A 210,884-nucleotide genomic window follows, 5' to 3' on the forward strand; every position below is an offset into this window, starting at 1 on the left:
TGTATAGGTTTTCTTATGACTCTAGAAAATTAAACAAATTGTGGAACAGATGCAGAGCATGTTTGAATGGGCACATGACCAATATTCAAGCAGCAATTTCACAAATTATATTTATAAAATTTCTTCAGAAGATTTAAATTTTATAAATATTGTTATTGTATTTACGCAAAGAGGTATGAAGAGTTATGTAGCTGGAGGATGATACTAAGAGAACATGAAATGAGAATGAATAAAAGCAAAGCGAAAGTCATGGGAGAACTAGAGGAAGTTAACCACAAAATCTAGTATAATTAGAAAGGTATCTGCTTGTGAACAAGTTTAGCGTTGCTTTGCCACCAGAGGGAGCGACTGACAATATGAGTAGAGGAAAATTTAAAATATTTTATTAATAATAATAGTAGTAATAAAAATAGTAAAAATAAAAGAGCAATTAAAGTTTAAAAATACATTTAATTTAAATATATGGATATGAATTCCTAGAATTTTTTATGTTTAATGACAACACAACAATAAAATATTATACTAACAATACACAATACAATATAACAAATTTGACACAAAACATATACTTTTAAATATATAAAATTTAATAAACTACTGAATTTAGAACATTTGATATTATCTTAAAATAGCTCGACCAAATATAGAGTGCAGTACAATATATATGTTGAAGACAATTTATTTCGAAATGTCTTTTTAAATCTTTTTTTTTGACAAATATTTATTGTAAGTATATAATTGTAAGTCATACATATGAGTTGTGTTATATTTAGATGTTGCAATAAAACATGTTTCATTTTTGCCTTTTACTATTCTGTTCATTTTTCTCATCCGCCAAAACCAACAAGAACTAACTATTACCTTTCTAATCACGTCTTGTTGAAAATGCTCAGTAGAGTTTGTCGTGTTGAAAAATACAGGCATTTACTGATATGAAATATTGGACAGTCTGTTTGTTAAGTTTTGTGCATAATCGGGGAATTAAATAGAATATTCGAGACATCATTTACCAACAAAGTAAAAAAGATCCTTGTCAAATTACATCTATCATACGGCCGGGCTTCAATAATTTCCCTGTTTAAATCAATAACATTTTCTGACATATTTGGATCTATGTTTTCCTTTTTATATGCCACTGCTAAAATAGAGGAACGTTATATTTTTCAAATCAGTTACATATAATTAACACTATAAAAACTCTGTTTGTCTCTGCACGTCTGTTAAGCAATACTCCTCCACATTTCGATTTGTTTATTTTAATTTACACTACAAACCCTTTTGCTCTTATTTAACACCTCACAAGAGATTCCCATCAGTTTTTCATTATTTATTCCTAAAAGCCATTTCTGACTAGAGCAGGATGCCTAGGAAAGCTGATGTCGATGTCCTCAGATTTAAACAAATCATTTTAATTAAAAAAGAACCATAAGAACACAATTAACAAAATAAGAATATGTAACACATAAGTTTATAAGTTTTTAAGTTTGCTTTTTCAGTAATGTTGAAAAATGCATCCAATTCGGAAGAGACGTTTTCAACAAAAGCTTTGTTGAAAAAAATTAAACCGAAATTATTTGTCTATAAATCAAGTTGTTTTTATAGGAAGCATATAATTCTTAAAAATTCCAAAATATCCAGTAACTTCTTGATTATTTCCACCAAATATAAACATACGGACTCTACTATTTTTATCTTCTAGAACAGTCTTCTGAAAGCTGAATATGTCTAATTTAGATTTGCTACTATATTTAAACTTCAAGCCACCTAGTCGCAAACAAACTAAAACACTGTTTGGCATGCGCCCATATAAAATACCCTTCTAAATTCTCATTATTTTGTGAAGTACATACAAGTAATATACAAATTGTGAATGTTAAAATAGAATAGAATGAAAATAGAATTAAATTGATTTAAATGTTTGGGTACTTATTCCTAATTGTATTTTAAAGAGTCGCTCAGTATAATTATTCTTATTAAGTTATGCTTGCTTACTGATAATTGAGTTCAAATACATAAGATTTTTCGCTGATCATTTAACTTAATCAATCGAGATGGAATATATGGCCATATAATTTCAATATTGGGATCAGCAGATGTTGTTCAGTCTACGTTAGAATTTTTAAAATCGATTAGAGATATCACTTGCCAGTAATATCTAAGTTTTTTGAAAAACTCCTGTTGAAAAGTATAAAACTGATCATAGAGAGAAAAAACTTAATACCAACACACCAGTTTGGGTTTACTAACAAACAGTCAACAATTGACCAGGTCCACAGAATAACAGATGTTATTGAAAAAGCCTATAAAAGTAAAAAACTATGCTCAGCTATATTTTTAGATGTAGCACAAACCTTCGATAAGGCTTGGCATGAAGGCCTTGTTCATAAACTACAGAAAATGCTACTAAAACAACACACCGAACTATTAAAATCATGCATTACAACCAGAATGTTTAGAGTCAAAAAAGAAGAAGCGTACTCTACTATAAAACAAGCTAAAGCAGGTGTACCACAAGGAAGTGTACTGGAACCAATGCTTTATCTACTCTACACTTGTGATATACCATAAATGTAAAATATTATGATGGCTACATTTGATAATGATACTGTGATTATAGCTGTCGGAGACAAGTGAAGAAGCCTCACGAAAATTACAACAGGCAAGTGACAATATAAATAATTGGACACAAGCTTGGAAAATAAGAATTAATGAAAGTAAATCTGTACATGTGCAGTCACCTATAAACAGACCGTACAAGCACCAATAACTTTATATAACGCTATCATTCCATATGGCAACAACGCTAAATATCTTGGAATGAGTCTCGATGCAAAACTTCGCTGGAAGGTACATATAAAGAAGAAAAGAAAAGAACTGGAATTGAAATATAGGAAAATGTACTGGTTAATTGGAAAAAATCACAATTATCAGTACATAATAAATTGCTATTTTATAAGCAAATACTAAAACCTATATGGACATACGGAGTTTAATTATGGGGATGTTCTGCAAAGAGTAACATAAATCAAATACAAATTTTTCAGAACAAAGTCCTGGGAGGTCTTGTGGGTGCACCCAAATACTATAGGAGTGAATACCTACATCGAAACCTTCAGATAACTACAGTCAGTCAAGAAATCAAGAGAATTGCAAGGGGGCATGAGACCAACTATTGGATACCACCAGAACAGGGCACAGACTCAAAAGAATCAAAGCGTCTGATCTTGCTTAGTGTTGTGAAACGACTAGTAACAACATATTAATTAAATAATAAAAAATAAATAAAAAAAGATATCAAATGTTGCAGTAGAAATGGAAAATGTTTCATTAATGTTAGATTTACGTATATAATATTTAATATCTTAAAGAATTCTAAGAACATTGCTTATGTTCCCATTTAAAAATATATTATTGCCCCATTTCCATCATAATTGCCATGTTAGATAAGATTCTTTAATGTATTTTGAATGAATTTAGTATTCAAGGTGAAACAGCGTTTACATATTATTATAAACAAAAATGTTTAGAACATAAATAGCGATAATAGTTTGTAAGATTTGTTTTATTATATATATATATATATATATATATATATATATATATATATATATATATATATATATATATATTATTAAACTCTTTTTATACACCACCTACGAGGTAGAGTTCTAGGCGCGTTTTTTATGTAGTGGTATCTCCTGGAGGCCCTATCTACCTAATTAACAATTTTATATCCAAGTAATGTATTTCACTTTCATTAGAGAGCATAATTCGAGACTAGTTCTTGTTTCCTTGTTAAGCCATTTTGATAACTGGAAATTTCTCCTGAGTTTCTTCTGTTACTGCTTATGTACATTTATAAATTCTCTGTGAACTCACGTCATCTGAATTGATAACGTCAAAACGTCGCAATGTTGCCGCATAAACTCTGTATATCCAAATAATGTATTTCACTTTCATTACAGAGCATAATTGAGACTAGTTCTTGTTTCCTTCATTCCTTTGTTTCCTTGTTAAGCCATTTTGATAACTGGAAATTTCTCCTGAGTTTCTTCTGTTACTGCTTATGTACATTAATAAATTCTCTGTGAACTCACGTCATCTGAATTGATGACGTCAAAACGTCGCAATGTTGCCGCATAAACTCTGTGTTTTAGTTCATATTGGCATTGACATACAACAAAATTCTAACATAAATAAAATAAGTAATCTGTTAAAAATACAAAATTATAATATTAAATCAAAAATATTGGTCTATTGTTCCATTATATTTATATTGGTTTATTTTTTATACCACTTTGTACTATTTCCATATATTATTTGAAGGCCTAATCCACCTAAATAATAATTATATATGCAAGTAATATATTCTACATTCATTAGAGAGCATATTCACCTGTTACACTTAGTTCTTACTTCTTTCGGTACAGTGTTTCCTTGTAAAATAATTGTGATATCATTATATTTCTTCTTAATTTGTTCTGTTACCACTTGTATACATATTTTTTGATTAAACTAGATTTAATCACTGCATTCTCCTTAATGCATTTGCCATAATTGCAAATTTGTTAGTATTCTTTCTCTTCTCATATATTTTAACCAAATACATATGTATATCGTGAACAATTGCGCTTATTTGTGCACATAAGTCTTTCACACAAGATCTCCCACAATTATCGTATATTAATTATATCTCATCTTTAGTTATTTCCACTCTCATGGCCCTGACTTGGAAATTAATTGCAAGCAAAGTAGCAGTCATAGTCGAATATTCAAAAAGATTCATTCAAATGAATAACTGGGTTGTTATTTTCCAATCTATCTAACATGTCACCCTTCCATCATTTGCCAATATCTTCTTTAATGTGCCTGATCGAATCCATCCAAACCGAAAGTGTTATTAACCATTCTTATTAGCAGCATGAAGATCAATATATCTACATTGAATTATTAATAAATATTATGAATAATCAAACCTAATCATTTTTTATTCCAACGTTTACCTTTTTCCATCAAACTGTGTTGTTCCAACACTATTTTTATTCTCTTCTTGTCATGACTGACAATTGCGTACATTGGTATCCTAAAATAAATATTCTTCCTTTAAAAATAGTATTCTTTTCGGTCGACCTCTTTGTAGACTATCTTAACACCGTTTAAATCCTGTATTATCTAACAGGCTATAAAAGGCTCTACGTCCCCACGGAGCTGCATATCTCTAACTTTTCTATGGATAGTTTTCAGATAAGGAGTTTTCTCTGAAATAACTGTATTAAATTAAGTTTATGTTCAAAAAACTACTCACTTCTTTTTACATGATATATATTTGATCTCCGATAGACCTAATATCAAGCTGATTTTGATTCGTTACCACCCTAGTATAAGGGAGGTTTTTTTTCAGTGAATATAAGATTATATTTTTCGTTTTTGGAGATATTTTAGCAATTATCCATATTAATATTCAGTGCACGCTAAATATACTTCCAATAAAAACCGCAGCAACTTAAAACAAACTAACAGTGAAAATGCTTACCCCTTTGAATAATTTTACTAGCAATGTTTTACTACATTGTCTCGTTCCTGTTCGAAGTAATTGATTAGAAATGCAATCTGTTATGTCCGGCTTTGACATTTTGAATCAAAGTAATATTAAGCAGCGATTTGAAATTTGTTAAAACAAACAAAGCGTTTAAATAACGTTTGCTGGTTTCTAACTACAGAATAACTAATACTGTTTTTGTAATTCAAAAAAGGAAATTTTTGTGTTTTTTCGCTTATATTTGTCCGTAGTTATTATAATTAATATTTTGAAGAATTTTGCAGATGTTCGACAATCGGACAACTTTGGCAGGCTGATTTTCTTAGATGTTCGAACTCCAAAGAGCGTCAAAGAGCACTCTCTCTTGTTAAATAGAATAAAATGAGAATATTATACTCTAGTACCTTATCTATATACTCTAAACAATTACACGAACATAAATGTATATAAATATTTGACTCTACAACATTATTTTCTACAGTTATCCTATATTAGTTATAACACTCCCTTTAGTTCTTTCTCTCATAGTAATACGCTTGTATTATATCAAATTAACATATTTTCCTCTCCCAAACTTGAATATGACCGAAGACATTTTGATTAATATATTTTCTACAAGTTTTTTCAATAATTTTTTTTAAGTCAATAAATCATCAAAATATTTGCTACTAATAAATAATTTGTTTAAAAAAATACAATGTACCACTGTTTAGTATACCCAATTTAATATCAACATCCATTAAAATCATACTGGATCATCGTATATACCAACTCCAGGAAATTAAATCAAATATAACAACGCCACTAAAGTAAACTGCAACATCCAATAAACTGGCCCTTTTTCAGGTCGACCGCGCGGCCCGTCCGCCATCCCAACAGCTCCCTCTCCCCGCGGCAACCCCGCAACGGACTGTTTCTCCGGCCGCTCGTCTAATGCAAGCGAGAACCGGGATCTCGCGAAACTTCAAAAATACGAAAACTCGAAAGCCCGGGATTGGGTGCATGTGTGCCGAAAACTTTTGTCTCCGAAAAAGTTTTGCCACTGCTTTTTTTGTTCTGCCTTTTTGTTTGTTCTCCGTTTTGTTTCGCTTTTCCATCCAGGGCCATCTTTCACGATGGATCACGACAGATCCGGCCGGGCCGATGACGACTTATCAACTTCTGGGAAATATTACGAAGCGTCGACGTATGGAGAATACGAATAAACTGTTCTGTTTATTGTCGAAAACTAGCAACTTATAACTTTAGCAAATAGTCCGATAGGGAATCGAATGAATCGTAGTTTATACTGTATGTATAACGGTTTGTTTAGTATTGAATATACGGGCTTGAATTTTATATTTCGTGATTTTATATTTTATTATCCATTAACGTCCATCATCATGTCTTTGATTTTAACTAGCTTTGGGAACTATCGACTGAAAACGACTATCGACTGTTTAGTAATTGACTACTTTTTACTATCGACTGTTTCCAATGGTTGTTTTCGGTCCGACTGATTTTGTTACTACTCGTATTTTATTATCGACATTTTTCAAGATTGTTAACGTAATCTGGTAAAAATATTAAAATTATAAATGGTAAATAATAAAATACTTTTGACTGTTTTTACGACAATAATAGGTAATATTTCGATTACTCTCTAGATTTTTGTTAAGAAATGTTTCCCTTCAATGATAAATAAAGTATTTACATTAACTAAAAAAGTTCTAGTAGTTCTTGGGCGATCATTTTGAATGTTTGGATTAGTCATGGATTAGTTTTTTTTATGATTAGATATATGTTTAAATTTTATTTAGTATTTGTGGTTATTGTACATCTTTAGTTTTTAGGTTTTGTTTAAGTTCTATTGTATTGTGTATATTTATTATAGTATATTATTTGAAAATAGCAGTTAACATATTAAAATTCTATAAAACATTTGTCGGGTATTATTCCTTTTTACAAAACCACAGAACATTCAAATATAAAAGTAATTCTAGTTCGTTTAAAATGCACGTTAATAGTATTCGGTAATTATTTTTTATTTTCTTTTTTAAACTGTGAAGGAATATGTACATCTCTGTCTTGCTTATACTACCATTGGAAAATATAAGCACATATAAAACTGACTGCTCCAAATAATTTTGTCCATCCTTTTCTCTCCCACAATTTATACAGGAAAAGATTCGCACATCTTCGTCTGATAGCAGGAATTGAAAAAAAGACAGTCAGACTGTGCATTTAACTAAAAATAGTAATTACTATTTTTAGTTGCTAGTTTTTATAGTATCGGCTGTATCGACCATTTTGCGACTAATTTACTATAAATTTTGCTACTATTCTTAGTGAACAAACCTCATTAATGAATCGGCTACTTCCAATACAACAAAAATCATTTTCTTCTCAGTTCTTGTTATCATTAAAATTTGGCATATATTGACACCTATTCGATGTTGTTGAAAATTATGTGTGATAGCTAGCTAGCTAGAGTGTGGAGCTAACATTACAACTATAAATAAAATTGATGCTCTTTGGATTTTATAACTTAATTTAACCTTGCATTCTGCAATTACCTTTGTTCTTCCATATTTTAAAACCCATGTATGTTAAATTAACAAGAATAACACAAGAATTTTTTTATTAATCCTATAGAATTATTAATATAACACAAAATATAAATATTCTATATTTATTTGTTGTTTTCACTTGATCGACTGTTTGGATCGACTCGAAAAGAATGTACCGCCATTAGAAAAGGAAGTCAATATAGCATATTCTTTTCTATGGTTTATTCTGTGCGGGATAGTGCGCATACGTCAACTCTGGTTAAGTAATGTATCCTGAAGCTGAGCCGCTGAGGGTACCGGCACGTCAGTCATTGTCGAACACTGTCAAAATCCACAGTCCGTCATGGTCTAGTGCGGAACAATCAAGAAGTGTATCATCGCTGAATTTCACATTCTTCGACTATCACTCTCAACATTTCTAGTTATATCTCGCATATAAAATATAAATCCATTGCTAAAATATATCATGTTTAAAATAAATGTCTAATTATTACCAGTTACTATAATTTTTGCTACTATTTTTAATGAACAAACTTCATTAATGAATTAATCTTGATATTCTCGAGGCTGTTGTACCTCGGTGGGCTCAGCGGGAACTACAGCAGCACTACGCTCCAGCTCATAAGGCGAAAGCCACGGAAGACTAGTGCAAAGTCAAATTTCCGGACTTCATTACGTCGACAGAATGGCCTCCCTACCCGCCGAATTTTCACTCAATGAACTACAGCATACGGTTCAGTTTGGTGTCTCTCTATCAATCGCTCCATCGAGAATGACACTGATTGTCGCCAGAAGACCTGCGACCCATTGCCGAAAATTTCAAATCACTTTTTGAACCTGTATATCACCGCGGGAGGAGGCCACTTTAAAACCGGCTGAGTATATTATTGCTAAAGTTTCATGTAATTGAAATGCATTTTTTTAGCTAAAATTATCTGATTTAATAAAATTATCACTTAAAATGTTCATGCAATAAACATTCGGATGCGATAAATAAAAATGTACCGGCTTTACAGAAGGGGAAAAATCATCAAAACAACACAACCGCTTATCAAGAAACCCATCTGTGAAATTCTTCCAATATGTTCGGCATGCTTAGCTCCTTCGTAATTATGAAAAAGATTTCTAATACTTTCATGGAAAACGATTTTCATAAACCGATGCAAAGTAGCTATCTTATATTGGCATTTTACAGACCATTTCGAACATGTGAAAAAACACAGTGATTCGATTCTTAATTGGACTATATCAAATAGCATGGAAGATATAAACTTTTTCTTTTCTTTCATTTCCAAAACAAGAACATATTCTATAGCATAGTAATTATACATTTGATGGATATTCCTTTTACACAAATAAGAATATCATAAACAACAACGTAATCAAATATTACATGAAATATCTAAAGCTACCGAATATCTCAAAAGGAATATAATTAAACGTAAAAAAATCCCATCGAAAAACGCCAATAAATGTTAAGTTAGTTTTCATCCTTTTCCCTCCTTTTTTTCCCTGTACTTTCGTGTCGTTGCCGTCGTCGCTTTTTAATTCTGGAACGACATCGACGTCCCGAAGTAATCAGTCGCAGTAATGTTAATCGAGTCAAAGAATTCATCTCCGAGCTTATCGGGACCAAATCTCCTGCCGATCGTCGAAATTAATATAGAAAGCATTGGCGAATAGAGATCAGCAGCGGGCTAGATATTAGAAACGTGAGCCATAGACGAAATTGGAATCGAGGTTGATTTAAGTTTAAAACAAATCAGTATTATGTCTGGTTAGGTTTGGTGCCGATCGACTTGTTATAGAATTGTTCAAGAATATTAACGGACTTGCGTATATTAATAACATTTACAAAGATTGACTGTCGTATTTGTTACTAATCCTTCTTAATAACATTTTTGTAATTGTATTTGGTATGGTAAATTATGTTATATAATTTATTCCTAATTGGGACTAAAAAGTCATATTTTCAATAACATCAATTGAAAATATCCAATTATAAAGCATTACCTTTATATTTGAGAAAATGATATACAAAAATAATTGTAACTCTATTACTTTAGGACTACTTATGATTTTAAAGTCATTCAAAATTATAAATATACAATGTATAAAATAAAAAGCCTGTAGACGAACTAAAAAATATAAGTCCGAATGTCGCGACAAAAAGCGAATAGAAGTGTTTCAAACAAAATTAATTATTATTAAAATAACTACAGGTTGCAGTACCAAAACGACAAATAGTGAAAAGGTAACATGGAAGATTTACATGTCAGTTTAGAAAGAGAAAACTTTTAAAACAAAAAATCTGAGAACTGGCTCTACTGTGTGTGATCCGAGGTCGTTCATTACGAAATATTTCCATCAAACCAAATTGTTAACTAAAAATATCATTTGAGCGTTTCCGTGATACTATTCCTCTCAAAAAATCCGAATTATGGGTCAACAGCTCTTGATATACTTTTCATCATAATAGATGTTTAACCAGCTTAATAATCACTGCTTAACCAGCTTTATTTCCAAAGAAGTAAAGGTCACAAATTCCTTCCTCCCTCAATCTATGGAATAATGGCGTATTGTGGATTATTGTTTTTCCTCCTGTTTCAGTGACATCAAAAGAAATGAATGGAATCGACGAATGTGGTGTGGACGGTCGGTGTATATATATATATATATATATATATATATATATATATATACACCGACGTATATACATAAAACGCCCAACGAACATTTGCTCCTAACAACCAATGCAATATGTACGTTTTATCGAAAGCTAACGAATGTTTTGTATCCAACGCCGAATCTCATTGGTTGTTCATCTTTGGGCCGGTCTGTACGCAGCATTAGATTTATTGAACTTTGTAATCCAGGGGATACAAACCTTTAGTGGGTACCCGCTGTTCCTTTTTAAAATTTTCAGTTCTTGTTCATGACGCTGAATTAATGTTTCTGGAATTTAGCTCTATAAGCTCTCTCAGGCACAACTTCAATCTTAGTATTTGAATGACTTGTAAATCGATTGTCAGTGAATTTTCAGTTATTCTCTTTATAACACCGTTACCTATGACGACATTAATCAGTATTTCGACCATATTTTGTATTACATTTGTGGTCGCTAAGCTTTTATTTTTTGAAGTATTATTGAACAATGAACTACATTGTTTTCTCGTGTAGTGCTTTATTTTTACTAACTTTAAATAGGTAGTTGTCAAATTATTTTTCTGTTGAACCATGATAATTAACTCAGACACAAAGGTCCGAATTAAATTAAAATATAATTCGCTGAGTAAAAATGTTTCGTTCGTTAAAAAAGTTCAAAACCTTTCTCAATGTACAAATATTTTGAACAAAAATAGAACGATAACATTAGGATTACCCGCCTGGTAAGTAAATCTTCGATTTTGTTCAAAAACATTTAAAAAACTCAATTTTTAGCCACCAGGCGTCTTAGTCTGTGCCTCCAATAATATCTGAAACGAAACTTTCGCGTTTTTATATATGACATGATAACAAAAACTCACAAAACTCTATTTCTTAACATGGGCATGTTAAAGATATTTGTTGATTTTTTGTCAGTTCGGGTATCGCTTTCTTTAAATATAAATAATTAAGTCCTGGATTAGGATATCATGACCATTATTAACTGCTTAATTATTACTTTAAAATTTAATTTTACGCTCTAAACAGAACCACACTTACAAAATCATTTGACTACTTATGTCAATTTCGTACATTCTATTTCTCAATGAACTCCTTCCAAGTTTGTAAAAAAATAACTTCGTTAATTATTGACGTTATAAAATATAAAGGAAAAACATTATTTTGTAGTCTATTATTGAATGATGTAAAATTCGACATGCCTTAAGTTCGCTACACAATAATAAAAATAACAGTATTTTGAAAACTGCAACTTAATCCACAAAAAAATTCAACCGATAATTTTCTACGGAAAAGTTTTTCTTTCTGACGCCTATTTGCTGATTAAAAAAAGTACATATTGCATGGCTACAAGAATTTACATAGTTGGAACTTCATTTCGACTGCCACTTAAGATAGATCAAATCCAGGACACCACTGCGAAGGATTACAGGCGTAATCCACATTATTCGTTCAGATGTCTAGATAAATAAACTACCAGTCTCATTTCAAATATTTGCGTGCCATTGAATTCGATGTTTTTTCTATATCGTTTACAAGTATTGCCTTGTTTCCTCAAAGCAGCTAAGTTAAAAAATGAAAATTTTCTGATATAATATGTTAAAGATGATTCTAAACGCCCGGCGATATATCAGAAACAACCAAATACATCGAGAGACAGTATGCCCACAATTTTATTTACATGCCATTTTGTTGCAATTTTTTCGTAGTTTTTGTTTTTCAGCTACCACTCTCTTAATGTATTTTGTATAATTAATTCCTTTAAATGTACTCTTAGTTTCTGGAGTGTTATTCGAAGCAGCTTGTACTGCAACGGGTACATTTAGTTGAATTCGATTGTTCAATTCTTCACCAACTCCTTTCCAGTGTGTTCTTTTATTTGTTAACGATAAATTTTATACTCAATGTAAAAATTATTAATATATGATCTGCACTTACAACAAAATGTTCTTCGACTTCCATATAAGTGGATATTATGTTTCTAACTATGAAGAAATCTAACAGGTCTGCATTTTCTCTAGATCAATTGACCAATACGTTGGTTTTCCACTTGATATGTAACTACATTTTAGCTCAGCAGTTGCTTAAATTAAGTTCACAAATACAATTCCTGAAAAGTTCATAAAAGGACATCAATAGCAGCTAAATTCTACCAATTTCCGCTATACTGCCTTAATATCATGTTAGTGAATATGCGATAATATGGCATTTACTAACTGGTAATCGGGATTTGCCTTCATGTCATTTCCTAGTAATCTTTTTTGGAATTTAAAAAACGTTCTGAACCAATACTTTAGGTTTTCTACAACAATTTCAATTTTAGTCGGTAAAATGACACACAGAAATATACTTTGAATAATTTTTTACATGGATATCTTACATATCTTATCTTATCTATTACAGCAAATTTGATTTATAGATGGACGTTCTTAATATTAAATTGATAGCTTAAAACAAACAAAAACGTTTATTTCCAATAACAGGTTTCAATCTATTATAGGATATACTCCAGATTTTAAATTTATATTAAATGGTGAGGTTGAGAAAACTTTATTACTGTATAACTCAGTTTAATCTACTAAACAACATCTCATGTAAAAGTTGTTATTTTTAAATTGTTTGTACTATGAACCACCACTATATGCAAGTATAACAAATGCTATTAAAGCTGACCAAAAGTGATAGCTGAAAAATCATTCACATAACAAAGACCACATATCTGTAATAATAGAATTCATTGTTCCAGACATTCGGAGACTGATAAAAGTTATCAAAAACGCCCAATAGGGAAGTATCCATAAGGAATTTTCCGGGGACAATTACCTATCGAGACGTTTTCCATTTACCACTTTATTACTTTTCGGGATTTATCGGAGCTTCCTCATCCCACCCTTAATCTGGCGTCATATTTTAGAGCCTAAGTCTATTGGTTGCATCAGCTGTTCATTCTCACACCGCGACTGTCCAAAGAAAGTCTCTTGAACCGAAATAAATGACAATCATAACAAAAATTCCCTTCATAAATCAAACGAGTTGAAAAATTATACCAGAAAGCAACCGAATAATCCAGCAACGACTAATTAAGGAATTTTTTGGACAGAAATGAAATATTACCTCGTATTTAATTTCACAGTAATCAAATTTAATTTTTATTGCTTACTATAAAAATAAATCTCTGGGAATAAAATAGAGTTAGTGCAATAAGTGCGGGTCATTGTTGGCTGATGTGGAGATTCATGAACTGGGAAAAATTCCCCGAAATGTTACTGTTGTGTGCAGATTTTCACTCAGCAATATCATTCATGAGGACATCGCTATCAACACTGAATGCCACATAATAGTGATTATCAATATATTTTGGTTATATATATTTTTTACTTATATTACACCTATATCAGAACTACCTATTGAATTTTACACGAGCGGCATCATCATAAATCCATACCTAGAGCTTGGGGAGGGTGACCACTTCCAACCAATACGTTGCTGTTGTTGCCATAAATAATCTGTTAAATAAAATGTCTCCACCGATATTGGAGAACTTCTTTGATAGCTTTATAGTGTAAACAGACTTTGGAGCCCTTTTATTTGATTATTGATGAATTAATTGCGCGTTGGTGACGATTTCAGCTAGACTTTCTGCGAATTAATGAAACACTTTACTTTATGTCATTATGTTACTCCCTTATTTTTCAAATCGCTTTTTCTGACCTTGCTGCATTTCCTTTTCAGAGCTGTTCGCTGTATCTTTAATCCAAAACGCCGATTTAGCCACAGAAATCTGTGAGAAATTCATTCAACAGACCTGTTCAAACTATTGTAATGCGCATCTCTGAATCTGTTTTTCAATTGTGCACAAATTATCGTATCTTAGACGAATAACTTTAATTCTAACCCGATAAATGCCACTTTCTTCTCCTGAATAATTACTGATTATAAATATTTGAACTCCTACATTTCTTCTAACTAGATTCCGTTTATACCTACAACATCCGGCGATCCATGAGTGTCACTGCTTTGATATTTTCGTCATTAATTATCAAGGCTATGTGGCTCTGCAGTGCGAACTACGTCATTAATAATGCTATAAGTCTCATCGTCTGTATCAATGAATATAGTACTACAACGAGCGAATATCAGATCCATCAAGGGGTTTGTATTATCATATTGAAGGTCATGTCTATTTTTAAAACTTTTCGCGTTTTTGCATTCCCTACAATGTGGAAAAGCAATGGAGAGACAACATCTTCTTGACGAATACCGGCTCGGACCACAAATAGATTTGACAAATCATTTCGCACTCGTACACAGCCTATAGAACCATATTAAGACGCCTGACAAAGTTTAATAACTTTCTGGGAAATATGTTCAGCAGCCAAGGCTATCCAAAGTGTATACAGTTGAAGCTCAACGAAAATCAATAAGAATAACAATCACGCGCTTTTTACATTGAAACGTTCCTCCATCATATGGCGCAGCGTGAAAATTTTATCTGCACAAACTTTTAGTGTCGCGCTTTTTTTTCAGTATAGCTTAATATTGTTTTATAAGACCAAACATACAAACACAAGTTTGCCTTGCTATCACTTACAACGTGGCTTCATAACCTTCTCTTTTCAATCAGTTCTTTAAAGGTTTAGCTTGAGTAACTTTTATTCTTTCTTAAGATGTTTGGGAAACCCTATATCTACACATCTCTATATCTATTAGCAAGCTTCTATTATTTCTCTTTTGTTATTTTTGGTTTTTACATTTTTCAGTATATTCATTGCATTGGTATACTCCAGCCAATTTTGATTTAGCTTATTCATTATTAACATTATTGACGGAATTATTGATTATCTGTTTGAGAACCTTATTATCATAACTACAATGTCTCTTTTCTTTTTATATCAATGTGATTTTTAGGATCCTTAAACATCATTTATTTTTGTAAATGTCTTACGCTGAATGTCGTAGCTCTATTTGCCTTTTCTTCAAATCTAGCGTTTTAAATATAATCTAACAATTTCGTCACACATTAAGTCAGTCACACTGTGGTTCTTTAATTAGTTGCTGCATGTGACAGATGTAAGGCTATTGTTGTATATACTCCAGTGAAGTATCTGCATTTTTGCCTGTTATTTGTTGTGTCCTACTTCTGGGTAGGGGTATGTGTAGTTCTTGGACCAGTTTGTAATCTACTGGAAGCTATTTTTATATTTATATTATAATTTAAAATATTTATTATGCATGGAAAGAAAATTAATAAGTGCGAACTCATCAATTAAGCGCGATCATTAGGTCCACGAGCATAGAATTATTGAGATTAAGTGATCAAGTAACTTATATCCACCATTACATATATATACCAAGTTGTAAACACTCCATAAAATCTCATGATTGAACCAAACCAGTTACTCCGTAGCCTGTTAATCCAAGAATTTGATCTAGATGATACCTCGTAAATATGCTCTCGACATATATCTATATATTTACAGGTATATCTTTTTATAAACTAACCATGATATTTGACATTAACAATTTTAAGGCTTCTGTATTTAAATCAATATTTTTAGCATTAAAATCTTGTAAAAATATATTTTAACTTTACGCAATGTTATAAAACTAAACCTACCACATGACCTTAAATATAGTTTTCCATATTAGTTGGTAATTGAAACAATATAAAACTATTATTAATCACATACTCAAAAATACACAATGAATGGAGTCTAATCTCATATTTGAACGGCAGTGTTATTTTCGGTGACATTACGTTTTTGAGTCATGTTATAAAAGTAGTGGCAAAAATAAATACTTATGTTGATACGACCTTGCCAGATTTAACCGCATATCTCTTTCACATTTTTGTTCATTCAGACGTTAATAAACAACTTTACAGATACTTTGCAACATATGTTTTCCTGATGTGTTATTATATTGAGGAACCACACATTATTCACATTCATTAAAATATATATCTTTGCAATCGAGTCATGTGCGCACGAAAAAATTTATATCCATAAATATTTTGGTGGTTATGGATGATTCTTCTTGCTTCTTGAACTTGGGGTTGTCGCAATAAATCCACGTTTCATCACAATACGCCAAAGAAACCTCATGAAATACTTGATTTATGAACTGCTAAGCAGTCTGAAAGTTGCTTAATATTTGGGAAGGGTTTTCGTCCAATAAATTTAGCGACTCATTGTTTTCAAACTTTTTTAGTACTACATGCCGTCTTTGTCATTAATATCAAAATCGACACTTTTAAATCATTGAAACTAAAACTGATAATTGAACATTTTTTAACTTTCAATAAATGTTACCTGATATAGGAATTGTATAAATATTGCTTTTTGCCAGTTTATATATATATATATATATATATATATATATTTATATATATATATATATATATTCGTTAATTCGCAAGAAAGTTTAGCTTAAATCGTTAGCAATACGCAAAGTGAATCAATAGATCTATAGAAGGGCTCCAAAATCAGTTTAAACTAGAAAGCTATCAAAGAAGTTCTCGAATATCGGAACAGATATTTTATTTAACAGAATGGTAGCAACAGCAGCGCACTGGTTGGAAGTTATCACTCTCCCCAAGCTCTGGCTATGGATTGGTGATGATGCAGCTCCTGTAAAAATCAATAGTTAGTCCTGATATAGATGTAATATAAGTAAAAAATATATATGATCAAAATATATCGATAATTATTATTATGTAGCGTTCACTGTTGATAGCGATGTCCTCATGAATGATATTGCCGAGTGAAATCCACACCCAACAGTAACTTTTCGGGGATTGGGGCATTTTTGTCAATTCATGAATCTCCACATAAGCCAACAACGACTCAAATTTATTGTACTAACTTATATATAACTGTATGTTTATATATAAATAAATAAATGTGTATATAAATAATGGTGAATATCTATTTATAATAATTCATTATAATACAATATGTTACTATCAATAAGAAGGATTTATTTCCATAATAATAAAAAATTAGTTATATACAATATCCCTCCATAACATAATTCTATGATCCGAAAAACAATTACTTGCAAACTGGGCCAAATATATTTCTGGAATGTTCAATTTTCATTCTTATTGTTTCAAGCCAGTTATATTCGTAGCTGATATTAGTTGTGTATTTCTTCTGGGCCGGTCTTGCCGAATCCTCTTTATCTGGTGAAATATTATGAGGATGCCACGGAAATTTCCAACGATATTATAGCGGGGAATTTCGACTGTACTACATATACCGTTAAGGGAGATATGAAGATATACTGAACGGGAAAGTCCCTTGTTCGAACAAGGAGCCGTTACAGGGTTGCGTGATTTTGATTGATATTTATCCGCGAGATTTTAGATATAAAAAAAATTGTCGTTGTTAAATAAAGAGTTATTTTTCTGGCGTTGACAACATAGATTGATGGATGGTTAATAGGCCAGTATAAATAACGAACGAAGGTAGTAGTTTCAAAATAAATTGATAAATATGAAGAATATATAAGTTTACACAAATACTATATAGTATTATAGACTGTATAGTATTATCTTCTTCTTCTATATGTTAATAGGCTTGCCGAAAATTTTGCCTCTCTTTTTGATGGAAACGGGGGCTCCTGAAGGTATCAAATTTGACACAGTTAAAGCTTATATCGAGAAAGAATTCTTAGGCAACAAAATGTTTTCGTAATATACGCTACAAATAAATAAATTCCCATAAAGCCAAATAGTTCAGAAATAGCCATTAGATCGTTGATAATATATATTAAAAAATATTTTCGCGAGCTTTTGACGTCACACATTTCGATGACGCATATATAAATAAATTTTGAATAGACTATACGACTCATAATTGGTGTATATCGGTATAATCGGTAATTAAAACAGGCATATCTCCAAAATTCATTTTTACCGTCAGAGTGTAGTGTATTAAGTGGCACAATAGTGTGTTACATTAAAATAGTTGTTTTAAGTAATTTATTGATTTAACTTCTAACAAATATACGATTCTATTAAACAATAAACTTCGTATTACTATTAATTTTTAAATTATTTTTCTTTAAAATACACATATAACCATTTGTATATACTTCCTGCACAGAATAATGATGCTTAAGTAGAAAGAAACCGATTTTTTCCCCGATATTTCATCTTCATCCGAAACGTGCACGCTAAAATCCATTCAGATTCTTTGGCATTTTCATAAATTTGCATGTAGTTCTGATGCCATAACTCAAACCGCTGCTCGGCGAACATTTTAAACGTCTATTAAACGTCGAACATGACGCTTTCGTTCGCTTTTTATTTTCTCGAGCGTCAGCTGGATAGGGAACGTACGGTGTCTCGTAAAGTTTCCAGCGAAAAGAATTTTTCTCGCTATAATTTAACTGAGAACACGTTGTTGGAATAACATTTATATTTAATTCACGCATACAATGCATATATATTATATATAAAGAGTTTTAGATAAAAAAACATATAATTTTGCATAAAAATTGATTTATTCACGAAAACAAGAGGCGACTGGTTGAACGACAATACAAATCGAAACTTACGTAAAACAAACCAACCCGTCTGGTAATGGTGCTATTTTTATGGAAATGTCCATAGTATGGCATGGTCTTCCAAATTTGGTGACTCCAGATTCCAATTCCAATAGTCTACGAATAAGAAGCTGAGCTGCTGCAATCTGCCTTTGGTGGCCGTTCACCCTGAATTGAAAGCTTCTGTCTAAATTCAGTCTGTCTGTATTAGACTATGTTAATACAATCCGCTTTTGGTGGCCTTAGACCTTGAAATGTGATGCATGAGTCACGAATCTACGGGCTAGAGATGTTTTTCAAAACGTGAGTGTTTCTTGCTTGGAATAGTTTATGGCTGAGGGTCGCTGACTACCTACAATCGACCTTATGTACCTCCTTACAGCTTCAGCTGCGATACTTTTGCTCTAACTCCACTTAACTATACCAAGAAACGATTCGAGTAACTGCGTAACGATTTCCAACCCAAGATCAACCTATTTTCTTTTCTTGATAGCTAGTTTGATTCCAGTTTATTGATTGAATTCAGAAAAAAACAGCCTGATGATCTCCCCAGAATCATACCAACTACGCCAGTGAAATTTCATGGTAAATTATTTGTACCCGAGACACAAATGTTTAACGAAAAGAGAAAATATTGAAGTTAGCATAGCAGACCATTGCCGTGAGCAGTGGATTATCGTATCTTGTCTCATCTGACACATCGAAAATCAAGCTAATAAATCAAGTATTCAAAAATATTTTGTATCATCTTGTATCCATTTATATGTATATATTATTTTATTAATTTTCTATCTCTATTTTATGTTGATTATAGGCAGAAAATTTATTTATTAATATAACGTGAAACTACTATACATATCAACACAATCACAATCTTCTAAAGAAACAATCAAACTTCCTGACATTTCGTTTCGCTTTAATTATCATCATCATCTACAGCAAATGCTCGAAGACATTCCCTAATTCTCAATCAATATGCTTGTGTTGGCGACGTAGAAATTCATCGAGTATTCTTTACCTAAAATCATCACAGTGAGACTTATTTAAAATGGAACTACCGACACATCAGTAATAGCGTCAAAAAATTGCTTTTAAGTAATTCTGCGATATCAAATTTGATCTCATCTGCGGCTTGTGTGGCATCTCATCTGTGGCAGCTCAAAGTGACTCAAATCAATGTGATTCTCAAACCTGGGAAAAATCAGAAGACGTCTTCTCTTATCGTCCTATAAGCCTGTTACCTATACACTACTACAAAACTACACATTAAGTGACGCAAAACATTTGCAGAAGAGAGATATATTATTCAAGACCATGAATTTGGATTCTGTAATAAACACGGAAAAACAGAACAAATACATAGATTAATCAAAAAAATTAATAAAAACCTAAATGATAAAAAATATTGCTCCGCTGCATTTCTCGATATATCTCAACCCTTCGCCTCCGACTTACATGTTAAATTGAAAAAGCTTTCAAAAAATCATACCTCTCAGGCAGATATTTTATAGTCAAACAGGATGATGAATACACTGACCTACACCCAATATATTCGGGTCTTTCGCAGAGCAGCGTTATTAACCCATTGTTATATCTAATGTATAGAGCCGACCTACCAATCTCAAGAAACACTACCATTGCAGCATATGCTGACGACACAGCGGTTCTATCATCACACATATATACAATATCAGTCACAAGAAACCACAAACTTCATCTTAACAAATTTGAATTGTGGTTGAAAACGTGGCCAATGAGAGAAAATCTACCCATGTGACATTAACTTTTTGTAGAAGAATATGTCCCTCTGTAAAATTGAGTAATCATCAACTTCTACGAGCAGACAACGTTAAATATCTGGGAATGCATTTTGATCGACGTTTGACATGAAAAAAATATATAGTGACAAAATTCAAACAGCTTAGGCTTAGACAAAACCAAATGTATTGGCTGATAGGCCGTAAATCTAAATTATCATTACATAACAAGGTTTTGCTGTATATGTCAATACTTAGGCCCAATTGGACCTGCGGTATTGAACTGTGCGGTACAACTAGAAAATCTAACATTGATATCCTCCAGAGGTTCCAGAATAAAGTGTTGCGAGTCGATGTCCCATATTTCGTCTCCAAAATACTGATTCAGTACGATATCCCCTTAAAACCCCCAACTAGTGTGATTCAAAGTGTTAGTGCGAAGTACTCTGAAAGACTATTAGTACATCCCAATGCACTCGCCAAACAGTTAAATGTGCGCGATGACAGTGTAATGCATAGACTAAAATGCTCAATAATAGTAGAATAAGTTAGGATAGACTTTAAAATAAGTTTGAATAGTATCCAGATTAAGATTTAGATTATAAGTTGTACAGCAGATCAGGTAGTGAAGCGATCTTCTATATATCAGGATAATTATATTATATAACGGAAATCATGTAATAATACTTATTGCCTACAGGCAGATTTTTGAAATTCTAAGAGATAAATTAAAAAATCTGCGGCTTACTACTGAAATAAAAAATCTTATTAAAACAGATAAAATGTCGCAAAACCGTTCACTAATTATTTCCAAGCACAACCTGAAGATGCAACTCAGTTATTGGATCCTTTATGAAGATTCAGTGGTATAACATTAACATTAATTCACTAAATAAGATTTGAAATGCAAAATTAAAGACAATATTTTTCATAAATACTTTTAGTTTGCGCAAAAATTTAAAACAAACACGTGAAATGAACTGGCATGGCCGATTACCGTAAATAAACTAAGTGACAGGTGACGTTCAACTCCGCATCAGTATTATGACGGTCGTAAACTAAGCAACTAAGTAAGTAATAGTGGTAATTTTCTAAATTAAAACAAAGAGTATATTGATAATTTCTCATCTTAGCGACATTTTAATATGAGAATTTGCTAGCGCTTTTTTTAACAGCATGCATGTCATCATTCACCAAGACGTAAGAAATCGTTGGTTTCTAGAGCAAAATTGCATAAATTAAAGTTTAAATTGCTTTTCGAACTATTCCACTTACAACATTTTAGTTTCTAACTAGTATTGTTATTTGTCCGCAGACTTCAAAATATGGGGCTAAGAAAGGTTAGTTGAAAATGGATTTGATTTTTACTTCGTTCATATGTCTTGTACTGGGTAATCTTTAGCCAGGTGTGCTATTAATATAATTCAATGTAGTGATTTAAAGCCAAAATCAGTGTCATTGGTTTAAAAATATTTAATAATATGATTATTGTATTTATTTGTTTATTTAAATATCCATGGATGAGAACAACAGTTTAACTGATTCTATTAGTATTCCATTTCAAATGGATTCACTACACTAAAAATTTACTGTTAGGAAAGTAAAACGAATAATAATGAAATTAACGCCACAAAAACATCCCGGATTTGATCTAATAACTGGAATATTCTTACAAAAACTCAAAGTGTTTCAAATTAATAGCCTTCATATTTAATGCCCTGTAAACTACTTCCCTAGCACTTGGACAATAGTTCAAATCATTATGATTCTCAAACCAGTGAAAAATCAGAAGACATTTCCTGCTATAGTCTTATTAACTCTTTTTTAACTCGTTTTATTTTAAGATTTTCAAGAAACTTTACATCAAGAGGCTCAAAGTAATCTCAGTAGAAAGCAATATTATTCCAGAGCATCAATTTAGTTTCCGTAAAAAATACAGATCAATAGAGCAAGTTCACAGATTTGTCTATCAAATACATAAAAACTTAAAAGATAAAAATGTTGCTCGGCTGCATTCCTCGGTAAATCTTAAGCTTTTGATAATTTACTATACACTGTATTTCAAGTAAAATTGAAAAATCTTCTGCTGCATTCACAATTTCAACTGCTAAAGTCATATATCATAGATAGACACTTAATTGTGAAACAAGGTGATGAAAACACAGAACTACATAAACAAAGCCGTATCCTTGGAACAAATACCATTATTGTGGCAACATATGTTGACGATAGTGAGGTTTTATCATCTCAAGAGAATTCAATATCAGCCACAAGGAACCTCCAACTTCATCTCGACAAATTCATTTGTGGTTGAACACATGGCCTATCAAAGCATATCGAAAGAAAATCTACTCACATGGCGTTCACTCTGCATAAAAGGACACGTCCTTCAATAAATCTAAATAATCATGAACTCCAACAAGCAGATAATCTTAAATATATGACAATACATCTGGATCGGCGCTTAATTTGATTGACATATATACTAACAAAACTTAAACAAATTGGGCTAAAACTAAACCGGATGTATTGGCTCAGAAGGCGTATACTCAAATTATCTTTGTATAATAAGCTATTACTGTGTAAGTCAATTCTTATGCTCATATGGGCGTGTGGTATCGAACTGTAGCATTGCAAACCATAACGAGTGTGATTCAAAGTATTAGTAAAAAATACTCCCAGTGCTCTCAAAGGGGCTCAGTGTACACGAATGCCTTCGCCAAACAATTACATGTGAGCGACCTGAGCGATGTTTTTAAAGTTCGTAGATTAAAAATCTACTACATTCGGACCTGACTAACAGACACATGGAATAATTTTTACAATAACATAAAAGAGTAGTGAAATTAAGTATAATACTAGTTTGTAAGTTTGTATAAAAATCACTTGATGCGATATTTTACATGGTATTGTAATGTCATAGCATAAACGCCGTCAAATACTTATTTCCAATGGGCAGACTGTGTAATGCTAAGAGAATAATTATAAAATATATTTGTTTATTTATTTAAATTTTACCAAACAATAAGTTTTCCTGTAGTCATACAAGGTGTCTCAAAAGAAAGTTTAATTCAAAATTAAGTATCAATAGAAATTTTCTCGGAAGTGAACCAAAAATGGTGATTCGTATAACCAAGCATTTCTCGCCCAGTTCATTGAGTTAAACATTTTAAGGAAACGAATACAATATTGAAAGAAAATCCACTTTCTGTTTGTTTGCTTCATTCCGTTGTAGTAACGAAGACTCTAATTTAAGTGGAATATGACTCTTACAAGTACTGCGGTGTAGGATTTCTTGTAAGATTTGATTAGCAAAAATGTGTGTTTGTATTTAGATTAGAACATACAGTTGAATATTTCTTTCAAAAGTTTCGGAAATTGATACGCGACAGATATTCTAGATGTTTTTGTTACTAATTACTCCACTAGGGGATATACACCTTGGTGAGGACCTACAATGAATAGAATAAAAAAATGAAAAAATAATGCCACGCCTATATATTGCTAAGTTTAAATGCCAAGTTTTATATATAGTGTAATCGGCAGCTTCCTCTCCCCTCCCCTTCCCAAATATTTGTATATACGTACTGACCTTATGTCGTTCGTTACGTTGTTTCAATAAGAACGAGGTACATCGTCGTTGGGCCGAAGAGACAAACCACAACAGGCTCTTTCAGGTTAAAGCTGATTTTTTCTCCTCTCTTCACGTTCCATCCGTTCATCCACATGCCGTAGCTCTGAATCGACTAAGATTGGGTCACTGTCGTTTGTCGCATAGACACTTGATGACTTCGAGCCTTCCTGTTCATAGTTTTGTCTGTTTGAGTTTTGTCTCTATGCTCTTATTTCAGTCTACTGAACGACTGTCCACAACTCACCCATATTAGAATCTTGTATGGCCTGAAACATTTTAGAAATTCCTTAACAGGATAAAATACAGATGGACTTCTCGGATTTCTACGAGAAATAGTTTTTATCCATAGAGTCTAGCCTATGCTAAAATAAGTGTCGCTAACCAAATAATCATTAATACTTCGATATGGGTGCTAATGTGTAATGTCTGGATAAAGTTTCTACTTCGTTATGGTTGTGTTTGTGGTCTTGTTTTTACACTTTTACATTATTTACACTTTTAGCCCCTCCGTTTGTGTAATTAATTTTATTTCATTTATTAATTTATTATTTTTTATGTCTGTCCCGTCTCCATTATATCAACACTGTACTGTTGTATATTCACGAAATGACGACATACGTGAAAGCGCCAAAAAAAATTATAAGTTATATATCAGGGTATAATTCGCTTTCGTATGCGATGGTTAAAACAAGAGATCAGATTTAAAAAAGATGAGTTAAAATAAGAAAAGATAATATATGATCTATCAGACTTTGAAAGAGGAGGAATAATTGGTTCTAGTTTAGCAGGAGCACCTGTGATACATACCGCTGAAATGTTTAACGTTTTACAAGCGACAGTATCTACGATTATGATAATATACGCAAAATATGGTGAAACATCATCGTCGAAGAGGAATAATGTGCGAAATCCAAAGTTAATTGACAGAGACCGAAGAATATATAAAAAGGTTTGTAACGAGACGACATAAAACTATCATTACAAAAATGGCAGCAGAATTCAACACTCGCTTGTGTAATCGTATTTCGAAAAGAACAATTCGACAAAGGCGACATTAGTGGAATGAGAAGAATCCACAACTTTCTCTGGGCAGCACGATCGCCAGACCTCAACATAATTGAACCATTATAGAAAATTTTGAAGCAGAGCGTGAGAAGCGAGATCGTTGAAGCAATTGGCGGATATTTTGGTACAATAATAGGACAAAATTCCGTTGCAAACTATTCAGACATTTTGCAAATTTACTATTAATAAATTATTAATAGATAAATGTTGTGTATATTTAGGTGTTAATATTATTTTTCCATCCCTTGTATAAAATTTACGAATAATTTAATAATAAATCATATTAACCGTTATTTTTGTCATATTATAGACAAGTAACGGATAATGCAAACCCTAAAATTTATATAGCGTTATATAGAAACAGTTACGGTTAAAGCGCTTCTGAAATAGTAAACTTAAAATAGGAAACCAACGTACAATAACTGTCAGTTCACGTGACGTACTTTACCTCCAGAATAAAACCGAAACCGCTAACCATATTTAACCCAGTTGTGACGACACTGTTTATTGCTGTTTCTTTACGCTGAATTTACTACAACAATAAATCCTCCTCCTCCGGTTTTATCCTCGGCTCAAGAAAAAAGACGTCCAAGCACGTCTGCAAGGTTATGCTCATCTTAGTTTCAACGAGGAAGTATGCTCGTAAATTTATTTGTTAATTATTTTAATTAACAATTAAGAGCTCGACACCGTCTTAGGTGGAAAAGGTAGCCTGGTCGATATAAAATTTGATATTAAATCCTTTGAAAACCGTAGTACAATAATTGACATTATATTACAAGTTTATAGGTGGTAAGTGCTTGTATGTATTTTGATCACGGATATCTACTGATGAAAATCCGAACTACTAAAATTCATAATTATTGAATAACATAACCTAACTATAAAAACCGATGTTCTGGAATTTCTCTGCATAAAATATCATTTTTCCATTTCATAGGATTGAATTACTCAGTGTGTACTGGCGCTAATGATGGAATGTTCAAACCGAATTAGAAAAAACTCCTACCAAAGACCTACAGTTACTTTTAGAAACTTTTGGTGATATTCCTCCATCATATTCCAATTGACAATATAAAAGTGGTAATATTGATCCCAATGATGAACTACGGCCTCTAGGACCAAAATATTTCAAAGATAATGTAAAATGTATTGAAAGAAATCCCAGTTTAACTGATCGCTGATAAACTAGCTTCTTTATTTCAACATGATATCCATATATTTCCCGGAATATGTCATATTGACCATACTTTTTGCTAATATATAGACAAGTAGTATATATATAGTGGTATATAGGAACAAACATTTACGGTTGAACCCTATGTCTAGTAAAGATTACATTTAAGTAGTGGATTAAATGGAAAGAGCCACCTCTCACAAATAGTTCACTCACCTTTAGAATTATGACCCATAACAGGGAGATATGCAATATCTTCTATACATTGCATTCCACTGGCCATGAATGGACTTCATGTCATTATAATAAACAAAATTTTAAACATTTCTGTTATAAAGAGTGTCCACAAATAGACACAAGATTTGAATTGATCGTCATTTATGCATTAAATTATATCAAATATCAAAAACAGTTCGAATATTTATATTCGATTCAAAATGTTGTCGACATAATGATTATAATTTACCAGCTAAGATGAAATAATCTGGAACAAAGAATCATCAAAAGCGATGAATCACCTTAATGAATTCGATAATGAATTAAATAATTTTAAAAATTAGGGCAATTCATATTAGCAGAGCCCGCATAGAATTGTCGGAAATCAACGTGCCATCGCTGAAGTTATTGAGCTTAATATGTCATTGAAACTTACTTCCTCAAAGCTAGGGCTAGTCGCTCAAAAACCGTCATTGTTCATTCATATCGTGGCGTTATAATCGAGTTCCTCCTGCATTAATTGAATAGTACTAATGCAGAAAACATGTACTTCCACAAGATGTTCAAAAAAACTGGAACTACTTTAATTAATGCATTTGATTAAGTCATTCTAAAGGAAAAATGTTTATAAACTAATATGTTAACAAACTATTTAAAATAACTATGAAATATTTTAACTAATATATAGAATTAAGTAAAACTAGCTGGAAAAAAGTTTTGGGAATGTTGACCTATGGCAAAATGAATAGAAATGGCTTGCATATATTTTTGTTCGCTCAATTATATAATTTTGTGATGGCTAACACCGTGACCGAAAACCTAATGCGGCACCAGATCACAATAATCCAAGATGCATTGGGGCTAAAGGGTGCTGGATTATGTCTCGATTAACTCCCAGTTTGATACCCAAAAATGAACAGCCGCGACGAAGACTTGCCTGAGGACCCAACAATTATTTCGTCCGTATAGCTAACTCTAACTAACTCAACTTGGATAAAAGTGAAAAGTCATCTAGAATCAAACACCACTGAAACTACTTGCGGAGTCCAAAACATCATCAAAAATATCATTACCATTCTGAAATTGAATCAATAGAAAAACAATTGAAAAAGATAATTTGTTGAATGAATATATGAAACTATAAAACACTCTCATGGATATATAACGAATACTTGTAGATAACAAAACAACAAATACAAACAAAACTTATAAATTTCGAGCTACAATCACAGCAACAGTTAGAAATGGAACCCTGATGGAATGGTATCATCATTGATTTGCAAGTTGTGGTTTCAAAGAATGTTGTACCAAATACTTGGAAGAATAAGAGATGAATAGATGTATCGTTATTAAGCAGTATTTACATCTTAACCAATACGCTACTGTTGGTGCCGCATGGCTTCAAATATTGTTCGCAGTTCGACTCGCCGTCGACTGATAGTTGACGGTTGGCCGCCGCTATTTTGGCCTTGGATAATGTTAAATTCTTATGTTTTAAATCATTTTATGTGATAGTCGTCCTATGTTTATATTAGTTTCTGTCTTTTTCTGAACGGTTTACTGTATCTTACATCCAAAAGGTCGATTTCACCACAGAAGTCTATTAGAAGTTCATTTGCAGTACATTTGACAGATATGTCCAAATAATTGTAATCTGCATTCCTGAATATATTCTTCAATTGTACTAATCGTCGCACCTTAAACGAAAAAACTTCATTTTTATGATTTTATGATGATTTTTTTGATTTTCTGATATCATAGAGAAACATGTAGAACTTGCCATCGCATTTGAATGTCCCCAAGTTTAAAGATTGCGGGCTGTAGCGGTGTCCAAACCTAAGTACCATAGAGGCAAATGAATGGCAAGATAAGCATTTGAAGAAAGTCTTGTTTATGATATTTCCTCTCTTCCACATGCACCGTCTAGGAGAAATAATCGCTTCTGCATCTTGGCTGATACGGCTTATTGCTTCGACGGAAGATGTCATGTTTTCCTCCCATACTACTGATTCCAAATAATTGAAGTCCTGCACTTGCTCTAATTGAATACCGTTGAGATTTATAAAAGTAGTCGATCCATCGGATCTTAATACTTTGGTATTTAATTCATGAATTCTCAAGTCATATGGCTCTGCAGTGAGAACTATATCATAAAGAATGCTAAAAGCCCAAACGTCTGTATGAGCAAACGCTGTATTGAGCAGTACATAAATCCGTTGAAACAACATCTCCCACCGGCTTTGATAATTTCTAACGTTGGGAATTATCGACTGAAAAGGACTATCGACTATTTAGTAATTGGCTACTTTTTACTATCGACTATTTCAGTCGCTATTTTTGGGCCGACTGATTTTACTACTTTTCCTATACACTGTTTCAGTCAACTATTTTCAGTCGCTATTTTCGGTTCCATTATTTTGACTACTCTTTACTATCTACTGTTTCAGTCATGTACTTTCGTTTACTATTTTACACATATTTTATAACTGTATATTATACTTTAATATAACAGCGTTTTCTGATTCTATTTTTCAATATTATTGATTAATAAAATAAGGAAAGATGGATGTTGAGTGATAAATAGAAAAATATTGTTGACTGCATATATGCTCCTTGGCAACTATTAGGTCCTTTTTTATTGACTTTTTTGATTTTCAAAGTCACTCAATATTTGATCAAGCCTTTCGAATGTTAAAACTTTTTTCGTTCAAGTTTTAAAGAATAATAATATTCTTAATAATAAAATATCCCCTATTAACAATAAATAAAATATTTACTGTATTTAAAAAAGTGCGATTATTATATAGTTGATAAAGATTGATTTAGGGCATACTTTACAAATATTTAGTGGTCATTACTCCATTAATCTTTACAATCAAGTCAAATATGTAATTTATAACAATAATTTTACATCATTCAAAATGAAACTGTTACTTTGAAGGTTATAAATTACAGCAAACTAGTAAGCACATGTTGGATCCAAATAAAAATAAACCATTTACTTTTATCATATTATATATTTTTTACTTTCAGGATATTAAAAGATATAAAAAAAATTATATATTAAAATATATTTGCGATCATTGTTCCATTCCTTTTTTGACAGTACCTCTTGTTTACAAGGAGACAATTATCTCCGTCGTCTCCTGTCTCAAAATTAATACGGGAAGGAATTCAGACATCTCCGTCCGTTATCACGAATAGAAAATATAGTCGAAATGCGCATTTGACTGAAATAATAATTATTATTTTCTGTTACTAGTTTTTTAATATCGACTGGTTTGACTCTTTTGTGACTATCGACTCTTTCTACTATTTTCCCAACGCTAATCACTTCTGTTGTGACTTGGTCAACTCCAGTGGCCGATTAAATTTTTACATTCTGGCTCATTCCAAGGAAATCTATTTATCAAAAACAAACCATCAATCAAGAACAATCTTAAAATTGGAGTGAATCATCGTAAATTAGTACGATGAGTGCCTCGGGCACTGCAAGAGATACCACATGCAGCTCTACGTTCGAAGCTCCTACAATTCTCCGAAAAGGAACTGCTCCCACAATTCACATTCCAGAAACTCAATTACCAGAAGAGGGCCAATAACAGCAAAAAATTAAGTAAAGTATGGTAAATTCTCTGAACCAAGTAAGACATAATCAGAGCGGGTAGTGAAATACAACTTCAATGACTTCAGGTTCAAGCTAAATAAAATTGGCTATTGAAGATACTAAGACAACATTTAAAAAGGAAATAGTAAAGATTGCAAAAGATATTGTGGAAAAAGCCATCAATCTTTTTTAGAAAAGTATTAATCAACATAAAAATTACATTTGTATATAAGAAAAATATTTATGTAATGTAATTATGGAGGGTATAAAAATTAATTTGACAAAATAAAGTGTAATGCATTAGAAGTTTTGGGCCAACACATGTTTATATATATATATATATATATATATATATATATATATATATATATATTAGTTTGATTTCTATAATAATGGAAGATTATTATCGTTTACAGACAGTTGGAAACTTCTTCTTCCCGTTTATTCGCAACTCGGGCTAATACCCGTGAATATTTTATAAGGCGCCGGAATGAAATAACCTCGTCGCAAAAAAAGAACGGTAACCATTTTGGCAAGTGACAGCTGAATATCTACTCAAGGCGCCCTCGAAAGGCCGCCGAACAAAAAGAACGCCCCCCTCCCCTTTAAGCGCCATCTGGTGTTTGATGGAGGCGGATTGAATGTTCCTTTCTTAACACCCGGCCTCCCCTCGCTCCTACGCGCTTTACGCCGACATCATCCCATGCCCGAATTTCGGTGACGAAAAAGAAGGAAGAACGCTTATTTAAGTTATGTTTGTGAATATAGAAAGAAGGTGTAAAATAAGATGTGCGTTCCCATAAAAATGATAATATAGAAAAAAATTGGTAATAAAAAAAGATGGAAAAATGAAAGATTAAATTTTGTATTATAAAACTATAAAGTTAAAAGCATTAATAATAAATAAACACATTTTATAAATCATCATTATAATGTTGACCTTTAACTAAATCAGCGTAATTCTAAAATTAAATATGAATCTCTTAAACTCTTAAACTTCACAAACGATTCTCAACATATTCTAACATGTTAATTGAAAAGTTCCAGGCCTGACACATTGATGGCGCTACTAGTATTAAATCCATATGTTTTTAGTTAGCCCTGACTCTCAAAAAATGCGTGCATAAATTTGACAGCTCTCGGATCATTACTTTATGAATTATAGCATTTTGAGTGAAGCAACTTTTGTTATTGTGAAAAAAATTGATAAAAAGGCATTTCGCGTGTTTATAATATATTGCCTTTTCAATAGAAAAAAAAACAGTTGAAGCAAAAACTTGACTTGATGCCCAGTTTCCGGATACTGTCACAGGAAATTCAACCATCAAGGATTGGTATACTAAGTTTAGACGAGGCGAAATGAGCACCGAAGACGGTGAACGCAGTGGACGCCCAAAAGAGATTGTTACCGAGAGAAACATTTAAAGAATCCACAAAATGATTTTGAATGACCGTAAATTGAAATTGAATGAAATAGCAGACTCTCAACTGAACGTGTACATCATATCATTCACGAATATTTGGGTATGTGGAAGCTCTGCAGCAACAATTTCCTGTTCTCAGATCTCAAAAGGATGCTCGCTGTGAAAAAATTTTCGTCGAATGAAGAGGTGATCGCCAAAACTAGGGCTTATTTTGAAGCAAAGGACAAATCGTACCACTAAAATGGTATCGAAAAGTTGGAGTGTCGCTATAATCAGTGTATCACCCTTGAAGGGAATTATGATGAATAAAAAAAATAATTTTATCAAAAAATGTGTTTTACTATAGTAGGCAGGGGACTTTTCAATTGATCTGTTAATACAGTTAAATAATATAAATTTCTCGATTAATAATAATCGGTCACTCATATCATTGAAAATTATGATACTAATTATGTCTATAGTTTAGATACAAAATATATTCCATCCAATGAAACTAATTCACAAATTATCAAAATATATTACGTCAAACTAACTTATGAAAACAATGAAATAAAAATAATGTTAATAAATACATTTTTTTAAATGTTATAATACATCCGATATAAATATTATCGTCGGACTTAAACTACTTTTCTTTATATCATTTATGTAGCTACCACATTTTATAATATGAGATTGTTTTATTATATTTGCATTAACTTCTTTTCCACACAATATATGAGAAAAAGTTCTAGTCGAGTTTTCTTTTACCTAGTGATTTCCCATGGAGGCATAGTTGATCTAATTAACAATTATATAACCTAATAATGTATTTTACTCTCATTAGAGAACATTCTTACTATTTTTTGATTTGTTCTTATTTTCCTCGCTCATACGTTTCATGTTTCCTTATCAACTAATGTTGATGTCACTTAGTTTCTTCTGCTACTACCTGTATATGTTTTTCTTGTAAATTTACCACTGTGCCATAAGTCAATATACCGAAATTTTCATTCGGACACTGTTACTAAATCACTGTTTACGTCAGTAACTATTTTTCTAATTTCGAACGATCTAATACTTGTTCACTTCGTCATTTGTCAATTTCTTCTTCCGTATACGTGCTTGAGTTTATCCATGCCAAACGTATTATTGTGCAACGAACTTTCCTTGCTTGAATATTCTTCCCGACCGATATGTCCATTTTAGTAATTATTATTGAATGGATTATGGATTCAGCATGCAGTTATAGACAAGAAGGCGTAATACTCTGTGGACATATTTTTCAGTCATCTGATAGAGAGATTATCTTTTCTCAAGCTAATTTATAATAAGCGATAATAATAACTATTCAATATAACAATTATTAATTTTAATTCGGAAAAAATGTTAATTAAATCTGCGCCGGGTTTGAAAGGGTTCCGTTATACTAAAATTGTATTGAAGTTAATTTAGTTGTCTTGTTTATGCAGTGGATTCTATAACAAAATTTTTCGTTAAAACAAAGTAATATAATTTTTTTTTAATTTAAATCCTTTCTATTTCTTAATATATTTACTTACGAAATATGTCTAACTTGGCAATAATATTGTAAATATAAAAGTTATAACAGATATAAAAATGCTCGATGCTAATTCCGGACCACAGGTCTTGGTATTGCCAATTATAATTAAGTTAATATAACACCTGGTTTTAACCATTATGGCTACTTGTGTGATGTTTGAAATGGTTACTCCTTGTCGGATATTACACTCTTGTTTAGAAACAGATTGGTTTCAAATAATTATTGGATTTCCTAGGAATATTTTTGTTAAAATTGTATAATATTAAGCTTTAAATGTTAGACCTCAACAAATTTGTTCATGTTCGCTAATAATGGACCAAAAACCCATTTATATCATGTTTTTAAATTATCAAAATGATGTTGTACGTCACTTCATCACTTAGATAGATGCAAAATATTTCATCAATTAGGGCAATATCAATATAGTTTTATGAGCAAACACTCAACAATTGCCCAACTACATAGAGTAGCGCTCTCGATAAAGTCAGGCTTAAGGGGTTCATGTATAAACCTTCCTTAATTCATTGAATTCTCAGACTTTTAGATCTTAACCAGGATGTGTAGACTTAAACAAGCTTACACTTACTCTAAGAGGTACTAAAGTAAAGCAAGTGTACAAAAGCAGCGTTTTGGGTCCTGTTCTTCTTGTTACTACAGCTATATTTGCTGTTGCCACTATTGTAGATGATATTGGGGACAACAGTGAAGAATTATCCATAAACTGCAACACGTAATAATAAAATAATAAATAAACATAACATAATAACAAAATAAATAAACCCAGACATAGAAAATAAAAGTCAACGAACGTAAATCAGTACATGTTGAATGCAGTTACAACCCAACTATTCATATGCCAATAAATATAAATAATACTATTATCCCGTATCCCGTAACAATTATAAGAATATTGGAATGAATCTTGGGATAAAAATAAGAGAAGATAACTCAAATTAATATATAAACAAGAATATTTAAATTATAACTACGTAATAAGTTGCTGATATACAGCAGCTACACAGATACTAAAACCTGTATGGATCTACGAAATACAGTTATGGAGATGTTCTGCGAGAAGCAATATTAACATAATAGAAGTATTTCGGAATCGAGCCCTGAGAAGTAATGTGAACGAATCTATACACTACAGGAAAAATTACTTATACACTAGGCTTCCAATTATAAAAGAGGGAATTAGGAGATTCGCAACAAGACATGAGGAAGAACTCCACCCTTATGTAAACATCCAAGTGCTACAACTCTTGAATAATACTGAACCAGGACGCGGTCTTAAGAGAACCAAACCGTGTGATCTTTGTAGTTCTGTAGTGAGTGTACTAAATGCCAAAAACACCGAAAAGTGCTACTAACTTTTATTTTATAAACCACGGTAGAGAAATTATTAGTTATTATATACTATGCAAAAGTTAGTAGACAACAATTGTTAATACTGTTGCGACGGATATTTATTATGAATGGTCTAATTTACCTTTTAACTGAAGTTTTTAATATATATGACATGGAAAAAAATTATGACCTGATAAAAAACATAACATTCGCAGTATATTGAACGTCTAGTAAATATAGACAGGCAAAAAGATACCAAGTAAACAGAACAGATGCCTTCAACAAGGATGATTCCCATCAGCTCGTTGTGTTTCGGATAACAAGGGTTCAGGTACCGAGGCTAGACGAAACGTGTCGGATGTTAGGCCTGGTAGAGGACTTTTTATGACGCCTAAACATAAATATCAAGAAGACCCGAAATCGTGGATTTTTGGGAATTCCTTAAGAGTCCAAATAGCACATGTTTTACCAGCGTAAGAAGTTCCTAGCTGGAAGAGTGTTTCCCACAACGGTTTGGGGAGGTTTCTTGGACCAGCCTTATCCACTACCACCAAGAACCCGAGGGATAAAACACTGTGCATCCACAACGAGAAGACAGTCCCACAGTAATTTGCATGAACACCGAGGAAAAGAGTGTAATTGAAAATGAGAAGAATAAAGTATTGCTGAGAAAAAGTATTGAATTGATTGGTGAAGAAAGTATTGAATTAAATGAAGAAGAACACCTTGTTTTCTCTCCCGCATCTCAACAAATACTATATTAATTAATTTAGAAAATGTTCTGAGAGGCTAGGGACCGAGCTGGACCTTGATAAAAATTATGGTTAATAGGAAATTTGGTTTTCCATCAAACGACAAAACTTATTATAAAACCTAGTCTATTGGAATGCTCTATGATGAACAGAAGTATTTCTTTTGTAGCAAACCTCAACGATATTAAAATACTTAATTTAAATTCAAACAACGAACGATGACGCCCTGTTAAATGGGCCTTGTATTTTCTCCTTCTTCCGGACAAGGAAAGACCAAAAAATAATTTTGGTGGCCTTTAAGAAAATCGACGGAATTTAAAATTAAACATCGCGTCCGAAGGTACTGGGAGTGATGTCGAGGCTACGAGCTGTTTTTAAGTTACAATTAAGAATTCCCGAAAGTTAATTAGATTTACTAAAGGACCCCAGTTATTTTTTGATTTTATATCTCCTTTTGTGTTTATTCTTGTCTTTAAATGGGTTTTATATTTAAGTGGTTCGGAATAAACGCGACATGTCTTGTTATATTTTAGTCCTATAGATCTTTAAATATGTATTGTTTTATTTTGATACGAATGAAAACTTTTATATTACAAAACTTTCGATACAAAAATGCCTTCATCTACCTGATCCTTCGCCAATAATAAAATCAGACTTCTCAAAAATTATCACCAAAAATATATACCCTTCTCTGTGTAACAATAAAACTAACTGGCTACTATTTAGTGAAAAACTATTAACTGAATAACTTCCCCAATTTTACCATTGAATACGAAATTGATATAAAAGAAGGCAGCATGATATTCGAATAATAATAGTAAAATATCTCAGACAAGATGTCGTTTCCTCAGGAAGAATATCACACACAACTCAACAGGAAATTGCAGAACATAGAAAGCTACGAAGAAATTAGCAAGAAGTAATAACGAAAGAAAACAAGAGAAAATTTAACAAAGCAATAAAAACTGAAAAAGCTAATCCATAACGACTAAGACCAGAGTAGAATTGGAAAATCTGAAATAAATTGAAGTAATAGAATATTTATTACAGAAAGTAACAAGAAAGCTCAAAGGATACTAACAACATAAACCACTCGTTAAAAATAATAACAATAATGAGGTAAAGAATTATTTTACAAAATTTTCTCTAATAATTTTAAAAAATCCTTCCCGTCTGAAATATATATAAGTGAAGACAACAAAAATTCCCAAAATTCCTCATTTCTAACCGATCTATCACAAATTACTCTCAAATATGTTAATCAAATAATAATGAAGGGAATTGAGCGCAAATATGCTTCTGATTATGATGTAATAACTGGAAAAATTATATAAAACCTTCGACTGTTGCTATATATATTTTGATCCTAATAATAGAAAAGCAGTAATTTATTAACGAAAATGACTCTCGAAAGTATTTTCCACAATGATCAATACACTTTTGCATTGACTTGAGCTAATCTTCATAGTACCTTTGCGCTCTAATTACAGTATCTTCAAAACATATGTGAATACACCAGATGGGCCAAAAAAATATAAGTCGCGTAGTAGCCTCTTAATATGCGAGAATTAAAAAATAACTTGTTACCAAATCAGGACTGTACAGATGATGACCCATCAATTCGATCTTTTGGTCGGTCAAATTATTCAGATGATGTGTGAATTTGCATCGATGTTGATGAAAAACCATCCTTCGTTGCCGCTTCTTTTCTCGTATAATAACTTTGCCGAATTTGGCCTTATATATATGCATAGAACCAAGATTCGTCACCTCTGTATGTCTAATACAACGTATTTAACGCACTATGATTGTATATATTAGTACCATTTAACACGAGAACCTTTTTTAGTGAACAGATATATTTCACTTCTAAATGTTCATGCAACATCCTATTGATAATCGTTGTTCTAATGCCCGAAGATTACTCAATATTACGGTAAGGCGCATGGCGATATTGCAATATGATTTCGCGCATAGCAACAATGATCTTTACGATTTTCTTCCTTGAGGGTGCTGACGTCATGACTAAATTCGTTATACAAAAGTTTCACAGTGGTCAAGAAAGGGGATTCATTGTCAAACGTTGAAATTAATCGTTCCTATCTTGATAATCCACATTGAAAGTCATAAAAAATCATCGCCCGAAAATGATTAGTAGTTAACTCCATTTTTTACAGAGACAAAATCACTATCAATTTTAGTTGGGCTCAGATGACAAAACGTTCTGAAGATGTTTATGGTTATAAGAATCAAATTTCCAACAATAATTTATTGACAACTCCCGTATCATAAAAGGACATAAGAAAAGGAATATAGAAAGATTTTTCAGACACTATACATCAACAAGTTTAATATGTGAATTTAAATTAGAATTATTTTTCCAAAACTTCAATTTGTGTTTCGAAATAATCACGGAAAATAGACCATAAATCACGGCGTATTAAAACAAATGAAATAACATATAATCATGTAAATATTGCTTCTTGTAGAACAACATGCCTATCAGCGAATAATAATAGTTAGTAATAATAAGGCAGTAATGATATATGTGGCCAGTGTGGTCATAATGCATGAAACAACTTTTCTCTTAAGCAATTCTGATGTGCTTCAATAGCTTTTCCTGCTGACAGAAAACAGATTTTTTCGTACATTATTACCTACTACACATCACACCCCTGCTAATTCTGTTGATATTTTCTCTTAATCTATATGGAACCAAGAGGACGGAAACTGAAATTGTGGAACCGAAAGTATCAGCTTCTTTTGGTGGTCAATATAATGTAAATGTTTTAAAACTGTATTATAATAACTGGACCATAATCCAGATTTAGTTTAATATCAATGTGATGAAACAACACACATAAGATATTTGTAAGAATTTCATGGATGTCTGCAAGGATTGACCAACAAACGTGAGATTCACCATTATCATTGAATTTTATTGAATGAAATTAGTTACGGTCTCTACAAAAGTTCGTTAATGGAATAAAGCAACCTCCAAAGAAGCTTATCAATTAATTATGTTTTTTCGTCAATGACAAATAGTTCTAATGACAGTACTATGATTTTTCCAGAAATGCGACAAAAGCTCAGCGATCAAAATGGGTATGACATTAATTCATATGTGTAAATCAGCTTTCAAAAACATTAAATTACCTTTTCCTGAAGCCCAACCTATTAATATTGTTTTTTTATCGAAATTATATTACGTCATATCTTACTTAAACACGTAAATTATTTTACCTATATTAGTCGTTGAAACAAGTCACCAACAAAATACATTCAAAGAATGGATACTTTTTAATATCGCCTAATTTCCTTTGGACAGAAAATTAAATGATTCTCAAAGGTTAAACACGAAACAAAACCACAAACCGACTGACTGCAACTAACCGTAAAATGTATTTTTTAAACGCCGTTGAATGAATAACGTTGAAAATACGACTTGATACACAAAGCGAAGCAAACATTCTCAAAGTAAGCGTGCATCCGACAGCTACGAATTGTTAATTTAAAGCGTCTTCAGATAATTAGTCTTATAGAATTTTAGAAGTCGAAGGCAATTAAGAATCTGCCTGTGGCAAAACACCGCGTAGTGTTGCTGATAACAGTTTCATAATAATTTGTTTCAACGTAATAAATAATATAAAACATCATATGTTAATTTTCTAATAATATTTTAGAACCGCTTTTCATCGACTAAGATTTATCTCAATTATATCCACTGTTTAGCATGCGCTCTAAAACAGGATTCTCAATATTAATAACTTGTTGATACTTACAAAGATAGGTGACGAATGTAAAAATCAGAAGAAGAGTTTATCCCTGCTTAATAATAAAGGATTTAAACTTCAAATACATACCAGTAGTAGTCGTGAATTCGTTGGTCGTCGAACAATCAAATATGTACTCTCTAACCTCTAAATCTTATATTTATTTAAAACACACACAGCTAAACATTGGCCTTTTATATAATAAAAAACGGATTTCGAGAATACGTTACTCAGAGCTTGTTTTATTCCATGTCAACATCATCCTACGTTCATTGAAAAAACGTATATATTGTCTATCTAAAATAACAGTGAACTCACGTTATCACGATGTATACTGCATTCCCTATCGCAGTTTGTAAATTCGTTTTATTATCAGAAAATTTATTCCTTCTAATTTTACTCCAGTTAAGAACAGATACTATGCTATCTAATCCAAACATGTAAACGAATCCGCCTATAAAATTGGTATAGTTGTCAAATATCTGCAATATTATTGAAAACACTGGTGCCAGTAAGTGGTTATACAACGGCAAATGTTATTTTAGCGCTTTGCCTGTTTTGATAAATTTCAAATCACTGCTTAATGTTTATTACTCTGATAAAAATACCGAAACTAATAAATAGCCAGTCCAGATTATGTCTCGAATCAATAACTTGAACCAGTTGTTATTTCAATTTGTGTATAGACACAAATATTTCAAAATGAAACATTAGGCCACTCTTGATAAGATGCTCATTTAAATAATATAAAAACAACAGATATAGAGAAATGAACTATAAGTTTTTCACTTTGGTTTTGAAAATCAGCTATTAAAAAGCTAGAAGAAACTACCAGTTATTGTTATGGTCAATACATCATACCATAGTAATAAAGATCCCAACAAGTTGTTGGTTAAAAAAACGCTGTAATTAAGGAATGACTTGAAAAACATACATTAAGTTTTGAAGATACTAGGTTAAAGAGTGAAAAAATTTAAATTTTTACTCGGTAAATATACATGAAATGCATAATTGCGTTTTAAGTAATTTACTTTTTTAGAAATAAGCCTGAAAAAATATACAATACTATGCTGAACAACAGACTGTTACGTCTTCCTTACTATCACTGCATATTTAATCAAATCGAATTTTTATGGGGTGTGACAAAGAATTACTATAAAAAAAAATACATGTCGGAATAGATATACAAGGAACCACTGTTCGGATATATGGAAAGAAAGAGTGTCTACAGTAACTCCCTTCTTTGATTGTCCACTTTCCAGGACTGGGAGATTACACCATTCGCAAAAAGGTTGTTTGAATCGTCGCAGAAAAAAGCGTTTAGTATACTGAAGTATAATGTTCTAGACTTGATATTTAACTGAAAAATATATATGCGTCACATTATTTAAACGCCCTTGCAGTTTTGCCAATATGCAACAGGATAGAGTTTTATCTATACCCTGTATGAACCAATTTTTGATGCAACGATATAAATAAAACAAAAACTTTTTAATTTAAACTTATATTAAAAATTCCGAACATTTTTGATCAACTGAATATTAGATATTGCTTAATAATATTAGATATTACCCTTAAGAATACATCCTATATGATACGAATATCAAGCAGTTCTTTAATATAATTATAAATATGTTTAAATAGTAGTTTTTCTCATGATAGAGGAAAGGGATATGACAATACGCAATATTTTCATTACGCAGTATAAGATTACATATTTATTTGATATATAACATTGATGAAAATAATAAATATCTCTATATATTAAAACACATTGAAATAACCATCTCAAGAACTAATACTCACTAAACTTTTTTAAATGGCATTTAATTAAATCTAATTTCCATTAAGTTTCAGTAGTCAATTTTTCAATGTCAATGATATGTTTAAATTACTCATAATATTTTAAATACAATCATTAGATTTGCTATTGGTTTTGGGTGTATAACTTTTGGGGTAAAACTTGGGTGTATAACATAAAGTAAATAATCAAAATAATTTATACAAAGTTCAAACAATAAAATGTAGTCAGATATATTTTTATCGCTATCTATCCAAACTTGAAATAAGTGTTTAATAGATCCAGCAGTACTGAAATAACAAAAAATAACTCAATCTTAAGTAACATTACTTAAAATTAAATAATTTCATTTAATGATATTTTAACACACACACACACACACACAATCCGTTTTATTATCTTTTCAAATGTAAAATAAAGGAATTTGTTTTCCTATTCAAAATTTTTTTTGTTTTAAAAATTACGCGTCGATATAACCTCGATATAAGCTTTAACTTTGCTAAATTTCACTCATTTTCTTCAAAAATTAAGGCAAAATGTTCGCTAAGCTTATTATTTATAGAAGAGGTTCCCTGTAAATCGCAAGATGATAAATACAACTGCTTAAATTACTGAAATACTGTGATAATGGCCGTATGATTACATATATACGTTCCAATTGTCCCAATCAAATGAGTTGTCAAGTTTTTGTCAATTTTGTTCTACTGTTTAGATCTTGTTTTTATCCCTCCCTAATAATACCCAGTAGATTGCTTTATGCACCTCTATATTGCTTGATACTTCATTTTTGTTAATGAATCTACTATTTATAGATAAGTATACATTCCTGGTTTTTCGTTTTTTGGTTTTTATTAATTATTCTATGCCCAAATATTTAAATTTGTTTACTTGCCCTATTCCATCCTCTTCCTCAATTTGGATGTTTATTATTTCTGGCTCTTCCATCACCACGACTTTCTGATTTTAAGATTATTAAAATTTCAGTTATTACAACATATCATCCTCAAACGCTGCAACTGACATTTCGATGTATTCCATATTTTCGTTATTCAATGAATACACCAGACAGAAAATATTAATACATGTTCTCAATAAGCTAAAAAATATATGATATTTATTATGAAAAACTTTTACGCACCATCGAATTCACAAAATGTCAATAGAAGGATTGAACATAATCCTCGCTGGCTTTGATTAATATTAAAAGCTAAGATTAATATTAAAGACTAGGAACTCTCAGACTGTCACATTGATTCTAGAAATGATGGCTGTTCCAAAATCCAAGATTTATTATATTTTGAAGAAATAATTCATATATTTCACAACAACGATGCGTATTTATACGATTATAATTACAACATATTATTATGTACAAGCACAAATTAACCTTGTGCCCTATTACGTCACCTACTTTACTTCTTTCTACTTACAAGTTACACTAATTATGAAATAAATAATGTAGGAGACCTTTTCATACCATTATTTATCTCAATGAGGACATTTTGACACTCTTTTCACTTTTCAAAACAAAATAGTTTATTCATAACATTAACTTTTAATTACGAATGAATTTTTCCACTTGTATTATAAAACTATAATCCCGCCACTGTAGAAATTTTATAGTACATAAACTGAAAAATTGTGGTAGGCTTCTGAGCAAAAGACTAATCCAAGTGACTTTCAGAGACCTCTTTTAAAATTAATATTATTAAACTTCTTCAGGCATCTTAGAATAGTTCCATTAACTATGTGTAAGTGCAAAATGATTTGCCATATTCAGTTCAGATCCGAGCCGGCGTTCGCCAAGGAGATGTCTCTCTAATGTTTGGGAATACAATGGAAAAAACCCTTTACTGGACAATGGCGCAATCAATTATCATTGAACATGTTCTCCGAAAAATTAAACGTTTTAAGATGGTTCAGTTAACCGAATGCGAGTGCCAATTTATGCGATTATTCATAAAAAAGACATAGTGTCAATATGTTGTGACAAATTTCTTCACCGATATGATATTCATCGAAACAGATATTGAAGCTTGGAACGTTGGATCTGAGAAGGTTTATGATGTAAAGACCAAAGTAAAAAGAGATCGCCTGCTAGAGTAAATCTCAGCTGCAGCCAGATAAAGTAAATATCATAATCTCTGTATTTCAAAGGACCAATAAAATAGTAAAATAAACCGGCATCTACGGCTGAAATGTAACCAATCTATAATTTTCTGTATGGGACCGGGACTTGATCACTTGAGATTGACACACGAGTCTTGTAATCTGACGTATAATATATAATATCCCAACTCGAAATATCTTGACTTAAAAATAGATCCGTCCAAAATCGTCTTCAGTTTGTTTGACGACTTCACTGTTACTCGGTATACAGGAATTACCATGTTCCTTCTCAAGATGGCGGAACCGATATTCTAGTCAAGAAAATAATTCAACACAACCTCCTCTCTCGAATTTTTTTGTCCCCAAACATAGAATCCACCTGTATCCAGGTTAAAACTCATGACCGTCATGTTGTGGTCACCACTTTGTATAGGAAATGCTTTACACATGACTCTCTCAGTGTTAAAGTTCCTCTTTGACTATCCAATATCAGAAATTACCGGAGGAGACTTCAACGCTCATTATTGTAGGATATACTCATTATTGCATGATGGCATACGGGATATGCCATCCCGCCGTCGAATAACAGGGTGTACCTCGTACACTGGTCTTCTCTATACTTCAAAATGCTAATCGTCTAATCGATGTGCAAGTAAGTCATCGCCGAGTTACCATCGGACCATGGCCTCGGAGACTACCGCAAATTAATGAATAAACAAATTAATGAATATAACTGACTAGAAGAGATATTAGGACATTCTCCTGGAGTCCAAACCAATTCCGAAGATCAATAGGCCTGATTAACTCGAACGTGCCGTGTAATAAAAACTATTATATTCGTTAGATGATCTGGTAGATTTAATAATTTGGAAAAGGATTTCGAACATTGAAAGACCAAACGCTACTATCTATCAGGATCGTGTAATTGTTAGTGTCCATAAGAGAGCAGAACGTACAAAAAATAAGTATAAAATACATACAGTTCAACAAAATTCAGAAAAATTTGAAGTCAAATATTACAACAAAATATACAATGTAAATATCAATTAAATCTGTGAGAATAGTCGTAAAACTTTGTATTGTAAAGTGTGTAAGATTTGTGTGTATAGGTATACCTGTAGCTGTGCAGAGTAAAGGTAAAGAATGATCTGTGCAAGCATGTGCATTTGGTATATATGAATGAAAAGATAATGGGCACTAATTCTTTTACAGATAATGCAGTTAGTGCTCGGGGAGATAGGACACTGATTAAATTGCAAGACAACGAATTAGAAGATCATACCAAAAATACACAGTGAGAAGCAGTAGGAGCAAATAAAGAAAATGACATTGACAACAGAATAGACAATGTATCTACAGATTAATTGAACTCAGTCAATCAAGAATCTGAAATCGAAATTGTTAATGACATAGAGGTGGTGCTTATAAATTATACAATTATAATAATTTAGTGCTTATTATTTATATAGTTTGTGTGTGTGTCTAAATGTGTATTGCTTAGATTACATTTTCTTTATTTATTTTATTTCATTTATTGCAATAAAATTTGTTAAATGATGTAATATTTCGACATTATTTAGATAAATAGGAGCAGATGCTCCGAGGAGTTATATAAACCGAAAGAAATAATAAATTACATAGCTTCAAGTCATATGTTATCAATTTATCCCAACCACTTTCAATTAAGTACACTTTATATTTACACTATGCTGAAAATTCATGATACTTCATTTAAACATTTAGCTTTTCTCTTCTTTTGAAATATCTGTAAAAGCAGAAAAATATAAGTATAATAACAAATAGACAGAAAAGGTATACAAATATGACCATATTTCATTCTTACCTTTATTAAAATCTTTAAATAAGTTCTGTTTGCATATTATTTAAGATAAAAATATATCCTTTGTTCCATAACAATCTACAAAATTAGTGCTGAAATATAATATTTTACTAATAATTCATACCGTATACATTTATTTTCGCATTATTTGCCTATGAACTAATTATATTACTTCAACAAAATGTAAATATAAAATTAACCTAAAAATGACTTCTAACCACAACTGTAGTAAACAATAAGACGCACATAGAAAAGGACGTGTAGTTGTGAAAACGCTCAGGCTAGACTAGAATAAGTACGAATATGCGGTTCCAGCTAATAGAAACTTGTATAGGCATGGATGTATATGTTTTTTGCTGTCGTCTCTACTCAAGATATTCTTCCACTCTTCGTCTCTCGGATAATATTTTCTCACCCTTCGTGGCTTTATTCTATCGCAGCTGACACAACCCCGTCGTGCTCTTATTCTGAATCGCCGTGCTCTTATCCGTTGAGCTATTAGCTCTGGGTTCGCGAGATCTACGGTGTGATAAGGACACTCGTGTCTCTTAACGGGGTTACCAGTCACGGGCATCCTTTTTAGAAGTATTATGTAGATATTAAGTAAGAAGTATCAGTGAGGATCAGTGGGGTTTAGTGAGTAGCACAGAGACAGCCATCGCACAACCTACGAGCTCAACTCGCCTTTCCTGTGGATTTCAATGACTAGCTAACCGTAACAGGAGTCCTGTTACCGGTTTCAGGCCAAAAAAATCTCCCCTCGGGTGAGTGTCACTAACTGGTGGACGCCCACTTCAGGCTAAATCTCCGCAGGAAATCCCGCCAAATGCTCCCCAAGATAACTTCTCTGATCTGATGGTTCAAATTCCCGATAACATTCTAAACTACAAAGTGCTAAATTCTGGCATAAATCAGAACAAACACACAGATTTCAATGGTGTTGACATGTAATGAATTTCCCACCTATTACAATAGCGAATTCGACTTTTAAATGGAAGACGAAGACATCAACAGAGGAGACAGGAGACTAACGTTATTCAAAACCAGAATGGTTGCGGCCAATTGTCAACGGGAATGAATTTTGTTAAAAAATATGCGTATAAGTATAAGTAAATATAAGCCCTGGAGGCATCAAGTGCAGCATAATGGTTGACGAGTAAATGTAACGGCCATCGTTTGCTAATGATTATAAAACAACAGTTTAAAACGTGTAAATATGTCAATGATTGTGTCGCCTCAAAGCCTAGAATGTCTTTGAATGAAAATGTCTTTTCTAGAAAACTGCACATTATCAATTTCGTTCTTATCTATCTTTTTATATAAAGTACATTTGGTGAAACTAATGTCAAATGTAAGCTAACTATTGCTGACAAAAACCGAAGAGAATAGTGGTTGTTGCAAGTTGTAGTTGATGTGTTCCGTAGTCGCAGCAGGACTGCAGCCGACACGACCGCCGAAGGTGTGCGACTGGCGATCGATCCTCTCTCACCGCTTGGCGCAACTTTGTCAGCCGCTGCTCGGCGACGACGGATCGCGCGCGGCTTGCTCTTCTGCCTCGATCGGTCAGTCAGTCGTATACGCGCGACCGTCTCGACATCAACCATGGTGCGGCCGCCCCAGCTACCCGTTTTCGGCGTCCTGATCGTCGCGTGTTCTTTGGCCGTCGTTCGCGCCATCCTTCCAGCCGGCGTAACCGATCAGCTGGCCACCAACCACTCGGTGAATCATTTCTTCTCGCTCTGGTCCACGCTGGATAACGATGCTCTGAAATTTACAGGTAACCCCGTCCGCGTTTCCTCCCGGCGAAATAAACCGAACGTTTTCCCACTAAAATCCACGCCGTTTTTATGTTCGACAATGAAACCGTCGTATGAATTGATCTTGATAACATAATGGGCATAATAAAAAGAAATTTGCTTTTGTTATCGGACGAATAGTTATACTGCAATACAGAACGGTCATTTTTAGATTGTCTCTTTAACGTTGCTTCCTTACAATTTAGGAAAGTTTCTGTTTCAAATATCAATAGAAATATATGCAACAATATCGATCAATCACCTATAAATTGTTCAACATTGTTATAATAAAATATCCTAATTATAACTCATTAAAGTAAAATAGACTTGAATTATAGTCACTATTTTTCAATATCAGGTTATTAAAAATGAATATCATGAGGAATATCAGGTAATTATAATTTGCTTAAGTCACCAAAGTCTATAAACAATACATTAAATTATTCTATAATTAACAATACACTCATCTATTTGAACATCATAATTATTACTATATACATTTAAATATATTTATATTTTTATATACATATTTGTGAGCTCCTTCAATTATTTACCTTTACTAGTGATCGCCCAATGGTCGAAATTTCACCACATTTATTTGTTTCTGTCATTCACCTCTTCGACCAAATAGAATAATTATAAAATAATATGTCACTAAAACTTATTTTGACAATATTTTCAGTACAATATCAATATATATATATATATATATATATATATATATATATATATATATATATATATATATATATATTAATTAAATATTAATATATGAATGCATTTTTAAATAAGAAAAATTAATTACTTTTTTCATAGTTTACAAAGTTATAATATAGGAAGGATATGTATAAGCATTAATGATGATCTATTAGCTTATTGATTGATGAACGACCAATAAAAGGTTAAAAGAGTTAAAGTGACTGCAAAGTCATTTCAATTTAATTAATATATTAGCTAAAATTCCTTGAATCAGAGCATACATGTATATTATTATTGTTAGCGAATATATGAGTAAACAAATTTTGAAAATATTTAACCTTAACACACACATATATATATATATATATATATATATATATATATATATATATATATATATATATATATATATATATATATATATATATATCGGAACAATAACGAACATAATTGGACACTTTATGTTTTACAATTTAAAGATGTTTATTAAGGAAATGTATTAACAATAATTAATTGACCTATTAACTTTTCAAAACGATAATGTAAGTAAATTAAAGAATAAAATGTCATATAGTTACATGTATTAATCGCTAAACACCGTAAAATTCAACTCCCTAACAAATAAAGAATTACAATTCTATGAATCTGTTTTGTAATTGTTAAAATTGTTTACAACATTAATTTTAACTCCTTATTGTTATTGTATATTACCTGCAATTTTCAATTTTTGCTGCAATATTGCTTTGTTACGAAATGCTTTATTAATAAAACCTGACATGGATTAAAAGTTAATACCAATAAAATTTACAGAAAAATCTCAATATATTTTACAATTACCTCGATATCTCCAGAACCATTCCATCAGATACTACCATTTTTTAAGCAAGAACAAGTTGTTTTGGCTATTCTGTGTTCACCAAAAAAAAATTCTGCCTGCGAAACTCTAAACACGTTGTAAACACACTATATTTGTTACTCTGGAATGTTGTTAATCTATGCTAAAATGAAATTTTCGCATATGTCCTGTTTTCTACAGTTGGATATACTTTCAGATAAAGCGGACACATCAATTTGTTTTCCCTAAGAGCTAAAATTCAATGTGTTACATAATCAGACTATTGTTAATCGTTTTTTATCCAAGTTTATCGTAACTCTTGGCACGTCGTCCAGGTCTAATGAAGAAAGGGTTTAAAATTATTTATTTATCTATTTTGTGTCCCCGATCTGATATTCCTGGTTGCTTGATTTAAGCGTATTTCGTTTTCTTGGAATTTACTTATTTGTAATGCTTATTATACACACATTTTAGGCCTATAAGTTATTTCTCCGTATAGGTTTTAATCGTGGGGGATAAAAATATTGCTAAGCCGATTAATATATACAAGATAGGAATTAAAAAATTAGCGCAAGAAATTCGAAGATTTTTATAACCAGTTCCAGTCAAATGTGAATATTATTATTCTAACGAAAATTAACTTCAGAACTACCTTCGCGGTATCATCTGACATCCATAAAATATTACCATATTAAGGTAAAGTTTTTACAAACACCTGGGTTTGTTACAAGTTATTATATATCTGATCATTATTATTGTATATTTAAAACATTATCGACAAGCACTTATAAATTGTACAATATCATAAAAATAAAGTTTCCTAATTATACCTCATTAAATTAATTTAAAAATAGATGGTGTTTACTTCCTAGGTATTCAGGATTTTCCGAAATCAAGTTATGTCTATATAATCATTATTGAAAATATCGAAAGCTGTCTTGAATTTATTTTAGAAACGATGTAAATTTCTCATTAGTAATAACAGGTAATTATAATGTGTTTATGTCACCTCAGTTTATACACAATACACGAAATACCTATGTAATTAATAATACTATTATATTCTTTAGTATAATCAAAACTACAAACAATATTAAAAAAGAAAACATGCGTATTTAAATATTTGTGAGCTCTTTATCACTTAATAATTATCTTTAGAGGAATTTACATTTCAAGAAGCACAAAAATTAAGACGATATTTATAAACAAATTCAATTACATCAAACTATTGTTATATGCGTTCATTACTCATTTTCATACTTATTTTTTTAAAAATTAACCCATCAAATTAAGTAAACAACAAACGATATTTACTTGGAAAATATTCAGTATTTTCAGAAATCAAGTTATGTTTAATTATTAGAAAGTATTAGAAATATGGGAAGCTGCTTCAAAATTATTTCAAGAAACTTTGTAAAATGCTTTTTAATAATATCATTATATCCTTATACCATTATATAACATAATTATTACTATATATAAATATATGTATATATATATATATATATATATATATATATATATATATATATATATATATATCATAGAAATAAAAATTCCTCAAGAAAATAGTATAGAGAAGTTATTTAAAAGACGTACGTTGTGAGATTTAAAAGTAGTTTCAATTATTTGAAACTACTTTTATATGCATTCTTTACTCTTTATAACTAGATTTCTTGTCAGAATATTATCATTATAACATCAAACAAAATTAGATTCGCGTTATTTCCTGACTTCCATACATATATTGTTAAGGTAAAGTTTCTCCACGCCAAAATACCTATGGTTTGTCACAACTTATCTGATCCTTATATTTGCTACAGAATATTTCAGTAATAATGCTGTGATTCTTCAGTATTAGTTAATTTTGTAAAAACGTCATAAAGACAATAGTTCCTCAAGTAGTAGCTCAAAAGGAACCCGTGATAAACAGTAAAAGTACAAATAAATAGTGTTCCAATTTAATATATTTCATTTATTTTACTCTTCATTAAGGAATCCCTTAAAATTAATACACAACTTAGTAGATATAATATTCAAATATATCTAATTGACTATAATTAACAGATCAATTGAAAAGTCCCCGGCCTACCATAGTAAGACGCATTTTTTTTTGGCAAAAATTGCTTCTTTATACGAAATAATTCCCTTCAAGGGTGATACACTGATTATAGCAACCCTCCAACTTTTCGACACTATTATTGTAGTACGATTTTTCCTTTGCTTCAAAATAGGCCTTAGTTTGGGCGATCACCTCTTCATTCAACGAACATTTCTTCCCAGCCAGCATTCTTTTGGAACCTGAGAACAGGAAATAGTCGCTGGGGAACAGATCAGGAGAATACCGTGAATGAGCACGCAATACGAAGCCCAATTCATGGATTTTTGCCAACGTTTTCACTGACTTGTGACACGGTGCAGCACTTTCTTTTTCTTCAAATGGGGCCACTCAGATTACTGTCGATTGGACGTCGGAGTGAAATGATGCAGTCATGTTTCATCCATTGTCACATATTGACGCTAATAATCGGGTTTATTACGCTTGATCATCTTCAAACATTAATTCGTTGCATCATCAACTCGTCGTTTTTTTTTTTGGTCAAAAGTGATCTCGCCCGGCACCCACTTTGCACATAGCTTTCTCATACCCAAATATTCGTGAACGAAATGATGTACAGGTTCGGTTGATATCTTTAGAGTGTCTGCTATTTTATTCAATTTCAATTTACGGTCATTTAAAATCATTTTGTGGATTTTTTAAATGTTTTTGTCGGTAACAACCTCTTTTGGCCGTCCACTGCGTTCACCGTCTTCGTTGCTCATTTCACCACGTCTAAACTTAGTATACCAATCCTTGATGGTTGATTTTCCTGGGGCAATATCCGAAAACCCGGCATCAAGCCAAGTTTTTGCTTCAACTGTATTTTTTTCCTTCAAAAAACAATATTTTATCAACACGCGAAATTAATTTTTCAAGAAATCATTTTTTTTTAATTTTAATAATTTCAAGCTAGAGCTAACTAAAAAAACATATGGATTTAATTCTAGTAGCGCCATCTATGTGTCAGGCCGGGGACTTTTAAATTGTTTTTTTACTTGGTAGAATATCTTCCTTATTGCTATACAATACCTATTCAAGAATTCATTCCGTGGGACCTGTCGGACTGTAAACAAATTATATTTTTCGGGTTTTTTCCATGAGTTTCCTGAAGATATAATATTAGTAATCACATAGTATTAGTTCTTAGCAACTTTATTATATAAAGTTGAAGATAATTTTGCTATAACCATATTTTCCTAATTTAGCTCCGTCGGACTTTCAAGAGAACTACTTCGCTAGCATCATTTTTCGCCGATTTAGTAAATATAAATTGTAAAGTAAGCTTTAAAGTCTACTACTAACGTAATAAAATCTTAAAAATCGAATTTAACAACTATTTTCTATACTGAAAATTGATATAAATCCCTTGTTACATCATGCATTGCTATACCCATCTAAGAAGAATTACTGGACGGGAAATGACAATAATTGGAGAAACAAATAGCCCGTTTACATTTCATTTCAAGATTATTATTATTTTCCAATGTATGGATTATAATAGATACATATTGAATAAATTAATCATGTGAAATTAATTTATTCCAGAAAATAGACTGAAAATTTTAAACTGATATTGCCCCATTCTAATATAAATGTTTTCGATTATATTAGTTAATTTTATGTAAGTTAAAATGTTAGAATCTTTAGAATTATATATGTAGAAAATGTCACAGGAAATTATGCCATATATATTAGAAAAGTAAATTTTTCGTAACTTTATACACTTTTTTATTGATATTTCAAATTAAAATGTATAGTGTCAAAATGTAGTACGTTAATGTTATTCTATATATTAAGGACTTTATTTAATTTTAAAAATGTGTCTATAACTAATTTTTTTTTTATTTTATAAAGATGTAATTAATAATAATAATGTTAATTATTTTGCTTAAGAGACAGAAGTGGCGGTTTGTTAAATGGTATAGTGATACTACTATCCAACAGTATTCAGATAAAAAGGAAAGTTTATTATATAAGCAGTTGTCAAACATTTGATGAAAACATATACGGGTGGTTAAAAAAGTTTTCAAAACATCTGTAACTGCTGAGAACCATAAAAATTAGTTGTGACAAGAACAGTGGTAGAAGGGTTAATACGTGACGACAATTTACTTAAATAATAACCTTCTTTTATTTCCGTAACCAGATTTTATATAAACAACTAAACGTCCTTCGATATTTCTTTCTCTTCGTCTTCCTCATATATTTATTATATATGCGAACAGAGCAAATTCACAAAGAAGCCTGGCATACAATGTATAATTAGTTGTACATTTCTGAAAATATATAAAGGATTTTATGATTCTTAGAGAGGAACAATTTTTTGTAATTCTTCTCTTTGACTGCATATTGTTATTTTACGTTTTATTATTACAACGACTTTGAATTCATTATTAGTAGCTTTCTCAATTAACTAAAGTTTTTAAAGGATTTCTAGGATTTCTTTAAGCCTTGAATCATTGACCGGAAGAAGTGGAGTTCCATGTAATCATTTCCGTATAGACGTCAACGCAATCTGACGATATGACCATACATTATTTTGTTGCGAAATCACTCTACAACAACAGTCATTAATATTTTACTAAACATATCACTTCCAGTTTATAACGATTTCTCCTATTGGTGGTTTTCATATATTAGGTGATCGCATACTTTAATATTTTTTTGACTTTAAGAGCTATTTATTGAAGAAAATTGGTAAATATATATAAATAAAAATATTTTCATCATTTTCTTTAATTTTTCCCATCTTTCTAGCAACATGGCCATATCGTGCCAACTTTGCATCTATTATTCACTATTGCTGATCTTTTTCACAACAATTCATCATTTAAATAGACATCTGCACGAATATTTTCACTGAGTTTTAACAGCTTGTAATACACCACTCTTGCTGATCCCACAATATGCACAGCAAGACTGTATGACCATGAATATTTGGTACTGATGTGGATGCCACTCCAGAACAAACTCATGAATTTTTACCCGCTTGAGATTTTTGCTTCTTGAAACGGTTTGACATTTAATTTTTGGTAACAACGGTTTCTCATTTTTTATTATTCTCGTGTATACATCTGTAAACATTTGATTCATCTATCTCAGCCGCCTGAAAGCTCTTTAATAAATTCAAGTATTGCCAATTCATTATCGTCGAGTTTTTATGGTCTTCCAAACTATTATTTTTCCTTCCCATCAATGTTAGCATTTACCACTATCGTTGAAACCAAAACCATTGGTATATGACCGAGCAATATCCCTATAACTTCATAAAAGAGTTAATGGGCTTTGGTAGCAAATTTTTGTTAATCAAATAACAAAACTGTCGAAAACATAATTTTAACCATTTCATGGTTAGAGTCTGTACACAATGAATAACTCAATAGAAATAAATATAAAACTATTATTATATATAGAGAAGTGCCAAAATCATCGAAATCACAGTTAGGTTAGGTTGTTAAAAATTATTAGTTGTAATTATAGGTTGTACCTTATTTATAATGGTAGTGCATTTTCACAAATAAATGTTGCTGATCAATATACTTAGCATCATTTTCGACCTTCCACTACAATTTTTGTCTTGGATACCAATTTCATTGTTCTTAAATTTTTCAAACTACCTGTCACGCTTGTTTCACTTAAATCAACATTAACATATATCTGTAGTGTTCTTCAAGTTGAAGAAGTATGAACAACATTATGAAATTATGTTTAAAATCAAACTACCAACACTGAACAATATAAATAGATATCATGTTAATATCCATAGTTAAATAAATATTTGACCTCTATGCATTAACAGTTAAAGGTATCATAATTTATTCAACGTAGGTCTCAACAGGCAATCGACGACTTTACGGGACTTTTCTTGTCGAAATGTAATTGAACACTTTAAGAATAATAAAATTTGGTTGGTTTTAGCTTATATTCAAAACGAACTTCAATAATCTATAGATTATAGCAGTCACTTTAATATCTATATTAACTAAATTCGTCAGGAATTTATTAAACATCATTAAAGTTCTCTATTAAAATGTATGCATTATTAAATATCATATTTAATATGATCTAATTTTAAAATAAAACAAATCGTATCAAATTTAATACATAGAATATTAACTAACCACTTATATATCAAAATAATAAGAATAAAACTAATGACATAAATTAACATTTTAATATTTATTAATATTTTTCTCTGTTTTATTTTTTTAAGGAGTAGAAAGTGTAAGTTTATATAATTCCTAAATCTTGTTTATAAACAATACCATTTAACTTTAATAGGAAACCGTTAGCCTTTTTTATGCAATAAATTGGAGAATGTTTGATTGAAACTGTTATTTCATTATTATTGTTTTGATTCAAACCAGTCATATTCTCTTGAAAAACTTATGAATTTCATTTCAAAATTTGTAACAGTTACAACAAAAAAAATTTAGTAATTTATGTCATTTTAAATAGCTGAAATATTGGAAGTGGAAATTCTAAGTAATTATATGGTTAGTATGAGGAAATGATATGGTTAGCGTTATTTGTAAAATATTAGTTAGAATGAATTATTATGATGCAATTGTTTGGTAGATATGTAAAATATATATTAAAGATAAGAAATCTTAGCTTTTCCCAGGAATTCATAACCACAATTAGGTAATATCCAAATTTACTAAACATTTGATTATTATAAGTGGTTAGTGATTTTAAAATATAAATAAATATAATAAATGTATCTGACTTAATTGGTTTAGTTTAGTGTTATGTCTTTTTATTAATGTTTAATTTTTAATTTTCTGGGATAGAGTAACATATTTTCAGGAATTGTTTTACTACCTAAATTACATTACATTTTTTTCTAGCAGTGTTTTCTGATTAATCTTCCTTGCCGAAACTAATATATAATCAATCATCTTATGAAGAACCAAATACGAGTATCTACAGCACAATGTTCGTACTGATTTATAATGATATATTTAATAATTATTGTTGTTCTTAAACCATATCTAAAGTCTAGTTTGGATTGGGTTATAAGCACATAAAATTTTGGAGCTCAGCTTTCAAATTTGCGGCTGCATATAGTTATCAACACAATAGTTTTGATATCAGAAAAATAAATATATTCTTCAGATGTGTCTAAAAGATAATTAAAATGCAATACTAAACATTTCCGCTGTTTATATTAACTTTATCTTATGTAGTATCCATTGTATTTAACAGAGTCGTAGTGGTATCATCATCATCATCAATCCGTAACTTGGAGAGAACACTTACCTCTTGATACATACGATGCTATTAATGTTACAACCCCGAATGCTCACCAAATATCACCACTTTTGATGGTCAGTCGCAATAATTCTGTTCTTGGGTAATGTCAGTTTCCTATATATTATTCATCTAAATATATATATCTTCTGGATTCATCCATCTGACAGACATGTCCAAACCAGAATGTGTTCTACTGTACACTAATAGTCATGTTTATTAATATCTACCACTAAATTATAATCGATATATTTTATCAAAAATTTTTTTATAAACTAATTTGTAACTTTGTGTTTCTCAAATAAAATAGACCATCTCTTGAAGCATCATTTTTCTCTTTAACAATTTAAAAAAGTTGTCATTATAAACCATCATCTTTCAGAAGTGATGATGAATATTGATAAATATTTGATCTCTATATTTGATTTCTCGTTCATCAAAATTTATATTTGTATACACTTTCTGATAAATCATAAATGTTACTAACAATTTTTAAAAAGCTGTATATTTAAATTATGACCTAAAAATACTAATTTACTTCCTAATGTCCTCACTGTGATTCTTTGAGTTTAGAAAAAAAAATTCAACAAAGCTAAATTAAGTGAATATAGTTGACGCGAAATGATAAGAGTTGATTTTTGATAAAAAAAAGTTCTGGAGAACCATTTTTACGCCAAAAAGGAAGGAAGGAAGGGACCTTGGAAATAATGTGACGAATTGATGCTATATATGGTTTTATGTTTTTCTTGTAATATGTTTATAAATAATATATACATTAGTCTAACAGCAGTTAGGAACACTATTCTTCAATATTATTTGTTAATGTAATATAACAAAAAGAATAAAATTTTCATTGATTAATAGTAAAATATTTTGACTGTTTATGTTACCTTGGCAACTATTTTATGATGCTCTTTTTTGCTCACTTTTTCTCGAAATCTTTCGATATTCGAGCATTTCGGATGTCAAAACTTCCTTCATTGATATTCTAACGAAGAATAATTTAAAAATATTGCTGATTAACTATAAGTAAAATTATTACACAAGAGTGTAAAATTCGACAAGGAAAATGATCCCAGTCACGCTAGTAACCAGGCCGGGTAAGACTGGATGTCTTCTGAGATGATTTCTAAGTTGTTCACTCGCAAGTCGGTAGGCCTAATAGCAAGGACCATGGTTCAAAGCCCACGTTAAATAGTAGGTCCACTCCAAATAAACCCATAGTTTTGATATAGTAAAAGGAAACTTTAAAATATGTAAAAAAAAGGATGCGATATAGTTGATAAATATGAATTGATATTTTTGTTGTATTATATTATCTATATATTATACGAGTATTTATATAATTTATGTTATTACACTGTAACAATTCAAATATTACTGAAACACGATAGAAATATTTAATGGTTATTATTCGATTCCTCTTTATAAATTTGGTATATAAAAATATTTTTTTACATTTCTATTTTTTATTTAATATGCACTAAACCTTTAAAATTGATTTAAAAATAATATTAGTTAAAAGATTTTTTATAATGTTTAAGAAATATCGTTATTTTTCTAAATATAAAAATATATCGGCTAACCAATATATCGATATTTTTTAACCCATATCAAAGATTTATTAGATAGTAACATATAATTTTACCAATGGAAGATACAGTTCTTAATAAACTTTTCTGTTAACTGTTACAAACTATTCTTAATACACTGGCTTTTAACAAGAATTTTAGTCATTAATTATCCCTGAAAGAACATTTTATTGAAAAAGCAGGTTGAAGAACGAATAGGCGGAAAAGTTGTTTTATCAGACTTACTATCACTTGACGTCCAATAAATGGGATACATATTTAATAAATGCAAATAAACAATCGCGGTTACTTGTTATTTATCTTTCCTATCTCGACGTTTCGCAGGTAGATTTCCATTTTATTTTTTGTGTTGTTGACCCGCGTTTCTTTTTTATTTATTCATATCGCTGCCGGTCTTTCGGGTCCGATATCTGCCACACTCATCGCATTCAAGAAAGTTCGAATATCGAATCGTTTCGGTTCATTTTAATATTGACATTAATCTCATTGGTTTTGGTGATTTGATGGTAGGACCGGTTCTTGGATGCATCATCAAATATTCAATCATTTATACAACTTGGGTCATTTGTTTAATTTTAAAAATACCATTAGCCGGCTGAGTTGGCGCGCAGTGGTCAAGGCGACTAGAGAGTTCCTATTGTTGCGATAGCCGCATATTGGAATCCTGCTGGGGAAAATCCGATAAGGAATAACCATCCCAGTCATGTCAGTAACCAGACTGGGTAAGACCGGATGTCTTCTGGGATGATTTGTAGAGTTGGTCACTCGCCGGTCGGTAGGCTTAATGCTGAGGACCGTGGTTCGGAGCCCACGTTAAACTTCAGGCCCAGTCCAAATAAACTCATAGTTTATTATATTAAAAAAAATCTAACCTAACTGTTCTCTCCTTCAAATAATAGTTTTATATTAGTTAGTTTATAATAGTTTTGTATATACAATTTTCCAGTGTATATATGCATTTTCAGCATTCGTTACTTTTATTGTTTATCTAACTAAATCTGTTTCCGAAGCCCATCAAACACTTTCAGATGAACCTATGGTGATGCTGCTCTGTCATATCCTGTTTCAACATGACAATTTCAATACTTTTTCGACAACAAAAGAATAGTTTACTGCGGCATTTTGTGACTATTATTGAAAAGCAAAGCTGCTACAAAAATTCCAAGCGCAAAATGCCATATTTTACCACACTAGGAGAACCATCCACATACGAATGTTCATAGCCATAAATTGTTATTGTATATATAGTAGGGCCAGCAAAGTGCAAGGCGTAATTTACCGAATGAAATTAAATGATGCATTATTGAAAATAAGACCAGCAATAGCGAGTAAAATTACACAAAATTACGCCTCTTTCATTACAACGTTCGGCTACACGTTGAAAATTGTATGAAGGATATACTATTCCACCTCAAATCGTGCTGTGTTGCCAGCAGATTACTCATCGTACGTGGTCCCTTCTGATTACTATTTCGTCCTATGTAGACGTCCGATCGCAGAATGGTTTAGAAATGCTGAAGAACTATGAAAATGAATCGATAATTGGATCGCTGTCAAACAAGTATCGTTGTTTCGACACAGTATCACCGTATTGCCAGAAAAATTGTAAAAAGTTCTAGAAAATAAAGGATAAAGTATTAATCTATATGATTATATCAATGTTTCTCAGTAAATTCCTTTAAAAGTAAAAAAAAATGATCAGAACACATGCAAACGCATAATATAAATATATAAATTATGGTAATTTAAATTGTTGTAGAAGCTCAAGTTAACATTTCCACATGAAAACAATTCAATAAAGTCAAATAGCAGCCACATAAAATGTGTTCACGCTTCTTATATGTCTGGCAAATACCTAATATTTACGTTATTCATTTTATCATGGAGAGAAACTCGAACATTTACCAATACATTTCCTTGAACTGTATTTTGGATTATTTTCTATTCTCTTTAACATTGATTTATGGGAATATCTCTTACAATATTATAATAATAATAATTAATTCCAATATTATTTAAATGAATCTAACTAAGTATTTTTGTCTTAAATATTTTAGTGTAATAGAAAATTAAAGTAAATAGTACGAGTTGTTTTAAATAAATAATAATTTCTCAAAAAGCCTACTTGATAGTAGCAGTGGTCTAGGTGACAAGAACATCTTCCTACTGAGATTGGTATAAAGCTGCCCTGCTGCTTAAATTGGTCACGGACCAATTGGCAAACTTTATGTTGAGGATCTTGATTTGGAGTTAACATTTACTACTATATCCGCTCCAGGTGAACACCATTTGATAAAAGATAGTCACTAAAATATAAAAGAAAGTAACAGCGCCTCGCAGTGCCCTTTTATAGTTTTACTCCCGTTAATAATATGCCTCCTCTCTAAGTTATTCAAAGTTTCGTTAACATTTATGATATATAAGCTTGTTGGTTGCTAAAGATTTGTTTATTTGCATTATTCTGATATTCCTTCTCATATGAAAGGAAGCTGAAAACAATTTTAATTAGTTAATATATATTGTTGCTTAAATATAGTTTTAGACAGCTTAGTAGCTCAAATATTTATGGCGGCAAGACATTCCTCCTACTGCTGCGAATGTCGCGGGTTCGAATACCGCAGGGCTCGAATGTCCTTTATGTTTGAGATTGTAGCTGTAAACTCTTAATGTAACAATATAAAATCCGAAAAGTAATAACCATCCTACTAACCGTGGTCTCTAATGTGGTTTTATTAAAAACGGTATAAGTTTAATCGTTGTAAACTTATTATTTATTTTAACTTTTTTTAACTTAACGTTTTACACATGATCAAATATCAAAAATTAAACAAATACATTTTACTAATTAACTAGAAATAATTTTTGTAGCTAACATTAATGATATACATTTTTATATAGTCACAATCACAAAATAACCCACGTCATGAAGATTTAGGGAGCCACAACGAAGCAGTTGTAACAACTTTTATTTTTAGTTTATTTTGGCTTTGGAATATAACAAAATTCAAATGTAAATAAAATAATGAAATAAAAACAATGCTATCAAATATAATTTAGTTTAACGCTACAGCATATCTAATGCATATATTATCGAAGTTCTTCAACTACAATTAATTAAACAACAATAGAGATTATAGTGTCGGGTTTTCTTATTATATTTATATTGAACTTTTTTCCACACTACTTATGATATAGATTTTTAGTCGTGTTTTTTTATACAGTGATATCCTTTGGAGGCCTAATCCACGTAATTAACAATTTTATATCCAAGTAACTTTATTTTTATTGGAGAACATATTTACCTGTTTGCGTTTGATTCTTGTTTCCTTATTAGTTTTTTCGATTCACGCGTTTCTTTGTCAAGTCATCCTGATATGAGTATATTTCTCCTTGTTTTCTTCCGTTAGTACCTATGTACATTTTTGTTAAAAAATTCTACCAATTTCCTCTATTTTTTGTGATATTCCCAAAAATGCATTTGCCATAATATATCTAAAATAGTTATTGCCTTTTTTCTATATTTCCTCATATATACTCATATATATTCTGAACAATTAGAACCTTTTAACTTATATTTACCGAGTGACAATTTAAAACAGTTTTCTGAGAATAATTCCTAAATCCGCAGTTCCCTGAAATAATTGCATTAAATCATGGTTCGAGAAAAGAATCTTATCGAGAAAATCCATTAAAACAAGGAAAGCAAGATTTGCCGGTTTTTAACCTTAAATTATTATCACTAATGTTTTGACGAATTTTGAAGTCATTTAACATCCAGCCGAATATTATAGGCTGATTCGGTTAAATATTAGAAGGCATCAGCCAACATTGTACCTCTTTTTTAACTAGAATAAAATCAGAAGGAACAATACGGTTTACTTTTAAAACGAATTTATAAACTGCAATTGACAATAAATTCGACATCATGGTGACGTCACATTGAACGGACTATAAATCATCTTGCCTAATTAACTTGACAACAATCTGATCTAGTTTCATTTGATTGATATCTCTTGCCATTATATTTTAGACGTATATGTTTGTCTCAAATATTACCTTACAAAAAACTGAAATTAACCTATGTCAGTTTCCAAATATTTGACTTTGTGAGATAAAACAAGCGATTTTCTCTCTCTAAGCTATATCGAAAAGAACTAAATCATCAATAACTCAAAAACAATGGAAAATATGAAAAAAAAACCGCTTTTCTCCCCTTCCATCAAACGCACTCTGCTGTAAATCACCAACAACCCTAACGGGCAATGTTTGCCGGTGTTGGTAACTGCCGATGACGCTTTCCGCTTTTATGTTTTATGATATCGGCCAATAAATAGTGTTTTCTCATCAGTGTTAACAACACGAGCCGCTCTATTTTAGATTTATATCGGGATAAGGAAAAGGAAAAGATGGTATTTCGCCAGAGAACAAGATGTTAGGATAAGGAAAATGGTAGCATGGGCGTAGAACCGATAGGAAGGCGCACGCCTTGAATTATTAGTAGATAGAGGCGCAATAAATGATAATAAATATTTTCGTTATTATGTTATATATTATTATCCTTCTGAAATGCTTAAATAGAAAACAGTTTAGCAATGAATAAATGCTTTGGTAATAATATAAGATACTTATATACTTATAAAATGGTTATACCATCATTTAATATACGTATTTGTTTTATATTAGATTATTGAAAAGACTTAGATTGATTATGAAGGTCTTTTCCGAACCGTTATATTTGTTTTTATACCATCTTAAAGAAAGAAGAAAAAAGTTAAAAAAAAGGTCTCAAAATATTCCACCCAAGAACCATTAATAATTTGTTACATTCGATCAAATATGAAACTAAAGACACATTTTTTAAAACATTTTCTTCCCTTTCGAATCTGTTTCCAATCTGTGATATATTAGAATCTTTAGGTAACTTTATTCCATCAATTCCAAACAATCTAAATCTGATCTCATTAAATAATCTCTCATCAACCACCATTTCATTAAAATAAAATAGCTTTCTAGAAAATTAATAATTTTTAATAAACAAACACATTTCATAACTGCAGATAACACATGCATAACAGTCGATATGATGTCGAAGGCTATTCTGCCATTTGAATTCATACAATTACCAGAATCAGCTTACTAATCAGGAAATAAAGGCAATCTAATGTTGTGTTGGTAATCGTTGGATTCATTGGTATAGTTTTGTGAAATTTTGGTGAAAGTACCGCAGTATAAACTGTAAGGTGGCCAAAAGATGGACGATCGTCTTGCCACGAACTATTGTACACGAACTATGCTTTTAAATATACCGCTAGTTCTGATGATTTTTTGACACAAGAATCACAGTTCAGTATGTAAGGCCATTGAAGACGGGCTAAATTTTATTTATTCTAGTTTATTCTTCTGAATTTGGTAGATATTCAAAGTTCAGGGTGTATACCCAAGAAAGGCGAATGGCATTAGCTCAGTTGTTCAGCCATGGATTATTAGCAGTTGGGGGCACTACAACTTAGAAACGCATTCTCGACACGCTATACCATGGAAATTTGGGTAATACAGTGCTGTTGAGAGAGTAGTATAGGAGTAGGGTGGACTAGTATGTTGTAGAAACTCGAAACTAATTTTACTACAGTCGCAAGCTGTCAAGATTTCTTCAAGATGCAGGTGGCATATAAAGCGATTAATGCAGCCTTGTTTATTAAAAAAATTATATATTTAGTTTGGCTGTGAGTTGTGATAAAATTCTTTTTATTTTAACGGGTTTTGTCTATAGTAATTTTTTACTTGATTTGGCAGTAACTTGACAGTATTTTTTATACAGTCATTTCAACAGATTTCTAGTAAATTAAATATATATTTTGAATTAACACTTTTCATAACAAATACTTAAATTTATTTCGAATTTCGTTATTGAATTGTTCAAATATTCCATTTTTTTTTCATATAATATACTATTATACTAATATACTATATATTTAATTTATTGATAGTCATTGATAATCATCAGTTGTTGCACTCCTGATATATAAATACTATATATATATATATATATATATATATATATATATATATATATATATATATATATATATATATATATATATATATATATATATATATAGCAACTATATTTCCATGCAAGAATCAATTTGAATCAATAAAAGTAAAAAAATGTTGCTTTTATTTGAAACTCAATACTCTGATGATCTATCTAGTATATGGTACCTATATTTTGATCAGATCAAATATATCACCCATTCTTCGATAGCGTTCAAACATATTGTTTGAATTAAAACGTATGATTATCAGAATGTCTAATGTATAATGAGAAATGGTTGCATATTACACTATGAAGCCTAACGAAAACATACATTTCTGAAAAGCATATATTGTCGAATTAATTAAAAATTGTTAATAGTAGTAATACGTGACCAAGTTGAGTGAACACGCTATATGTTTACGCTTACTTGTTTTATCTGGATTTATACATTATTTCTTATTAGAGTTATTTAGAATTATTCTGGCAGATCACAAATTTGCAACACAATACTATCAATATTTCGTAGTACCAGTGTTATTCACACACCTGCAGTTCTTAATCTCTGACTTACAACTTGTATAGTACCGTTTTCTTGTTCATACAAAAGTTCCTGAACTCATTATTTTGAATTTCTCTTATGATCTATAGCTACATAAGCTATGAAACTGTATAGTATTTAAAAAAAAACGTTCAGTTTACTTCAAAGTTACTGCCGATCTATTCTTGTTTAATACTGCCGATCTAATTCTACTTTAATGTAAACTAGCGACCCGCCCCGCTTCGCACGGGTGCAATGCTGATACTAAATTAAATACACTACAGAAAAAATATTAACGTTGTATATAAAAACATAGCTGCCCGCTCCGACTTTGCACGGGCATAAAATATATATGCCTATGTCACTCAATGAAAACATGATTAAAATCGATCCAGTATTTTTGGTTCATTCATTACTGCCCTTGGCCTGCACGCATTAAATTTGGAGTAAAACAATTCCTCTTCCCCTATACTTACTATGAAGATTTCCTGCTATCTTTGGAATATCTAAATTCATACAATTTTTATTACATTACACATTTTTAAACGCAAATTTTAAATTTGTAATATCTCCGAAAATATTTGTTTAATTTACATGCTGTAAGGAACCATATTGATCTATATTAATTGCACACTGTATTTAAGGTACTTAATTCGATAAGGATTAATGCCGTATTGCTTAAAATAGCTTCGTAAATAAGCCATTTTCTCACGTAAAAAGTAAACAATAAAAATGGTTAATGTGGGTTATCCCTAAAAGATAAACATATACCATCGCGGACTTTTTTGTAGACCTTTTTATGGTGTACAATACTGTAGTACATTAATTTGATCTAACTCGTAGGGTTAGGCAGCGTTTTTGCTAATTGCTAAATAAGCCTAAAAAAATAGGTTAATTTACGACATCACGTTAGAAACCTCTAAAATTAGCAATGTTGCCTTAGTATATTATGCATGTATTATACATATAAACCTTCCTCTTGAATCACTCTATCTATTTAAAAAAACCGCATCAAAATCCGTTGCGTAGTTTTAAAGATTTAAGCGCACATAGGGATATAGGGACAGAAAAGGCGACTTTGTTTTATACTATGTAGTGATGAGGCCCTTCTAAATGACCTATTCATTACGTTTCACAGATAGATATAAATGCCCCATGTTTCTGAACAGCCAACTCCAGAGAAAAGTATAGGCTATCCAATAAAGCAGAGAACTCATGTCTTTGGCTCTGATATATAACAATATTCTAATGCAATAAGGAAACAAAAATAATCTTATCAAATATAATTTATGTTAACATTATAGTACACCAATGCATATATTACCATAGGACTTAAACTACAGCCACAATAATTTATAGGTTAGAGTTGTTTTTTTATATTTACATTAAACTCTTTTCTAAACCACCTATGGTGACCCCTAGAGGCCTAATCCTTCTAGTTAACAATTGTATATCTAAATAATGTATTTTACTTTCATTAGAGAGCATATTTGCAGTTTTATGTTTTGCTGTTGTTTCGTTTTTGTTGCTGCGTTCCCTTGTTAGTCATTTTGAACTCTGTTTCTCCTCAGTATCTTCTGGTATAATCTATATAGAATTATCTTTGATAAAATTAAATTTAATTATTTTATTATCTCTAATGCATTTGCCATATCTGTAAAACAGTTATTATTAATTAACTCCTCATACATTTTAACCAATTGCTCATATATATTCTGAACGAACACATGCATATAATATTTATGCACATAAAACTTTCACACTTTACTATACGATTTTCGACTGTGATCCTATATTAATGGCATACTCACCTCTAGGTGTTTCCACTCTCATCACTCTGTCTTGGTAATTGTCAGCATTGAATCATTAAACCATTGAATCGGTATGCTATGAATCAGTTACTATCACTTTCTAAAATACTATTCGAATCAATAACTTATTCACTCTTGAACTTGCTTTTTATGGTCTCCTCAAATTTAACATATGTTATGCAAACCATTCCTTTACAGCATTTGCCAATCTTCTTCACAATGATATGGTGCCTTGTACATAACAATAACTATTACTTTTTATTCTTCCTCCTAGTTATTTAACAGTTAATTTTTTAAACCAGATCAAAAAATTATTTCATAACATTCCTCCATGTTTGTTGTATTTACATTATTTTTATTACGTCTTGCAAAGGGTGGCTTAATGTTCCATTTTGAAATATCATCTGAAATTGTGTACATATCTATACACAAAATGAAATAATAAATCTTCGTTAATCTTATTATATGCTTTTAAAAATGATGCTATTTTAAAAACAATGTCTGAAAGTTTCATTATATCTTTTTGTGGGTTATTAGTACACTATATAAACTATATTTCCTAACAGTGTATGAAGGGATGACTTACATATTTAAAAGAGCTGTATATACCTAAGTATTCTATGGGTACCTTTCAGACTAAAAATTATCTCCGAAATAATTATAGTAAATTATGTTTATAACGTCTTATTGTCACTAATGTTTTGAATACTTATGCAGACATTTGACAACTAAACGAATTTTAAACGTTGATTCGGTTACATATTCGAACGCATCAGTGTATGCAATATACATTGTGTATTTTTTTAACTAGAATAAAGTAAGAGAGAAAATATTGTCTGTAAATTCACTATTATTTGAAATAGACTGTAGGCAGTCGTTGCTCCGTCTAGACGTACAGTAGTCGAAAAATTATTGATAAGCATCAGCTGAGTCTTTGACTACCAGTTTGACTTTGATGACCCTCTATGATATTCTGATCTCTTCAGGCTATGAAGCAGGTTTTTCTGTCTAAACTTTAGTGTTATCAAATTAAAATAGTCAACGGCTGAGCATCCAAACTACTCTAGTCCACCTTTGATAGCCGTACCCTACAAGCTCATGCTTAAATTCCGGTAAGTAATTCCGAATAGGCTAAGAGATGTTTCCGCAACTTAAGGATATCCAAATTCGCAGTTCCCAAACTCCAGTAGTTCACAAAAGGGTACACTTTCAGCAATTTAAGTCTGGCTTTGGAGACCTTACAGCCTGACCTACGATACTTCTATAAAATTGCAGTAAACTAGAATTCTCGAGGAGTTTCTTCAACTCCAAAATATCCAAATTTAAAAAATCCACAGATTAAAATGATTTTGAAAACTTATATTAACTTTCCATATTTCCATTGTCCACGACTGAGGAGCAATTCCAACTCCTGACTGTTGTTTTCTTTCCATGATAATTTGTTCGAATCTAGTAAACTGAATAAATCTTTCTAAAATAATCCTAGCGGCTACTTCAGTTTTATTTTGTGTAGGTATGAAACTTTTAATTTATTAAAACAATTTTAGTTCAAGAATGGTTAGCGGTGACATCTACCAAATCACTAACGATACTGTAGATCTTTTCATATTTCAATTTAAAGAAAATCATAAAATATAAACACTGTTGTTTACAAGTTCACAAATGAAATATAATTAATCTTAATTATTACATGCATTACCATTGTCTCACTTACAATTAAATATCTAGCAAGGTATATATATATATATATATATATATATATATATATATATATATATATATATATATATATATATATATATATATAGTTAGAACACATTTGCGTGCTACATTCATGGTAGATATATTACAAAAAAGAAAACAAAATCTTAGTCATGTCGACGCGGTGTTTATCCATATGATTAAGACACATAACTGTACCACTCATTCTCATTCCGTGCAAGTCGACTGCTTATTAATAAGAACAATCCTTCGCCTGTTCTTATTTCCTGTGATATATACGGCAAATCGCAGTAAAAACCAGCCTTTAATTAACTATAACGTAATTCGCTTTCGCATAACAAATATGGCATTTCATTCATAGTCACAAAATTAGATATTACGTTATAGACGATGGCTTAACTATATGAGTCATTCATCTAGCTTGTTTAGTATATAGCATATATTCGAAGAAGTGTTAACAGAAATTGTTAACTGAAACACCCAAACTTATTTTGTTTTGTCGACTTCAAAATAACCTATCAGACCGGTACCATCAGTACCAGTGACTTTTTCATTATAGCTGAAAGATGTTTATTCAACCCCTGAAATCATATGTACTTTATAGAACATATAGAGTGGGATAATAAGCAGTGTTAATTTACTGTGAAACTATTCTCTTTTAATGATTTTTTAAATTTTGTTCGTCACATTATCATATCATCATACCATACCGATTTCTTAGAATATCTGCTGTATTGGCCCCGCTCAACAACTCCATTCTGAAACGACTAACAAATGTAAATAATAATCGTTGTCCCATCTGGACAGCTATCTGAACAAATTCCAGTATACTAGGTTAGTTGACAGTAAATTCATATAAAAAATACAGAATAAAGTTGTTGACGAATTACATAGTGGGTAACTGATGACTCGTATTGCTAACTGAGAAGGACGACGAAAAAAATTCTCCAATTTTAGAATGCTGACCTTTCTCCTGATTAGATGGTTGTATATGTTTTAGTCTACGCACATCATTGTCATCGCATAGGTTAGATTGATTGCTGAATACGTTGAGAAGTGCGCCTCATCTCTTTCTGAATATGTAACACCACAAAGTTTAAATATCCTCTTGACAAGAACTAGGCAGACGTTAGAATTAGAGAACTAAGAATTAACCACGTAACTAACCATTCATTACGTAGCCACATCGACAATGACACGCAACTTATTTGGGAGCCTCTGAGGAATGGTTATATCAAACTTCCTGTCAACTTGAATAACCCATCTGTTAAATTCTTTATGACCAAATGGGCAGAAGAACTCACTCATATAGAAACACCTAATTATTTTCATCCAAATTAAGTGTATATCTAGATATATGCCATATTTAGCAGCTTTGTTATGAGGATATTGCATAGGAAACGTGGAATCTGTTAATATTAAGTGCTATAGCTCGCTCTACCTAGTAACAATACCTACTTTACCTAGTTTTGTAACAATATGTGATTCAATTTGTTCAACTGATATTGGTAAACATCTGTAGGAACAGTTTCCTTCGACTTTAGCAGTTCATAATACACTATATCTTGTTGGTACCACCAGTAAAATAAACAAGCTATGAACAGCAAAACAAACCTCTATGACAATGAATATTCCACTTCAATGTCGATATAAATTGCTCTCCTGTACTAACCCATTACTTTTTGGACTTGGGATTGTGGTAGTTAATCTACATTTAATCGCAAGTAACAATATACGGCAGAAAATTCTTCATTTTTACATGGCAAGTAATGAAACCGTTTTGTTGAAACAGTTTTTTCAGACAATTCGTATGGCAGCCATTTTCGCTCGTCTTGGATTTTTCTCATAGCATATAAATGGCTGGAAATAGTTGATTCATTAACTAACTTTCTTTCTGAACGCTCGTTAAGAATTTGAGCTCGGCTTTCGTTCAATAAGTCTTACAATCTTCCATCTCTTTTTCCAATCGCTGTTTGTCCTTCACATCAACATTATCACTTTGAAATAATTTGTCAATATCAACAATCGGTACATGCCGGCATTATCATAAGTTTCTAAAGGTGTTTAGACAAATTTCTTAAAATAAAACAACAAAAGTAATGAATGTCGAAAAGAAAATTTTGAAATATATCTCGTGATTAACATCTGTGAAAATAACTCATCTGACCAAATAACTCAATATTATTGAATGTAGAACTATTGTTTTGTATCCAAAATATTAAAACTATCTAATTGTTTCTATTGAAACTAAACTACTGAATTGAAACATTAGGTTAGGTTTTTTAACAGTTGTTTCCATTGAAAGAACCATAAAATATTATACCTAGTACTGTCTAAATATTATATTTAAGAAGTATATAATAGTCCAAGATCCATGTGTTCCCATCTGTTATTTGTTTCTTGAGTAGTAAAATACACAAGTTGTGAACGATCTAAATCAAAAATATATATATATATATATATATATATATATATATATATATATATATATATATATATATTTTAAATAATGATATTTCAGCAGATATATCGATATATCGGTAATTTAAGACCGATATGTTCCCATATTTTTATATACGTAATATAAATAATAAAGTATATGAATACATAATATATAATAAACCGATTAGCACTACATGCATGTTTGTGTTTAAAAGTATCAGGATAGGTGCATAAAACATTACTGACATTCAAAGTTTGAATACTAATTTGCGTGTGTATTCGATAGGATGTTAAGAATTAATAATCAACGCGAACTATTGTCAAAACTTTCAAAACTCGCAAAAAATTATGAGGAACTCTGAGCAAAGAATTCGCGAGAGCTCTATTCTTACTCAAAGAAACATAAAAGTATTATGTAAATTCACCGTATGTCTGCGGCAAGCATTAAAACGGTTATTTCCACCTTTAATTTCCACGACACGACATTTAAATGGAATTTTATATCCATTTTTGGGGGCTTTGCATCTTAAGCGGTCGGGTAGGAAAAAGCGTTAAAAGAAAAATCATGTAGAATTTTATATGGGGCTTCGTTTGCGGTTGGGGGCTATTTTTCTTCATGGCTTGCCTCAAATTTAAACTGAGAATTGTGCGAGATTTCTGCAACATAAGACGGAAAATATTAACCCACAGAAAATGTTGAAAAATAGAAACACTAAAATTTTTAGAAAGAATGCATTTTATGCATAAATTTTATTAAGAAAAATATGTCACCACCAGTTTTGCGAAGTACTTTTTAATATATATTAATTTATAGAATCTCGCATAAACAACAAGTGCATTGGGAAATTTCGCATTTCAGATGCACTATATTAAGAAGTTAGCACTGAGTAATGCCCAAAATTCATTATGAGCGTAGTAATTTATTTCCACTCAGCACTCATGTTGAAATATATATGCCTGACAAATGATTGTACTCCTTTACTTGATTAAACTTAAATTTCGTTATTTTTGAGCATATATCAACAATGTATTAATGACATATCTGGCGGTAGAATTAAAAGATCTGGGTTGTTGATTTCCTCATCAGATCAATAAAAGATTAATAGGATACAAGGAAATAATGTATGCAATAAATTGTATGTTGTGTCTGTCACTGGATTTATTTGTTTATTGTTTAATATCCGTCTTCTCCTTTCTAAAATATCATTGGATATTGCAAAATATTTTAAGAACAATGATTGTCTTGAATTATGTGCACCCTTTTATCTCAATATTGTATACGTATATTTCCATGTTTAAATAATAATGATAATAAATTAATAATTTAGTTTAAATAATCTTTCTACGTGCTCTTCATATGTCGCTTTCTCTGGTTTAATGATAATAACGTAATTATCGTTTCGTAATTTATTGGAAACGGGAGTGAACAGGACTAATTTGTTATGATTTTGAAGAAACATCCACAAAGTTACCGCCACAATTTATATCTCCTCCATCTTCTCGATGTGGTTTTATAGACAGCGTGTGATAATTTTTGCTCCTCGTCGCCCATCAAATAGATTGGATGGATAATTGGAAAAATAGATTTTGAAACATTTTGGATCGGAACACTTAAATCTTGATATTGATTCAATATTACAACTGATGACTACTACAATTTAAATAATGTTATGGAAGCAAGAATTGAATTTACGAACTTTAAGCAAACACAATTTCCATTACGATGTGGCTCCAGCTAATAGTGTTTCCAGTACTTCTGTTGATACATTTGATAATGGAAGTGAAACTTTTTCTGATGCGCAGCAAATATCGGCCTATTCTGCTTCGTACTTCAACGCAAGGCAATATTTGCCTTTAATCGATATTGCAGATAATGACACTGCATTACCTCAATCCAGTCAAAATGATTCTTTTCAAAAATTTACCATATATTGGTAGTGTTATTTTTATTATTCAGTATGTAAATTACTAGATACTGTAACACATACTATATCCCATGAAGGACAGCAAATATCTGCGAAGCCGGATGAATACTCTATTCTTAATGAACTATTCTCTAATCCACCTAATCATGCAATAAAAATATCATTAAAATCGACGTATTAACGACCGTTTAATGACGTATTAACGTCGTTTCGACCACAACGTATTAAGTTATTATGAATTAAGTAAAATTTATTTTCACAGCATTTTCAATATAAAATCAGAAATGTATTTGACATATAACATTGATTAAAATAATGAAGGCCTGTATATATTAAAACATATTAAAATATATGCCAGCTATCTCTATAACCAACACACTAACATTTTTTAATGGCATTTATTTAAATCTAGTTTCCATAAGTGTTTCAACAATCAAGAAAGTATTGATAGGATTATAGAAGTATAGTAAGCACCAATAAACATTAAAACAAAGTGCTCGTAATATATGTAAGATTATTTTCACAAGGGTAACAAGTATATTAGTATATATTTACAGTCATTAAAAGGAGTATTAATTTTTCAAAACTTATGAAATTACAAAATTAAAACAACACACCAAGATTTAGTTCCTTAATATTTATCAATGGTACATACTGTTAATAATTCATAATTTCTTTTATTTGCCCTAAGTGTTCCATCTATGCAAATTATGTAGGTAGTGTCATTCATATAGTGTTTACCTTTTATCCATATTTCTCACCCAAAAATATATATTAAAAAATTATAAACAAACCAGGCTGGTTTTCTACTGATTTCAGCTTTACCTTATATCCCACATGGTAACTAGAATCTCACCAACAAATGAGGAATTAAAATTGTATGAAGCTGTTTTTGAATTTAATTTAATTTTCTAATTTAATTTAATTTTATGCTAATATTTTTTGCAATGTTCACTTTAATAAAGTCTCAATGCACGAACTAAGTATTGTTATTACGTATTTATTACCCGCAATATTCGGCTAGTTCTTTGTTAAGAAATGCATTTACCAATGAAAACTGAAACGAATGAGAAGCTACTACCACTAAAATTTACAGAACAGTCTTAATATCTTTTAGAATTCCGTACGATGGTATTATATGTCTCCAGAACCATACCAATTACTGTCAGTCATCCTTAAATAAGAAAAATGTTTCTTACCTGTTTTCTGTTCACCAGATATCAAATTAAATCAAAAGTTGATTTCGAAAATCTAAATATTTTGTAAACAAAGAGGACAAACGAATCTTATTCTTGAATTTTGTTAATCTAAGAGGTCAGATGAAAAATCTCCGGCCTACCATAGTAAACCATATTTTTGGCAAAATTAGTTTTTTTTATTCAACATAATTCCCTTCAAGGGTCATACACTGATTATAGTGACCATCCAACTTTTCGATACCATTTTTGTAGTACGATTTGTCCTTTACTTCAAAATAGGCCTTAGTTTCGGCGATCACCTCTTCATTCGACGAAAATTTCTTCTCGGCAAGCATTCCTTTGAGATCTGAGAACAGGAAATAGTCGATGGGGGCAAGATCTGGAGAATACGGTGGACGAGGAAGCAATTCATGCCCAATTTATGGATTTTTTCCATCGTTTTTGACTGACTTGTGACGCGGTGCGTTGTCTTGGTGAAAGCATTTCCTTTTTCTTCAAATGCGGCCGTTTTTCGGCAATTTTGTCCTTCAAACGCTATGTAATAGTCGCGTTAATGTTCCCACCTTATTCAAGGTACTCAATGGAAATTATTCCATGCGCTTCCCAAAATATAGGCGCCATAATCTTGCCAGCACACTGTTATGTTTTCTCATGCAATGGGTCAGTTTCATCGGGTTTAGTCCACTCGGATGACTGTCGATTGGACTTTGAAGTGAAATGATGGAGCCATGTTTCATCCATTGTCACATATCGACGCAAAAGCTTGGGTTTATTACGCTTGATCATCTTAAATATATTATATATTATTTGGAGTAGTGTCCAAATTCAACTTGTCGTTGTTTTTGGTCAAAAGTGACCTCGCGCGGCACCCACTTTACACGGAGATTTCTCATACCCAAATATTCGTGAATGATATGATGTACACGTTCAGTTGATATCTTTAGAATATCTGCTAGTTCATTCAATTTCAATTTACGGTTTTCCAAAATTATTTCGTTAATTTTTTTAATGTTTCTGTCGGTAACGATCTCTTTTGGGCGTCCACTGAGTTGACCGTCTTTGGTGCTCATTTCACCATGTCTAAACTTAGCATACCAATCCTTGATGGTTGATTTTCTTGGGGAAGTGTCCGACCCGGCATCAAGCCAAGTTTTTGCTTCAAATGTATTTTTTCCTTTCAAAAAACAATATTTTATAATCACGCGAATTCCTTATTATCAATTTTTTTCACAATAAGAAAAGTTACTTCACTCAAAATGTTATAATTCAAAAACTAATGATCCTACAGCTGTCAAATTTATACACGCAGCTTTTGAGGGTCACGGCTAACTAAGAAATATATGGATTTAATTCTTGTAGCGCCATCTATGGATCAAGCCGGGGACTTTTCAATTGATCCGTTATGTTGGGATAAAATTTTCGCATATGTCGAGTTTTCTTTTACATCTCTACATAGCTTCCGATAATGAGAATACATTAATTTGTATCTCTATAAACAACGTAAAATGTAACTGTAAATTTTTTTTATGACATCTTTATTAGATACGCTTAGTACAATCTTAATTTACAATTAATTTATTACTACTTTTCCTATGTACTTGGATTAATTAACAAGCAAGACGAGTACGAGAAAATACATCAGTATGTATTCCTCAATTATAAAATTATAATTATTTATTAATTATTAACTTATAGCTATAGTTTACACTAATAATACACACTAAATGTTCACACAAGTTCGTATGGTTTTGTTCGCTTCAATCTCCTGAGATCCTGCGCGCGTCCAGCAGTTGTATTGCTTCCACGTTAGTATGATTTAGTAATCTTCTTTCGTGTTTCAAGGTGAAATCCCTCACAACTTCGCAAATCCATTTAATTTCCAGGTCATCGTGCAGTTCTTCATTGGTTACATAGCGATAGGCATTGGTAATCAATCGAAGAACCTTGTTTTGACAGCGCTGTATGACTAACTGATTTGAATATTTAGTGCAACCCTATATTTGCACCCCATAGGTCCAAATTGGCTTTATAATTGTATTATAGATCAACCTCTTTGACTTCTTCCGACTAACCAGTATAGTTGTTTTATTTTGGTTCCAATGTGTTTTGCTTTTTGTCTAACGTGATGCTAACTGTTAATGACTGATAATGTTAATGATTACATTAACATTCTTAATTCTTTTTTATCCGAAGCTGTCATAAGGTTTCAACAGTTCCAACAATATAAAATAAACCGATAGTAACACAAAATCTTAAATTACTGCATAAAATTAAATACCTTTAATTAATTAATAATGTTTTAACACAGTTCTAGTCAATTTTAATTTGGTTATAAAAATAAAGTTTAAGGCATTGGCTTCCGATTCATAATTGCCTGCCGGCATTTTGCGGTACAACGCTACCAGATTTTTATTTTAAAACATACGCGTCCATTGATTTACGTACAACAGAATCAACGAATAATCTACCGTATAAGCGAGCTAAGATATTTGTTTAAACATTTTGTCACTTATCTGACGACTATTCCCGGTTGCATATTTTGTCGTACTTCAATTAAGAATTTTTTCTCGACATAAACTCTTACCGTGCCAAATTTCTCACCACCACGTGTGCCTGTTTTCCTCAAGCAGAGAGGTAAAATGTTCGCTAAGTCGATTAATAAATAGATAAAGATACCCAAAAATATTAAATTTAACAGTTAGGTTAGTTACACACTATACTTCGCATTTTCTCCAACAGATATCACTAATTAAAATACATGCAGGCACCTAATAATACAATGAAACATTAATATAAAGGAAACATTAGATAATATGACCTAATGATGGAAACATATCGATACTCCGCAGCTAGCGACAGAATATCCCGTTTTAAGACAAAAGAGTCTCATAACGGTCTCTTTTTTCCGCTTCCGCTTCACAACCTCCCTTCAACGTCTCTCCACCAGAGATATTTGTAACCTTTCGTCCTGATGCGGGCGATATATTTCGTCGGCAGGTCTTATTATGCGATTTTTTATTTTCAGACGGCAAATTGCCCGATGGATAATCCGTCCGTAGGACTTAAACAGTGATATTTTTTAAAACCCTGAGGGTAATAAACCGTCACAGATCTCCATTTCGCTTGTTTACCGGTGCGGAAATGGGACCGGATAGCCTGAATCAATTCCATGTATCGCCATCAAACCCTAGTCAATCACTATGAGTCTAGTTCTACGATGGTTTTATTGAATTTTCATAGTTTTGTCATTGTTGTACTAAAATAGAATATCACATTTTATTTCATTTAAAATATTTACAATAGGCTAGATGACTAATTTTTAAGAAACTGCTTTATGGCAATTGTACGTATTTTCTTTATTCGGGATAAAAACTATTTTTGGGAACAAAATTGATTTGGTATGTTTGAAATAATACATGAACGTTCCGAATATGTGCGTGGTGTAGTTGTTTTGGTCGTACTCGGTTTATATGGGTTTTATTTACACATTGTTTTAATAATTTTTTGCCATAAATAGACATTCTAATGTGTATCGATATGTCTAGTTTAATTACACCTCAGTAATAACTCCAAAAAACTAGCGTATTTTTATTCCAAGGCAAAAAAAGTGTTAGAGAAATGTGATTATATTTTGCAGAGCGCGAACCAGTCTAGTTTGAATATCGGTAAATTATTCACAGCAGTAAGACCCTTCTAATATATTTATATCTAATATGTAATTAATATAATATCGAAGTAAACAACACTGCTGATAATATTTGAGGGCAGGCCTATTTAGTTTTCCTTATTGTGTATATGAGTTCCTAGCAGTTTTTTTTTTCAGTTATCAAATAATAGGAAATTATATTTAATATAATGTGAACTCATTTACAATATCCAACAACTCAGTTCAAAAAAAAAACGTCTGAACGTTTGATCAAGTAAAGTTTGACCAAGATTATATTTTGGACCTGACAATGATTTTTTTGGCGGCACTCTTATAGGCTATAAAGCGTTCCAAAGATGGACTGGACCTAAATTGTGACAATGCTCATTTTCTGTCTCTAATTACTGGAGTACCGAGCGGCCGAGTTAGGTGGTGGGTTTGATAGCCGATGTAAATCTGGATGGACTAAAGGAAGGGTCATTGGCGACAGGCCTCGGAAGTATGAGAGAGGAGTGGTAAAGTGACCAATCTGCTCTATTTCTTTGGTATATCCGTCTTAAGGGAGGGCGGGAGGAAAGACAAAATAGAGAAAAGGCTAGGTGAGACTAAGGTGAGGTCTATATGGAATAATGTGCCTGATTACAATCGGTATTTTATCGGATCGCTTACCAAAGGTAAGCGGGCGCACCAGTATTTAGTGGCTGGAGGTTTCAGTGGTCCAGTTGATGGAAGTTGATGTGTCCCTTTTGGTTTAGCATACCGTTGAAATCACCACCCAGTGCAAAAAGAAGGGGGAATTTGGGGGGTTAGAGACGCAAGTGATTCGAATGAATGGCCCGTGGAAGGAACTGTACTTCTGTTGTAAGAACAGTTACCAGGTCCAGTCGCTCGAGGGCATGCATATACTTTGTGGTTCTATTTATAATTGTACAGAATCTGCCAAGGAATAACCATCCCAGTCATGTGGGGAGTGTAAGATTATTTCTGGTCTCCAAGCTGTCTCTAACACTGACCATTCGGCAGGCTTAATACAGAGGACCATGATTCGGAGCCAATAAACACCAGGTATAAAATTTAGTTGGTAAAAGGAGACTAAAATATGAGTTAAAAAATTAAATAAATTTTAATATCGTTTGAAATAATTAATGAAACTAATGAGCACACTTTAAACAAACACAATTAAATGGCAAAATTATTTATTTGCACTTATTAAATATATTGAAATAAGCATGTTTATTGAAGTGAAAATTATAGCCGAATAGAGTGTTACTGTTTTACTTATAAAAAAGCACGACGATGTTTTAATATTTCGGAGAGCGTTGAATTATATTTTTCCGGAATTTGCGAGGTGAAATATCTTTTATTCTATACCGAGGAGCGCAATAGGCATCATTAAGGTTAAAACACAGACAATTATCTGATTGTTTGTTTTGTGAGACTTTGTACGACGGCGGGAAACAGCGTCGTATTTCCCTAAATTATGGAAAAAGAAACGTCTAAAACATTTAGCTTACCTGAAAGTTTACATTTTCCTAATGAACACGGCGCCTGTTTTGTTATTTTGCTTTCCTTGGGTTCGGTGTTTTTATTTTGTTTTGCTTTATTTGTCAGTTTTATGCACTCTATTGAAATTTGCAATTTTGAGGTGTAAATTTAATTGTGATATAACAGCCCGAACATGTTAGCGATGACACGTCGTTGATAATAATCGATGAGTTCTATTGAAAATATTCAAAATATTTCGTGACGTTCAGGAAATGAAATGACAAATTTAACTTAGAATAGTTAAGAAGAATTTAAACTAACATGATGACAACATTTTCTTGGAATATTTTTTATTACTGTTAGCTAAATATTTATCGTTTTGTGAGTTAATTATTGTAGAATACAAATTTTATATATTTCTCACTTATATCAATTAGTGGAAAAAGTAATAGATGCAACATATTGTTCAAATGTATAATTGGGATGATGACTGTAATCCACCATGGTCACAAATATGGTATTTATCTAATAATGTTGGGTTAACGAATTTATTTTAAATTTATGTTGAGATTGAAGACTTATTTGGTAAATATTATCAGAAAATACAGCAATTCACCATAATAAGTCGAACACAAATCAGATCGAATTACATCAGTGTTCAATTTAATTAAGTCAGAAGCCTCAAATAATATCAATGTGTGGTTATTTTCAAAACTATATTATAAATTTACTAATTTTTTTTTAATTTTACTAACTTTTTGATATTTGGAGAATATATAATAAACTTTTATCAATTTTATGATCATATCGATATTTTTTTCAATAATCCTAAAATTCAAGAATCATTTTTTGCTTGTAAACCTGGACTCATGAGACGGCTTTTCCTTTGTAAATAATAACTCATATATTCTGCGGAATTTTCCATTGCTGGAACCTTGACCATTGAACCACTTAACTTCTGTCGACTGAATGTACGCGGTAGATAATTGTTTACTTTATATTAAGTATCAAGGGATGTTGAATTTCCAAGCAATACTTTCTTCTCTTTGCAATACTACTATAGAATAAGTTATATGACTTGAGGATACATTATTCCACAAATATCTCCGGATTTGGCGCATGCGCATATTGAGCTCGATTTAATTTTTTAATAGAGAATAATCCGAGTTTAGCACATGCGTTCATGCAGCTTTATTTACTTACATTTTTTTATCGTGATTATTAGATTTAATGTCGAAAATATATATAAAAAGTAAATAGGTCCACGAGGTAAATAAAAATGGTAAAATTTTGGAGATAATTTCTATATGCCTTTTTATTTTTATAAAAAAGCCATACTTAAATTAACATATACCTATTATTTTACATATTTGAATAATTAACAAGAACTCCAAGAACGATATAAATAAACATTACCAAAAAAAACTAAAATCGTTTAGATCAAACCCAGCCAATATAGTTAAAATCAAACGAAAAAGCCACCACTATATGTGAAAGCAGTAAAATGTTCCAAATAAGATCAAGTATGATCAGTACTATTCTTGATCAACAAATGCTATTAATGAATTGACTAACTCGAGCTTTCGATTAACACATTGTACATTTACTGAAAGAAATATCAGTCAATACATCATTATTTTTACAAAGCAATAATTTATATACCTATATACTTGTATTATAACGCATTGTATTTTCTTTATCATTAGATCATTAGGGTGTCATTGATAGTTTTATATTTTGTTTATTTGATCCAGGTCTACTTTTGTTGGCAAATATAATTATGTTATAATATCACTGCACAATGTTTTTATATTTTAGCAAAATGCTGCCTAATTTCTTCTTCTTTGAATTTCACATTCTTCGACTTTCACTCTCAACAAATTCTAGCTACATTTTACCTGTATAATAAAATTTACATCATTACTAAAATATATTATGTTTAAAACAAATGTCTAATTTTTTTCCAGTTACTATAATTTTTTCTACTATTCTTGATGGACAAACCTCATTAATAACTTGACTACTTCCAACACAATAAGAATTATTTTCTTCTCTGTTCTTATTATCTGTAAATTTTGGCATATGTGGATATCTATTCGATGTCACAATGTGTTATAAATTTGGAAGCTAAAATTCCCACTCTAAATAGAACTGATGCTGTTTGGATTTTATAACTTTTAAAAATGTAACATTAACTTCTGCATTTAAAACCTTTATAAAAACCTACATAAAAATGTAATTACTATTACTATAGAATTAGTAATGTATCACAAAATATAAATATTCTAGATTTTGTAATTGTTTTGGCTTGATTGACTGTACCGATGGACTCGAAAAAAATGTACCGCCATTAGAAAAGGAGGACAATGTAGTTTATACCTTTTTACGGTTTATTCGATGCAGGAGAATGTACATGGGCCAAATCCGCATATATATGTGGAGTAATATATCTTTTATAAGCTGTGGGTTAACTCCAAAATATAGGTAATTGATTTTTTTATCATTAGACTATTTTTATAACTAAAGATGATTTATATATATACATTACAATATATACATGGAATCATCAATAAATTTCTTATCTTGACCCCCACCTTCATACAAAAATAATACCAGTATATAACCTTAATAAGACAAACCACATTGTATTTCGGTAAAGAAAGCATTATTTTACCTGTAATTTTACAAAGATGAGGATTACATTCAGGCATTTTTCGTGGCATTTCCATATAATTTATTTCACTCTTTAAAACATCCCAAAATATTTTAAATTTGGGTTGAAATTAAGCATTTATTTTATAAATATAATCAAATCAAAACGAATTACATCAGTGTTCAGTGTAATTCATCGGATTCATAGGTATGCAATAGGGCAGTCGGAAGCCATATATATTATAAATTTACTATCAAAAATAGTCCTTGATCTAGAAAATATATAGGTTTGCTGAAAACAACCGATTGTTTGTAATCTACTACGGTGTCGCGGTTTTTTAGAGTATGATCATTTTATCTACGTTCGTAAAGAACCACACGTACTTAAAATTCATAGTTAACATTCTAAATAAATTATTGTGATGCTTTCAAGCGCAAGACTCATTATTTGCTAACTGTATGTAGACATATTCTACCAATTTGCGTGTTACAGTGAAAATCTCATTTCCCATAGAAATAGACAAATTTTTACCAAACACTAAATACATTATAACATTATAGAATGGCATTTCAAATTACTCATCATCGACTATTATCACTATTGTGCATTCTAAAAGTAACATAGCTAAACACGTTTAAAGTATGTAATCATGAACAAATTGTATATATTAAATTAACTGAAGTTTTAATAAACATATATTTTTCATTAATAGTTTAATTAGTGTGATGCTCTTTAGAACTATTATTAATAATAATTATTTGGCTTCTCACAATGGATATTACAGGTATATAAAAGTATTCGCGATGCTAATTATTATTAATCATCGTATATTATAATTTATAAGGGATGAATTCTATTGAAAATATTCAATTATTCAATTGAAGACTTAAAATGAATTTAACTAACAAGACGACAAAATATTCTTGAAATATTTTTGTTACTATTAACTAAATATTTATTATTTCATGAGTTAATTATTGTAGAATACTAATTTTATATATTTACCACTAATTGATTTTAGTGGAAAAAGCAATATACATGTTACAACATATCGTTCAAATGTTTAATTGGGATGATGGGAGTAATTAATATTCTGGCAAATGTCCTGTTTATTCAATAAAGTTGGATCAATGTATTTATTTTAAATTTAGGTTGAAATTGATGATATATTTGATAGATATAATCAGTGCTTCTCACGGTGGATATTAAAGATATATAAAATTATTAGCAATGCTAATTATTTATTATTTATATTATTTATTATCTATTCTTTAAAATGTATCGTCATTGTCGTCATCAAGTTTACAATATTGAACAAAATGCAAAGGCATACGAATTAATAAATGTACACCTATCTTTTACTTCCTGAAAATTATTTGGTAAAACATTTAATGATCACGCCTCAAATTCTAAAATAATCGGCCACACTATTCCAGCAGGCCCTTCTAATTTCGAACCAGTTCAAAGATAGTTAGAAATATATTATTAAAATATATTTTATTTAGACGAGGGTTGCCTTTTATATTTCGGAATTTATAAAAAAAGACCTTTATTGTTTGCAATACATTCCCTATGATGATGATGAGTGATGCTGATATATTTCTACATACGTTTGAACCAATATTCTTAGGACCTTGTCTGCTTCGATTAACCTCCCACTATATTGTTACAATCTGGAAATAAAACTTACTAGATGCCTATTTGTATTCGATTTATACCTTATTATGAGAAATTATATAAATTATATATTTATTTATTTGTTATATTATATAGGTATTGTACGACAACCACCTTGGGAAATCGTCGGCTTCATACTGATCTAGGACTATTTAAAAATATTTTCTTTTTATGAAAGATTCATAAAAATGTACATCATATCATAGTATATATCATATATCATCATACTGTCAGACAAATCACGTATCGATCTAAGATATGATAATCATAATTAATTTCTTTGGAACTAGGTTTACAAACACAACGTTTTAGACTCGGAATTATCTTAGCAAATCCATTTTTCATCCCTAGTAACTGCGATTTATATTGTTTCCAATTTCATTATTATCACTGAAACATATTGAATGTATTAAAGTATTTTAAAATGTTTACGATTAACATTTATTGATTTAGGTATTTCGGCTTGCAGTTCGGATTGACCTTCAGTAAGATTTTCTTTGAAATAAACTCGAATATTACATCTGTTCGTTTGTTCTTCATATTGTGTCAGCTCGTAATTTGACTTTAACTTTCTTAAGAATATAATGAAAATGTTGTCCAATGCAAATTAATTAACAGTTGTTTTCTTCCTACTTATTTATATATTGTCGCATTGGTCAAAACTTCTCTCTACTGCAATAGTTCCAGGTTCGAATTCTTATTTATATGGTGTATTTGTTCTAGTAGCTCCATGGGAAATGTTCTTTCTACTCAACACGATTTACTAATTATTGTATATCCAATTCCAGCTACTGTGAAATTTGCGGTTTACTTTTAACGGTTTGAACATAAAAATCACAATGGAACGTTCGAAATTTGAAGAGCAAACTTCAAATAACTTACAAGAGATGATAAATAGAAGAGAATGTGAAATAATATACTAGATACCATGAAATTGTATTAGAAATAAAGTGAAAAGATGTGTGTGAAGTAAAGTTGAAATAAGAAAATTAATAATTATAACTCAATTCGGTACTTGATATATCACTCTACTATTTGGTATTTGGGAAACTGCTTTTCTTCCTTTACACAGTATTAGATGATAAAAATGTAGATTTTCTAGCAATCCAATTATCGATTAAATTTTGATTAAATTTTTCTAAACTGTGTCAGGCAAGATATGTTGATGAGTACGCTGGATTAAGCCTAACTTGAACTGTTATGAACTGCTTCATAACTCTTACAGCGAGTGGCCAAACTTGGCAAGAGTTCTTTGCGTCTGTTACTCACTTTTGCTGTATCGCTGGCTTTTTTGCAATAATGCGTTTTTAAATTGGTTCAATTGACGTTGGTAGGCATCTCCAATATATTGTAGAGTGCACCTTGCTGGTCCCATCATATACCTAGTAAGAAATTATGTCCATGAATATTCCGCCTCGGTGTCGATGTGGATGACTCTGTTGGTCTCACCGATTATTGTCGGCACTTTTCACCACGATGTTGAAGTTAGAAGTAAAATTTTCAGTTAATTCGTATGATCGACATCTGAATACAGCTTATTTTTTAATTGCTTTTGAAAGTTCTTTGAGAGCTTGATCTGGATTTCCATCCAATAAGTTTTACAATTAATTGTATTTAAACTGTTTGGTCCTCCAATCCAAATGTTGATACCAATGAACAAACCCGACAATTGGAATATGACGGAGCAGTCTCAATATATATTTTAAATTTGTTTGAGATTTATTCAAATCAAACCATAAAAGTAATGATTGTCGAAAATGCAGTTTTGAACATTTCTGTGATTACCGTATGTACACACTCAATAACTCAATAAAACAAGATAGAAAACTGTTATTATGTGTAGAAAAATAAGAATATCATCGAATGTAGTAGTTGCATAATTTGCCTCTTCATTAGTAGATATAGCTGATAAAAATAGCACATAATCTTCTAGATATACAACTGTTTACTATACTTTGTAAACAACGTATTAACAAATAAGGAAAATTAAATTTTTAATTTTTTCGATATTGGTCTCATATCAAAAATCCAATAGTCTTAACTTATCTATAATAAGTAAGTGAAGCCTAATTAATTAAATAATCAAATACCTTTGTTACTTTGTATGACACTATATATGTTGCAGCTATCTAATAAAAACCTACCTAATAAAAAATATTATACCTAATAAAAATAATCCATATAATAAAATTCAAATAAAGTTAGATAATACAAATCTCTTATTATGATATTTAAGTTATACTCAACTTTAAAAGTATTTATGATAATCTTGTTTATCTCAAGTAGTCGTGGAAGCTCTTTATTTATATACATTTCCCTTAAAGAGATCCTCATCAGCGAACCCATTGAGAAGGTTTAATAACTCATTAGGGGCACAAAACAATAATTAATCAACATCGAACAATGAAATCTGAACGGGACCGGGCAAACATTTCGAGGCAGCTTCTCTGAACTACGCATAACAGCTGTTAGATAACAATAGCGCTATTAATTCTGCCGTGTGCGTTATAAAGATCATATTATTGTCACTTAAAGAGCTTCGCGTCCGCCTTTGCCATATATTAGTTTGATGATAAATAAATTTGAAAACAACTCTTGGATGTCCTGCACTCGGTATTCCGGAAAATATCTAGAAATATTTGTTTACTTTGTTTGGCTTACATTTTAATAGATTTTTTAGATATATTTTTATTACACCTTATATTTGATGTGCTCAGTACAATATTAATTTACAAATTTATTTATTACTATGGTTCTGTTGTAATTGCATTTTAGTTCATTGATTATTGTCGTATGTATTATTATTAAATGCTCTGATTTTTTACAGATGGATATGGGATAACCTTATAAATCCACTTGATTTCGAGGCCATCGTTGTTTGGTTACGTAACGTTAAGAATTGGTAATTAACTGAAGAATTTTGATTTAATTTATAGCCCCATATTTGCTCGATTAAGTCTAAATAGGCTTTATAATGACTGATTAACTGACCAGTACATTTTTTAATTTTTAGTCTAATCTTCTCTGCTTTTTACCTAAGGTGATGTTTCCTACTTAATCTACCACGAAGATCAATGACAATGAATTGTTGTTGTTGATATTTCTCTTAACCGTTTTAATCTGTTTTGTTATTCTTATAAAATATAGTGCCAATTGAAATGTGGATCAACATCTAGTGTAAACTCTGTTTTTCTGCCGACTGAAAGTATTTGCATCGATGGATTTACATTAAAAACTATAAATTATGTCAAATATGTTCTAAACAACACGAAAACTCTATATGCGTAGCTTTTATTATGTTCTTTTTCAATATTTGGCGTACAAGATTTATCGAGAAAAGCTGCCCTTTTAAAAAACCACGGTATCATAAGGCTGGTTTAATATCCTAATTTAAAAGCGAATTTGATCTGAATTATACCCAGAGTCATATTTTGGCGCCTTTATTATTTATGCACTTTCATACAGTGCTAGTTTTAATTATTATTTTTATATTATTATTGGGTAATGAACCCTGGAGAATTTTATATTGAATTCTAAAAGGAGGAAAAGGCTGTACACTTCTCATCGAAAATAATGTGGTGTTAATATGATTCAGCAAACGCCAGTACCAAAACTGGTTTGCTCGTTCTCTGTCCGGAAATTTCGAAATTCGTTGAAAAAATCAACAAAATTCACATATTAAACCGACATGTCTCATTTCATTTATATAAAACTTAATACTTACTTAATACTTATGTATTGAATCGGAACGTAAACAGGATTAGGGGCGATGAAAAACCGATCCCGTATAAAAATAATGTACGAAAAAGATCATAGTTGAAGCGCCGAGAAACTTCACAACGATTGCATAACCCGTATGGGCACCATTCGGAGAAATTGTTCATCATGAGCTGCTAGAACATAGCCTAATTACCAATTCGACACTTCGATCGACTATCAACGACTAACGCGAGTGAAGAGTAAATTATTTGCTATTCGTTAGTCTCGCTAAAACTCGAGAACGGCCAGACCAATTGGGTTAATTTTGGTTTTGCAATAAATATAGAAGTCCTGGGAAGGTTTATTACGTGAAAAATAGTGACATACTCATCAAATATGATATTATGATATGTGTTAATGTTAATTTCACATCGTATTTTAACTGCGGTCGAGTAAATATTTAACCAGAAAATAATGGATTCGTTAGTTAGCTCGTCCATATTAATCAAATGTGCGACGAGCCACCTCACGTGCTAACCTCACTGATGACTAACAAAAGGCAAAAAATGATAACAGTCGTACTGTTAAAAATAATAATAGTCACGATTTTATTCGAGAATGATTGGAAACGAAGAGACAATGAAGGCTACATCAGACACAACAACGAGCACGATACAATGAGATTGAAGAATTTTGCAGACGCAGTTGATCCGGGATCGATCAGTATTTGACTTCCATTTGTAAATAGATGATGCCAACAAAACAGTTACATTGTTACATACAGTTGGGGAAATATCAACCGTTTGCCAATATTTTAAGGTATTTAAATATAGCCGTGCATCAATTAGATTATGTTGTACAAGTGGGAAATTAAAACTCCCAAAATTAGTTCCACCATCAGATCCACTCGACTCATTAGTTTCTAAGATAGGAAATGATTCCTACCACTTCTTGGACATCAAGCAAAAATATAATAGTTTTTCCCAAATGACGCCCTTTGATGCAACGCATTATATACAAGATAGTGGCATACCATTTTCATGTTATTATACCATAAAAGTTTATTAGTAAGATTCAAAATTCTATCAAAAACAAATAAACAAAATCTGAAACTATTGCAGATACAAGAACTTATTTATTACCTACTAGAAGCGCTATTACTGAAATAATTACTATATTTATTTTATGGACAATGTGTATAGAAAAATTGATAGGCGTTGAGCTCACAATCGAACCACAATGAAGATAACCATTGTCCAAGAACTACAAGCTTTTCTTCATGAGAACAACGATTTAGTCAAAATGTTCAAAATAGCATTGAATGCGATGCCACCTGACAACCACAATGTCGTCATCCGACCTGAGAAAACACCTGCCTTTGTGGCTGCTGCTATTGCCGAAGAAAATGTACAAGATAAATGTAGGTGAAGCAGAGTTCACCTGGTCATCTACTAAGTTATAAATCTTGAATAATCTAAAAGATAATAAAAGAATAGATTTAAAGAACACAAGACTATATATTATATACTTAGATTTAATGAGTCTCAATCCGAACTTAACAAGTTATAGATATACAATCAAATATATATAAACATTAATATTTAATTGTATTAAACATGATTGTTTGCATATTTATTAGTTAAATTTAACACGATAGTCAACTGTTTTTATTAATACTAATAAATAGAAAGCAGTCAATGATCCCAGAATGATGACTTCAAAAATGTATTCAAATATTTGTGCAATAAAAATAAAATATTTTTTGATGGTAAATGTATATAAGACTGGCGAGTTTGACGGGAGGAATGATACCCTATCAAAAACAAGCTCTAATTTTTGAAGAGTTTTTTACTTTAATTATATTTCCCCTCTGTCAACTGCCTCGATAAAATAACATTAAAAGCACTCAGAGGTCCTTGCAGAAAAAAAGACGCAATTTTAATAAACCGTGCACTTACTGCTGTCGCCTTGTTGAAACTGTTCAGCGTCATTTCGCTCTTTCATACGATCTCCACCTTTCTCCATCTCAATGGCCGTCTAGGTCGTCGTCTTCTGCGATGACAAGAAACCGATTCGGTATAAATGATGTAGTCGTGAACGAAATATGAACGAGTCCAATATAAAACCTTTTTAAAATTACCCGCTCTCACTCACCGAACGATATGAATAGTCGAAAAGGGTCCCTCTTTTTCCTTGGAAATGAAGAAAAATTCGAGCTCTCATTTTTTGGCTTCTCCATTTATGCGTCACGTCAATAATGGAAGGGTTGGCACGGAAAGGGTCTGAATTATTTTTATGATGCAGCGTAATCTTTATTTCGCCACCAAATAGACTTATTCCAGTTATTATTACTTATCGGATATTGCAGGATATCTTTTCGAGTTAATTTTTTTTTCATTCTCTTTTTGGGTTATTCTTTTAACCTAACTGATACTGGGGGTTAATTTTGTCGACCAATTTTGGAAAGTTCAAATATTTTCTTTTAATTTAAAACTTTGCTATAGTCTGTAATACTCTGGAGTATACCTCAATATATGTAATCTATATAATAAAACAGTGAACTCATATCATCAAAATTTATGACGTCAAAACTTCGCAATGTCACCGTACTGCACAACTTTAACTTTTATTTTGTTTTGATTTGATATATAACAAAATTCTAATGAAAATAAATTAATGAAACAAATGTGTTATCAAATATTATCGAATATAATTTATTTTAACGTTATAGTATATCTAATGCACATATTATAGCAGGAGTTAAACTGCAATTAATTACACAGCCATAATAGTTTGTAGGTTATAATTTTTTTATTATATTTACATTGAACTCTTTTCCATTCTTAACCTTTTATGTTCAATTATTGTTTCTTTCGTCGCAGTATCATTTTGATAACCGTATTTTTCCTCACTTTCTTCCTTTACTGTGTATATACGTTTTCCTTGATATAATTAGATTTAATCACTTCATTCTCCCTAATGTATTTGCTATATCCGCAAAATAGTTAGTACTCATTCTCTCCTTATACATTCCAATCAAATGCTCACGTATATTCTAAAAAAATGCCTATATTTCTATACATACGAATATTTCACGTTCTACAAAATGATTTTCAACAGGTATCCTATATTCATTATATATTCACTTTTAGATGTTTCATTCGAATAGTCTTCCCTTGCTTAGGATCATAATCCCTTATCCTGAAATAACATTCAGCAACGATTTCCCCAACAATCCATTCAGCCACTGTCTGGCAGTAATTAAACTGTTAATTTAAAATCTAATACTTGTTTAAGATTCTACCATTTGTCGTCATTATCCAGACTAACTGTGTTATTATAAACACTGCTTCTTTCGACATATCCAAACAGTTCCTTCTCGACTTGCATATCCATTATAGCTATATATATTCCATATTTTTCAAACATCTGATCTACCGGCTTATTTCTAAAAAATAAATTTTATCCAATCCAACTAAAAATTTAGTTTATATTTACCAAGTAACAAGTTGAAATTGTCTTTAATATCGTATCTTCGAAACTTAATTCAAGTTTTATTCCGCTTGTTGGTATCTTTTCCATCAGTATACTATAGTATGGTAAATTGCTGTTAGAATTAACCAATGGTTTGCTCCGATTCTTTAGTAGCTAATTTTCAGACCAGAGTAAAATGATGTTGTGATTTATGTCTCCATGGTAGTCGGCCTTAGACTTAGAGAAAAACACCAACTCTGCTCTAGGAATAGATCCAATCCTATTTCCAACTGGAAGGAAGCACCTTCCTAACAGTGTAGGAAGTGATAACTTACATCCCCCAAGGAGCTGCATATCGTTATGTTTTTTATGGATACCTCTCAAACTGACGGTGTTCTCTTATATAATTATATTACATTATGTTTATATCGAAAAACTACTCACTTTTTTATATACTCCATAAATTTAATCTCAAATACAGCTAAATCAAAGTGATCCAGATTCGTCAGCCGCTTCCTATGTGGACGCTTTCTTTTCGGCAAATCAGAGATTGTATTATTTTTTATTTTTAAGGGGTTATCGTCGAAGTTTTTTGGCAAGTAACTGATTAGCGACATAATCTCTTTCTGGCTGACTACTTATTGGCTTCGGCATTTTCAATTAGGGTAATCAAAAATATTAAGCAACGATTTGAAATTTATCCATTTAATCTATTTAAGCAACGCGGCAAAACAATATTTCATGGTTTATAACCTCTAATTATGATCATTAATGTTTTGAAGAATTTTTGAACAATTTGACAACCTGCCGAATGTTACAGTCTTAAATATTCAGACGTATCAGATAGCATTCTATCTCTTTTTTACCAGAATAAAATTAGTAAGAAAATACTATATGATTTTAAAACGAATTTACAAACTGCGATATACAGACAACACATTCGATTTCGTATGATGTGAATTCATTATTATGTTGGATAGACTATATCTGAGATACACATAGTGAGTTAGAGAATAGTGTAAATTGATCAATAAAGCACACATACTTTTAGTATACTTGATATAATAATCGTTGATCAAAAAGATGTAATTATAGTAACAAATTTCTATCATTATTCTGAATTATGTTGTAACATCATTCAAAAATATCAGTAATATAATCTATATATTAATACGCTAAGCCAAAACTTTACCCCTTACATGATAAATGCATAGAGCTAAAGTTTAATATAACTAGGTGACCCGGAAAACCTTGTACTACCAAGCAGTCAATGAGTGTCGTGTTACCTTTTAGCTAAACCTAATTTAGGATTTTATCAACATAATAAAATTAATACAAATTAACACTTAATTCAATTAAAACAAGTTCATTATTTTATTGAATTAAAATTAACTACCAACAAATGTACAAAAACATAAGTATTTTAATAACAGGTTAGCAAGACTAGTTTTATTGAAACTATATATTTTACTATATGGTGCACTGGGGTTGATTCTCTTCAATGAAGTGACTCGGGGTGTACAACATTTTTTCTTTTGTTATCAGACGCAAGAACAAATAAAGCAGATGGTTTTCTGACACGTGAATATATCGCATTCAAGTGACCATGGAAAAACATGCATTTTCTATATTCAGGCCACAAGGATTGGCTTTGTGATTTGCTAATCGTTATGGCGAAAGCAAAACGAATTCGAACGGTATATCAGTTGGGAAAATAGGATCCTAGGAATGGGAACTTCCTCACCATTGAATTTCTATCTTCTTTGAATATTGTCACGTGAGTCACCCTAACCAATGATCTGGAGTGATCCAGATCAATCGATTTGACAGTTGTTGTCATTTGTTCTCTATATTTTGACTGTCTGTTAATTTATTTCAGGCACCTCTATTGATATTAATTTGCTCTAAATTATTTGCACTAAAATGATTAATTTTTCTCCTTGAATAAATTAGTTAAGAAACTGTGCATGGTGAATATGATTTTGTCCATTTAGTTAAAGAACCACTAAATAAAATATTAAGTATTTCTATTATCCTTTATAGATTCATGGGTTTTCCAACTAATTTCCATTGAATTTTTATTACATAATGTCGATTGTGAACGATGGCAAAATCACAAACCTAATTCATTTGAAATAATTCCGTAATTTTTCCGATGTCTTAATAATTTTTCTGCTATTTGACGCGTAGACGAATCCAACAAATCAGTGATCATTAAAATCGATCCAGCTGTTGTGCATTATGAATGACGCCGCTAACTTTGTATTATGTAATGTATTTAGATATGAACTGTAAATACATAAGATGAAATAGAATAAAAAACACATATAGATAGGTGATTAATAGTTAGTCACGTGTTAATAGTAGTTACTCATACCTGTCGTAATTTGAATTAACCATGTAATTTAAAATAATGGAACACATGGCCATTGGAATGAATCATTACAGAATTCGTTTAAATTTAGACAAGTTTTTTTAAAACACTTTATCAAATTTTATTTTAGCTAATGTTTAATTATATTGTTATAAATAATGCGATTTTTTTGATATTTTCGTAATTGTCTATTATATACAAAAGAGTTTATCTTCAACTTTGAGTAATAATAATCAATTTCTTTAATAAAAATATTTACCGATATATATAAAACTATGTTTATATGAAATAGTATTATCGAGCTAGAAAAATATTAGTGAGTGGTACCATGCGCTTGCGATAATATCCGAGTGTTGCCAAATTGACAAACCCCCCTTGTCTTTATATGTACGTAACATATGTAAATTTCTTTTAATAATTCTATATATTGTTAATATTCGTTTCACTTGTAGGTCATCAAGATTTGGCTGTATAATCTTTACAAGTTATATTGATAGTTCAAAATATAATATAACAACCAGATGTCCCTATAAATATTAATATTATTAAAATGCATTGGTAATTCTCTATAAAAAATATTTAAAAAGCAATGGATTACATTTCTGTTTTTATCATGTTAGAAGCCGAATAATATTTATATAAAACATATTCATTTGAATATATTTTATGTTATATGCTATTTATTTATGATATTGACCTCTGCCTCCTATAAAAGAAAATTTTTAAAACAAATTTGGAACATAGAGAATTCGAAATAGTGTCGGATAATTTTAACTACTTTTAGTTTCGCCTAATAATTTCTGCTTATAAACAATTTGAAGTAATATCCAATGAAAGTACATTTATTCGTCATATTTGTAATAAATTTTGATGCCAAAATGTTAGGATTAAAGAATTTTTAAAATTTTTCTCAATATAGTAACAATTTACATAATGCACTAATTCTGTTTTTCAATTAATTTTGATTAATGTCATATTTGGACCACTAAAATCACTAGTTGATAATAAAATGAATAAATCTCTCTTACAAGCTAATGCAATTTATTGTGTTAAAATTTTACTTAGCTAACATACATTAATGTTTTGTTGCTACATTCCCAATATTGGATCTTAGTCGGCTTGGCTCGCGCAGTTGTCAAGGCGACAGAACGGTCCGACTCCTGCTGAATCGTGGGTGAAAATATGGAGTCGAATGGAGTTATATTCTGTTTGTATGTATTTAGAAATTAGTCCAAACGGCAAGAGTGTTAAAATCCGTTAAGGAAAATTACAATATGAGTAATCAGGCTGGGATGTCTTCTGGGATGATCTCCAAGTTGCTCATTCGCCAGTCTGTTAAGCTTAATACAGAGGACCGTGGTTCGGAGTCCTCATTAAGCAGTAGACCCAGTCCAGAAAACCCTAGTTGGGAAAATGGGTGCTTTACAATATAAGAAAACGCTATATGGCCATATATTGCTTTTCGATATGTTGAGGTAAATATACATCAAGTATAATTATACTTACTTACTATTTAAATTCCAATTAGAAATAGCATTTTGGTTAAGTGTATCTATGTTCTTCCAAAACCATTTCTAGGTTAGTAGAGGATCCTCGAGAAGATAATTGAGCGGCATTTCAATAGACACCTTAATTCCATCCCGGGACACTTTTGTTTTGCTTTTACATTTATACATATAATTTTTGCCGTAAGCACTACAAGATGACAAATGCCATTAAAATTATAGTTAAAAATATTTGAAAGCCACAAATTTCGTCCAAAATTTCAGACCTAAGCAATAATATATCAGTTGTTTTTTACATATCCGCCTTTCTGATGGTTTCGAAGCACATCTGAAAAATAGTTTCAATTACTCCCATCTTATTCTCCTTTCTATGTCTTTAGTTTCTCTGGTCCCGTTACACGTTAACATATCTCGCAATAGAGTCGATAAATCCATGAGCCATTGTGTAACTTTTCCACGGTTTTCACCAATTAAACAAAAATACTTAAGTGTTTTAGCCGGCTTGGTGGCGCAGTGGTAAAGGCGATAGGACGGTCCTCCTACTGTTGCGATAGCCGCGGGTTCGAATCCTGCTGGGGCATGGCTGTAAATTTATGTTTGGGATTGTTTAAAATGTGTGAATGTTCTAGGCAAGAGTGTAAAATTTGACAAGGAAAATGATCCCAGTTACGCCAGTAACCAGGCTGGGTTAGACCATCATGTCTTCTCAGATGATTGCTAAAGTTGTTCACTCGTCAGTCAGTAGACTTAATGCTGAGGACAGTGGTTCGGAGCCCACGTTGAACTGTAGGTCCGGTCGAGATAGACCCCTAGTTGGTAAAAGGAGACCTATAATATATTAAAAAGAAAACTTCAGTATTTTCTTTTCCTATATTAAAGCCCAAAATATCGTTTCAAAGCTGTTTACTGCAATCTGCCTGTCTAATGCAAATCTTATTAAACTATTCATATTTCCCAGTATGTTTTCATTTTGCACTGCATAATATAATATCACAGACAACTTAGTAGTAAGCCACCGGAAAAATTAAAGGTCCAGTTATCATCAACCTCTACATTCGTCTTTGCTTTTGGGACATACATATTTTCTCAAATATTGCAATTAGTTGAATATGTCGATTTATATAGTAAATCAAAACTCTTTCGTTTTTATTTTCTTTTATTCTTGCATATGCGATTGCCCCTTTATCAATTTTAATATATACATATGGCGGAACGCAACTCCAAATAGTTCAAATAAAATATGAAATAATGACAAAAACACGATCCATCGGATGTTTCCCTTATATCTACTTTGTGTATTGTGCAGTGTTTGAACACATCGCCAAAAGGATAATATTCTGTATCCTTTTAGATAGATCTATTTTAATATATACGCAGGATAGGAATGAAACTCGATACTAACCATAATATTAATATAAATGTTATTTTCGTGTAACGTTCTGTAGTTGTAGTTTGAAGAAAACATAGGAGAAACCAGTTGTTGGGGCTGGTTATATGACCGCAGAGAAGAATATCTCGCAGGTAAATATCCTGTACACGATAAATCCAAAGACAAAACCCTAAGCTGGGCAAGTTCGTGTTTAGCAAAGATAATGCGGCCGCTATTGCACGTTAAATTGTGACCGTAACAGAAACTCGGGCAAAAACCGAGACACAAGAGGGCGAATTGTTGATTATACCCACGGCGGACGAAACACGATTCTTTCCCTCACATTTAAGCTTTAGCAAAAGGAAACTGTTTGACTTATCTCTGTTTTATATTCGTCATAGAAGTCTTTGCACTTGACTGCAGTAGGGTTTTTTTTTGAGTTGTTCGGAATTTTCTATTTTTGTAATAGTGCACGTTTAAAAAATCTAATTGAATGCTAGATGCTTTTCTTTAATCATATCCGTTTCCTAAATATTTGGCTGGGGAAAAATATATTTTGGTGATTTCAATTTTTCTAATATATAATAATAAATTTTTATTACCAAAATTTCTGGAAAATCCGCCATTTCTTCACTTTTGTGACTTCTGAAATAACTGACCGAAAAACTAGTTCAAACGATTTTCCCCAATTCTACTCGGACAGAGCAAGAACAAGCTATTATGGTGGATATTTCTTTAAAACCAATAAATAATAACAAAATATATTGAATAATAATAAAAATATAGGATAAGCAGATTCTAAGGAATATTTGGTCTTAGATTTAAAGTGTGTTTACTAAGATTTTAATAAAATTAACAACACAAACTATCATGATTTATTAAAAGCGTTAAAAAACATCACCATCATTTAATATTTCGACAATTCATATACATGAGAACTTTTCAACCGGTGTGTATTGCTTCGTTAAATATCGAAATGTTAAAACTTCCAAGTAACTAAATCGTTTTTATTAATTAAGCCTTGAAACACGTTAGTAACATGCAACCAAAATAAGTTGTGATATTTTAGGTAAATAAAAATTGTAATAATGAAGTTTTACTTAAATAAAATCTTTGTAAATTTATGGGCACATTCAGCAAATAAATTTTAAAATATTGTTACTACATATGCTCTAATATATTAAATTATCTTAAATGTTTAATGATCCTTTTAATATGAATTATTAAACTTAAAATAACCATGCCTTTTTCTGCCATGTAACCAAAATTAATTTGGAATTTTCGAATTTTTACTGATGTAATATTACAATGAGGAACCGCTCACCATTTACACACATTAGAGCCAGTCATAATAGGGCACAGAAAACTCTTCTTAATTTGTTTAGAAAGCACTGAGTCACGATTTTGTAAATCTTAAAAATCATTTTCAGACAATTGGCGTGGTAGGTGAACGTTTATCAACTGTTTTTTGTTCATCTCATAAGTTCATTATTTTCAAACTATTTTAATCCCACAAGCTATTCTTCCTCATTGACATAAAATTCCTAACTTTTTCAGTTGAAATATGGTGAAGTAGCATCACCATAAATTTGTAGTGAGGTTTTAGCAGTAGATTTCTTTAAATTAAGCAATAAACGTATATTTACATTAATTACATCTTACATTAGGTATGCTTAGTACAATCTTTATTTACAATTAATTTATTACGTTTGTTCTGTTGTATTTGTGTCTATACACATGCAAGCCGTAGCACGGTATAAATAAATCAGTATGTATTTCTCAGATTAAAATAAAATTAACTACTTAAGCTCAAATTAAGAGTAATATTTATACACTTTACGTGTAGTTTTGGTCGCTGTAATCTTCTGAATTCCTGCTTGTTCTTCAGCTTTTAATAACCTTATTTCATGTTTTAAGCCCAAATCTGGATAACTTCGTATATACATCTCATTTAGCAGTCGCCGTGCAGTTCTTCGTTGGTTACATGACGATAAGCGTTGGTTTTATGTTTTAGTGCAACCCTATATTTGCACCTCTTACTTCCAAATTGGCTTTATGATGGACGGATAATCCAATCTCTCTGGCTTTAGACCATATTAAGAGTATATTCCCAGCAGCCTGTATAGTTGCTAGATTTTAATCTAATCTTGCCTAATAAGAGTAATGAATATCGAAAATAAATTTTGAACTATCCTTAATTTGAGTCTGGATACCCTGAGTAGCTCAATAATACTAAATAGGAAACTATTATTAGTAAATAACGAGAAATAATAAAACCATCGAACTTAATAGGTATAGATTTTATTAAAACCAGGAACGGACAATTTTATTATTAAAAATACATACTATTCAGAAATGTCGCAAAATGTCGACTCTTTTGAAGCCTTATAACTACTTCTAACTCCATTACCAATTAGTAGCACAAGTTTAATACAAATACATTATCCTTTAAAATCATTTGTGACTTATATTAACAAAGTACTAAATGACTTAAAAAAGAAATAAATGTTGATAAAATTAGACCAAATAATAATGTCCAAAAGTTTTTAAAATTGTTTAAATTTTTACATTTTCCTTACACAATTTGAAAGAGGCACATTGTGTCGCAATTTACCCCCGTTGGGTAGTATTCACAGCTCGAACCGAACAAACGTTGAAAGCAAAGTTTGGAACCGAGCAGGAAGGAAATAATGGTATCGCGCGGCGTCTCGAATAGTTGTCGCGAAATTCATTTCATATGCAATGCCCGTCTTCGCCACACACTCATCTACCGGTAGGAAAATCCAAATGACGTAATTAGGCATGAGATACACGGATATCACCTGAACGGGTATCAAAGGAATCTCGTTGAAGCGGCGACGAATCAATTCGACGATAACCCAACCGAAAAAGGAAACGGTTTCCTCTCTTTTATTCATGTTTATCGATACATATTTGCTATAAATATTTTTCCTACCTGTTCAGTGCAATATCAAACTAGCAATAATTGTCGAAAAATTTTAATTTCTAGAATTTCTTAGTTACCGTTAATTGATTTAAACAACCATACTGACAAAAACTAGTAACAATGCCCAACAAAAAATAATTTTTGTTTAATGAATTAAGTTTAAGCAAAAGAAATATGCTAGAGAAAATATTGTTAGCTCTAGTTTTTTTTCTTAATGTTACTTATATTCTAAAATACTGAGAAAACATGTACCAGTTCTTGGATAGACGTATAAGAAATGGTAGGGTAGGAAATCTCTATATTTTGGCGTTTTGTAGTAAGGAAACTCTGGAACAACAATCACTAGCTTAAACTAGTAGATCCTAGAGTTTGCTCGATTACTTTTTTGAACGGATATACAGTCATCCCCTAACCTTCGCACCCATAAATCTCCTGCGATCATCTTCATAATTTGCTTACTCACATATGCTTTATTGATATATTTTTGAAATAACTGCGGCGAAGTGTATCTATATTGACCTCTATCCCATTATCAGAAACTTTATCAAGGCCGCAGTGCAAAGACACTGAGACTCAGAGAATGGAATAAAAAACTTCTTAAAATAAGAGTCTTTCTCAGCCTCCTTTCTGTATTCTCTGTTGCCATGTAGTGAAACTTAGTTGTCTGAAACGGGGATACTGTTATTTCTCGCATAGCCACTTGATGTCCGCAAACGCTGCAGCGAGCTATGAATTCTGTGACCAATCTCCTTCCACTGGCTTTTGAGCGGCTGTCATTACCCTTCCTCTATAAAAATTCGATTCAGGCTGAATTATTATGGAAACACTCTAATCGGCGACAATAGTGATCGGTTGATGGGATTTTTAAATCTATTCTATTTAGAGAGTGATTTAATTTAACTTATATGAATCGTTCCTTTAACTTTCAATAATCGTCGTCTGTCTTTGTATCCTTTAACTCTTCACTTCTGTACCTGTCACCCTTAATGTTCACAAATCACTGTTTATTTTATATTTAACAACAATTTTATCTATACACACTTTGTCATATATTTTACTTTATTTATTACAGCTTTTTTTATTTATACACATAAACATTTCTGTTTGTCCACATCGTTTTTATGGAATGTCATGTTTTAAGCGCAAAACACAGCTGTATTGTGTCGAAAGCGATAAAAATCAGTAGATCACAGTATTGCTCCAATCCGATAGCCTCTTATATCTGTCATTAAAATATTTCTATAATAATATAGTTTTCCTATCTATAATTTCATTTTAATATATATTTCTATTTATTTTTCTTCGCTCGTTACCCAAAATGGAATTTTAGAGGCATTCTCCTCCCAAGTTCTGTGATAGACTAGTGTTAAGTTATCCCTTCCTTTATTCCTTAAAACTATGTCTTACTTAACAATCTTTGAGGGTCTCTCATACTTCATTTTATTCTTCAAAACTGTATCCCTTTACTAGTAATATCTTATCATTATTATTTATGTTTACACCAAACTAATACCAGAGGGCTGCATTCAGAGGAGGCCTATAGTTCCTTACGAATCTAACAAAGATTATTGACTATGAAATTGTTCTATTAACTGTTTTTGCTATAGTATTACCTTTTATGGCACACAAAGAGCCAGTTATTCTCATAAAACAAAAAGCTACTTTTATCTCTAAAACTGGAGCTAACTACAATGGGCAGTTTTGTTGGGGTATGTAATGTCAACTTAAATATCGATATCAAATAATATAAATTTATTTATTTTAATTATACTGTTGAATAATTCAATAATTTCGCAGTAATAAATATTATATAATCTATTAAGCGTGCTGCTTATTAAAAATGGATATCTAATAGATTATGCTATTAATGTTTATATCATTTTAGTAAATTCAGGCAATGCAAAGTTAGCATACCTGTTATTTATAACCTATATATAAAATAATTTATTTGATTTGTTATTGTAAGTTTCTTAAAAAGGAAGATGTACACAAGTCACACAATGAAAGCTTATTTATGGTAGCCGCTTTAACTACTGTACACTCTAGTTGTCCTAGGGCAAGAGTATAAAAACGTAACCATCCCAGTCACTAACCAATAAATAAGTTTAGTGCCGAAAACTTTGTTCTGTATATAATTCAAAGAAAGCCTAGAAGATAAAAAAATGAGAATCAGCAATATGACAAATATGTATAAGTGGTAATTAAATGTACAGTTAATGAAAAATAATAATTAATTCCCCAAAATTATTATAAAGTTATTGAGAGCTAGGAAACAATAATGATTTATTATTTTAATAGGTATACAAAAACAAATTGTAATATTTATATAACAAGTACCTAGTACTCCTTTAGTACTATTTTCTGGGCAAGTATTTAGACTTAATCAACTCTATAATGTGGCCTACAAACCAAGGACCTACTAATTAAGCTCATTTTTTACGCCTTTGGTATATGATAACAGACAGTCAAATACACGACATCATTGTAGCAAATCGAGTAAATCTACAATTTTAATACTACAGATTGTCTTATCTACATACAGAGTTTGATTCCGTATTTCGAAATCTAAAATCGTGTTCAGGTAATCTGTCCAATATGAGAGATATACACTTAAATAGGGTTTTCAACAAATTTCTTCTCAATATTTCATTTAACTTATCCTAATAACTTTGTAGTATATGTTGTACCATATGTATACCTTGTAGAATTACCCCTTTAGGGATGTTTTGGCAAAGTACCCATCTAAGACAGTTATTATCTTTTTCAATGAGTAGAATCGTTTTCTACATATACACAAGTTTATATAAGTACACATAAGCTTTATACGTCTTAACCACCTTCAGGAAAACTTATATGGGGAAACTAAACAATAAGATTTTAATAAACTACTCTATTTAAATACTGGAATAGTTAATCTGACAACCTATTTTCTAACTGTATATTGTTCTTGCCTTTTTGTATAAACTAAATATATAAATTGATTATAAACTAAAAAATATAAGTAAAAAAAATATTAATATAATTATACCTAAAAATGCAAGGTATAAATGTATTGCATATAAGATTACTTTTTATATGTTTCTTATGTACACAAAAATTAGACACTATCCACATTATATATAGCCATGCAAAATGTTTAATTTTTTCTTTTTTCACGCACCAGAACAAACATTACCTAATTACTATTTTTCTTATTACAGTGTTTTGTCCAGGACGTTGTATAAAACAATTAACATAATTAAAAAAGAGCACCATTTTACGTTAAATTTGGTTTTATACATACCTTTATCAATAAATAAAATGTCTAAAAATAACTTCACAAACAATAAAAGTTAAAGGAGTTCTCTGAGATCGTTAAATAACAATAACCGAATAATAATTTTATTTCTATCACCTTAAAATTAAGGGCAGATTCGTTTGTTTCAAAATAATTTACGGAGAAATACATGTTTTAATTTCCAGTTCTCAATTTACTTCGGACTCGGATTTTTAGAAAGAAATTCTTATATTCAGCAGCCACTAATTCCAATATTTAACTTATAGCCATATTTTACTTTTCTATACGGCAAGGAAAATTATCTGAGTACAAATATTATGTAATTCAATACAATTTTCGATATAGATACTTACAAAAGTATATCATGCAAAAAAAGCGACACTATGTTTTATAAATCCCTTAAAAATTAATTCACGGTCTTTATATTTCGTATTTGTTGCTCACATTTCCAATTTTCATAACATAACATCTTTCGAACCTCCGTCAATCAACTCGTTAATTACTTCGTTATATCTCGTAAATAATTTACCACAACAAAACCCATATATAACAAAAAATATGTAATATAAATCACACAAAAGAAAATGTTCCCGCGGTTCATTTCTTTTTTCGTAAAATAAATATTCTTTTTGTAATGAGTTTTTTTATCTATCCAACATGGAAAAACTCTTTAGTAATTTGAATGGGTATTATGTATTTTGTGCACAGAGATATACCGAGGTCTATTCTAATAAAATATTAATATCGGAAAATTCTCTTACAGTGCCACTGATAGTCCCATTATTTGAATTCTGTCCGTTCATTTTTACATTTTTACCGGCCGAAATTCGGTTTCATTCAGTCGGTCTGAATGGGATCCCAACGATTTTAGATTCACAGTTGGTTTCTCATTATATTGGCAAAATTGAGATGAGAAAATATTATATTAGGTACTTCTATTATTAGGTATGTATTATGCTCGTTTTTAAGTTTAAAGAGGCATTCATTGGAAGAAATTGGTGCTACATATATAAATCAAAACATTTTCTATCATTCTCTATAAGTTTTTTCCTTCTTTCTGGCAAGTTAGTGAACAGTTATCGATCAAGTTTTAAACTTCTTCATCGTTTCAAAATCGTTAAGCAGTCACGCCATACTGCATAAATCCAAATAAGTGGTAATCAGAGGGCACTAAATCTGCTGAATACTCTGGATTCCGCAGAACTTCTCATTTAAATTCCAACAGTGACTTGCTTCACAACTTTTTCAAGGTATGGCCAAGCGCTGTTATACAATGGGATGGTTTTGCGTATGTTACTGGCTATTGCTTCTCCCTGATACAATAAATCACACAATTGAGGTCGGTAGACATCTGTAGTAACAGTCTCATGAAGTTCTTAAATCGCGTAATACACTACGCCTTGATACTACGTTTTGATCTCCCAGGCTTCTTTCATTAATATTAAAATCACAACTTAACCGTTGAAACCAAAACTGATATTTTTTTAGGGTAAACTGATATGGCTCGGTGAATGGAGGTAAAACGAACTGAAATAGTGTTGTTTACATTATGTGACCGTTATTTATTGGCAATATAAAAAATTTATAAAATACAAAAATAGATAAAACAGATGTAATAGTCTGATCGTGTTAAATCACATGATGTTGGCGGCGATTGCCCAAACCCACATGAAACATGATATTTACCAAATGTTTCCTTAACTAAATTGATTGTTGTACAGGTTGTGTGACATGTTTTGCCGCCTTTTTAAAACCATGGCTTCTCCATATTCATGTTATTCGATTCAAGAGCGAATAATTGATCATCATAACTAGAAGTCATAACTAAATATAGCTTTATGACATCGCTTCGTAAAAGGGTATAATATAAACAGCAAATTTCTGTAAATTGTTGTCTCGACATAAACTTGAAGTTTACCTTTGATTTTGACTGTTGTTCTAACAGTTATGTAGCATTTTTTATTCCAATATATTTACGCGTCTTACGACATCCGCTATTTATATTAATAGATAATATAATTGTTTATTCATAAGATTTTTTATAGCTCACTATATAAATTTCTTGGGTGCATAATAATGTGATTAACATAACATATTTATGTAATAAAGTTGATACGCACTTATAAGCAATAAAATATTATGACTAATACAACGTATATTTATGACCAATAATTCGTTCTTAATCGGACCTTCCTTAATATCGATTTAAATTGTTAATATAAAAATATTGTTGTCATAAACGTAAATTATGTCAGGATATGTAACCTATATTAAAGCCTATTATTATTAGGCTAATATTAATAATATTCACTTGTAACCGCTTATCCCTGCATGATCTCCAACAACCCTGTTGTAATATATTTTCCTTGATAAGTTTAATCTTACTCTTTAGTGCTTGATTAATAACGTGGTCCCTCAAATTTTCTACGCTCCTTTACATTTTTGTAAATCCATCAAAAAATCATTCGAGTAGAGGCTTGTAGTTCAATGTGTACATCCACCAAAGGCGGGGTGAAGTAATTCAATTGATCAACCATGGAGTATTCAAATTTAAGAATAATATTGAAGTTTTTGAAAAGACTCCTAGTTCATGGATTCCTCAAATTTGGAAATTCTGTAATTCAACCATTAGTTTACTGCAGTTCGGTTAGAGGAATCACAGTTCATTGGCACCAAAGGCAGACTGTAGTTGTCGTAGTTGACTATGTCCTTAGCCATGAACTATTAGGAACTATTGGACATCCCTTAACACGATCCACTGGAATTTAGACCGAAGCTTATAGTTTAGGTTATACTGCCAATAAAGGCTGACCACTGTGGTAGTTGAATTGCTCAGCGTTGAGTATTGGAATTTGAGAATACCAAAGCCTGTAAAATTATTCTATGGCCTATAATCTAATGGAAGTTTGGGTAGGAAACTTGAAGTTCAAAAAAATAACTAGAGGCGAACTAAAAAAAATAACTAAATAACTAAAACAATATTTGCCGGTATATGTAACCTGTAATTATTATAACTAATATTTTGAAGAATTTTGCAACGTTTGACAATCAAACCGATGTTGTAGACTAGTTCAGTTACATGTTCGAACTTATTAGACAGCATTATATGACTTTTTAACTACAAGAAAATGAGAAGGAAAATATTGTCTGATGTTAAAACGAATTTATAAATTGCTATAAGCAATACATTAAACATCTTGATGACGTGAATTCACTGTTTTACTGAATATACTAAAATGTACTACTTTTTTACTATTATGGATAATGTATAAGATAGAGTCACTTATAGACGATAAACCATCACATCATTTCCACATTTTCATTGATTATACATATTTTTAAAATACTAGATAATTTCATTCACACATAAATTAGAACCACCACTATTAAAATTTAAAATTCCAATGAAATTGCAATTAAATTTTCGGGAAAATATAAGACCCGACAAGAAATATCTGCCTATTTAATTTCGAAATTGCTTTTACTATTGGATCCGGTTTATCTATGCACAAACGTGACCTATTCATTCTTTCTTCTACTAAATATTCTCTTATTGCTCTGTTAAATGTTTTCCCCAAACTTATAAATGCTTTTCTAGCGACCTTGAGGCATGTCGAATTTTACATAGTGTAATAACGATCTACAAAATATCCAGAAATATAATCTCAGATTTTGAACACGGGCGGGGTGCCAGCAGCGCCAACTAGAACCCGACAACGAAAAGCTGGCAATCCCGAGACGTTTATCTGGGATGTTATTGAAGGGTATATCCAATCATTCAGTAACCGACCATCGTTTGGTTTAGACGTGAAAGCCTCGTCACCAGGTAATACCGCTGCCATCCGTTTTATCTATTTTGTATTTTCCACATTTTTATATTACTTGAATAAATAACGGTCACATAATGTAAACACCACTGTTTCATTTCGTTTTACCTCACCGAGCTACGTCAATTTATCCTAAACTTTTAATTATTTGATAATAGCTAATTAATATTAAACTGATATAATCAGATCAGAGAAGACCAAATCTTCTGCTAATGATAATATTAATCACAATTAACATAAAATGCATGAGCAAGAAAGAACCAGTATTATTTATATTGAACTTAATTCCTACGCAACTTTACTGTTAATAGATCACATCAGTTTCAGTCATATCTTCCTTTATATGTCGTATGTCTGTTATTGATCGTCCTATTCTGGGCTTGCCCTTTCGTGGAAATAATTAAAGCATTGTTAATATACAGACATGAAAAAATGTTTTATGACATGCCCGTCTATTAAAGATATGAACGTAGGAGAGTGACCGAAAAAATAATGCTAATAGGGACCACCAAGGGAATTATATAAACAAGACATATTTACAGTCATCATATTATGCAACTAGTAACAATGAAACAATGAAACATGTAACAACACAAGCTTCGTATATCTCAGCTAAAATATTCCATAAATTATTGATATGTTCGTCGACTAAACTACGAGTAATAAATATGGGAAGAATTGGAGAAATTTTATAAACATTAATAATGTTGTTAGCTAAATCAATAAAAAGTGAATATATATAATATTTAACTAATTTTTAATCTAATTTTATCACTAATGTTAATGTGGTAATGTGTGATTTTTGAGCCAATTTTAAACAAGATTTCGCTTTGGTGCTAATAATTGAGGAAGTCACTTTTTGTATATTGGTGTATTGCATAACAACTTAATAGTCTAATTTTTTCTTCAAAACAATAGAAGAAAGATTACAAATTTGTCGACGAAAACTGCAATTTTGTTTTTGTAGTCGAGTGAAGTGGTTTTTCAATAGTAACTATAAAATAGTTAATTATTAACATAATTTAGCTCTGAAACTTACTTAGTACTCGATCTTAATGTGCTGAGCTGACAGAGAGTGACAATCTCACATATTGGTTCCAGAAATATCACTTTCTGGTGTAGTTTCATAATTAAAAGATCAAGAATTTGTTTTCATCAAAGTCATGATTTAGAATTCTTAACACAATTATGCCATTGTTCTAGAAAATCGTTAATTAGGAAAACTCCGATTGCTTTTGTTCATTATTAAATCTGTATGTGTGGTTAGATTACTGGGATATAAAGCAATTTAAAAATCAAAGAGCACTATAGTCAGCTATATAATTCAACGATCATAACACTGCTACCATAGTCACCATTGTAATTCTTTGCATTTGTTTATAGGTAAGCATAAAAATGGAAAAAGATCAACCAATTCCATCACAACAGTAACTAAACCACATGCCTTTTGGGATAGCCCCTAGGCTGATCATACTCCAATCAGCTTGATGCCGAGGATTCCGTTAAACAGTAGGTCCAATTGATATAAGTATTAGTTGGTAAACAGAAGACTTAAGCTATGAGGAAAATGAAATTAAAAAAGTAGGGAATAGATAATCCATTGAACAGATAGTTATATTAGATGATTTAATAAGCCCATTTTATTATTTAAAACTAAAAAATAATAATTTGGTTTGAATTATTTACATACTACACGTTTATTTATTATGTGTCATATTGGTTTTTTACTTAATTGCCAGTATAAAACATATCGTTTACTCTAGGATCACTTATTCTTTTCTGATTCTGATTTAACTCAAATGAAATAAAATTCAACAAACTAAGAAGCAACGTTAATATTTAGTATTTTTGCAAGCACAATAGCAATAATTGGTATGCGCAGCAATTACCTTGTCTCTTAGGAATATTCTTTGGTAGATTGGTTAGTTCTTCCAATTTTTTCTAAATATTAACATGTTTCTAATAAGTTCAGTATCATAGTTTTTTTGTTTCACTTTGAGAGACTTATTTCAATTTATGTGATGAATTCTTAACTTTAAGGGTTACTTTTATTTAAATATTTTCAATTTTATTTTTAGAAATTGATTTTTTCATATTGGTACACTTGTCAAATCCAAATAATAGAGTCGTTTGAAGGCTGTAAACACATGAGAATGAATCAGAGTTGAAACGATTAATGTCGTAGTATTCTTGTTATACTTCTCTTGATTTTTTCTTTGAATTGATCTCCCTCAACTAGGAACTAGATGGTCTATCTATGGTAAATTGGAAGATCTAAATATATGTTTACATAAATTCAATAAACCACTATTTTTAGTATATCTGCATTTTCAATCACATTAAAATTTTGGAGCGATTTCTAACTATTAGCCCAAAATATCGTGAACATTTGCTTTTATAGTTGATTTTTTAATAAGTAAATTGCATACCATCTCTTTGCTCTATCCAACTCCCTCAAATTTGTCAAACAAAACACTTGTACTTTACATAAAAACAACGCAATATCTCGCAAGGGTATCGTTGTGAATTAAAAGTCAACTAATATTATTGAGCTATAACTTTATTACATATATCTGGTAAGAAGTTATTTCCAGACATGCGCTTAAAAATATTTTTAACTTTGGACCATAACCTGACTTGAACTTGAACTGATATTAGTGTATTATTTAAAAATTTTCGTCGTTTAAATGATATGAAGTTGATACAATCATTTTTTATAAATATATTTATATTCTGTATTTTTTGACCAATTTCTGATATTAATTAATACATTTAATTTGATAAACAAAATGTATCATCCTTAAAGAAATCCACGTATATATATAATAGATTTTCCTGGGATTTGTAAAAACATAAAGATAGCCTAAAACAATTTTTTTATATAATTAGTAAGCTTTCACGTCCCTATTATAATAACTTCAAACTTAAGTATAAAATTCAAACTATAATACAGCAAAACTAATATTTTTATAAAAATGAGTCATTTTCAAGCATACTACAGACTATTAAGAACAGTTTAATATACCATCATCGAATGTAAGTAAATAACGAAGGATATTCTATTTTTAAAACACTTTCGCTATAACCTGTCCGATGAATAAAGCTAAGAGACCTTGGACCAGTAACAACCTGCATCGTTATGCCGCCAATTTGACGTGCAGAATAACGACGAAGATGATTCTGCTAGACGGAGGTCAGTCAACCTCCTACACGTTGCGTATATATCGTAATGTACGTCATTTACAAATGACTGAATAAATTTCCTTTAATGTGAGCTGGCGTAGAGAGAACATCAAAGGAATTTGCGCCGAACTGTATACGGTCATATAGTTGAGTTAAAACTCTGTTTTAAATATTAACAACAGATCATTTCATACATATATAAATATATAAGTTGATAAAAAAGTTTCATAAGTGGTATTATTCTTTATATGTTGTTATTCTGAACATAGTTGATGAAATTGTTAATTAAATAGTGTGACTTTTAAATTTAAGAAAGAAAACAAACCAAAATATTAATTATCTGACCTGTAATTTAAACTAGCGAACATACAACATATGAACTTTGAAGATTATAATTTCTCTACAATGAAAAAAATTGAAACTGTAAATGTAAGTTACAATTGTAGTGTTATAAAGTGAAATTACAGATTAATTGTCAAAACACCAATAATATGTTTATTTAAAGGTTATAAACAGCAATTTTACGGCAATTAGTAGACTGTTTTTATTTTAATTGCTTTCAATCTACAAACCATATAGATGATGACTAGTTTTATTGGATCCAACTTATAAGAACTAGATTGCCGAAATGATAATTAGTGAAATACCGCGATCCCAATTTAGGACTTTAAGGCAAATTTTAATCCCAGAGCATAAAATAAAAGTTATATTTACAAAATTTTTATAAAATAAATTTTAAATATATAAACACAAAAGCATAATAAAAAAACGGAATGAAATATATCTAAGAAACCAGTTTTCAATGGTTCAATATAACAAAAAACGATTATTATCACGACAGATACTTCTTATGTCAGGTAGTAACGAAATATAATAATAATGACCATTAATAACTTAATAATCTTATTATTCCTCGCTAAGGCAAAGCCAAAATAAATAAATAAGCAACACTCTTGTTATTGTGCACTCAGTTCTCCACCTCCGACTATGATGAACGTGCAATGCACACAAGGGAAACAGCCCAAGTCCACATGCTAAATGCGCATCTACCAAGAACCAGCAGGAACTACTATCGGTGGCGTTTATGTATACTTTAAATTATCAGCAGATCATAACTACACATCGGTTACTTTGGCGACAGATTATTTCTTAAATTATAATATATACTTTATTATTGCATAAAACCATTATCTGTAATGTACGAAAATATAACAAATATTTTCTATATATAAACATAAAAAAAGAGGAGAATAAAATAAATAAAAATAAATGGATAAATAATTAAAGAGAGAATAGTAAATAGGGGTTGATAAATATAAAATAATAAATGGAAAATAATAAATGAAGGTATAGTAAATAACATATGGGAATTAAAAAGAGAAAACTAGCATACTCTGTAAACAAACTCGGTATTTATTACAAACTTACCATTTATTGTCGTTTTGCATTCGCAAAGCAGACAAATCTAAATTTAATAACAAAAAAGATGGCGGTAATCCCACATAAGTCACTTTACATTATCATTCAAACCTTAAAAAAATATAAACGATCCATGTGGAAGTACCATGTGGAAACGATTTATAATTTACTTGAATGCTACATGTCTGTGTCGGAGTTTTAAGAAAAATAAATATCGAGAAAATATTAACATAAAAACTCGCCTTCTCAGTAGTCAACAATATGTTAGAAAATGAAGACAGTTTGGGAGAAGAACTCAACAGACTTTTAATGTCCGATGACGATGAAAACGATCAAGATGGCAATAATCTAATCTTCTGCAGAATGATGTTGGGATGTTCATCATCCAAGTAGTAGCATCGTCAACATAATCTTACCTTTTGAGTCAAATTTTCTTCAACATATATTTTTGTTGTTATATTAATGACTTGACGAAATATTTAAATTTGAGGTATTACAAAACTGACTGGAAGCTCTCCAATTAAAATACTACGCTAAGTTTTGTCCATCCCTGTTGGTGATACAACTCATATGAAGGAGACTTATGCAAACATAACGGTGCTCCTATATTTATCAAATATGTTGAAGATAAGGATGAATTAGGTTACATCAAATACTATTTTACGTATATGAGTTAGTAAGGTTAAAAATTGATATTAAATTCAAGCAGATTGATCAACAAACCTTAACTCTTCGACCCTTACAAATCAAGTTATGAAGAATGTTCAAGCTTGTTCAAGAAGCTCTCGAGGAAAAGATACATGGATTTTTAGGGAACGGAAATATTATAACGACAATAAATTTGTCAGATAATGTATATTGCAACCGATTTTGTTTTCTACTGAACAGTGAAACAGTTGAAAACTGATTTATTATGGAATTAATTCGTAGAAACTCAGAGCAATTATATTTTATTAATGAAATAGATGAAGAAAAAACATTTACATTAAACATTTATAATCTAATAATTTCGTTATAATAATTACTTGAAATTATACGTATAGACCTTATTCAATAAAAATTAGAAACGAAAGCGTTATACAAACTTTGAATGCTATATTTTATTATGTTCTTATTAGATTAGCAAACATACGTGGAGAAATTAGTGTTTTAGATGCTATTAAGGATAGATGTCCTTCAATAAACAAGGTAATTTCTCATGATTTCTTTTTTACATCCAGCTACGCCAAAATATAATAATATTATATATTATTCAATCTTCAGTATTGTATTATCAATTATCTAAAATTCATTCCATAGTCACTAATGCTATCTAATGAGCTGCCTGGGTACCCGAACTGCCAGGTTATGAATGAAGTCCTCATAAACGTTTTAAATTAGCTTTGATAAAGTGACAGTGGTGATACTATTAGCCTCAGCGGAAAGTACTACAAATGGGTGACAATCGACATGTTTTAGTGCAAATTGGACGATATGTTGCCGCCTAAAAATCTATACGACAGAATCATCAAAAATTGGGCACTTCGGATCCATGCCACTGTGGGAAGCTGCAAGACATTTGAACGATATTATATTCAATATATAATGGCATACTTTAACTTTTAAATATTTTAAATAAAAAACTAAATGTTCAATTAATACTTCATGGTTCAATATCAAAACTACCTCGCTTTAATCAAAAAAAGTCCTGTATAATTAAAAAGTAACTCACAATAAATGTAAAATATGACATAATAAATTACAATAAATAATAGTAGGCAGTATCTAAGTAGAGAAATGTTACTTTCGGTCCTCCCTATATATTGGACGTATCCAAAACAAACGTCACAAACTGTTATCTGTCATCTTAAATGTCATGGTTTTAGCTTTATTTCTTCCAATACTCTCTGTCTGGTATCAAATAGTGACCAAAATTTAAATAAATACCTGCGTCGCTTCAAATTCAAATAATCCAAACCTGCTCGTAATCCTTTTACCCACACATGCAAATTTCATACCTGAGTGCCTTTAAGCCGGCTCGCTTTTTTGCCACCCCCTTGCTGTCGAACAAATTACCTTAATTAAATGGCCACATTGCCACACCATAATCAATCAATAAAACCCGAGACTGGCGTGACATTGCCGGAGAATATATGGGAGCAAAAAAATCACGGGATCAATTCAAGATATTTTCGGATTATTTAGATTTAATCAATTATGGATTATTGTGCTTCATGTTGTTAAATTGAATGCAATTTTATTTTATTTAGCAGTAACATGACAATTATAAATTATTTGATATAAAGAATTATGCTAAGGGGTATAATTATCAACAAATAGTTGTCGGATAAAATACTTACTTATCAATCAATACGTCTCTATTCATACCACACCGTATAGTATTAGTTTTCTATTATCAGATCACTTACGTTTTTCATTCATATCTCTTTTAAAAATTCTCACAACATCTTACATCCAAAATTTCGAATCTTTTCTTCGACAAACATATCCCACGCAGTGTAATCTCTCATCTCTGCATCTTTAGATTTATTACTCAACTGTGCACTTATTGTGGTATCTTAATCGAATATCTTCATTTAAGATACACAGAATTTAAAACACCTTTATTATAATATATAATTATGTCATTAAGCAGTGTCAAAATCCTAGAATCATGCTGAACAGCACATTCGAAGCTCTTTAAGAAGCTTTAACGGGCCTGAAGTTGAAAAGCAGCGGAGAGAAGATATCTTGTTGACTAACACTGGCTTAGATCTCAAAGAAATTCTAAAAATTTTTGGGGAACATGTCCAGCGTTCAAAGCAGTTAGGCCAGTCCCTACTAGTACTACCTATAGTGGTTAGTGTCAAAGGCAGAACGAAAAACAATGCACACTTTTAGCGTGTAACACATTCCTCCGTCATCTTGGCGGAAAGCAAGAATCCCTTGAGAGATTTTCCCTTAGAATTTTCCTAGCCCGCTATAATTTCTAAGTTGGTCAATCGTCGGTCAATATGCCAGTCAACAGGAAGAATTCTGGTTCAGAGCCCACATTAAACAATGAGTCCAAATCTGATCCAATCTTAATTGTAACTTAAAAATTATAAACCTACACTAATTATAGTCTATTCAAAACAGCAGTGAACCCACGTGAACTGAATTGATGAGTCAATGTTGCCGCATCAACCCTAAGTTTTGGTATATTTTGATTTTGACATGTAACAAAATTGTAATCCTAATAAAATAATTACAAAAATGTTATCGACTATAATTTATTTTAACTTTATAGCACATCTAATGCATATATTATCGAAGAACTTAAAACTACACTTAATTATACAGTCACAATAATTTATAGGTTAGAGTTGTTTTATTATATTTACATTAAACTTTTTTCCACACTAGTAGAGTTAGTTTTGTATAGTAGCTTAGTTTGTTCTATACTACCTGCATACATCTTTCGTGATAAAACTAGATTTAATCGCTGCATTTTCCTTAATGCATTTGCCATATCTGCAAAATAATTAGTTTAGTAATACTAATTAGTATAATAGAATAAATAGAAGAGAAGTACTCTTCTCGCACATTTTAACCAAACGTTCATGTATATCGTTAAAAATAACACACATGTACATAAAGCTTCCACATTATATAAAACAATTTCCTACAGTTGAAGTATTTTCATTATATACTGACCTTTAGTTGTTTCCTCTTTCATCACCATGTCTTGGTAATTGGCAGCGTTGGAAGCTGTTTATTTCCACTCTATCAAAAACTTGCTCACGATTTTACTATTTGTCAATTTCTTCTTCAATGTGTCTGACCGAGCTCATCCACACCGAAGGTGTTATTGTCGACAATGCTTCTTTCCATAATTACAGACAGTTCTGATTTGAATATCCTTCTCGGCCTGAATGTCTACTCCATTCTTTGCAATACCCCATATCAACTCAATTAGATTAAATGTGCAGTGATAGGGAGGAAGGCACTAAATACTCTATGGCCATAAAGTTCAGCAATCGGATATAAGATAAAAGTAAAATACATAATATGCAATTAAATATTTCATTTATATTTACCAAGTAAGAATTTAAATAGTTCATTCTTTAACATGGTTTCTTCAAAACTTATTTTATGTACTTTAAGCCATTTTTTATTTGCAGCCTTTGTTGATGCACTTGTTAGGATCTTTTCCACCAATGTACTATGATATGGTGCATTATCCATAATAATAACTGATAGTTCCCTCAAGTTCATTAAAAGCTGATTTTCAAGGCACTGCAAGTTATGGTTCATTTCTCCTTGAGAGTTACCCTTGGGCTTAGAGGAAAACACTAATTGTGCACCATAGAATAAAATGAGAACGAAAATATTGTCTGACTCTAAAACGAATTTACACCTTTCGACAGGCATATATTGATGACGTGAGTTTACTGCTGTTTTGAATAGACTATATATACTTGTGTTAAAAGATCCATTTTTTCAAAAAACGTACGATGAATCAATAGCTATTATTAAGAAATAGCTATAAGCTGGCATAATATACACAAGCATTAGTATACAGAAGCACACTGTGCATGTGTCATCCAAAAGTAGGTACTTTTCCGCTATGTGACATATATTTATCAAAATGAATCAACGAGCGAATAAATGTGCAATTATGTCAATTCAATTTATTTATAGATATAGATATTAAGTAAAAGATAATCTATACATTTTTGACATTTTTAATAATTTTACATTAGAATCTATACTATTTCTTGTCTTAAAAATGTCTCATGTTATCTTATTAATCTCTAGAGACACTGAGAATAACGTTCTCTAATGTATTGTACAAACGCCAAATAATTTTACAAAATCAATAATTGAGGTACACTATAGGGCCTAAAATGTCCCCAATAATATAATAATAGGTCCCAAAATTAAGGCCAAGATATATAAATTGTCAGATAACACCTCGGATTACATTTTCTGGAAAGGGAATAACAGGCATAAGACTTAATTAAACGTAATTGATCTTTGAAAAACAATTTAATTACTGAAATTAATAACATACCATTACATATTAAAGCTACATAGATTATCGGTGCTAAAAGTGCTTCAGTGAATGAAAAATTAACACCATTTAAAAATATAAAATGTATGAAATTGATAGAGATAAAATAACTAATAACCAATTTATCATCTTGAAACTTGCAAAATTACAACTAATTTTAAAAGGGATCTTTTCCAGCTCTCAGCAAGACAGCCTTCATTAGCGATTTTATATTGGCATCACATATTTTTTCTATAATTCTATTCAGGTTTGAAGAAATCTGTAGACACATTAATATTTTTGGCAACACATGATAATGCTAATTTAAGTAAAACAGTTTATCGAGAATATTTTGAATAGTTAGAAAAAAAATTGTATCGAAGTTAAAAAAGTAGTGAAAGGCCTAAAGTATATGAAGAAGAATATTTAACCGAAATAAATCAGTATGATCAATCGTAGAAAAGTTTTGAGTTGTAACTGAATCATTTGCAAGAAAATTAACCTTGCAAAATCCATGAAAATCTAAATGGAAGTACTTAGAAGGTAGGCTCTACTCCATCCGCCATATTACAAAAAAACTTGCCCATGTTTCCAAGTTTTAATCCATGTTTGTTACTTTTTTCGCTCTTCTAAACTATAACAAAGCCTGCATATCATATTTTATAAAAAATAAGAGAGAGATAAAATATAAGGAGAAGATTAGCTGTCATGAGAAAACAATAAAAATATGCATACAATTTCTTCGGCAATTGCTTTGTATAAAAAAGGAGAGAATTAGAATGTGTGTTAAGAAAATTGAAACTAACAGAAGGAACCAGAAGCAGAAGGTCTACAAAATAATAGAAAACTTCAAAAACGCCGTCTAAGAGTCAGCAATAGCTAAGATTAAGTAGAAGTCCAACATATATCCTGACTAGGACAAGTGAGAGAACAAATAAATCTTTAAATCAGATATATCTGGTACTCCTAAATGTGAAAAAAGCATTTGAACTACGAAACAGAGATTGTTTTATTGTTTAATAAATTAAACATAATTCCTCAAAAGTATTCTGATGACTCGTACTCAAGGATAAGAAGCAACTAAATTATAAAAAGATTCAAATCAATAAAGTTGTTCATATACCATTAATATAATATAGTTCATATTAAATTAACATATATCAACTACTAAATAGACAAAAACTGCTTTGAAATATTGCTATAAAGTGTTTTTTTGAAACATCTTAGCGCTGAATATATTTTCAACGTTGAGCCGATTTAAATGCCTGCCTTATACAGCATTAATTTTTCTTCAAAACTTTATCCGGTAATATATTAAGGAAAGTGTACTATTTCTTAAATAAAAGCGAGAGAAAGAAGTTTTTCAATTACCTAAATAAGGAAGAATACTGTTTTAATATTCGGCCAACAAAACTATATCTTATTGTTATACGTATCATGACTGATATAAAGTGCTTTGAATTTATTACGAATGAGGTACGGTAAAAAAGGCTTGATAAAAAATTGCTGCATATTTCAGTAGCTGAAAAAATAGCGACCGTTATTCATCACAACTGTTAATCATCACCATATTTTTATTCTTATCAACTATAACAAGAAAATTGTTGGAGAAAATTTGACAATATCGTTTTACAAAAATACTGATTTTTCGATTATCTTTTGATAGTGTATATATTCGTATATTCATTTATCAAGATATAAAATAAAACACAATACATTTCAAATTAAAGGGGGGGGTTATAATTCATTCAATGCATAATACAGCCAAAATTATTGCTATTTGTTAATATTATAAGGAATTAATAACAATCGTTTAGTGAAGCGATATTAAATGCATATTCAATATGATGGTAAAAATTCTTCAAATAATGAAATATATAATTAAAGATTCTTCATAAATAATACAGCTCTGCAACAAAAATGCTGCTTGTGTATTTTCAACCGATATTTATGTATTTTGGACTATATATGTATGTTGAACAAAACATCTAGGAATAAAAAAATTTCGTAAAACTTGATTCTTCGCAAATTAATACATATACATCTTGCTTGAGAAGTATGTGGCGATTTTAAAGTTTTGTGCATGTTACTCGAACAACAAGCTGTGTTTACCAAATCCCCTTGCCTTTATTTATATGGAATAGCAGACTGAAGAAATAACTGGATCTTAAACAGTTGGCCGCAGAGGTATTTTAAAGATAGTGAAATGAACATCCTCCAACAAACATTGGCACCTCTACTTAAAGTTCTTTTTCCATCGCCGCACATAATATTAAAATTGATAAGCAATTTATAAAATCACTTCCGAAAGATGGAGATTGTTTCAAGTATGCAATTTCAGAGTTTCCAGACCTATAGAAGCAAAAGTGAAGGAAGGTGTTTTCGTCGGTTCAGACATTCAACGGCTTATAACTGACCTACAATTCATCATGACCATGACCATTCATCATGACCATGGAGTAGATTACTTTCAGGGATGCCTTAGGGATAGTTTTAGGCTATAGTAAAGACCTAAACCATTGGCAAATCATCAAAATAATTCTAAAAGAATTTCAAGCTATAAGTTGACAAAGGAGTCTGAACTGCGTTTTTTCTTTCAAACCTCGACTAATTTCCGGAAAATTGAGGAAATCCGGAGATGTAAGTAAAGAAATGATGGAAGACTACTGTTGGGCGCTTCAGAGAGACATTTTAGACACTCCTTACAAGTGAAAATGTACAAACAGCAGGCTCACTGCGAAAAAGAAAACGTTTTAATACGTACTAGTGAACGTATATTATATTAAAAAAAGATGAATCGTTAATAGTTTGTCAATAAGATAATATTGCAAGTCAATTCTCTTTTATTTTAATATAATGACTCCTTTAACATACTTACCCAAAATGAAAGGAAACGTGTCGCCCCATGACAAAAAAGAGTAATTTTCGAATTCAGCACACCAAAAATAAAATTATGTCACAAAGCCTAAACAGATCTTAGATTTTTTTGCATACCTATGTAATTGGAACATTTCAATCTTACATCAAGTCAGAGTCACGTTTCCTCCTTTGGACTAAAAATTGTAATTCTTCATAAAAAATAAGAATTAGTGCTCGTTCTTTAGTACTGCATAACCTAGTCTTCAAAGATGTATTACCTTAATGCTTAAGCTCCGAAAGGTACTAAAAGACGCAGATAATTAATCATAGTCTTAATCTCAACCAGCAATTGACAAAAGTAAATTGCAAAGTGCTATAGTCTTAGTTTAGATATATTAAATGTGATTGTGATTCGTCCTATACCCTACTCTGTAATATTGTCTATTATTTAGGTACACTGATATTGCGACTTTTTGTTAATTTACAGTATAAGTATCTTATATTTAATCTTCCATTACAGATTCCACTATGACACAATATTGCTCAATTTTAAATAATTTTCTTAATACAACATTAAAAGTATCAATTAATTATTTTATGTCACGTAATCATCTATATAATTAAATAATCAATAAACAGCCTAACAAACCGTGAAAGAAGAAACCAATTCTACTCAGTCGACTAATATCGTCAAGGTTTTAAAAGATCCTGGCCCAAGAAAGTCAGGTCAAGTTTTAAATTTATACAAAAAACTTTACTGCATTGAAATTCTGACATATTTGGTTGTTAAGCTTTAGAGATTGTTTGTATTATTTTTGTTATCAACTGAAATAAACTTGAAAACTCCTGTTTAGATTTTTTTATTCAAATTCATTAATACTATGATGACGTCAGGCCTCTTGTTCTTATCGCGAACTGGCCACAGAATAAGACCAAAAACGACCAAGCGCACGCAGAAAAATAGACAGCAGATTAATTCATCTTTCGACGTCCAAGCATCTTACATTCAATCAACAATCATCCATTCAATAATCACACGTTAATTCATTTTCATTAGTTAATTAGTTGTATAATAGTTAGTGTTATTAATAAAGTGTTAAGGGAAACATAGTTTCATTCAATAAGTTACACGAAGACCTCCGTAATACTTTGTTATTACTCATTGCCAACTAAACGACAATTGGGGTTTGATTTATTAGTTTTTAGTCCTTACAGTAACAAAGTTTCTTACTTTTCGCCGAGTTTTAAAGATTATATGCTTTTAGCTTTTTCACACCGGCATATGATAAAAATGAAATATGGAACGTTCATATAAAAACTAAGGTAAAACCTAATGCAACAGTTAGTCATAAAAGTTACGTCAAGATTCACAAAAATTGTTCATTGCTTATGAAAATGATTAACATCAAATCATCAAAGTGAAACAGTTTACAAGATGACACATAGCTAAATTGTTACCAAGATATGAAAATTAAACTCAAAAAAATTAAAACAGTTGTAACAAACATAAAACATATACATTTGAAAATATATGAAGCAGAAGGTACAAAATTATACCACCAAATATACAACGCAATATATTTAGAAATCACTATTCACATTTAACTTTGAGTCGTGAATTCCATCCAAACTTCTAAAAGGGATATAGAGACTTGACTAGAAGAGAATGAAAGGAAGTATAAATTATTAAAATAAATTCTAAAGACAGAGATATATAAAAATATCAAGGACTGGACTATTTACAAGGAACTAAGACGATATATTACGATTATTGTTTAATAAAAATGGATATATAACACAAACAAAAACAAGCCACATTTCAGCCGATTTATGGCTCAGTAAACTAACAACTGAAAAAAGGTGAAAATCGCATACCAAACAGCGTAATTAAGGTCATTATATACGTGTACCAAAGAGCATAAAGGTTCATGGGGTTCAAGGACCCTTAACATAAAAGATTGTACCGACTAAATGTTTGTAATAATCAAATATTACTTATTGCATAAGTTGAAATATTACTAACCATCGTTAAATCACCGTTTGACGGCATTTAAAAAACAAGCAATTTTATATTTTTCGAAATTATACGGTTTATTGTTGGGTAATTGCGAGGTCAAACGAAGTGACATGAATGAATTAGGCGCAATTACAATGTTTACGTGTTAAAAATACCATTAAGCACTCCTTTATTGATCGTCCGTTGCATTTTTGTTTATTTATTAGATTTCGTTGTTTCGTGTATTTTAATTAATTTTGACATTTGCTATTTGAATAAAATAATTCTTTATTATAATGATGCTACATGCTATAAGTACCAATGGTATTTACCTTTACAGAATTAAGTTATAATTTTCTTTAGTTAAGGCAATATCTTTGGCGGTTTATGATCATCTTGGCTTCCATATTAGGTGGTTATATGTTTCTGATCATGTTTTCACTTTAAGAAAACATTTATTTAGAAAAAATGGCATAAACCTAGTAAACAAAGCTAATAATAAATTGATTTTTATCCTAATTTGCTACGGTTTTAAAATTACAAAGTATTTTTTCTGCTATAGACATTTCGGTTTAAAATGTATGTGTTTGTTTAAATGCCCACTGAATTTTACTTATAACTTTATTGAACTACACCAAAGTGTTTTATTCTCTTTAATCTTCTGACTATATCACAATTACCTAACAGCTGGAGAACCTCAACATTGATATGCTGAAGGACTCCCTGTTCATGTTTTTGGCCATTGTACTTGATAACGTTATTGGCAATTTTTATCTTCAGGCTCTTACAGAGATTGTCATTACGAATGTAGCATGGACCATCAAAAATACCTCGCAGTAACTTTTTTTGAATCCTTATTTGTTATTTCTATCGGTTAGGTTGGTAAAACATCAATGATGAACACCATAAATCCACACTGATTTCAATACAAGAGAGATTAAAGAAACAAAAGCTGGTAAGACAAAAGCTTATTATTTACTGACAGACCAATAACTAGTACATTTTTTTGTACTTCATCTTGAGGTTTTCTCATTTTGTCTTAACATGTGGCTTCTACCTGAGTTTAACAACAATAATAATACCAAGATATTTGGCTGTATTTCTATATGGGATTACTTGCTAATTTATAAATACTGACCTGTGTTTGATTCTTTTGTTGGTGAAATCAATATGTAGTGATTTATTTTCATTCATTTTGAAATTCCATCTTTCTGTCCATCATTTTATTCAGGCAAAACTTATTTGCAAGTGTTTGATTCTTTTGTTGGTGAAATTAATATGTAATGATTTATTTTCATTCATTTTGAATTGCCGTTTTTTTGACCATCATTGTGTTTACGCTTATTTACTTATTTGTAACATTTGGGTCTCTTTTGGGTCGATGCAGTGTTGTTATCTCCCAATGACTATTGCTCCCATTGCAGTGTCATCTGCAAATGTAGCAACAACATTTTCATTGAATATAGACTCGTTTCGATAAATCCCGAGTATACAGGAGATAAAGTACCGCACCTGGTTGTGTTTTCTTCATGTCAGAATTACCATATTCTGTTTGACTATGTTTCAAGTATCAATTTCAAAAGTATCAATCAGTTATATATGGCTAAGATGAAATTTTTGAATATAGGTCAAGGATAATCATTTTCATCTTATGCCTTATATCTAAAAATATTACAGAACAAATTTTATTTTCCTTTAGCAACTTTTCTAAGGCATTTCTACAAATGTTGTTTCCTGAAGCCAAAATGATAATCCGTAATAACATGCTTTTCTTCAATTATTGGTTTTATCTATTTCAATAGAAGTTTTCAATATTATTTGGACATTTTCGGTACTAGTGATATTGACTCCTATAGCGCTTTTCATGGGATTATCTGACAACATGGCGATACCGTGTCGAAATAACGATAAAAGTTTCGCGACGATCTGATCGTCGATTAATCTTCTTCAGATTTTATCTTATTCAGTATTTTGAAACCGTATGACAGCCACATCACACTACACCAATTTAAACAAGCGATAATAAGAAAATGAGATAACTGAGTGAAGTACAATACTTCGAATTACGTCGATAAGATAACGTCGCTTCTTCTTAGTCTGTTTCTAACATCTGTTTCTTGCCATTGCTGGCTATTTTTGCCATAAACTATTCAACTCGTTCTACAGTATCAGTTTCATTCGGGTTTAGAAATTCATAATACACTACACCTTATTTCCACAATATGCAGAGCAAGATTTAAAATTCAGTCTCAGTATCGATATGAAAGGCTTATCTAGACTAGCCCATGACATTTTGAGCTTCGAATGGCCGTACTAGATCCGGTTAACATCACACCAAAAAAACCTTCTATTATTACTTAGTAAACAATAAAACGGCGAACCGGTACAAACATTTTAAATCTGTAATAAATTTTAAATCTCATATTAGATATTTGCCATAGATTACTTGGAAATAGTTGATTCAAAATCTGCTAACTTCTTATTAAGTTCTTTGGAAATTTTCGCTGAGTTACATTTTCGCCCAATAAATCTTACAATTCATTGCGTTCGAACTTTTTTGATACTCCAGACCCACCTTTATCAATGACACCAAAATCAACACTTTTGAACCGTGAAAACTAAAACCAAGTATTTGAGATATAATGGAGAATCATCACCACCAACTTTTTAAAATTGTTTTATAGGCTACAACGGCAGACATCTCAAAATTAAAAACCAAAATTATGAAGACTATTTTAATATAAGTATTAATTATATTTACAATCATTATAACACTTAACGTATCTTGTCTTGATTACTAAGGTAAATAATACTCTCGGCCAAATTTAAGATTAGATTATTTATTTGTTATATATATAACTACCTAGCAACTCTACTATTGATTATGTTATCAAATAATATAGAATGAAGAATAATATGATGTGATGAGTTTAGTTTTATAATTGTTCATGCAATAACAATACGAATATATGCAAACCTTTAAAAAGGGCCAATAAACTTACATCTCAGATAACAACAATCTAATAGTAACAAATATATAGTGTCTTGTATATGAAACAGTTTGATCAATTATTCTTCACGAAACTATTACTTTATTATATTAGATACATGGCTGGATACAAAGTTAGTTAATGACTAATTTCACAAAGAATTTAATAAATTAAAGCATATATAAACATACATACAAATGTACTTAATGAAGTAATCTGAGTGTACATGCTCTTATACATTTGCAAACCTATACTTATCTACTATATCTTATACATATGAAAATAACACACCAATTTACCAAAATTATGACTTTTTAGTATAATACTTATAGGATATGTATTTTTGTCTTTTATAGTCCTACATAAATCCCAAAATTTTAATACCTCTTAGCAATTTTGGAATAATTGATCCAAATAATACTATTTTCATAGTTCCTAGCTTATAACCATGTTGTTATTACCAGTTTTTAAACAATATGAGTCTACGCTCATTAATTTTCTTGTCAAGTGATATACTAATAGTATTTTTAACTTCATTTTCTTCCTAATCTACCACGTTTCATGGCTAGTGTGTCATAAACCTTGCGGTATACACCTTGCATTATCAATGCTATAAAAGATCTGTAATTTTTGGTGGTTATGAAGACATGAAATAACAAAAAAATAGTGGTAACAATTTCGATTATTATATTAAGATCTTATGTATAACTACTTAATAAATATAAAGTGAGTACTTTTATATAAATTTGAATTATATAATGTGGCTTAATTGTTAAATATAGGGTAAATATTACCAACGCTTATATTAAGAATATAGAAACGTTAATATTTCGATATTCAGATCAGCAAAAGTCTTTGTTCTATACAAAAAAAAGGGGAAAGAGATCAGCGAATCGATTTGCAGATTTGATCTTAATAAACCTTTCCTTGATTATCTTTACTTTGATAAATCACTAGTTTTTTTCTTCATTAGACTTTCGTAACTTTGGTATAACAAATCTTATTGTATAACTTAATAAAATCAAAGAAAAATGATCAAAATAAAATCAAAGCCCCACACAAAGTTCGCGTATGTACAAGCTGCCGTAATTATTGCGACGACACATTTACGTCACACATTTTTATAGGTTTTTATAGGTTTCTCTCTGGAAATAAAAAATTATATGTTCAAAGTAAACCCTTAAGACGATTTTTCAAAATTTAAATTATTTTTAAAGATCTAACCCGCAGGCAAAAACTTTGAAATAGTCGGCATCTAAAAATCTAAAAAAGGCGATTTTGTTTTCGAGACGGTTGAGATTTCAAGTTCTGCTGAGTCGATTTACTGAAAATTCGGTGCGAGCCTTCTTTATAAATACTTCTTACTTCAATATGTTCAAAATTACAACGTCTTTGAAAATATTTAAACAATCGATGATTTTTTTGAATTTATCGAAGTAGCACTAAAATCTTAACTAATCATACCTACGTAATTTGGAAACTGTAATATCTTATATTATTATTTTGAGTGAATATTTTTGTCTGTCATCATGTCCAATCAATCCAATTTTTGCGACAGAGTTATTGAAAATTTTACCTTCGATCTATGTTATGCTACCTTCACAAGATACTTGGAAAATATTTTACACATATATACGGCAGCCATTATTAGGTATTTCAAATTAAAAAATAAAATCGTCAACACCTTACCCAACTCCCTCAGTACAGAACCCTAAACATAAAATCTCGTAAACTTTGTTCTCCAGATAAAGTTACAAATAAATCTTACGAATGATGAGAAGTCTTGATGTATGCTCAAAGTTAATGAACCCCAACAAGTTATTTTATTTAAGCTTTTAGCTTAATTTTGTTGATTTATGTCAGAGCGTAAAATTTTAGAATAAAAACGCTGTGAAATTTCTTTTTTCATTTGTGTTTAAAAAATTAAATGGTCGGCCTTAGTCATCAGAAAATCGCTGTATTTTCTAATGTTATTTTTCCCTATCCAACCTCTGTTTGGTCTTCGAATTAAAGCGAATAAGAAAGTTTCCGCCGTTAGCTTCGGGCACTTTTGGGTTAGCCACATATCTGACACCTATGTTTTACTAAAGAGGTAAAGCCAGTCCCTAAGGACAGATAATAAATTAGGGTCTCTTCCAGCTCACATGCGACCTAAACAGACCTGGAATAAATAAAGATGGAACATGGTGAATTGTGTTTCCAGGTACTCTATTAATTATTAATTGTCATTCCTAAATTTTGTGTTACTTCTAAATTTGGATCCAGACGCATATATAATGTGATAACATCAATTTTTAAATATAACTTTCATAGGTTAATTTAATAATACATTCTATATATGGCAAGATTTTTTCAATGTTTATATTTCATTGCATGTTACTTCTTCAGTCTATGTCAAGGTAATTTTCGACAATCCTAATATAATTCTCAATTAAAATTAAAAATTTTCATCTTTGTTTGAATTTTTTTTGTAGGTAATAAAATGATTCTTATAATATTCTTAATACACCTAATTATATTGCAAATAAATCTGGATTTAATGAAATAATTTTTGAAAGGTTTACCTAAAGATAGTTTTAAGTGCTTACCAATAGGAATTTTTGTTTGGGCGTAAATTTGTGTTCGATTTCAAACTTCCAGATAAATGTGTGAAAAGCAAAACAAGATACAGATGTACGCAGAGCACCATCGTGTGGCCCAGATAATTATTAAGTCGAGTCGGTGAATTTATTCCACTGGTCGATTTTACTGGGTCGCTTTTAGCTTCCTTATCAATCCAATTCCAGATACTAAGTGTTATGGTCATTTTATAAATGGAAAATATTTTATTAGATTACGTAATTATTGGAGGTTGGGAGCTTTATTTTTTTAAAGTTAAACAAGTCTAAATTGACGGATAAATGTACAGTTAGTACTGACAGATTATTGTGTTTCAATAAAAAGTCTCCAGAAAAACTACAAGCACCTATTATCCTTCGGGTGCCTTTCACAAAAGTACAAGGAGGTATTATAAGATGCTCTGATATTTTTTATAGATTTATGTATATTTTTCATCATTTTCTATAGTTTTTTCCCATCTTTCTGCCAACGTAACGTTACTTGTAATTCAATCATCGATCCATTTTCGCATTTATTCAATATTTCGAAACCATCTGCAATCAAACTATGTTGCATCGATCTGATCGAAGTTGTAATCAAAAGGCGCTGTGTAATGAGTACGCTGGATACGGCAGAACTTCCCATCGGAACTTGAACAATATATACTTCCCAAATTTAGGAACGTGTGATCAGCCTTATCAAGCAAGGGCATGACACCGTCTCCTACTTGGTACAGTTTTTTTCAACAATATGTCATTTAGTTTGTTCAATTGACATCAGTAGATATCTCCAGTTATAGTTTAATTCGGCTTTAGCAGCTCGTAATACACTACACCTTGCTGATACCACAGTATGAACAGATATAATTTCTGGCCATGATTGTTTCTCTTAGGTGTCGATCTGCATTGTTCCATTGTACTAATCTATCATTCAATTTTCTTCACCAATCATGAGATGCTACCGAAAACTCGTCTTAATCAGGCTAGTAATGAAACCACTATGTTAAAATCTTTCGAAATAACATTTTCAGTCAATCCATGTAGTAACCATTTTTCCTCCTTTTAAATCTCTTTTCATGGTACATAAGTATCTGAAAAGTGTTGACTCATCAACAGCTAATCCGTCTGAAAGCATATTGAAAGTTTAAACTGAAATTTCATCCAAAAATTAATTGTCTTCAGGCTTTGTTGGTCCTCCATGTCATTTCTTAACACTAAAATCATTCTTTTCCAATTATTGAAATCGAAACCAACAATTAATAACAATAAATAATGTAACTATAAATTTCTAAAAATTCTTGGTGGGTTTTCATCCCATATTTCTGAAAATCAAACAACAAAACTACTGAATGCCAAAAATAAAATGTTGATGGTCCCAAGATTTGTGGCTGTATAATCAGAAACCAAATTATGCTAAATGGGAAAATATTGTTTCATTAATGTCAGCTAATGCATACACTAAACTGCTACGTCACTGGATCCTCTGGTTGCAAAAAATATGTGTATCAGTAATTAGTTTAAAGTATAGAACAGAATTGGTGGCATCTCTTGGGCTTCAACCCTTCTTCTTTCTCTTCTGAATGTACATCTACTGTATATAAAGCCGACTATATTATTATATTAAGGATATTTAATATTTAAAAGTTAATATTTATATATTTCATAATAAAAACATTGTTTAATAATATTATTTCAAGGTTTTCTAGTATTTTTTGAATTTAATGTTGGAAAAATATATGTCTGTTATATCGCGTCACTGTTACGACACCGGCTGAGATTTCGAATTGACTAAATGGTGTAACGAATGAGATATTTTGTTAGACGTTGAAATAGATGTTTGGTTTCTTTTGCAAAAGATAATAACCCTCAGTGTCGTTTTATATCGCCGTTCAACAAGTCATCACTATTTTCCAAAAAATAAATTAGTATTTTAAAGTAAATTAATTTAAATAATTGATTAAAATTAAAGATCATAAGGCTGTTCTCTCTTAAATTAATTCAATTAACCGGAATGAAATTAATCATTAAAAAAAGGAGACAGGTTGACGTTAAATTGGCAATCGTTCCACAGGTAGTGAAACCTTTTCTAGGTGTTATTAACTCTAATCTGGAAAAATGTATCGCAGCTGAAGGAATATGTACACCAGTAAGGTTGTAAAATGTGGGTTGGAGGTAATCGAAGTCCTTAGACCTGAGCCATTACAAGTAAAAAACATCCATGATTTGAAAACAAATCCTAATCTATGGATTCGCGACACATGCACCAGAGTTCATTATTTAAGGCCTCCAAAAGCGGACTGAAGGGTATGCTCTGAAGATTTGTGTTTGAGCTATCCATAAGATAAGCTCTTTAGATGGAACAACGACCACGTACATTCGTGTGGCAGTTTTTAGGGGGTGTTTTATATCGTGCAACTGTTAAATTACTTTATTATAATATAAATTTATTATAATTAAAATAATATTTTAATGTAAATTAACATTTTTTGCATTAATTATTAATCTGTCAAAAATATCTAGACTTCATAAGTTATTTACAAAAAAATGGTAAATATACCATTGATCGAAAGAAGTAATATTCTGATGAGGTACAGATTATAAATTCAATTCACGAGCATACGAAATCAAAGACTTTCAGCTTTCAACTTCAACTGAATCAAAGCTAACGGGCGTCTCCCATTGTCGCTTTATAAATAAAAATATAGATTCATTCGGGACCAATCCAATAAAAAGTTAGCGCAATGTTCACAAAGAGATCGTCTCCGAAAAGTTCCACCTTTGATCCCGGAGCAAGTAGCACTCGTATTCGTTAAATATTTCCCGGGCAAGGAAACTGGAAAATTAGCCGGTTGCACGTATCAGTCCCGGCGCAATAAATTACGATGATGGAGCGGACCGGGCCCGAAACTTTCACCAATAAAGAAAAGACAAGAACTTTTCCACGAAGTTTCCTAATAACGTATTACAGATGGCCGACCGTAGATACGTCCTCGTTCCTCATCGTTTCATCGTGTAGGGCTAAATTAAAACGGGCGATAAGAGCCGCGCGACCCCGTTTTCCGAAGCCGCTAATGTTCGTCGGCTGTTTCGGCTTCGGGGAAGGGTTCGTTCGTTTTGGTTCTACGCGGCTCGCCGGAAAACGAGCGATAAAGAGATGTCCGTCGGGGGAACCGAACGAGGTGACAAAAGAACGTCTGCGAGTCGTCGCATTATTGTTGCTAGGACGCTGAAATCTTTTCGTTTCCCTTCTCGACGCTGCTCATCTGTTCCTTTATAATGTCGTCTAACTTTGCTCATTTGCTTTACGGCTTTCAACATACTTTGGACGTTCCATCATTTGCGTCTGTAGTTATTGATTTTATGCAAGGGAATATGAATCATCGAATTTAATACTTACAATTTTCCGAAAGGCATTTAAACTTTAAAATAAAATTAATTTTACGATGTAACTGATAAGCCATAAAATTTAACATGAGAGAAATCTTCAATCGCGCAGAACGAAAGTTTGAAACTATATTTTTGTAATAATATATATTAGAACATTTCTTTAACACTATAGAATCTAATGAAAACATATAATCCGTCCAAAATAACAATTAACACACATCATCAATATGCATGACGTCATAAATTCGCGATTTTGTCGAATGAACATTGATTTTTAGTTTATTTTGGCTTATTTTATTACATATCACAAAACAATAATGTAAATAAAATGAAACAAGAATAATGTTATCAAATATAATTTAGTTCGGTCCGAACCTTCAATAGTCAATATGTATTTTTCCCTTCCAGATATCGACTCTCCACAATTATTATATAAAAATATATCTGTATTTTATTGGGGCCAGCTTTTAGTTAAGGCTTCATAGAGTTTCCAGGTGGATACGGTAATACGGTCTACCTAAAATGGTGTAAATAAATGCTACTAAACAAATAACATGCAGCGTTTTGCACTTATAATACTCGGACAGAAGAAACAGAAACTCTTGCAAAAAAAGTACATTAAAAATATTACACAATTGGAAACTAATGTACTTATGGAACAAAACAACCAATTAAAAGTAACGAATCAACAGTTAAACCAGAAACCGTTGTAAGTAACCAATGCGCTTGTAGCTATGCGACTACAACTGTAATGTTAGATAGAAAACTTACAGGAGACACCAAGAAGACACGAAAACTATGCAGAAAATATATCACCCACGAAGATGAATTAAAACGTGAAGTAGGCAAACAGTCTGAATAGACATAAGAACAATAAGGATGAAACTCTAAACATCTCGATATAAAACAGTCCGAAATGACACCTTCTAACCCAGTAAAGAAGATACAAAACATAAAAAGCAGGAAGGTAAAATTCCTCTGCCTCCCACGACGATCAAGACAAGTAATATTGGCAATGTTAATCTGTTTCATCTAGACTAATAACTTTAATCGAATTGCGGTACACTTCCATAATTAGATAGAGAAAAAGCACCTCATTCAATGAAGCAAAACAAAGAGACCATTAATAATCCAATTATAAACTCGAATTCCACAATTATCAATTAAAAATTAATAAATGCTACCGAGGCGCCATTAGAGGATTAGTATCAAAAACAAATCAAGATCATATTAATAGCGAACTAATAACTCACAGGTGTGAAGTCTCGTTCATCACTCATATAATAAAAAAGAGAACAAATTTAAATGGTGAAAAATGTATTAAAAATTTTCCGCTCTTTTACATAGATGTGGTATAAAAGTAAAACGACAAATCCATTTCTGACATAAACATTTAGTAGACTGTAAGATAAATGTCAAACAGGCGAAAAAATAGTATCCTCCAATGTACAAACTGCTAACAGCTTAGGCATACTAAAAATGTCTGCAGTAGGCATGTGTGAATTGTGCTGGTAAACATCACACAAATCAATTTAAAAATCAAAGTAATAGTGTAGCAAAATGTGCATTATCTAATGAAAAAGGACATCCTGCCAATTATAAAGGACGTGCAGTATATAAAAATATAGAACAATTTCGGTCAAATAAAATTCCAGCAGCACAACATTTAAGACAATTTGACAAAGATCAAAAATCTGCAAAGCCACCTTCCGTTGAAAATCTGAAGAAACCAATAAATCTAACCATAAACTACAAAAATACAGGACTATACTATACTGTACTGTAGATACACAAATACTATAACCAACGAGCCAACTGTCGTCGATCTGATAAAATTACTCTGTGAATTTCAGACTGAAATGCGAAACAACAGTTAGCAAGCAGAGTATAAATATTGGAAAAATTCAGAAACAAGACAAAGTAAAAAAGAGTAATTCATTCTTAAGAATTATAACATGGAACGCAAATGGACTAAAGAAGTAAAAAGCACATTAGAAAGACTACAAAATGGATACAAATGCACTTATAGATCAAAACACTCAAGATTCAAGAGTTAAACCAAAGACGTGGAGGTTGGAAGTAATCTATGATATCGCAACTATGCGATTACAAATGCAATGTCAGTTAAAAAACTGAAAGAGACACCAAGAAAACTTGAAAACTATACAGAAAAATATTTCACTGACCAGGATGAATTAGACCAAGAAGTAGGTAAACTACCCGAAGGGACATAAGATAAGAACACGAAGGATAAAAAGAGAAAGAACTCCGAGATGACAGATGAAGTCGCGGTCGCCTTCTGCATCGCAATTTACTTAAATTGCAAAAATCTTACATTAATAGACTGCAAGATAAAAGTCGAAACCCTGATGAAAAATACTTCTCCAATGTACGACCTGTTAACAGCTTAGGCATACTAAAAATTTCCTACAGGTAACTTAGATATGTGAAGTGTGCTGGGTAAAGACTACACAAATCAATGCACAAAGCAACATAATAATACAGCAACATATACATGTATCATTATGTATCATATGCACGTATCATTATGTATCATATACATGTATCATGTATCTATTATGCAATGAAAGAGGATACGCTGCCAATTATAAAGGATTTGCAGTATACCAAATAAATAAAAAAACTACGGCCAAATAAAATTTCAACGGTACAATGTTGAAGACAACTTGGCAAATCTCAAAACTCTGCAGAGCCATCTGCCGTTTACTTTACGTCTTTAAACAGATTTATACAATTATATATGGAAAAAATCTAGAAATCTAGAACTATCTTTTATCTAGAAATCTATCGTTGTGTTCGATGTAAGCTTATTTGCGTATATTTTCTTTAAACGGAGATTCTACTTTTGGCAATATTATTCTCTGACGAAAATCGCCCAGTTTCTTGTTTTGTTGACTTTTACTTCTACGCAGACTCTAGACTGTAATTCATTCCCCCCGCCGGGTTCTTGTTGGTACCTGAGAGTATGGCTATAGTCAGAATACGCGGATTTCCATCAGATCTAACCAAGTTATAATAATTGTTTCATGTCAGAATTCTATTCTATTATTAGACCTAATTAAATTAGCATATGATACAAAAAACGTTACATTTTTCCTTGAGCCTAATAAAGAATTCGAATATGTTGCATCACAACACCATCCAAAAAAACAGACATAACCAAGATTTGTGGCATCATAACGCCACAATAACCTCGTATCAACTTGTTTTAACATAATACATCTAATGCATACATTATTTCGTAAAGTTTTATTCAGTGTTCGTTAACTATGTGAGACACTGTTCGAATTAACCATTAAATTGTTAATTCCCAATCTACCAAACACTTGTTCACAATTGCACCATTTGTCAATTCCTTCTTTCATGTATCTAATGAAATTCGTCCAGTCCAACAGAGTTATTGTAGAAAATGTTTCCTTTTATCTGTCCAAATAATTCTTAATTGTATATCCTTCTCGACCTACATGTCCATTGTAGTAATTGTCTGCCCCACATTTGATTTATAAAATAACAATTTGAAAAAAAAAAGTAACAATATGAAATATTTCACTTTTTTGCTAAAATTTACTATGATATTGATTTTCAAAACAGAACAGAGAAATGTTCCTGTTATATGGTAGTCTCCATTAGAGAACACCAACTCGACTCTAAGAATAAAACCATTCCTGTAATGAAGGAAGATATATCTGCAATAAATAATTAAAAAGGATTACGACTGACAAAACTTAATCAAATTTTATTATTTTATCTTCTATTATAAACTTTTGTTTTCTTTTCACTATATTATCGTCTCGAACACGCAATTATACAAAGGCTCTTCATAGATATATCTATCTGTAAAACCTGTTAAATATGTCTCCTAACAGTGTATGGAGGAAGATCTACATATCATAAAGGGCTACATATTCCTGTGTTTTCTTAAAATACTTCCCAGAGTAACAATTTTCTCTAAAATAGTCGTATTTATGATTACATAAAAATACCTGCCCAATTTTTTCATACATTTCATATATTTGATTCCAAATAGAGCCAACATTAAGGTGATCTTGACTTGTCACCCGCTTCGCATGTGAACTAATTCTTCAAATGAAACAATTTTTCTTAGAAACTGCAAATCAGATTAAACCCAATATTTTCTAAAACTTTGGCACATAACTTCATAAAATACAATTTCATTCTGATTTATTTTCTTACTTTTATGATTTTGATATTTGATCTTATATTTGATAAGTTTTAACAAATCGTAGAACATTTCTAAATGAAATATCGTGATATTTTAAGACACGATAATTATAAGATAGCTAATTAAATGTGAAATATAGTGAAGTGTTAAAAGCTAGATGATCTAAATTTTTTCTGTTTTGTCTGTGATTGTCAGGATTTATGCTATGCGAAAATATTAAAAGAATATATCATACCACAAACTATTTTATTGCTAACTAACTTAACTAAGAACATAGTAAAAAAACAACCAAATTAAAATCAACCAAGATTTAAAAAAAAAACTTTAATACCCAAAAATTGGAATATCACATACTCCCTAAAATCCCGATGATTAACTATTCTGGAGTAACTATTCTGTAATATTGAATAATTTTTAATAGTTTATTAAATAAGTTTAATAGTCTGTTATTAATTAATATATTACTCTGCAGACAACTTCTTAAGGAAAGTAGGATTGCTTTTAAATTGTTCTTTTCCTTTATATTATTGTATTTTCGTTATTCTAGTTTAAACATTTTATTATATCATGTTGAGTCGATTTCATCTCGACTTAGGTTTGGTCAATGGAATTTTTAATTTATCATCCTTTCTCTATACAATCCTGATATTGCGCAGTGATTTCGCTATTAGGAACAATATTTATCAACAGTAATATATGTAATAATTGAATATAACACATTTCTGCATTTGACAAAACATCAAACAACCTCTCCACTTTGAAAGTTAAATATAGACAATATAAAAGCTAGCTGAAGTTCTCCGGGGCCAAAACTGACGATCGAATATCCTGTCTATAGTTGTAAAATAAAAGTTTGTTTTCCAGCGTAAAAGTTTATATCAATCAATCAAACTTCTAAATTTAACACTCAATGTCACAACGTACATAACGTCCGCAAAAGAATCACCTGATCTTTATATGTATAATGTTATTTATGTTCATCAAATATACAATAAGCCACAAAAACTCTATTAAATCATATTAAAAGTTAGCTTGTCTTTATAAAAGTGACAATTTCTTTTTATTCAACATAATTCCCTTCAATAGTGGGTCATCAGTGTATGATTATAGCGACCCTCCAACTTTCCGATACTATTTTTGTAGAACGATTTGTCCTTTACTTCAAAGCCTCAGTTAATGAGGTTGATGAGCTCATGATCGCCGGATCACCTCTTCATTCGACAAAAATTTCTATAAAGCGGGCATTATTTTGAGATCTGAGAACAGGAAGTAGTCGCTGGGGCTAGATCTGGAGAATACGGTGGATGAGGAAGCAATTCGAAGCCATCCTTTTCACTGACACACCTGGTGAAGCAGCACTTTCTTTTTCTTCAAATGCGGCCATTTGTCGGCGATTTCATCCTTCAAACTGTCCAATAACGCTATGTAGTCCTGTCCTTGCTTTTTCAAGGGAGCCAATGAAAATTATTTCATGCGCATCCCAAAATATAGGTGCCATAACCTTACCAGTCGATTGTTGTGTTTTCCCACGCTTTGGAGTGGGTTCATCGTGTGCACTCCACTCGGATGACCATCGATTGGACCTCGGAGTGAAACGATGGAGCCATGCTTTATCTATTGTTACATATCGATGCAAAAACTCGGGTTTATTAAACTTGATCATCTTCAAGCACTTCTCTGAATCATCAACTCGTCGTTGTTTTTGGTCAAAAGTGAGCTCGCGCAGCACCCACCTTGCACAGAGCTTTCTCATACCCAAATATTCGTGAATGATGTACACGTTCAGTTGATATCTTTAGAGTATCTGCTATTTCATTAAATTTTAATTTACGGTCATTCAAAATCATTTTGCGGATTTTTTAAATATCTCCGTCAGTAACAACCTCTTTTGGGCGTCCACTGCGTTCACCGTCTTCGGTGTTCATTTCACCACGTCTTAGCATACCAATCTTTGATGGTTGATGTTCCTAGGGCAGTATCTGTTACTAAACTGTTACTTAGGTATCGTGTCGGAAGTGTGCATTCACATAAGATACTATTAAAATTTTTGTACACTGATATTACTGGCATAACAGACAGTAAAGTGGTATTAAATCATATTATCTATTCCTGATAATATATAGTCTCCTATTCTGCTCACTTAATCTGAATCACAAATAATTATATTACTTCACAGGCTATATAATACGATGCACCGTTTTCTTGGACCACATGTCGTCATCATCACTAACATCAAATTTGGACGAAAGTAAATCGATTATCATGTCGCGATATTGAGTAACATAGCACTCACTTATTATTTCCAAAGAACTAAGGTCCAACGAAGTCCCCAATACTAAAACAACACCAAGCACGAACAAGTTGTGAGTTTAACTTGCATGGACCCTTTCGCGCACTTCTTCGATATTAATATTTGATCGGTTTGTTATTTAATCCAGCCTTCCTGAAATTTTATAATGCTGTATCCACATTTATAGAAATTAAATTACTTTGTATTTTATACGAAATTTAGGAAGTATGATCAAACAACGAATTTTGTTTACTAACTCTAAAATGTCAGTTATAAAGCTTTTTTTTACTTGCCTCCCAAATGGCAACAAATTCAAATATTTCATAAAAATTGCCCCAGCGCAAGAGTGACAGGCAAAATCGTAAATCCTTCCACATTTTTATATAAATTGGACATTGAAATCTTAAATAAGAAATATCTGAGTAATATGATTTCAGAAGCTATTCCTCCAAACTGCTTTTAAGTCCCCTATAGATGTAGGAGTCACATTAATTATGTATCGCTCTTAAAAGTGCAGAAGTGCCCTCTGCTTCTACTAATTTCTTGTTATGCTTAGATTTGTCTCTTAGATTTTCGCGGCAAAGAAGACCCTTTTCTCTCAATATCCATTATAAAATTTACATTACATGCTCAGAGTCTCGAAGTTCTCTGTATACCATTGATAATGCCTTTTCATATCTACTAGTGGTTCGAGTTATTGATTGTATGGTCTGGCTATCACCAAGTAATACCCATCATCTTCATCTCAACCCTAGCTATAAGTACATACCAGGAAATTAATTCCTTACTAGAACCACCACGCTAGCCAAATAAACACGAATATATTACAAAGTAATTTTTCAGTTATATATTAGAAGAGAGTTGCAGCTTTAGATGTTTCTGATGAAACTGAACAACATGGTTTGACTCATTAACAACGACTTCTATTATCCTGCTATCTCTCTAGAAGAGAGATACATACAAACAAAGCTTAATATATTACTATACTATAGTGTTATTCACATTATCCAAATACAACTGAATGCAGCAATCATTAAGATAAGGTACTATATATTTCATTCATTGAAATGCGTTTTCTTAACATAAACTCTGCCTAAATTACCTTTCATCAGATCAGAGAAAATGGTCTTTATGTTAAGTTTTTTTTTACTTTTTTATTACCTTACACAAAGCTTATTATTATTATTATATTATATTAATTGTATTGGCTTTTATCTATACACAATTTTATTTTTTTAGGTGTCTGTATATTTATTTATTATTGTTTTACTATTTATTATGTTTTATTTAGAGATTTTACCCTTTTTTATTGTATATAGTCTGTTAAACTAATGAACTAATGGCTTATTGCTATGAATTTTATATGTATATGTATATATTATATATGTATATATGTATATAGGCCTAGAGTTTATTATATTTTCAAGCAACATAGATAATATCCCTCTATAATTATATAAAAATGTCTTTTTAAACAAAAAAACAATATTTCGTAAAATCAGCTTATATCTAACAATACAATCATATCAACGTTATTAACTAAATTATCAAAAACCCTACCTTAAAATAGATTCGTACACGCACGAAATCTATTCAGTACAAGAAAACAAGTATATTCATTGTCTAAAGAAACTTAACATTCGTTGTTTGGAAGTTATTCGTATTCGAGTAAAAAAACAATAAGCAACACATATCCGAGCAGCTTTTGTATTGGTCGATAACACGCTAGGAAAGGCAAAAAGAATAAACAGTGGCGGAAATCATTTACATAGAAATGACTTCCAGCTATGTGATAAGACGCTGAATATATTGCCGAACAACATATCGGCGGTTCAATGTTCTGGAAAAGTTTCTCATTTGCACTTTGATTTGTGGAATTCTTTGTTTTCGGTCCCCTGTCATTAGGACAGCGAAATGGGTCAATTCGTTAATGAACTGAATTAGTTCTGATTTTAGTTAATTAAACATAACTAGTGATTGCCTGTAGTCAAAATTCGACCACAATTTATTAAATTAATCATGCTTTTCTCATAGAATACTAAAGAGAATAATGAAAATGATATGTTACTAAAACTTGTTTTCACAGTATTTTCGATATATGGTCAGAAATGTATTTGATATATATATTAAAAAATATTAAAATAACTATCTCAGAAACTAACACTCACTAAGGTTTATTTTTTACAATTTAGAAATGTAAATTAAAAATTAATTTTTTATTTTGATTTTGAATTGATGAAAAGAACAAAGATAAAATGTCATACACATATCTTATTACATTAATCGTTAAATATATAAATATTTATCAGTGCTTTAAAATGTATACAAATTTACTGTAAATAATTCATAATTTCTTCTATTTATCCTATATGTTCCATCTACACAAATTATGTACTTAGTTTCATTTCAGTTGCTGCATATTTTCATTACTTCATTTATCTATTCGTATGGTCTTCATCTTTTATCCATATGATTAAAAGAATTATTTATTTACATAAATTTTCAAATAAAATTGCATCGTTCTCTGCTTATTTATTTCAGTCTTCCAACTTACAAATATCCCATCTTTAATTTACCTTTGCTGCTTTCTACCAACAAATGATGAATTAAGATACCGCGAAGCTTTTCCATAATTGTCAATAATGTTCTTTGGAATTAATATTCTTTCATTTTTCATTCATTTTAACTCTTGATAGACAAATTACCATATTTGTTACTCGCAACGTTCACTTAGTGATTTGGTAAGATATGCATTTACTGAACAAACCTGAAATAAATCGGAAGTTAATACCAATAAAATTTACAGTACAAATCTGAATAACCTTTAGATAAACCTCTAATACAATGATATGCTGTGACTCCAGAACCATATCAATAACTATCAGTCAACTCGCCTGCAAGAACTTTTTCAGAACAAGAATTTTTCTTAGCTGTTCTGTGTTCACCAGACATAAAAGAACTGATTTCGAAAATCTAAATGTCAATAAAGTTGTCAATAAAGAGGACACTGTTTAATATTAATAACTTCGCTTAATGATGTTTTAACATACTCACTTCCCATTCCAAAATCCTTTCAAACGTAAAATATGCCACTATACTGTAAAATATTCCTTACAGGTAGCGTTACTTAATGAATACATTCTATATAAAGTAACTGCTATTATATTACTGTTGTAATTACGTGTAATAAAAACAATAAAAAGTCATAATAAATACAAAATAACTACTACTTAGAAATATCTAATTATAAGCAAATAAACATTACTTAAAGCACCATTATCCACATGTGAATACTATATTTAAAAAGTTTAAGTTGCAAAATGTAAATATCTGAAACGGAATAATAACAACCATGAGCTGATTAAGAAAAAATTAATAATGGATATATTAATGATTAACTAATTACTTTTAATATAACAAGGGAAACTTCTTTACCTTCTTGCTAAAAACGTTTGTTTTATAAACTCGTTAACTTATTATATTTCCTCGTGGAGATCTTTTAAAGCCTCATATAAATATGATAATCACTTGATAACTGATGAAGAAAGTAGAAGCAATATGAAAAAGCAATCCTTGTATTTCATCTCGGTTATAGAAAGAGCTTCCATGAAAAGCAATCATCATATATATATATGTATATATATATATATATATATATATATATATATATATATATATATATATATATATATATATTATATATATATACATATATATATGATGATTGCTTTTCATGGAAGCTCTTTCTTATATATATATATTATCTTTATATATATATATTATATATGTATGTGTGTATGGCATTTGGGATTAATATGCAATATGAGCAAATTGCTACCGCAGAATTACTGTCAATTGATGGCATCAACATGTCATAGCTGAAGTTCCACAGGATAATGTCTTGGACCGCTCCTGTATCTGCTACAGTGCTGAATGCCAATAACAAAATAATCACTACTTGGTATATTTACTGACGACACAGTTATCATGACAAATATATATCCCTGCTTAAAACTGTAGAAAAGGTACAAGTAGCTGTTAACAAAATCTTCAAATGGATTAGAGACTGGAAAATACAGCTTAATAGCTCCAAATCTGTCCATGTCGATTTTGTGTAGTGGTGAAATGACAAAAATCTGATTATATCTCCTGGCGGATGTTCAATTCCTCCACCATAATCAGCTAAATACATTGTCATCCATCTCGATGGTTAAACTGGAAACATCATTTAGGCAAGAAGCAGAGCAGATTAAACACAACATCGAACAACTCTATTGATTAGTCGGTAAATACTCTCAATTTGACCTAAAATCAAATAGATTGGTTCATCAGTCAATCATAATGCCAATTTACAGTTTTAACTAAAACATCAACCTAACTAGTAATCCATTGAGGCAAACAAAATTATAGGAACGAAGAGCTGCACGACGACCTATGAGACAGATTTAGGAAGTTATACAAGGTTTCGCACTAAAACATGAACTAAGGTTGCTAAATTACAGAAACGTGGAAGCAATACAGCTACTGGACAACACACAGGCCATCTGAAGATTGAAGCAAACTAAACTGCATGCACTTATACCATATAATAAGTGTTGTTTTTAGTTTTAGGTAAAGAATGTTAGTTTAGTTTTATGTTCATTTGAGAAATACATACTTGTACGGGATAAATATATACTGATGTAATAATAAATCTAATAACGTAAGTAAAACAGACAGTAATAAATTAATGTGTAGATTAAGATTGTACTAAGTATATTAATTTAAAAAATATATGGTTGGGCCAGCAATGTGTAGTATATTACAGGCTGTATAACGGTCAGTTGAACAAATCTGACCGTTAATTGTAGCAAAAAAAAACATAAATATCGATTAATAATACCTATTAACAGTTGCTCACTTCCCTATGAAACATCCTCATAAGAAGGATGCTACATATGTTATGTTGGTATCTATCCAGATCTACACTTAAATTGGATGAAGATAATTAGGTAATTCTGTATGAGTTCTTCGGTCCCATATGGTCATACGGAATTCAACTGTGGGGTATTCAAGTTGGCAGTAAGTTTAAGTGGCCTTCAAATGCTTCATAATAAGTGGCTTACCATTATCGATGTGGCTATGTAACAGGTCAATTAAAAAGTCCCCGGCTTATCATAATAACATACAGTTTTTTGGCAAAATTAGTTTTTTTTATTTAACATAATTCCCTTCAAGGGTGATACACTGATTATAGCGACCCTCCAACTTTTCGATACCATTTTTGTATGCGATTTGTCCTTTGCTTCAAAATAGGCCTCAGTTTCAGCAATCACCTCTTCATTCGACAAAAATTTCTTCCCAGCGAGCATACTTTAGAGATCTTAGAACAAGAAATAGTCGCGGGAGGCCAGATCTGGAGAGTACGGTGGATGAGGAAGTAATTCAAAGCCCAATTCATGGGTTTTTGCCATCGTTTTCACTGACTTGTGACACGGTGCTTTGTCTTGGTGATGCAGCACTTTATTTTTCTTCAAATGCGGCCGTTTTTCGGCGATTTCGTCCTTCAAACTATCCAAAAATGCTGTACAATAGTCGCTGTTGATAGTCCTTTCTTTTTCAAGGTAGTCAATAAAAGTTATTCGAGGCGCATCCCAAAATACAGACGCCATAACCTTGCCAGCCGACTGTTGCGTTTTCCCACGCTTTGGAGCGGGTTCATAGTTTGCAGTCCACTCGGCTGACTGTATTGGACGTCAGAGTGAAGTGATGGAGCCATGTTTCATCCATTGTCACATATCGACGCAAAAACTCGGGTTTATTATGCTTAATCATCTTCAAACACTGCTCCGAATCATCAGCTCATCGTTGTTTTTGGTCAAAAGTGAGCTGGCGCTGCACACTTTGCATAGAGCACACTTTCCATACAGCTTTCTCAAATCCAATTATTCGTGAATGATATGATGTCCACGTTCAGTTAATATCTTTAGAGTGTCCGCTATTTCATTCAGTTTCAACTTACGGTCGTTCAAAATCATTTTGTGGATTTTTTAAATGTTTTCGTGGGTAACAACCTCTTTTGGGCGTGCACTGCATTCACCGTCTTCGGTGCTTGTTTCACCACGTCTAAACTTACCATACCTATCCTCGATGGTTAATTTTCCTGAGGCAGTGTCCGGAAACTCGATAGCAAGTCAAGTTTTTGCTGTAACTGTATTTTTCCCCTCCAAAAAGCAATATTTTATCAACACTCGAAATTTCTTTTTATCCATTTTTTTCACAATAACAAATGTTGGTTCACTCAAAATGCTATAATTTACCAACTAATGATACGACAGCTGTCAGATTTATACACGCATCTTTCGAGGGTTAGGTTTAACTAAAAACATATGGATTTAATTGTAGTAGCGCCATCTATGAGTCAGGCCGGGTACTTTTCAATTGACCTGTTAATGGTGATTGAATCAAAGTCTCCATAATTATTGTGTAGAGTGTAATTCAATGTGTGACTACGTAAGTCAGAAAGAAGTAAAGTGCATTTATCAACGTATTCAGCAATCAAACCGATGGATTATAGTAATATGCTTAGTATAATCTATTTTAAAATGAAAAATGATCATAGTATACTGAAGAACCAAATTACAATTAGTTTATTTCTATAGAATTCCTTAGTTATGCTACAAATAAATGCTCACATTAGGCATTAGGTAATGCAGTATTGCGAGTAAGTTATCGAACGTTTTAAAAACTACACTAGAAGTAGGTATATTTCAATTGGAGAGTTTTAAAAGCGGACCAGATGATATAGAAAATCGTCTATCGAAAACTGCGAACGTTCAAATACGCTCGGAATAATGTTGGATTCGTCTTTCGGTCGAAAAGCCGTTCCGACTTCTGGAGACGTTTTAAATTGGAGCTTTCCGATTCGAACCGATACAGTACCGAGCGCATGGATACTAATGGAGTTTGAAAAAGGAAATGTGCGAGACCACCCCGTCATGTCCTCCTCTCCACTGCCGCCTCGGCCCCGCATCAGATATCCGAAACTTTATGCTGATAAACTTCCCGGGCGGAAAGTTTCTTGTTTCTTTCTTTTTGTTGGTCGGACCGGGGATCGAATTGTCGGTCGAGGAACTTTCTCATTTGGCGAATTGAAAAATCGCATTTATAAAAGCCGTTTAAGCGCAAATGTATCGTTACACGTCCACCATTATTGTTTCTATTTCAGTTTATACGCACCGTTAGGATAACGATATCGATTTTTGTTAAACTTTTATTTGTCTATACTCCGTTTAACCACATATCTCACATGGATTGTTTAACTCTCACAAAGATCATTGCAGGAATATTATATTTATCTAATTAGTTTTATTCTTGTTATAAAGAGAAAAAACCTAATTTGTACACATTAGGTTCGGTTTGTTCAAAAAACGTTCAACAATTAACCAAGTGCGTAGAATAACAAACGTAATTCAAAAAATCGATGAAGGTAAAAACGTATGTTCAGCCATATTCCTAGATCTAGCACAAGCCTTCGATAAGGTATGGCATGACGGCCTTGCAGCCGGAATGTTTAAACTCAAACAAGAGGAAGTCTACTCTACAATAAAAAGAGCTGAAGCAGGTGTACCATAATGAAGTGTATTAGATGGAAAATGTCATAATGACTACTTTTACTGATAACAATGCAATCCTTGCTGTCGGAAATAATAGCGAAGAAGCCATACGAAAATTATAACACGCAAGTGACAAAATATAATACCAAATAATAATAGTGAACAAATAATAATAACATCCCATATAGCAACAACGCTAAGAATCTCGAAATGAATCTTGATGTAATACTTCGCTGCTTCGAAAATCAAGTTAATTGCAAGGAGATATGAGGTCAGACCCTATTCTCATGTCAGTATCGAAGTGATACAACTTTTGGATAACACCAGAACAAGACACAGATTGAAAAAAAAAAGCAATTTGAGCCTATGTACAGAAACTAACATAGGGCCGATCCGTCCTCCTAGATATATAACTAGATTTAACTTATTGTAAAGATAAATTGTAAGGTAGTCGGCAACGACTAGTAACAATATAATAAATAAATCAAATAAATAGATTTATTCTTTTTATTTCTGTAATGCGTTGTGTAAATGTATCTATTTTTTTATAAATATAGTTTAGAGATTTAGTTTATGGCCCAGTTATGTACCATTTAAATAAATTAGTATCAAAGCAATTTGATAGAGACATTATGAGAAATTAATTATAGCAGATTTTCGAGATAAAGCTAAATAAGTGTATTGGATGTCAGTTGGAGTCATACCATGAAAGGTATCAAGCGAAGTTAAAAACAGCTTGCACAGATTGGGAAGAATAGTTTAGAGCATACGCATTTTTATTTACGTGTACTAGTAAGCTCTAGGAGTCTTCTGAGAAGCTCTGCCCAAGCGCATACATTTTGTTTTCTAACTGCTGTTGAAAACTTCAGTTTATTTTTTTTGTATATAGCTCAGTGGTGGAAAACTTTAGCCGCATGAAATTTAAAAGTTATAATCAAAAATGTTCCGATAGTAAAGAAAGTGGTGACAGTTGGGAACTCATTTAAGGGCTTAATTAATAATTAATAATTAAATACTACAGTTCAAAAGCTTAACATATATGAATAAATGTAATATTTAACCATGGAATGGTAATTGCAATAAGTCTTTTAATTGTCATAGTCATGCAAATAAAAATTGAGAAAAATTTATATAATAGTAATATATATATATATATATATATATATATATTTCTGCAAAACAATAACTCATTTACCTGTGTCCTTTACTTCTAAAAATTTACTATTTCATCATTGATGGCATTTTTATTGTATTTGTTTGATCCTATACCTTAATTTTTCTCTTTTAACTGGTAGCTTGTAAGCTTTCGAGAAAACCACAACTGTGATGGTATCAAATAATTGGAGGATAGTTAGAAATACTTTATTGAAGTACTAGTAATTTGTACACAAGACAGAAGTCATTTTTACAACTGTAAGTCGTATTTTCTTCATTTATGCAAATTTATTGAACTATATAACATCATGTTTGTCCACTCATAAACTATATTTAATATTCCTTTATTTACAATTAAGCATTAGTAATATATTAAATTAAAAATATATTTAGAGTGATTCTACTGCTGTTATTCAACATAAAGACTCCCTAAAAATATTACTATTAATTAATTTTGTATACAGAGAGTATAAAATAGACATAATGCAATATAGTATATCTTACAATCCTTCCGTGTAAAAACTAGGACGGGTATATATTTGACAGTTTGCATACCAAGTTTTGTAGGTTATATTTCAACGTATTATACTTTTTGTTATGGGATGGTTAAAACAAACGATCGGTAAAAAGTGTAATCTCGAAATGATTGTTTAAAGTTTTGCCGAGCGACAGTATACACGATAATGAAACCATATACAAAAGATAGTTAAACTTCATCGCAAAGGAAGGAATTGTAAGCGAAACCCAAAGTAAACTGGCAGAGACTAACAAAAATTAAAAAGTATTGGGGCCAGATAGCATAAAATTACCTCAGCAGAAGTGACAGCAAAACTCAGCACAACCATTATAAACAACACACAACATTATAAACATTATACAAGCATTATAAAGCCTTGATGATTGGAAGAATGTGATAAGGTACGATGAATCATCATTTACATTGTTTCCTACAAGCAACCGGCTTTATGTATGGCGAACTCCACAAGAAGCCTACGATCCGAACTGCTTATCACAGTAATGAATAATGGAGGTTATTATAATTTGAGCAGCAATATCATGGTATTCAGGTGGTCTTCTCATTCACATCACTGACCAGATTACTGTGACAAAATATCGATATCCTTAGTAATGAAATTTTTATTTTCTGAATTTCTTCTTAATTTAGACGCTCTACGTATATTGCTGCTAAACACTGTAATAATCGAACAGTGCCCCCATACGCATATCTAAAATAGCTTAATTTGAGGAGCTTAAGAATATCATCAAGCATCTTTCATTGCAAGCACAATCGGCAGACCCCAGCATAATTGAACCGATATAGGAAGTTTTGGAACAGGAAATAAAGAATGAATTATTATCATATCCAACATTATTGAAGCAATATTATCATAACAAAAATGAGACAGCATTCTATTGGAAGCTGTTCAGATACAGTACAAAACTATTCCTGGAAAAAATTCCACATCTTTTAAATCCAATGGTAACCCTTCACAATAAATAACTACTGTGTATATATCAGGTTTTCATCTTATATTCCCAACACCCGTATAATATTTTATATAGAATTATTGCTTATCTAGATTCTACATAAACTGACTTCAAAGTTAAAGTAGATATAAGTGATAAAGAGATACAAATTGCCACTAGTTTAATATTAATATTTCTGTATTAATATCAAAGCTGTGTACTATTTATTTTATTGTTTGTAGAACAAGCAATAAAATTAAAACAAGTTAAATTGTCGACAAAGCACTGCGTCAATGTTTTACAACGTTCCCCGTGTAATTACAACATCCACGCTGAGAACCCAGGGTCAGCGACAATAACATGGAATCGTTGCATTATGGCTTCATGTATACCCTAATATATCAGTAGACGATTTACGGTCGAACTGTTGTACTGGGAAACACTGAATCCAGGTTAATGGAAGGATTAGAATGTTTGGGAATAAGAGCAACATAACATATGTATGACACTATAAAAAGTACTCATACATGTTCGATCTTTCACAATAAAATAAAATTGAGTTTTAAAATAAAATTTGTTTTAATTGATATATTATTTATATGTTTATAATTATTAATATGTTTCAAATAAATTGCTGCATTAATTCACGTATCTGTAATTATTACATTATAAAGAAAACAAAACAACTATAGTATTTATTACGTGCTTGCATACATTTAATAAGCGATGTGTATAGGTGGAAATGCGAAGTATTAATGTAAACAACTGTTAAAAAACTTAACCTAGCTGTTAAATTCGGCGGTTTTGACATTTATCTACCTAAAATAATTAATTAATAAATTTAATTTAATATTATTGAATTCAGTGTACACAGACGCTAATAATATAGCGCTCAAAACTACATTCTTTTTGTTGATTGATTTAAAGGACATCCTGCTGGCGAGGCTCATCAAACCCTTTAGAAGCTTTTTGTATGCTGTTTCATCATATTTCAATTGCCGGTTTTAGTTCAACGATTTAAAAGTGGTAATTTTGATTACAAATGATTACCTGGATGACCAAAAGAATTCAATAAGAATGAATTGAAACGCCTATTTTTCTTTCCAATATCAATTCACACTGACACTGTAACAGAATATTGATGATTATAAAATATTTCTATGTGTATGATTCAATAAATAAGATGTAGTGTTTTCCGAACTGCTAAGATAAATTAGACTGTTACTATTAAACAAAGTCTTGTTACAATAAAGACCAACAATAGCAATAACAAACTTTTAGGTTTCTTCTTTGCTAGAAACAAAACCCCAATAGAGCTTATAAATATGGCTTCATTAAATTTTTCCACCAGAAACCTCACAAGGTCTACTCTGACGCAATTACGATTTTACCAGAAAAGTGTCAAAAGGTCATCTATTAAAACATATATCATATATCACTAATTCGTTATTGAAACTTATGTGATTAAGTTCATTTTGAAAAAAAAAAACATTTAAAAAACCAATATGTTTTGTGGCATATATGGAAAAATTAATTGGCAATTAGTCAAAAACATTATTGTTGTTATTATATTAAACTTGTACTAAAATGTATTATTTAAGAATGCTTAGATGAAAATATGTATATATGCAGCTTATACAAATTATTAGCAACGCACTTCATTGGAGAGTATGACAAATTAAAACTAGGTTAAACTAACGATTAAAAATAGGAAATACAATAAAATTATTTTAGCATCGAGGATGTTTTGCAATATTACTAAAACCAGGAATACGCAGTTCAATGGTAAACCGATCATAAAATATACAGTAAATTAGTTGTTGTTGGCCTAAAAAAATATAACCCGACGGATTGTAGTTTCCATTTTTCAATTTGAATAAAATTTATACAATTCTCAAAATAAACTTGGTTGAAATTTACAACAAAACAAGTGAATTGACACTATAACCCGTTGGAGTTAACATATAAACTTCGTTCTGGATACCTTTCTCTACCCTGTAAAATAAATAGTATCTAAAATAAAGTTATAATGAAAAATTCGGTTTAATAGATCTATATTATTTGAGAGCTGTACTATATATCTATTAAATAAGATGCAAGTTTTAGAAAGGAATAAAATGCGTTAAAGTCTCATCACTCTCTAATGCTTTTTAGAGTATAACAAACATACATAAACAAACGACAAGAAAATATTACGGTAATATCATAAAGATATTACTCAAGATGTGAAAAGACAAGATAAGAAAACAATGTAATGCAAATTATATGAGAAGCAGTGGCAAAGAATAAGTGACAACTCAATGACTAAAATATAATAACTATAAATAGCCATTATTACAAAAATTAACGTAAAATTATTCTATTCTCTGTAACTTACTATATATAATACAAATTATATTATTTTTTGTACAAAAACAATTCTCTTTTAAAGTACTTTTAATTATTAATCTGGCAGCTGCTTAGAAATTTTCATATTAGTTAGACAATTATTCTTCTATACAAGAAACATTGCCAAGAAGCTTTATAATGCAATTGTAAGTTACAGTTGTTCCGCAAGCTTTAACATTCGATATAAAATGCTTCAATACAATCTTCCTGCACCGCAAAACACTTCTCTAGAGTGAAAATCTGGAATGACAGTGCGAGAAAGTTGAGCTAAATTTGGCATATAGTGTGTAAGTTGCGACAATTCGTACTTTAGTTTGCCTATTTTCTCAATATTTTTTGAAACTATAGGATGGAATCTATTGCAAATGGACATTATCCAAAAAACTGATGCCACCAGTATTTTAATTTGAATTCATAACACCACGTTACCGCTATATATATAGTATAGTATTATTCTTTAGAGTTTTTAGAGTATCTTGTTTTGATTGATTTTGTCGAATACAGATACAATATATAAAAAAATACACGTATTTGTTATTAATATATTAAGCAACGCAGAAGATTACGTTGGTTTAATTTTCCACCTGCTATAAACCCGTTGAAATGAGAGTAACAGTGAAACACAAGGCAAGATGGAAAATGGGAAACAAATGAAAAGTATTTATTTCACAGCTGAATATACCTTCCGATAAAACGGACTCATTAATTCATTGTACCTACATATAATGTAAAATGTAACTTTTTATGGTCATAATTTTCTTAATCGTTAAATCATAACTACCAAAACTCTCTAATAGTTCGAACAATATGATAATAACCTCATGTAATATAACATCTTAAACAACACTGTTTAATATTAAATAAAATCATTTAATAATGTCACAACTCGATTTCCGTGTTACTATCGTTTCAAATACAGAACGTAAGGACATGTCTTCTGTTATTTAGGATACATTGCTCCACAACATCTCTGGATTTGGCACATGTACAGTCTCCTGCATAGAATAAACCACAGAAAAGAATACACTATATGAAACTATATTGTTTTCCTTTTCTAATGACGGTCCTTCTTTTCGAGTCGATCGGTACGGTCGATCAGATCTAAACCACAAAAACGTACAGTGATACTTTGAAACAATTAAATTTGTTAACAAAAACATACCCGGATGAAATAAACAAAATATAATACTATCAACGACACCCTAACGATCTAATGACAAGGAAAATCCAATGCATTATTATTTAAGAGTATAATAAAATTAATGAAGTATTGATTGAGATTTCTTTCAGCTTAATAGTACGAGAATCCATTCATTTTAAGCTAGTAAATATATGATATGTTAATCGAACACTCAAGGTAGTTAATTCATTAATGGGGTTTGTGGATTAAGAATAGTAGCTATAATATTTGGAGATTTATTGATCTTGAACTATTAGTAAAATATTAACAAAAAGAGACGTAAAATTGGTAAACTATGGGGCTGTCTCATCATATTTCTTCATATTCATTCTCTTATAGCGGTTTGACAGTACATAAATCATGTAACATGTTTGTCATATATGCACAAAAAAATCTTATATAAAGTTATATTATATATAACTCCTGTGCTCATAAATATGTTGAAAATATATGAGATTTCGTTTAAGTTTTCCGCTGTCTTGTTTGTTTTATGATGAATTTGAGAGCGGAAGGATTTGGAACAACTTCGAAATTCGGGAGTTCCGTCGGAAATTGCGAACGCCCTTAAAACGGGGACGGGAAGGAGTGCACGACGAAGGCGACGGCGGCCGCGGTAGCGGAAGCGGAGCGTTTTGAATAAATTCGGCATTCCAAACAAACACGCTCGAATATTTAAATTATCGTTCGATGTTTTTGCCGTTCGCGACTTTTTTCCTCCTTTCCTTTAAGAAAATCGTCAGTTTTCGCGTGCCGTAATACAAATTTCGTGGGCGGAGATGGATTAAAGTCGATTTTTCTCGTTCGAGAAACGATCACAGAGTAATACGACGATGTGCCTGTTAAATAACGATATTTACTTTTAGATTTTTGGCCCCTGTATGGCCTTAAGGCATGCGTTTGCCTTTTTTGCTTCTTGTTGAGTTCCTCTTGAGTCCAAACCGAACTAAAATCATGGATCTAAAATTTGGTACGTTTGAATCAAGGTCAATGAAGTAATAATGAGATCAAGTAATTTTTAATGATAACATCTTCCAAACTCTATGAAAATTTATATAGAAATACCTAATATGAATTTAAAATCCTACCATTTTTTTCAAACAATTCAAACAAACAAATAATCAAAAATGTTTCAAAATAATCGAAGAAAGTTGCAGCTGTTGATTGCAGCTATGAATTTCGATTTTCAAAAATAATGTATCAAAATTACTTCTAATTTATTTAACCTATTAAATGGAAAAAAAGCCTAATTATGACATTAAAAATATATTTCTTATTAGGAGCAAAATCCATACAGAATAAATTAAATAAATTACATAATAAGAAAATACATAATAAATTGCTACTGTACCAGAAGGTAGTAAAACATATATATGTGGTATTACACCATAACGATTTTATGCGAAAAGTAATATTAACATAAAAGGGGGAATTAAGAGATTCATGAGAAAAGATTCCACTCCCATGTTAACACCGATGTCCTGTAATATCCAATACTTGCAGGAACACTGAACTAGAAAGCAGGCTCAAAAGAACCAAACCATGTAATTTTGTGGAGTTGTGTAGTGAAGTATACTAATACATAAACTAATAATAATATACCAATAAAAAATTTATTATTTATTTAGATTTGTAAGAGATAAAGCAACCGATTAGCTTTGAGGACCCGTTGAACCTAAAACGATATTTATGCGAATATAAAAATTATTTTAAAACCTTTCTATAAAATATTTTATAATATTACATGCTACATCTTTTGTTGGCCTTGTTTGGTTAACACATTTGTCAAAGCAACCTAGACTAGGTAGCTTATTTTCAATCATTGTTTCTTTATTCCTATATTTCTTCATAACTTTACTTGGCTTACTTAACATAGAAAAATAAAATAGGTTTAACAGAAAAATTTAACCGATTTAACAATAAAAAATACTATAATTTTATGACATATAACATACAAAAAATTAAATTACAGTGCGATTACGAAATTATGATATTATGTATTAAGCCAAATTGTGTGTATGCCGGCTTGGTGGCGCAGTGAAGGCGATGGGACGGTCCTCCTATGGGACATGGTCGTAAATTTATGTTTGTGATTGTTTAATATTTGTGAATTTTCCGATAAGGAAAATGATCCCAGTCACGCCAGTAACCAGGCTGGGTAAGACCGGATGTCTTCTGGGATGATTTCTAAAGTTGGTCACTCGCCAGTCGGTATGCTTAATGCTGAGGACCGCGGTTCGGAACCCACGTTAAACTTTAGGCCCAGTCCAGATAAACCCATACATGGTAAAAGAAGACTTGAAATATATATAAAAAAATTTTGTTAAAAATATCTTATTTATATCACGTTATGCTTGAAAATGTCATGATTAATTCAAACAAATGTACCAGCATTAACTTAAATAATTTAACGTATATATGTTAACATAAAATTCCACCTACACTCTCGTCGAACTCAATCAATTTTATTGTTATTTGAAACGTATTCCCCTTTATGTCCATAAATTTAAATAGGTATAGACGAGTTTAAATTGGTTTTAAAAACACAACAAAGATCTCGTCAAATAAAAACTTCCAGTGGTTCTAACTACGTTTTAGCAGTAAACCAACCGTAAAAGTTCCGTTTTAACCCCCGAGGCTCTCCTGTATACCGTATGCAGCTGTTCCTCAGAACGCACGGCTTCATACATTTAAGTCCTGTTTTTACGTCGCACTTGTGACGTAATAAACTCGGTTTTTCTCTCGAGTGTATCACGAGCCATTAAATAGAGGCGACACTTAAGCCGTACATAAACCAGAAGATGGGCAGAAGACTTTCCGGTCGAGAGTTAATTAAATTTAACAATTTTATTTCTTGTTTTGTTCGAGAAATAGATATTGATACGAGGGTTGTCTTTAATAATTATTTCATTATTTGACATCGAAAACAAATACTTCTTGACGAAAATATTTACCAATTTTGTTTTATTTACTATTTAAGTGTTCCTCATGAACGAATAATAAATGTTCTCCGCCTAATTTGTGCTGGATATAAGGGAAAAAGGACATCATAATAAATAATAAAAAGAAAATAAAAGTATGAACAGATAAAGTGCCCGATCAGAGCTGTACGGCAGATAATCAATTTTTATAGAGTTACATTGTCGTAGTGAACGTATTTTATTGGGGATAAAATAATTTGTGTTCCTAATAAATGACTTTGGAGTCTTAATACTTCAATATTCTATGAATTTATAGCATATGTAGTTTTATAAGTTTAATATTCTTGATATAAAGATACTGACTACGCTTTGAAGATGGAAAATTATTTAGTTTTTTCCTCCAAAATGGGAAAAATTTAGCACATGCTTAGCGAAAATTATGTGCATTTTATTGTGATGTGAAGTGACGCCAATGTCACAATTGGTTTATTCGTTTCAGTCTTTTTTTTTGGAAATTCTTTAAAATAACGGGGCAGATCATTTTCATACACAACAAAAATACACCATAAAATAATTTTGAACCAGTTGCAAAAGACTCGATACCAAAAGAAGTTTGCCGCTTAGATTCCACATGAGTTAACCAACTAACCAACATCAGCGTATTAGTTAAAAAGTAGTACCCTTTCCAAGCTCAAGTTATGGATGGATGATGATGAATAAACTATGTTTGATGGCTTTCATAAACTATCTCCTTAAGTAAGAGCTAATTTAGTACAATCCCGTAATTTAAAAGATGATCCATGTAACATCCACATCTTCAATTCCAGCTTAGAAAGATATAAATTGAAAATAAAACTTACCCAAAACTATGATAAAACATTTAAAACATTGCAACTTTTATATACATTTTATATAGATTACAGTATCAAATATTCTACTGTGTTACAAGCAAAATGAAATTATCTTTATAGGTTGTTGTCACGCGTGATATCAAAACACGGGGAATAACAATATTTTTAGGAATTCAATCAATAAACAAAATATTTGGGCCTAAATTCAAATGTTATCAATATTGTTATTTACCTCGATATTACGTTAATTTACGTTTTAGTACGCATTTAAACCTACACCATTTAAAACAAATTAAAAAAAAATGAATAACTTTTATACCGAGTAAAGTAGTTTTTCAAAATTACTCATCAAATCTGTTGTATACTTATGCATCTTGATCTTTTCATCAAAATTGCACATCACTAAACAATCCCCTTTTCCAATACAACAAATGCTAGATCACACACACTCTTAGTGAATCGGCAAAATGAAAAGAGATTGGCTGAGACGGTCCAAACGTTCATAATTGTTGTACTTACTTGAGTTTTTCGCCAGACATCTAAGAAGTCTATAGTTCAAGAAATGTGATCATCAAAAGCCATCAATTATAGCCGCACGTATGTATACCATTGTTTAGTGTTCTAAATGAGTTTTGTATATGTTTTTGTTCTCCGCTGTTTTTGATTCTTATATAGTACGATGTTAAATTGGAAATAATAAGCTGTCGAAGATTTATGATAACAGGATTTTCAGCAAACTTGTGAATGTGAAAAAATATTCAACGAATATAATCCTAGAAAGGTTGTCAATTATGTCAATCAATTTCCAGGCTGGGGTGAGATTGAAGAGTGGGATAACGGAATGGAAGAAGTGGAAGTGGAAGATAACGAAATTATTATTTTAATTACCCTGATGTATTTATTGTTTTGGCAATATAAATAAAGGATAGACTAACATATATACATAAATGAAAAAGTTAAAATGTAACTAACTACATAATTTGCATAGATGGAACACTTAGGATAAATACAAGAACTTATGAATTATTAACAGTAAATTTGTAAGCATTTTAAAGTATTGGTAAATATTAAAGTATTTTAACGATTAAAGTTATAGGATGTATGATGGATATGGATATGACATTGCATTTAGATTATTTACAATACTGTCCTAAATTTTGAAAAATCAATAGTTAATTTAATTGTTATAGATACATTCCTTTAATATTCGTTTCTAAATTGTAAAAAAATCCATTACCTAATTGTGTTCATTATTGTTTTGATGTACAAGCTAAAGCCAAATATCAGTTTCAAAATTGTTTTATTCGTATATTCTCTCTTTTTTTCGGCCTGGAATCGGGAAGGGGATTCCTATTACGGTTATCTAGTCTGGGAGACTCACAGGAATAAGCGAGTTGGACTGGTTATGTGGAGAGTGCCTCTGGGCTACCCACTAAACACGTATATTCTCTATTTTAATATACAAGCATGTATTACTTCATCTTTTCAAGATCATCTATAGTTATATTTTATGCTCTGAAATTGTTATATTTCCGAAAATGATTTTGCGTGTGATACCTTGTTATAATGTTCAATGATGTAGTTATTTATACTCATCAACCAATACTTTGTTGATTATTGATATTTTTTAAATTAAATTTATTTAAATACAATTTAAAAAATGTTAGTGAGTATTAGTTTTTGAGGTATTTTACATATATTATAATATTTTTTTATCTACAGACATATATTATTTTAATTAATGATGTATATCAAACACATTTCTGATATTATATTGATTAGTTTTATTTGAAATTAAATTTCATTAAAGGCCAATTAAAAAATACTGCGAATATAAGTTTTAGAAACATATAATTTTTAAATTATTTCCTTTACTTTATTATGAAAGAAACATAATTAACTTAATAAATTGTGGTCGAATTTCCGACCACGAAATGATCACTAGTTATTATAAATACCAACAAACTAACAAACACAGGAAAAAATAACATCATATAATAATTATATTCCCGATTAAACACGAACGAGAAAGAATAATAAGTTATATAAAAAAGATTCTTAATTTCTTACAAACAATTTTCACTGATCTCTATTGAAGCAAAAATTAGGATGACGAAGGGACTCTATATATATATTGAGTTAAACCCCTTTGATATCAGCCAATGAAAGATCTACCAGGACTAAACCCAATTAAATTTTAATTAAAGTGAACAAAATGAGATGGTGCAGTTGACTGTTCCCATCTTTATGTCTAATTTAATCTCCACCTTGCATTTCGCCGGCTCCGCATCCCTCTCCCTCCTATCGCATACACTTTATTCCAAGACGCTCTCTCTACTTTATATGCAAATTCCATAATATAACCAGGCGCATATGTTTAGCTAATTCTCTATAAGTAAATCAATCTCATGCCGGGAATAACGCCACAAACTTCGTTTTAATTTAATTAATCTGATGGCTTTTGTTATACTTCTCTGTTTTACACACATATTGATTGTGCTTTCAAACCAATATATTATTATTAAACATTTCCGAAATCTAAAATATGTTTTGATTCCTTTTTATCAAGTAGATTTTATCTGAATTGAATCAAGTAGATTTTATCTGAATACTGCTTTATGGGGAATCCGCTTTGGCATTATTTACCAATTCCGGAATCATCAAGAGGATATCGTAGAATATCATTCTTTGCCAAATTTTATCATATCTTATAAACAATCTCAAACAACAATATAGGAACCTCTGTAGAGAAGTTCTGTAGCTATTAAGGCGCTAGTCCCAAATGTCATTAGGCCATTATCAATATACCAATCAACTGTGAACTCTAACATAATAATATGCACTATTTTGTGCTCCAATATTCACCTATAACCTTAATGCACTTATTTCAAAGATCCTCCAATGTATGGATCCCATCACGGTAGTGGTTACTTGGAAGGCTTGTGGAACACCTAGCTTGTTGCGACGCAAATTTATTATGAATGGTTGGGACTGCCATGTAATGTGTAAGTTGCGCTAGTTGTGGAATTCTTTCGGTTTTATTGTTGGAGGGTCTAATTTATTAAACCTTTTAGCTGAAGTTTTTAACATATATATGACATGGAAAAAAATTATGACCTGATGAAAAACATAGTGTTCGGAGTGTATTGAACGTCTGGTAAATATAGACAGGCAAGGGGATGCCAAGTAAACTGAACAGACGTGTTCAACAGAGATGACTCCCATCAGCTCGCTGCCTAGTGTTTCGGATGGCGGGGGTTCAGGTACCGAGGCTGAACGAAGCGTGTCGGATGTTAGACCTGGTAGAGGATTCTTTATGGCGCCTAACCATAAATATCAAGAAGACCCGAAATTGGGAATTTTTGAGAATTCCTTAAGAGTCCATGTTTTATCAGCGTGAGAAGTTCCTAGCTAGAAGAGTGTTTCTCACTCAGATATTCTCAGTGAATCGGAGTACAGAAAAGGGTTTCTTGGACCAGCCTTGTCCACCTCCACCAAGAACCCAAGGAAGGCTTCAGCGATAAAACACTGTGCATCCATAACGAGAAAACAGTCTGACAGTAATATGCATAAACACCGAGGAAAATAGTGTTATTGAAAATGAGAAGAAAAAAGTATTGCTGAGAGAAAGTATTGAATTGTTTGGAGAAGAAACTATTGAATTGAATGAAGAAGAAAGAATTGAATGACCATTAATTGAAGAAACATTGAAGAAATTGTTGTATTAATTGAAGTACTATTAAAAGCATAGAATTCCTGTCTACACTAGCCAATCTACACTTATGGTTAACAGTAAGTACACGCAATTTGAATCGTAATCCTTTTCCCCTGACGTATTAATTAATATTTTTTAAATGTATATATATATATATATATATATATATATATATATGTATTCTTTATTATCAATTAAATAACTCGTCTTTGGGTATTAATTTACTCAAGGAAGAGAGAAAATAAATTGTATTTAATTTACGATCTAATTTTCTCCCGCATCTCAACATAGCTATGGCATATTCTATTACTTCTTCATTTAATGAAAATCGAGTACTTGGAAGTCCTAGTAGAGCCAGAAATCAAAAAGAAGCTAAATCTTGGGAATAAGCTCATTATAGAAACTATTCATATTTTAAATATATATGAGAATCTTAATGGAAAATTATGTTTTGTACAAAGTTATTGATATGCTGGTAAATCAAAACCTCATCCATAGTAATTAATTGAGAATGAAAATAATTATAAACATGGTAAATGTCGTATCAGATCGTATTTTATTGTCGAATGTTTTCAAGCACATTAGTATTTTAAGGAGTACTATGGATACGAATGTGAAAAATAAAAGACGATCTAAAATTTCTGTGCAAAAATTTCAACATAATTATAACATACAATCAGTTAAGTCATAAAAGAACTTAATATACAAGAGAAAATTCCTATTAAGGTGTCCATCACAGAATCCAAACTTAAATATATTTGAAAATATATGGAATCAGTTGGAGAGCTGAACTAGATATATTTTATCTTAGTTAATAAATTTACAATAAGAATGACTTATTTGCCGCCCTGTAATATGATTGGAAAAAATTCGGCACTATTTAATAAATAAATTAATTGAATCAATTGTCGGTGAAAATGTGAATGAACAAAGCTAACTATTATACACATTTACTAGTTAAGAAATCAGGAAACTCACACTACAGAGTTACAACGCTTAAGTTCTTTTTGCTCTCTTGACTTTGAAAATCGTCTTGAAATTGAGATGGGAAATTCTTCCTCACACGATTTATTCACTCAAAATGCCTTTTTACGATGAGTTGCTCATTTCTTTCGCGACGGCATTGTTATATATAGCAACGCCAAACGAACAAACTGGTGAAAGTCAAAAAGAAGTATGGAGCATTGGCGATAGAATTTAAACAACTGCTTGCCAAAAAAGACAAGCATTAATGGAACGAAGAACAAGACTATCTCGTTTAACTAAAAAAACAAGCATTCACCAATTAATGCTTGATTTTTAGGTAGCTACATTGAAAATAATAATCAACCCCCCCCCCCACTATTATTAAAATTAACCACAGTCATTACCCCAGCATGAAACTGTTCAAAAAAACAAGAAAAGTATTAAAAAATCCAACTCTCTACCAGAGGACACCCCACCGTACCAGAATAATACTAATACGGAAAGGCAGATATCAACTGATTCAACTCTGCCCCCATCATTATTGCCGCAAAAATAACGTCCAAGTGCCGGTCTATCTAATCTGAACGATCAACCCCAAAATATCCAAAATGTGGTCGAACGGTATAAGTCAAAGTAACTAATAAATCACAAAAATCCTGAAAACAAACAATTTCAACTTAGGTCAAACCAAAGACTAATGTGTTTCTTTGGATCCGCCCATATCAAATGACTCGAGTTGCATTTGTTGCTTATTTATAGAGAGTAAATGCTTGATATCCTCACTCCTGAAAAAAAGCATATCCGTACAGTCATGAAGGTCGTACAATCAATATCAATCGAAGAAACAAAGAATATCTCACTTTCCAAATATTCTCTATCATTCACATCGAGTGCTATAAAAATAAAACAAGAGTAACCACTCCAATGAACTAACTAGCAGTGGGAAATGCTAAACGAAACATACTGTGAGCTACAACTGCCAGATCTTCAGGAATTGCTTTAGAAACTGCCAAGCCGCATTAATCTATGAACGTGCAGGTATTCAGGTTTCCAGAACCTGAAAAAAAGAAATAAACACCCGCTCTAAGAACTACAACTACGGTAAACCGCATATAGCCAGCTTCTTTAACCACAGAAGCAATTCAATCAAGAAAACAATAGTTAGTCCTTCTTTAACGTATATGGAGGCCCAAAAACGTGTATGAAAAATAACTCGACTCTCCCCAAGACAACCAAATCCAGTTCAACTCCAAACCAGCTCAACAGTAGTTCTTCAAATTCACAAGAACCCATCAACTAACATCAGTCAAAATCTATAAGAAGCTATCTGAATGGTGAAATAAAAATACTAAGTGGTATAGGCGTGTACTTTTGTTGAATTTTTTGTATTCCTATTTCTTATTCCAATTTTTTAATTGTTATGCAGACTACTGCTGCCCGTGATGTCTTAATTTTATCAGTACTACTTTTATCTTTTTTATTAATTACTTTTCGTGTCGGTCAATTTTTTCGCCCAGTTCCTCGTCTTTACTCGTCTACCATGTCTTATGATCCTTGTTACCATCTTCTACACTTTTCTCATCTTTCCAATTTGTAATGCCTCCTTTCCCCTTCTTCTTTTTTCTTATTGATAAATCATTTCGTTTCTTCGATTTTTTTTCTATTGCCACCTTCGCTATCACACTCTGTTTTCCACCACTCTTCGTCTACAATTCTCGCACTTAACTATTCTTTGAAATATCTACCCCTATTCCCCTCCTTGTCTCTCTTAAATGTACCTATTTTCCGTATTCTATAATCACATATTTCCATCCATCATTAATTTCCGATTTTCTATCTATACTACTTTCTCTATTTATGACCACATCAAATTCATTAATAATGTCCTACAAGAGTGCAAAACCGATCATACAAATGTATATAGTTTTTTTAATATTTTCCTTTTATCTTAAAAAAACCTTGTTAAAAAACGCAATAACAATTTTAATTAGTTTTTATTTGAATATTAATTAAGAGTAGCCGTAATATAACTCATATTCGCATAAAAATAAACCCGTAATTAAAAAAAGGAAATAACGATCGCCAGTTATATTTTCTTTCGTGGGAAAAAATAATTGCGAAAGAACAATTTTAATTGCTGAATGACGATGGTTTTGCGAAGCATCGCATAAATCAAAACACACACATACACGTTTAATTAAATGCGTTAACAGCAGAAACGTTGCGCGAACCCCAGAAGCCGCCCAGACGAGTGATAAATTAAAGGACTTAAACGATACTCACCCCGCTTTACATTGAAATTAATAATTAGAAGGATTCATAAGTTGTAACCACCCTCGGTATATTTAATTAGTGTATTATATAACGGAAGATTTATAATTGACGCAAATGCCTGTGGCATTACGGGGGACAAATTAATCATCGCGTCACCTTCTCGCAGCTCGCGAAACATGGTTAAAGGCAAATTATTATCAGGAAATTGCTATTTTTTGCGTCAGCGTATTAAGGCTACGAAATATCCATTCTTTACGGAATTAACTTCCCCGGGGTTTTTTCAATTTTTTACCAACTGGATATTTTTAAAATTTTCATTATTTACCTTTACTTGTCACAGGTAGATCCATTAAACATTCTTCCGAGCAAGGTCTTCAGTTGCTCGATGCTTTTTATTGCAAAATGTGAGCAATATTTAAAAATTTAAAATTACATTTTAATGTCTCCTTTTTATCAACTGGGGTTTATATGGACTAGACCTGCAGCTTTATATGGGATACGAATCCCGATCCTTGGCATTAAGCTTACTAGTCAGTGACAAACTCAGAGATCAATCGGAAGACATCCGGTCTTACCCAGCCTGACTGGTTTGGTTATTCCTTGTGTGATTTTACACTATTGCCCAGAGAAATTTACAATTACAATTACAAACATAATATATAATAAGTCTTCTATATAAAATAAATTCAGTTATCCGTACGCATTTCTACCTACTATCAAAATCTTATTTGATTAATATATACTTACGTGTTAAACATGAGGAAACATATTGAATTCACAAATAAAACGATCACGCCACAACGTGTCTATATTAATGGCATGCAAATTCTATATATGGCCACAACAAAAAACGCCAACACAACAAAATACCTTGGCATGACCCTGGATGCCAAGCTCAAATGGAAGGAGCCTATAAAAAGAAACGCGATGAACTCAACATCAAGTTCAGGAATATTAGTTGCGTGACCAAAACTCCAAGCTATCAACTTATAACAAGCTTATGTTATATCAACAAATACTGAGACCAATGTCGAAGTGATTCAGAGGTCCCCAAAATAAGATGCTGAAGCTAATTGTGAATGCGCCTTGGATGTACGCGTTTGTGACCTTCATCGCGACCTAAAAATTCAAATGGTTACGGACACATGTCATTAGACGTCTCAAATTGAAGAAACCGCCAGATCTTGCAAATGTTTGAATACTAAGTGATTCAGTGGAAAATTTCTTAGTTGTATTTGTCTGTTAGTAAATCAGATTATAGTTCATTGTTTGTTGAATACTAGTTTTAATAAATAAATTCAAACAGAAACATAAACTGTGTTGTCAAATGTCTCAAAATCCTTCTTCGCTTTAGTAATAGTAATTAGAAGTTATAATCAGCCAAACGTTGTAAACCAAATATCAAAGTTGATACGGCAACATTGCGACGTGCTGACGTCATCAATTTTAATGACGGGCATTAGCTGTTTTATTCTATATGTACATTCCTATCACAGCACTAAGAGGGCCATGCTGTCAAACGTTTTACCATAGTCAGTGCGGCTACCAAGTCGGCTACCAGTAACCAGTATTTTGGCTAATATTTCGGGTATTAAATAGGTGTATGCACACTGGACTGGATATTCAAATTTGTTAAAAATTGGGTACAAAGATATTCGAATGCGACTTTAAGAAGGTTTAAGTATTTTTATGTGCTTCTTTTAATTATTATCACTGAGACCGCCATGATTATATATCAAAACCAGAAAACAATATGTGATCCATAACGTGTTAGCATAAATTTCTTATTCATAAAAGGAATTTTGAGATTTAAACTCCAAGATGTTAGTCTTAAAGTGACGGAGACGGGTGGTTAAAATCTTCGTTCGTTCTGATTTTAGTCTTGATTTCCTCTCTTCCACAAATACCGTCTTATAGAAGCGAATACTCTTGTAAAATTATCTCTAAAGATTCGGTTTGTTACTTCAGATGTAGATGCCACTTTATTATCCATTATTGCGGATCCGAAGTACTTGAATTGTCAATATTTTAGTCCTTTGCAGTGAACAACGCTCAAAGCCCTCACTTCTTTATCATCAGGCAAGACCAATTCGGGCAAAAAATGTTTAGCATTATAATGAGCGTCATCTCTCATTCGGAATACAAAATATATTATACACCTAATGAAGAACATGTCAGATTCAATTTGCTTTTAAAATAGCTGCAATTCGGTGCGGAATAAATTCGTAAAGTATCCAACGGAATATTATCTTATTATTGCGCTAAAATATCTGTCAATTGCTTCAATGACTTTGGAGATGTAAATCTAGTCTACTCCTAATCCCATCTTCTAATCTTCCCATAATAATTAAATTCTGCTAGCCAAGGAAAATGTTTAATAATATCCTGATATTTCTCCAATCAAAACTAAACCTTTTTGGTTGTGTGTATGTACGCATGCATTGCCATCTTGGAATATGGCAGTGTTGTAATGTTAGTCATAGTAAAAACTTCATCACTGAGGATATCGAGATACTCATTCGCGGTAACCTGGTTAGTGATGTGAATAAGAGGATCAGTTGAATACCATGATATTGCCGCCCTAATCATAACGGAAGCATAGCATAACCGGAACGTGAAGCCACGCTTCACTGTAGGAAGGTTATACCATAGCTGCCTATTGTTCCTCTTGGGAGATGATGTTTTACCACGTTTGTAAATCACAGATTTCACTGACCGCTTGTTTTAACCTCAGAAAAATAAAACATATTGAATTATAACCTACAAGACTTAGCGAATAAACTAAGCAATGCATCGCATTGTTTACAATTAAACAGTGTTGTCAACATGCTACAAAATGTACTATATTGCAATGTGTTCATATATTTTTTTCTACCCCCTGTTTGTAACATACTGCTATTTTAAAAGAAAGGTCACTATCAAGGGACTTTCAAGATTACTGATAATTTTAGATTTGTTATAAAATTTAAATAAAATATAAATTAGAGATATGTAATGTTCATTGTTACAATATTGGCGTAGTAAATTTTGATTAATAATCGGTAAATGTAAACAAAATCAGGAAAATTTAAACGAAAATATTATAGAAAAGAAGATACCACGGCAATTTCGTGAATCCGAACAATAACTGTTTCACGTGTCAACGAGGAACCCCCGATTCACTGCGGATCGTAGACTTCTTTTAGCGTTCCATGAATGTAAACGATGATTCACTCATGATTTATCGGATCACTACATCCTTCCAACCATCAAGTGTTCAGGTTTTGTAATTTTTGGACCACTTCTTTCTCAGTCTAACGTTGGCTTCAGTTATAAAAGGTTTCGCAATCGGAGTCCTTCCGTGAATTTAGCTTTGTGGAGCTACCTCCCTGCTATTTTCATTGAACCAGTATTACTCGAGTAAGTGTTACCGGTAAGTTTTTGACGCGGTAACTTTATATTGTTTGGCAGCAAACATTTTTAATGTTCGTCGGTCTCTGTCAGTTAACTTTGACTTTTGTTCACTGTTCCTCTTGGCAGATGATGTTTTACCATGTTTGTAAATCACACATTTCACTGACCGCTTGTTTTAACCTCAGAAAAATAAAGCATATTGAATTATAATCTACAAGACTTAGCATGTAAACTAAAATATATATACATCACATTGTTTACAATTAAGCAGTGTTGTCAACATGCAACAAAATGTACTATATTACAATGTGTTCATATAATTTTTTTCTACCCACTGTGTGTAACATACTGCTACTTTAGAAGAAAGGTCACTATCAAGGGACTTTCAAGTTTACTGATAATTTTAGTTTTGTTATAAAATTTAAATGAAATATAAATTAGAAATATGTAATGTTCATTGTTACAATATTGGCGTAGTAAATGTTGACTAATAATCGGTAAATGTAAAGAAAATCAGGAAAACTTAAGCGAAAATACCATGGAAAAGAAGATACCACGGCAATTTTGTGAATCCGAACAATAACTATTTCACGTGTCGACGAGGAACCCCCGATACAAAGACTGACATTTCCATATAATGGATCCATTTCGCATCTATCGCCCCTTCTCCCTACGCTCTCCTGTCACTCTTTTGCCCTCGCCCGCTGATTCCACCCCACATTCCACTAAACACTTCTGAAACGCCCCAGCGTAATGAATTAAGACTTTGTGTGTTTACGCTAACTAACGAACTAAGGAATGATGGATGGTCGAAAGGGCAAACTTAGCGAAAATGCCACAGTTTCCCACTAATATCAATCTGGACTAATTCGACTAATTTATCAAAAGCGTTGTGGTTCATCAACGGGGACGATATAGGATCCACCTTTGGATGTGACGATTACGGTAGTTAAAATCCTTAAAATGTAATATTACCTCGATAATTATTACTCTCGTTATAACAAAAATATTATCTCCAAATATGAAAATAAATATCTTAAATTTTTGCTGTAAAAAATATTTAAGAATATTCTTGATTATTTTAAACCTTTAAAATACTTAATTTTGAAATATTATTATAATAGCCTTAACAGGCCCCCTATAACGTTTGTGTTATACGAATATATCTTTCAGTAAAGCTTACAAGTAAAGAAAAAATACCTTTGTTATGAAAAAATCATTATAAAAACGAATTTTACATCTTAAAATTTTAATAATTTATTTTTAACTGAATATAATAGTATTATCACCATAAAGACCGAGATATTTTGACTCGTATAGATTATGACCTTCCATTTTAGAAGGATATTCTCTTCGAAAAAAAACAGGTCTGTAACAATATGTATAATTAGATCCAATTTATGGGGATGTTCGACGAAAACTACAGAAAAACTACTAGGTGCACCGAGATATTACAGAACTGATTACATACATCGAGACCCTGAAATATCTGTCACCCAGGAAATCAATAGAGTTGCAAGGAGACATGTTGACAGGCTCCATTCTCATGTCAATATCGAGGTAATATAACACCAGAACAGAACACAGAATCAAAGGAACCAAACCATTTGATCTTAGTGAGACCATTTTGATCTTGTATCTTGTGTTGTGTAGTGAGGTGCATTTAATAGAACAACAGCAGTGTTATATAAACATTAGTACACCAGATACTAACATAAATATATATATATATATATATATATATATATATATATATATATATATATATATATATCGATTTAATTACATGTAAAGATAAATTATAGGTTAGTCGGCATAAACGAATAACAATCTAATAAATATTTTTTAAAAAGTGTGATAGTGGAGTGCAATGGGAGTACATCTATAAAATAATAATAATAAATAATAGTAATTAATTGAACAATGACACTGCAATTAATACCTATGCACTATGCACAGGTCTAAATGAGGTATGCTACTTCCATCTACCACCTTGCGCCTTTGTAAAGGCCATTTAATTCTCATTATACAGACATGGGTAATTTTCAGGCTATCCTCGCAATGTTTTCATCTTATTTGCGTAATAATATGAAAAGAAAATGTTAACGCCATCTGTTTAATAAAATATATTTGAATAAGTATCCAATAAATTTTTATCGGGATGATTTTCTGGTCTATTATGCTGTAGGGACGTCCCAATTTCCTTTTAATATTGGTATAATCTACGAAAATGCGGACCCACCGACGATATATTAATTTTGACTTGTGGCCCGAGCGTTTCGCAATTTTCCGCTCTTTACTCTCAATCCGGCAGGCCCCACGAAAATCCAAACCGACACATCGATGGAGGGAATGGTTTTAATATATCCTACGATCGAGAAACAATTTTAATACTTTTACCCGGAGGCCCATCAAATGCGTTTCAGCTTATTTTCTGAATGCTTCCCAACGATAAAAGATACTTTTAGTGTGTCGCGGTTTTTAATATAACAGATTCTAAGGTTGTTAAACGCATTCCACGCTATACTCAATTATAGGCAATTACTATTTATACAATATTATTATTATTTGAAATAATTAAATACATTTTTCAACACGACATTTTACCGTTAATGCAATTACATAAATTATTTTTGGGATTTCTCATGTAGAGGGTTCCAAATTCCCTAATGAATCTACCCCATCGAAAAATTACTATCAATGAAATTAAACAAACAATAACCAATAACAAACAAATAGTAAAAATCTCTTTTATATAATCTAATAACTGGAAATTTTCGACTACTACAATTATATATAAAATTAATAGTTTTTATATGTAATGCAATATTGGGAATTAATTATTTTCTTAATATTTAGAAATAATTCTTGGTCTCAAACCAACGAGATCATCACCTGTCGGCTTAAAAATGTATAATTTATAACATCAAAATATGCCTAGCAAAGCCGAATCAAATATTTGTTTTGCTTAACTTTATTTTATTAAACTACAAATTACAAAATATAGCCAGGTATTAGTTTATGTGAATAGAATTCTACAAGTCCACGAATCAGGACAATAAGAATTTTGTTTAAGGAACAGTAGATGTTTAAATGTACTATTAGACACAACCTCTTTTTGCTATTGATATTGTTGACGCTTTTTACATTTATCACTTATAAAGTTGACTTATTCTAACTCCCTTTTTGATATCTGTGGTTGACACTATCCCTATTCGCAAAAACAATGAAAGCACCATTATCTTTATTAGTACGACCACTCATGTTAGTCCCATGCTGATATTATGCATGTTTTTTTTAAATTTGTCATTAGGGCATGAACTGCTAGATTTTGAATTATTCATCTCGCATCTGTTATGGTACTTCTTGGCAATCAGCGCATTTTGTACAACAATTACCTGGTTTAATTAGAGTAATCCAAATACTGCCAAACCCGGACATTCAAAAACTTAATACAGTAATTGAATAGAAATACACTGAAATCAATTTGGGTTTCGAAATAATCACAAAACTATATTCTCATCTCTGAAAGCTGTGGAAACATCCACACTTTCTAAACCAAGTATATTTGCTTGTCGAACACAAATCCAAGTTAGTCCAAGAAATTGCTTCTAAAAAGAAACTACTCTTTACTTTAATCTGTATAGCATTTCCTAAAAATTCAATTCTTAATAACTATTGGGTACGCTCTAATAAAAAGAAGATACCTATCCAATTAGGTTCATATCTAAAATTATTATTTTAAAGGAGCAAAAAGATCATATTACTTATAACTGTATAACATATCTATGTATTATTATATTGTAAGTATTATTTCTGTTTAACAAGCTAAATCTCCACAGGAACTCTTTATTCCTCATAAAACCGAACATATTTTATAAAGCATAAACTATTGGTATTTAGTCTTAACCAAATAAAATATATTTAAATGAAAATTTGAAAATGTATGTGGAAACATAAGTATCCGCCAACAGTCTAACCACCTCTTAGAACCAAGATGATATGAATATGTAAATGAGCATCAACCATATTTAAACGTCAAAATGAAGTAAATGATTTAAGAATTTGAATTTGTTTAGAACTAAAGATGAACTCTTATGTTCCAGACTTCAACAATTTTTTTCGTTAAGCTATGGAAAGGATTTAAAATACAAGAACGATTAATTTGTTTTGAAATACTGTTTTATTTTAAGGTGATGTATTGAAGTGCGATAGAAAACCATATATTTTATGTTTTCATGTTCTTTATATTAAAATAGTGAAGTAAAACTCTTCACAAGAACACTTTATTCCTCACAAAACCGAATAAATTTATTTAATTTTAATTATTTATTTAAAGCATAAACTTGGTAGTTTTTAACCCAATAAAATACATTGAAATGAAATTTGCAATTTTCTGGTTAACACACTATTCTATTTTTTTTCTATTACTAAAAAACATATATTAAATTAAATATCTAACGTAATAATAAAAATACATAAATATGATTTCATTCTCATAAAAGGTAATTTTAAAATGTAATTACATTTAAGGTATAATATTAAATTCTGCAATTATTATGTAGCTAAATTAAACGCTATTGACCGAAGCAAAAGAAAATTAGAAAGAACAATTTCTGCTAAATAAAGTTAGAGAACTGAAATATTCCGCCTTGGCTCTACCATTTCGCCAGCTTTCCAGAGATGTTACAGTCTGTTTTTTCATATATTAGGTCTAGTAACAAGAAATCCATTCTTTTTCCATTAGGTGGCTTTAATCAGTCGTATTTCATGCTGTAAAAGTCCTATCGACTTGCATTAGATGGAATTAAAAGCTGACATTTCTTACTAAAAAACTAATTTGAAGGCTTATCTGATTTAATTTGTTTAATTAATTAATAAAATATGTTAGGGATTTTCTATATTCAATAAATTCCATAAATTCAAAACTCTAAACTAATTGTTCAAGATTTGAATCATAACATGAAAAATGCAGATAAATAATGCCCAAAGAACCGTTTGCCCAAGAAAAACCCATGAACCGAATTACCTTCGTATCCATCCCCATCCAATAACTCAATTCAAGTGATATAAAACTCTCTTCACCCGTATTTCTAATTTAAACATATTTTTAATTTCAGATTTCTGTAATATAATGTTACTATCCTTTTTCTTTTGGTAAAAATAACTAGCCATAAATTGTAGATTATTAAAGAAACTTTACATTCTCTTCGACTGTCAAGAAAAGGTTTCTAACGACTAATAGAGCCCATAAGAAAGGGTCTATGATTACATAAAGCACTTAAAATAAAATGTATTAAAATAATATTAATAGACATGTTAAACTATGCGAAAATAATACAGTTTGTTTTTTTTTCAGAAAAACCATTTACGATATTTGCCCCATTGGACTCCGCCGAGAATGGAACGGAGAACGATCTTGAACCAGATGACATCAAGTCACTTATCTACAATCACGTAGTAGGCGAGACCATACCAGAAACATCTAATATAACCGATACTATTACGATATCTACGATCAAAGGCGAAACGATAAAATTGGAATCAGATGGCAATGGAAATATTACGGCAAATGGTCGTAATATTGTTGACAGTGTGTCATTGTTGCCGCATGGGTAAGATAAAATACATTTATTTTTAAAAAAATTTAAAAGAAACACTACATAAAATAGCAGTAATATTTCTCCAACTACATACTATGTTTTATTTTTTAATATTTGCATTAATTCAACTATTAAGCTAAATATACTGTAATGAGAGCTTTGATTATTATATATAGAAACATTATCTGCAAATAATTATATAATTTAACGGGTTAATTGAAAAGTCCCCGGCCTGACACATAGATGGCGCTACTAGAATTAAATCCATATGTTTTTTATTTAGCCCCAACACTCAAAAGATGCGTGTATGCAGCAACTTTTCTTATTGTGAAAAAAAAATGAAAAAAAATTTCGCGTGTTGATAAAATATTATTTTTGAAGGGAAAAATACAGTTGCAGCAAAAACTTGGCTTGATGTCGAGTTTCCGGACACTTTCCTAGGAAAATCAACCATCGAGGATTGGTATGCTAAATTTAGACGTGGTGAAATGAGAATCGAAGACGGTGAACGCAGTGGACGCCCAAAAGAGGTTGTTCCCGACGAAAACATTTAAAAAATACACAAAATGATGTTAAATTACCGTAAATTGAAATTGAATGAAATAGCAGACACTCTAAAGATATCAGCTGAACATGTACATCATATCATTCACGAATATTTGGGCATGAGGAAGTTCTGTGCAAAGTGGTTGCCTCGCGAGCTCACTTTTAACCAAAATCAACGACATGTTGATGATTCGGAGCAGTGTTTGAAGATGACCGAGCGAAATAAATCTGAGTTTTTGCGTGAATATTTGACAGTGGATGAAACATAACTCCATCATTTCACTCCGAAGTCCAATCAACAATCATCCGAGTGGACTGCACATGATGACCCCACTCCAAAGCGTGGGACAACACAACAGTCGGCTAGCAAGGTTATGGCGTCTGTATTTTGGGATGCGCATGGAATAATTTTCATTGACTACCTTGAAAAAGGAGGGGTCATCAACAGCGACTTTACATAACGTTATTGGACCGTCTGAAGGACGAAACCGCCGAAAAACGGCCGCATTTGAAAAAAAAGAAAGTGCTGCTTCACCAAGACAATGCACCGCGTCACAAGTCAGTGAAAACGATGGCAAAAATCCACGAATTGGGCTTCGAGTTGCTTCCTCATCTACCGTATTCTCCAGGTCTGACCCCCAGCGACTATTTCCTGTTCTCAGATCTCAAAAGAATGCTCGCTGGGAAGAAATTTTCGTCGAATGAAGAGGTGATCGCCGAAACTGATACCTATTTTGAAGCACAGGCCAAATCATACTACAGAAATGGTATCAAAAGTTGGAGGGTTGCTATAATGAGTGTATTACCCTTGAAGGGAATTATGTTGAATAAAAAAACTAATTTTGCCAAAAAAATGTGTTTGCTATGGTAGGCCGGGGACTTTTCAATTGACCTCTTATACGATAAATCGCCAGCCTGTCTATTTAAATTAAATGGTTCTCCAAGATTAGTTTATAATTCACCTTATATATTTATTATTCACTTAAACCGAATAATATTCCCTTAAGTCGCCTTTTAATCTCCTTGTGTTACACTTCGATACACAGATTTGTACTAATAATTTCCACCAAGATGTACCGATTGAGCACAGCAATAAACCAAACCACCAGTTAGATTATATTTAGATTTATGTTGTCCTCTTTAAGCTGACTCAGACCATGTTAAGACATACAGGTTAGAACAAGGTTCTCATATACGGTAGCAATTCTATGCGAAAAAACTACTTAAAACATGGGTTGCCTTGTTGTGATATTTAAAACATTCTGTAATCCATGAAATATTCAATCTGATGCTTAAGACTTCTTAATTGTATCGTCTTAAGTTGTCAAAGACCTTGGCTTCTTCTTATAAGATTAGGCCGGAAGTATATTCAAACAGGAACTGAGTTCAAAGTGAAAACTCTGGAACTATTGATAGAATATTTTGAATATAAAGGTTGCAAAAAGAATAAGAAAATAATACCTGGTGTTTTGAGGATTTTTTTATTCCTTAAGTCTTCTTATTACTAATGAGGGTTTACTCGGACTGGACCTACAGTTTAACGTGGACTCCGAACCATGGACCTCGGCATTAAGCCTACCGGCTGGCCAGTGACCAACTTAGAAATCATCCCAGAAGACATCCGTCTTAATCAGCCTGTATACTGGAAAGACTGGGATCATTTTCCTTGTCGGATTTTACATTCTTGCCTAGGCCAATCACAAACATAAATTTACGACCATGCTCCAGCAGCATTCGAGTCCACGACTATCGCATCAGAAGGTAGACCGTTCCGTCGCCTTTACCACTGCAACAACCAAGCCGGTTTTGAGGAAATTTATTCGTATATATATAAAGACCCAAAAATACTTAAGTTAAGAACTAATATTTTGCAATGTTCATACTATTCCGAAACATCATAAATAAGGTAAATATCTTTTTGTAAATGAATGTTTTCCATTTGAAGTAAAAGCTTTGAAAAATTGAACAATTAGTTGGACAATTGAACACTGAACAATTAATGTCAATATATTTTACAATTTGATTGAAAGATTTGAAAAAATTCTTGTTTTGTATTTTAGTGTTGGTACATTCTTCCATGCTGCTTTTGGTAAAATAACCAGACACAAATCTACTTCCACATCCACCTCTTCAGTTATACTCACGTATAGGCAATAGGGGCACGTATAGATTAATACTTTCTCCCACATCCTTTCTGAATACATTCCAGTCTATCTATTTGTTTATTAGTGATGATAAACGGGACATATTAATTATTGTCTCGCTTAACGTCAAAATAATCAGCAAGTGATCTGAAGATAACTCGTAAATGTCGTCAACTACGTAAAAAAGACAATTACGTGTGGTGTTTTATTCACATCTGATGGCCAGTGCTGAGATTTACCAGTAAATTTCCAAATACATTTGGCTTTTTCAAATTCATCGTTTACCCACTGTGGTGATCGACCTCCAAAATATATTTTGACATTAAATCTCCTTCAATTCTGAAGTGATTTCGTAACTTCTGAAATAGTTCCAGTTAATTTTCTTTTTCCACTCCATGTTTAGTTAGGCTGTATATTACAAAAATGTATATTCCTTAGATTTCGTACGGATTTTTACAAATGTTGCTTGTATCTCGAAAGTTTCATACATGAAGTCTTCATAATGTTTAACAATATTCTCTATAATTACCGCAGAGTCATGCCCAGAAATATTGTTTGGGTAAATAGTATTAAACAACTGGTAACGTTCCATTTCTAGCTAATTTTCCTTAGCACCATGGTTTTGAGAAATTAGACAAATGTCTGTTTTTTGGTCTATAGGAAATACTTTCCACGCTTTCTAACCAACTATTCTAATAGTTGAGATTTGTCTCTTATTTGTAGCAGTTGCTTTATTGCTAACTTCTGGTTTTCAGCACTTTTTTCTTTCAACACTTTTATTGAATCAAATTTAGTTTCATCTTTTGTACTTAGTTGATATTTGCCTTTTAGTGCTTGAGCATAAATGTTACCTGTTGTGTTGCTTTATTGTGTTGGAACGGTTTTGGGTCGATTAGGAGAATTCTCTTGGGTTTTTTCATTCTTTTTAACACTTCTACTTGAATTAACAGTGAAAAAGTTTCCATTTGTGAATGGCTGCTGAGACGAAATTAAAAAGAACCATATTTCTAAAAGAATAATTTTAAGCTATGAGAAGTGCATCACGTACGACAACAATGTGTGGAAAATTCATGGTCAAAGATCGGTGAAGCATCATAAAACGTAGGCGATTAAAAAGTATAGTCAAAATTGATCAGTAGGAGAGGAATTGTTTTGAACGACAAAGACTTAATACACTAACACGAACATACTAATATCTCGATGAAACCCATCGAACTACCATTGGTTCCAGTTTTTGCAAAACTATCTTAATCTATCTACTTCAAAAGAGGCTTATGAAAGTGACTTAGTCTCTTTTTTTATCCATAAATCTCAATAATTCTAATTTGATGCAATATTGATTTTATCATAAATAAAGCAATTATTAATGTTTCAAATGTACAAGAACATTGTTGGTACGCAAATTTATTATGAATGGTTGGGACAGCCATGTAAAATGTAAGTTAGGCTAATTGTAGAATTATTTCGGTTCTATTTTTAGAGGGTCTAATTTATTAAACCTTTTGATTGAAGTTTTTAATATATATGACACGGAACAGAATTATGACCTGATAACAAACATAACGTTCACAGTATATTGAACGTCAACAAGCATGATTCCCATCGGTTCTTTGTCAGTGTTTACGATAACGAGGGTTTAAGTACCGAGGCTAGACAAAACGTGTCGGATGTTAAACCTGATAGAGGACTCTTTATGGCGCCTAACCATAAATATATCAAGAAGACCCAGAATCGTGGAATTCTTGGGAATTCCTTAAGAGTCCGAAATGCACATGTTTTATCAGCGTAAGAAGTTCCTAGCTGGAAGAGTGTTTCCCACCCCGATATTTTCAGCGAATCGGGGTACAAAAAGGGTTTCCTGGACCAGCCTTGTCCACCACCACCAAGAACCCGAGGGAGGATCTTCAGCGATAAAACACTGTGCATCCACAACGAGAGAGGAGAAGTGGGACTATCTTCAATCAAAAACTTGACGCGCCCGCAGGCATATGGAAAATCTCGAAAAGTCCAGCGGGGAAAGTCAAAAAAAACATTCCCCCTGAAATCTGAAGGGTCAGGTAACTTCGCAGTTTCAGACAGTGAAAAAGCCAAACTCCTGACCGAATCGTTCGAAAAACAAATGGAATACCTACATTTCAAAAAAGGGAAGTGGCGCCACTCGAAACAAAAAAGTCATCAGGGAGGCCAACAATCTAGGGAAAATAGCGCCTCCAAACTATCTCCAAAACCATCTAGTTTCACCAAAGGTGTTACTAAAAATCATCAACAATTTTAAACCCAAAAAGGCATCTAGATACGATGAAATTTTAGTATTCTAACTCAAAAAGCTCCCACACAAGCAGCTAGGCAACACTTCCCAAAAATTTGGAAACATGCACACATAGTGGTGATTCAGCAGATAGTGGTGATTCAGAAAATCAGCAGATTATTTTCTTTCAGACTACATGTCTATCAGCCTGCTTAGTTCAATGTCCAAGATTGCTGAAAGAGCGATCCTCTTTGCACTCAACCGGTTCACTGAGCAGAACCATATCATACCACATCAACAACACGGGTTCAGAGCCAAACATTTATGTGCATATCAGACTACTAGATTGGCCGCAGAAATTCACTTCGCCATGAAGAAAAAGCACAAGCTCTGCGCGGTCTTTTTAAACCTAACAAAAGCGTTTGACAAAATTTGGCATGACGGCCTAATACATAAAGCCATCGAAGCAGGTTTACCCGAATACCTGATAATTTTACTGCGTTCCTTTTTGTCGGATAGATCCTTTCAAGTAAAGATCAGTAATACAGTTTCCAATCCTAAATCAGTCAAAGCAAGTCAAAACCCCCAAGGTTCCCCATTAGCCCCAGCATTATTCAACCTCTTCATGTCAGATATCCCAATAAAGAAAGATCGGTGGAAACCGCCCAATACGCGGATGACACAGCTTTCTTCACCAGTTCCCGTTCTGTAGATGCCGCTCAGAGAAAACTTCAAATTCAACTAAATGCCATAGTCCAATAGTTAAATTTCTGGAGGCTGCAAATTAACCCCCAAAAAACCCAGACCACAATTTTTCACAATCAGAGAGACATCCGCGCCTACCAGCTGAGAGTGGAAAAAGTCTCAATCCCGTGGGACAAAAAACCACATATCTTGGCCTCATCTTTGGCCGTAGATTCTTACGGTCATCACAGATAAATAAACCAATCTCCAAAGGCTACGGTGTCGCCACAGTGCTTAACCCTCTCATCTGTAGAAAAAGTAAATTGTCTCCGATGATTAAAGTTTTGCTTTAAAAGCTGCTTATCAGACCCATCATGTTATATGGATCTAACACGTGGTATCGGTTTGTCAGGCCAGAACTAGTGGAAAAGCTTCATGTAATGCAAAATAAACTTCTCAAGCAAACTATGAACGCGCAATGGTTTGTCAGAAATACCCAAATTCATCGGGAAACTGACACACCAGGAATAAGACAATTCGTTTTCGCCTTATACAAGAAATTTCATGCAACCTCAGCTCTCTCCAACAATTCCCTCATCAGATTCCTGTCAGAGGCGCTCCCAATCTGGTAACCCCTAAGACTATCCCCCCAAAAGCGGTACTTCATGCCGCCAAAAGTTCTCATACCCCAAAATAAAGCGCTTTCACGGGCAATCTTCTTTTATAAATTGAGTTAACATCAGTAAGGAAACTTTTTCTCTGACACTCTGACAGTAATTTGTATGAACACCGAGGAAAAGAGTTTTATTGAAAATGAGAAGAATAAAGTATTACTGAGAGAAAGTATTGAACTGTTTGAAGAAGAAGCTATTGAATTGAATGAAGAAGAACGAATTGAATGAGCATTAATTGAATAAACATTGGAGAAATTATTGTATTAATTGAAGTATTATTGAAAGTATAGAATTCCTGTCTACATTAGCCAATTTACACCTTTCGTTAACAGTAAGTACATGCGATTTGAATCATAATGATTTTCCCATGATGTATTAATTAATATATTTTAAAATAATAATATATATATATATATATATATATATATGTGTGTGTGTGTGTGTGTGTATGTGTGTGTGTGTATTCTTTATTACCAATTAAACTCCTCTATGGGCATTAATTTATTCAAAGAAGAGAGAAAATAAATTGTTTTTAATTTACAACCTTGTTTTGTCTCCCGCATCTCAACAAAAATATTCACTTTGAAAATCACTAAAAACACGTATTACTTTTTTTACCAATCTATTATTTCGAAATAATCAAATGTATATTCTCAAGTCCGAAACAATTGAAGAAGTAGTAGCTAGCAATTAATAATATTTCAAATAAAAAATTTGTTCACTTTAATTTTGAACAATTCCAATTTCTAATATATCATATAAAATCGCTGTCCTTAGTTATTCAAATCAATATATATATTATTAAATCTATTATAATTATGATGTAATTCCATATTAGTAATATAAATAACAATATAGGAATGCTTATAATAAAGCACTACCAGAATTAACGATCCTAAATAAATTGTTATAGGTCTATATTGGTATTATTTCATTTACATTCGGCGTATTTATTTAATTCCAATATTAATTGTAATGTATACGAAATAAGCAGGATGGAAATGATTGCATTGTTTTCCCAATAAACTTCATTATTATTAATATAGGATTCGTGTATTTATATTAAGCGTTAAAAAATACAAAAAAAATCATTTATATTAATTAAACAGAAAAATGCCTCTTTAAAATTAGACATATAATTTTACTTTAAAAAAAAGTCAAAAGAATAAACTTATCCTCACCTTTAAGCAAAAAGCATTAACAAAATTACCAGGGGAACGAAACTAAAATTAGTTAAATTAGAGTGATTATATAAGATGTTATGACATAACGTTTGGATTTAATTTACGTAATTTGTCAGTGATTCATGAGAAAGATTATAAATAATTTAATAATAATCGTTTTCGTCTGGATATTCTGAAAATACAATCTATTCGACAAGCATGTAGCCTCGAAAGGTGATTTTAAGTTTGATTTTAAGTGAAGCAGCTGAACAATACTCTATGAAAAATAGTTATGTATATTATCATTATTTTAAAGTACTTATAATTTGTTTAGTACTTTGTTCATGGTTACAGAAATCGTATCTTCTTCAAAATTAAATATAAAATTCCTGCACCATATACCTGTAATATGAAATAATTTTGTAAAAAATAGTATTCCTTAATCATTTAAATAACTTAATGTTCAGTTCAATAAAGCTAAACTATTTTAGGAATATATGAGAAAGTAATTGGCAAGAAAACTGACATTCACAGCATTTTATCTTTTATCGATTTTTCTTATCTTTTTGCCTGTTTCAAATTTTAAAAATGTAACATAGTATAAACAGTTCGTGTCAGATTAAAATTAATATCTAAGTTACTGAATTTTGCTCAGACCCCCCCAAATCTTTAATTTTTTTCAACTAAATTGCGGTAAATCTGGACGGAATTTATTGAGAGCAACTGCAGCAATTCATATATTTGAGATCAGTAATATAGGAGAAGAAAGTGTCATCTACTGCTAAAGCAATTAGCCTGATCGGTCAAGCAGCAAGAGTCCTTGCTTATCTAAGATGGTGCATATGTCGAAGTGAGGAAATATTACAATAAAGAGTAAAATCCATTTTTTTCCTACGCTTATCTTGACAATCCTTCTGTATTGTGTCGCAACTTCGGTAGTGAAATCGATATTTTCCGGCTTGAAATAAACATAGATGAAGATCATAGAAATCATGACCGACGAAAGTGGAGAACAACATTGTCCCAGGCCAGATCGGGCACTAACCGCATTGGTTTAGGTGATGATGATAAATAACAATTAAATTTTCTTATCTTAATAGTTTAATAAATATCTGCTTTTATGATAAAAAAAAGTATTCTATGAAATTGTTTTATAAATGCCAGTGATTTAAAACAAGACGTATTAGGTTATTTCTGCTTTCTATTAAAGATTCAGGTGTCCTACAGGGCAGGGTACTGGGACTAGTGTTGTACCAGATTTATATTCCGCTTACTTCCATCTAATAGGTCAATTGAAAAGTCCCCGGCCTACTATAATAAAACACATTCTTTTGGAGATTTAGTTGTTTTTATTCAACATAATTCCTTTCTAGGGTGATACTCTGATTATAGAGATTTGTCATTTGCTTCAAAACAGGGTTCAGTTTCGACAATCACTTCTTCATTCGACGAAAATTTCTTCCCAGGGAACATTCTTTTAAGATCTGAGAATAGGAATTAGTCGCTGGGGGCCAGACCTGGAGAATCGGTGGATAAGTAAGCAATTTGAAGCCCAATTCATGGATTTTTGACATGGTGCATTGTCTTTGTGAAGCAGAACTTTCTTTTTCTTCAAATGCGGCCATTTTTCGGCGTCTTCATCCTTCAAGCGGTTCAATGAAATGATTGTAATAGTCCTTCCTTTTTCAAGATAGTCAATGAAAATTATTCCATGCGCATCCCAAAATACAGACGGCATAATCTTGCCAACCGACTGTTGCTTTTTCCCACGCTTTGGATCGGGTTTATAGTGTACAGTGCACTCCGATGACTGTCGATTGGACTTCGGAGTGAAATGATGGAGCCATGTTTCATCGATTGTCACATGTCGATGCAAAAACATGGATTTATTACGCTTGATCATCTTCAAACACTGCTCCGAATCATCAACTCGTCGTTGCTTTTGGTCAAAAGCGAGCTCGCGCGGCACTCACTTTCCACAGAGCTTTCTCATATACAAATATTCGTGAATGATATGATGTACACGTTCAGTTGATATCTTTAGATTGTCTGCTATTTCATTTAGTTTCAATTTATCACCCTTCAAAATCATTTTGTAAATGTTTTCGTCGGTAACAACATCTTTTGAACATCCACTGCGTTCACCGTTTTCTGTACTCATTTCATCACGTCTAAACTTAGCATACCAATCTTTGATGGTTGATTTTCTTTGGGCAGTGTCCGGAAACTCGGCGTCAAGCCAAGTTTTTTCTTAAACTGTATTTTTTCCTTTCAAAATGCAATATTTTATCAACACGCGAAATCCCTTTTTATACATTTTTCCCATTAACAAAAGTTGCTTCACTCAAAATGCTATAATTCACAAACCAATGATTCGACGGCTGTTAAATTTATATACACTTTATATCTTTTGAGGGTTAGGGCAAATTGAAAAATATATGGATTTAATTCTAGTAGCGCCACCTATGTGTAAGGCTAGAGACTTTTCAATTGATCTGTTAATCATGACACAATGACTGCGACCTACTGTGACGACATTACCGTTCTATCAGTGCATTCTGTCCGAAAACTGATTCTTTCCAACTCCACTGCTATCTAAATAAAATAGGGAAATGATTTGAGTAGTTGAGAATATAGTCAAACCAAACCAAGGCCACTCGTGTTAATTATATACTGAGAAGAACTTTTACATGACAGAACATGTCCTTTAATGAGAACAAAATGATAGTATACAAAGTTACGGCATTCAACTATGGGGCAGAGCAAGGTACATTAATGCTTTAAGGGACACGGTCAATATTCCTCAAGAGATACGTGTAAGTAAATCTCAACATGAGAACTGTGAAGCCGGAACTAACTCACCATAGCATAAAATATCATAAGAGATTTGCACAACATTTGTATGTTGTGCAAGCTGACATTGTCGATGGGGTAAGGGAAGAATAAGCGGTCAACAGCAAGCGAAGCTTAAGAACTCCAACATCCCCAGTCTTAGCAACTGATTCACGTACAGGGATAAGAACTGGGCCCATAGATTCTCTCATAAAAAAATTCAACAAACAAATAGTTTAGAAATTGAATAATACAGTGGGTTATTGTTCTGACATTACTATCAAAATATTTACGACTTATACCAGTAATCGAAAGTTTTAGTTATAGCATTTCTGATGGCTCAAAAAATTTAAAATGTTAAAAAACCTTAATAAAATTAGAAGAATCAAAATGAACTATATCCTCATAGCTGATTAAATATAAACTACACATTTATGGAAAAGTAGTGAATATAAGTGTCAGAGTTATATAATTTTTTGTTGATTATATGTCACAATTGGTATTGCAGTTTAAAAGTAACAATTGTGTACACTAATTCGACTTTACTATTTCGAGAAAAAGTATTGATATAGCTTATAATTACTGGGCCACTTGGTGCCTGTTCACTCTCGCATTCATTTAGTGACGTTCGTACTTTTATCTAATATTTCTTTCTTGGTCTGACTTGAGAGAAAAATGTTTCATTCATACCCAAGAAATATATGATGGATTTCTTGGGTCATGTAGGAATGTATCTAAGTCCCTTCCTCTCACACAACATGATATAATATCACAGATAACGTAATAGTATACTACTGATACAAATGTAGAAGACTTATATCCTCATTTCGTCGTCTGTTGAGAACGTATAATACATTTTATGCTGCTAAACAAATTATCACAAAATCACTTTTGTGAAAACACATTGTCGTGATATCTTTAGAGATAGATACCATAAAAGCTTCAAGATTTGCTTATAAATGATCAGTCTATTATGTAATAAACATATTGGATTAGTTTACAAAATTTTACTTATAAACCAAGGAATTATCAAAGAAATCCGCTGGTCTGATTCTGGTCTATTACACAAAAGTAAAGTTTAACAAGGTCAGCCGGTAGGCTTAGCACTGAGGATCGAGATTCGGAATCCACATTAAATCTAATCCAGATAAAGCCAGTATGGTAAAAGGAAGTCTTTAAAATATCAAAAATATTATAATTAATACTTAAACACAAAACAAATCTAATAAATTAAGAAACCAGTAATCATGCTATCAAAATATAGTTTGTATATTAAAATAAATGTCACAAAAAGTTGAAATATCAATACATTATTATTACGTATGGTTACATCATGTCTCCAACAATAGAGCATTTGCATTCAGGTCAACGTGCGGCACAATACGCAATCTCAACGTGATAAAACCACACTGTACCTGAAAAGAGAAACTAATGCAAGGTACATGTCGTTGTTGTCATTCAGCTATAAAGTAGCTGGATTTGATGCCAAATGGCAAAAAGGACTTTTGATGACAATTTCGGACTTTATTTTCATATATTATACAGGTATCCGGTAATTTGACAAGTAATGTTTATTTATTAATATTATCAATAATTTATAAATATTGATAGTTACTAGATTAGGAGACACATAAAGTATATAAAGAGCCATAGGAAGTAAACTTGCTAAAAACCGGCTTGTTTGGCATAGTTGTCAAGGCGACAAGACGGTCCTCCTACCGTTTCGATAGTCGTGGGTTCGAATCCTGTTGGGGCATGGATGTACTTTATGTTTGTGATTGTAATTGTAAATTGTAAAGAATTAGTCTACACTAAATTATATACACTGTAAATGTCTTTATAGGTAACAGTGGAAAATCTGATGCGGAATAATCATCCCAGTCCTGCTGATTTGGATGATTAATGATTTTTGGATTCCATTAAATAAATGTACTATTTTCCATTACCGAACAATTTCGAGTAAAACAATCATCTGCCAAAAAGAGTCATCTATGAAGAACTTTTATAGTCTCTAGTTGAAAAACTTCATAAAGTGACTTTTACAGTTTTCGAGTTCTGCAGCTATAGGAACAGAAATCCATATCAGAGTGAAAAGGTGCTTGCTATATCTCGATTATACGGTGGATGAATTAAAACTTTGCGCCCAAACTTTGAATTTTTTCCAATTTTTGACATGTTCATAATATATAGTTATCCACAGTGGAGGTAAGAATGAATCATCTGTGCAACAATAGTAATCTACCAAGCATTTCTTTTACGTTCTTTTACGTTTGCGTTTTGAAAGATGGCTAGTTTCAGCCTTAGCCGGTTTGTTTTCCGGTAATGTTTTAAGCGCTCAGCTCAAGAGGATTTCGTGCATTAAGTTTACTTTTGCATCCATCTTTCCGTAAATAATATAGCACTATTGTGGGTCAATGCTTAACTGCATACCAATATCGACACGCTTTGATAATCATTCTTGATGGACTTGTTCAAGGGTTTTATATTAGCTAATATTAGCTTTTTCAGTAAGTGGATAAGCAAAGATCATAATTCGTATAAAACTTTTTGGTACCAAAACATGCGAAACATATCAAGCAACCCGTTTCTATAGCTAATATGGCAAAGCCCAGAACGCATTTATTCAGCAGTACTAGATTATGTCAACTTCCATTCTAACAGGCAAAAGGGCGTATATAATCCATCGCAACTGAAGTTACTTGTAGAATCAAAACCATCTGAAAGTATTTTAAATTAAAAAATCAAATAAATTTCAGAAGGTTGAACAACAACGCGATAGAGATATTGATACAATAGAAAAGTAGATATCTGAAAAAAATATTGAGCCTGTCACTAAAGTATATCTGACCTATTTTAGTGCCGCTGAACCAATCTGATGATCACTGATGATAGCGTTAAATTCACTGAGGTAGTTGAGTCTTCGAGCATTCCTCACGATATAGTATTCATTGCTGAAAATTACTAAAAAATATACCAAAGTATGGACCACTGACCATTCGTCTGTTGTTACAGTTAAGAGTATATTCAGGAGTTCACATACTTACGATCAGTAATAATGGAAAAGAAAGTAGTATCCAAAATAAATCCACCAAGCTGAGGAAGCTTTGCTTGTTTAAGGTTGTGTGCGTGGAAGATAAATAATACATTACAGATTTAGACACTGTTACAGTCTTATGTATGAAAACTTTAAGCCTTTCAAATTCTATATTTAAGGCAAATTTTACCTGTCCTTCTCGTTCTGCTTTGTACGTGCCAATCGAATGAAGGATGAACAAATTCCTCACAGGCTTTTATAGCAAAATCAACTTTCTATATGAAAGACGCAAATATCAACTCCAAAAAAATGGATGATCATACAAAGCTACCTGAAATATAGTAGACTAACATTGTCCGAGGTCAGAAAAGTTGCGACCGATTGACAATTTTAGCGAAATTAAATATAATTATATTCGAAATCCTTCGTTACCAATAGCAACGTATTGCTTAAGAAGCTCATACTTAATTTGACTTAACTTCAAAGCCTAAAAACCTGATATGCAATCTTCGTTGGGGCACTCTAGCAACTGCTTTTCACTGTACAAAAATAAATCCTCAAAAGCTAATGACATACAGTTAAATTATGAAATTATAATATTATTCATCAACGAAAAAAGCAGCGTCAGTAAAAAAACGGTTAAGATTTTACTGTAAGTACGTACTAGCATTATAAAGACATTATTAAACCAATTAATAAAGGTAAATATTAAAATAGGATATATCCTGTTTAGCCTATTCATAGGTAAATAAGATTTTTGATATCAAATTATCACTGATAAGGATGAATGAAATCGATAAACCTCAAATAAATGTTGGTACTGTTTTCGATGTTTAAAGTTGTAATTTCAATATTGGATATGTTGAAATTGAATGTAGGTATGAAACGCATTAGCTATATTAAATTTCAAGTAGATAAATGAAATGAAACTGTTTTGAGAAGCGATTTTGCTATTCGAAAACTCTAGATAGTATTTGTCCAATTCTATTAAAACCGCTATCGATGTTTACCAATGGATAGCTTGTTGATAAAAGAACGATAAATTTTACAATTAGTTTATTTAATGCTTATTGTTTTTGAGTACATACCCACAAGGAAATTTTACTGTTTTCTTTTAACTTCTTAATTAAATCATTGGATTTTGCACTTTTTGAAATATTATTAGGACTACAAATTGAAAATCGTCATAATTTTCCAAATTTTAAAGAAAAGTATTATATATTTATAAAGCTAAGTACTATCCACCAGTATCCTCAACCTTGGCTCATCTTCTGGGTAACAGACGAATTCTGCAGCATTCATAAAGTTCGTTTTCTTTGTTGGCGGCCCAGCAATATATTAGACTGGCTATATTTTATTATATTCTACGAAAAGAACTGAAGCTCATCTAAATCGTGGACACTGTAACAGAATAATAACTGGAAGGAGCAATATCTAAAGAACACAGCGGGAGTAGGTAGGATGTCCCATTTTAGCCTTTCAAAATAAGATTTAAGCTCAGGAGCTACATGTGAATAGATATTACCATGTAACAAAATTACAGTTATACTTAGAATAATGACCATTTATATTATGCACAAACGCCAGAATTCAGTTCGATAGCATATTCTTGCAATCGTTTCGCCAAATTTTAGTAACTCTAGTAGCATACTACAACTAGGTTATCCTTCCTTATACACAACAAGATCCTCGCGCCATGAATATTTGGCTTCGATATTGATGTGAAATCCTTACCGGGTATTTTTTCCACCTGTCATAATAAATTAACTTTTTCTATTTAGCAACCAAACAGTGCCAGAAAACCTTTCATTTATGGCTTCAAATCCTTGAAAAGAATTTAATTAAAACGGGATACCTTCAAAGCCCTACTTTATTAATAATTCCCAAGGCTGTTGATCGATATCCAACGAGTGAAGAAACTTTTGTTTGCTGAGTTTTGGCAACATTCTTCACCCAACAGCTCCTTTGAAAGCAACCCATGCTGTTTCACTAATATACTCGCCACCATATGTCCCTATTACCTTTCAAAATTTACCGTAAAATTATTATTTGCCGTGTGCCAGATTGGTGGCACAGTGGTAAAGGCGATGGGACGGTCCTCCTACTCTTGCGATAGCCGCAGGTTCGAATCCTGCTGGGGCATGGTGTTAAATTTATGTTTGTGATTGTTTAATATTTGTGAATGTTCTAGGCAAGATTGTCAAATCCGTCTAGGAAAATGATCCCAGTCACGCCAGTAACCAGGCTGGGTAAGACCGGATGTCTTCTGGGATGATTTCTAAAGTTGGTCACTCGCCAGTCGGTAGGCTTAACCAGATAAACCCATAGTTGGTAAAAGGAGACTTTAATATATATATATATATATATATATATATATATATATATATATATATATATATATATATATATATATATATATATATAAAACTTTCATGTTAAATAATAAATAATATGTTTATTAAAATGTGCTTTATTTTTATAAAACAATCACGTTTACTCACTTAAATGTGTCTACTTACTTAGACTGTCTGATTCATAAATATAATGATGAGGAACTGTTTATATATTTTGCCTTAACATATCAATTCCCGTTTGCCATTTCGAGTTCCTGTTTTCCACCGGCCCCATGGTTTGGAAAATTATATACTGTCACATATATTAAAGATAATTTTTACCATACATCCAACATTAGTGATGATGTATTTTTACCAATTTGTCATGATATCTAAATGAAGTAGTATGATATCTATATACTAGATTATTCAATAACTTTTCTATTCGTTAAAAGAACTTGAAAAGTGGTTGAAATCATTATGATTCTTAAACCTGGGAAAAAATCAGAAGACATTTCCTCTTATCTTTTTATAAGTTTGTTACTATACTAAACAAAAAATATACATTAAGAGAGAAATATTATTTCGGACCATCAATTTGGCTTCTGTAATAAACACGGAACAACAGAACAAATATATAGATTAGTCAATAAGATTAATAAAAACAATAAAAAATATTCCTACGCTGCATTTCTCGATATATCTCAAGCCTTCGACAAGGTGTGGCACACTAGAATGTATTTTAAATTGAAGAAGCTTTTGTCGCCCATATGCACGTTCAATTACTGAAATCATACCTCACAGACAGACATTTAATTGGAAAACAGGGTGGCGAATACAATGACCTACATCCAATATATTCCAGTGCTCCGCAGGGCAGTTTTCTTGCTCCATTGTTACATCTATTATATAGAGCTGAACTAGCGACCTCACGAAACACTACTGTTGCAATATATGCTGACGACACAGCGGTTGTATCATCACACGATGATCCAATATCAGCTAAAAGAAACCTCCAATTTCACCTTAACAAAGTCGAAGTGTGGTTGAAAACGTGGCGTATAAAAGCAAATAAGACAAAATCTACCTATGTGACATTGACCCATTGTAGAAGAACCTGTCCCTCAGTAAAATTGAATAACCATGAACTTACGCAAGCAGACAAGGTTAAATATCTGGGAATGAATTTTGATCGACGTACGACATGGAAAAAACATTGACCTGAATTAAACCAAATGTATTAGCTGATCTAAATATCATTAGATAACAAGGCTTTGCTGCATAAGTCAATACTTAGGTTTATTTGAACTTATGGTATTGAACTGTGGGGTACTACTAGCAAATTTAACATAGATATCCTTCAGAGGTTGCAGAAAAAAGTGTTGCGAGTCATCGTCGGTGCCCCACATTACGCGTCCAACAAACAGCGAATCCCCTTAGAACCCATAAATACACTCGCCAAACGGTTAAATGTGCGCGATGACAGTGTAGTGCGTAGGGTCAAACGCAATCTACCATACTGATTAATAGACACATAGAATGAAATTTAATAATCTCTAGAATAAGTCTTTATAATAAGTTAGGATAGACTTTAGAATAAGTTAGAATAGTATCGAGAATAAGTTTTAGATCATAAGTTATACAGCAGATCACTTACTGAAGCGATCTTCTACACGTCAGTAGAGTTATATTATATTTTCTTTTTAATTTGTAGTAGGTAGATATTAAATTATCACTATTTCGGTAATCATATATAATAATATATAATATACCTATAATGTTTCCAGCAAAATAAATAAATAAGCAGAATATTAAACAGTCCGATTTAGAGAAATTTTATATGTACATTTCAACCATCTAAACCAACGTACAGAGCAAATAGTTGTTTGTAAATGCAATAAATAATTTAAGCGAGTACGTGAATAAGTACCTAATTATAATGTAAACACACACTAAGCAAAGATACAGTAAATTATACCTAGTTGATTATTTACTATTACACTTAGCTACTTGACACATGTAAATTCGCTTTGATTTTAAGTTTATGTACTGTAGGTATTTTAATTATTTATCCACATGATATATCAAAACATAATATTTCCACCAATTATTTTTGTGTAAATACAAAATTTTGTAGTAGAATATGAGAAGGGTGTTAAACAATTTAAACCAATGCTTATTTCTCGGCGACGGCCCTGGATATCTCACAAATGTTTAAAAATGGTAGAAGTATACAAACGAGCAAACATCAATTTTGAAAAATACCGAACCATAAATAAATATATACGAATTATGGACAAGAAAAACCAATTTAAGCAAGTTTAGTGATAAGAACGAGTGCCATCAGCACGAAAAAGAGTCACAATTCTTCTAGTGTTGAGAAAAGAAGTTACTATATCCTTTTAAGTATTATCAAAACTATAGTCGAATAAGTCTCCTGTCAATTATTTTAAATCTGTTTACAAAAATCATACCAATGAGATTTTAAAAAGCATGTAAAGAAAAAAGCTAAGAAAACCAAGCGGCGTGCAGATCGAATTACAGTTATGAAGGTGTTAAAATAGAAACCGCGCAAGTGAATAGCTGAAATAATATTCGAATTACTGCTAATTTTATGAATTATATATAATAGCCTAAAAATTATTTTCAAAACTTCAGATTTTTTTCACTGCTTTTCAAGATAGTAGTCAATGCAAGACTTTGCATACCCCAGACTTCATAGTCCACTGATGATAGCGCTAAATTCGCTGATACTGATGCTGAGGCTTCGATCATTTTTCACGATATACTTCGCATTGTAGAGTTATATGAGCGGAAAATGGATCGAGAAAAAACCAAAACCTGATGGATCCAGTTAGGCCAAGCGCAGGAATTCATCTAACTGGAAATAGTAATATCGAAGAAAGAATAAAATGTAACATGAAAGTATTACAATGAAGACTAAAATTCGGTAATTCTAAACGCTTATTTTACCCAGTTTTTCTGTATAGTTCCAATGTTTGGACGCAGTAACAATCTGATATCTTGAAGCCTTTCACATTCGATGCTTAAAGCAACTTTTGCGTGTTGCTTTCCCAAATTCTATTAACAATTAGAACATTCGATTAATGAAAAGTGAGTCAATTCCTCATAGACTTCTTTAATCATAGACTTCAAATCACACAGAAAGTGCCACGCCACTCTGGGACCACCAAACACACAGCAATCTTTTGCGACCAAAACGAGTTGCCTTTGGAGTCCGTCGGCTAGCTTAGCCACTTCATAAACATGATTATTTATGTCTAACTTTTTAAATTAAATCCATTTTTCATAACCCGCCATTATTCGATGCAGAAATGACTTCCGATCATAACTTTGAAACAGCATTTCACAGATGATTTTTCAATTTTCCTTTTGTCCCTCATTCAGTTGATATGAACCCCCATCTTTTGGACCTTCCTCATTGCTCATAATCGGTCGCTAATCGTTTTTAGGCCACACTTAGTTCTCATGCAATCTCCCATCTGCAAACCTTTTCAGTCTACATTCTTTGTCTTGCACATCACAAATCATCACTTTTGAATTTTTGAAATTACGCCTCACATATTTTTAAGTTTAGGGCATACATAAAACGACCGCTTTCAGCCACTTTTGACTGACTAACTAAGAAAAGTAATTCGTACAGCAAATGAACGTAGTGAAGCAACTTTTGTTGTTTAAAAAAATAGATAAAAAGGAATTTCGTGTGTAAAAATATTGCTTTTTGAAGGGAAAAAATACAGTTGAAGCAAAAACTTGGCTAGATACCAAATTCTCGGACACTGCCCCAATAAAATCAACCTACAACGATTGGTATGCTAAGTTTAGACCTGGTGAAATGAGCACCGAAGACGGTGAACGCAGTGGACGCTCAAAAGAGATTGTTACTGACGAAAATATTTAAAAAATCCACAAAATGATTTTGAATAACCGTAAATAGAAATTGAATTAAATAACAGACACTCTAAATATATCAACTAAACGTGTACATTATATCATTTTCATTTGGGTATGAGAAAGCACTGTGTAAAGTGAGTACCGCTCGAGCTCACTTTTAACCAAAAACAGCGACGAGTTGATGATTAGGAGTAGTGTTTGAAGATGATCAAGCGTAATAGTTTAAAGCGTAAAGTTTTGTGCTTCGATATGTGACAGTGGATGACACATGGCTCCGTCATTTCAATCCGAAATCCAATAGACGGTCATCCGAGTGCACACTATGAACCCGCTCCAAAGCGTGGGAAAACGCAACAGTCTTCTGGCAAGTTTATGGCGTCTGTATTTTGGGATGCGCATGGAATAATTTTCATTGACTACCTTGAAAAAGGAAGGACCATCAACAGCGACTATTACATAGCCTTATTGGACCATTTGAAGGACGCAATCGCCCATAAACGGCCGCATTTGAAGAAAAAGAAAGTGTTGTTTCACCAAGACAATGCACCGTGTCACAAGTCAGTGAAAACAATGGCAAAAATCCATGAATTGGGCTTCTAATTACTTCTTCGTCTACCGTATTCTCTAGATCTATCCCCCAGCGACTATTTCCTGCCTCAGATCTCAGAAGAATGCTCGCTGGAGGGTCGCTATAATTAGTATATAACCCTAGAAGGGAATTATGTTGAATAAAAATACTAATTTTTCCCAAATATATCTGTTTTACTATGGTAGGCCGGGGACTTTTCAATTGACCTGGTATGTGTGAAATCGTAATATTGCATAATTAAGCTCACCGATGTTTCGTTTTCACATACTGCATTAATAAAATGGCTACATCTCCGAAAATAATTAAAATATTGAAACATTCTCTTAAGGTTATATATAATTATTATTTAAAGAATTAAGCTTTGAAAATATCAAAATTATATTATAAATATAAAAATTTAAGAAATATTAGATAAAAATGGTAGTGAAGCTCCGAAAACCTATTGAGCATCCCCATAAAGTTACACGGAATCTATGTAATCTAACAAAATATATATAAACTCAACAAATAGAAATGGCCATCAAACTTTCTCAACGATGATTAAAATTTTTTTACATGACGACACAAAACGTTCCGCACACTACGAAAAAAAAAGGTATAAAACCGTCGAACACATTCGGGGTAAATTGAATGAGATTGTCCCGAACTTGTCCCAGTTCCTCGATCCAATCCAGATCCAATTTACCTCCGACATCGCCTCTCTCAACTTAAAAAGACGTCTCATCACCTCACGACTGACGATTTATTTACTCGAAATTACAGGGTCCTGCTAATCGTCGACGGTTATCTGGCCGCCGAACGCGCTCCTGCCAGCCGGTCCCAGACGATCCGGACCGAGCCCGAGCCAAAACAGTCGAATGTCAGCCCGTCGCCGGCCCCGTCTCCGCCACCGCCTCCTCCGACGGTCGCCCCCGATAACGAAGAGGCCGCCAAGAATCAATCGAACACGACATTTGTGGAGAACGTGATGGAAGTCCTATCCTTGCTCAAGAGCCGCGTTCGGGTCTTCCAGCACTTTCTATCCAGGTCGAACGTCTCACGACTGTTAAATGAAGGTAAATTGGGGTTTTATATTATAAGGGTGGTTGATGGGGAATGTGTGGGAAATAAGAGAGAGAAACGGGGTAGAATGGGTTGCTTTATTGTGCGTGACACCATCTCCCTTGAAAATAGGATATCAAATTAAAAGCAGAAATCATAATGATATGAGTCTCGAAGAAAATAAATACTACCAACTGTTTTTGACGTCCATCCCACATAAATCACTCCATAGGCACAAGTTAAGAAGTACTCGCTTATTAAGAAGCATGAAATACATTTCAATAGTTTAATGCAATTTTGGAAAATTTATTGAAACAATGCATCCCTAGGTATTTGCAAGGTAACCAGACAATATCTTAATGTAATCTTTTTTCTTAAGAGATCAGCGGAGATACTAGATGTACAATGTAGGATATTATATAAACAGGGGAGATTTTAATGTTTCTTTTGAAGGAAAACTGCCAATTTTTAGGAAAAAGCATATACTTTATTCAATATATATTTATTATCAGACCCTTAACTTTCAAACTAACATTATTGATGCAAAATGAAGGTAAAGTGAAGTTCTATATTGAAGTTCTACACACCATCTTTCTTGTAAACAAGAAATCAACTTAAAAGCAGAAATCATAACGATAGGAATCTTAAAAGAAGTGAATTTACTACCAATTGTTTTAAACATATATGGCATTAAGTGGGCACAAGTTAAGAGGTACTCGTTTATTACGAAAAATAGCATGATATAAAATTAGAACTTCAATCAATTTGTAACATATAACTTTTCTATTAAAACAATTCATTTGTAAATATCTGCAAGTTAGCTTAATTTAAGTTGTTTCATAAGATATCAGGGGAGAGACTATATATACAGCCTATTATACTTTATAACCAGAGCAAGGATTTCAACGTTGTTTTGAAGCAACGCCGGTTATTTTAAACAATCAACATATACTTTATTCATTACATAATTATTAATTATCAAACTTTGAATTTATTTTAAATAGCCGTTAGTAACGCAATAATAACACTAATAAATAACGGCCAATTGGGGTTTTATGTTATGTATAAAGGTTGATGGGGAATGTGTGGGAGATAATGGTGGAAAAATCATAATGATACGAGTCTTGAAAAAAATGAGTTTCTAACAACTGTTTTTGACGTACATGCCACATAAGTCGCTCAATAGGCACAATTTAAGAGGTACTCGATATTAAGGAGCATATTTATTGAAACAACGCATCCCTAGGTATCTGCAAGCTAACCAGACAAAATCTTAATGTAATCTTGTTTCATAAGAGGTAAGGGGAGATACCGAACACAGGGGAGATGTTAGATGTACATTCTGGATATTATGAGAACATGGGAGTGATTTTAATGTTGCTTTTGAAGTAAAACGGCTAATTTTTAAGAAAAATCTTATACTATATTCATTAGATATTTATTAATTACTAGACTAAACTTTCAACCTGACATTAGTGATGTAATAACAATACTGTTAAAATGAAGGTAAATTCGAGTTTTATATTATAACAAACCATCTCCCTTGCTATTAGGAAATGAACTTAACAGCAGAAATCATAACGATAGGAATCTTAAGAGAAGTAAATTTACTACCAATTGTTTTAAACATATATGGCATTAAGTGAGCATAAGTTAAGAAGTACTCGTTTATTACGAAAAACAGCATGATATAAAATTAGAACTTCAATCAATTTGTAACATATAACTTTTCTATTAAAACAACTCATTTGAAAATATCTGCAAGTTAGCTTAATTTAAGTTGTTTCATAAGAGATCAGGGGAGAGACTATATATACAGCCTAGCCTATTATACTTTATGACCAGAGCAAGGATTTCAACGTTGTTTTGAAGCAACGCCGGTTATTTTAAACAATCAACATATACTTTATTCATTATATAATTATTAATTATAAAACTTTTAATTTTCAAACAGCCGTTAGTAACGCAATAATAATACTAATAAATGACGGCCAATTGGTGTTTTTATATTATGTATAAAGGTAGTTGATGAGGAATGAGGATGTTTTTAACGTACATGCCACATAAGTCGCTCAATAGGCACAATTTAAGAGGTACTCGATATTAAGGAGCATATTTATTGAAACAACGCATCCCTAAGTATCTGCAAGCTAACCAGACAAAATCTTAATGTAATCTTGTTTCATAAGAGGTAAGGGGAGTTACTGAACACAGGGGAGATGTTAGATGTACATTCTGGATATTATAAGAACATGGCAGTAATTTTAATGTTGCTTTTGAAGTAGAACGGCCAATTTTTAGGAAAAATCTTATACTATATTCATTAGATATTTATTAATTACTAGACTTAACTTTCAACCTGACATTAGTGATGTAATAACAATACTGTTAAAATGAAGGTAAATTGGAGTTTTATATTATAACAAACCATCTCCCTTGCTATTAGGAAATGAACTTAACAGCAGAAATCATCAAGATAGGACTCTTAAGAGAAGTGAATTTACTAGCAAATGTCTTTAACACACATGGCATTAAATATTCACAAGCTAAGAGTTACTCGCTTACTAAGAGAAGGAGCATGATATAAAGTTAGAATTTTGATCAAATTACATAACATTTTTGTTGAAACAACTCATTTTTAGATATCTGCAAGTTAGGTAACAAAATTGTTATTTTTACTTGTTTCATAAGAGATCAGGGTAGATACTATATGTGCAGCGTATTATCCTTTATGGCCAGAGGAGGGACTTCAATGTTGCTTTTGAAGTAAAGCTGACTATTTTTAAGAATCAACTTAACCATTATTCATTATATAATTATTAATTGTCAGACTTTTAATTTTAATTAACAGCCGTTAGTAACACAATAATAATACTGTTAAAATAAAGGTAAATTTGGGTATTATATTTTTAGGGTGGTTGATGGGGAATGTGTGAAAAATAAGGAAGAGAGACGGGGTAGAATGGGTTGCTTTGTTGTACATAACACGATCTCCATTGACGACACTATCTTCCTTGAAAATAGTAAATCAAATTAAAATCATAAATCATAACGATACGGGTCTTCAAAACATTTAATTTACTACAAACTGTTTCTGACATGCGTGGCATATAAGTCACTCAATAGGCACAATTTAAGAGGTCCTCGGTTATTAAAAAGCATGTCATAAATTATTTTTAATGTAATTTGAGAAGATTTATTGAAATAACGCATCTGTAGGTATAGATAATAAGGTATTCAGATATAATACTGTAAATGTAATCTTGTTTTATACTGGTACTGAACATAAGGGAGATATCAGATGTACAGTGTAAGACACCTTATGAACAGGGGAGTGATTTTAATATTAGTTTTGAAGGAAAACCCCCAATTTTTAAGAAAAAGCTTATACTTTATTAATTATACATTTACTAATTACCAGACTTTCAACTTTCAAACAGATATTAGTAATGCAATAATAATACTAAATGAAGGTAAATTCCTTGCAAATAGGAAATCATCTTAAAGCAGAAATCGTAATAATAGGGATCTTAAAAGAAGTGAATTTACTACCAATTGTTTTAATATATATGGTATTAAGTGGGCACAAGTTAAGAGGTACTCGCTTATTAAGAAAATCAGCATGATATGAAGTTAGAATTTTAATCAAATTATATAACAATTTTGTTGAAACAACTCATTTGTAGGTACATGCAAGTTAGCTAAAAAAATTGTTTTTTTAACTTGTTTTATAAGAGATCAGGGAAGAAGACTATATGTACTGCGTATTTATACTTTAAGACCAGGGCAGGAATTTCAACATTGCTTTTGACAGAAAACTGACTATTTTTAAAAATCACTTTAAACTTTATTATTAATTGTCAAACAGCTATAAGTAACACAATTATAATACTGTTAAAATGAAGGTATTATATTAATAGGGTGGTTGATGGAGAGTTTGTGGAAAATAAGTTAGACAAACGGGGTAGAGTGAGTTCCTTTATTGCGCGTAACACCATCTCCCTTGAAGATAGGAAGTCAAATTAAAAGCAGAAAACATAATGATACGAGTCTTCAAAAACTTACTGCCAACTGTTATTTATGCATATATCAAATAAGTCACACAATGGGCACAAGTTAAGAGGTAGTCGCTTGTTAAGAAAAGCGGCATGACATAAATGTTAGAACTTTAACCCAATTATATAACGTTTTATTGAAACAACTCATTTGTAGATATCTGCAAAGTAGCCAGACAGTTTCTTATGAGAAATGCTATATGTACAGAGCATAATGCTTTATGAACAGGAGGGGGATTTCGAAGTTGCTTTTGAGGGAAAACGAGAGAAATGAGTCCACCACTAACTGTTTTGGACGCACTTGACACATCAGTCGGGTAATTAATAAATACAATACGACTTGTATTAATAGTACTTACTTATTAAGAAAAGTTGCTTGCTCACTTTTCACCTCACTCACTTTTTGGTTTCACCGAGTAATGCCTTCGAGTCTAGCTATTCAAATTTTTTATCTGTGCAGAACGTCCTTTTTCTTCGGTGTGAAAATCGCCCCTTTTAAGACGTCGAAACCTCTATTCACATGTTGAATCGATCAGATCATTCAATTATCTTCAGCCCCCTTTTTTTAATTGAGGTAAAATAATAAACCCTTCTGCAAATGCGATTTACTCGCTACAAATTTAGACATTTTCAGTACACCAAAAATAATTTTGTTCACGCAACAAACAAAATGGCACATACTGAAAAGTGAGGCTTCAACATGAAGTTGGTTACAAATGTACCCGATGCAATTTAATACATAGTAACACCATCTCTTGTAAATCCTTAAAATCAATTTATACAACGATTACCGCTCACACACTCCATATATAATTATAGATACATTGATTTTTTTCAGATATAAAAAAGGTACAGGGGTAAAACTCGCGATGTTACATTTTTATATTTCTTGAATTTTCAATACAAATGCCTAGTACAAATATTGTAGAATGAAATGCCAAGAACACGTGCACAAGCGTGGAGTAATTTTCGTACGAAAATATTGATTTATTTCAATAACAAGCAATATTCAAGCCGTACAGGAGAAAATTACATGTTTAAATAAGAATTACAGTGTAGGTTATTGGCTTCCGGATAACTTCTAATTCTCTTCACTAAATCTCGCACTAAAAGCACACACAGATAATGATTCAGATTCTTCGATGATTTTGATTCATGTCTTTTACAATTGACGGATATATCGAAACAATTGTGATCTGCATTTCCGAATTTGTTTCTCAGCTGTAAACTGATCTGTGGCTGTAATATCAAATGAATAACAATATTTCCAATACGATCTAGGGCAGAAACATGTAGAATTAGTATAATCGATTGTAATACTTGACTTATTACTTCAGCCGATGTCATATTCTCCTCCTGTAGTGCTGATCCCTAGTATCCTACGATATTTCCCATTCTTACAGCAACTTGGTAATGTCGTATCGGAAGAATACTGTTGGCTTGGCAGCTTGATCCAATCATGGATCCATTTTGCGCTACTTCAGGTATTTGGAAGCCAAGTTATGCTGATGCCGATGAACGACTGGTTACACCCATCGTCATTTGAATTGCTTAACTAGCCAAAATCTTGAATCAAATGATCACTGGATTTTTCTTCTTCTTCTTGGAACTTCTTATTCCAAGTTTAAGTTAAATGATTAAGTTAAATGATCCAAGTTAAATGATCTTTTCTTATCAGAGTCTTCGCTCAATTTGTTCATTTGTATTTAAACCTTAATCTAAGTAATATCTGGTCCACATATCTACTAAGTTCTTTAATTTGGTGTTTTAATTAGTTAAATTCTTCCATTTGGTTCAATACCTAGAAATCTCTTTGGGCAACTCAAAACGACAAAAAACATGGAAAGCCATTAACAAGATAACCAAAGTGTACTATGAGGTTTTGATGTATAATTATTCAGGTATATATGTATATAATGGGTTAGCGAAAAATTAAACTGATTTTGTTTACAATTTGTTTTGTTGTTTTTACAGTTATATATATAGTACAGTACATAATTACATTTATATATTCTATTACATATCAATTGAAACTAAAATATAACAAAGGGAAACGAATAAAAAAATAAAACAAAACAAAACTAAAAGACATCTGCAATAGCAAACACCATGACCTAAGTTTAATACGAGAATTGAAAGGATTGCCAGAAAAACTCACTTTTCATCAGTTAGACGGTTAGATCACAAATCCCCTGAAGTGCAACCAACCTCGCCAAGTGGCTTCTTTAAATTGAGTTCGAATGGACCCTCTCGAAAATATATTCGCGTAGGTTTTGTTCTTTTTCTTTCGTACCATCCCTTTTATCGCAGTTATTTATCCAAATTCGCATTTACGATGTTTAAAATGAATAGCGTTACCAATTCATTCCTTTAATTTTTGATAATTTATTTAACAATGGAAGGAGTTCTGTGGGACCTATTTAGGTCTATAAGCGTTAAGAAGAGAGAAATAAGTAAATAATTTAAGCAGTTTTATTTAGGTATATTTCAGTAAATTTTCTTAATTGCATATCCCTCATAGGAATCAATGATTATCAATATGATTATCGAAATATCTCGCATTATGAATAATCAATGACGGGAATGACATACATGTTTTGCTATATTAGCTGAAGTGTTATACTCCACTAATAATATAAGTTTTGTTAGAAATATAACATGGGCGCTTCTTTCTACTTCACATTATTTTAGCGGTTTCTTTTCGAAAAGAATATTAAACCATAATAGATCGAATAATAAAAAAATATATTACATATGTATCTATTTATTATTAAAGACAATACCGGATATTAATAAAATACAGTACTAACAAGTAATAAATATATTATTTAAAGAATTAAACTACACTCAATTACATACACAAAATAGTTGTGTGAGGTAGGATTCTTTTGTTATATTTACGCTGAACTCACTCTTTCCCATTGATCTTGATATAATCTGAAATGTAATTAGTATCTTTCCTTAATTTTTTATTGTCTATTCTGGGAAACTACAAACATATGGGTGCACACAAATCTTTCACACTCTAGAGCTATACTTTAGGCTTTATTTCAAGTTTCCTGATTGCTGTGAGTCAATATTAATTATATACTCATATTTACTTGTTTCAGCTTTCTGATGTGCTAATAAGCACGCAGTCTTCTTAAATTTATCTAGCCCTCATCTTTATCCATTACTATTACAATAATAAAAATAAATACTTCTATGAATAATTTAAAAATTTAGTTTCATCAACTTCTTGTGTCACCAACTTTAGTACAACTTTATACAACAACAAATATTTCGGGCCATGATCGTTCATAAAATACTGCATTTCGAACTCTTGAGAACTTTTGAGGACTTTTTAAATGTTACAGGTTTCAAAGAATACCTAAAAATACTTCCTGAACTTTTCTATTCTGAAATTTTTCTTATATTTGTACTTTGTTTATTCTTTGGATACCGCCTACATATATAATATGTTGGGGTGTAATATGGGTGTTTTTTAAACTCTTCTTCCATGATTGAATTCACAAGACGCACAGCAAAATATTTTTTGCCTAGGACAAATATAAACAGTTGCGATTATAATTTTAGCTGCAACTATAATATTAATTATATTATTAACTAATAATATTACAAATAAAGTAGTATCAAAATATATGTTTTTTTAACTTGCACAATCATAACCAAAGATTCTAAAAAACAAAAAAAAGTACATTTTTTTGCAGTCGCTACATAAACCTACCCATACTTTATAAATCAATATCATAACAAACTGTAAATTCGTGTTAGTGTGAAATGCACATGAGCAAACCTAGTCCATCTCAGTTCGCAAGTTCGCTCTTTCCATTACAAATTAACGCGAGAGTACGAGAAAAACTATGATCATTTGTTGTTTCTTGTGAATGTTATCCATTAAATTTTATCGCTTAATGCAAAATTTGCAGCGTCATCAGAATCGTTATTGAAAAAGGAAAATCTCCGTCTAAAGTATATGAACCTAAGTAACGTATGATAATCCATTGAAAACGAGCCTAACACATGAATGGCGCTAGTTTTATCGCATTCTCCGCTTTTTCAGTTAGTACTAACCTTCAAAAGAAAGCTGTTGAAATTTCATGATATTCTACTCAAACGTTTGTGTATTATTGTACCAAGAGTGAGACAACTTTTGTTATTTTCAAAACAATGGGTAAAAACAATTTCGTGTTTTAATTTTACACTGCTTGTTGATGGGGGAAATGCCGTTCAAGCAAAGCGACGGCTTGAAAAGTGTTATAATGTCTCCGCTCCACCAGAAACAATAATTAAACGTTGGTTTGTTGACTTCAAAAGTGGTCGTAAAGACACCGATGAAGCAGAACGCAGTGAACGTCCAAATGAGGTAATACAAGAAACGCTAAAAAAAATCGTTTTGAATGATCGAAAAGTGAAGTTTCGTGAGTTAGCTAACATAGTGAAGATATCAAAAGAACGTGTTGGTTTTATATTGCATGAGCATTTGACTATGAGAAAGGTCTGTTCAAAGTGGGTTCCGCGTTTGCTCACTGTTGACCAAGAACAAGAACGTGTTGTTTATTCTGAACAGTGTTTGGCCATATTTAAACATAACAAACCGGAATTTTTGTGTATAATTGTAATGGATGAAGTATGGATTCATCACTTCTTCCCGGAATCAAAACTATCGTTATCTATAATATAAAGATATGTGAAAGATTAATCGTTCTACAAAAGTGATATTGAAATGTTAGAGCGGCGCTGATATGATTGTGGGGCTCTTGATGGAGATTACGATTAAATAAAGCCAATTTTGAACAAAGAAAACGCTTTTTTTATTACGCCATTTTTTACTTTTCAGCCCATGTGTTAATAATTCAGTACACATTTTGTATATCGCACTCGCCTCTTATTTCCATTATATAAAGTAGTTTTTTAAAGTAAATTAATAGTTTTTGCTTTCTAAACCTTTTAATATTTTATAACTGGCGCAGAATTCATTCAATTATCTCGAATCAAATTAATTATCAAGAGAAGAAGACAGTAGGATTGCAGTAGCTCAGTTTCTTAGCCGTAGATTATTAAAATCTGGAGTTATCAAAACTGTGAAACCAATCTATAGAGATCTACCATGAAAACTTTTAATATTTTGACAACGTTTCGGTAGAATCTCATCTGCTATCTTCAGGTCCTGCTTGCTTTTATTTCAGCTGAACGAACAAATACTAGAAAACATATTTTCAAGAGACAATACAATTTGATAAATTCAAAATATTTGCGTGCTGCAATTTTGATATTGTTCATATATTGGAACATATTTTAAATTTACACTCTGGACAATGTTTTTCACTTAGTTATGAAGAAACAGGCGTTGTATTAACTTTCTCTAAAAAGACAATATATATTTATACAACAAAATATTAATATGGTATACAATTCAATATAATATCAAAATGGTGTTTAACTCATATTTATTATAACTTAGTCGCTATAACGTAGACCAATTCTAAACGTACTCTGCTCTAAATTTGGTCGCAGAAAACTACGTCCATGTCAAATAAACAAACACGTTCATAACTGAACCAGTCAAATGATTTCGCGGGTCTTTGTAAAGCGATTCAGATACATGAATGAAATGGATCGAACAAGCGAGTGCAGTGTTATACGTCAAGTGCATATAATAGGTCAATTCCCCGGCCTACCATAGTAAAACACATTTTTTGGCAAAATTAGTTTTTTTTATTCAACATAATTCCCTTCAAGGGTGATACACTGATTATAGCGGCCCTCCAACTTTTTGATACCATTTTTATAGTACGATTTGTCCTTTGCTTCAAAGTAGGCCTCAGTTTCGGTGATCACCTCTTCATTCGACGAAAATTTCTTCCCAGCGAGCACTGTTTTAAGATCTGAGAACAGGAAGCAATTCGAAGCCCAATTCATGGATTTTTGCCACCCTGACCCTGACTTTCACTGACTTGTGACACGGTGCATTGTCTTGGTGGCACTTTCTTTTTCTGCAAATGCGGCCGTTTTCCGGCGATTTCGTCCTTCAAATGGCCCAATAATGGTATGTAATAGTCACTGTTGATGGTCTTTCCTTTTTCAAGGTAATCAATGAAAATTATTATTTGCCAGTCGACTGTTGCGATTTTCCCACGCTTTGGAGCGGGTTCATCGTGTGCAGTCCACTCGGATGACTGTCGATTGGACTTCGGAGTGAAATGATGATTCATCCATTGTCACATATCGACGGAAAAACTCAGGTTTATTACGCTTGGTCATCTTCAAATACTGCTCCGAATCATCAACTCATCGTTGTTTTTGGTCAACGGTGAGCTCGCGCGGCACCCACTTTATACATAGTTTTCTCATACCCAAATATTCGTGAATGATATGATATACGCGTTCAGTTGATATCTTTAGAGTGTCCGCTATTTCCTTCAATTTCAATTTACGGTCATTGAAAATCATTTTGTCGGGTTTTTAAATATTTTCGTCGGTAACAACCTCCGGTCCACTGCGTTCGCCGCCTTCGGTGCTCATTTCACCACATCTAAACATAGCATACCAATCCTTGATAGTTGATTTTACTCGGTCAGTGTCCATAAACTGCGCATCAAGCCAAGTTTTTGCTTCAACTGCATTTTTTCCCTTCAAAAAGCAATATTTTATCAACACGTGAAATTCCTTTTTATCCATCTTTTTTCACTATAACAAAAAGTTGCTCCACTCAGAACTAATGATCGGACAGCTGTCAAATTTATACACGCATCTTTTGGGGGTTTGGGCTAACTAAAAAAACGTATGGATTTAATTCTAGTAGCGCCATCTATGTGTCAAACCGGGGACTTTTCAATTGACCTGTTATGTGGCATGTGTTATAATAAACAATTCTTTAAAGTTATCTATGAGAAGTTAAGTCTCTATTTACTTTATGATATCTTACTATAATCAATGTATATCGATTTATAATTGAACAATATCAGACTTAATCATGAAAATAAATAAAATATTTGTTTTAAATCCCCAATAATTTATCTATTTAATATTTTACTTTTTCCTTTAGTATTAAATAATTCCAGCTTAACTCTAATATAATAAATCGTCTAATGCTTTTTTAATATTTCATATCATTATTTTTAAATCACTATATATTCTAGTTAGAATTAAATCATTCTCAATTTCCTTATTAAAAATAGCTCTTGAAAAGTTTGAAACTACTGATCCATATAAAACTACTCGCACAATTATACTTTTTCCTCCTCAATCCTCTTTCGACCTATCCGCCACTAGAATGAAGCTTTCAAATGAAGCTTTCTAACGAACAAAAAAACCGCCCAAAAGTAATTTTCTATAAAACGAAAGACGAACAATAAATCATTGGGGAGGTGGGGCTTTATTTTTTCCACTTTCATTTTTTTCTTCTGTTCTTTGCAGGCGAGGAGTATACTGTTTTTGTGCCGACAGATCACGCTTTCCAACGTTGGCACCCCATAGACTGGGGCTTTTATCCATTCAGCGTGCCAGAGTTTACCGAAAGCGTCATAGTTAATCACTTCGTCAAGGGCCGTCTCAAACAGGATAGTATTAAGGATGGTCAACTGGTGCAGACGATGGGAGGACGTGAGGTCTTATTTAAAAGGACTCGTAGGTATTTTTGATACTATTAAATATTCATGGCAATGCAAAGAAGCAGTTTTGTTGCCACGATTTAAATTACATCACTAACTTTATTGGTTTTTTTTTGAGTTGACAAAAAACTGCTAAAAATATTTTAAGTTTTATTTTTATAAACAATAACATAGACCTTTAGCAATAGTATATTAAGTCGGTTTCGAAGTGGCTTCCTCCCGCAGCGATACACAGTTTTAAACGCGACTTGAGATTTTTGGCAATGACCGCAGGTCTTTGGGCGACAATTGATCCCATTCTCGACGCAACGTTTGTTTCAGCAGCTCCACACTTCTGTGGCGTGTAGCACAGGCTTTAACCTTTAAAATGGACCACATGGTGTAGTCCATCGGGTTGAGATACAGCGAGTAGGGATGCCACTCTGCCGACATGAAGTCTGGAAAAAGGCTCTACACCAGTTCTGTTGAAACGTCAAATTCGCATCGCTGAAGTGCTGCTGAGCCCATGGAAGTACGATAGCCTCAATAATGTCGCGACGATAAACTTATTGATTGATTTTGACCCTTTGATCTACAAAAACTAGGGGTCTTGCCGCTGGCACAAATTCCGCCCCAAAACATAACGTGCTGGGAGCCTCAGCGGGCAATTTCTCGTCCGTGAAGGGGATGCGCTTTTGGAGCTTGCACGCCTTGAGGTTGAGCTCCATTTTCGTTATTCGATGAGCCGACAACTTGCTTATACCATTCTCACAGGTGTCTTTTCTCATGGAAATACTCGAATTTTGCTGAACTAGCTTCTTGATGATACTGCGGTTATTACCGGTTTGGGTGGAGCACTTTCTTCCACTTCCTGGACGTCGACCTTCATGGCTTCTTGAATATTGAGCAACATTGTAACAGTGAGCAAACAAATAATTCCATATTGGCGTTTTCCTTGGCGCAACAGCTTCAGAATGACAATACGTTTGTTTAACATCCTAAATGCACTACTAAATGTGTTATAATAGAGTCGAAAGTTAACACAATAGCATATTAATAATTCCATTTTAGGATAAATTAAATATTCATGTATTTTTTGGGATACCCTGTGTATTGACGAAAATTGAAATTTCAACATAAACCACTATTAAGTTCGATGGGTTTAACATTTCTCTACATCAAATAACAGTTTTACGTTTAATATTATTGAATTACTCTAAAATTTTATTTTCGACATTGATTACTTTTCTCGTTCGATTTGAGGAATTATACTGCCTAATCCTACCAAACACTGTTTGAAACTTTTGGTGGTGGTTTTTTGATTTCAACGATTTAAATGTGCTGATTTTGATGGCATTGATAAATAACTTCCGGGAGGAACAATTTAGAGGAAGTTTGAAGACAATGAATTGCAAAACCTATTAATTTTTGCCATCCTTTTCACTAACTTGTGAGACGGTATATTGTCTTGGTGAAGCAACACTTTCTTTTGCTTCAAATGCGGCGGTTTTACGGCGATTTCGTCCTTCAAATGGTCCAATAACGCTATGTAACAGTCGCTGTAGATGGTCCTTCCTTTTTCAAGGTAGTCGATGAAAATTATTGACAATGAATTGCAAAACCTATTGGACGAAAGCCCACCTCAAACAATCAACGAACTTCCAAATGGCTTAAAAGTTGACAAATCAATTATTTTCGGAGGTTTACATGTGATGGAAAAATCCTAAAGGATTGAAGAGGACTACCACACAAAATTAGTTAAAAACTTCATTCCGAATCGTTTCAACATCGCAGTTTCATTGTTTATCAAACAAAAATAGACGAGTTTTCTAAAAAGTTGATCTAATAGGACAATTTCAAGTACACCGAAATGAAATATTTATGGCCATAAACTTTGCTCTACGAAACTATTACTGCTTATGTCTACGGATATCATTTTTTTATCAACTACATAAGCATAATCTAATGTAAGCATATAAGATTATGCTTAGTACAATCTTAATTTACAAATAAATTTATTACTACTGTTCTGTTGTAGTTCCACTAATACACAAGCAAGACGAGTACGGGATTGATACATATATTTCCTAAATTAAAATAATACTAATCTACTTAAGCTAAAATTAAGAATACACTTATACATTATACAAGTTCACGTGGTTCGCTTCAATGTTCTTCAATTTTCTGCGGGTTGTCCAGTAGTTGTATTGCTTCCACGTTACTGTAATTTAGTAAACTTATTTCATGTTTTAACGCGATAGCTTAGATCCATTTGATTTCGAGGTCATCGTGCAGCTCTGCATTGGTTACGTAGCGATAAACTCTTCATCGCCTCCTCCTCCTTATCACCTCCTTATCTACTAAAAATTATTTCGAACGAAACTATTTTTGAGGTGTGGAACAAGTTAGAAGTCAGGAAGAAATAAATCTGGCGAAATAACTGGATGTTAAAACAATTCTCCCTCTAATTCTCGAACTTTAGCGATGATTTTTGAGTGAGAACAAGTGCGTTATTTTGATGGTTTTTTTTTTCATTCAAGACCCTAAAACTTTGTAGTCCAAACTCCAAGGGTCAAATTGACCGAATATTATTTCCATGGATATTTTATCCATTCTATTAAGCACATGAAACACTTTTAAAAAAACAATGACCATGCCCCGACATATCCTAATTGTTGGTTTTGGTTTGAATTATTTAAAAGTGATAATTTTTAAATTAATTACAAAGAATGTCCTGGTGGACTAAACAAATTCGAATACAATGAATTGCAAAACTTATTGGATGAAAACCCTGCTGAAACTCCCAGACAGCTTAGCAGTTAACGAACCAGCTCTTTCCACTTGCGATAGGAAAGACCCAAGTTGAGTGAAAATGGCCACCCAACGAATTAACTGAAAATTCTATATCAAACTATTTCAACATGGCGGTTTCATTGTTTGCTAGGCAAAAAGGAGTTTTATGTAGCGTTGGAAAGTAGATCTAATACGCAAATTCAAAGCACAAAAAGTCATGTATTAGGCCATAAGAGCCATCCGCAACGAAGAGGTATATTCATGACCCTAACATCTTACTGTACATACGATAGGGCCAACAATGTATTTTACGGACTGCTAAAACTGAATACAACATTTATTCCAGTTGCATACTGACGTCAACTGAACAAATCAAATAACGTATTATTGCAAAAAAGGTCCATAGATCAGTCTAGGCAACATTCATTTTTATAGTAAAACAGTGATCAAAATACATGCAAGCACCTCATACATTAAGGAAATGGTCTTAATCATATGAGACTTTGACAGACATATGTTAAAATGTTAAAATTACTTATTTATGTATAACTGTTTTCATGAATATTGAATTAACTTTTCTTAACTTAACTAGGAATAGATTTTGAATGGTTAATTATAATCTTACGTCTTCAAAAAGTATACTTTATCAACTATAATATGTCTAGCTATTTATTTATTTCAGCAACATTAACAGCAAATGGTGCATCAGTTCTAAAAGGTGACACACCCCTCAAGAAAGGCAACATCCTCTTCATTGGTGAGGTGTTGTTCGTGAGCGAATCTGTTGTCAGTAAACTGCACCAACAACATCGAGATAAAGAAACACCGCCGCTATTGGCGTTTCCCTGGTTTGGAGCTCAGTTCCTCTCCCATGCCTTTTTGGCCCTCGAAAGAGACAAACGGTGAGTAGTCATGTGAATACATAAAAAAAACATAATAAAGAATAATATTTTTAGATTTTTCCATATAACGAGATTCCTAAATCTGGCCGATCTAGCACCCCACGTGTCAGGTGCGGGCTACACTTTCTTTGTACCGTGCGATCCAGCTTTCGAAGAGCTGGGTTTAGATAAAATGCCCGATAATTATTTATCAAATGGTGAAGGCCTGGAAATATTACTGAACCACTTCGTCAAGGGTCGACTCTATGATAAGGATCTGAAGAATGGAACCGTTCTTACTACGCTGGGAAATAAAACTCTTACCATTAATAGGACAGCAGGTATAAATAATGCTTATTAATTAACAGGTGCACCAGAAAGTCATTACCGGTTTTTTTTTTCGAAAAAAACTACATCATTTTGAAGAAAATGGAAAAAAAATATATAAGTATTGACCACTCTTGTCCGTCTTTCAGGCAATTTTGTAGAATTAATCCTCTCAAATCAATGCAATTTTCAAATCAATTTCAGATCAAAACCATTTATTGAGCCATTTTCCAACTTTTTCAAAATTGGCGAAGTGGTCATCTGAAAGCGCGTATCTCATTGATGCAAAAAATTGATAGTCGGCCGTGGCAAGGTCTGGAGAGTACAGCAGGTGCAATAATATGTCCCATCCAAGTTCTTTCAACGCTTCCATCACCAGGTTTTGCTTTATGAGACAGCGCGTTATCGTGCTGTAAAATCACTTTACCGTGTCTTCGGATCCATTCTGTTCCATTTGTTGTCGGTAGCGATCACCATTAACTGTTTCACCAAGTTTCAACAGTACGTAATGCACCTCGCCACTCTGGTCCCACCAAACACAGAGCACTCACTGTCTTGCGATAAGAACGATTTGGCCTTGGCGTCGATCGTCCGGCTTCGCCAGGTCATAACCATGATTTATTGCGCTTAGGGTTTTCAAAATAAATCCACTTTTCATCACGCTATCATATGTTTAAAGCAGCATTTCACAGACGATTTTCAGATTTTCCATTTGCTTGTCATTCAATTGATATGGCACCCAACTTCGCATCTTTTGGATTTTCCCCATCGCTCGTAATCAGTCGCTAATTGTTTCTTGGGCCACATCTAACGCTTTTTCTAAATGTTTCTGAGTTTGGGTTAGGTCTTAATCCAACAGCTCTAACAGTGCATTTCGCAAATGCACGTTTTCAAGTACTAAACTTGAAATATTTAAAGAGGTATAAATCTATAACAAAAATATAACCTGTATAGCTTTGAAGCTTGATGTGAGCTTGAGCTAGCAACATCTTTTAGAAAAACCGGTAATGACTTTCCGGTACACCTAGTATATAATTGTTGGGGAAAATGTAATTTGGTTTTTTCCTAAATTAGCTTAAAAGTTGCATATATATCCCTAGTAATACTTTTTCGACGGAACCATACTATAGCGCGTTTGAAGCCTGTTACTCTATAGAATATTCTAGATATAAAGGTTACGTTATCCATTTACTCATTCAAATTCGTCATCTGCCAGCAAAACAAGATTGTTCCCAGTGAATTGTAGTGAAACAAAACCATAATACATGGTGGAATATATAGAGACTACAGGGAAGTTAACAAGATGTATTATATGATTGGCTCGTTATAGGCATGTGCATTTGGCATGTGCATTTGGATAATCTATATCACGCTGAGTTTATTATTAGCAGATTATATGGTTACATACTTACAGACTTATCAATTTTTCAATGTTTATGAGAATTTTATGAAATTCTTAAAAAAACACTAGTTTGTTTATTGATGGTAGAGGAAATTAAAAAAATTATAGCAAAGCTGAGACGAGGAATTCAGTTTATGATTCCCAGGAAGTATCTGTTATTATACTATATTATATATACAAAATTTATTTAGAAACGTAACTTTAATAACATGAATAAAAATCGGTAAATTATAATTACATAAAGAATTATAAATATATTATAGAACTCTAGCTCTAACATTTAAGTACCACTTTTGTAGAACAATTTATCTTTTGCTATCACTAGGTGCTGTCTATTCAGATCAGGATCGTTTTGGTACCGAAATGAAGTGATGGATCCATGTTTCATCCATTGTCACATATCGACGCAAAAATTCCGGCTTCTTACGTTGCCATACACTGCTCAGGATCATCAACACGATCTTATTTTTAATCAACAATGAGCAAACGCATCACCCACTTTGAATAGAGATTTGTCATAGTCAAATGCTCATGCGATATAAAACCAACACGTTCTTTTGATATCTTTACGATATTAGCTAACTAACGCAACTTCACTTTTCGATCATTCAAATTATTCTAATTATTTTGATGTTTTCTGGTGTTACCACCTCATTTGGACGTCCATTGCGTTCTGTATTACGGCGTCTCTACGACCACGTTTGAAGTCAGCAAACCAAGGTTTTATTGTTGTTTCCGATGGAGCGGAGTCCTTACAATATGTTCAAACGATTGCTTAGCTTCAACGGTATTTTTTCCCATCAAGAAACAGTTAATTAAAACGATTTTTTTTTGATCCACTGTTTTAAAAATAACAGAGGTAGTGTCACTCTTAGCACACTCTTAGCACACTTTTTTATGAAGGTTAGTATTAACCGAAAAAGTGTAAACGAAATAAAACTAACGCCATCTATGTGTTAGCTCCGGGACTTTTCAGCCCACGTGTTAATTGTCTAACACTCTCTCATAGAGTATATTAAATAAATGTTGTAGAGCTACATCTATATTAGTATCATTACTCTTAGCGGTTATTAAAAAATATTAAGTGTTACATTACATTTACCTTTAACAAGAATATGGAATGAGTACTGACACTGTTGCAGACTATTGTATATGTTTGCAATATGCATTACACTGCACACAGGTACAAAAATGCTATGAGATGAAAAATTTAATTACAATAATTACAAGAGAAGATTCCAGACATGCAAGGAATATTTAGGACACATTGGTGGGATGAAAAAAAACCCAAATGGAAAGTAAATACAGCAATAATATGTGAATGTACATAATTGAATATACCGATGCTGCTACTTCGATATTGAAATATATCATATTTTAAGTAAACTTTATTTTGTTTCTTTCGTTTTCATTGATGTTTTAAATGCCTCAGTAAGCTATTATTTATATTATATTATTTATTACATTTTATTATGAAAAATATATTAGGAAATTTGAATAATAAGTATCTAAGTTTTATTTTATTTTAAGTTAAATTTTTTAACATTCAATTCCATAAATTCTCGTAAAATATTGATAACGGTACTCACGCTATGATTAATTCTTTTTGAAAGTGAAATCATATCTAAATGCATTTCTCATCAAAATAGGGACATGTAACTAATCAAAACGTCAAAAATGTCCAATAACTTTAACATAATGTAACTCAATTAATTAAATTGAGATATTATTCACACTATTTAAGTACGCCTGCGCCCAACTAGCGAACCATATATTACATCTTCTTCACTTCCCTGTAGTCTCAATAAAAAATAATTTCTTGAATGCCTCACACACACACAGCATGTTTCATTCCATTTCATCGGCTAGTCTTAATTTAAAAACTTTAAATCATTAAAAAGTTCTATTAATTTCCATGGAAATACATCTATTCTCTTCAAAAATTACAAGACACTCTCTTCTCCTTAATTTCAATCGAAATATTACTTTTGAAAATTAAGGTTTAGAGAGCTTCCTCTTCAATAAAGATAAAGATTTAAAAATAACAGCAATTCAACCTAAAAATGTATAGTTTACAATTACTTCTTACATTAATTAAAGTCATATTTACATGTTTGTCATTGTTCACAGATCAAGTCCATATTAACGACGCCCTTATAGTGGAGAGCGAAGTATTTGTCTACAACTTGGGAACTATGTTTTACATCGATAAGGTTCTCTATCCAACAATCAAGGTACCATCAGTTCCTATCGGTGGCATTATGAGGCCTAGTGCTACAACAACCACCACAGAAACACCAACAACAAAACCGAGTATTAAGTACACCACTGCAAAAGACAGCGAACCCGTCACGAGTGAATTAGAAGTACCAGAAGTGATAAAGTTGCTTTATGGTGATGGGACTGAGAACACGCTAAATAGCGATTCTGAAGACACCACACCCAGTTCCAAAAATAACATTCCGTTGCCTAAATAGGACAAAACAACATGTAACTTAACTCGATTCGGCTCATACAAACGAATGGGAAATTTACTTCCATAAATTCCAATTCCGAGTAATATCTTCAATCATCTTGTAAATATCTCACGCAAGTTTTATATTTAAAAAGTAATTCCAAAATGTCATTGATATTTCGTTTCGCCAACGCTTCCCATTTTCTGATTCAATGCTTTTATATCATAATATCGAAAATTTAACTAACATTCCACATGTTCGTCCGTCTGTAATTAACAATAAATTGTAAATCTTCTAATTTCTGATGATTAAAGACATATTATATAATATACGCACAATCTCGAACAGCCTGTATATTATATTACATTATCCACATATTTGTCTCAATTCTAATTGTTAGATATTTCGAACTATTTGTAAAAATCCAAATTTATAATTATAGATAGCTTTTATATTTGTATTTGAAGATACCTATTAATAAAATCAAAATGTTAAGATAATAAAAATTTAATACCATAAGCTAGAATCATATCACAATCCTAACAAAATATATATATTTATATGACATATATGATAAATGTTCTACAATAAGGATAACTCGATTTTCGAATATCAAACTAACTGTGTCTTGTTGGTATTCTGAAAGATGACGATGTGTTTTTTAATGACTGATCAATGTTAGTATTTGTATGATATGCAAGATTGTTTATACAAAAATTCCAACACTGATTCAAACTCGGCACATATTCCTGTAAGAAAATAATGGCAATTGTTTTATTTATTAACTATAAAATTTATTTTAGTACGACAAATGTAAAATGCTTCTTTTTAATAAATAAATAAATAACTAAATTACTTTAATTCATCTTCCTAGAACTTTATATAATCCAAATTTGGATTATTTAATAAAAACAAAGAAAAACAAATTCTCTTTAAAAAAAACGTTCTTTTATTCGAAGTATTATCTGAGCACTCTTGCAACTACAATAAAACGTATAGAATTATATAAAATAGTTGAGCTGTAAAAATAACACAGATGATTTATTATCATGTTTTTTTTTACTATTTGGTAAAGAATCATTTTAAATATAATTGAGTTATAGTATATAATATGCTTATTATTAGACAGTGTTAGATCAGATGTATCTTAACAATATGTGTCCTTCAATAAGTTACATTCGGCATGTTTTATTAAATTTAAGAAAATATGTTTTGTGTTTTAAAGTGATAATCGAAATAATGTATCTTTTTTTTTTAATTATATGCAAAAAAAACAAATTAATATACAAAGATTTCCTATAAAGGTAAGCCTATAAAGTTAGCTACACTAAAATAGCCAACTACTTTTAACATTTACTTTTAAGTACCAGAAGCCTATCATAATAGACAGTTCCTTTTAAATATAATCAAAGACTCTCTTTATTCGAATGTAATCGATAACAAGCTGAACATTAACTAAAAGTGTTTTCTAAACATTTGACTAAGTGATTTTTAAAAGTAT

At 31.5% G+C, this 210,884-nt stretch overlaps 1 protein-coding gene across 1 annotated transcript; it reads left to right on the plus strand.

Moving 5' to 3' along the window:
- The first annotated feature begins 46,202 nt into the window (after positions 1–46,202).
- On the plus strand, positions 46,203–210,235 carry LOC143203160 (uncharacterized). Its single transcript, XM_076415296.1, has 9 exons — positions 46,203–46,294; positions 46,346–46,456; positions 46,772–47,124; positions 168,431–168,686; positions 189,599–189,891; positions 201,352–201,561; positions 205,000–205,219; positions 205,274–205,539; positions 209,058–210,235. The coding sequence occupies exons 1-9, from the start codon at positions 46,203–46,205 to the stop codon at positions 209,402–209,404; spliced, it is 2,148 nt and encodes a 715-aa protein (XP_076271411.1). The 3' UTR covers positions 209,405–210,235.
- Positions 210,236–210,884: the final 649 nt, after the last annotated feature.

Source organism: Rhynchophorus ferrugineus, unplaced genomic scaffold (assembly GCF_030347505.1).
Source record: "Rhynchophorus ferrugineus isolate W39M unplaced genomic scaffold, kcgeb_rfMv2 rfM9, whole genome shotgun sequence".
In the NCBI taxonomy this organism is placed as follows: domain Eukaryota; kingdom Metazoa; phylum Arthropoda; class Insecta; order Coleoptera; family Curculionidae; genus Rhynchophorus; species Rhynchophorus ferrugineus.

What these genes read in the sequence shown, in the direction of transcription:
- LOC143203160 (XM_076415296.1), top strand. Translation starts at nt 46,203, where the DNA reads ATGGTTCAAATTCCCGATAACATTCTAAACTACAAAGTGCTAAATTCT. An exon ending in GATTTCAATGGTGTTGACAT is followed by an intron (nt 46,295 to 46,345) that starts GTAATGAATTTC and finishes TTTAAATGGAAG; the next exon opens with ACGAAGACATCAACAGAGGA. An exon ending in GCCCTCGAAAGAGACAAACG is followed by an intron (nt 205,220 to 205,273) that starts GTGAGTAGTCAT and finishes TAATATTTTTAG; the next exon opens with ATTTTTCCATATAACGAGAT.